At 40.4% G+C, this 288,358-nt stretch overlaps 6 protein-coding genes across 11 annotated transcripts; 4 read left to right on the plus strand and 2 right to left on the minus strand.

The window, feature by feature from the left end:
- The first annotated feature begins 2,056 nt into the window (after positions 1–2,056).
- Positions 2,057–27,221, plus strand: ANXA11 (annexin A11). Of its 3 annotated transcripts, none has more exons than XM_066324142.1 (15): positions 2,057–2,139; positions 11,123–11,183; positions 12,283–12,395; positions 13,553–13,924; positions 14,451–14,538; positions 14,921–15,015; positions 15,457–15,570; positions 15,790–15,880; positions 15,995–16,074; positions 16,246–16,302; positions 17,201–17,294; positions 17,972–18,067; positions 20,636–20,694; positions 25,319–25,441; positions 26,483–27,221. In XM_066324142.1, the coding sequence occupies exons 2-15, from the start codon at positions 11,132–11,134 to the stop codon at positions 26,540–26,542; spliced, it is 1,494 nt and encodes a 497-aa protein (XP_066180239.1). In that variant the 5' UTR covers positions 2,057–2,139; positions 11,123–11,131; the 3' UTR covers positions 26,543–27,221. The 3 variants fall into 3 exon arrangements, with proteins under 3 accessions (XP_066180239.1, XP_066180238.1, XP_066180240.1); XM_066324141.1 differs by lacking the exon at positions 2,057–2,139 and adding an exon at positions 3,169–3,346; XM_066324143.1 differs by lacking the exon at positions 2,057–2,139 and adding an exon at positions 6,912–7,023.
- Positions 18,410–95,012, minus strand: TMEM254 (transmembrane protein 254). Of its 2 annotated transcripts, XR_010744132.1 has the most exons (5): positions 94,892–95,012; positions 93,262–93,365; positions 91,985–92,044; positions 89,274–89,843; positions 18,410–18,424 (listed from the first exon to the last, which is right to left on the minus strand). XR_010744132.1 is itself a non-coding variant. In XM_066324144.1 (4 exons), the coding sequence occupies exons 1-4, from the start codon at positions 94,985–94,987 to the stop codon at positions 89,723–89,725; spliced, it is 381 nt and encodes a 126-aa protein (XP_066180241.1). In that variant the 5' UTR covers positions 94,988–95,012; the 3' UTR covers positions 88,283–89,722. The 2 variants fall into 2 exon arrangements, 1 of the variants encoding a protein (XP_066180241.1); XM_066324144.1 differs by lacking the exon at positions 18,410–18,424 and having other exon boundaries at positions 88,283–89,843.
- PLAC9 (placenta associated 9) lies at positions 28,141–40,462 on the minus strand. Its single transcript, XM_066324145.1, has 4 exons — positions 40,330–40,462; positions 30,514–30,611; positions 29,482–29,602; positions 28,141–28,323 (listed from the first exon to the last, which is right to left on the minus strand). Exons 1-4 carry the CDS (start codon positions 40,385–40,387, stop codon positions 28,313–28,315), a joined length of 288 nt encoding a protein of 95 aa, XP_066180242.1. The 5' UTR covers positions 40,388–40,462; the 3' UTR covers positions 28,141–28,312.
- On the plus strand, positions 51,488–84,077 carry LOC136364293 (L-threonine ammonia-lyase-like). Of its 3 annotated transcripts, none has more exons than XM_066324139.1 (12): positions 51,488–51,711; positions 56,670–56,696; positions 59,878–60,220; positions 64,338–64,454; positions 65,339–65,580; positions 69,673–69,838; positions 70,276–70,399; positions 71,249–71,324; positions 72,039–72,164; positions 73,382–73,549; positions 73,850–73,907; positions 81,166–84,077. In XM_066324139.1, the coding sequence occupies exons 1-12, from the start codon at positions 51,611–51,613 to the stop codon at positions 81,262–81,264; spliced, it is 1,647 nt and encodes a 548-aa protein (XP_066180236.1). In that variant the 5' UTR covers positions 51,488–51,610; the 3' UTR covers positions 81,265–84,077. The 3 variants fall into 3 exon arrangements, with proteins under 3 accessions (XP_066180236.1, XP_066180235.1, XP_066180237.1); XM_066324138.1 differs by having other exon boundaries at positions 51,643–51,905; positions 70,276–70,372; XM_066324140.1 differs by lacking the exon at positions 56,670–56,696 and having other exon boundaries at positions 51,643–51,905; positions 70,276–70,372.
- A 12,782-nt stretch (positions 95,013–107,794) lies between the features above and the next one.
- LOC136364572 (uncharacterized) lies at positions 107,795–109,998 on the plus strand. The gene is made up of 3 exons (XM_066324524.1): positions 107,795–108,022; positions 108,119–108,301; positions 108,391–109,998. Exons 1-3 carry the CDS (start codon positions 107,795–107,797, stop codon positions 109,321–109,323), a joined length of 1,344 nt encoding a protein of 447 aa, XP_066180621.1. The 3' UTR covers positions 109,324–109,998.
- A 2,215-nt stretch (positions 109,999–112,213) lies between these two features.
- BMS1 (BMS1 ribosome biogenesis factor) lies at positions 112,214–134,432 on the plus strand. Its single transcript, XM_066324146.1, has 23 exons — positions 112,214–112,296; positions 112,581–112,825; positions 113,188–113,378; positions 113,742–113,821; positions 115,251–115,439; positions 115,935–116,077; positions 117,300–117,421; positions 118,173–118,369; positions 119,089–119,225; positions 119,712–120,550; positions 121,357–121,458; positions 122,375–122,532; positions 123,024–123,105; positions 123,953–124,029; positions 125,068–125,253; positions 126,633–126,821; positions 127,419–127,599; positions 128,068–128,126; positions 130,205–130,327; positions 131,344–131,491; positions 132,367–132,542; positions 133,041–133,202; positions 133,903–134,432. Exons 2-23 carry the CDS (start codon positions 112,650–112,652, stop codon positions 134,137–134,139), a joined length of 3,954 nt encoding a protein of 1,317 aa, XP_066180243.1. The 5' UTR covers positions 112,214–112,296; positions 112,581–112,649; the 3' UTR covers positions 134,140–134,432.
- The last annotated feature ends 153,926 nt before the right edge of the window (positions 134,433–288,358 follow it).

The following is a 288,358-nucleotide window of genomic DNA, read 5'->3' on the forward strand; positions in this document are numbered from 1 at the left end:
GGCCCTTTTTATTTTTCGTTTTTATTATCTTGGTTTGTCTCTCTAAATACTTCCATGTGAGCAACTTCACTCATCTTTAAAAAATGCATGTAGGGGAAAAAAAAAAGAAAAAAAAAAAAGATGATGATGTTTATTGAAGCTTTTAGCTATTACTGTTTGTACTAGAAAAAGTCGACACAAACAATCTTCCTCTTGATGTTTTGTGGAATTTTGCTTAAGGAAAAGTATGTTATATACAAAATGAGGGGTTTCTGTACCACCCTGTCTGTAAACTATGTTTTCTGAAATTTCCTGGTGAGAACAGTCCGGGGTGGATTTGGGTTTAAATCGCATGTTGTGCTGAACGCTTACAACCCCGCCTTGAACCGCCGCTTCCCGGGCTGGGCTGTGCCCGTGTCAGCCGGTCCCTCAGGCGACGCCGTGCTCCTGGGGAATGCCCAGCCCGCCCACGCACCGTGGGTGGAGTTACCTTTTTTACTGTGTGCTTTGTTTTTTATAACATGGGCCTCTCGCTGAAGCCGCTTCTTGCTCAGACCTGTTGTGCGGTTTCCACCCGCTGCCGGTCGTCCCTCGGGGCACTCACTGCCGGCCGTCCCTCAGGGCACCCATTGCCGGCCGTCCCTCGGGGCATTGCCGGCCGTCCCTCGGGGCACTCACTGCCGGCCGTCCCTCAGGGCACCCATTGCCGGCCGTCCCTCGGGGCACCCATTGCCGGCCGTCCCTCGGGGCACCCATTGCCGGCCGTCTCTGGGGCACTCACTGCCGGCCGTCCCTCGGGGCACCCATTGCCGGCCGTCCCTCGGGGCACTCACTGCCGGCCGTCCCTCAGGGCACCCATTGCCGGCCGTCCCTCGGGCACTCATTGCCGGCCGTCCCTCGGGCACTCATTGCCGGCCGTCCCTGGGGCCATTGCCGGCCGTCCCTCAGGGCACTCACTGCCGGCCGTCCCTCGGGGCACTCACTGCCGGCCGTCCCTCGGGGCACTCACTGCCGGCCGTCCCTCAGGGCACCCACTGCCGGCCGTCCCTCAGGGCACTCACTGCCGGCCGTCCCTCGGGGCACCCATTGCCGGCCGTCCCTCGGGCACTCATTGCCGGCCGTCCCTCAGGGCACTCACTGCCGGCCGTCCCTCAGGGCACCCATTGCCGGCCGTCCCTCAGGGCACCCATTGCCGGCCGTCCCTCAGGGCACTCACTGCCGGCCGTCCCTCAGGGCACTCACTGCCGGCCGTCCCTCGGGGCACCCATTGCCGGCCGTCCCTCGGGCACTCATTGCCGGCCGTCCCTCAGAGCCCCCATTGCCGGCCGTCCCTCGGGGCACTCACTGCCGGCCGTCCCTCAGGGCACCCACTGCCGGCCGTCCCTCAGGGCACCCACTGCCGGCCGTCCCTCAGGGCCCCCATTGCCGGCCGTCCCTCGGGGCACTCACTGCCGGCCGTCCCTCAGGGCACCCATTGCCGGCCGTCCCTCGGGCACTCATTGCCGGCCGTCCCTCGGGGCACCCATTGCCGGCCGTCCCTCAGGGCACTCACTGCCGGCCGTCCCTGGGGCACTCATTGCCGGCCGTCCCTCGGGGCACTCATTGCCGGCCGTCCCTCAGGGCATTGCCGGCCGTCCCTCGGGGCACTCATTGCCGGCCGTCCCCGGGACACTCCTCACTGCCGGCCGTCCCTCGGGGCATTGCCGGTTGTCCCCGGGACACTCCTCACTGCCGGCCGTCCCTCGGGGCATTGCCGGTTGTCCCCGGGACACTCCTCACTGCCGGCCGTCCCTCAGGGCACCCATTGCCGGCCGTCCCTGGGGCCATTGCCGGCTGTCCCCGGGACGCTCACTGCCGGCCGCCCCTCAGGGCACTCATTGCCGGCTGTCCCCGGGACGCTCACTGCCGGCCGTCCCTCAGGGCATTGCCGGCTGTCCCCGGGACGCTCACTGCCGGCCGCCCCTCGCAGCTCCCCGTGCCCCGCCGGAGCAGGTTCCGCACGGCCGGGCCCGGCCCTCCCTCGAGGGTGGCCCGCCGAGGAGGCGGCGGGGCGGGCGGAGTGACCGGGCCCGCAGCGGCTCCTCCCTCCCCGGCACCGCCCTGCAGCGCTGGCGAGCACCTGGCACGGCCGGCGGCGGCGGCGGCTCCGGAGGACCCGCGGTAGGCGCGATCCCGGGACGGGGACGAGCGGCCGGGGGCCGGGGGCCGGGAGCCCGGGGCCGGGGGCAGGGAGCCCGGGGCCGGGGGCAGGGAGCCCGGGGGCAAGGAGCCCGGGGGCAGGGAGCCCGGGGCCGGGGGCAGGGAGCTCGGGGCCGGGGGCAGGGAGCCCGGGGGCAAGGAGCCCGGGGGCAGGGAGCCCGGGGCCGGGGGCAGGGAGCTCGGGGCCGGGGGCAGGGAGCCCGGGGCCGGGGGCAGGGAGCCCGGGGGCAGGGAGCCCGGGGCCGGGGGCAGGGAGCTCGGGGCCGGGGGCAGGGGGCCGGGGGCATGGAGCCCGGGGCCGGGGGCCGGGGGCCGGGGGCCGGGAGCCCGGGGCGGCGGGGCCGAGACGCCCGCGGGGTGACGGCAGCGGCTCCAGGGCTGCTGGAGGGGGGTCAGGGCCTGCGGCTGCGAGGAGGCAGCTCCTGTTTCCTGGGGAAATGTGGTTTCAGGGGAGAGGACATGGCTTGCTGTTGTAGTTGCAGTTCGGTCCTGTGTCCGGAGTTTATCCTGAGTTTGTAATTCTGATGTGTACAGTTGTCAGGAGAAAGCAGCCTAAGATGGTAGGCTGGCCATTGGCAGTGCTCTTTTTTTTTTTTTTTTTCCCCGAAGACCTCTTTCTCTAATCTGCTCGTGATATACTTTACCTTTTTTTTATACCACACGTACTTTGAATGTCTTTAAGACACTTAAGTGTCTTTAAGTGTCTTCAATTAGCTGTCTTAAAACCAAAACGCTTCAAACCCTCGCTATGCTTTAGCTATGCGTGTGACAGAAAACAGCACAAACATCTCCATATTTAGAAAAGCGGTTTCTTCTTGTCCTGCTTCTGTTTCAGAGCAGTGAAGGACTACTTCTGTGTAGTATATTTTTCTTTTTTAAATACAGCTGTAGCAGTTCCTGGAAGGTTCTTCCTGTTACGGAGGAACTGTCGAGCGATAAGGTTCTGGAGGGCGTGGCAGGAGCATGGGAGGCGCCTCAGCCTAGAACAGGAGCGGGGATGGAAGGTGTGGAGAGAACACAGACTGGCGAGGGGCGGGAGAGCGCTGCTGCGGTGTGTTTTGATGGAGGAGCTGGTTATGAGGGTTGTGCACCTAAAAGCCCAGCTGCTCTCGGAGGTGGGAGGTCCATTCCCTGGTACCTCCCCCAGCTTACAGCTATTTTCTGTGAAGTGAGTCACGAACACTTGTGGTAACGTCAGAAACAATGCAAACCCAGTGCAAGTGTGTGGTTGCTGTAAAGCCTGAGTGTATGACCGCTTTCCCCATAGCTTGGCTATTTCTATAATTTCCTGTATTTTGAGTTGGTCTCAGAGTCATGTGGACCACTCTCCTCCCACTCACATGATGCAGCAGATAATTAAAACTGAGCATTGCTTACGTTTGCCCGTAGCCCTGTCCTCAGTGCATTTCTGCTGAGTCCCTAATCATTTTATGTCAACAATATTTATGATATTTATGTTCCTTTCTCTTGCCTGACCTTAGTATAAGGTCAGAGGTCAAAATGTCTGTACTTAAAATTTCTGGAGTAGCCATCATATTTATTCATATGATTTTCACTTCTTTAGCTTATTATTTGTAGTCCCGAGAAGTTTTGAATTGTTAGACTGAAAACTCTGAAATCTCAAAAGTCACTAAAAGATATAACAAAACCAGCACCGGGATGGAGGTATTTCAGGGGGATATTTATGTAGTCAGAATCGTAAAGATACAGTGTTAGATAACAACTTAAAATGCATAACTTGATCTGCTATAAAAAGCCAAGAAGTCTATCTGATGTGAAGATTACAGGAGATGCTGTTTCCTATACCTCTGGGGAGTTTTGGACGATGGAGTTTCCATAGGATCTGTTCAATAGCACTGCATTAATCAGAAACAAGACAGAGCTGACCTAATTCTAGTTCTGTGATAGTAATGTAGGTATAGTAAAAACAAAAACCAAAAACCTCTAGTTAAAGCAGTGATATAATTGAAAACAGCAGATGGTTTAATTGTGACTACAGAAATAGTAGGGCTCTTGAACAAACTGAAAGTTTCATTTATTTTTAGCCAGGCCTCTATATAATCATTTGTAAAAACTTTTCTGTCAGCTTCAAATTACAGTTGGAGGCTTCTGTTATATTAAATATTCAGCTGAGTAATGCCACCAATGTAATTTCTCTTGTTTATTTCATACATATATGTTTACTACCTTGAACCATGTTTCTTATTGGATATATTTGTTAAGTCTTTTGTGTAAACTGTTGGAAGTAAGGACAGGGACTTGTCAGCTGTATGCAGTGCATTTTGTTTTGAGCTTCTCTTGAAGGTGGCAAAAGACTTTTTAAAAGAAGGAAAAGGCTGAATGTTTACCCCTCAGCGAGCAGCACTTTCACCTATTTGAAACTTGAGCTTTCCCTCTACTTTTGCCAATTTATTTGAAAGTGGGTGTGGTTGATATAAATGCTGAATTTCCTTCAGGCAGTTCCCCAAGCTGGGAAGAATGTAAAGTAGATAAGCAAACCTAAGAACAACAGTGGGTATTTACTGTGCAGTGCTTCTATTGTTGCTCTGTGTTTATTCCAGATTTTATCAGCACTCACTAAAGAATCTTTATAGGAAGTTAGATCCTGAATGGGATAAGCCAGGAATCAGTTATGGGTCAGAGTTGGGACTCAGTGGTGTCCTTCTAAGAGGCAATTTGATCACATTCTTGTGTGATTCTTGCTTGGCAGATCGATTTTTGTTTGTATGTGTGCAGTTGTATCCATACCATTCAGCTGTCACAGATGCTGCGTGTGGACCAGTGCCAGATTGTGGCAACTGAATAAAACAAACACAGCCCCACACAGCTCTACTACCTGTGCCCTGTACAGTGCAGTATCACCGTCCCTGGTCAGTAGCAATGTTCTTGTCCAGGATCTCCAAAGAAAGGGAAACAAATTCTTCCCAGATGTTGCCTCCTTTTTTCCCTAATTTGCTGTCTGTTTGACAGAGAATATGCTGTCTTACTTGGTAAGGGAAGGTTAAAAGTGTTTTGGAATTCTTGTTTTGGTTGTTTTTCTTTTACTGCAAAGTGTGGGTGATGAGGGGTTTTTTGAGGGCATTGGGATAGTGTTCACCGGGAGGAGAGGTAGGCTTCCTATTGAGGCTGTTGGATCTTAACTTCTGGTGGGCCTAAGAACTGTCAGATACATCAGTCCCATATTAAAGATCCAGATGAGTTTTAATGCTTCTGAAGGTCTCTTGTTTGTGCTAAACTTTACTATAGCCATATAGTCAACACATATGTGTAGTGATACTTGCTATAATTAATTCCTGCACCCCAAAGACCTCTGGCTTGGCTAGAAAAGCATGTCTGATTTTGGACTTCGGCTTAGTGAATTGCTCTGAGTTAGGTGCTTAAGTTGCCTGAAGCAGACAGGGTGGATATCCCTTTTATTATTGCTAGAGATAACAATTTTAAGCTTGGGAATTTGCACTTTGCAGTAAACAGTGTACTTATCTGTAGTCAAAATAACTGGTTGTTGGCTATACATGGCAGTGTTTTAAAAATACTTGGTTTTCCATTAGCTGGGAGAATAAATGCATCTTACAAATGTTAGGATTTAGGGGGAAAAATACCTTTCAGTAGTAAGTACACTTTACGGACTAAAGCTTGGTAATCTCAAGCGCAGACTAGATTTGAAGGCTATAGTCTTGCTTTCTTTTCATGTTACTTGTTTATGGTTGTTTTGAATTACCTGTCTCTCTATTTTATTACTCTAAGTTGGTTCTTGAATCGTTCTGTTCCTGAAAAGAATTAATCGGCTGAAAATGAGCAATTCCTTATAGCCTGGAATGAATCAAGGTTTGTCCATTTGCTCACTGAGGGGTAGTAACCACCCCAGTGTTGCTGGACAGCTGAATGTGTAAGCCTGCCCTGTCCAGAAAGCGTGAAAGTCACCATTGTGAAGAAAACGTTGATGTCCTTGTACCTCTTGTTCATCTGAGGAGTCCCAAGGCTGTCAGCAGAGGGGTTTTGTCGCAGGGTAGGGTATGTCCATAAGGAATTTAGCTAAGGCCCCATGGAGCTCCTGCCAGTGTGCCTGACTTTGGGAGTTGCCACTTGAGCAGCTTGGTGTCAATCTGGCCTCCTCTGCAGCACAAACAGCTGCAGACCTGATGAAAACCTTTCCTTGTCCTTTTGTTCCTGTTGTTCCTCTGCCTTTGCAGTGGGGCCACTCCCTGGCGCTGCGCTTCAGGCTTGGCACAGCAGCTAATTAAAAACTGCTGGTGTTAAATGAACAATCAGATATTTTTTAGTAACCATCGTAGAGTATCAAATACTATATTATTGCGGTCGTTCATGGAGTAATTGGTATTTACATATTCTGACTTGCACTAATGGTGTAAAAATTTATTTTTTCATGGTGGAACTTAAAATAGAGGAGTATAAATCCCTGAGGCATTAGTCAGTTGAGAACATGGATCAGACTATTTATAGTAGTTTGTTTTTTTTTGCAAAAAATGATTTTCTGTGACAAGTTATGGGTTTGAAATATAACAACCTCATTCCATTACTTCTTTAAACATCTCATGACCTTGATTTGTTTTTTTTTTTCCTTGCTTGTTTTGTTGTTTGGAAGGTGTCTATCTGTATTGTCATAAATGTTTTGACTGCATGTTTTATAGATTTGAAAGAGAGTATTGAAGAAGTGTGCTACAAAAGGAAGCACTTGCATCAAAGCAGAGGAGGGATCCAAAATGAAACTCTTGGAATTAACTCAGGTTTTTGCTGCACATAGATCTTGAAAATCCATGCTGCTTGACCTAAATCTTTGGATTTTGAAGCCCTGAGTGTACATGTAGGACTTCTGTCACTAGAAAGGTTACAGGAATGTTCTTAGTAATATTTTTACAGCTTGGTTGTAGCTTATGGGTGTGTCTTCCCATTCAACTTTTCTTTGTTGTACATGGCATCTCTTTTTAGTTCTATTTTGACTAAAGCTTGCAAGTGCTACCTTTCTGATGCTCTTCCTGCCTTGCCCCCCTTACTCCAGCAGGTCAAAAAGTGCTAGATTATTTTCTGTAATAAAAAATACATTATTATACTGAATCAGAAGTATCATCAAAACTTGCAGAGCTCCTGAGTCGTAATACTAGCAAGCAATTAAAATGGATAGTTTTTAAGAAAACCTCATATTTGAGTTTGTTTCTGTTCCACCATCAATTCAGAGCTGTGAGTTGGTTTGTGTTTTTTGTAGGAGGTGGATGATGTGTTAGTTCTTTCTAAATATACATTGTTGATGAATTCCAGTAAAGGTTTGTAAAGGTGAACAACGAGGGATAAGATCTGTGTAAAAGAGGTTTCCTGAGTTTTGGGTGGCATGAGCTCAGCCCTGTTGGAAGATAAACTCATTCTACTAAATTAGGGTTCTTTTATAATGAAAGGAAGGCTAGATAGGAGTCACACACATACACAGAAGACTTAATGAAAGAAACAAAATTGCAGGACTTTTTATCTGTTGGGTAGAAAAATATTCCAACTGATACAAGAGAGAACAGCTTGTATGCTGTGTTGCATGAGTCAAAGATAAATCTTGCTCAGGCTGGTAAAACAACAGTTAGCTGGTTCGGTGCTTTGGTTTGTGGTTTGTCCTTGTCTTGGGAAAGCACAGTGGTGGATGCCTCAGCTCATATCTGATGAAAAACGACAGCCATTGTAAGGTGATAAATTCTGTTCTGCTGGTTTCACAATCAGGGATCAGTCTTGGAGCAGGTACTGTAATTTATAGCTTCAGGCTGTTTTGTCTACTATATCCTGATAATTAACCTTGTGGAGGAGTCAAGGCCAATGGTGTAACTTGACTTGGTGTTCCCTGTGAAATGGGCGTAATTGAACAAATAATTTTGAACAAATAAAGGTTATGGGTTTTCATCTCTTTTTGTCCTCAAATTATTGTACCATGGCATAGCGGGAGCCTGAACAGAAGCCACTAAATAAATTCCAGAAATGGGTGTGAATGCAGTGGCTGAGCTTACTGCTATTGCACCTTGAAACAGAGCTTTTTGGCAGCCTTGAAGTTATCTTCTTTATTTCTGCCATCATTATGGAATTTGTATTTTTGTTACAAATTTCTCGAGTTGTATTCCTTTCCTTCCGTGCTGTATTTTCAAGATTCCTGTTGAAAGTCTGTCACAGATTTAATCTTTAATGAACAGGTCTGTTCCCTCTTAGCTTTGCACAGCAGCAGAAAAATGCTCAAGAGCCTGAAAGGATTGTAGCTCGCAATGTGAAGCATGATAGCGATGTTCACTGTGGGAGTAAAACCTCAGGTCTTTATTTGAAGTTCTGAGGTGGGCCTCTGGCATTGAATAGTGGGAATGGGGAGAGGACCTTGACAGTAGCTGTTCTTTATTTTCTCCAAGGCTCTCCCTCTTTCCATGTGTGGTTTGTTTGGTTGGATTTTTCCCTTGTCTTATGCACTACATTTTTTATGACTGAGCAAACAGAGACCTTGCTGTTCCTGTGTCCTCCCACGCAATATTTATATAGCAGGGTGGATTTCCATATCTTCTGTTCTCTTGCTGTGTCACCTCTTTGTTATCAGCAGGCAAGTGCTGCTCATCATGAGCAATTTTAGTAAAATATTGTGGATGTAGCAGGAGAAAGTGTGGAAGATGAGATTAGAAGATGAAATGGAGGCTGGGTTGAGGGAGTGGTTGGGAAAGGTAACTTTCTATGTTAACATTTCTAAAGTTAGAGTACTGGGCAACAGAGGCTCGAATGAACTGCAGGAAAGGTGGTGATCAGGGAAATTTCTAAAGTCCGTGTGTTTGCAGATCTAGTTTGGCTGGAATCAAACCAGTCTGGGAAAATTTCCCCTTGGAAAAGCCGTGGGTAAATACAGTGTTCAAAAGAAGCAAGTGGAACATTTTTATATAGAAACTAACATTTTCTTCAGATTGCTGAAGTTGGCTGTTTTTTCTCAACCTCAGCTTTCACTGCCAAAAGGCTCTTTTAATCTTGGGGTTTTTTCCAATTTGAAATGAGCGTTCTGTATGGGATTAAAAGCAAGCAAACGGCCTGGCTAAGAAAAACAAAACCTTTCCCATTGCTTCTCACCCTTTACCAAAAAAAAATTGCCTTCAATTTGTACCTAAAGCTTTATTGAAAAGACATCTTACAGTTTTTTGAGTACCCTGTGTTTATTGTATTTACGTGTAAAGCTAAAAAAAACTAAAAATGTAATTATGGTCGTACCTGAAGAAATAACACTAATTTCAGCATTGTAATAATTTGTATGTAAAAATGTAGACATTGACATTATGCATGCTAAGACTCGAGATTGCAGGGCTTCTTTGCTTGGTGTTTGAGTGACAATAATTGTTCTTTTTTATTTTTCCGTGCTTTATTACCTAAAGCCCATTTCTGAATTGGAGAGGCTCTGAAGTGTGCCAGGCTGCCTTCTGTTGAGTTTCTTTAATGTTATTTCTTTTCTGCTGCCCTCGGCACTTCCATGCTCAGGTACCTGCCCGGAGGTGGCAGCGTGGGCCTGGGGCCCGGCAGCTCCCACTGCCAGTGCTGTGGCCGAGTGCCAGGAGAGGGGAAGCTGCCTGCTCATTTTTCCAGCACCAGAGGGAGAACACATGTTTTGCTTTTTGTTTCTCAGGCTCTTGAGTTTGGGCTCAGTCTTTGCATGGGTAGCAGCAGGCATTGCTTTTCTAATGAGGAGAAGCTGCACTTATTTATTGATTCTGTTGGACGCTACATGCTGGAGCAGAAGTAAGGCAGGGTTGAAACTTGTGGTGTGCTCTGTTGATTGCAGTTCCTGTTAGTTCATTTCTCTCTCTTTAAATTTAAATGAGTACGTGCAGCATGAAGTCCAAACTGCTTTTAAGTAAATTGCAGATTTCCTAATTGTATTTCCTTATTAAAAAAGAAAGCCACAAAAAGGTGTTTCTCCATTTCAGTGTTGCTATGCAATAGAGCCATGCAAACCAGAAAAGGAAGTTAATGTGATCATGTAAAATAAAACAATTTCACAAGAACAGCACCCCTGCCAACTCAAACCAAATCCAAAACAAAATTCCACAGCTGAAACCCAAAACACAGCAAAACGTGCCAGAGGTAGTTTGGCATCTAAACGTAGTGCTTTAGGAGAGAGAAGAGGGAAAAAAAAAGGATAGTTTACACAAGAATTCTAAAAATAACCTTCAAAAAGCTAAAACTCATTACAGATATTCTCTTCATAGTTACTTTTACCATTCTTCCTAGTAGATACTATGTTTAAAATAAGGCCCTTGATATTCTGGAAGCCAGTTTTCATTTTGTCCTTTGTTTAGCTGTTCTTCCTTTTTGACCTCTGCTTCTATTTTGGGCAGCTAATGACTTCGTGCACTTCTGTGCTGACAGAGGCACTATCCATTTGAGAGACAAAATTTGTTCTAGTGATCTTATCCTATCAGCAAACCCTTCATATTTTATGGCAATGCTGTAAGCATGAAGGTGTATCCCTTCTGCTTCTTACTCTGACCTTGCTCTTCTGCAGACGTTTGCATTTAGGTGCCTTCTAACGACTTGTCATAGTTACTCACTTGAATATGTAACTTCTTTGTCAGATGATTTTCTGTTCTTCATTGATAAGACAGTTCTGTATAGGCTGGAAACACTTGGAGATTGTAACAGCACAGTAAAAAAAAAAAGTTTGAGTAATACATATGTAACAATGTAATAGACAAAGCAAGCAGTAAGTAGCAACTGCAACAAATAAGAAAAATAGCGTGAGCAGTGACTCTGCAATTGCTTAGCTATCTGTTTATTACTCAGGAAATGGGAAGAGCTTTCTAAGGGAAAAGCTGGGACAAAATGTGCAGGTCATACCTGAATTTTGGCAACTGGCTTTCTGCATAGATGTTGCCTCCGTGTTATGTGGTGTAATGAATGAAGCATTACAGAAAATAACTGTGTCACATTTACTTTCCAGATCTTTGCAATGAGTTACCCAGGCTATCCCCCAGCGGGTGGATATCCACCAGCTGCCCCAGGTAAGTTGTTCAGATGAAGTAAATGTTAAATGCCGTGGTTGTCCTGTCTGGAGTGGAGATGTGGCATGGATGAATAACAAGACTGCAGAGGGTTTCCTTGACTCACTAAAGCTTTCTGGACTCTCTTTTTAAGTCTTGTTTTATCTGGGCTGGAGATTCTGATTTGTCTAATATGAGTGTTCTGCCATGAGCTCATACAGTAAGGTCCAGTTTCATTCATCTCAAATAAAGCAGAGATCAAATCCAATAAATGACAGGGGTCAGTATCTGGTCAGTTCTGAGTCTTCAAGGTGAGTGGTGAGACAAATGAGAATGGGGAGAAATCATTCATACAGCTTAAAACCGTATCCCCCAAAGAAATAGGAAATTATCCTTAATTCACTATCTTAGGCCGGTGGTTACATACGGAAGGGAGAGGGCTGTTAAAAAGGGTAGCACTTTTAGCAACATGAAGCTAATCAAATACTCAACCACTGCCTGGTTGTCAAGCTGAACTTCACAGTTGTTACTGTGTTTCAACACAGTATTGTCCAAAGGTAGAAAGAAAAGGCTGGAGTCATGCAGGTGTGGTGAAGTGTGGAGTTAGGCAGGCTAGCTCAGGAAGGGGAAGCAGTGTACAGGGAGAAGCCCAGCTAGCTAGGAGGGTAAAGCCTGTTTCCCAGCAGAGTGTTCTGTCTTAAGTTAGACCATACTGCTGTGTGCAGACAAGTTTTTATGACTTTGGTGTCTCTAAATGTACTGCTGTGCTCTGTGGACACCTCTCAAATAAGCGAAGTGGAATTAATAATACCGTCCTACTGGAATACGCAGAAAACTTTTTACTTTAGGTGCTGTCAAGTCAAAATGTGGTGTTAACAGCCTTGAGTGCTAACCTTCAAATAGGTTTAGACTTAAGTGAGAACTTACAGATTCAGTGATAAGTAACATGATTAGAAATAGCCAGTGAGACTTCTCATTTTATAATAATTGCACTGCTACCCTGCACCTTCTCAGTTGATTTTCTTGGTAATGTTGAAAATGCATTTCATTAGAAATTTAAGTAGTATGAACTTTGAAAAGGCATAGTTTCTTGTTTCAGCACATCTGTGTTTGATTTCAGGTAGCAGTCCTTGGGGTGGTGCTGCCTATCCACCTTCAAATCCACCTCCAATTGGTCTGGAAAATGTGGCTGGCTATGCTAACCAGTTCAATCCCAGCCACATGGCTGGAATGGTGAGTTTGCTTTCATTAAATGTGTTTCAGTTTGATGTTCTTAAGGGCAAAGTTATGTTTCTGGCATTGTCACTGAGAGGTTCATCACTTGAATTCTGTGCCTTTATGCTTGATCTGTTTAGGTGTTGAGAATTCAATATTGCCTATTGTAGAAAATAGTTACTGCAAGCTATTTCTTATTTTAGGAAAACAGAGCACTAGTTAAATGTTGTTAACAGTCTAACTTCAAAAGTCATGGACATACGACTAATACAACTTGGCATTTGCTGTGTAGAGGAATAGGGAACTATTAACACAGAGTGTCCACTGTTAATATATTCACATGGACAAACACAGTCTGGGTTTTGCCTATTACCTGGATTTTGACCAGTCAGAGTAAGGAAAAAGGCTGTGTAAATAGAGGTATCAATTATTCATCCTTGAAAAGAATATGGGATCAACAGTCTCCTACAAACACTGATGTTTAACAGATGGAAGTAAGAACCTTTTCCATTGACTGAAGATGAAGAAAATGTAGATGTTTACAATTTGATTTTTTTCGTAGAGCAGAAGTGAGTGACACCTCTGACAGCTTTAATCTTCAGAAATCTGTTATGCTGCATAACAAATGTAGTTTGTAGGAAGATATTTGCATTATAGATGTCTTTCTGAGGCAGTGATGAAGTGATTTGGCAGCCAGCAGGCAAACTGAGCAACAAACTATCTAGGACGCAGGAGGCAATATCCACAGCATCTAGTTTCTGACAATGCTGCAATCATCAAATGTCACTTCTGGTTTCTCTCTAGAAGAGGGGTTTCAGTGGTAAGATTTTGATTTGGAGTGGAATATTTTCATTTCAAGTTCTGCAGAAGTCTTTCCAAATGTAGTCCAGCTACTCCTGCTAGTTGTAAACACATCATAAAATACCCAAAGGTTGTTTAAACTCCTTGCACCTGAGTTTACCCTTGTGATCGATCACACGAAACAGCCATGGGCAAAGAAGGGATTATTTGGTGTAAAATTCTAGGCAGATTTTCCATCCTGTTTGCTATCTTTTGCAGATAAAGAGCTATCTGTCTGTGTTGGTGGCGAGGGAGATTGTATTGTATTAAGCATGTTACTGCAACTCAACTGTTTGTACTCACTTCCTGTCTCTTGCTTTATTGCTTTATTGCAGGCATCCAACCTGGCAGGGACCTTTGGAGGGGCAAATGTTCCACAAAGCATGTATCCTTCCACACCTGGGGGTTATCCACCAGTTCCTCCAGGTGGCTTTGGGCAGCCCCCACCAGGACAGCAGCCGTATGGAGGGTATGCTCCGCCGGGAGGAAATCCACCCTCCGGAATGCCAGGTTACCCAGGATTCCCAGGCGGCCCTGTGCCAGGCCAGCCCACACCACCCCCTGGTCAGCAGCCTATGGGCTATCCAGGACTGCCAGCAACTCACCCAGGGCAGCAGCCCATGCCAAATTATCCGCCAGGTCCAGCTGCGAACCCATCTATGCCCTCTTACTCAGGATCTGCAGGGCCTGCAGTCACTCCTGTAACAGTAAGAGCATTCACTGCTTTTCTTTTGGGGTGTGACTGTATATATGTTCCTCTACATTTTCTTTGTGTGTTTTAATGTAAACCGATCATAAAAGTGGAAAGAAAGTTATGAAAAGAAGTTTGAGTGAAGAGACGAATGGAACCTTTTCAATTGCAAGCAGTACAGGCTCATATGTCTTGAAACATTGTTTTACCATTGTATCCAAGAAAAAAGCTTTGACATGAATTCGAATTAAATAATCTTGCCTTTCCTAACTTTAGCAAGTATTGCCAGTTGTATATACAGTATCCTCAAACTTTAATTAATTGGAAAGCAGATGTCATGTCAGCAAACCTTGATCTTACATTTTCTTGTAATTTGTGTCTAGAAATTAACAAATTGCTTAAGGCAGGGTTGGTTTGAATTTTCTCTATTACTTTTCTCACAGATAGGAAACTGGTAACAGTGATCATCTTTCCTAAGTAGTAAGCCACAGTATTTCACTGTTTAACACTACAGCTGTTTAACATTATTGATCTAATTTTAGCACAAAAGCAGAGGTACGATCACTGATGCACCGGGTTTTGACCCTCTGAAGGATGCAGAAGTCTTAAGGAAGGCCATGAAGGGATTTGGTGAGTAGTCTGAGGATTTACATTTCAGTTAAAAGCAGAATTGTATCTGTTCTGCATCAGTTCAGCACTGATGGTTTTCTATTGCGGTGTGTGTACCGAGTGGGATAGTTCACGTGTGATTGTCCTTGGTTATCAGAAGTATTACTGGAAGTTCATTTAGGCATAAACAGCATCATGAGTTTGGTTTAGATTTTCTTTGTGTTCTTACTGTGTTTGTGATTGGGAATAGAGCTCGAAGTTCTGTGGTTATACACAAGAGTAGATACTGGAGATGAGTTCAAGACATTCATGTCCTTCTGCTGAGTTTAGAACAGGATGAAATAGAGACAGAAGGCTGAATCCTCACATGAGATGTTGCTCATTCTGTGGTGTCTGTGTACAGGAACCGATGAGCAGGCAATCATCGATTGTCTTGGAAGTCGTTCAAACAAGCAACGCCAGCAGATAATCCTGTCCTTCAAAACAGCTTATGGAAAGGTAAGTACATTCTGAGAACACAAGGAAGAAGAAATAAGAGCCTACATCCCCTCAGTGGAAGTCAGAATACTTAGTGTTGAGAAAAAAAGATTGGAAGGTGCATTAGAGGGAGATGGTTCTTAAGCCATAGCCAGTTCTGAGTTCTGTTGAACTCTGCTGCTAACCCACGCTTGACTTCTTCATGCAGTGTTGCAGAGCACTTTCTATACTAAATGGTTACTTTGACTCTTTGATCTGTGCAATCTATTTAATTGAACCTTAATGACCTCAATGTAGACATTCCATTATTCTGGTTTTAGTGTTAAGTGGAATAGCTTTACTTTGAACATATATTGCTGGTGCTTATGCATAACAAAATCTTAGTAAAATGCGTATTTTTGGTGTTTGCTTTTGTCGAGTTTGGTCTTCACACGTTTTTTCCTTGTTTTTCCTTCTCATTAGGATTTGATCAAGGATCTCAAGTCTGAGCTATCAGGTAACTTTGAGAAGACAATCTTGGCAATGATGAAGACACCTGTCATGTTTGATGCTTATGAAATCAAGGAAGCTATAAAGGTTTGTGTAGGAGATACAAGTTTATAACATAGAGGAAATAGTTGAGCTGATAAAATATTTGGTTGCCATTTAAAAGTTTGGACTTACTTGGGATTACTTGCTTTGTCTTCCTATACAAGGTTGTATTCTGAATTTTTTCCTATATAATTTTATTACATTTCTTTTATACTAGGTTGTAGAAATCAAGAATCTGAAGTGTTTCTCCTTTGCTTGTTTTAGGGTGTTGGCACAGATGAAAATTGTCTCATTGAAATCTTAGCTTCCCGCAGTAATGAGCACATTCAGGAACTCAGCAGGGTCTATAAAGCAGGTTAGATCTTTTGCATCAAAATTTTCTTCCTTCTCTTACTTAATCACTGACAGAGAGTATGAATTTAGCAAATGAGCAAGGTTGTACGAGGATTCATGACTATCTCTTTTCCAGAATATAAGAAAACCCTGGAGGAAGCAATAAAAAGTGACACATCTGGACACTTTCAGAGGCTTTTAATTTCACTTGCTCAGGTACTTGCTTGCTGGGGTTTTGGAATTCGTTTGTTGTGTGTTTGTAGGTGGTGTGGATTTGGTTTGGTTTGGTTTTGATTGGTTCTTTGTTTTTTTTTTTTTAATTTTAAAAAGAAAAAGCAGCCCATCAAAACCTATCATTAACACTTCTGGATCTTCTAATTCTTTCAGGGAAACAGAGATGAAAGTACAAATGTTGACATGTCTGCTGTCCAAAAAGATGTACAGGTCAGTAGAAATGTTTCATCATTTGTAACTATAGTCAAGTCAATATGTTGAGGTTTGACTGTGTGGATTCTGCTTACTATTAGTTTTGGATACCTTGAGACTTCTTCTGGTGCAGTGCTTATGTTTGAGTGGATGGAAGAGAGATGAAAAGCTGTGAGAGAGCATTAGAGCCATGTAGGTGCAATACAGAGATGAAGCTCTTGGGAGCTTCATGGAGTCCATAGGATATTTTACCTCTCATTCTGTCGGCTCTTTGGCTTTTCCAGGTGTTGGATTGTGCTGCTTGCTAAGGAAATTGTCCAGAGATTTGAGGTGATATGTGTGTGGATTAAATTCTAAACTATGCAACAACTGCATTAGCCTTTGCATGTTGTTTAAGGAAGTCTGGAGTTTTGCAGCAAATAAGGCACTTGGATTTAGTAATGCTTGTCCCATTTCTTTTTCTGCATGTTCCATTTCACTACATAGTGAAGGGAAAACCCTGAACTGTTTTAGCCAGTCACTTAGCTAGTAATGTCATTACCTTTCTACATGGTGTGCCTTACCCAAAACACAAGAACATCCCAGAACACACCTAGAATTGTAGAAAAGCTAGGCATAAGGACTGTTAGGAAGAACAATTTTCAGGTATTTTTGGGAAAATGTCCCCTCCTTTGGTAATCTGGACCTCTTGTGTTTGAGCACTTGCGCATCAGCAAGCTAGGAAGACTGCAAACATATCATATTATAGGAAGGCTAGAACTAGTTGCTATTTATTGCTTGCTCCTGCTTTGCAGTAGTACATAGGCTAAGAAATAAGTATAAAAGGAAGAGAGGCTGCAACGAAGCAAATCTGTAACTCAGCTGTTCAGCTTTTCTACTGTTGTGAGTAACTAAGTGAATTCCCTTCTGTGTTCAGGAATTGTATGCAGCTGGAGAGAACCGTCTAGGAACTGATGAATCCAAATTCAATGCCATTCTGTGTGCAAGAAGCAGGGCCCACCTTAGAGCAGGTAATGATGTCCTACATAAGCAGTAACTTGATTCTGTTGTGTGCAAGGATGAAAATATACAGCACTGCTCTGGGCCTGAATTTCCTCCATCTGTAAAATGAGCCCAGTGATGAAAAGCAGGGTGAATTCTGCTGAGGAAGAGTCAGCTTTCTTAAATATCACAGCAGGTAGAGGTCATACTTGTTCAAATGATCCTCTGGGTAAAGAATTGAAAAACTAGAATTGTCTCAGTCTTGTGTACTTGTCTGTGCAAAACACTTGCAATCCTTCCCTTTTTAATTGCTAACATAAAGTGTTACATCAGTCTGTCATGGTGGAAATGTTTTAGTAACTGCATAGAACTTTTACATTGTGCTGTTGGCATGTGAGGTACTTACATGGAGGAAAGGGGTGTGCATGAAAACCTGACTATTTTCTTAACTTTATTGAGACCTGAAGCGTTCCTAAAAACATTGCCACTCTTTCTCTTGCAGTGCTTTCTTGAGGGCATATCCAGGCAAACTAGAAAGAGCATAACATGTAAATGGTTAATAACACAGTATTAATCCTTGAGAGGTTCAAACTAGTGTGAGTACACTGTAGTGTCCAGCTGAGAAGTGCCATTGCAACAAAGCCATGCAGCACATCCCAGTGCCACCTCTTGTTGCAGAGCTGAAGTCTTTCTGTTCCATTAACAGTGTTCAGCGAGTACCAGAGGATGTGTAACCGGGACATTGAAAGCAGCATATGTCGGGAGATGTCTGGAGACCTGGAGAAGGGCATGCTGGCAGTAGGTATGTGCCACCTTAGCAAGTTCATTCCTGCTACAGCTGGCTCAGGTGGTACCTGTGACTTCAGCTAACAATGTTCTTAGTAGTAGTAATTCCAGTTTTCTGCTTTTTATGTTGAGCTTTCTGTGAAGTCATTTGTGATTAGTAAAGTGGGATATTGAATTCACCTCAAAATGACAGATGAAGCTTTTTTATTTCACTCAACTGTAGAATTTAAATTTCACGTGTTAAAATAGGGAGAAAATTCTTAACTATAACTGGCACTGTTTTAAGAAGTGAACTTGTACCAACTGCTGAGTAAATGAGAATGGAGTATTTGGGACAATTTTGGAAATCTAGCAAAATGCAGGCTTTAACTTTCTAATTAGTTACCTCCACCTCTATTTAGTAGAAAGTAAACTTAAATTTGATTGCAAAGGGTTTGTTTTGTCCACATTTCCTAGGGCTGAAAATTTATTTAATCTTTGTTTTTAATTGCCCCCAGTTCTTCTGAGGAGTGAAAACTCTTACCTTAAGTCTAGGGTTGTCTCTTCAGAAGCAGTCATTTGTTTCCATGAGGCTGGGACAAGGCCTCAAGTTGCTATGCAGTAGTTTTATTTAAAATGCTTTATTGTAGATGTAACTGTGAACCGCTTTCCTGTTTTTTGTCTTTACATCTCAACTTCTTTTTCTGCTTATTACTGTAAATACACTGCTGTATCCAAAAGTGCTTCCAAATTGTTATTCTTTGCTTTTGAATATGGTAGTGATGTAACAAAAAATCTGTCCCCAAACAAACACATACACAAAGCCCCAAAACTCCTACCAAAACAGGAAAAATGAACTTGGCATCACTTGGAAATGAGATAGAAGAGGATATTTGGTTCAAACACAACAGATTTTTTTCACTGAAGTTTGTGACAAAATTTTGACAAAATGAAAATAGATTTTAAATGCCTCATTTTTTCACTCCTATCCTGCGCATGTTTGAACTAAGTAACTACTGTTCTTGGCCACACTGTCATTGTACTGATCTTTTAATGACCCAAACTGGATCTAGCTCATTTTGTCTGATTTATTTGCCAACCTTTTCCAGGATTCAAGCTTTGTCACCTCAGAAACTATTGTTAGAAAACCAAGCTTAGGGAAAAGAGATTTCTGTTTGTAGAAAAAAGATTGCCTTGGTAAAGAAACTGAAGAAACTGCTCAGAGTTTAGAAGCTGTTTGACTTCATGGAGCTTTATAGTGACTTGACATGTCTCCATGTAGATCCAGATTCAAAACTCAGACTATAGTTGGCAAACAAGTCTTTTGAGCAAGGCTTGTCACTAATATTCACTTAGTAACTCCCTTTATTAAATAAATGGTGGGTTTTTTTATTTATATGTATATACACATATATCTATAACAGTAAATGATATTAACATCATTTATTCTGTGAATCTTGTTTGCACGAAAAAAAGGGTTTCTAATTGAAAATATTTAATTTTGCTTTCTTTAAAGCTTTCTGGATTGTACAACTGGTAACTTACAACATCTTTAAACATCTTAGAATGCAAGTGTGTTGTGGTAGCTAAATACAGTGATACAGAGACATGCATTTCATTTTGTCATCAGTTTTTGAATAGTATCTTACATATCATTGAAAGTTGTGTGGTGAACTGCTATCTCTCATCTACATTTTCCTACTAAGAAAAGCACTTCTTCCTATACAGAATGTGTATTGCTATGAAAAACATATCTAGGTTTACACCTTTAGTTCTGTGTTGATTCTGTGTGATTGATTTTGATACCTTACTGTGCTATTAAATGTCAAGTGTGATCTGTTTCCTCTCTAGTTTGCCACAGTTTGCATGATTGTTTACTTGTAACCACCATTGCATCAATAGATAGATTTTAATTCTGTGAGTGATGGAGGATTCTTTCATTATCCTGATTAACATGACAGTAATTTGCTCTTTCAGATTTCTAATGAACTGTGCTAATTTAATACAACATCCAGTCATTACTAAATGAGCATGTTAAAATTTTTTCAGGAGTCCTGATGAACTCTGTGGCTAAAATAAGACACTAAAATAAGGGTTGTGATGACTCACCCTTAAGGAGAAGGAACCACCTAAGATTCTCTGCTATCATAAGGGGTTTCCTAATTTTTACTAGGGCAGGACTTGAATTTTTCACACTTTTGCAGATGCATGGCCTAAACATTTAGAATTAAGAAGCCAGGAGCACCATTACCTATGTGTTCCTTCAAGTCCTCTGCCCCCTCCTCATCCCCTTTTTTCCCCGCATAAACAAGAATCTGGTCATTGGAATTCAAAGGTTCATTATGGCTGCTTCACACTAGATGCTTTCTAGTGACAGAAATGTTTGCTTTGAGTCATGCAGTGTAGGTTCTTTAACTGTACTGCAGCTACTGTTTGGGTTAAAAATATTTTCAGTGACTAATGGAAGGAGTGGAAGCTGCATTGTATCAAGTGTATGTTTATGTAAAAATTCAAGCATGTGACTATGTTGGATAAATTAAAAAAAATTACTGAGTTCTGATTGAGGAGGAATGTCTGATTTCTGTAATACTGTTCCTTTTTGCAGTGAAGTGTCTCAAGAACACGCCAGCCTTCTTTGCAGAGAGATTATATAAAGCAATGAAGGTAGGTGTCTGTGACAAGTTACATAAACTTAGAGTGTGGGGCTTTTTAAATGCTTGTACAGCTCTTGGGAAGGAAATGTGCAGCTCAAGGGATTACATTTTCAGTGGGCAGATGACTAACAGGATGCAAGTCGTTATTATGAAAGGCTGGAAAAATCTAGCTAATTTGATCCAACTTAACAGAGAAATGAATATAACCATACATAAAACAAAAACCTTCACTTGGTGAAATGCTAATATGCATAAAACTCACTGAAATAAATACTTTTTAAGTAGGGAATTCTAGTAGAAATAAATGAGTATGTCATTTAACTCACTAAATTTTCCTGATCCCCTCCCATACCTTTGTCAATCCCCCTCTTTTTTTTGAGCTGTTCTTGTGCAGAGAAATTAATGTCCTACCACTAAATTTATTTATTAAAGCATGATAGCCAAATTCTGTTCAAGCTTATTAAGCCAGTGGGGTTTTATTGGAAAAGATGGGAGACATGTCTCATCTTGTCATGGTCAACAGGTCTCGCTTTATTGTAAAACCAGTGGTCTTTTATACACACAATAATTAGCTCATGCATATTGCAAAATCTAAGCTCAGGATTGGGTCTAACACTAATGCTTTGTTTTCTATTACTAGCCTTGCGATTCCAGGTTCCCATCTCGTTAATTTTCTTTACTGTATACCAACTATTCTCAACAACCCAGCTGGTATCTCTGCACCTGTGTTTCAAGGGCACTGTTGGCCCTGCTTCAGTCACGTACGCCTAGTTTCTCACACAGAGATTAGCTGAATCTGGCTGCTATGTCTTTTCTCACGCAGCCACATCTCAGGCAGGCTTCCCACATTTCCCCCGTTTTCTTTTTGTGCTAACAAAAGCTGTTTCCCACTACCATCAATCATGTTCATAAGCATGCGTTGCAAGCATTTTATAAAACATGGCAAAAGCAATAAGATAGCTATAATAACAATTAGCAAGATTATTCCATGTTGCAGCAATAAAGTTATCTAAGGGCCAAAACCGAGTCCTTTCAACCAATCATCAAGTCCAAAGCCTGTGGATTTCTGTAGATGTGTGGTTAGTTCTTGCAACTTAGAAAGCTGAGCATGGATAGAGACTGAGTGATCAGACAAGTTCATGCAGCACATCCCTTCAAACTCTTCGCATCCATGTCTTTGAGCCAGCAGCAGGAAGTCGATAGCTGCTCTGTTTTGGAGGGACGCATGCCGCACTGAATTCACATCGATCAGCAGGTCTGAAATGGCCTTAGAAGTAGCATTAGTTTGTTTAGCCAGTCAACAGGCCATCCTATCCAACAATGTTAAAGCCCGAGCAGCTGCTGCTTGAGGGACAAAAAATGATATTGCAATGATTTCATCCGGGGACCAGAACGTTACATCATCTCTGCACTCTGGGGTGTATGCGTGTGTTATTCGTTTTGACCTCAATCGCATGTGATTTCTGTATTTGTGTAAGATCATGGTCATATTAGGTGTCAATAGGGTCAACCTTCCTAATGTACACGGACCACCCTCTATCCTTGATGGAATACCAGCCCATGCTTTATCTTCGCAAATGAAAAATATCCCTTTTGGCAAAGCAATTGGAGTGTTAGATGACCGAGAAACATTCGTGCTAGTGTAGTTACACCAAGCAGTAACATTTCTATACGCAGCTATAGTGGCATTAATAATTATGGGAAAAGTCTGATTTCCAGTAGGTGTTTTACTGGCTAACGTCATGCCTCCTATACCTGTGACTGTCGTTGAGGAGGCTAGTAAGGGCCAGTTCTGTGGCCAGTAGTCCGGAGAAATTATACTTGAGTCCGCGCTCGTATCCAACAGTCTAGTTAATTCTACAGTCTTATCCTTAAATCGTAGCTGCAGCTGTCTTTTAGGCCGGGACAAAAGATCCACGGTTAACAAGACAAGTCCTCCGGTGCTTCCGAAACCCTTTTTCCCCCGCGGTGTTGGTTGAATCGGGGGGAGGGCTTTCGCGAGTTGTGGTAGGGGCACCACTTGAGCCAATCTCTGACTCTTGGCGATTTTTAAAGGTGGAAAAGGGGTATGTACCATGACTATGATTTCTCCGCTGTAATTAGTATCTAGTAACCCAGGCAGGATAAATAGTCCAGATATCGAAGCTGATGATCTGCCTAATATCAGTCTGCTAACTTGATTGCCTTCTATGATTATAGGTCCAAAGATTCCCGTAGGAACAGTCTGTGGGTGAGGTGTCATCAGCGTAACCTCTACTGCGGCTGCTAGGTCCAGACCGAGGCTCCCGGCTGTGGCTGGTCGGAGCTGTTGGATGGCATTGCAGCTGCTACTTGTGTCTCGGCGCGGCTGTTGCTCGCGCTGTGTCTTGCGTTTCCCTGCTTACGGCGGCATGTAGCAGTATTGTGGGTGTTAGATTGATAGTTAATACACCAGACACTCTTAACCTGGCACTCCTTCTTGATGTGACTGGACTTTCCACAGCGGAAGCACTTTATGCGAGAGCCGACCTGACCGGTGCGGTTACAAGCCATACCGGCTGCTGCAGTTTGGAGAGGTGCAAGGGCAGCCATGACTTGATTCTGTGATGTTTTTGCCTGTTCTTGGAGCTCTAAACTTAATTGCTTAATTGCCTTCACTAAAAATGCCTGAGAGCCAGATGGCATTCCGGCAGCCTTTTTAAGCAACAAGGGAACGGTCCAGTCTCCATTCATAGTATTTATTAATGAGCGAGTTTGTGCGTTCCTATTCTGTAATATACACTGCTTCAGTAATGCTCCTTTCATAAACTCTTGCACTCTCGCTTTATTTATAGCCTCGGCCACTTTATCTATAAACGAATCTAGCGATTTTTCCTTACTTTGTTTAATGCCCATGTATATAGGCGTTCCCTCAGGATCTTTTACCTTATTCATAGCCCTACGCGCTACTTTCATTGCCTCACGGACTTTATTGGGGCCTATTAACACCTGAGCTTCTAGTCTAAGGAATGCGCCGAGACCTAATAGCTTATCTATTGTTATTCTGTGCAAAGGATTACCCGGTCCTCTTTGTACCGCCACAGATGTCTGAGCCTCTGCCTGCCAATGCGCACCAAACAACATAACCTGATGTTGTGAATAGATCAATCTAGCTATACTCCTAATATCTCCAGGCAGAAGCAAATACGCATTAAAAAGATATTCAAGCATCTGCTTTGCCAGCTCACTGTTCACACCGTATTGTGCCACTGTAGTACGCAATTGTGCTAACAGCTTCCAGTCAAGCGCGCTCAGATTTGCCGTCAGACCTCCAGCTGCGTTTGGGGTAAACACCACCGGACACGCCAGGCATTGAGAGGCAACCTCCAGCAACCTTTTGTCCTCACTTTCCGCACCTTGTCGGGCCAGCGATACCCATAACTCACGCCGCTGCCTTGCCAGGGCCTCCGCTAGGTCGGATTCCGCCCCAGGGATAGGCTCCTGACTGCGGGGGGTAGGCAGATGGCTTGAAGCACCGGCAGGGACAGGGGTGCGCTCAGGGGAGTGCTCGTAGCTCTCGTCTAGGGGAGGTGCCGATGGCGCGGCTTCAGCAGGGGCCGGTGGAGCAGGCAAGGTAACCGTGGTGAAGGCAGGAGGGTTGGGGGTATTAGGATGTTGCTGCGAGGAGTCATAGGCATAATTACGTTCCTGAGCGGCTTTGATTTCTTTTGCAGCTCTTTTTTCTGCCTGCATTAATAACAGCTCATTGTGCACTACCCGCCAGAGCTTTCCAATCTTTTTAGCCGGTTTATCATCCTCCAAGGTCAACTCCCACAACCTATCTCCGAACTTTCTCCATTTCGACAACTCATGCACTGTGTGGGGATTAGTAAAAAACCCATAAGACTCCCCGTGTCTCAAAAGTAAAGGTAATTCTTTATCCAGGTCGATACCCTGTATCCGCCTCTGCCTTAAGCAGGCGGTAAATAATTCATATGCCGCTTGCCTATCCATACTCACGTCAGCGCTGTTGCAACTCTCCAAAAGGCTGTCGGCGGCACGTATCGGCTGAGCTCGTCGTTACGATCACTCAGGGTCGGGGCTTCCTCGCTTATCGCCCTTACACCATTCTGGTTGCTGCAGAATCCGAACCCATCATCTTTTCTCAACTCCTGCAGGGAGGGACGCAGCGCATCACGTCGGGGTCACCAGATATTGGAAAAGATGGGAGACATGTCTCATCTTGTCATGGTCAACAGGTCTCGCTTTATTGTAAAACCAGTGGTCTTTTATACACACAATAATTAGCTCATGCATATTGCAAAATCTAAGCTCAGGATTGGGTCTAACACTAATGCTTTGTTTTCTATTACTAGCCTTGCGATTCCAGGTTCCCATCTCGTTAATTTTCTTTACTGTATACCAACTATTCTCAACAACCCAGCTGGTATCTCTGCACCTGTGTTTCAAGGGCACTGTTGGCCCTGCTTCAGTCACGTACGCCTAGTTTCTCACACAGAGATTAGCTGAATCTGGCTGCTATGTCTTTTCTCACGCAGCCACATCTCAGGCAGGCTTCCCACAGGGTTTTGCTAGTAAAGAGGCATTTTATTTTTTTTCCTAGTGCTGTATCATACACATTTCAATTCATTGAACTGCTGCTTTGTTTGTTCCAGGGAGCAGGAACGAAGGACAGGACGCTGATCCGGATCATGGTATCGCGCAGTGAGGTTGACCTGCTGGACATACGTGCAGAGTACAAGAGGATGTATGGCAGATCTCTCTACTCAGATATCACTGTAAGACTTGGAGACCTTGCCTTCCCTGCCATGATACGCCTTGTGCTGAGCAGCTGTTACCTGCACTGAGTGTAGCTGGCTGTGTTGGATTGCTGCATTATGGAGGCTGAGGCCCAGAGAATTGAGAGCACTTGGGTTTGCATGGGGACTAGATGAACTAGAGATGGGGAGGAAGCAAGCGGGCAAGGAAGGAAATGGAAATTGGTCCAGAGGGTTTTCTGAGATCCCTCTATCCCAATCTCCTTATATGATCTTGTGGGAACCACTCCATTCTCCAGTTGAGTAACAGTGGTGCTCTAGTTCATTTGTGTGTTGGAAGAATATAAAGCTTCTAAAAGTCTTCTAAAGGATTGCCTCCTATTTCTCTTGGAAGTACAAGATTTTGCAAATAGACTTAACTTCAGATTCTTTAGCAGTTGATCCAGCATCCTACTGCTGTTAAGAGCTGTAGCAACACCCAAGAGGATGTCTGGCCAATGGTAGGATATTAAGAGCTGGAGGAGAGTGAGTGGTGTCACTTTTATTTACCTTGTAAGGAGGGTTCCAAACCTGTTAAGCCCCTGTTTATTCCTCCTGCTGTGGACACTGAGGGGCTGTAATTTTGTGTTTGGAAGGAATCCTGTAGACATTCTGAAGGTTAGCATGTGCCAAATGTTTCTTCTACAAGCAGTTGCATGCCCTGTAACCACCAATGTACGAGTAAAAAGCGGTGAGGCAGTGGTAGAAAAGCTCTGTATAGCTTCTTGCCTCCTGTTCCTCTTTTGATCTGGCATTGTAATTTAGCATTCAGAAGCAGAACTGGCCATATCTATTTAATGGACTGAACTTGGTCAAAAGTCGCCTTCAGTGAATATGGGATGTGCATGTCCACAGTTAGGTGTATGTAAACTCTGCTGTTTATTTCTGTAAAAGTAGAGCCAAAAAGGTCCCTGGAAAGTAGGAGGAAACTAAGAAAGAACTAAGAAAGTTCTTAGTTTTTCAGCTGTGGCTTTCTCTCTTTTGATTGTTCTTCAACTTTTCTTTTTCTGTGTTTTTTTTCAGGGTGATACTTCAGGAGACTACCGGAAAATCCTACTCAAGTTGTGTGGTGGAAATGACTAAATGGAGCATAGAGCTTTTATTAAAAAAGCTGCTATTTTCATGTACTTGCTGCAAAGCATCTTTTTTTTTCTCCATAAGGAAATATGTAATGACCTGTTTCTTCTAAAGCAATTGCATTTTAAACCATAATACTGCATGTATCTTCAGTTCAAAAGTAGTAGGTAATAAATGCCAAAGCCCTCCAAAATACCAAGCTTATGTGCCATCTACTCAGGATTCTGTGTAGCACCCTCAGCAATCAATGAATGGCAGGTCATTATTTCTTTTCTGCTTATATCATGCTGAAATAGTTTGTTTTATGAAACAAAAATCACAGTTGTATGATTTAAGGTGTTTTGTATAAACATTGAGTGCCATTTTAATGCAAGTTTTATATCTGTTGTATGCAGAGTTGGTTTTGGGCTAGCCCACTTCCTGCTATGGGGAGATAGCAGCCTCGAGGTTTTGTGTCTAGTCAAGACTGTTATAAAAAAGTTTTGTCATGTTCTGTTTTTTACCTTGATTCTTTTCAAGGAAGATGTGTTCCACATTTCATTCTTGCTAAGACAGACTGTCCCAAGGCAGTAGTAATGTTGACAGTAGTAAAGATTCTGTCATTAATGTTTAAAGGTTTTGGATTGTGCCTTAAATATATGTATGTAAGAAGAATTAATTATGAAATTAAAGCTAAGTCTTTGCAGACTGTGCCTTTTGGTGTTCATATTGATGTTTGTGAGTGATGACTCAGTTAATGCAACTTAGTTTTTCCGTAGACGTTCTCTTCCACAGAATTATTCAGAAATTGTTGTTTTGATGAGAGTTTGGGAGTTGTGTGCTGTTTGATGAGCAATTGTCTGTACATGATACATGTAATCTGTAGTTATTGCGCAGTATTTTCATTTTGCATGTTGTAATTTCTCTTACTCTTGGAACTCTGAATTTTTATTTCCTGCTGGCATGGATGACATCTCATCAGCTTGTTCTCAGAATAAAAACGTAAAGGTAAAAAAGACAAAGTGAGGGAAAGGTTTTGTAACTAGGTCAGTGAAAATAGACTGCTTGTTCATCAACAGTGCACATTCCCCTTACTTCACCCATATCCAGAAGTGTGCTCCCTCTGTTGTGTAAGGGTCAGTCAGGTTCTTTTTTCTAGAAGTTGTATTGCTGTTTGTCTTGAAAGAAAAAGTCAGTGTCCTGGATCTAATTCTGGATTGCATTTGTCACCATGGCAAGGCGGGGGAATGTAAAGATTACAGAATATGGTAGCTGTGTGTGTAAATGATTCTAACTGGGACGGCTGACAGAACTCCCATTCTGGTCAGTGGCAGCAGAGGGTCCTGTGTCCAAAGGCAGACCACACATTCATTTCTGTCAGACAATCTGAGCATGTCTTGAGAGGTATTTGCAGCTGGAAGTCTTGTTGGCTAAAACAAATAGCAAGAGTTCACTTCTTTGCAGGGGTAGGAGGAAGCTTTTGAGTTAGGGGAAGTTTGTTAGCTGTGCTTTAGTCCTGAACACCACCTGATCTTATTTTCTTACTGACAGTGCTGTATCTGAAAGGCAGTTTTGATGAAGTAGGGCTCCTGAAAGACTTAGAATGCAAAGTTTGAAACAGTGTCTGAGAGCAAATAACTTTTTATTATAAAGCACAGCAACACAGAAGGCAAACTACAGCTCAGGGTTGTTCACCCTGCACAAATTCTGGAAATGCAAGCTTATTAAATGATCAGAAGGGCAACTGTTTATGACAACCACATTGTTATATTCAGCTGTCTTCTGTCTTCACAGTGCTCAGCTGGTATCTGTATAGAGAAGAGTTGATGTAATTATTTTAAGGATCAATAGGATATAATAAGGATCAATCTTTGTGGATAAATCTCATTTAAAACATGAATCTTGCAACTCTAAAGTGGGACATTGCCACTTTGATTCACAAAATCATACAGGGAAGGTCCAATCTGTAATTCTTGAGCAATTTGGAAGTTGTTGCAAGATCCATCTGAGTAGTACTTGCTGTAGATTTATTGCAAATGTGCTGATTTCCATATTAAATTCACTGCAATACTTTTACTGGAATACCCCCTTCCATTGCAGGGGAATAACTTCATTGTTAACCCGTTAACTGCCCCTCACAGAAAGCTGTAACCTTCAATGGATAACGAAGTCGGGGAGGACATTATCAGTCCTGGTGACCAGATTCATACAGCCAACTGAGAACCAAAACCCAGCATAAACTCTACTGCTGTCTACCTCAACCTCATTTCCATCATGTACGTGCACTGTGGTGTGCCCAGGTACAGCTACCTTAAATGAACAAACAGCCCAGCACTGACAGAACTGACTTCACAAATGTGTCTGTGGGTGCTCATATCTGTCCCTAAGTGGTTTATTTTCCACCAAGAGTGTCTCACCTTGTGAAATGCACTCACTATTGATATTTAGGCAGAGGATGAAGAGCATAGAGCATTATAAGAGAGTGAGTAGAATAGGTGGTCCCATCCAATTGATTTCTGTTTTGGTTTAATTTATTCCAAAAACGTTTATCCAGGAGCATATTTTATGTGAGGGGCTTACGTGTCAAAGTTGGATTTAGGCTATCAAAGTGGGAATAACTCCAATTTTTAAAATATTTTGTTGCCCTCCCTTATTTTGTCACACATGAAGCTAAAGAATCACAGAACATTAAATCTGAAAGTGACCTTGAGATAACTCAATCTGTCTTCCTGTTCTAAGGTGAGTTGCTTCCTTTTCTCCAAGCCCTCTCTTTCGTGGTTGTTGAAATCTGACTTTCCAAACTGGACCCAGAACTGGGGTCCTGAGGTCCCCAGTTCTGAGGTCTTAGCTACCCTGAGTTGAATGAAGGAATTGGTTCACGTCTTGAGAGAAAAAATATAGCATATTTATTAATAACATATATAACCCTTTTTTTCAACTTAGGTTATACCTGAGCAGATACTGACCATCAAAAATGTCTATAAGTGGAGTTTCTGGAACGGTGGGGATGTTCAGTGTTGTCTCGCTGATGATGTTGAGGAGCGATTTGACTTCTGATTCTAGGTGCTCTACTGTTTTTATTACCTTCTAATGGAAACAAGAGAGACAAATGGAGAAAGAAGGTAGTCAAAGGATCAAGTGGAGGGAATTGCACCAGCTGTGTTTGCGGAGATGCAAACCTCATGTCCTGTAAGGCCAACACCTAATTTAGTCTGTGTTGCGCATTGCAGGTTTAAACATTTCTTGTGTTCTGCTGGCCTCTAGTGGCACCGAGTATTAGCACTTGGTTTTGCAAGGGTTCTATTAACAGCACCCTGTGTAAAGCAGAGTTTGACTTCTTGAAGCTTTGCATTAGTTTGTTTTTAATTCTTTCTCATTTCTGAGATAAATGTGATTTATTATATGCAATAAAAGAATCTGCATGGACGATGAGAGGAGCTGATGGGGTGGAAAGAAAAGGGCTGGAACTGGAGCAGAAGAGAGGTAATGCTGCCATTTGAGAACCACATCATGGAGTCTGTGAACTACCCAGCTGAGAACAGCAGGTATCTTGTGAGTACTGAAAAAAAATCAAACTTTTCAGTTTTCCTAGAATCCCAGTCATAGAATTCATTTAACGCTTAAGTGTCAGCAGGGGTGAGCAGAAACTCCTCTGTCAGTCTTGGAGTTACCTGCAGGACTCACATATACCCATAAGCCAATGTGAAAATTTACAAATACTGATTCTGAGATTTTTAGGTTAAAGGCACAGTTATAAACTTTCTAGAAAAGGCTGATATAAAATAAATTGTTAATCATTGTTTTGGAATTCATCAAGATGATATATTTCTGGTGATAATGGCTTTATGGATAGTTATAAACTATGACGTCTGAAAAAAGTAGTCCAACCTTGACTAGAATAAAATCAACAAGGGACACTGTGTAGAAACATCTTTTTTTGGTCAAAAGGATAGGGCAGAGGTCTGGTAAGGTTCAGGAGTGAGCATAATCCCTCTTACCTCTTCAATAATATCTAAGCGTTCGTGGAGCATATGTTCATTACACCAGCTTTCTCCTTCCAAACTTCCAGGTACCATACTGACAGGATCTGCGGCAGCTGGAAATACAGACACAGTTAAGTAGCACAGGGTTAATAGCAATCCTTGCCTTTCTGATTTCTGAAATTGTATTTTGCATGCTACACAGCATTGTTTGTGAACCAAATGTAGGAATTGAACTTCTTTTCCAATAACTACAGCTGTGCCCCTGTGCTGAATGTCTCCTTGCCTGCACACGTCATGTTGATTGGAAAAGGTGTTTTCTCTTGCCGCAGGTGTTTGTTTTGTTTATGTGTGTGTTTCACATAATCTGTTTATTCCTACCTGTGTAGGGTAAGTTTACAGGCTGTCACTCTGTCTCCCTTAAGTGTAAAACCTAACTGTTGAGAAGATCTGCCTGACACACTGGTTCCTTGTAGATTTTCTTCAGAAGCAGCTGGTGCAGTAAAGCTTTGAAGGGTAGCTAAGCTTGTTCACTATCTAAATGGATGCTGATGATGGCTGATGATTTTTTTGTGCCAGAAAGTTGTTCCTGACAGTCTGACTTAGCAATGGGAAGGGAAACAAAATATGCACATTTGCTGACTCGTGTATGGTCACATGTCTCTGTCAGTTATCTGTGTTTACCTCTCAGTACTCATGAGCTCTTGCTCTTTGAACTTTTCATTCTGCTGGCTGTGCTCCATGAAAGGTCAATGGCTGCTTGTGTCCATGCTTTAGTGGAGCCTATTTTATTTTTATAATTTCTGTGCAGCATTCAGTAACATTTACATTTTCACATGTGTGCAGAGGGCTGTAGTGGAATATTTTAAACTGTGCTAAAGTGATAACGTATCTTCCTGCACGTGAAGTTAGGTTTTGCTCTTGTTTGATGATTGAAGCAGCTATGATAATGAGGAAGCAACAGCAACTCATTGTTTGGTTGTAACACTGTCATTCTGTCTTAAGTACTGCTGTGCCAGAGCAGTGATTTGGAACTGCTGCAGTGCTTCATCTTAAGCCTGTGCCAAGATTTTTGGAGTGTGTAGGCATCAGGTGATGGCAAATGTGTCAGTAAGGATCATTGCAGTTTGGGAGGAATGAGATATGTACTCTGAGTTGGAATGGCATCCTTGGAATTGGAGGGTGGAGGATGGAGAGGATGAGGGGTTATAATGTGACCTGACTTACTGGGCATTATTTAGAAATTTGTTTGGCAGAGATTTGGTTGGGGTTTTTTTTAGTGCAGCCACCAGAAGATGGTGCTGTTAGGACAGAATCCCAAAGACTGACTACTTACAGGACAGTGCTGAAATACAGCCGGTATTTCATCACTAGCTGCTTTGCAGTTGCCTTTTATCCTCTCTACTGCTAGTGGTGGTGGTTTATAAGTGTTGACCACTGTTAGTGGTCAAGTGAACCATGCTATTTCTCAAAAAATTTGCTTCTTTACATGTTTTATTTCCATTAAGACTGGAACAGTATGTGGAGATGCTGAAATTGTGCTGGCTGATTGTCTAGGCAGGTGTTTGTAGGTGGGGAGTTAGACACGACGGGTGACTGACGCTTGTTCAAAGCACAAGTATACATACCGTGACAGGTTTGTAAAGCCAATGTAAGGTTGTTGTATCTTACTGTGAGCTTAGCAAAGCACTTCACAGCTTTGTGTGCGTCTAGAGAACAAGGTAAAGGAGCTGTTGTGAGACACAGGACTCAGTAGCTCTTGGTTCCTTGGGGTGGTGGGTTCCTCTCCTGACACGGCAGGAGACAGCTTTCCACTGCTCAAAGCACACTGCTGCATTATCAGTTCTAATGGGCGTACTGAAGGAGGATAAAGTGTCTCATCCTAGTTTGGCAGGCTGTAAGATATCACTCAGAACCATAGAATTAGTGCAGTGCCTAAAAATTTGATGAACAGGCCAAGCATAAGTTAATATTAGCATTAGCCTAAGCTGATGTTAGCAAGGCTAAGGGCTACTGTGAGCAAAAGCCTGTCTAGTTATCGTCCTCACAGTATGGAGCTGGGAGCTGTGCAAGGGCTGAGCTAGGAGAAACCCTCTCAGGACTTGCATGTCCATGTGTTGTTAGTGACTTTCACACCGGAACAGAGCTGCTCAGGCTCCTGTAACTGCCCCTTCAGCACCATGCCAGAACAGGCTCTTTCAGCTGCTGCTTGCTGGGCAGCCAGTGCTTTGTCAGTGTAGATTTCTTCTTTTTTCTGAGTCCTGGCTTGAGGCTTTGGCTGCCCAAAACACTCATTGTTATTCTGTTGTCTGGCTTTAGCTCTTAAGCCACAGCTTTATCTGTGGGATGGGCTGTTCACAGACACATCCGGTCCTTTGTAAATATGGCACATATCTGGGTCACTATGGTCAGGCAATTCAGCCAAAGCAGTAATTTCCATGTGCTCAAAGAGAGCACATGGAATGTTGCTTATGAGTGCTGCCCTTCTTTATTGCAACTGGTGAAAGAAAGGGACACAATCTGCCTTTAGCACTGACCTTACTCCAGCAGCATCTCTACTTCATGTAGCAATAAGGGTCACAGTGTAAAGAGTGGAAGACTGCAAACTATGCAAGCAAAAGACTAATGACCTTTTAGGATACTTCCAGGTACTTGCCTTCTGAAGTTACTGAAGAAACATTTTTTAAAATGTAAATTGAAATTTTTACTTGTCTGTGTTTCACAGCACATGCATAAATACAGACAACGTTGGTAGTAAGTTTTGAAGCTAACCACTTTTAAAAGTGCAGTGTTTGTATGCCATATAAGTTACATATTTAAAATGTGTCCGTGTTTGCAACTGACATCTTAGGCAAGTGTGTGGGAGGCATATTTCAATGTCTTAAATCTCTCATTTGACACTTAATAGATTATTTCATGTAGACACTTGTAACATTTCAGTATGGCAGAGAGAACATTACCTTTCAGTTAATGTCTCATCTGCAAATTTCCACCTGATGTTTCTTGCAAGTGAGCTGTTTAGTTAAATTCTTTAAATCCATTCTATTTGATATATAGGGTGGCTACTTTCCATCAAGAACCAGAACTCTCCTGTTCAAGATAAGAAAGTGAGTCATGCCTTTTTTCTTCTGATTAAGCCTCCGTGCTGCACTGATGGTGCCCGTAAATCTGGGTAGTTCTAACCACTGTGGGCTGTGATGCAGTCAGACACCAGCACGGAAATGGAGCATCTCTGAACTGGTTTGTTAATAAGGATCTGTTTGGTAGAAGAACATGCTTAAAGTTTGAAAAAAGCAGCATGATGGGAGAGTAAGATCTATGTATCATGGTCAGCCTGACTGTACAAAACTTGATCTTATAGAAAGCGAGAGAAACAGCAATGAAGGAGACTCAAAACAGCCTTACCTAACCAGGTTATGAGCAGAGGCCTTAGATTAAGAATGCCCCTCAGACAAGCTCTTCTGCCTCCTGTACATTTGATATATTCTCCCAGCCTGCAAGATGTTGCTTCACTGTGCTCCCTGACAAAGTTCCCTTCTAGGACTGTCAGGGTTCTTTATATCCATGTGCTGTTAAATGGTTCATTTTCATCATCCAAGTAGTTGCTAATGGTAAGCATCAGAATAAACCTGAGCAAGTGCCTCTCTGCTGTCATTTTCTGTGGTTACTAGCACTGCCAAAACTGAAGTATGTGACCACACATATCTGGTAAGTCTTCTAAAGTATCCTTCCTAATGACACATTGCTGGTCCAAACGAAGTTACAGGCTTGATCTAGAAATTGCTGGGTTGGGTTCTTTGGTCTGCATTACAGAGGAGGTCAAGGTGAGTGACCACAATGTCCCCATTGGTCTTAAAACCTGTAAAATTCTTTTGCTTCGTTCTGTGATCAGTGTGGTTTTGAAAGTTGACTGCAAGTTCTTTGTGCTCAGTAGGGTGGGAGGGGTAAAACAAAGCAGGCCAGAAGCCAAGTCAAAGACATGGGAGATTGAAACAGGAACCAGATGGCAAATGAGGAAGCCTGAAAACATGTGCTAGAGCAAGGGGAATAAAGGAGAACACGTCTAACTCTCCAAGAAAACATGCTGTGCTATGTGTTTTTGTTTACACTGCCTTAGGTTTAGTAGTATCATTTTATTCCTGGAGCATATAGTATAAGGTGGCCAAGTAGCCTTTGATGAGAAAAGGAATGGCAGTAGTAATGATTTATGTTCTAACAGGAGAAAGGTCATGAACTGGAGGATCAAGTTCAAATGATGAATCCACAAACCAATACGGGAGGAATGCAACAGATTTTTAATGGATTTGCTGATCCTTGCTTAAATTATTTTTTCTCTAAATAGAAGTGCTGGATTCCACTTTGAAATTTGCATTTAACTTTGAAATGCTAGCTCAAGAAATCACATCGTTTTCAAAAGTGATTGATGAAGATAACTTGCAGCTGAATTCAGGAAAGATTCAATTGCTTTGAACCTGAACTGATACTAATAACAATCAGTACTAGTGCTTTCTCATCACAGACTATGTTAAGCTAAAACTGTTAGTCATATTTAATTTTGGGGGCTGTTTTTCAAGGTATCAGAGTTGGTTTCCAGCAATGTCAGCTCTTAATTACATTGGCACCCTTGGATATGGAACTACTGAATTAACTTCCTGTGTTACTACCAGTTTCATTATCACCAGTATGCCCCAATTCATTTTGAGATGTGATATATAACTCAAGTCATATCAAATTTTATTGTTAGGACATAAAAAATAATTGATTTGGATAGCAAGTGTTGAATTAAAAATGCTTTTTAGGGCAAATTCCCTTCAAGTTCGTAGCCACTCAGAAGCATGTCTTTAACTGGACATAGAACATCTTTCTGCCTATAATCCATAAAACACTAGTGCTAAGCTGTGATTTAGACACCTCTGAATCACTTTTTTGAGTTTAGTCTCTATTTTTTTAAAAATAAGGGAATTCTTATCTTTGGTGATTGCAATAAAGACTGCAGGAATTGCAGTAAATATATAAAATTCTTTAGCAACTTACACACTGCCATATGCTTCATACGGGAGGAAACTGCATGGGTTTACTTATAGATACATGTAAATATATACCTATACATGTAAATATTTAAATGTACACACACCTTTACTAGGCTCTAGCTTTTATGCCAGAATGACAAGGCTAATTTCATACAGGGTAAATATGAGCTATCCAAAGCAGGAGATGGAAAGCAGGCATTGTGTATTAGACAGGAAACAGTATAGGAAGATCTGAAATTCAGGAGTTGTGGGAAGATTGTTTTTTCTTGGTTTGTTTTTGGTTTTTTGTTTGGTTGGTTATTTTGGCTTTTGTTTTTTGTTTTGGGGTTGGTTTGTTTGTTTGGGTTTTTTAATTTCAAGAAGGTACATAGAAAGTTTTTAATCCCTGAATAGCATTTAATCTGTAATCTATGCATTCACTGAATACTTTAACTGCTGCCTGAATGTCGAGTCTTGGAAAGGTTTCAAACATGATAAAAAATCCAAGGGATTTCTCTGGAATCCAAGAGTTATGATTCTCTGATAAGGGAAACATCCTGAAGTTAGTTTTTTCCATCAAATTAGTTATTTTTAATATTAATTTTAGAAGCTAGATCAGCATATCAGAAAGTTAAATTCCAGAATTGCAGACCTGGTTCAGACTCTCTTCATCAAGGTGTAGAATATGCTACTATGAATATTACTTCAGATGCTACATCAGTTAAGATTGTACTTGTTTTATTTCTTTTTTACCTGAAAGAGAAGGAGCAAAGGGGGAATCCCCTGGGTTGTAGAATGTATTAATGAAGGTGGGTGAGGCACCAGCCCACGAGTTCTCACATCTCTACCTGGTCTGTCTCATCCACCTGTGTGTGGGACCTTGTGTCACGGTGTGTTCTGCTCTGACCATGCATCACTTGTGCTTGTGAAATGTACAAAACCGGAAATGAGGCCTCACAGAAATTGTTCCTGACTAGATAGTATGTATTTCTGTGTAAAACTACTTCATTTACAGGGAGATTTTGCTATTCTTTTCCTATTTGACCCATGTAATTCTCATTTCATAAGGGGATCCATCTCTCACTTACCCAGCAGTGGAGACTGAGAGGGAATGCACAAGGCCAGGGAGAGTTCGTGCTTCCAGTGGGTGATTTTTTTTTTAAGGCACAGAAAAATCTGAGCCCCTGCCATGGCTATGTGCCAGAAGCAAAACTGCTTCTTGAAAAGCTACTTTCCTTTTTCTGCTCTTTCACCATATTTGTGATTGTAAGAAGCACTTAAGTTTTATGTATTTTCATTCAAAGGAAGAAGGATAGCAATTAAGTGTTCCTGTGAGGGAACTGTTGACTTGGAGCGTGTCTTTAGCATGCTGGTCTTCTGAACAAGCAGCCAGAGAATATCCTCTTGCACTTGCTGCTCCAGTGGAAAACAACTACAGGGAACTGGACTGATAAGAGAGCTACATAATTAGCAGGTATGTTACTCTAATTCATGCTGTATCTTACAATGATGCTTTGGGCTGCAGAAAAGTTTGCCTTTATTATGTATTTACTTCTGTGTGAATATATCTTTGTTATGGAAACTAAGGCTAAATATTAGGAGCATTATAGTTAGAAGTTCTATAGGACATACTCATGTGTAGAGAAGGGGAAGCTGTTTGGGAAGAAGAGGAGCTGTGTCTTAGTGTACATAAAGAATCCAAATTGTGCAGAATTAGTGAGCTTAAGGCTGGCTCAAAAATGGAGGATGTGAGATACATACATAAATAATGGATGCTACCATCAATTTGAGGATAACCACTGGTATCAGGGGATAAAGAGTTTCTCAATTTTCTGAGGATATGGCTTTTGGTCTGTGTTTAGTAATAGAAACTATGGTCACAGGGAGTGGGTGAGGTGAGTCTGTGACTTATTAGTCAGCTCTTTGACTGTGTAGTTTTCATATGCCTAAGTCATGGTAGTAAAAAGAAATAAGTACAATGAAAGAATATCATTTTAGGTTTTTTTTTTTGTAATATCTAAACAAATCTAAGAACATGCTTGAAGATATATTTTCTCTTGGCAGACAGTTCATGTATTCAGCAACAACTAAGGAAGTAGACTAGTGAGAGAAGGGGAAATACACACACACACATACACACACATACATATGTATATACATACATACATTCAGGCCCAGGACTTACACCTGCTTCAACCAGAGCATTTCAGCTGTGTTTATGGAAAGAGCCACACCCTGCAAATGAACAACAGGAGTCCTATATTTCTAACCTCCTATTTTGGGGGAGAGTTTGGTCTTAACTTTTGCTTTACACGTTTAAAATCCACAGAACTAGACATAAGCAAACATAGGGCTTTACAGATGTATAAAATCTCTTTATAAAAGGCTGACTTCTGCACTGAATCCTGATCTCCAGATGCCTCATAATCTTAACACTGATTTCTGGGTACACTTTGTTGTCATAAGCTTTACTTCCCCTTCCTTGTTGGAGCTCAGAGGTGGGTTCTGCAAAGACTGTAATCCTTGCATTGGAGATAATAATGCTAAGAGGTTTCTGTAAGGACAGAAAATACCTATAACATAGAGTATAGGTTAAACCTTTATTAATTTGTTAGTAGAGAAATATGAGTCCAAGTCTGGTCTGAAATAGGGTACCTATCATAAATTTTTACTGTGACTTTTATTCTACAATGCAGTGGTTTAATCTCCTAGAGGAAAAACGCTCCTCTGTGATAATGCAAATGGTCAATTTGGGGCAGAATCTGGCTGTTCTCAAAGGATTCTTTTTTTCCAGTTTCCAGATAATGCTCTAGCTTATAGATCTTCCCAGCTTTGATATTGCATGGGAATATCAGAGGATTCAAAAGATTTTGAGAATTCATGAAACGTTAGGTGAATGAAGAAAAACATTGATACACTTGGTTTACTTTAACCTGTAGTGCAAACCGAATGGAAGTTGTGCTGTTTCAAAGTGAATCACGGCGCAGTGTGGAGCAGCAGGGCCTCCCCTGGAATCTCCCTGCAGGACGCTGGGTGTTTGGTGAGCTCTGCCATGGCCCGGGTGGCGGGGGCAGCCTCCTTGCCAGGCACTTGTTTATCCAGGAGCTCCGGGTCACCTCTCTGCCACGCATAAACACGGAGCAAAAGCATTGCTCTTGGCCTGCCACACCCCTCAGAACCAGATTTGCCTGGATGTTTTTGTAAGAAGATAAACACGTTTAAATGGGGCAGGTACCGTGCTCCAGGATACATTGTGTGCTGCATTTGAGCAGCGCCCCACAATTGCCCCAGCACCGGCAGCAAAGCGCTATAAACTGTGGCAGGAGCACGTGGTTGCATCCAGAAGGGTCCCCATGCCAGCCTCTCCTCCTGCGTGATTTGGAGGCTGAGCTCTTTGAATAGGAGATTGTTTATATTGATGGTTGAATTAAAAGGTAAATTCTAGTTTGGCTGAATAATTTACAAGAGGAGTTAGGATGGGGGGATCTGCAAGGGAATCAAACCTTACGTTTCCCAACTCAAGAGTAGCAGATGAAAAGTGGGGATGGCTTTTTTAAGCCTTCAGTCAGACAGGGTGCTCTCCTGGCCATGACAGACACAAAATTTCTCATTTTGCATGATGTACACCATAAACGTGATTTGCTGACTGAGCATGATACTGGGTGCTAGTTATAACTGCAGTTATTATGGAAGTGCTCTTCTAATTAACTGGATTTTATCTGAGTTTGTGAATGATTTGAGGTTAAAACCATACTTTTTAGGGGAAATAGACAAAGCCTTATTTTATTTTCTTTAATTCTGCATTTATTTTGGTGAAGCTTGCAAAACTCACAAGAGGATAGTGAATTCTTGTGGAGTGAACACAAGTCAGAATGCTCTTGCTCTTGCATTGATATTTCAGTTCATCACTGAGATAAACATCACAAAGCCAGTTAAGTAGGAGGGAGTCAGGGCAAGGAAGAGTGTCTAGAGCTTGGGGGCAGAAGGGACTAACAGTTTTTCAGGAAATGTTTTGAATGTAATAGGATCTTGCTACCCTGCCATGAAATACACCTATTGTGCTGTCAAGAAAGTAGGACCGGAGGGAAAATAAAGCTGAGCCTCGGCTAGCAGGAAAGATGTAATACAAACAGGCTGGGAAGCCAGGTTTGTGGTTACACAGGGACTGTAAACCCTTGAACCAGCCAAACTGAATAGCTTTCAGTCACACTACAATGTGATTATAGGTTATTCAGCCCTAATCTCTTGTTAATGAAAGTAGAATTCAGATGCAGGCTTATCAGATGTTCTCTGTTTATACTTTGCTCTTGAAAGGCTTTTGGAGAAGTCATTATGTACCTCAAAATCTCAAGAATAAGCAATCCAAAGAAGAAGAAATAAAATTGTGATGCTGTTACCAGGAAATTTAAAAAGAAGGCTTTGAATAAAGGAGAATCTTTCTCTAATCACCTTTAACTTCAATCTCATTTCCAAGTGTATTAATGTGATATTAATATGGCTGCCAGAACAGTAATTATGGAAATTCAGAGCACTGTCTGTAGCACTTCAATGTGGTTCTAAATTTCTGAAGGCAGAGTGATACTATCTCCTGTAAGTAAAAAATCTCGACTAAAGCAATATGCCTACAGGACAGGATTTAATGTCACAAAAATGGAGTTTTACCTCTTAAAATCAACATGACCACAGAATTTTGACACATACCTGTGGCACCTTCACATACGATCCCTAGAGAAATTAAGCAGTTATTTGCCTCCCCCTCCCACCCCATGCAAAGGCTTTGACCATACTAAGATGAAGCTTGCTTTGCAAGTTCAGAGTCACTTACCTAAAGGATCTTGCTCCTGCAGGACTAGAAGAAATGCCAGTGCCCAGAGGAGAAGCATGGTTACAGCTGCCCGGGCTGTGCCGTGGCTGTGCTGCAGAGTCCCGCAGCCTCCCTCCCTCCCTGCCCGGCTTCCTATCGGCTCCTCGTCCAGCCCTTCGTGCTGAGGTTTAGCCAGAGTTAGGCGGAAATATGCCCAGCCTGAGCCAAGATTCTTAAGCTGTTCTCTTCTGCTTCCCTCCTTTTAAAAAACACTCCTCCAGCTCCATGCACAGTCCAGCTATCCAGGCAAGCTGGAAGTGGCCCAGGCTCCCCAAAGTTATGTTTTTTTACGATTGTATTTATTAACATGATTAATAGTTTACATGATTATTGGATTACAATGGAATGCGATGAAAAGCTTTGCATCCTGTAAATACAGCAAGTGGGGCAAAGAAAGGAAGGGAGAAAGGAGGGAGAAGGGATGTTGGATGTTTCTTTCCCTGTAGAATTTCATCTGGGGCAGGCAAAGCAGGAGCATTGGAAAACATGGTATCTTTAGATCTTGTGAGCTTACAGGGCTTTTACCATTATATGCTCTTTTGAAGGGTGCAGAAACGTCTTCCTTGGCCAGTGCAATGTGTGGCAGTCCTGTGGGAGGTGACATCTGTCTCTGGTTTTATCTCTGGACAATATCATAGGATCTTCTGAGGAGCCACCTGAGCTCTTCTCAGTTTGGCAGGGTTTTAAAATTGATTTGGCCTGGTAACACCACATGCAGAAATAGCACTATTCGTGGTAGCCTGACAACATGTGTGATTTTTAGGAGGATCTTGGTTGAACATTGTTTGTTCTGCAGATTCCTAAGTGTTGACTGATAAGCATCAGCCTTTGACCCCTCTAGGGTGGTGTTAAAATACTGGTATTGTTCCTCATATTCATTTGAGTTATCTTTTTTCAAGCTATTGCAAGAAAAAATGAGAGGCCAGTAAGGCATCCTAGTTAATCCTAAAAAAAATCCTAATTGTTCAGGATAGACAGTATTTTAACCACTGAAAATAGACTCTTAGAACTAGAATGGATTTCCTTGGTCTTTAACAGTCAAAAAAATCAAGTTAGTTGAGTATCTGAAAATGATCCTGTAGAGATGCTATCTTAGAGTTTAAAACATAATCATTTTCAGTGGCTTCTGTAACAAGTTAAGTTGTAAGCTCAGTTGCAAGGCAAAATAACCTCAGTGACAAAGATTCTGTGCCTGGAATTAAGCTGATAACTTTGATGAGGCATAGAGCCCTCAGGGTTGGTTTGAATAAGTTAACATTTTTATGAAATAAAAAAATTAAATTAGCTATGAACATTGGAATGGCAGTGTTTTTCTGGGTGTTTTGGCTTGAATCACTATGTTCTATACTGAAATTCTTATGAATTCTTGTTTTGAGAATAAATTTGATAATGCCTGCTGAAAATTTACATAAATCCTAATTTTCTTATTACCAGGTCCTGAGAGGGGAACTGCAAAAGGTAACAGTGAGTGTACCCTCAGTTTTATCCTGTGTTTCAATATGAGATGCTGATGTGGCAGGCTGTGATTTTGAAGTGAAACATTATATGTGTGTTGTCTGTGCTTTGAAGAGAGGGGACTGGGGAGCTGAAGAAGAATATTTATGAATAGTTGGCTGCTGTTTTCTGAAGGTGTTTGTCCCTTGCCTCTGTCCTTTTTTAAGCAGAATCACCCAATGCATTCTCTCTATTGCAAAGAGAGCCTGTTCAAGGAACATTTCTGCAAGCTCTCTCTGACATCCTCTATGCCACACACTAAAAAGCAATGAACATTCATTGAGACAGTTTTCCCTTCAAAACACTGTAAAAAAATATGGCAATTTCCATTCCAGACCACCTTTGCTGACGCCACTCACCCCCTTGACAGCAAATTTCCTTGAGGTTCCTCCTCAATTGCTCTCGGGCTCCTGGAACAGCTCAGTTCCTCTAAGGCACTTGCTGCATATTTTTGCATACTGTGTTATGTTTGACTATAGTGAGGTGCTGGTCTGATAGTCATGGAGAACTAAACAAAATAGTGTGGGTTTTCTCTAGTATTATCCTCCAGGGGTTGTTTCTGTAATCAGAGAGTAGTTTTTTCCACTGCAGGGGAATGTAGCCAGAAGGAATATTTCTGCCAAGTGAGATTCTGCTTTTCAGTAGGACTACCTGTCCTGAAGATTTTTGGTCATCTTGGTTTATTGCCTCAGATTGCTTTTGTAATTTATAAATACTCAGAAGGAAGCTGCAGGGTAAGACAACTGGCAACTAAAGTACCAAAAATCTGGGGTTGTGACAATACCCATTACATTGTGAAGCAATTTTTCAGGAGACAGAAAATGTGAGAGCAGAAGAAAGAATATGATGCAAACATATTTATGTTCTGAGAAGTTAGTCAGTAAATGATTACCATCAGAGAAAGCATTCTTTAGCACATTCATCTTGGAAATGGCCATATAGAGAACACAATGAGATCATATGAATGTAGGTTTGCACAAAATCCAGCTGTTGAGATGTTCCCAAGATACTGGCAGCCAAAAAAAGCATACCAGTGAACAGGGATGTGAATTTATGCCAGCAGGCAGATTGGTGAAAGGGAGAGCAAACATAAGGATTAAGTCTATTTTGGGAGGTGCTTTTTTGTTTGTTTTTGGTACAGTCTTTCTGTATCTCTTTCTTGGACTAGTTACATGCTTGGCAAAAGCAATAAATAACTGCACAGTGATCCCACAGGGTGCATAGGGAGAAGGAATGGACTAAATAAAGTGTATATGTTGCCAGAAGACATAAGTACCATGTGAAAAAATCCCATTTTTATTGGGCATGAAATCCTGCAGCAGGGGATGACAAAGGTTATAGCTAAGCAAACTCTTGGGAAAAACAGGACTTCATGTGAAACACAGAGAAAATTAAGTGGAGATTACTTCAGGAGACAAAAATATAGTAGGAAACCAAACCTTGTAGGGAGAGGAAAGTGCCTTACCCTGAAGAGCAGGAAATGAAAGAGTGTAATCACCTCCCTGGATTTAACACTGCTGGATGATGAAATCAGTGCAAGGTCTGTGTAGCCTGCCTACTCCCCTGAGAGAAGATTCCTCTCCATTAGAGACTGTGGAGGTACCTCAGGCTCTCATCAAAGGCTTAACTTCCGTCAGCTGCTCATGACCAGTTCTTGCTACTTGGAGGCTGTTGAGATATAAATTGAGACTTGTTACATGATCCATTTGGAAGAGGTCACTTTCACTCTCCTAATTCATTTGGTTTCTCCCTGCTGGCTTGGAACAGTTGTTGAACAGATGCAGAAGCAGAATTTTATTACCTGGAGAGGCCGATTTGTGCAGAGCAGGTATGCAGCTTTTGGGCTGCTTCTCAGGGAAGCAGAAGTCTGCTCATCAACAGTGCTTCTGTTTGGTGAAGAGAGGAAGGGCCCCTTGCAGCGGTGATTTCACTAGAATGAAGTAGACACTGCCATTTAAAGCTTTGGATAGTAGTGATTCCTAGCACACAAGCCTGGCAGTCTCCATGGAGAGACTGTTCATGGGGCACGCCTCTGTTGGAGTTACAGGTCTTGTGGCTGCAGCCTTGAATGAGTGATGTTCTGTGTTACCTTCATGTTCTGTGCCAGTGCAAGCCCCTCTCTGGTCTGTTGGTTATTATTGAGATAATAACACTATTTATTATCTCAATTTGCAGGGGACATCAAAAAGTGACAAGTTCTCCTGCTGTTGTCGTAGAGGCACAATCTCTGATGCAGTTAAGAACCCGTATCACATGGTTCACAGTGTGAAGCACTGTGAAGATCAGCTCTGTCTCTGCCCTCCCTGGAGAAGTTAACAAGTGTGTGTCATGGAACAGACAACTCTGATCCAGCCTTCTTCAAAACAATACATTTTGGGCTACGCCTGAAGCCAGCAGTGAGTCAGCTGCAGGAATTGACTCTCTGGTGTCATCTTGGTGCCAGCACACTAGGCTGGATTCTGTTTGCCAGCATTAGGTAAGCATCCCATGGCTTCAGGCTGTTTTCAGTCTGTGGCTTCAGCTTCCTGAGCAATGATCCACAAGGAAACTGAATCAGAAAGCTGAAGGAAAAGGTGGGTCATGTGGAATATGAGTGAATTATGTTGTTTGCTTTGTGTTTGTTATGCCCTTTCATTTGACAGATTTCAGGCATTTTATGAAGCCTGGCCATTCCTCAGGAACCCTATGAAATATGATACGCAGTGTCCCCACCCATTTAAGTGAAAAGAAACCTTTGTCCTTAGAAAGTTGGATTAACTATATTCCCTGCAAAATTAGTGATTCAGGAATAGTCTCTTGACTCCCAGTCTTATATTGCACACATGCTGATCTGATATTTGCTCTATTTTCTGTTGCAGAAGGTAGTGGCCCTTTGCTGTTGTAACTTTATGTGCACCTATTTGCGTCACGTAAAAACGCGAAATAGATCTGTGAGTCTGTGGTGGATAATATTCAGGGAAAATAATATGGGGGAAGTACTTGATTATTCCCAAATTAGAATTACGCAGCTAGTGTCTTTAGCAGATCATATTGCAAACCACACCAATTAAATGAGATAATTGCTTGCAACTGAAGCCGCAATTTCATTCCATGAAGGACCTGCCAATATCTGAGAAGCTATTCATGCGTTGAGTAGCACCTTGCTGAACATGAGTCATGACAAACAGCAGTATAGCAAAGGTCTGTTACTTAAAGCTATGTACCTTTCTCTATTAGGGAAGGCATCAGCCATGTACGTGAAGCTTTTGAATATAGATAATGTTTGCCATGTGAGTGGAGATACCTAACCAAACAGAGAAACAGCTGGAAATAAATCCCGTTTTTGTTTGCTACTCAGCCTGGTCTCCTTTCCTCCTAATTACCACAAGGTCATGGAGACTTGCAAGGGGAGGAATGACTTGCCAGAGAGAGAAGCCAAGCTAATCACTCCACTGCCATTTCTCTGAAAATTTACAGTATGTGTATAATTTTAAAGCCAATGCAGTAAAAATCCCTGGTTAAAATTCCTTTTAAAATACGTGTGACTGAATATGCAATACTGTAGCAGTATGATAGTAGTTCCTTTGTTATTAGAGATCCCTTACGTCTTTAGCTGCAATTTTTCTTCAAACATGCTTCCAGCACATATTTCCAGGCAGAGAGCGAACAAGAATGTGTATGAACTTTTTTTCATCCTGCTGCCTGTGTAGTTAATCACATGATGGATCCTGTCCAGCAAGATTCCCCAACAGTACAGCTAGTTATTACTGTATGGTACTGACTTCCCACTTCTTTAATTCCAGCCGAAAAGCTGCAATAAAAGACAACTTAAATACTTTCATAATGCCACTGCTAAATAGAATTTGTGGTAGTTGCCATAGGGAAGTAGTATAACCATAAGAAGGACAAGAAGGGCCCATGAAAAAATTTCTATTAAAAGCTGATCCAAGACATGAAAAACCTTGTGAGCATATGAACAAATGAACAGATTAGCACACTCCACAAACTCTAGAGGCGGGACATTAACTCCAATTGTTGGAAAACAGATGTGAACTTGACTATTGTCCTCCACCCCTTTTCTAGAATTTTTTTCTAATGAGTTCGTTAAAGTGCAATTGGTTCCATATGTATTTAGGAGGGAGCCTGATGGTGGCTACACTTGCTATTAGTTTGTTGTATCTGCATGCATAGTTTAGTTATTGTTAGGATGAAAGAAGTAGGACCAAGAATTATCACCTGAAGCAGCATCCATGTAGGAAATTGGGATAGCATGGATGCTTTTTCCAATGTCAGATTTTAGGGCAGCCTTCCTTGCCTTAAGAGACCAGTTGGCTCAAAGTAAGCTAAAAGAGCTGTTACAGTATTCTGTCCAGATGCAGTAAAATGCTTTAGATTATCTGTCCCAAAGGTTCTTTAATTCAGTTCCAGTTTGTTCCCACCACTGGAATTCGTTTTAAGAATAACAGAAATAATATGTTTTAATGCAGATATTAATCTATGTCATTCTGTAAATTTTATTTCTGTAAGTGCTCCCTGTTTTTATCTTTTTGAATACTACTTTTTGCCATCAACACAATAATGAAGGGATGACTTTCACAGTGGTGACTATCTAATGTCTTTTCTCATTAACACTGAGAAAAGACAAAATACAAGATTAGAGGATTAAAAAGTCGAAGGGAAATGGAGGGTTCATTGCATGTGTTCGAGGAATAAGAAGCATCAAAGGTGAGGACAGGAGCCAATTGAATCATCGGGATGCTATAAATAATTCTGAAGTAATCTCTTTATCATTAAAAAAGTGAATTAGGAGAAGCCGATGGGGCAAAAGCCTATCGTTGGAATTTAGAAGAAATCAGAGCAGTCCCGGGTGCACGAAGTGTTCTGCTGGGGCCACTGGGAGGGGTTTGCCTGCCCCGCGCTGATGGCACGGCTGGAAGGGGAGCGCGGGAGCGGGCGGAGGCCGGGCAAGGTGCGGGGAGCAGCCGGGCAGAAGGGGCCGGGGGGAGGCTGGCAAACCCCTGTGCAAGGCCCCTGGCAGCTGGGGAGCTGCCTCTCCGGCGGCACTGCGGTCACCTATTTCTGCCCACCAGTTCCCCCGCGGCCGCTCCGTCTGCTGCCCCGCCTTTGGCTCCGGCGGCGCCCTCGGCTCCTCCTGCCGCCGCAGCGCTGGGCACAGCCCGGGGAGCTGATCCCGGCGCGGCGTGACCTGCCGAGGTCAGCGCTCTAATTAGACACAGCGGGACGGGCGCCAGGGGGATTTGGATCAATGAGCGCTCGCACTAAGGAGCGGCCCCGGCTGTTACGTACCTGACCTTGAGCGGGGTGGGCTGCGGGAGGCGGAGCTCAGTCCGTGCCCCGCTCAGGTGTGCGGCCAGCGCCGTCTGCCTCCGCGGGAACCGCCAGCTGCTCTCTGCTGCTGGGCCACACATCTCCGAAGGCATTCGAAGCCTCTGAAAGCGGCGTGTAGTAGTTATGTATAGGCTAATCAGAATCCCTTTGAGAGTTAAGTCTGTTTAAAACCCTCCAAATTAACTGTGTCTCAGCTCACCTTCACTTGCCATTTGAATGTGTGATGATCTCCGCTAGTGAGAAGAAATTATTGCAGTAGCACTTTGAAATTATGTGGTGCCACCGTGATGGTTTAATGCGTATGGAAAAGCAGAAGTGAGGCTGCTGATCGCAGTTGCTGTTCTCTGCACAGACAACCAAATGTGGATTTTCAGCAATTCCCTGTGTGGGCTTCAGCCAGTGCACTTCCACTCTGTGTGAACACAACTGCATGAGCAGGGCTTTAGACCCAGATGGACAAAACCCCTGGAGCCAGTGACAATGTAAGGGATCTCACGTTATTCGAAGATGTGGCTTAAAATAGGCTACTGAGTACTTTCTTGCATCTGCAATGCTAATCTGCTGCCTCTGAATGTATTAGAAATGTTATCCTACCACTTGAAAGTGAGATAAGCAAGATGTTACACACAGTTAAATATCCCAAATGGCAGCACAAGATATTTTGCTGGTTCTTATCAGTTATTTAGTCTCAGTAGAAGAGAATGTACATTTTTTTTGTAACAGCAAGACACAAGCTTTGTGCTGCCAGTTTTTCCTCATCTGATACTATTGGTTCAACATCCAAGTATTAGTCCTCTTATAGATATAGATACCATTTTGAGGAGATAATTTTTGGACTCTAATGTAAACTTCTGTCTCTTTGCCTTGAGAAATATCTCATCCTTCCCGCAAAATGTTTACATAAAACAGATACAGTCTGTCCCATAACTTTAGATAAAGCACATCCAGGCTTCCCTGTTGCCTTTTGCTCTTTTTGCCTCAAAGAAATGTGTTCTTTGAATTGATGCCTGCCCTTTCTTTCAGGCTCTGTGAAATACACCTTGAGGAAGCTACTTCTGTTTCCACTGATTTCAATCTACCTTGTCAGCCTTTTCTGAGATCCCTAAAGATAGCAAATGGGAACCTGATATTTTACTGCCGTAGGTCAATGTATTTATCAGCTGCTCTCTGATAAATATAAACAAATACATATGTAAATATTGGGGGCTGAAACTCCAGTCTGCTCTACGAATATTAATTTATGATGAATCTGAGATAGGAGTTAAATTAGTATCTTTAATTAGAAGGAGATAGAAAGCTTTTTGGTGCCTATTCTTTTTTTTCTTCTTTTTTTTTTTTTTTTTCCCTTTTTTGTCTTTCTTTTTTTTTAGGTGGAAGTTTTTTATGAGTTGTCTGAATTTCTTTATCCATACTGATTCAGTGGTTTACCACCACATTTGCATCAATATGTTACATAATCCTCAATTATCATTTTGGTTTTCTGAGTTGCTCTTCTCTGAGAAACTTTTATTGTTTTTCTTGGCATAACTGCAGACTGTCTCCACCCTCTTTCCTTCTGCAAGTGATCAAATTCTGTAAAGAATTCTCTGCTTTGGATAGACTATCACTTCCCACCCATGCTGTTCTCACTGAGGTTGGAAATGTTATTAATTTTATTTAGTGTGGGGAAAAGCTTGGCTAGCTCTTCAAAACAATCTTTCAAGTCCTGTAATTCAATAAAGTCCTTATTTACAATGTCCATAGCTATTTTTCTCAGTACTGTCCAAACTGAGTTCTCTCTGGTTTCAAGAAAATGAAGCATTGTTTTCCATTCTGACAGCAAAATGGTTCTATTTTATTTTTTAGTTCAGGAAAAGTGCCGCATAACCTTGTTTAAAAGGTTTTCTAGAAAAAGAAGCAGCTGTTGCTCTCCACATTATGCTATTTTTAATGGCTTTTGCACCAGGGACTGAGGGAGGAAGGCTGGCAGTTATATATGACCTGGTGATACTGTTATTCTGAGACTTGGATTTTCCAATTCTTTCCAGTCCCAATCATTGCTTTTTTTTACACACCAGCGCACAAACACTGAATTTCAGTTCTGTCCCTTGATTAAATGTGTGGTTTATTTCTTTCTTTGGACTAAAAATTATCTAAGTAAAAGATATTTGATGATGATGTGGGTAAAAGCACTTCCCAATAAGTGCCATTTCAGATGTACCCAGTGCCTCTGACTGAGTCTGGTGTTACTGATGTCTCAGCCTAAAGCTGGGCTGATAGGAACGATGATTTCCTCGCACAAACACACAAAATGTGAGTGGTGGCAGCATGGAAGTTGTAAATGAAACCTTTGGAAAGATATACAGCACTGAGGCATTGGCTTCCTTCTTCCCTTAGGACCAACCAAAGAACAGCTGGGAAGGAAGTAAGAAACTCTAGATTTGAAAAGAAATGTCATCTGGGGTGACCTGTAACTTAGTGTTGACCTTGACACTTTCATGGCAATTGTGTTAGATATCACTTCACTGTACTAGCAATATAATTATATCCTATTTATCTCTTCCTTACACCCATGTAAAAGAAAAAAATCAAAGCTGAAAGCTAGTTTTTCCTTCTTGTGGTAATTGTGGTGGTTTTTTAAGCACTGTGAATGAGTTTGGAGGCTTTGAAAGAATGTTTGACATGGGCTGAAATCTGCAGCAGAAATTCTCCATTATCCTTTTTCTATAGCTGGCTGCTTGTTTGAGAGTGTTTTACAGGGATAGCAATTCAGTGCTTCATGTACTTCTGTCATGCAACAGCTTGGTGAATTTTTTTCCAGCTTCTTGACCAAATGGTCCCAGATGTCCTTTTACTGTGCAATGCAGTCTACAAGTGTCAACTGCAGATCACAGCCTTGTTTGTGAGGAACTGAATTCTTGTCAAGACTTGAGTGCATCAGTCTGCACCCCCAGATACCCGAAAGCCAAAGGAATTGCCATTTTCACTGCTGTGAAGTTCCATTTCCTGCCCACCATTGCAGTTCAGATGTTTTGTGGACAAAGCAGTGACTCCCCTTGCCTTCCCTCTGCACTTCAAGGCACCAGTGAAGTTGGCCTGAATGTAACTTGGCTGCAGGGCTGCAAGTGCTGGCAGCAGCTGAGTGCATTTTTTCCTCATCTCTCCTGGTAGCAGTGTGCTGCTGGGCTGTGGCCACTTGTAGCACATGGCACCACCACAACCTGCACATCCACCACTTGGAAAAGGAAGAATAAGAGGGCTTTGTGTGTAAGAAACTGGAAAAAATGGTCAATCTGGAGCTTCATCAGTACTGATGGAGTCAAGAGAACATGGGCCTGCCTGCCACACCAGGGTAGGAAAGGCTCCACCAGCACAGCTCAGACTTTCCAGAGATCCCAGAAGATGATTTGATCATTTATTCTGACTCTCCCATGAAAATTAGATTATAGTATTTCTCCTGATATCCTGTGGGACAGTTAAGTCACAGCTCGAGTTAGATTTTATGACAGGTTCTCTATTTTGGAGATAAAGATTTTGTATGCTCTCAGTAGAAAGCAGAGGGTACTGAGGGACCGCTCATACCTGGAAATGGATACCTGGTCCACCTCCAGGCAGTCTGGAGACAGCACTGCATACATCAGGAATATATTTGGGAGGATAGGTACCACAGAAGGACCTGTGCCCCATCCCCCTGCACAGCCATTCTCTATCTGGAACTGTGACTCTGCCTTTGCTGGGCTCTCTCGGGGCAAAGGAAGACAAATTTAGATGGAGTTTATATATAATATGTGTGTATATATGTATATGTACACACACACACACACACACATGTATATATTCCTATATAGATCTATAAATCCCATCTAGATAGATATAACAGATATCTACACAGATATAGTAACTGTTGCTACAGTGCTTCCTAGCCTGTCTTTTCTTTATGATTTATATACTTGTATTTTTCTGCTACAGGGCCTTGTGCCAAGAGAAGACCCGAACTAACTGAGCTGTCTCCTCTGTGCCTCAGTCATGGGGACCTGTGTCCCCTTCAAGCTGCCTTGAAGGATCCCTGCAGAGACTCAAGCACCCCAAACCTGGCACCCCTTTCCTGCTGCTCAGTCGTGGGCCCTGCAGCTGGTTGGGATCATGCTCCACAGCTAAGCAGTAAGTAACTAAAGCTTCAAGTGTCCTGCTAACAGAGCGTCACCCAAGAGTAATCCAGGCCCTGACTCAAATTGACAAGGACAGGTTGGGCTCTGAAATAATCTCTTTAAATAGCAGCAGCCATCTCCCTCAAAGGCACTTCCCCCCCAGCCAGCACTGAGAGCTGCTTACAGCACATTGCCTGCGATTTCCCACCCAGGCAGCGCAGGGCTGACACTTCTCACAGGCAGGTGTGTCCCCTGCCAGCAGTCTCCAGCTTTGTTTTGCACCAGGAGTTACAATGAATTTTGCAGCACAGTTTATCTACTTCAGGGTCTTAAAAAACAGAAGTCCCAGGGACCGCTACAGGGAAGACGAAGACTACGATCCTTTCTGGCAAAGGTTGGAGAATCTTGCTGTCTGACTTAGAGCTAGAGTGCTCCTTTATCCCCCTCAGGGGTCATGGTCAGCCCTCGGGGTCCACCCAGGGCCAGGCCCACGGACATGGCGACCCCTGGACCCCTCCTGCCTCCTTATGGTGTCGTAGTTGGAGTTTTGCTTCGCCTCGTTGTTTATTTAGTCGCTGTGCTGTATAGGTAATGCTTTCTTTTTCCTTTCCTTACTTTCTTAAAAAAATCAAACAAAAAAAATTCAGGAAGTTGTTTGTAATTTTCCATAATCTCCCAGGATTCTGTGGGTATGAGTTGCTCTCGGAAGCATCCACTAGAAATGGTGGATATTTGAATATTTTTAGTCCTCAGAGTTCAGATTTTTATTTCTTCATGGGTACAGAATCAGAAATAACCCTAGACAGATGAATGGACTGCTGAAAATTTATCTTGGGATAGCCCATGCCAGATCCTGTTATTACAGCTCTGTGGTTGTCTTTGTTATGGTGCTTATGGTGATCTTAAATTCCTGTTTTCAGATTTGGATGCAGTAGATGGAATTTAAGAGTCATCTAGTGTGCTTGTGTAGCATGAGCTGAGGCTGTGCACACACATGGCATGGTGCTGTTGTGCAACCTCATTCTTAACCTTTTCCATAGTTTGTTTCTCCCTCAGTTTTATTATCTGGACACCACTATTGAGATCACTGTTTAGGCAGATGTGGCTAAACAAAGGACAAACAAGGAGCAATTCTCATTTCCTTCATCTCCTCATCACAGATGTTGTTAACATTTAAGTCATGAATTGTTTCAGTGGGCCTGATGCTGTTAATAAAGGGAAAGACAAGATCTGCCCTGCAGAAAGGGCTTGCCCAAAGTCACTTGTGATATGACCTGTTCTGCAGTTCACTGACAATCTCCTTTCAGGACCACTCTTTCCTCTATTTGAGTTACGCTATTTGTTCCTAACTGAAGTGGATTATGGAGATGTGTTAGTCACCAGAAAACCTCTAGACTCAGAATACATTCAACTTAGGAAAAAGTTTAATTCCTTGAAGAGTTTTAGCTGCCAAACTTGTGTGCAGTGTTGGATAGTGATCATTTGACATTCACAGCTGTGAACATCTTACAAGAACTTTTGAGAGGGATGGGTCAGTTTGAGAGACAGTTACCTCTGCTTCAACATTTCCATGATGAGTGGCCTTGTGAAATCTTCCTGCTTTCAGATTGGTTTTTCTGGTGTTATCTATTTAATGGCTGACACCCAGTTGCCACTGCCAGCAGTAAGCAATGACATGTCCACAGTGTGTACAGAAGAATGGCAATAGACCACAGATGAAGGCATATATAGTGCCAGGCTCCAGCTCTGGTAAATCTGACTTACTAAAAGTAAGGAGGGATTTTATCAGAGGTGGTAATACAGCTTGGCTGTTTCCTGCATGAGCTTGAGCTTTCTTTGTGTGTGCTGCTGGTGCAGTGTGACATGGGTTTGTCAGACCTCTCTGTGGTGGGTAGAGTTATAAAGCCCTGTTAGTCCCAAGGCTTGGTTATTATGTACCTATCTGTGCTGGATGGTCACAGTGCTCACACTTTGTCTCCAGGCTGGTTACTAAGCCCTGATCTCTTTGTCTTTAAGACACTGATAAATAGCCCTGCGGAAGTCTTAGGCAAGTCACTGGATCTGTGTCCCAGTTTCCATCAATAAAGTTGAGCTAATATTTGCTGAACTTGTCTTTCTGTTTAGGGGAAGGTGTTGGTGATTCCTGTGTGGCTTAGGAACAATCACTTTGCATAGGGTTTAGGTAGATAAATTTCAGACATGCATTTTATTGAAATGCATTATATGCATTTCCATCCTGTATGTGCCACTAGTTGGAGCAATATAGTCTTGGATGGGTGTCTAAGTACTAGTATTACACAAAATACTGATAATTCAAGACAGTCATATTTAGAGTGCAGTATTGTCTTTGATCTGTTTTAAATTTATTGTCAAAGAGAGATTTTGTGTTCTTTCCCTGTGCCTGCAGGAGTCTACTTGTCATCTTGTAGTGGTGTCCAGGGCACTCAGACACTACAGAGTGCATGACCTGGAATTCCTGGTAGTGAAGATGACATTTGTTATGATCCTTCTTGACACTTTTATCTCAGCAAGCCTCTGTTTTTCCACCATTTTTTCTTTCATAAAATCCTACTTGCACAAGTTTCTGAGATGCTTTAAAGAATTGCTGCTATTGCAGTATTTGGATATATTTGGGCATGGGTAAAAATGTAGGAGTTGAAATGGAACAAGAATGTTCAGGAGCTACTGGGAAAGGGGATTGCAGCAAACAAGGAAAGTATCAGAGGGGTCTGGGAGGCTCAGGCAGTGAGAAGGGTCAGAGGAGACAGTGCTGGGACATGGAATTAGAAGGATTAATGAAGCTGGAGAGGTTCTGGATAAAAGGGATTTGGTTGAGGGAAAGGGCCCACTCTGTCATATCGTGGGACTGCCTCATTCTCACTCCTGTAAGAGCAGATCCCAGTCACATTGCAGTCATAAGCCAAGCAGACTGCTCCCTGCAGCAGGCTGCTCCCCTGCCTTGCCCCGTATACATGACCCATCTCTGCTTAACACTGAGGAAAGAGGCAGAAGTTACTTTAAAGGGAACACCTTTTGCCTTAGTAGGTATTCTGAACTTGCAGGCATAAGATCTGAGCCCAGTTACCTGAGAGCAGATGACAAATATTCTAAAGCTGTATCTTACCAATGTCTCTTGGTCAGTGTGCTCCAGGGAAGTCTTCAGGGAGCCTCAAGATGACGGCAGGATATAGGTATGAGCTTAAGAAACCCCTACACCCAAAACATTAAAAAGGACAAAATTCAAATCCACACGTAGACAACATGTGCATTTGAGTTTGAAGTGGTATTCGAGGTTAACATTTTGTGACTGCTCAGCCCAAGCTGGGCATTAGAGTTGGAACTTATTGTCATGGCATGGGCCTATAAGGATGCTAAATTATCACACAGAACTTGTGCCATACTGCTGTTGTCCACAAAAATCAGATTCCTTACCTGTTGTGCAACAAACCCATAATTACATGCTGAGAGAGCCATTCATTACACTTGAGAGTTGCACAAGCCTGTGTGCTCTGTGGATTCCACAAACCAAGCACACCAATTATCAATGCTTTTTACTATCTATACATTGTAACAAACAAAGGAATTAGCTTTCATTTGCTACAAGTTCTCTTATTAAACACTATTCTATCTTCTATTGGTTAATGATTCTCTTGTTTCTCATGCTAATTATTCCTCATGCTCCGTCTTTCTCTTCTTTTGGGTCAGTGGTTTCTTGGGTTGGTGGTCACAATCTGCCCCTGCCAGAATCACCTTTTACCCAGTCAGAGCTGATTTCAGCACAGCTGCTCAGTTGGCTTTGTTAGTTTCTCCTTAGTCTGGGGCATTCTGCCAAGTGTCCTTGGGGCCCATAAAATCTGCATTTTTGTGTGCACTATCAGTGGTACATCCTTCTCCCCAAGCTTTGTTAACCTCTTATGAGGTCCTAGATCATTGAAGCATGTCAAGCCCTAAACATTACTGAGGCAATTCTACCAACAAGTCATTGGCTTTTCTAGAACAAAACATGACTTAGAGCTTGCTAGCTGCTCTTTCATGGATTAAATCTCCCTTCATGTTGATTAGGCCTGAAAATATACAAACATCAAACATCAAAAACATCCTTGCTTGAGAAAATTTTTACATTTGCACATTTTGCAACACTGTCAGTCCCTCTTAATAGTGGATGTGTATTGCTGTGAATGCAGATGACAAAAGCTGCTGTAGAAATCACAAAGAAAGGCTGAGTTTTCAGTCTTATATTAAAATTAGTTTCTTTTTGTGACAGTTGAATTTCCATCTGTGAACCAGTACATGGGAATGTATGTCCATAATTCCAACTTCACGTCTGCCTCAAAACATGTTGTTGTGACTCATTTTGAAAGTGTAAAAGCTGCCAAATGGGCCAACTGCTGACATTGGGTACATCAGCAATCAAAATGGCAGCACTGGGTGAGGCCAAAGATCAGAGTCCTCCTTTGTGTCCTCTCTCTAGGGGTGGCCAGTAGCAGAGCTGGGAGAAAAACAAAAGCCATGTAAGACACTTTCTCTCATGTGCTTTCATGGAGTTTGCCAAGTGCTCAGGGCTTTCTGAATCACAGATTAATTCTTGGATGTTGTATGTATTGGTCACTACTTCCTTTTAGTTGTGCATTTTTTTAGGAGCCCGTTTGCATTGTTGTTCTTCATTAAGTCCTCTGGCAATGAGTTCTGTGAGCTAATTATTTTCTCTAAGGAGAGAAGTCTTAAATTTTCTACCTGATACTTTCATACCATCTCTCCCTAACATTTATACTGGGCAGAATGATGACTAGTGTTTCACAATTTGCTATTCCCTGGACATGTGTGATTTTGCAAATTTTGCTCCGTCAGTTTTAGAAGCTGGGGAGATCCAGCGCATCACTTTAATCTGTTTAGTCTGTTTTGTGGGTCCCGAGGGAGGCAATCTCAACATGCTTCACGATGGGGTCATGTCCATCATTGCACACTTGGACACTTCTTTCTCTGTCTAATGAAGGCAACAGTTGTGGTCTTTAGGTATAGTATGCATTACTGCCTTTATCTTCCCAAAATTATTTTTACTGGTTTTATTATTTTCTTAGTTTGTTAATATTGCTATTTTTGATTTTTCCCCTAGTGCTGTTTAACTTGATTAATATTGTAAGTATGTTCAATGAACCAAACTGGAGATAGAAAAATTATTCATTCCAAGTTGTTGCTTTTTATTATTGTAGGAGTACATTTTGTACACACTGTCTTTGCACCGACTTTGAGATTTTAAAATATGTAAAGCTATCTACTTAAATTATTTTTTTTCCTGTGCTTTAATTGTTTATGGAATGTCTGCATATGGATCTTCTCCTTTTTTTTTTCCAGTTATGCTGAGCAGCTGTTCTTGAAAAAGTAGGTTTATAAACTGTATTTTCATGTTTGCTTTTACTAATCACTTTAAAGGTGAAATGCTGTAATTTATAACCATGTAACACAGCTTGCCAGCTGGGTATTTGTTTTATGTCTGGAAATAAACAGACCCTTTAGTGAAAACTTTTGATAAACTCCAAAAAAGGAAAAGCTCCATTTGAAAGGAACAGTGCTTTATAAAGCTGGGCTTTGTATTTATACTGGCTCAGATCTTCCTGTGGTGGACATGATTGCTGGAGTGGGGGCCATATTTTGTTACTGTGCTTGAGAAGTCACGTGCTGTGTTTCTGTGAGCACTTGTGTGCTTTGCTGCCTGCTTTGGCTGTTCCTGTAAAAGAAATCCATACAGATCTCTGCCAAGCATGTGGGATACTTTTGGGGCAAGAAATGCTTTTGACCCAACAGGGTCATTAGTTGCCCATTTGTGGTACGAGTTCAAACCTCAGCCCACTGTTTACCTTGGGGGTTGGAGAGCTCTAGGAGGGCTCAGTATGGGGAAATGTCATTCCCTAATGTCAATGAAACGTGGGTGTAGAAGAGGAATTGAAGTTATTCTGAAATAAACACATACAATACATATATATATATATATACAATAGAATGTTATCCCCTTGATAAAGAGGCTGCTGACCTTTCAGATGCAAATGTATGATAGCTTTCATATTAAACATTAAGATGGTAATGGTTCAGATGTGCTCTAAACCTCCTTCAAGCCTGAAAGGCCTATACATGTTTTGATTCCTGTTTGATTTCTATTCCTCTTTTCCAATGGTCAGAAGGTGTTGTCTCCATTGGAGTCCTGAGCAGATACTCACTTGTCACGAGCGTGGTACTGCACATCAAGGACTGAGACTCTGGTTTTTCTGAGACTGAGACTCCTTTTTTTTTTTCCACCAAAAAAGGGAAACCTAAAACTAGGGCAAAAAAATCAATATACCGTTTTGGTCTTTCTATTTGCAGATACAAATACTTGTTGGCACTAGTGTGATGAGGCATTACCAGGCACTTTTACTTTCTCGCTGAATCTTGCTTCGTCAATAAACTTCTTGTGATTATCTTTGGCTGAATGTTTTTATAGACTTTTTGATTGCAACAGATGCAATGAAAAATTAGAATTGTTCTTCCATCTCAAATGCCAGTTGGATAAAAAATTTGGCCCATAAAATCACAAATTTTTGATCTGCCTATTTTTTTTACCCTACATAGACCCCTTTAACCCATTTTCAGTATAACATAATTCATTGCTAATGCTTGCTAAACATTTTAGACAGTCTGTTCAGAAATAAAGCATATCTGTTCTTCCTTTTGGAGTGATTATAGGAGTCTGATATGGAAAATCAGTCTGGTATGGAATGAACTCTAACAGTGCTGTGGCCCCTTGGATGCTGCTGCTGATTTTGTTGGGGCTGTGCTGTAACAAGTTCATGGGGAGGCAGTCTGGTCTGGTTCTCAGCTTTGCATTAAGTGGACTAACGTGCACCCAAACTAACACTGGAAGCTTAACATCTCTATGAAGTGTTCCAGCTGTCTGACCCCAATGGAGCAGAGATGCAGTAAAGTGTGGAACAGAGCTACTTGATAAGTTATTTGATTTGAAAGCAGAAAACCTGGTGTTAGGCTCTGTCAGCTTTAAGATACAGTATTGGAAAAATACTTTAGATCACAAGTTTCAACATGAAAAGGTTACAAATGTGTGTATACTTTATTTGTCTTAGAAAATTAGTATTCTCATTAATTTTAGAGAGAGAAGATCTTGCTACAAAAATTTTCTCCTGTGAAGATATACAGAATGATTGATGCTACTGGTATATTACTTGATTCTAATAATAAAACATTTTATGTTGCCCATATTGTTATGTGAATTCCTCAGTGGAAAAATTGAAAGTGTAATAAGAACCAGAGCTACTGGCACAGATTATTGACACCATTAAGGAAATGGATGATACTGCCCAAAGTGGGCAATTGCTCAAAAAAGAGATGTTTCTAAATATTTAAAAATTCTTTTCAGAGTTGCTGCAGAGCATATTATGGTGCTGATCACTGATGTAAAATGTGCTTTAGTCAGCCCTCCTGATGAATAACTGCAAAACTTAGACCCAAATTATTTTAGGAAAAAGGTAAATATTTTTTGTTGGAGATAATGCTGGGATATCTGACATAATTTAACATGTTTGTTTTTAGAATACCGTTTCTATCAGATTTATAGTGAGTCATGTAGAGGAGTTTATACCATCTGTCTAACCATAGCCACAAACCAGGAGTGGTATCAGCTCTTTTCCAAATCACTGCTCTTCTGCTTAAATGCTCCTTTTCCCTGTAATAATCTCCAGATTCCAAGCATTCCTTGAAGTTTTGCATTTATCTGTTAACAGGACTGTAAAATTCTGTACTACACTACGTTTTTCCTTGTGAACTGAAAAAACTATGAAGCATATAATTAGGCAGTTGAAGGTAGCAAATCTGTAAAATTATTCTAGCAGTGTTGTTTCCCCTAAGTTCCTTGGGGAAGGAGAATTTTGTGCCACCACATGTCTGTCGTATCTACACGTGTATTTACCAGTGAAATGTTAACCCACAGATGAGGAGACCTCATTCTTTAGCTCTGCAGGAGGATATAATTATTATCCCTTATCAAAGTAATTTCCTTCCCATCACGAGGCAGTTGATGGCTGTCAAGAGTACGCACTGCAAGTATGCAAGGGCAGAGCTCTTGTGTACTGTGTAGTGGCATTTGTTACTGCTATTAATAGTTTATGGAATGGTCTGCAGCAGCTGCTTGCTCTTTTTGAAAAAGATAGAATTGTGAACAGAAATTATAATTCCAGTTATTCCAAAATTTTTGGAAGCTGTAAACCAGGATCATTACCGGTTGAATAATGAGTACTAAGGAAAGTCGAGCTGTCCAGACAACACAGATTATATATTTCTTGGGCAGGACAGTTTTAGAGTTTGCCCACACGTTGGGTTATTTGTGGCTTTTCTAACACCTGGAAGGTTACAGTATCTTTGAGTGCACCTACGGGAGGTAATATGACAGCAGCAACTCACTCTGCCCGTTAGAGGCTCGCAAAGAGCAACTGAGACATGCATCCTTCTAAAATGCTAAATATCAAGCCTCTGATCATCCAAGCCTTTCTAACAGGTTTCTTTTATTTGTTTTCAGGGATGACAATAAAATAAAGAGTCAAGACACACCAGCTGTTTGTGAGCTTCACTGCTGTAAGGATGTGCCCATAAGAAATGGCCTTATTGGGCAGAAGTCACCCTCTATCCACCCCGAGAGACTGAAGGACTTTGGTGAGGAGGATTACCTGAACGGGGACGTGAAGACCTGGGAAATGAAGATAGTGAGCCGAAATGAGGAGTTACTTAGGGAGGCCCTTTCCTGCATCCCTCAGCCAAGCAGTAGGGCCAGCCTGGCAAGCTGTAACAAGCTGATTCGATTTGAAGACATTAGTGCAGCAGCCTTCAAAATCCAGTGTGGTGTTCAGAAAACCCCCTGCATGGTAGGGAATCTTTATGGTTTTGCATTCTCTCAATGTTTCTTTTATTTTTCCTTATGAGATTTGATCAGAAATGAAGAAAGGGTATGTGTGAATCGCAGCAGATAGATGACTCATGTTCATATTAATTGTATTTAACTGTCAATAATAATTTTCTTCTTATCTGTTTACACTAACCTAAATCCTCAAAGATTGCAGTGACCTGTAAACAAAGGATAAACCACATTAGGCATAGACTTAATGCACTGTGGTATTATGCTCCCAGTGAATAACTCCTGCGATAAGGAATGTGAGTTGGAGGTGGCAGACTACCAGTGTTTGGGTAAGCACTCTTGTGAGAGGGTCTGGTTTGGAACCTGCCCTCATATTTGGAGGGTTTGAAGGTACAGACTTGCCTTTTCAGTCAGGCCAACCAGGAAGGGATGGGTATGTTCTGTAATCAGGTATTTCTGCCACAGGTATCTTCAGCAAAATAAGGATGTTAAGACACACAAATGTGCACCCGAGATATCCCCATCAATGTACAAGGTCTGCTATAAAAGAAGTACAATGGCAAGCTGTACTGTATTTCTATACATTTTCATGATGCATTTCTGCTGTTGGGAGCTCTTCAAGCAGGCTGCTCTGGGCTTTCTGGGTAATCTCTTCCTTTTGGTGGGTGAAAAGGGCGTCTTTGCCAAACAGCAATTCCTATCAGCAGCCCCACATCATGCTCTCAATGAATGCTTGTGGATTGTTTTTCTGGCATGCACAGGGTAAGAACCTTGCAATCTGCTTGGGGCTAGCAGTCCCTGGAATGAAGTGGTTGGGTCCTCAAGGTGCAGCAGTTTCCCTTGTTCCCGTGTAATCCCTGCTGATCCAGACACATCATAATTACTTCCAGTGTGGGTTTTTTAGCCTATCTTTCCCAAAAAATAAGGATAGCTGTGCTTTTTGTAGCACATTACTGAAGAAGTGCATCTTGTGCCAAAGGACATGACACAAGACAGTTTGGGGCTATAAGGTGATGTAGAAGATTTGGCTGGAATGCAGGGAAGTTTTGGCTAGGGTAGAGTTAATTTTCTTCACAATAGCTGTATGGGGCTATATTTTGGATTTGTGATGAAAATCTTGTTGATAAGGCAGAGATGTTTTTATTACTGCTGAGCAGCTCTCAGATAGAGTCAGGTTTTCTGTTCCTCACTCCATCCCATTAGAGAGAAGCATGGGGATGTACAAGGAGTTGGGAGGGGACACAGCTGGATCTGCTGACCCAAACTGACCAAAGGGACATCGTATACCATATGACACCTTGCTCAGCCATAAAATTAGGGGGAAAGTTGGCTGGAGACCTGTGGCTCAGGGCCTGGCTGGTCATCAGCTGATTGGTTCAATTGTTTTCAATTTCATAAGCTGTCTTTCTTGGGTCATGTATTTATCTCTCTTTGTTATTTCCCTTATAATTACATTGTTGCTGTTATTTATTTATTTGTTTGTTTATGTGTTTATTCTTAGTAACTGTTCTTATCCCAACCCATGAGATTTCTCACTTTCACCCTTTCAATTCTCATCTCCCTCAGAGCACAGGGGCAGGGAAATGAGCAAGTGGTAGGATGGTGTTTAGTTGCCAGCTGAGGTTGACCATGACACCCCTCAACTTAAATGGCTCCTTTCTCTTGGGTCTCCCTGGCAGATTTATGCAACCCAGTTGTATCCCCTTTCTACATTTACTGTTTCAAGCTAAACACTCATTTTCTTTAGTCTTTAAGTGAACTATGCTTTTAAAATTATCAGAATAGTGGAAAACCTTTATCCATATAAAAACTGTATATTTTAGTGTGAAAATAGCCTATGAGTGTTGTTATTCAAAGTAATGTTTGTGCAGAAGTCATTAGTGCATTTCATGCATTGTTTCAAAAGCACAGAGCAGTGTCAAGAAAAGCACAGAAAATCTTTAACTCATTGTTGAGAGGTAAGAGCCCTTTTGAAGGACATTTGTTTAGACTAAAAAAGTGAGTGTGACTATAATCCATTTAGTTAATTGAAGGGAGAAACGCTTTGCAGGATGATTCCCAATCTGCAGGTAAAACCACAGATGGAGCATCCTGGTTCTTCAGGCACGAGTTTTCCTTGGACCTGAGATACACCATCATGAGTGAATTGTAACATGTCAAAGAGGTAGTGAGCATAAGAAAAGTAGGAACTGACATTAAATTGGACCCCTGGTTTGGCTGCTAGTGAAGGAGCTGTAAAAGGGTTGTGCTGTGTTAGCGGTGTGGATGCCAGAGGGAGGCTGTGCTGTGTGTTGTACCTTAGATATGGTATCTGTAGTCCTTAGATAAGATCACGGTGACTAAAGGGAAATCTTACAGGCTGGTTCAATACGTCTTATGAGGTCACACACCAGGTCAGTTCAGCTGCAAATAGCACGGATGCCTGCTTTGTTAGAAGTAAGTGCTATATTTAGGCTATATGAAAAAGTCCTCAGTTAAAGGAAGACAAAAGGATAACCTAAAGAATGAAAATCCTGAGTATCAAAATTAAAGAAAAATATTAATATAAAGTACACCACCCCTGTGGTAAGGAGTGACTTAATGGCACAGTTTTAAATGTAGGAGACTTAGCAACTTTATCATTCACAAGATTCGTGTCCTTAAATCCTTTTTCTAATTGTTCCAAGATTCCCTACAAAAACAAGTATGGTATGTCAAGGACTAGTAGCATTTCTTTTATAGTGTTCTCGTTCTATTTTGCATAGGCAAGATTAGGATGTTTAGGATATAAACTATTATCCTATTAGTGTGCTAAGCACTTTCCATTGTTTCAGTTTCTGCAGCCAGATTTGCAAAGGAGCAGCAAGTGGTAGCTCTTATGTCAGGATTTTCAGAAGCAAACTAGAGAATCTGGCCCCACCTATGGGTGAGAAACTTAACATATCCACTAAAATCCGCTAAATCCGCTAAAAAGCCTTGAAACGTTCACCTGAAACATGTAATTTAACTGTGTACTTTAAAGCAAGTATCTGTTTCAGATACATTTAGTATTCACTTGGAAAATCCCACGGTCTGAAAAACGTCAGTACATATTAGTGTATACACTGTACATTGTATGTATGACACCGCCAGATACTGCTGGAGATAAATATTTTGTCACACTGGTTTTTGATGTGTCTCACTTTGTGACTTATCTTAAATGAGGACTTGATCCCCTAAATCACCAGGGCCTCATTTGCCTTGGCAGCCAATAGAGGAGATGGAGCCAATTCTGAGATAAAGCTGCAGTAAGCCTGGGGAGCTGGCACCCACAGGCTTACTGCAGCTTTATTTCACAAGTTATCTTGTGTAAAACTCTCGGTTTAGTGAATATGGTAATTGGAAATTAATATGCTGATGCATGCTGGGAGTGTCTTATTATAAAACTTAAGAAATATTTGCCATCAAATTTGTATAAAAATCGTGCACTTGGGCACTGCATCACATGTAATGTGCTTGCTAATTCCCCTCAGCTCAGGCATCCTTTCTGTTCCAAACACTAAGCTTTTCTAAATAGCTGCTGCTTACACTTGCGGTCGTGGGAAATTGTTTTTTATTATTTCCATCTTTCTTTGAGTAGGAATGTCTTTACTAATATTCTACTAGCCTTAGGAAGCAAAATGGACAACACTCAGTAGTGAATCAGTGGCAGAAACCATAGCAGAGTCACCTTGAGGCTCAAGGAGGTATTTTCTGATTGCTTTTGTATGTATTAGATGATGACTTTATATTTTGGGCATTCAATATCCAATTCTGGCAAGTGCTGGAAGCATGGATTTTGTGGTAATTGAAAATATTTATTGTAAATATTGAAAATATTTATGCCTGTGTTTGCATAGTAAAATCCAAAGCAAGTTCTATTTTCAGAGTTCTTAATGGCATGTGATCCATATTTCACTGCTGTGAGTTTGAAAATCACTTCCATAAAGCAGAAGGCCTCAGTAGGTAACAACACACTGTTGTGTATTTATAAAGAACCAGCAGATGAATTTTACTTTTTAGAGCTCATATATAGTGGGAGAATTCATGCCTCAACAGGCAGCTGATGGGGTGTCGAAGATTTTGCTTGATAGTAGATATATTGACATAGTATTATTTATCTATTCCAGTATTCTAGGCTATCCAAGCAGTATGGAATGGAAATCTACCTGAAGAAGGAGTTCCTCCAGTACACGGGGTCTGTGAAGGAACGAGGTGTACTTTACCTTCTGATGTCATTGCCTCAGGTATGGCAAAATGTCAGCGTTCATAAAGAAATAGATTAGCTCTGCTTCATGAAAATGGAGCAAAGTTGAAGATAAATTTGCCTCTAACCTCCATGGAATCACAGTGTTTCTTGTATTTAGAATCATTGTACTGAACACAGCATGTGAACTGAGATAGGTCTGAATGTAAAATACTGCTTACAATTGGCTGATCTGCTGGTGGAATTCTTAAAAATGTTTGAAACAAAAGCTTGCAAAATGGGAACATCGACATTTTCCCAAGACATTAAGATGCAAGTGTTTTTATGTGTACTGTAGTCCTGATATGTTGAAACCACCAAACTTCTGAGTGATGATGAAATTGAAATACAATAAGTGATGACAAAGATCTAGGTCACCAATTGATTTTGTAATGAATTTCAGTTTTCTTACATGAATAGCTTGTTTATCATTTGTCATAGGAGGTTGTTGCCATTGTCATAGGAGTCTCTGCAGTAATTATTATAATAGGCATGAAACAGCAGCCCAGATCAGTGGTTATTCCTGCCTTTTGTAATAATATAAATTAAACCTTCTGTTAAAAGGAAGCCTGAAATGGAATTATTTCATACAGGCAAAGCAGAGATATCAGCTCTGAGGGATCAGCTTCTCTGTGATCAGTTGGAGTTTTTCAGCTTTTTCCAGTGGAACAAGAATTGAACCCAGAGGAGTGCAGGCACAGGGGTTGATCTTGTGCTGTTTTAGCTTTGTGTGTAAACCCTGAGATCACACAGACATGCACATACTGTACCCTAATATCACAACTCAATTAGCTGGTAATGGGAGAAGAGGAAGTCAGATCATTAAATGATCCAGGATCATACGGAACAGCAATGTGACGTGCAATAAGCAACCCTGTTTTTCAGGAGCAGCAGAGGAAAGGGGTGATCGTGGCCTCGGACAGTAACTTCTCCATGGCAGTGGCTTACCACGCCGCAGAGCTCCGTGTGCCCGTGTTTGTCATCGTGCCCACCAGCACGGCGCCGGCCCGTGTGAGGACGTGCCGCGACTACGGCGCCATGGTCATCTCCTACGGCAGCGCGGCCAAGGACGCCCAGCTGCACGCCCGCAGGCTGGCGCAGGAGAACGGATACCTCTACCTCGAGGAGTGAGTGCGAGCCGGCCCGTCACAGACATCTCGTTAGCTGCCTGCACAGCTCCCTGCAAAAACAATTAGTTCTGTGAAAATGTTATCACAGCTCGTCCAAATGCTCCTCATCCCTGGATATGGGCAGCTGTGTGTTCCCAGGCACAGAGCGTGTCGTTGTGTAACAGCTGGGGATGGAGACCGAAATGAGACACTCTTCTCTGCCCCTAAATTAGGCAGACTCTGTGATTAGGGATCTCTATGGCCTAATATGATAACGGCTGTAGGTTAATTCTTTAGGAACTCTGTCAGAAAGCATTAAGGCTAGTGCTCATTCCTGGTGTCTATTTGAAGTTAGGTGGGTAAAAGTTAATCTTTAATGCAAAAGGTTCCATGGGATAATGTGGAGCAAGAGAAGGTTAATGCTCTAAGATTTTCACATATCTGGTGTGAGGAACAAAACCGATACTGCCTTGAAAAAAAGATGATTAGGAGGCTACATCACACATACATTTAGAATAGGTAATGTTGACCATAAATCTAAATTTGAACTGTTTGGGGTCACTGGACAAGGCAGATCTAACAAAAACATAAATAAGACAGGCAAAACCACTCAGAACTGATACCTTTTTCCTTTTCTCTTTAATCTCTGTAATCTGTTATGCATTCCCCCGCCTCCCCCACTTATGTTTTTACCTTTCTTCAAGAAAGATTTCCAAAAGCACAGAGGGGTGAGTCATTAACAGTGGTCCCTCTGATGCCCTGAGCTGGAATGTTACTGTCCCCTTACCACTGCTGCTCCTGTGCAGGCTTCATTCTGCTCTCGGTGTTTGTATGGCATCTCCTGCAGGGAGTGCCCGTTCCCCTCCAGCTCCCAGGCACTGCTGCCTTAAACACAGTAATGAGGAGTGGTGTTGCCTGGAAAGAAGATCCCAGAGTGAGCAGAGCAGAGGAAGTTCTCACTTCTTTCCCAGCTGGTGTATTGGGAAGGCAATACTGCAAACTGTACTGTTAGCTCTGCCAGCAGCCAGTGACACCCAAGGCTGGTTCATGTGCCTGGCCTGCCACCATGGGCACAGTCTTGTCCCAGACAGGGATTTTCAGTGGAGAATGAGGTGCTCTGAATCCCAAAGAACTTTAAGCACCTTAAGGCTCCTTTGAAAACCACGTTTTTCCATAACTTTGTGGTTTCCAAAATTCTGTCAGCCATTTTCCAATTGATTTTAACTCCCGGCTGGCTTGCATCAGCTATCGTGTTCACACATAAGAACAAAATTATTTTATTGTAATTTGGTGTTTAATCTTCCCCTCTTCCCTAAATAATGATTTCTGTTACAGAAGGTAGATATTCTCCAGGTTCATGAAACTCCAGGGACAATGCATGTGTACAACTTCAGCATCCAACACTGAGGAAATCTAAATGTACACACTACCATTAGTAATACTAAAGCACTCTGATTTATTTCAGCTTTCAGGTTACAAGAAACAGAGTTGTTCCATCTGTGACTATGTTTAATTAAAACCTCACAGATGCAATTTTTCACTGAAAAAAAGGAAAAGGAAGAAACCCCCCACTTCATTTGTGAGCCTTTTCATAATGGGATATCTGAAAAATATTTTGTTAGGTGTAGACGTGGAGAGATTTCCCAGTGTAATGCATGCCTTTAGGGACAGCCAGTCTTCTCCAATGTGGGTCTGACACACATTCTTGTCACTTGCCAAAGCTGTTTGTAAAATACCAGCTGATCTCCCAAGTGTTAGAATGGAACTTCTGAAATGTCATTTTATTTCAGTTTAATTCTAGCTTGGATACAATCCCTAGCAATTTGGGCTCTGGGTCTCCTCACCCAGTAATTCGTTGTGCCCTTCCTGAAGCAGACACTACGTGTCTGCGTTTGGCTGTACCTGCAGTGATGCCCTGCAGCTGGGTGTGTCATTGTCAGCTCTTCCCTTTGCTTCAGTGCAATTAAAATACTGTGTCATGTAAATGACCATGCAAGAATTCAAACTGATGAAGGACACTTTTTACTCAGTTGCGACTTCCTGGAAAATCCCAGGAAGGAAATGTGATTTTTCAAACTGGAATTCAATCATTTACTCTGCCTAATTGCTGCCTAGGTGCCATGAAATTTTTACTAACTATAGGGCTCAGGACCTCATTATAAATGCAATGTGACTATTGCCAATAACTAATTCAGGACCTCTGGGAGGATGTGAGAAAGATCACTGTGAATCAGGGAGGGAAAGAGTGTTGCAGATGGAATTACACACCTTCCTTCCTTGAGAGTCCATTTTTTTCTTGTGTAAGTCCATATCTAAATGCGGATCAAACCTGATCATTTGTGATCTGGTTAGTTTGTTACTCTATCCAACAAACTCTGACCCCTTTACTTGGAACAGCTAGGAAGAGAACCTTCTAGCTGCCACACCAAAACTTCATTGGAAAGCTAAAACCTGACAGCCCATCTTTGATTGCTGATGTATCACACATTTCAGGGGGCAAATATCCCAGTTTCTAGCTCTGGCTCAAAAAATGCTTGTTTCAGTCTATAGTCTTTAGATTTGTCTGCCCTGTTCCTTCATTTTGCCTCGATGGCATATGATACTCAGAGATACGTTTGCTTTCAAAAAGCAAAAGTTATCAGTCACAATGCAAAGAAAATCACCCATTATATTATAAAACCTGATGGCTGATCAGTGAACTGATGTTTCAACTGGATGTTAGCAAGGAAAACACAATGATGAAATGTTAATTCAAATTACTAACAGCTCTCCCTGCCCATTGCAGTCTCATTTGGACAGTTTGCAGTTGTTAGAGAGGCTTTATTCCTTCACTGAATATCCCAAGCCTTCATTCATTTTTGCAGCTCCCCTTTTACCCCATGTAACTATGGCAGAGGTGGCTCCACAAACTCAGATCAGAATCTTATTTGGGAATAAGTCTCCAGAATTGTTCAGGAGGCCAGTAATAAATTTTGTCACCTATAAAAAGGAAGAGAGAGCTCTTTCAGCTATCTTCTTGATAAAGACAATAAATACAAGGATTCAGTTACTCATTCCACCATGACTTCTTGCCTTTGTCCTTGGCTGTGCTGCAGGAGTGGAAGTTCATTAATCCTGTCCTTTCTTGTGTAATTATATAGACCCCTGCCCTGAGGAATTTTCTGTGCCCTAATATGTATGTGAGGTAACTTCTCAAGGGCCTTGGTCTCCTCCTTGCAGGAAATCTGGGCTCCTACACTGAGCCTCTCTGTGCCTGTCTAACAGTAATAAAAAGAGTTTCCTAGTACCCAAACATCCTTGGGTCAGATAAATCAAGTACAGTCATTGGATCTATAATTCTGTTTGCCAGAAAAAGCAGAATGTACAGAGAGCTCATATTTCTTTTCTTATATGTAGCTCTACATTTGCATCACTGCTAACTTGTAAATAAAATGCAAACCAGCTTTTAGAAATGGATCCAAGCCAGTCATGTGACTGTAGAGTGGAGTTTTCTTCAATTTGTTGATGCTGCTTGTCACTATTCTTGAAGCTAAATTTTCCTGAAAGTATTTTACCAGTGAATATTCTGGCATGACTAAATGCTTCACTTAATGCAAAGATATCAGATATTGGCCCTGCACTGTGAAAAGACAACTCTAGCAATCTGTTTGGTATTTGTGAGGTTGAACACACTGCTTAAATCTCATGAAAATTTCCATTCATCACAAACACTAAATCCACTGATAAGTAAAGAGGGGATTTCTTTTTGAGGCTTTGCTCATAGTTTGGACTGCAACATTTAAAATTTATGAAGCTGAATGAAATGATGGCAATGGAAACATGACTTCTCCCTGCCAATTCTGTAAATACTTGATAACAACGGGAGTTAAGTGCTCTTCAGTCTGGAGACTCTTTGAGGGGCTTGTCCACAGCACAAGTTTTCTCCCAGTAGGCAGCAGCATGCTGTGGTCCACCTGATGGCACCGTCCTGCCTGCATCACCTCCTCCCCTCATGTGCTGCTGATTTACTCTCACATTTATCTTTTTCTGCTGAGCAATGTCTTGAAAGTAGTAAATTGAATTATTACTGTGCTGACAACTGTGACCTCTGTGTGCCCTTCCTTCCCCCAGGGAGGACAGTGCTGTCTACCTGTCAGGCCTGGGAACCGTGGGGCTGGAGTTGTACGAGCAGGTGCCAAAGCTGGACGCAGTGATTTTCCCTGCAGGAGGCCACTGTGGCTTGCTGGCAGGGTCAGCTGCTGCACTCAAACACCTCAACCCACATATTTCTGTAATTGTAAGTTGCCTTTCACCTATTAAGCATTGTGTTTGGGTGGCTTTCACCACAGCTGTTTACAAAAGACACTGGTATCTAGTGACACTTGCAGGGACTGCCTGTGCTGGGGACAGGAACTATCTGATGCCACGGGCTTTGCCTCAGAGAAGACCCTGTAAGAACCAGGGAAGTTCCTGTCCCTTGGCTGGATTTAAAAGTGTGGGAAGACTTTTCCTAAGCAAATAAAATCCAGTTCTGTGTTTTGAAATAACTTCTTACAGGAAAAATTTGGTCCTAAGTAAGCCACAGGATAAGTTCAGTGGTGGCACGGTTGTTTTGCAACTCGAAATTAATTGTTAGTCTGAAGAGGAACTTTCTGTAGGTTTTGCTATCCACTTTGGTGGCAACTTGTGTTATAACTGGTTCAGTAAAAAAGTAACAACACCTCTCTTCCTCAGGGAGTTGAATCTGAAAGCTTCCCAGTATTGCAACAGTCCTTAAAAGCTGGCCACCCCACTGACGACCAGGCCTGCAACAATCACCACTTCTATGGAGGTGAGAAAATGCCATATACTTTCGGCGGTAAAATAAAGGTTGTGACAGATTTCTCCAACTATGTTATTTTCTTATGATCTCAGTTCAAACATATTTTAGGGGGCTTCTCTGAAGAGTCAGAATTTAGCTCAAGCTGTAAAAGCAGCTTCTTCCAGATTTCCCCCCTACCCTGATGGGATAAAATACTATTTCCAGTGCAACGAATACTTAGAAATATGAGAGTATTTATCTGAATATTGTGCTCACACGCAGCATCTAAACCAGTGGAGTCAATGAGAAAGCTCTTGTGTAAAAGATTAATTTGGGAAAAAGCAGGAAAATTATGAAGTGCTTAAATATTTATACCCAAAACTGTTCTCAGAACAAAAGTGTTCATAAATGGTACAGTTGTTTCCATATCATTTGCTTAAAAAAACCCTCAACTGTGAAGCAATTTAAGAACATCCTGTTTGCCTGACGTTCAAATCTCTGCAAGTTTTGGATTAAATGGGAGTTTTATGAGAAACTTCTAATTTCTCTTGGTTAGCTCTGCACTCTTAGCCAGCTGTCCTGCTGGAGCTAACAAGCCCAGTGCTATTAGCTGAACACTAAGCTGAGCTTAGCACTGGGCTTCAGGGTCACCCTCACACTGCAACAATGCCAGTGAAGTATCAGAAGTTTCTTGAAGGGGTCCAAAATGGCAAAATCTTTGAGATTTGGTCTTCCATTACCAAACACATTTCTGTCACATAAAAAAAAAATAAAAATCAAGCAACTTAAGGTCATGCAACAGCAGTGTGCTGCACTCATTAAGGGCACAAACCAGTCAGGACTCTAAAAAATGTTGAACATGTCAAAAGCAGCCAACTTCATATTTTTGTCTTTTGAAATCTGCAGATGTGAGTGGAGTTTGCTTTGGCAGCAATTCTTTGCAGCTGACTGGGAAGCTTGTGGATAAAGTTGTTGCTGTGAGGTAGGTGAAGAAAAACAGTGAAAGGAATAATACTGGATGGACAACGTTGTATATGAAAATATGTTCTCTACCAGCAGGGTGTGGTGGTTCTGCATGTGCAGTGCAGAGCAGGTTGGCAGGAGCTGCCATCATGCAGACACTGGGGGAGTGTGGGCATGGGGTACCTTTCCTTCCAAGAGGGGCACTGAAGACTTTGAACTCAGACCTCCATACCACAGAATCACAGAATATCTCAAATTGGAAGAGGCCCATGAAGGATTATCATCAAGTCTAACTCCCAGCTCCTCACAGGACTACCTAGAACTAAGTGATATGACTAAAAGTGGCGTCCAAACTGACCCTTTGGCCAAAACTTCACCTGCCACCACTACCTGGTCATGCTCTGAGTGTAAAACTTGTCCTTGTGTTCTACGACACTTGAAGACAGCCCTTGACAACCCTCTTCTAAATCTTCACAAAAAGGCCACATTTGTGGAGTATACTTATTAGTAGGATGTAGGTAATATTACTAGTAAAAAAGCCATTCTGTCTTTCAGTTACTAATGAGTCTGAGATGTACATCCACCCCTCACAGCACAGCATTCCGTAAGACCACCTTGGGGCTCTAGCTATCTGGGTGGAAGGCAAGAGCCCAGTTACACAGAAACGTATTATCTTCTGGTTTGGGGAGCTCTTTTGATTTGATTTATTTTGACCCAAGTCTCTTGCTTTCAGGGAGGAGGACATCCTCATTTCAATGCTGAGGCTGCTGGAGTATGAGCGAGCCACGGTTGATGCAGAAGGGGCCATCGGACTGGCAGCACTGGTGGCAGGGAAGCTGCCTGAGTTGAAGGGTAAAAGGTACAGCAGCTAATTGCAAACAGGGAACTGTAGCAAAAACATGGGATTGAGGACCTAGGAAATGGTGAAAATCTATTTGTTTTATGGGTGATATGGCAGCTTCTGCCCCTCAACTGGCAAGGGGTTCATCTGTGGCAGAAACTTCAGACTGACTAGACTGGTCACAGGTGGTAACATTGTGCTGAATCAGACAAATGCCAGCCTGGAGACCTGACAAATCTTGTCCCTTTCCTTGATTCTCAGATATTTGGGGAAAAAGCAGTTACAGCTCTATGAGGCATTGCTGCACCTGCCAGGACAGTTTCCTGCTCTTGTCAGCCTGTTGTCTCCTCTTGTTCCACTTGTGGAATCCAGCCCTGTCTGTGGTGGGACAGGAGTTAGGCTGTCTGCTGCAGTGACCCAGTGGCACCTGCCTCCCAGTCCTGAGAATTCTCCACATAGTCAGGGGGATTATCCTTGTGCTGGTGTTGAACGTGTGGCTCAGTGCTGCCTTGTCTCTCAGCTTGAGGGCTCAGCACTTCAGTGGATTGAGCCTTGGCTCAGGTATGAATCAGCTCCAGGATGTATTTAAACATCCACGCTCTCAAGACAAAATAAAATTTCTAGTGCACAGCATTGTACACTAAAATACTGGTGAGGCAATTCTTCAGAAGAGACTGACTGTACACACAGAGCAGCAACACATTTCAGTACAGCTAAAATAAAAGGGAAAATGCAAAGGTTTGGTCTCAAAGAGGTTAAGTTTGACTCTGCAGAGAGAGATTTTCATAGACTAATCATGTGGATCTCTGGTTGCACTTCAAACGTTTCTGCACTCATTTTTCAGGGTTGTGATGAGTTTCTTCAATGGTTGCAGCAAGCCTTGAACATACACACTGTCTGATCAGTAAGAGGCTGAAGCTTAGAACTTCCAGGGGAGAATTATGTCAAATTTTTAAAACTTGAAACCTAGCCCTACAGCTCTCCAGCTAATTATCTCTAACAAAACTCAAGTCTCCAGGAAATGAGAAATGAAAGCAACCTTTCAGACCAACTAAGGCAGTCAACTTCTACCTGCTCATAATGATACCGAGGGGCAGGAGCCCTCTGACATGTAATACTTACTGAGGAGAGGTTCTAGCAGACCTTAGGCTGATGCTGATACAGTGTTTATGATGTATGGTTCCTTTAGGCAGGGAAGCGCTGATCAAAACTCATATTTTTCTATCTGTTTTCAGAGTGGCAGTTGTTATATGCAGTGGAAACCTGGAACTACATTTACTGCAGCAGTGCATAGCTCGTGCCCTGACCCTGGATAACAGAGTGTGCAGATTTTCCCTTGTGATTTCTGACTGCCCAGGAGATATGGCAAAGCTTCTGGAGATTTTGGCTCGGGAGGAAGCAAGGTAAATCAGACTAATAGTTGGGCAATATAATCACAGACTAGCACAAAGAGATTATTAAAGATTGGGAAATGTTTCCAAACACCTCTGAAGCCAAGTCTGTAAGTAATTAATTAATCAAAGGGTTTTTTTCTTGTTAAATTGAGAGAACTTTTTATTTCCTTCATTTTTGTTCCAATCTGAAAACACCTTTGTAGCTTAGAATTGTATCTAATAATGAAAGGAGGAAAGAACACTTACAGAAGCTGTTCTGCAGTGACAAGGGATTGTTGTGATCTCTAATTTGTCCCTTATTTGATCTAGAGTTTTGGATATCAAACAAGAACGCACATTTGTGACATCTGAGCTCTTCACTGTCGAGGTAAGATGAAATGCAATTTCAGTTTCTCTAATAGTACTGGCCTCCCCTGGTTCATTCTGTGTTCCTGTCTCTTAATGCCTATGTTGAAGAAGTCCAACAGAGTGTGCCCAGTGTCAGAGATTATTTCCTCTGCGTTATGCAGCTTCTTGCCAAACACTTAGCAGGCATATAAATAACACGGGACCAGTCTGACCTGCTGTTGCAACACCCTGGTGAAGTACTCCAGGTTGTATTGCACTGCTGCTGGTATGAACCCTCCTGACACGTGTGGCAGGATGCTGGAGGAGGTGAGCAAGCTGCAGCATCCATCCAGAACTTGAAGAGCCAGCTGTGTAGGCTGGCTGTAATTGTCTGACATGTTTGCCTCAAAGCAATGTAGAGAACACCCTTACTCTTAAGGAATCTTCGTTTTTAACTGGAGACTCAGTTTTGTTTCTCATCCAGCAAGAGCACAGAGGAAAGCCTTTGTTGAGTACTGGATGCAGAAACAGTGATGAGGTGTTACCAGCTAATGGTGTCCCTTAAAAGGACCATTTGTCTCATGGAGTATCTTTTATTTCAACTGGTTTGGCAAAGGTGTGGTCCTACTGATTTCATGCTATCGTTGTTCAGATCCAACCTGACTTAGTTTGTGAAACCTCAGGTGCAAGTCAAATTAGAGATCTTTGCTAAACAGGCTCATAATTGGGGTGCAGAAATGTCACTGGGTAAGCAAGTTCTTTGATTTTGGCTTTTAAATTTAATTTCCCACCTGGATGCAGAAGCCTGCTCAATATTTTCCCTTTCAGATTTAAAGAAGAGGTAGATTCAAGATCATGATAGTACATGATATCATCAATACTCTCAGGCATCTAGGACTTAACCCACACTGTTCTGCAGTGTGCCTCAGTGATAGGCCAGCTCACTGCTTTGGGTCATTTGGAGATAGTGACCCTTGCTGCACGAGGTGCAAAAATCCCTCTGAGTGACTAACTTAACTCTGGAAATGCTTCTCGCTGAAGGCTAGATTCAACAAAACCTATAACTCATAAAAAGTTTTCAATGCCATTTTTATGGAGTGAGGCTTGTATTTTTTATTCATGCTATTAAGTAAATTAAATTAAATCAACTGTCTTAGGTGGGCTTGGGTTGCTTTTTTTTAAATTTTGTTCAGGGTTTTTTAAAATTTGTTTTGGCTTGGCTTTTTGGGTTTTTTTTTAGTTTTTAGTAAATACAGGCCCTGAATGAAAACAGTGCCATGTGCTATTCTCTGCACTTTGAACACAATGTATTTTCACTGATTCTCCACTTCAAGAGTCTGACAGCATTGTACAAAAAGGCTGAAGGGAGGAATCTGCATCCCTGAGTAATTTAATTGGATATTGGATTTGCATGATGGCTGTCAGTCAGTCTGGGAGAGGCCACTGGATAATTAGATGTGAAGTACAAAGTAGTGACCCAGACGTACAGACCTTTGCAGGCAGATCTTGTCTGGTGAATCTAGAGGACTGTGAAGCTTTCTTAGAAAATTAAAACACATGCAATCAAAAAGGGTAAAATATAGAGTTTATATATAAGCATCAAAATGAATTTGCTCTCTCCAGGTACAAGAAAAAAAATACATATTTTCATAGTAAAGCTAGTACCTATCAGGGATGTTTTGGTTTTTTCTTTGTTGTTTCTAAGAGCCAAAGGCCTGTGTCATCAAAATATTTTAAATATTTTTATGTAAATCACTGCACATAGAATAAAGCATGAATTTGAACGTGGTTCAAGAACCAAAATTTCCACCTCATGTTGTACTGGTGGTAATAACCAGAAAGGCCTTGCAGCTGTACCCATTTTATTCTGACTTTAACATGTACTTTTGATTGTGGATACAGATTAGGTGTTTGACAGAACAGAACAGCAAGCGTAGATGCTGATTTGAAACACTAAATCTGTCCTGTCAAGATTATTGCCTCAGTATTTAATCATCCTTTTAGATTTACCCTTTTATCTCTAAAGAAGAGAAACTTGGCTTCTATTCATTTATCAGGATGATAGAGCTGCTTTGGTTGGGGTTTTTCATTCTAGTGAAAAGCCTTTCTAGGTTAGTGTTTGTTCATCTAGTGCACACTTGGAACACTCTGAGGGAAGATCCTTGCTTATAGTCTGATTTTATGAAAAAGTAAGGACTTTCTAAAATGAAATTTTATGTTCAAACTACACTTCTGGAAAAAAGATTTCTGGAACATTTTACTGGCAAAAATAAGAGATTTTTTTAAACTAAAAAGAAGGAAGAAATACATCTATATTAGAGTAAGCAGTGCCTTGTGCAGAGGGATCAACTGCTTGTGTTCCTTGGAATATTATGGGAGTTTCTTTGGGATTCTTCCTGCTCATACCTCCAATTTAGTTTCTCTTCCCTTGTGACTCATTCTGGATTTCTTTCTCACAAAGGACTACACCCTAATTCACTCTTACCCGACTGGTTAGGAAGCTACTTCCAAAGTCCCTATTCTGAACTGGGTAACTCTTAGCAAATCAAATTACCAGTCTGGTAGGCTTCACATTTTACAGCTGTTGAAGGAGGTGACATGACTGGGAATTTTTAGACAGAAAAGAAGATCAGAGCTAATGAAAAAAATCATGTGGTATTACCAGTTAACTGGATACAGAGATTGAAAGGACTACCCAGTTCATGGGGGGAAGCTGCAACTTGCTTCTCTGAACTTGCTCTGCTCTCCATCAGGAGTATTCCTCAGATTCCATTGGGACAATTTATCGTTTAAATTACTTCCATCTGTATACCTCTTTAAAACCATTTAAGTCCCTTTAATTTCGTATCACTATTGGCTCAGAGAGAAGTCAATGAGCAAAATCAATAAGCAACTTAATAAGGTGAGGACATTCTTTGCTATAAAGTAGATCAGCCCCTTGCCTGCTTAATAAGTGTCTAATTTTTGGACTAGGGCAACCGAGTTGAAAAAAATATCTTTGAGCTCATCAATTTTCTAGAAAAGTCTTCTCACCACTGAAAGTAGAGCATAATCAAACTGACAGGTCCAGGAGGGTTCTGTAAGGTCTTGAATTGCTCCAGCAGCTTTTCAGTGAGTGGCTTTTGCACTGCAGTGGTGGCAGTGCTCCCTCTGAGCTCACTCCTGTCTGACGTCGTGGTTGTCTGGTCTGTTCACTTCAGACCTCTTGGGAGCTTCACTATGCTGTGGTTTTGGAGAGCTTGGAGGAGACTGGCTGTAAAAAGAACATCCACCACTTTACTTCTCCCTCTTGTCTGTACATGAAAATACTAAATCATAAATCAAATATTTCCTTTTCTTTTCAGTAACATTACACATTCTCCCAGTGGTGCTGGAATTCCTGGCTTAGTGTGGTGTAATACCTTTTTTTTCTTATACACTTCACTCACTTCAGGCTAGAACTCAATAAATTATTTTAGTCTGCTCTGGTCAATTTGAATAAATTTGTTTGGGCCAACTTGGATTTTGTAGAGGCTGGAAGGGAATATTTTAGATTAGAGTCCCCAGTTGCCAATATTCCCTGTGAAGCAAATACATAGGAGCAGGCAGCTGTACAGCTAGGATGTGCAGAAGGATGCTATCATTCCCAAAGTATTTCCTGCATGACCCTGGGCAAGGCTCTGTTTCCATGTTCCATTCCCCAACTGCAAAGTAGGGACAATGGGAGTGAGAAATTCAACTTTCCACTTCTGAGACCCTCCAGAAGAATTTGGTCATGTTCTTCAATGGCGTTCCACAGCAGACTGTGGTACAGAGCAGCCTGGCCCAGCTGGAGAGTGAGATCCTGCCTCTGGGGAGGCCCTCAGTGCTCCTCCTGGATTATTATTACCTGCCTTACATAATGTGGTGGCAGCTTGTCCCTGCCCATGCTCACCCACCTGAATGCACCAGTTGCCAAAAGATAAGGGCTCAGGTTGCACAAGCAGCTGACAGCTGCTGCACTCTTTCTCAAGCATTCCATTGCTCTGACCTTGGGGACAATCTGGCAGCTGATCCCCAAACCATCAGCCGAGCTGCTGTTACCAGATAATCTAGAATGTGAAGTAATCTACACTATGTGTTTACCATATAATTCAGAAAATTGACTAGTTGTTGATTTTTTTTTAAAAAGAAACCCCTTTTTCTAAATACAGAAGTGAAACTAGTGTACATAAAGTTTTTATTCTTAACTCCAGTGACTTTCCTGCAAACAAACCTATAATGTTGCTAAATGTGGTGTATCATGAATACTAAGTTATGCAAATCCAACAACAATGGCTTAGGATGATGAATATGATTTCTAGAATTAAAGAAGCAGGAAACAAAGGTTCAATGGATGATTCACAGACATAAAGAACTGCACTATTTACTTAGCATTAGCTTTACATGGAGCTTGGAAAAGCACAAAAGACTGAAATCTCTTGATTCAGCAGTACTACTCACATTTCCTCTGCTCTCTAACATCAGCTCAGCATGCCCACCCACTATTTTTATTTGCACACACAACCTACAGATAGTAGGCATCAGGGAACTGAGAGGCATGCCAAATGCATTTTTAAAATCTAGGAAAATACGATCTACAATGCAAAATACCTTCATTATGAGAACTTGCAGTTAAAAGGGAGTAGAGGTGCCCACCCTATTCAGCATAGAACTTTACAAATGTCATCCTTTTGTGAAGTTATGAAATCTCTCTTTGAAATCAATGTAATTCCCAAGAGTATTTGGATTTAGGCATCTGGATTTGGGTGTTGCACAGCAATAACTTGTAATCAATTTTTTTCTTTAATTTTCTTTAGCCTTTGTCCTTCTTCTTCAATAAATTTCCAGTCATTAAATAAAACCCACAAGCCATTAATATTCAGTGAAATCTCTTCTGTCCTTAATTGCTTGTATAGTTCTGAGGCACTTACTCTTAGGTCATCGATAGCTATGAAACCTCCTATAGCGAGTGGTTCTGGGGGGCTTCTGCATCCCACACAAAATGTAACCTCATAAACCTCCCTAGGAATGTGAGAGTCGCCGTGTTGACACTCACGTAAATGATGTATCCCAGGTGAAGCAAGCAAGAGAGAGCAGTTTGTGGAAGTAAAACTGCAGTGTAAATTGGCATTATCTAAGCAAGAAAGTAAATTCTTGCCTTCCTTGCTGCTGAGATCTGTGGCTGTCCTGAGGTGTTGTGTGATTCTCTTTTCACTGGATTCTCTTTCCTGCTAGGACCAAATGCTCTCTGTTCCCTCTCTTTGACAACTGTGAAAAATCAGGTGAATTTCTGGAGTTGTTTGTTATCACTGCTGTTGCTGTTCCTACTTTTATGATGCACTACAGCATAATGTCTCCCATATCAGCTGCTGGTTGTGGTGCATGCTTAGAACAAAATGCCAGTGTTTATCCAACCTGTTAATGAGCTCTCTGGCTCCAGTCTAGTGAGGTCAGCCTGGTTTCCATCATGAGCAGAAAGGAAAGGGCAGAGAGGATAATCAGTCATAAATCAAAATGCTTCCCCATGCTTGCTCCCAGGGCAGAGCAGCTTGCTGCCAGACATTCAAGGTTGAATCTGTCACATCCAGGCTGGTTCCAGGAGCAGCAATTGATTTACTCAGGACAAAACAGGCATGATTACCATGGAAGAGGGGAAATCTTGCTTTTTTTAATCACAGACTCCATGTGAGATGCATGTGTCCCCTTGAAGATATGATTGCAAAGCTTTAGGGATTTTATATGAACCAGGCAATGGATAATGGGTGTTTGGTACATTGGTGCTCTCCGGTACTCTTCTCAATCATTGTGTTCTCTCCCCTTTCCTCATTATTACTTGCCCAATATGACTGTCCTTCTCTTGAGATTAAATCCCACTTTTTTGAAGAAGAACGAAATTAGCATCTAATTTGCATTCCAAAAAACCGAACAAATTGATCTATGTGCAGCACAAAAGGTGAAGAATTACAAGACCAGATCAGAACTGTGGCTTATTTCATGATGGATATTTGACAAGCTGTAGTCAGTTTTCTAATGAAGGGAGCTATGGCTATTTAAATTAACTTGGAGTTAATTAGTGTTTTATATTATCATTCAGCAGTTTTGCTAAAGGTTTGTTGTTATTTTAAGACAGTTCCAGAAATATGAATTCGAAGTTCTTATTTAGAAATATCCTTGTAAACAAATTAGAGGTTTTTTGTCTTGTTGCTTTCTAAAAGGGATACAGCTGTGATAGGAAAGTTTTGACAGGGCATGTCTGGAGCAGCCCACCATCAGGTTATCATGGCTTGTTGTTTCTCTGCTCTGTAGATTTGCCTGTTACACGGAACTCTCTGTAGTTGCACTGTGGCTCATCTTAGGTCCTTTCCTTGCTAGATTTCCATGTTTCTGTCAGGTCTTCTTTCCATATGGCATTTCTAACACTAATGATGATCCTGCTAGCAGGACTAGCAGTAATGGAAGTCTCAAACTGTGAAGTATAATTTTCCTTCTGCACCTTTACATTGGTGCCCAGGCTTTCAAGTGAGGGGGCAGAGATGTGAGGATGCAAAAAAGAGAGATTATAGAAAAATTGAAAAAAATGCCATTTAAGTTATCTTTAGTGGCTAGGATTTCATGACAGGATTTCAATAGTACCTATGGAGGCAAGTGAAGAGTTCAAAAAAACTATCAAGATTAGTTTTGCCTGAGTTGTTTTATTAAGCAGGAGAACAACCATAAAAGAAAACTAGAAGTGATGCAATAAGCAAACAAAAACCAGAATGAAGCAAGAAAGTGTGTGGGATGTGAAACCAGCCAAAATGCTGCAGAGATGATAAAGAACTGGGGGATAACTCTGTGACAGACAAGAGAATATAAAAAGCTTGAAGGATGGAGGTTCTGGAACAAACATTTGCTAGAAATATGGAAATGTGGTGAGGTAAGAGTCAGAGGTGGGTGGTAGCAATGCCATGTCCATACCCCAGGGAACAGAAAAGAAAAGCCACCAACAGACGTCTTCAGAGAAGACAAGACCAGAGAAGTACTTTGCCCAGGAGCCAGCAGATGATCAGCCTGTCTTATGTAAACTTTGAAGGCAATAAAGTAGGGCCTTTGGAAGGTTTTTTGGTCATGCAGATGGGCTGGAAGAGCCCCAGATATCTGCAACGTCAGTTTTCTTACCTGCATAGGGAGCAGATGTAAGGGCCAGTTTTTATTTTAAACCAATTGTTTTTAATGAGTGTATTTTAGGATTAAGTTGGAAATGGCTTTGTCTGAGATTGCTGCCATGCCATCAGGAATGGTCCTCATTCTTTTGCCAGGTCATCTGCACTGTGGAGACCAGAGACAAGATCCACACAGCCCAGCTGAGGAATGCACTGTTGGAACGCTACCCCACAACTGCCTGGACGGAGCGGTGACGGGCACGGCCGGTGTGGGGCACCAGGGCCTCTCACAAGGATTCTGCAGAGCCCCAGCCTTGAGGCTTTTACAACAAATATTACCTTTCAAAGCTGAACAGTTAGCAAATAGTTTCAGGATATTTATTTCCTGCTCAAAAGGCAGTAAATGTCTTTGGGGAAAAAAAGTGAAACTCAAAACTTTAGTTTAGCTGAGGGAAGCTCTTAGTCTCTGCTGGTGTTGGAATTCCTCAATTCATTATCAGCTGGCTGCCTGGATTTTAGCTAGTTTGTAGAATCCAATGATCTTCCATAAACAAACAGGGAGAAGGCATTTCTCTTTACATTTGAATATAGACCTCTCAAAGGTCTTTTGATTTTGATGACCCTCGTTAAAGTAATGCAGCTCCTTCTGCTGGACTTAGTCACACTACAAGTACAGAAATTTTCTGTTTCCAAGCCAGAAAAAATTTTCTGTTTGCTACATCTGCTTCAGGAAGTGTACACATGTGGGTTGAAAACACTTCTGTTCTGATCTTTTCTACCAGCTGAGGAAAAATTATGCAAATAGAAGGTGATTTAAGCACTGACAGAAAAACCCTTGGAAGATAAAAGCCAATATAAGATTAATTTTTTTCCCAAGGGAGAATGATCCTGTTTGCAAAATAAAATTCCAAAATATTTTGCAGAAATTGAAAAAAGTATTGAGTATGATTAGAGCTCATAAACAGAACACAAATGTATTTCTTGCCTCTGCTTTTGGAGACTCAGTATAAAATGTAGCCTATGAACTGTCTTGTGTTTCTATATAAAAAGGGGTCTCAACTACCCATGTGAATTTTGTAATTAGCATTCCACTGATTATCTTAGTCTGTCTAAAACAGACTCCATCCATCTCACCTGACAGATTAGGCACACTGTTAATAGTGACATATATTTAAAGACCACATATTAATAGCCAAAGGCAGTGCTGGGCGAAGAAGAAGCCTAAGTCTTAGGCACATGGCTAATGCAATTAACAAAGAACACATTGACCTAAATACCATTTTTATCACTATAGGCAGAGACCAACTAACAATATAATCGTGTGGGATGGTAAGAAATGTAAGAGAATTTCAGGCCCTCTACTGAATGTGCACACAACAGAGTTGTGCCTTCTCATTTGGGCAGACTTTAACTTTAGCTCTGGGAAGACCTTAGCGTACCTTCCAGTACCTAAAGGGGGGCTACAGGAAAGCTGTGTGGGACCAGGGGCAATGGCTCTGCGGTGAAAGAGGGCAGATTTATATTACGTATTAGGAAGAAATGCTTTACTGTGAGGGTGGTGAGGCACTGACACAGGTTGCCCTGAAAAGTTATGGATGTCCATCTCTGGAAGGATTCAAGGCCATATTGTTTGGGGCTTTGAACAACCTGGTCTAGTGAACAGAACTCCATGACAGGGAGGTTGGAATTAAATGGTCTTTGAAGTCCCGTCCAAACCAAACCATTCTGTGGTTCCATGATCCACCTCTCTCTGTAGCTTATACAGGCAAGATGGGATGAGAGGGGCAGCACTGTGGCTGTCTCTGCAGTATTATTTTTCTGGGAAATAATCTGTTTGCTCCTTCTTGTTGTGGTTCATAAAGGAACAGGAGTAGAGTCTGACAATGGTGGACAAAAAATAGAAGTTGACAGATTTGGTCTGTTTTTGGAAGGACCGTATTGGTTTGCACATGGAACTAAAAATTATTCATGCCCCAGTGGTTAGTTCTGTTCCCTTCTTGCCATCCAGAATGATGGGTATAGGCCTTGGTCCTGTAAATCACAGCTGTGTCCTGTCACACACAAGTCCCTTCTCCACTGCCAGAAGAGTTTAAGAAATCTGTATGGAAATAGATGACAGAGTCCATATTACACACTTACTACTTCCATTGGAACAAGAAATTAAACGCATCACCAAAGAGATGGTTGGATAGATAAAGGTCTAATTACCCTCTCATGTTTTTTGACAAAAGTCTCAGGAAATTTTGAGGATGTTTCAGGTACCTACATGAGAAGAAAATGGAGCTTTATAACCAGAGTTCTCAGTAGTGGCCAACAGGTTCTGCTGTTTGGATATTTGGTTTAAAATTTTGTATTATCCTGGACTTTATTGTTTTAGAAACTCAGAGCATTAATAACTTCTTTCCTTATCAGTGGGAACTGCATTTAGCAAGTCTTCACAAACGTGGGGCAAGAAGATGTAGCAGATAGAGCAAATCAATGCACCAAACCAAAAATCAATGCACTTGAAACCACGGTATGATTTTGGAAATGTGTGTGGGATGGGGGGAAAGAAGGTCATGTCCAGAAGGTGCTTAAAATGTCAAACATGATATTTGCAGTTTGGTTTTATTTTTATTGTTTTAAGTATAAACATACTTTAAAGTGTAAATCACTCTTCAGTAATAAACACTTTATACTTGAATATAATAATACCAGAGATGTTTTTCATTCTATATTGCCTTTATTGAAGTCTCATTGGCTTAAAAGGTAACATGAAGATCTTCCAAGGGGGAAAAAATCCTCAAAATGAGACATTTAAATGAATGTATGCTTGGAAAGAATAATGAAATACCTGTGCTGCTAACCATTTCCTTTTTGGATTATGAAGTATAATAAGATCTATGGCATTTCAAAGATCTAATAATGTGATTTCGAATGTTTTATTTAAAGAAGTATTTTTATATAGAGCATTCTTATGTACCTTGAAAAATAACTTTAATGATTATGTAAAAATTTCACTAATGGTTAAATCAGCAAAATATAAATCTAAGCATTGTATTTGAAAAATAATTAAAATTCTGCTATGCCACCTCAGCAATGAAAGATTTGTTATTCTCTTGTGTGATACTGATAGCAGCCTCACTTTAAAACATCAGAGTAAATATTTTTCTTTTATCTGTCCTTGACATTGGCTCAAAATCCACATCATTCATGTGAGGGGGGAGCTCTGAGCTGGCAGGGAGGAGAGGGCAGCTGGGCAGGATGGCTGCTCTGGCCCTGTGGAGGGGCAGGGGAGACTCGTGGCTGCTCCCCTGCATGGTGGAGGTGCAGCATGGGCTCTCCTCACTGGCACAGAACCAGGGGCTGCTCCCTGCCCCGGGCGCTGGCACTGCCTGCCTGTGCTCCTGGGCACTGGGAGCTGTGGGCGCAGCTGGGCTCAGGCGGGTGGGAGAACTCTGTGAGGTGGGCCCAGTCCCAGGGGCTCTCAGGTCTTCTCAGTGCAACCATCACCAACTTTGGGGAACCAGTCCTTCAGTTCCAGGGTGCAGCAAACCTCTGGCTAAAACACAGTCCTGTCTCCAGAGGAACAAGATGCCTCAATCCAGGTAGTTCCCCTGGAGCTGTCCTAGGCACACACTGCTGGTCAGGGGCACAGCACAACTTCTTCCCAGGACTGATGCAAACAAGGGCACCTTAAATTGAAACAAAATCTCTACCCACACTGATTTCTTAATTTTTTTTCAGCCAGGTCCTGTTAGCTGGGGATTAACACTTAAATCTCTGCCAGTACATGTTTTTGCAGGATCAGTTTATCTCCCCATGCAGGTGGCATGTCCTCACAGGCAGCACCTTGCCTTCTGACCTACTGCTTTTTGGAGATTCACCAACTCCCCATCCCACAATGCAGTAAGGGCATTTGACACGTTATTGTTGAAGTTTTGCTAGAGCCAAGCATAGGCATGTGGTTTACTGAATGGAAAAGTAAACTCCAACACTCTGGGGTTGGGTTGTCATTCTTGTCAGTGGTTTTATTGGATGGTCTTGGTTTCTCTGCTATTTGTTTACTGTAAGCAGTCTGCCATGTATAGGGTGTTGCAGTGTTCTTCCATTACAAATCTTTCCTTTCATGTATTCCTAAACTTATATCTCAAAGGAGGAGGAATCCTTCACTACATTGTGCTCTCCTGAGCTGATGAATTTCCCATTGTTCAAAAGCACTTATTTATTTTTTTTTAAAGCTGCAGCAAAACCTGGTGGTAGTATTTGGAAAATATTCTAATAAAATATGGATGTTTTGAAGTATGTCAACAGTAATCAACATCCCATACAGCTAAGCCCATACAACCTGTCAGTCTGAAGAAATGAAGAGTCCTTAAGGACAGAGCCAGACCAGCCACATCGGAGTGCATCCACACAAAGGACATGAGAGGTGTGTCCTGGGCTGTTGACATCTGAAAGCTCCTCTAAATGCAGGTACTCTGATCTGTTTCTGATTTACCAGACTGCTGTGGGGAATGGAGGGGCAGATTGCAACTGCGAAAATCCCTATCCTTCACACTTTTGAAATTTTGGAGAAGGATGTGGTTTTCCTTTTGATAAGAGGCCTAGAGTATCTTTAGAATGGCATTTTAAATTGTGTCATTACTAAAGCTAGTAAACTTGTCACCCTGTGTATTCCCACAAGGGGCACCTGAGGGGTATTCCTTAGTGAAAATGGTCTCAAAGAACACTCATAAATGATACAATAATGTTCCTGACACCTCTCTTTCCTCCTCTCCCCTCCTTCTTCCCCTCCTGCATGTGCTGTAGGTATGTTTGGAGTTGCAGAGGCCATGTAAGGTCTAGCACAGTCCGTGGATTGTGCCATGTTATTACTGCTCTTCTGAGGAGCAGGAGTAAAGGAAAGACGGAGGGATTTCGGTTCTTTTGCTTTTAACAAGCTAGAGTAATTTCTTGAGCTGTTCATGTAGCTCTTGCATAAAGAGACTGTACTAGAAGGCCCACAAGCATCAGACTGTGGGACCTCAAGGGTCTTGCCTGTAGTGGTCAAATTCACGGCAGACTCCATGGCAGTGACCAAGGAGGCCACTCCCCAGCTTCATCAGGGCTCTATTGCTCTGCAGGGGACCAGCTGCCCAGCCCCAGAGCAAATGAAATGTCCCTAATTAACCAACACTTGAGTATTTCCAGTCTGGCTCAGTCGATTCCTGTTGTGTTTAGAAAAATCTAGGTCAGCAGGAAGAAGAGGCAAAGCAAGACAACATATTGAGATTCTGAGAAAAGTTTTTCATCACTCCCTCACAAAAATCAGCTACAGCCCTGAAGGCTTTAGAAGTAACTCTTGAGATGGGTGGGAGACTTCTCACTGCTTCTGTTCAGGCTCAGCAGTGTTTCTGAGCTGATCATGTCCTGATCTACATATCCAGATCTCCTCAACAGAGCTTGATTTGAGCAGTGATTTGCCAAACATACTGATCTGGATAACTTGTCTTTAAGGAGTAAATTAAACTCATTTCCATACATAATGATTTAAGGATGAAAATGGATCTTTGTTTTCTTCTGCAACAAAGCTACCAAGCAATCACAGCATGAAAGTACTGTTTTAAGTGATGCAGTTGTAACTTGTATGAATTTTTTTTTTTTTGATCACCAATGCAGGTCAAATAGATAATGAATGGGATTGGCTTTTTAATATGTCTAGAAAAAACAGGCATGGTTGCTTTAAATTTTCTTGGCATCTACTTTACATTGTTAATGTAAGGCATACCTACTCTTGCACTTAGCTTTCATAGAAAGGGATGGGGTTTTTTCTCCTTTCCAATTTGAAATGGATGTCTAAACAACATTTATTTTTCAGGGCTGTCACCAGCCTAGTTGGCAGAAATATCTATCTTGAAAAACCTTTATTAATGTCATCTTAGCTTTCTTGGTGATTTACTTTCTTTTTTAGTGGTCTTTTTCAAACGTGAAAGTTCTTCTGGATGTTTCCTTTGGGAAATTGGGGCTTCCTTTTAATGGGAAGCAATATTTTGAAATATTTTGTAACAGTGACTTGCTTAATTTGCAAGTGTTTTCCTCAGGGAAGCAGGGCGGGTTGAGTGTTGCTGGGGATAGTTTGACAGCCAGCCCAGCCTTTGGGAACACAGGCTGCACTTTCTCTTGTGGAAAGGGCATTTTGATTGCAGAGGAAAGAGTGGCTCTAAGTGATTAAGAGTAATCCTTTATTGTTGCTATTGGACTAGCCTGGAGAAACGCTAATGCCTGCTGTAACCAGCAGCATTTTCAGAGCCTGTTGAAGCCAGGAATGTGCGTCTTTGTGAGCTGAGTGAGATGCTGACCTGGACTCGAGCTCTTGCTGGCCTTTAAAAATAAATTTGTAACATATTAAGGGTATGTTCATCTTACTGTGATGTTAAGGGCACTATATAAACACTTATTCAGAAATGGTATCTCAGTATTATTTTCAGTCTTGTCATGCTGGGGTTTCTTCCTTTTCCTGAAGGCCAGTCAGTATTGCTTATCCCATGCTCCTCAGGTTTGCAGATGGGATCATGTGAAGCCTCCAAAACTTTAGCAAACAGGCCTCTGTGCTGTTTACAGCTCTGGGACAGAGGCTGACAGCAAACACTGGCTGCTTTTTGTTTGGGTTTTTATTTTTGTGGGGTTTTTGTGCTTTTTTTTAAACGAGTGTTAAAACTGAACTGCTGCGAAGCGAACACTGGAGAGAGAAAGTGTCTGAAGGTAGATGAAGACCTTGGGAGTTGCATTTTTTAAATCTCTGATAAGCAATGCCCAGCAACCTCCACCGAGAAAGCTGTCATGCTAAACAAAAATCCCAGAGAGACTTCAAAAAATGGTGCTGATGTCAGTGCCTGGCTAAAACTTGTACTAACTTGGTCATTTGTTTAAACTAAGGCAATACATATTTTTTTGTTCTCCAGCTTCCTATAGCTTTCTACTGTAGCTTCCTTGGGCTGCCCTGGGGGAACTCTGCCATTCCCTGTGTGAAAGGAAGCCCATCTCCTTAGGGGAGTCTAACAGGACATAGTTAACTTCTCAGAGCTGTGATTTACCTGTAGCCACTCCAGAGCCCAGTGGAAGGGCTGAGGGTGACCTGATCACCTGGAGTCCAGCCTGGCCCTGGGAGGGGAAGGCAGTGTACTGTCAGTGATGGGACTTACTTTGGAAAGCTGATCCTGCACATTCCAAGTGTGAACACTGATACTGCTATCAAGAAGCTGTCCGTGTATTTTGTATGGGCATTTTATTTCTAGGATGTATTAAAAACAACTTCTTCACTTTTTAAAAATCTTTATTCCAGGGTCACAGACTAAGACAAAAGGTAACACAGTAAAATGTAGCTCAGGCTCCTGACATTCCTGTTGGATTTCTAGCCACCAAATGAGTTTCTACTTCTCTATAAAATGTTTAAATTAATGGTTTGCCATTTAAAACCAACAAAACCCAAACCACAAACAAGCCACCATTTCAAACCTTTCAGTTCTCCATGCTTTTAGTATCCACTGAAAGCAAAAACTTGATGTATATGTGCTTGAATAAGGCTTCCCACGTGGAAGTGTTACAGTCTGTTGGTACTGCACAAGGCACAAAGCTACTTGTTACCTTGTGGAGCTTTGTGGAGCTCTTAGAGGTTAGAGAAAGAACAACCTTTTCTTACCCTTTTTTTCCAGAACAGCATCATGGCAAGTAGCAAGTTAAAACTTCTCCCCACACCAGAGTTAGTACTTTAAATAGTTATTCCTTTTAGAAGTGCTAAAACTAAACAGGCTAAATTCTTGTTCAAATATTCAAAAGTAAAAGACAATCTGATGGAACTCACTACACATACAGGAAATATTCTTGTGGGGTGCTTATGATGGTCTCTCAACCTTAGGTTTCAGAAGACCAGCATCTGGGAAACAGTGGTGTATGTTTATTCACTACATCTAATTTCATTCCCAAATACCAACTTTTCAGCTAGATTTTGGGAAGTTTTTTTTTCTTTGAATAATAAATTATTTCTCAAAAAAAGCTGCCCTCAAAGCTACTTTATACTATAATAACTCGTAACTTAAAATCTTCATTAAAAAGATGAGGTCATGCTGCATGAATTTTAAGGCACTTGTATTAAACCAAGTTAAAGTGCTTTATGTATTCAAGCTCACTGCACCTCAGCCTGAGCTGAGACGTGGTCTCTTCCATGTGCCTGCAGCAGTACAGTGGTCTGTCCTTTGTGGAACAAAATAAGCAGACAAAACAAAGTACAAAGAGCAGGCTTAAACAACAACAACGTCAGTCCATAGAGAAAATATAGGTAAATTTAAATCCTATTACAAAACAAGTGCAATCTGCCTTGCGGCTGTCAATAACCCTCCCTGTTGTAGAACAACTCTCCTCCTGAAAAGGTGGTTTATCAATCACTGCTAACAGCTGTCAGTGACAGGGTAGACATGTCAAAATCTGCAGAGCAGCAACTTCTGGCTTCTTGCATAATAAATAGGATTAAAATTTGGTAGCCGAGACTGAAGGGCTGATTTTCTACTGAACTATCCACAGTGCCCCGAGATCTTTAGTTGTGTTGTTTAGTAAGAGGACAGTTGCTTGGGAAGAAGGGCACTGCATCATGCAGCAGGAATGTAATTTAGCTAATTCCAGCACCTAGACATGTATGTGGGGGTCTTTTTAGAAAAATGAGATGAAGTATGTGAGAAGTGACTTCTTTCAGTGTCTTCTAGTACTGCTTCTTGGCTGCAGGCTTGTAAGACAACAGGAGACCAAGGGAAGCATATCCAAAGAAAAGGGTCTGAACAAACCAGTGGAACTGAACAGCTGGGTCAGTGATTCCTTTAGATCTGTAACATTCACAAAAACACAAAATGTGTCAGAAAGTCACACTCCTGCAGGCTGTACTGGTACTTATAAAGTAAGGTTAGCTATGTCTACCCATCCTTGAGATTCAGACAGGATTAGAACATTTCAGCTCAGCACATCAGTTGCCATCTAACTGACACATTTCCTGTGCTAACTAAGCATACCAGTTTTTGTGGCTTTAGGATTTTAAGCTATTTACTGAACAAAAGTTCCTTCAGACATTCTATGCATACAATTTCCTCCACGCTATATAAATTGCCATCTCCATCTGTCCTATTTGAAATGACTTATCCCAGAAGTTTGTGTCCAAAGAACCAAGAAACTGGAGTAGCTTAATACTGATCTTAATACACAAGTCTGGATATACTTTCTTGTTGACTGTGTTAGTGAAGGGAGACTTTATGCTGACAATGACTGTGTGATGAGGGATGGAGAAACACCGGTACCTGAATTTGTGCCTAGACAAAGACAGGTAACAGGGCTGAAGGCACTTCACTTATCTTATGAAGGAGGGGTCTTCCTATGTTAAGTCAGTTTTAATGTAACATATGTGACTTTTTCTGTATGTTACAGAAGATGTAATTTTCTCCTCTATTATTCTTGAGAAGTACTCCTACTGAAAGGAACAAGTATAAACACAACAGGGGATTTCACATTTCCAGTAAACAATTCCGCCAGGCATAGCTGTGCTTTTTCGTTTATAATCCCAGCTGCAGTGTTTTCAAATTAGTGCAGAACCTGGAGAACAAGGGCTTAAGAAATGTACCTGTTGCTGCAAAGCAAGCTTAATGAATAGAACCTATGCAGCAATACAGGCCAAGAGCCAATGACAACACTACTGCTGATTAACAAATTTGTATCTGAGTCCTCAAGTTTTTCCTTGTGCCTCCTTTGTGATGTTGCCAAGTAGACATAACTTAAACACAAGTAAAAATAAGTGGTGTTTGGTGCTCACAGAAGTACAACTGTTAGGTAATATAAAGCAGCACTCCTGATGAGATGATGATGGGCAGGCCATTTCTGTTTTGTTTTTGGTTTTTTGGGGGGTTTTTTTGGTGGGTTTTAACACTACTCTGTAAAACTTCATTAGTAAAACTAATTACAATACACTCCTTTGGTATGTTCCCTGGTGGTTAAGTTTCCTTATACTTAAAAGAATCACCTTAGGCCCAGATACCCATTTATTTAAACACTCAGACTTAAAGCTTTAACTTTCAAGCTACGTAACTTAAAATGAGGGTCTGATAAACACAAAATTTTTACTATCTCTCATTCTGAAGACAGAATATTCATCCATATTCTACTACCTTAAAAAAACTCAAGCTCTTATGCAGTGTTCCATGAGATAAAATCCTGTTGCTTCCAAGAGGTGTTACCTGAGAAGCCTGGGACAGAATGACCCAAATGAAGTGGAAAGCCATCATTTGTTATCATGGCAAACAGACTGGCCACCTACTCTGCAGAGCAGAACCTAATGAACATCTACATTCTCCTGAATCACTGCAGCCACAAGTCAAATGACCAGGAGGACCATGTGTTTGGACAGCACTCCTTTCCAGGTAAATTGTTATCCTAATGTAAGACCTAGATGGCCTTGCCTGTACAGTCCCATTAGCTCACTGACCTGCAGATGCAAGCAGACTGAAAGAGTCCCCAAATGAAAGTGTCCAATTGTATTCTCACAATATAGGTGCAATTGTCTAAGCGTGTGATTAGCAGTATTGCAATCCTGATGAGGTAAGATCTGATAAAATTGTAACACCTGAAGTTATCAGACCACTTCTACACTGTCTGTTGCTCCCTCTGCCACCTGAGCAGCAGTGTCACCCAGTGAACAGGGAGTTCAGAGATGCCAGACAAGCTCTGGCAAATGTTGCTGCTGCCAGTTCTGCAAGTTGCCAGCCCTTGGTTTTGCTGCCCTGCACAACAGTAACCACTGGGAGAAATGGCAGCAACCAACTGTGGAGACAGCAAACTATCACTGCAGCAGAAATTCTGCCACCATCCTCTGAATTCACTGCTGCTGAGAGCCACCACAACCAGTCTGTAGCTTATGTCACTTGAGTCAGAAATCCTCTGCAGAGAACATGTAAGTGTGGAGTGAGAGGAGGGAACAACTTACTGGCATAACTTAACACAGCAGAGGGCTTCCACTATGTGAATCAACCAGGATATCCAGAACCTGGTGGAAAGAAAACATGGTTTATTTTGATGAAAATTAGGCAGAAAAACTGTGGGATCCAAGATGGATGATGCAGAGAATATAAACCTGGAAGCACTGAAACGACAGCTTATTTTAACCTAGAAAAGAAGGTGTGTTTTTCATCTTGAAAAAACCCACAAGTGTACACTTAAAAGAAACTGAAGCCCACTGAGAAAATCAGAGCAACTCTAGGTTGTGCAATAAGCCTTGACCTGCTATTTGAAGCATCCACAAGGCTTCCAAAACTTTCAGCACTTAGATTAAGCCAAAAAGCCAAATGCTTAGTGAAAGCAGTACAAGTTAATCTTGGTTAAGCAAGCAAAATCTATCCTTTTACTTAGACAAGTATTTTTAGTGGTCCTAAGGAGCTACTTAAGTTTTTACAGATTTAGTTCTACAAAAACAACTGTGTGTGCAGATTCAGAATATATAACTGACATATATATATATATATGTCACATATATATATGTGACTTGATAAGCCACACTTGGCAACAAATTTTAATACTTTTGTATTAAAGAAGCTTTTGTAGAAAAAAAATAAGTTAGGATATTCAGTTGGGATCAATTCAATGCCTTGTTAAAGGAAAAGATGCTCTGAGAAAAGATGAAAGTTCTACATGATGCATGGTAAAATAAACAAGAAAGCCCTCAGGAAGTCAGTGAGCTCAAGGAAATATTGTTTAATTAACAATCTCTTTTGTTAATTAAAGTAGCAAAAACTAAGTTTGTAACCCAGTAAAACTTAGCACTATGCAGGTTATTTCTCACATAGATCAGGGTAAGTGAGTACAAGGGCAGAAATGTTCTTTAACTGAAGCTGGATAAAAAAAAGATTCCTGAAGAAAGAATTGGACTGCTCAAGTAACAACTAGAGAAAAAAAAGACTTTCAGTAGATGATACAAGTATAACTTTGGACTAATAACTGTCATCAAAAGTAGTGTCTTAACATTTTTCCCTTTCTTGTTAAACCTTCAGTGATGCCAAATGCAAAGTTAAATTTTTAAACTGTCAAACTGCTCTTAGCCTGTCTAGCCCTCTATGTACTTATTACCCCACACCCTTAATTGTAATGAGCTTGAAAGAAGAGCTCTTTCAATCTAATTAACAACTGGGTTACAGGAAGGCTTGTAACATAGACTAAGTACAAGAGTCAGAGAGAGGCAAAATAATTACACAGTCAAATATAACTTACCCAGAGTAGACCCATTTGTGGTGGTGTTCCACTAAATAATTAAGGAAGGTACCAAATAATCCCAAGTAATTATAAGGTATAGTTGAAGGCAAAAGTGCTACCCACTAAAAAAAAATAAAAAAATAAAAATCGTTATCTTACTTCAGGATAGAGGTACTATCAATTTAACATTCAAAATAGCTTTATTTTTGAGCCCCATGAGTTTAGGACTCATTTATTCATAGTACTTAAATTCTTCCATTCCATTAACTTTGTCCCGGGAGCATATTCTTCCAGTAGCCTTTGAAAGATTCCGACTATGAAATTTCTATTCCTTGACATACCAGATGCCAAGGGGATAAGTTTAAGGTTGCTGTCTGGGTACCAAGAGTGCATCTGCACGTTAAGTGGCATTTAAATTGTAAGCTCATTATCTATTGGACATGGAAGCTGCAAAACCTACACTGTCTTTGTCCTGAAGAAGTTAATCTGAGGCAAGTGACCTGAAGAAGCCAAACAATGAACACACTGTTCAGGAGGAATAACAATTTATCTCAAACTAGGGGACCAGTCTTTATCCTTTGGTCCTCTAAGAAAGAATATGTCAGATTTTGTTTATTTTTAACAGGGCACAGAAGATAACTGAGCACAAATCCCAAGACCAGAAATGCAGAATTTCTTCCCAGGTTTCTTTCCTGTCACGCTGATTTTCACAAGCTGAGGAGGAGGAGCAGGCAGTGAGTGATGAGCTGTGCCCTTCAGAGTCCACTGGGGACACAAGGTGAGCACTATGCCAGGCCAAAGTTCACACTGCCTTATCTTGCTTTTGGTATCAATGCTGCAGTTTCACAGTATATGTAAATTTAGCTATGCCAAAGATGTGGCGAGGTGATGGGTACAAAAAGGGAATCTGCTTAAAGCTTATTCTGTTTCTTGAAACAGTCCAAAAACTGTTTTGTGAGAGGCTTGACGTGCCTTGACCATCATTTTTACAATGATGGTTCTTAAGTTTAGAAAATCTGTGCAAACAGAAGGAAAATCACAACACGTGAAAGTCAAGGGATGACTTTGATAAACTTATTGGATACATCAACAAAACAGCCATTGATATCTCTGCTCCAGTAATCCAATCTAACTTAGCTGAAATCTGGTTTTGGAAATTGAGACACCGTGGTGAATGAACAGTGTTTTCCAACACCATTAGTTCGTACAGCCTGTGCCTAACGCCCTCACCTGTAAACGCACCTTATGGACTGACATGCCCCGCAGCTGGCCCGGAGTGAGCCGTGCTGATGCTCAGTGCCTCAATGCCCAGTTCTGGGAATGCTGCAGCCCTTTCCCGGGGCACCTGCCCCGCAAGCCCCCGCTCGGTGCCGCGCCCCGGGATGCTCCGGCGGGCCCGGGACGCGCCCCAGCGCCACGGCCTCGCTCCCCTTCGCAGGCCAGGCGGGATTTCCCTCCCGCCGCCTTCCCGCACGGCTGTCAGCCTCCTCCCTGCCCGGCCAAGGCAGCCGCCTCTCGCTTCTTTTCCCTCCCCATTTATTCTAGGGAGCGCAGTTTCCGCGGTGAAGGGAACCCGTTCCACGCACCCCGCGGCTTCCGAACGATCTCTCTCCCTCCCTCTCCCTCCCCGGCCCGCGCCGCTCCTTACGCCGAGGAGGATATTGCCGAAGATGATGGCCACCATCCAGATGAACCGGGAGCGCTGGAAGTAGCAGCTGCCATCGCGGCCCCGCTCCGCCGCCATCCCGCCGGGCCGTGCTGTGAGCCGGGGCCGCGCTGTGAGCCGGGGCCGCGCTGTGAGCCGGGGCCGCGCTGTGAGGCCGGGGCCGCGCTCTCTGAGCCGGGGCCGCGCTCCCTGAGCCGGGGCCGCGCTGTGAGCCGGGGCTGTGCCGCCGCCGCTAAGGCCGGGCCGAGGGGGGCGGCGCTCCGCGGCGGGAGGCGGTGCGGCCCACCCTGGGGCGGGCACTGCCCTGGACCCGCCATCGCCCGCCCCGCTGGGACCGAGGGTCGGCCCCTGCGCTGGGACTCTACAAGCCCAGGCTGGGGGCAGAGTGGCTGGGAAGTGACCCAGCAGAGAAAGAGCGGGAGCGCTGGTCGACATGGCTGAACATGTGCCCACCTTGCCGGGAAGGCCAGTGCCATCCTGGCCCGGATCAGCCATAGTGTGGCCAGCAGGACCAGGCAAGGGATCATCCGCCTGTGCTTGGCACTGGTGAGGCCACTCCTCGAGTGCTGTGTCCAGTTTGGGGACCCTCAGTTTAGGAAGGATGTCGAGCTGCTGGAAGGTGTCCAGAGAAGGGCAGCGAGGCTGGTGAAGGGTCTAGAACACAAGCACTGTGAGGAGCAGCTGAGGGAGCTGGGATTGTTTAGCCTGGGGAAAAGGAGCCTCCGGGGAAACCTTATCACTGTGTACAACTGCCTGAAAGGAGGCTGTAGCCAGGCGGGAATCGGTCCCTTGTCCCAGGCAGCCAGTGGCAGGACAAAACGGCATAGTCCAGAACCGCACGAGGGGAAGTTTGGGGTGATTAACCATTAGAATGGTCTGCCCAGGGAGGTGGTGGTGTCACTGTCCCTGGAGGTGTTTAAGAAAAGACTGGATGTGGCACTCAGTGCCATGGTCTAAGTTGACAAGGTGGTATTTGTTCATAGATTGGACTCGATGGTCTCAGAGGTCTTTTCCAACCTAATCGATTGTGCGATTCTGTACCGAGGGCAGCGTGGACCAGCACAGAAGCTGGAGCGAGCCTTTCAACTCGACCCCTCGCTGCTTTACCGCAGCGCCCTCCTCCGGGGCGAGAAAACGCAGGAAGGGGCCTGAGGCAGCCGCGGCCCCGGGGCGGCCGTGCCGCCGGGCCCGGAGCGCCCTCTCGCGGCTGCGGGCGGAGGCGCTGCCGCCGTGTCCCCGGGCCGCCGGAGGGCGCGGGGCTGTCCCTGCCGCAGCGCACGGCCATCGCAGGGACACACACAGCTACTGACCTCCCTGCCGCTGAGCAGTCCAGCCCTTGTCTAGAACGGTACAGAGCACCTTCCCTTTTGTAAACTAGCGATTGTAAACGGATTAAGTCCAGCGTTTTCTATTCTGTGCGCTTTTGGGAACGTGGTCTCGGTGGTGAGTCACTAGGGCCTTGGGACAGCTGCTCAGGGGTAGAAATGTTCAGAGGTGGGTTGGGCGGGTTTACGCTTTCCTTTGAGCTTTGCTACCTGTTTGCTTGGCATGACTGACAGTGTAGACACACTGTAAAATAGTGACTGTGCTCTTCTCTCTCCTTGCCTGAAGGCCAAACACGCTGCTCTGTTGAATATGTGTTAATGACATGCCTGTGCTTTCCCCGCCCCGCCTTTTCTTTTTTTTTTCCCTTCATTTTTCTGGGGTGTTCTTTGAGAACACAGCGGAGTTTGGTAAAAAAAATTTCTGCTGTGGTAAAACTGTTGCTGGGAATCCATTCGACAAAACCCAGTGAGGTTGGCTATGTGCAATTACAACTGATCAAAAAACTTTGCTGTGTTGCTTTGCTGATGCAGGAGAGAAGAGTGCGTGGCCCCATTTACGTCTAAGAATCCGGGAGAATTTTCTAAAATTAAACTTTTTGTGGTTGTTTTTTTTTTTTCCCTCGGGTTGGTTTGGTGTTTTGTAGCCCATTAATTAATTTCTTCCTCTTTCATCATTCTACACAGCTGCTTCTCTCTGCCTGTAGTGCAGTGTCCGAAGCTGGCGCTGAGCGGCTGAGCTGGGCCGAGCTTTGCGGTGGGAGAGCCTGGGGCTGCCGGCACAAGCACAGCCCGCCTGCCCCGCAGCAGCACCGTCACGGAGGGTCACAGCAGTGCCCAGGTATGCGGGAATGCCGTCAAAAAGCAGCTGGGCGCTGACGGGATGGACGGGCTGCTGCGCCGCGGTGACTGCAGAGGGCGGTGGATGCACAGCGAAGGCGCGGGCTGCTGCCGCTGCGTTTGCCTTGTTACACTGCCCTTGGTGGCCAGGAGGGGTCAGCCACGCTGTCGTGTCACCCGTACTGCCACACTCCAGCCAGGACCGCCCGCGCTGTGACATCGTGGGCACACGACAGGGAGCTGGCTTACTTTTCTTTCTCCGTTGCCAAAAATAGTTGATTCTCTTTTTATTAAGTGATATTCTTCCAGCTTCATGTGTGGCAGCAGCCCTCACTCGCTGCCAGCCCTGGTGACTGTCATGGGTAGCTTTGCCAGCCCTGGGCATCTCAACAGCCTTGGACCTGAATGTGAAATAGCTCATGAAGACAACTCCCTCCTCAGACCTTTTCTGGGGGCTGGACATTCAGAGATTCCATTTCTAATCCAAGACAGCGTCTTTGACCTGACTTTTTAAAACAGGCTGTTTCTCTTGACAAAGAGAGGCGTCTTTAGAGTATTTAAGAATCTGAATATAGTTCCATTTATATAAAGCCAGAAGACCTGTAGCATCATCTAGTCTGGCCAGCACATGCCATTAAATATTATCTTGTCCCTCTGAAGAGAGGTCAGTGACTTGCATTTGCTTACAGGATACCTTTCAAGGGGCATTTTGTCTTTGAAGGTGTCATAAAACAGAAAGTCCACAGCTTTCGGTGGTTAATCTTTCTTGTGTTTTTTAGGTGTTGTTAGATACACTTGATGACTAATTTTGAGGGAGTCATTTCCCAGAGCAGCTGAAAAGCTTGCTCTATCAGATTTTGTGAAGGTTTGCAATTCTGCCCTCATATTTTTGACAGATTAGTTATCTTTGTGGCTTCAGCATTGAAAATGTTATTTGTCAGTGAATTGCATTTATTGACAAGTATAATCTAAACTAGAAACAACAAATCCCAAACACTGTTATGTGAATTATTGAAAAAATGCAGAATAAATTCACTTTGCCGAGTTTACAGGAAATAAAACTATTTCACCACAACTTCTGAGGTTTCTACTTTGATTTCCTTTCCTTTTATCCTAATCAGTGCCAAAAAGAGAGTGAATGACGTGCTGTAATGAATTGGCAGCTCTCAGCAGCATGCCACAGCCCAGAACACCACCAAGGCCTAGTGCAGACAGCAGGCAGCTCTGGCCACGCTTACCAAAGCCAGATTTAGAGTTGTAGATTGGAACACACACGTCAGTTGTGACAGGACTGTCACAGCTCCCTGTCCTTTCTCAGGCCGTTCCTGTGCTGGAGAACATGCAGATAATGGGAGGGAGCAATCAGCAAACTGCCAGCCCCATGGCAGGGCTCTGCAAGCCCTGGAGAGGATGAGCTAACCCAGCTTCACCCTGCTGCAGGCTGCACAGATTGCTGAACTCAGTCTGTTTTGAGGTCATAGAAAACAGGAACAGCATGATCTTTTTTAAAAAGTTGGAAAGGAAAAAAAGCATTTTAAAAGTATATTCCCTCATAATTGCACACAAAGTTTTTTTTTTCTTGCATTTGTGTTACTTGGTTTAGATTTCAAATTAGGTTGGTATTAAACACTCATGTATTTATTAAGAATCTAAAACTGAAAGAGATGTTCTTTATGAAATCAACAGGTCAAAGTAACCACATAGTACCATGAGGATGGGACATAAGATCCTCTTTGAGATTTCAAAGACAGCTATATTAATTTTTAATTTTTTTTTTTTTTCACTGAAGCTGTGTCCAGAGGGGTCCCAAAGTCTCCACAGTGACTGGATGTGTACTGAAACAACCAGCTGGACCTGTGCATTCTTTCTGCTTAGTCTCTGAGTCAGAGCTGGCTCATTTCACATGCTGTTATATCAATAGATCACGCTCTTCAATTTTCAAATACTAAAGTTCCTGTTGTATCTACTAGTGGAGGAAAATGTTCCCTCTTCAGTTTAGAAACATTTGCTATCTCTAACTTAGAGATATTGGCTATCTCACTTCCATCGGGAAGTACAAAGGGTATTTGCCAGGTAGTCGGCCTCTTTTGTTTGGTGTTCTAGGTGGATGCCAGAGAATAGATAGAGACACGTTAGCTCTTCTCTGTCGTTTAAAATTCCTTTTAAAAAAAAGAAGGAGGGGGAAGGAGGATAGTCAAATTCAGAACAAATTTTATGGCATGAGTCATCATGCTAGAGTCAGGGATGTGACTTGTTTAAACAGCAACTTTCTGTACAAGTAAGGATTTAGGGACTGGGCTTTTCTTAGGAAGTTATTTGGAAATAAACTGGAGCCAATTTTCAAGTGGATTTGAAGCTGGTATAAAAGAGGTAGGATGCATTCAGGGAAAGTTACCTAAAGAAAAACAATTATCAACAGGACTTTTTTTTTTTAATCAGAGCTAAACGGCACAATGCTATAATTAAACCACTGCAAGCAGTGTCTGGTTCCTAATGTAGCTAGTTAATCTAACTATTCCCCTGCCACTTTTAATTTTTAATGGAGATTTAGAATTGTATCACCTTAATCTTTTAGTTCTAAGATGAGAGAAGCTAAGGAAAATACAGTCTTTTAAAATATTTCATGTTGCAGTTTGACAAGCATTACATTTTTGGGGTTAGTGGACAAGATTTTCAGCTGATTCCCATACCTACAGGAAATGCTGAGTGTAATGAGATGTGCATAAGAAGTAACAATGTGCTATAGTAATTGTTTGTTGCTATAGTGAATAGTCATTGCAGCTTGAAGTGAGTAAACCTTTGCATAGATCTGTTGTATCCTTCTCATTTGTCATTGGTTTCCTTGGGTGCTTGATAAAACTGCTTCTCTTCTATCGCATCTTAAACACAATTATGAGCATAATTCAAGTCTTGGAGATTGCCAGCTATGAAGGTCCCAGCTAAATACTTTATTCTTTGTAAAGACTAAGAACTAGGTAACATCTTTTCAGTTATAAACGTTTGGAATTCTCATTGATTTTACTACAAATGCACTTCAGTTTTGCACTTCAGTTTGTGCACTTCAGAGGTGAATTTATGTCAGAGTTCCATATGCTTTTCCTAACAATATCACTGGGGGAGGTTTCTCTTATTAAAAAGGAAAAGGAAGGTGAAAGAGCCTCCTTTATCATGATGTGCTTCAACCAACACTGCCTTAATAAGCCTTTGTAAAGAGACAGCCTAGGCTCAGCAGTTTGAAGTCCAGGTTGCACAGAGACCTTCAGTTTTCGCCACAGCTGTGCAATTTGCAGTTCTCTTTTTGGTTTAACCCATATCTGCTGGAAGTCATTAACTTGAGTCCTACTAAAAATATTTTGTGGACATCTCTGATGTCTTTTTTTATTACATGAGGTAGCTTTAGAAAATGAAATATTGACAAGTAACATCCATTTGAAATATCAGTTTATGAATGTTGCATTTATGGATTTCGTTGAATTTTAAAAATTGGATATGAACTACAAGTATTTCAGAAGATTTTTTTAAGGTATGGGAGCAAAAAAAGATTCTATGTCATTTGGGGAGGATATTTAATAAAACTGAATGTACTTTGCAAGGATAAATTGTGACTAGACAGCCTTATTCATATTGGTCATATTGGAAAAACCTGAATAGCTTAGACTATCCAAACTGTATTTCATATAGATCCAAGGCCATGACTCTGCCCATCAGCATCCTACAGCACATACAGTGGTTATAAAAGGATGAAGGAGCAAATCCTCAGCATTTTGATGCCTTGTTCTGTCGTTTAACCACTTCATGACAGTGCATGTGTATTTTAATACATGGTGTTTGGTATCTGGCACTATTTCTTCTTTCTCTTTGAAGGAATTCCTAAGCCTTTATTACTGCTTCCTAGGAAGGACACTGCCTTATGTTGCCAAGTGGTATGGCAGTAAACACAGAGTGCAGTGTTGAGAAAAAGGAAAGGCTTCCATTTAGTTTACTGTTCTTGAGGGTCCACTGGGACCAACTAATGGATCTTTTTTGTGCTTCTCAGCTGATGAACATGTCAATTGATACAGTTTTCTAGTCCTGAGTATTTTTTCCTGTGTGTCAGGAACAGGAACATTGTGATGGAAAAACTGAGTGCAGTAGAAAAAAGGCAGCACAGATCTAGCAAAGAAATGGGGTCACTCACTAGCAGATGGGTGAGATAGATGGGAAGCATGCTTCACTACAGCAGCATGGGTGGGGATGTTATTTGGGAGATGAGGAGGAATAGGATTGACAAGGGAGGGTAGAGCAATAGTTCTCTAAACAGGGAGGACTCCAGACAACTTGTCTCCAGTCCCAGCAGACTAGCCTTAAGGCCAAATTCACTCGTCTTTAGGTGACTAGTTATCATAATCAAGTCCAGCAGACTATGATGTTGAGATTTGTTGTATTTCTGTAGTGTCATGTGAGTGTGCTTAACTCTGTCAGCACAAGAAGAGTCCTTTTCCTAAAGTGTCTGCAGTTCAGGGGTCTGATCCTCTCAGGTGCCAGGAGTCCAGTAGTGCTTCTGGAGGTAATCAGTCACAGGATATACCTGCAGTTACACAAACAGCATGGGTGAGGATGATGACAGACACTTTCTCACAAAGGAAAGGAGACAGGGAAGGAGACACAGAGTACAGGGAGAAGGATTACCATAAAGTAATGTAGCCTGAGAGCCTGACTGTAGTGGGCATGAAATACCACTACATTTAAAGGAAATCGTATTTAGCTCAGTGGTGCTGCAGCAAGTGAGGACTCACCAGATTGAACTGGGCTCAGTAACCCTCTGGAGGCCCAGGCTAGATTTCTGGAGGATGTTTTATCCACAATTTTTTTTTTTTCTTAATGTTTCCTGAGGCAGGATTTTAGTGACCACAGGTTTGCTACTGCATGGCTGTGTGGTTTTTCTGCTGTGTGTTCAAAGGGGTCAGGAATACTGATAATCTATTCATTAGGCTTATTGAACAGGGAAATCCTACTCCAGCCCATTCCTGCACTGTTGCAGACTCTGCCCTGCTGATTTGTCCTTCCCTGTGGTCATCCTAACCCTTTTGCAGGCTGAGCCTGTTCAAACTGCAGATCAGTGTTCTGTGTGGCTGGGGGAGGCAGGTCTGTTCCACAGAACACAGATTTCCCTCCACCAGATCAGGAGACATTGTATTGCACAGGACTGGGGGCACTAATTACCACTTTCCCAGCTATCCTACATCCATCTTATAAGACTTTTTCTACTGCCCAGAAAAAAAAATGAACAGTGTTGGGTACTGCTGGGCTACCACTTCATAAAATACACAATTTTTACAAATACTTTGGCTTCAGTTTTATCTGGGGTCTTTGTTTAAAATTTAAGGCAGCCTTCTCTTTGACAGGGATGACAATTTCTTTCAAGATTGCCACTGCATTCAAAAACTCACCTGTAGGCAGCATAGTGACAGTACAAGTAAGGAACTATTTTTGGGTTTCATAGCAGATTACCATTACAATGCAGAAATGAGATCTTGGAGCTTGATAGATAAATCTATGAGAATGCAAGGTCAGTGAGGGTCAAAACCACAAAGCAAATATCAGCTGTTAGGAAAGCAGACCTGCACATTACCTTCATAATGGTTAAAACACCATGATTCCTCTACATCTTAAATTCTGAGAGTCACTCTGTCATCTTTTTTCACAAAGGGTACAGAATAACCATAACAAGCTCTGGAAAAGACAATGTGAACAATGAAGGCATGGAGCAGTAACCATAGGGGATCTAATCATGGACCAGCTAGCATGAATAAGATGGGATTCTTCAGTATGGAAATTAGGTGGCTGAGGGTAGATAGAGTGAAGGGGTATGATGAAAAAAATGGTCAGTGTGAACTGCTGGAATCAGTGAAGGTCACTCCACGTTCTTGGGTGGCGGCAGCGAGCACCAAATGATTTTAGCAGATTACATGTTCAGAACACAGAAAACCAACTGTGGTTTCACACAACAAGTCCTAGTGAGAGGATGCTCTGGAAACTAAAATTTTACATAAATTCAGAGAAAACCTGAATAAATTCACTAAATAGAAACTCTGGGCTGAAAATGACCGAGGTCTTCATCATAATTTCCAAGTAAAAGTGCCAGTATGTAATTTACTGAGCTGGTTATAGATCACTACCTTCCTATGGCAGGTACCTAGTTTTTGTCATTGGTGAAGAGTTAAATATCAGGTGAGACAGACATTTAATCTTGTAGGTGGAACCTTTTTTATCATTACCCTGGATTTCAGAGCATTACAATCAGTTCCATAGATTACTTAAAGACTTAAAAATATAAGGAATATTGAAGTGTGAGATTATTCCAAGTTATCTCAAACTGGCCAAATGCCTTTTTCACCATGAAATCTATAGATTTTAGTGTGATCTAAGAGCAAGACTGTTATGTCCCAAAAGTGCATGGTGTTTTCAGCAGTATTTTTTACCTCCACGTTCAAGCATTAGAATCGACATTTATTATCAGTAGGAGAAAAGGCTAGAGCAAAGCTCTGGTGTAACAAAGGTGTTTAATGTAAGGGACGGCTCAGTGCAGGTGACAGCTCTCTCAAAAGCCAGTTCTGGACTGGGGAATGAATGCTCTTGAAAAGCAAAGATTGTCAAAAATTTTGCCCTCTTTTTGCTCAAGGTGCAAAATGTGCCTCCATCCTGCTTATCCTGCCCCATGGAACTGGACATGTCTGGACACTGAACTTGCTTTTCAGAGCAAGTGGGGCTGGATGGGCTCCTTTCCCTGAGGAACAGGTGGGAGCACAACCAACTTGTCTGCTCATGTTCTCTGGAGGGTTCCTGGGTGCCCCTGGCCATGACACTACTGCTCATAGTATGAAATCTTTGTGAATGAGAATCCATGGCGCTTTGCTAAATTCCACCATTTTCCATTTGAACATGAACTCTCTTTGCAATTCTCTAGGGTTGCTTTCTGGCATTTTTATTTCAATGATGTAAGAGCTGCCTGTTACTGCCAAGCCCATAATTAAAGCAGTGTTGACTGGAAAGTAATGGGCTGCAAAAGGTGTACCAGAAGATAATTAACGACGCATTCCAGATAAGCGGGGCATGTGCATCCTTTTTATGAGGTGTTAATGTCTGAAGACCCAACTAGTGAAATTGATCTTGGCTTCTTCAGGATGAAAGTTCTGCTCAAACATCAGTAGCATTGTGCTGCCCTAGAAGATGTTTGATGTAGGGATTTCTGAAGGGTGTTTGTCCTAAGACTCCCCAGGCAGGCGCCTGGTGACAGAGCCCTGCTGCACTGGGTGATTCAGCATACCATTCATGCTAGCATGACTTTGGTGCCACCTTTGCGACTCCTGTCATGAGGACAGCTCTGAAGGGAGAGAACAGAGCAGTTTCCAATGCCCTGCATAGGATAGGTGCAAACCCTTTTTCGAGAGACATTTTAAAGAGCCATTTTGAAGAGCACTGTGGCTAGTCCTTGTCTAATAACTGTGTTGTCGCTCCTAAATGCACTTTAGGTACATGCACTTAATTTCCATTCTATTCTCAGCATATCCCACCTGTGATTTGGATTCCTTTGTGGAGACACTTGTATCACAACTGGCATAAAGGAACCTTGGTAGAGTGGGTGTCAACATTTGGACTTTACTTAAATCTACAACAAAATTCCGTGGATTTTTGTGGAAGTCTGAAGATAATCTATCAACCAAAGAGATGCTGTTTTTGTTAAGCATGCTGCTTTGAGTATTCCTGCTTCTTTTTCCCACACTCTTCCCATTTCTCTATTTGTGAAATGAATCAAAAGTAGGGGTCAGAATACTATTTTCCTGATAGAATTCAGAGAGGAGATGCAGTTGTTTTGATTATCACTGGCATGCAACAGCTTGAGGATGCCAAGGGAACATGGGCAGCAAGGGCTGGTCAGTGTTCTTGATGGACTAGTGTATGGTCACACCGCAGCTGTGGCAGAAATTAGTTCTTATGTTAGGCCAAGTCCATATGCCTCAGCAGAAAACGAGGAACAGGAGGGGGAGGAAACGATTGGCATCTTTCTTCCTGGAATCTGATTTTAAAACAAAACTCACAATCTCTATCAATTAGCATTGCAAAGAAAATCTCTGAAAATGAAGGGTGTAAAAGAGGCTGCCTGGCAGAATGCCTCAAACAATAACTCCGGGAAGTGTGAACTGCTCTTTCTATAGCTAGGGGATGTTAACAAAAGCGTGTTCTATTTGAGCCCAGCTAGTAGTGATGGACAGTCAATGTTAGCAAGCAGTGCAAGTCTGTGCAAGCCTCTGCTGGCTCCTTCTTATCACTTCTGCACTGGCTGTGTCTATGTGTTGGAGGAGGTGGTTTCCCTGTTCATTTGAGCTCAGTATTGCAGGCTGCCTACAGGGGCACCTTTATAATTACACAAATTAGCCCCATGTGATGATCTTTTCTAGAAAGAAAACTGATGAAAACTTGAAATCCAAAAAGAAAAATTTAAGCGTTTGTTCTAGCATTCCCTCTGTCCAGACTGAATGAGTAATCTCTCTTTGTACCCTGCAAACATCCTTGGTATCCTTGATCCAGTGTAGCATGTATCCCGTGGACAGTTGTATTGGAATTGCAGAGATGGAAAGGTCATATGCAATTCCATACTTTATTGTGCCTATTCAAATTAAGGGTCCCCTATTCTCTCTTACCCTTTGCCCCTGTGCATCCCTATCCCATGCTGATGCTTGGAAAAAGCTTCCAAAAAACTAAACTGGGAAAAAAAATCATCTGATTTTGAAGAAACAGCTGCATGAGCTTTGCTAGCCAAGAGTGCACTGGAGATGGCTTGTGCAAGACTGTGTGCGAAGCCCTTTGGGGTTATCAAGACAGCTAGTGTTGAACACTGCATGCTTAGAACAAGAATCAATAGCTGAAGGTGAATTTGCTGTAGTGAGCACTGTAAATAAAACTATGCCCCCAAGCTTTATAAGTCTACTTATTGTCTCTGAGCCTTCATCCACCCCTACCTTCATATGTATCTGAATAACAGAAGTTAAATAAACCTGAAGGATTAGAAACACCCCTTGACTCTACCTAGAACTGCTGAACCATTTTCATGCTGAACCTGACATATTTTTTCCTTTCTCCCATATGACAATTTTTGCTTAAATACACATTTTACTGTTTACATGGACAGGAAAAACTCCAAACTATCCTGGAGCTGAAGAGGAGAAAAGAAATCGTGTGGGATGGTTTTGTGCTACGACAGTTCAGGCTTAGGGAGATGCAAAGGTAGAAGTACTGAGAAATTGCTTCAAGCTGTTGTTTCCAGATGTTTTAAACTACTTGTTGCTGTCATCCCTCTGAAATTCTCAATGTCTTCTATGCACTTCTGCTTGAAAATATTATTTAGGTGCAGTGGTTTCTGAGGGCATTTACCTTGCCTTATGGACTGAGCTGCTAAAGGAATCCAGTCTCCGGAGTACTAGACTCACAGGAGCTCACTGTCATCCCTGTGTGGAAGGACATTAATTTTTTGTGAGTGTGTGATGGTGTGTGTAATGTTAAAACCCTTGTGCAGCTCAACCCAGAAGTGGCAGCATGGATGATGGGTGCACTGGTCCCTACAGAATGCAAACAGTGTGTACCAGCTCACACAAAATTTGTCCCTGTACCCTTCAGCTTCACAGCAAGCTGGAGTGGGTCCCAGATTTGAAAAATGAATGGGAACATGTTGAAATGATAAACACATGATGTAATGATGCTACTGTTCTTGAACACCTTCAGTGATAGCCATTAATGGCCTCATTTGACAAATTATTACACTGACTAATTGATTTGCTTCTCTTCTAATATCTAATCCTTTTCAGTGTTGCAACTGTTGCTCCCTGTAAATCCCTTATGTCACTCTTGCCTCTGTTAAATGATATTTCTGGCCACTCTTTTGAATTAATATGTTGTTCATGTTTTCACCTTGGGCTAGCACAGACCTTGCTTGTTCTGTTCCTGACTTGGATGAGCAGAGCTCTGGAGGGAAAAAAAGAAAGCTGCCCCAGGAAAGAAAGACTTTTTGCTGAGCTATTCAGCATGCACTCCGGAGGGAAACTGCTCCGTCTGACCTGGGTGACTCCAGAGTGTGCTGGAGGAGGCTTTGTCCTTTACTGTGAACACTGGGTGTTGATGCAATGTCTAGTAAAGTCACCAGCATTTTGTTTCCTGCAGTAAAGCTGATGAGAAATGTCCCATGGATGGGAATAAGAGCAGAGTAACCAAATGGGGAAAGCAAGGACGTGACACCTGGGTGCAGTAAGAGCTGGGATGGTTTGCCTTTAGGAGAAGTGTGGTGTGGCGGCCTCCTTGCATTGGGGGACCACCAGGTTTCCAGCAGAACTCCAGGCAGTACAGAGAGAAGGGGAGATCCCTCAGGGGGCTGAATCAAAGGTTGAAGATTTCGTCATTAAATTATTCGCTCTCCATTTGGATTAAAGAAAGGTGGATGGGTTGGTGGCAGGGGGGGACACCAGCGGGGACTTCGCTGGGAGACACTTCGGCTCCCTTGGATGGGGCGAGCCCTCATTATGTGTATTTTGGTGATGGGATGACAATGGAGGTGTGGAAGACGGCTCTGAGTCACTCTCAGTGCCCCGGCGGGGCCGGGCCGGGTGGGTGGGGGTCGCTAAGGGCCGGGGTGGAGGGCTCTTAAGGCACGGAGCTGTCAGTGCCGTGCCACTGCCCGCAGACCTCGGCCCGCATGGAGCTCGCCAGTCTGCCCCCCGGCAGCATGGTCCCCGCCAGCCTCCCGTCCGGCAGCCTGGCCCCCAGCCCCGGACCTGCCGGTGAGCCGCGCCGGGCGGGCTGGCGGCGGGGTCTTGTGTGGGTGGTGTTGGTGGCGGTGTTGGCGGTGGTGGTGGCGGTGTTGGTGGCGGTGGTGGTAGCGATGCTGGTGGAGGCGCTGGCGGCGGTGTTGGTGGCGGTGGTGGTAGCGATGCTGGTGGCGGTGGTGGCGGCGTTGGGGCAGGAGGACGCTGCCCGGCCCCGCTGACCGCCGCTCCCCGTTTGTGTCCCCGCAGACGAGCCCCGGGCGCGCCCCGCCGGCCCCAGCTCCTCGGGGCGGGAGGGCGGCCGCCGCAAGAGAACCACCTTCAGCAAGGCGCAGCTGGAGCTGCTGGTCCGCGCCTTCGAGAAGGAGCCGTACCCCGGCATCGCCCTGCGGGAGCAGCTCTCCAGCCTCACCGACATCCCCGAGTCCCGGATCCAGGTGAGAGGGGCGGTCCGGGAGGGAGGACGGGCGGGTGGCGGAGCGGCTTCGCCGGCGTCCTGGGTGCTCAGTCTCTGCTGGTCCCGCAGGTGTGGTTCCAGAACAGGAGAGCTCGGCAGCTAAACCACAAGAAGAGCGAAGCCGCCGCCTGCGCCAGGCCGGGCAAGTCGAAGCCGCCCCGGTGCGCTGGCCAGGAGCGGCTCCCGGCGCAGCACGGCCCGGGGACAGAGCGGAGCCTCCTCTGCCCGCAGCCTGGCCTGCCAGGAGGGAGCCAGAGCTTCGGTGGTCAGCCGCCGTCCTACTCCGGGCAGCTCTACTCAAGGCTCGACATGCATTTCAGGAGCTTGGATAACACTTTTGGAGCGCTGGGTCAGACCCCAGCTGACTTCGGTTCGGACTGTTCGGGAAGAGGGCTCCCGCTCGGTGCGGGAAGCGTGGGGAATGCTCCTCCGTTCTCGCGCCCTGTGCAGCAGGCACAGGAGTACCCGCACCTGAAGAAACTCTTCCCTGAAAGCTTCTACTCAGATGCAGATGTTTTCCAGCCTTGTACAGATCACCAGTACCCAGCAGCTAAAGAGAATATGTACAGGAAGCCTGTCTTAAACTACTTCAATGCTAACCAGGGCCTGGGTGTTGAGAACTGTGTGTATGCCAAGTCAAGCACTTCTCCCTTTGGGAAGGGCTCCACTTTCAGTTGTGATGGGGGGGAACCTGAGCTCGAGCCCGAGCAGATGAGGCACAGTTCACCTCAGCTTGCAGCTAGTAATGCTAGTCCTCCTTTGGTATTTTCAAAGCATGAAGGCGGGTATCAAAGTACACTTGCCACTCAGTTCTATGGGCAGCAACTGCTGGAGACAGTAAATGACTATGACCCTCACTGGCTGGGCATGAGAAATGAAATTCTGGGAACAGGGTTAGATTTTCTATTTGAGAGTGAGGAAAATGCAGAGCAAGGTCTGACAAAAAGTTACCTTTCTCCTTTTGGTGGCCAGAATCCAGTTTGTCATTTGGGTCAGACATGAAACGGGCAGTGGGTCCACTTGCCTGATGGAAAATAAATATGATTTTTTTCCTCAATTGACAATGTTGTCTGAAGTGGCTAGAGGTTTTGCAGGTTTAAGTGCAGAGTGCTTGCTCTCAGTTCTGTGCCCTGTCTGGAAGGGAAAGAAAGATAAACCATGTTAGCAAGGGCTACCTGCTGAATCTGAGCTGCCTCCCCACCCCAAGCAATCTTTCCCCAGCTGCGTGCAGTGTTCCTCCACGTGTTTGGTTATGGGCAGCCTAACATTAACCTGCATGCTCAGACTGACCTTCACAAGTGTGTCAGTACTGAAGAGCTCTCTGTGTTCAGACTGTGCTGGGTTAATTCTGCCAGGAGGCTTAGCACTATGGTGTTGCTTTTGTGGCCTTACTGCACTGATCTTCATTGCTATTCTGGTCATAATTCACTTATTTAAACTTAAGGAATCTTAGATAACAGACTTATTTATAGCTTTTAGTTGAGAAAGTATTAACACAAGAGGGGTAAAAGCATGGGAAAAGCAGCCTTGATGGTAGCAGGGGACATCTCACTGGGTGTGTTTGCATTTTAGGTGTGTTCCTGATAAAAGAACACTAGTGGTCTTTTTCTGGGTACTCTATAATATATAGTGTTTTCATTTAAAAATGACCACAGCCTTTTAAAGGGCAATATTTTTGTAATTTTCTTTTGTGTAATTTGTTTGCAAATTGTGGTTTTTTTTAAATAGTGATTGCCTATTTACGAAATCAAGTTTTTACTTTCATGAAGTTGTAGAATTGCACTCAGAGGAAAAATGTGTTTCATCTTTGCATTTTACACTGACCCTATTTTTAGAATTCTCAAGATCCACGGTTGTGGATCCACAGGAATCATGGAAAGGTTCTTCATGGGTACCTCTGGAGAACTGCCATGGATGTGTGTTCAAGCAGTATTAGGCCCAGGATGCTGAAATCTCTACATGCAGATATTGTTTGTGTTTAAAATGGGGCTCTGGAATATTTTAAAGTATGCTTAGATTGTAATACATTTATTAACTCAATTATTTTGTTTATAGAACAAGAGAAACAATGAGAATAAAACTTAATCACAGACCATACTTTTATTAATAAAATTTATGTCCCTGAACAAACCGTCTATGGAGGTGTGTACACAAGAAGTCCAGAAATTCGTCCTGACTTTTGCCAGTAATTTTTAGCTGTGTCTGTAACTTTTCTGCCTTGACTAAAGGATTGGAACAAGCTCCTGTATTATAGAAGATCTGCATGGCTTCAGACAAATGCTGCAAGGCACTTGGAACACATGTTGTATTTGAGAGTGAAGGACAAAGAGATGAATGTATTTATGATTGTACATATAACTCTTTCAGTAAATTTTTGGAAAAAATGCATTAAGACTTATTTGTTTACATATGCCCTCTCCCTCATAATACCTTCTTAATGAGAATGCTTATTCAACACGTAGGAGGTACTTCCACAGCAATGGTATTGTAGCCTCCCCTGCACTTGCATGCCAACAGCATCTCTGCTGTCATATGAGTAGGTGATGCTGAGGAAGAGCTGGGGCAGGAACCAAATCTGTTCAGTAGTTGAACTACTCTTCTACTGCCTGTAAAATGCTGGTTTATAGAAAAAGGGAGGGTTTTGCATGCTAAATATTGAAAAATGTATTTTCTTCTACATAGGTTGACAAAAGATAGTGAGAACCCAATTTAGTTAGCTTGGGCCTACTCCAGTGTGGGGTGTCCGAAGCTCCTCATTATGTGGGAACCTGCAAATCACATTTCTTTCTTGCATCCACCTCCTTCAGCAGCCGGACTAGTGGGACAGCCAGGACCCCTGCAGGTCCAGCTGGAAGCCACCTGCCTGGGAGGCAGGATGGGGCCAGCATCACAGAGGGAGCAGTTCACGGCTCGGACACCTCTCTAGCAGCCCTGCCCCTCACTGGCTCATGCCGTAAGGCAAATCACCCCAGAAAAGAGGGCTCTTCAAGCTTCATTAAGCAGGCTCGGCACCTACGACGCACCTCAGGGGGACTGACCTTCAGGCGTGGGCACAGAGCTGAGATAAAACAATGACCCACTTCACACCTGGGGTACCTTGCCCTCTGCATGCCTGGTCATGTCCCTGTGGGTGCGGACCTTCGTACCTGCAAAATGCCTCCACCTAAGCTGTATTAGCGACAGGAGAAGAGGACATAGCGTTAAGCTCCACCAGGGGAGGTATAGGTTGGGAATTAGGAGGAATTTCTTCACAGAAAAGGTGGATAGACACTGGGATGGGATGCCCGGGGAGGCTAAAGGACCGTGGCACCCAGTGCCGAGGCCGGGCTGTCACGGCGCTGACGGGGCTCGGAGTTAAAATCCCACTGTTTCCGTGATTCCGTCCGAGTTCACTGCACTGAAAAGCTCTTCATAGGCTTTTACCCTCTGACTTGTTCGTCCTCTCATGGTAAATCCATAGGCAAGGATTTATTTTTTTATCTTTCTCACAATGATCGCGGGGGCCGCATCTGTCACTTCTTACGGGGGCTGCCCCGAGCCGCCGGGCAGCTGAAGGTCCCCACGCCTCCTCCGCTCCGGGTGCTGTGGGGCCGGGCAGCTACCGCAGGCTATCACAGAGCTTGCAGGAGAGCGATTTATTCCCAAACACGCTCATAGGCGCCGGTTCCCGTTCCCGTGCGGGCCGCGCGGGGCCACTGCCACCCTCTCCCTGAGGGACACCGTGTGCTCCGGTAATAGCGCTCCGCCGCGGCCGCCGCGCCCGGAACTCCGCTCGCAGCCGCTGTTTCCGGGAGGGTGACTCCGCAACGGACTGGCCTGTGCGGGCACACGTGGGCCGGGCGGCAGGGCCGGGGGACAGCGTCCGACCCCAGGGACAGCGTCCGACCCGAGGGACAGCACCCGGCCCGGACAGACAGTGCAGGGCCGGAGGGACAGCATCGGACCGGCAGGACCGGGGCCCACGGCACGGCACAGGTGTGTGGTGGGTGCTCGTGGGGAGCGGCCCCGCGGCAGGAGCCCTTGGCGAGCCGAGGGCCCGCGGTGTGCCCGGCAGCTCTCCGCCGCGGGGCCGCCGGCGCTGGGCCGCACCGCCGGGGCACTGCCGGGTCTGCCCGGTGCCCGCGGCCCTGGGCCGGGAGTGCAGGGCCCGGGGCTGCCCTGCGCCGGGCAGGCCGTGAATGAGCTCTGGGTCCGATAGTTCTGCCGCTGGTGTGGTGTGTACACGTGCCCTGTGCTAACTGTGCTCTCTTCCCTGCCAGCTGCCGCCGGTGTCACACGGAGGAACTGGGAATCTCTTACTGGTTGTAAACAACTGTTGAACGAGTAAGATGGAGGAAAAAGAGAAGAAAAAGCATCGTGCGAAGCACAGCGGGCCAAAGGCAGAGAAGAAAAGAAAACGTTATCTCAATGACCTGGGAATAGGAGAGGAGGAGAATGCACGGAAGAGAAACCCCAAAGCCTTTACAGTCCAGTCCGCTGTGCGGATGGCCAGGACTTTCCATCGGTGAGAAGTGGGAACTGGCTCTGGAGTGTGCAGAGGCCGCTGGAGGGGTGGGAGTTGCCTGGGCTTTCTTTGTTACTCTGTGTAGAAAGACACAGACTGTGATTTTCACTGGTGAGTTCATCATTCACGTTGTCGTTTACGTGTGTGTCAGAAGTGAGGGGCTTTGTGCATCTCTGTTACACTGTACACTGTGTTAATCAATAGAAAAACTGATCAGATCCTTAGACTCAGTGGGAGTTCCTGGTATCTGTGCTTATGCTCAACCTTTGTGTTCAAGCTTTTGCAAATAGTAAAGACTTTCAGATAGTAAATGTCACTGTCCATGATGTTCCTGTGTTTATTTATTACAAATTTCTTCTCAGAACTCAGGATCTGAAGACTAAAAAGCATCATATTCCCGTGGTTGACCGGACTCCTTTGGAGCCACCTCCCGTGGTGGTGGTTGTGGTCGGCCCTCCCAAGGTTGGGAAGAGCACTGTAATTAAATGTCTCATTAAGAACTTCACAAGGCAAAAGCTGGTTGAAATCCGGGGTCCCGTTACAATTGTTTCAGGTGAGAACAAAGATAGGAGTAATGGGAATGCTTCTTCTGTACTCCTTGTCTTTGAGAGCTGGGATGTGTTCATGTTCTCATAATTTTTGGTCATTTTGAAGGAATAATTTGGATGTGTGATCTGGCATACATACAGTAAAAGAAAATCTGATAACTTTAAATTTAAAAATTATATTTTGGCAGAATTATAAATGGGTAAAAACAGACACTTCCACAGTGATGCGTGTTGGATGATTTACATGCTAGACCAGAATCTGAGTCCCAGATACCCTGAGGAACTTCAGGAATGTGACCTGAAAAGAAAACTGTACAAATTGGTTTGCTCCCTCTGTTTCAGTTTATGATGCTTAATTCTGTTTTCAGGTAAAAAACGCCGGCTGACCATTATTGAATGTGGATGTGACATTAACACAATGATTGACCTGGCTAAAGTTGCTGATTTGGTAAGTTAACAATGGAGTGTGATTTCTACTATAATTTGTATTGAAAATACTAGTTTTGATTGGACTGCACTGGTGTCTGTTTTCTCTACACATTTTTTGCTATTAAAGGCAAAAGTGTCTTTGGTGTCAAAGAGAACAAGAGCTGAGCTCTTTGACACAGCTAATGTTCTGGAACAACCCTGGGGCTTCTCTCATCTTGGGGGTGGGGGAAAATAAAGTGTCTGTGTGTGGTGCTGGGGAGGATGTGAGAGAAGGGAAATGCTGGAGAGCTTCATTGCTAACGCAGCTGGTAAACTTTTAGTGGAAGATGTTATAACAAGACAAGGCGACACAGTGACTTCTCATTATGGGGTTTGGTTAAACCATATAAAATCTGAAAATGATTTTTAGTCAAGAAGTTTTCAACTAATGTTCAAAGTAGAAATATGTATTAGTTTACTTGTTGTTTTTTTAATGGACTCTGAGGTCTCCATCTGTGAAGAATGTCAGGTAGTAATGCAACTAATTTCAGTGGAATGTGGTCACTGATGTAATTTACTTGCAGCTTTTGGATAAAGAGATTACCATTGACTGATCCTGGGGATCCAGTGCATGATCCATTTGTTTAGAATTTTACTTTGCATGTGGATTTGCAGTATAATATTCACAGCTGACTAGGTGTTGGGATCCTTGTCTAAGTATTAACTATATAAATATCTGAACACATGTATACACTGATCTAGATGTTCTTCTACTTTTATGTTTTCTGCTGAATGAGGGAGATGGACCAAACAGTACAAATACTTCTGCTCCCATATTTGCTGGATGTTTCAGATTCCGTGTGCACTTGGTAGTGCTGAAAATCTGTTTGGATTTATTAGTAGGGGGCTGAGATGTCAGTGCTTGAAGATCTGTCATCAGTTCCTGTATGCTTTAAGTTCTTTATCATTAAGACCCTAAACCAACTTTGGTTCCATTCTCACATGACTGTTGGCTGCTGTTTCCCTGTGTCAGTGCATTTTAGTGATGTGTAACAGCAATTGCAACGAGGGAAAAAAATTGGTTTCATTTTACTGAGAGATTTGGCCTTAGTGGCATTAATGTATCCAAGGCACAGATATAAGAGTTCTATTAATTTTCTAAGATGTTCCTGAAAATCTTGGAAGATAATCAGTTTTGCATGTTTTAAATTCAGCAGGTAAACACTTGTTCAGATCTTATTATAATACTGAATGTTGTTGCATTCCTAGGGCATCTAGAACATCTTTAGTAGCCAAGTCCCATGCTTCAAATAAAAAGCCAAAGTTTATTTTCAGAGTATATGAAAATAAAGTTCAGAACCCTCTTTAAAATTTTGGTTCCTGCGAAACTTAAGAGTTTAAAGGTGTGAAATTAGCTCCTGTGGGTGCTGTGGTATTGCTGTAGTGAAATGTGAATATTGTGTTTACAGGTTCTAATGCTCATTGATGCCAGCTTTGGATTTGAGATGGAGACATTTGAATTCCTAAACATTTGCCAGGTACATGGCTTTCCCAAAATTATGGGAGTTCTAACCCACTTGGACACATTCAAAAACAACAAACAATTAAAGAAGACTAAAAAGAAGTTAAAGCACAGATTCTGGACTGAAGTGTATCCGGTATGATATTTAACATTAATTTTTTTCATATATTTTGCTTTATGGAAGCTAAATTAAAAGTGGGTCAATACTTCAGTGTTTATTATGTTCTTACGTCTTTTAAATAGGTCAGTGAATGATGTTGATACTGTATCAGATTGTTTCATCTTTCTTCTGTTTGCTAAAATACTTGTGTGATAACTCTCTATCCCCGTGTGATAAGCTGCTAAATTTGCTCCTGGGTGTGTTATGCAGGTGCTGTGCAGGGGGAATCTGCTTGTGGGTCTGTTTGAGGTCTTGAGGATGTGAATAGTTTTCTGTTGAGATTTAGGGGACAGTTTGCATGTTGAAGTAAACTGGTTAGTTTGATCTTTCAGAGCCAATTGTAATGAGAAATTTTCAATTAAGATTTACAAATTAGAATTGCATTACTGTTTTTTTTTGTTGTTGTTGTTGTTAGTTTTATGGCTATTAAATTGATTTTCTTACGTTTTTATGTCTTTTTAATGTGTTTAGGGTGCTAAGTTGTTTTATTTGTCTGGGATGGTTCATGGAGAATATCAAAAGCAGGAAATTCACAATTTGGGGCGTTTTATCTCGGTTATGAAATTCCGGCCTCTCACTTGGCAAACGTCTCACCCGTATGTTCTTGCAGACAGGTGTGTGTTTTTCTCTCTGTTCTTCATTCTCAGCGTAGGTAGCACCTCGTTGTTTTTCAAAGCTGTGCTTTTAGCCCTCAGCTCTGTGTGTGATGGGTGTTTGGTGTTCCCTCAGTGGCTTTGGGAAGGCGCCTCTGCAGGTTTGTGCCATTCAGTTTTCACTTGTGTCAGATCACACCTCTGGTATATTGTAAATGCTTTTGAAACACAGGATAGCTAAAATAATCATGCCTCCTGGTGATTATGGTGAATTTCTGTGGAAAAGAAACAGCATTCTAGTGATTAAACAACAGCTGGTGAATTAGTCCTGAGTTCCCTGGAATTTCCCTTCTGCTCCATCTCCCTGTGTAGCATTTGATTCACAGTTTCTTTGGAAAGTAATCTTGATGGCAGCTGTGCCTGCTTGAGAAGTTACCTCAACTTTCATATTTTATTGCCAGAATGCTTACAGCTGTGGCTAAACTCCCACAACAAACCAAGGTGCCTTGAATGAGCCTCTTTAGCTCTAATTCTTCAGGAAAAATTGTCAGAGAGGTAGATGAGCAACGTGCAGAGTCCTACAAAACACAAAAAGCAAAGAGAGGGAAAATGCAACCCCCACATTCTGTAGTTTTTCAGTAACATTGTTTCAGGTTGCTGTAAGTGTAGCAGTTTCATGATTGTTGGGTCAGCTTTAAGCTGATTTGCAGCCGGGTTGTGTCCCCCGTTCTCTTCCTTGGCTCTGTGTGCCTTCCATGTGCAGTGTAGAAAGGAGTCACCCCCTCCTTTCCCTGCAAACAGCCACTCTTTCTTCTGTGGTAGCTTTTGTGCTGCTCACCACCATTGTTAGTGAAAAGAAGGTGGTGTGTGGCTGCAGGGAATGTGACATTCAGCCGTTTGCTTTCTAATGGTGGAATTGATTAGAGGAGGGCTGTGTGTGCAAAGCCGATAAAGAGTCGTTAAAATGCGCTAAGAAAGCAGTACCTGTTCAGTGAAGGGTCAGTAAACCTTCTGGGAATTTGTTGAACATAATTATACAACTTCTGAAATACAAACCTAAAATGTTTTTAGGAGATCATTTTTTCCATTAGTTTTTTCTTTCTTATGATAATTCAGTTTTGATTATTAGAGTCTGCAGATCATGCTGTGGCAGTAGTGATGCTCTCTTTTCTTAAATCATCTTTTCTCAAAAGTTACCATTGGGACTCTGGATATTTTAACTGTTATTTTAATTGTTGAGTAGAATGGAAGAGCTGACAAACCCAGAGGATGTTCGAATCAATCCCAAATGTGACAGGAAGATATCACTGTACGGATATCTGAGAGGAGCACACCTGAAAAACAAAAGTCAAATTCATATGCCAGGTAATTTATCAGAGTCTTAGAACTCTTTCTGTACTGATCTGTAATAAACAACACAGCTGAATTTATCTCTATCTTTAAAGTATATTATACAACAGATTTTTCACCTTTCTAACCTGTTATATTTTTGAGTTTTTTTCATAATGCATGTTTTTGTGAAAATAAATCTTGTAATTAGTTTTGTTTTTAATTGTGCAGTTTTGTTTTTAATTGTGCAGTACTGATAAGCACATTATTTATGGTATTTAAAGTTTTTCAAAGGTGTATCACTTTGTAAGGTGCTGAAAATGTAAAACCTGCATTTACATACATGAAAAGTAAATTTGAATTATGTAAATTAGAAAATTATGTAATATATTTCTTATGGTCAGAATTGAATAATTTAATATTTAAAGTGAATGATTAAAAAGTTTAAATTAAGAAATAATGTAATAATGAATTTACAGACCTACTCTGAAAAGTAAGTTGCTGTCTTTGTCATTTGAAAACAAGCAAAGAAACAAAGCTTTGCAGGATTCTGGTGAATTTATGTATATTTCTCTAAGTTCAGTGGTAAGGCAGAGAAATGGGATGTTTGGTACAGAGCTGTTGATGGATCATTAATTGCATCACTGTTTGAGTTTGGTTCGTTTGTTTTTCCTTTTTCTTTTCTTGGGCGGGAGAGGGTGGGTTTTGAATCTCTTCACGGTGAATTGCACAATTTTCATAATCAAAACGCTGTGCAGACTTTGTTTCCTTTTGTGTGTCCCCTCAGGTGTGGGAGACTTCACTGTAAGTGATGTGAGTTTCCTGCCAGACCCCTGTGCTCTCCCTGAGCAGCAGAAGAAGCGTTCCCTAAACGAGAAGGAGAAGCTCGTCTATGCTCCTCTTTCAGGAGTTGGGGGTATTGTGTATGATAAAGATGCTGTTTACATTGACCTTGGTGGAAGCCATGCTCATGAAAAAGAAGAGGTAAAAGAGCGCTGCTGGTGATTTGAATACTCTTAGAAAACGTAGTTTTTATCCTTAAAGCCAAAATAAGTGATTTAAAATAAGCTTCTTTAAAATAATCAATCCTTATCTATCCATAGTGGGTAATTAGTTCTTTTCTCCTTCAGGGATTTTAGTGGAGGGATGTTTCTATTATCTGTTACTGTACAAAATTTTGGAAGATCAGTTAATATTAAGTACCTAAAGTTTATGTAATAATTTCCCAAATATTGACCTAAGATTTATGAAATCTCCTGATGCTGGACAGTTACCACTCTTATTTTGCAGAGCATGGTGATTGCTGGGAGAAGAGTAAGGATTTGACTGGTCAAAGGGAGGAAAAAAAATATTTGCCTACAAACAAATTGAATTCAGTTTGGTGTTTTTTTTTTTTTGCTTGTATTGTGCTAAAGGTTAAAATGCCTTTGGGTCTATGATAATGTGTTTGCTGGTATTTACTGTAGTGGTTGCATATTTTGAAGGAGTCCCTCTTTAATTTTTCTTGGGTTGGTATTGTAGATAATCTTGAAATTGGAAGAACAGAAGGGAGACCTTGCTATTCTATTCTGAGAAAACATTTCTTTAAAATGTTCTGCAGTTTTCTCTTGTGTATGCATATTTCTGCTGGTTTTGACTGATAGCTGTCATTAGATATTTCTTTATTCAACTTAACTGAACAGTGAAAAATCCTGTCGTTCCAGGAGGAAGTGAGGCCAAATCATGAACTTGTCCAGAGCCTCATCTCCACACACTCAGCCATTGATGTTAAGATGGCATCAAGCAAGGTCTCTCTCTTCATGGACTCTGCACCCTTGGCTTCAGAAGATGTAGGACAAGAGTAAGTTTTGAATGCTGGGCAGTGTTAGAACATGAATGAATCTCTTAATTTCAGGCTCTAATTTAGGAAAAATTCTCAATTGAGCACAGCTAGTAAACTGACATACTGTCTGATTCTTCCTCTTCTGAGATTACTCATATGCCACAGTCTATTTTGGGATGGAAGTAATTGGTACTAGAAAGTTTTGCAAGCTGTGTAGTCCTGCCTTCCAGGAATTTCTCGCTGATACAAGTAACATTTCTGTTTTAATTCATTCCATGGAAAATGAAGAAATTTCTTGGAATTATTTTTGGCTATAACAGTCAATATTCTTGAATAAAGAGACATTAGAGACTGCCAGTGCCTTTCTAATGGTCTACATAACTTCACTTTGCTTGAAAAAAATTTGTAGAACTGTTTAAAAATATTAACACGAGGCTTCATTCTTTCATTGAAGTTTTCCTGTACTTTACCATCTTACCCTAAATGTGGTGTTTGGGAAAACAGGTTTGTGATGCCAAAGGAAGAGAGGCAAGTGGATTTGAAGACTGGAAGAGTTCGTCGGAAGGCCGTGTTTGAAGACGACGAGAAGGAAAATGATGATGTAGCAAGTGATGAGGAAGATGACCAAGAAGAAGATGATGAAGAAGCAGCAGTGTCTGAAGATGGAAGTGATGGTGATGATGAAAGTGATGCTGAGGAAGAAAATGACAGAGTGCCCCTACGGGAAGGGGTCGCAGTTAGGAGAGCCAAGCGCCTGAAAACAGAGGTGGCTCAGGAAGAGGCTGTGAATGAGCTACCAGCGTTTGCAGACAGTGATGATGATCTGGAGATGAGCTCTGAAGAAGAAGGAGAAACTGCCCCTGAAGACAGTGAGATGGAGGAAGAGGAGGAAGATGAGGAAGAGGAGGAGGGAGACATAAAAAGGACCTGTGAAGATGAAAGCTCAGATAGTGAATTTGAGGCTGCAAATAAAAGAGCTGAATCTAAGCAGTACGATATAAATAGTGAACGTACAGAAACCAAATCACAAATCTCAGAGCACAGTCCCAAAAGAAAAGCGGTGCTCACTACAGATTCAGGAAACTGTACTGCAGAAGAGGCATCAGAATCTGAGGATGAGAACTCTTCCCTTGAAGAGGGTGATGAAGAAGGAGGATCACATGAGGAATTAGAAGCTGAAGAGTCAAATAGGAATGGATTTCAGGAGCGCCAAGCAAAGAAAGCTGATAGCGTTAGGCAGACTAAACTTAAAAGTGTGGATATTGAAGATGATGATGTGGAGAATCTGCTGAGAGAGGAAGAGGAGTATGAAGAAAAAATAGATCTTTCTGCTGACACAACAGGTAGACTATAACTGTTTAAATTTTGCTGTCCACTTTAATTGTATTAATTGTTAAAGGATATAATTAGTAAATACTCCATAATGTTGCCTGTCATATATATACGTATGTGTGTGTGTATTTATATATAATTCTTAGGTAGCAAAACTTCAAGCTAGGAAAGCTTGAAATACTTGCTGTCAGGCCTTTCATTTACATTGTAGTATGCAATGTCAGATTTCCTTCCTCTAAAACAGAGGTGATTTGTTTTATAAACAAAATTCCATTCATTTTGCATGTGCTTCTTTAGTCTTTACAGCTATGTGTGTAAAACCAATTGTGATGCTCTATCACATCTTGAAAGACTAAAACATGTTTGGGGGAATGTTACTAAAATGCACTGACTGCTTATTGAGTACTGGAACAGATATCTCCATCTTTGGAGATGCCCAAAAGCCATCCTGACATGGTGCTGTGCAAGCTGCCTTAGGTGAGGCTGCTTGAGCAGTGGAGCAGGACATGGAGACCTGCAGAAATCCTTCCCAACCTCAAGCTTTCTGTGGGTCTGTGAAGAAGACATGTGTCATCATAAACATGATCAAATCTGTTACTGTGGTTCGTAAGTTTTTAAAATTCTATCTTAAAAAAAAATTAGTGGTATAATTTGTTACCCACAGTTTAGGTTTCTGTGTAAATATGGAGTGTGAGGAAAAGAAACTGTGGGTTGTGTCTACACTTCTTAAGCCTCTTGTCATGTCCTTAAGTTATTATTGTAATTTCTGATCCTTGTTCTTTTTTGGAGACAGAATGTGAATTTTTTCCCTTTTCAGGTGCACTGAAATGGAAAGAGGACCTGACACAGAAGGCAGCTGAGGCTTTTCTAAGACAGCAGCGATCAACCCCCAATCTTCGTAAACTTGTGTATGGAACAGGTACAGATCTGTTTGGAAACTTGTCTCAATATATGGTGACTTTTAGCTGTTACCAAGTTTTCAAGTCTGAATATTTGAGTATTGTCTTTTGGTGGGAGGCTTGAGGAGAGTTAATTGACTTTTTAATTGCTGATACTCATTTTCACTAACTGTAATAAGAAGTCAGTTTTTAATTTTCCCATAAAAAGCATTTTGAGTTCATTTTCCAGACTACTCAGTTGTTACTCATGTTTTCTGGTACAGTTATTTCTTCTAAATGTTTAAGGTTTGGTCATTTGTGTAATCAGCTGATAGATAGGATGCAAACCCATTGTGTAATTGTGTTTCATAAAGGGATGTTGTCTGTTGGCTGGTTTCAGGAATTTCTGTCTCACAGTGACTGTGGAAGGGTCTCTTAGTCATAGCTTAGTATTAGGTGTTTGTCAAGGAAAAAATTGCTGGCTTAAAGGAAAGAGAAAATTGCTGTTTATGTAATTTGTCCTTTTTAATTCACTTTCCCAGTGGTTGACTGAGTGTACAAATCTCATTGTGCAGAACCTTTGTAGAACATGATGAGAATTTGGCTTTTGTAAACCTTCCACAGTGCAGGTGTGGGAAGACTTTCTGACAAGATTATCCAGTCTGATATTCTTGATTTACAGGCAAGCTTAGTGTCCTTCCTGTTCACAGTTTGCTATTGTTCCAGTTTGTCACATTGAACAATCATCCTCTGTCTACTTGTTGGGCAATATATTTTTAGATAATTCCAGTTATGAAAACCTTTTTCTTCAGGCTTTTACATTTAGAATTGTTCCAGCTTGGTTCTTTTATTTCCTCAAACTGCTGCAGCTGCTGGGAAACATAAGGAGAGAGGTGGTTAATGAATTTCATGCATGTACTGTGGGGGAAGTCATCACATTCTCTGTGTTTGGTTTAGCTGTCGAGGATGAGGACCAGGAGAGCGAGGATGCAGATGATGAACTCGGAGGTTTGTTCCGTGTCAGCCGTCCGGACAAAGCGTCCAAACAGAAGGCCAATGCTCTTGACTGCTCCAAATTTCTGGTAGAAAAGCCGCAAGATTGGGATTTAGAAGAGGTGATGCCATTGGATAATTGCTTCTGCATATCCTGCCTGGTTCTGTCCTGGCTGTGTCTCATAAAGTAGGACTGAATTGTCACTGGAACAGACCTGTGGGAGCCATGGCCACAGTCTCTTAGATTCTGCCACTTGCTCTCACTCTAAGTAACAGATTCCAAAGTTTGTTCTTACAGTAAATCAATTTAATGCTCACTTGAATATTTGGTGGATAATAGTTTGTTCTTTATTTACCAAAAAGTAAAAAGCAGGGGAGACCAATGCAAAAATACAATGTAGGGTAGAGATTTTAGTAGTGCAAAGACCTTTGGGCAAGCTGTAAACTGGGTTCACAATCCTGCTTTTGGGGAGGCATTGTGTAGTTTTGGTTGTGTTGATGTGGAGCTGCTTGTGAGAATTGTGTCTGAGGTGGGGGAGTGGGGAATGTCTTGGGGAACATTTCTGTTGATGATAAGCTACAGCTGAGCAAGGCAATGACACTTGTTTTGCAGGTTATGAGCAGCATTCGAGACTGCTTTGTAACTGGAAAGTGGGAGGATGATAAAGATGCAGCAAAGCTGTTGGAGGAAGATGGTATGTGTAACACCTATAAAAATGATTCATGTATACAGGATTTTAAAGAAAAGTATGGCTTTTTAGTTATGTATATAGAATATTTTACCTTAGTGCTATACTTGCGGTTTTTTTCAAATGCAGTATGTAATTTCAAATAGAATATGTAATTTCAAATAGAATATGTAATTTAAATTACAAAATGGAGTCCTTAGTCTCAGCACTTGGACATGCCAGCTTTGAATTATGTGTCTGAGTTGATCTGTTCATCATATATGGTTTATTCTTCTGGATAGTCATGGTAGAAATAAACAGAAAATATTTCTTGGGAAGACAAATTTGCCATTCACATTTGGTTGAAAAGCGAGATCTACTTTCAGATATTTTGGAAGTGTTTTTGTTTTGTTTGTTTGTTTTGAAATAGGAAATACTTAAAATTTAATAATGTGACTGAATCTTAGGTGCATAATGATCTATAAGCATATGTTTTTAACCTAAAAACTGTCAGCTATATTTAATTTAACTTTTTAAAATTAAACATAGGAGCTCAATTGCTTTGCTGGTGTCTTGTGTCGTTAGAGTGCAAACTAATGTATTGGGAGTCCTTTGGGATGATCTAAACTTTTTTTACGTTTTTTAAATCATAAGGCTGTTGAAAGGATAAAGGAGGAGCCAGTTGAGTTTAGTTGGGAATTTTCAGCTGAAGCTGTATAGAGAGCAGAACAAATGTATAAAACCTGATGGGAATCAAAAATATTTGGACTGAACCTAATCTCCACAGCAGTGCTGAGAGATGCACAGTACTGAACACATGAGAGATGATGTGCAGAATGGTTAACTAACATGTCCTGGGTGCTCATTGTTGCAGAAGAGCTGTATGGAGATTTTGAGGATCTGGAAACTGGGGTTGTGCACAAAGGAAAGGCTGCTGCTGGAGAAGAGCAGGTTTGATCTGCATTTTTATGTTCTTTAGCAACGTAAGGGTGAGCTTCTTGTCAAGTGTTAGGCATCCTGTATAATAAATTCAGTGTTCATAGAACTAATAGGAGAGAAATTAGTGGGAACAAGAAAGAAAAGGTATGTGTATTGCTGACTTTATCTAGAGTGGCATGTTTTTTAGCTTGAGCCTGAATTTTTGTTTATAGTTAATTATGTAGAAGGCACCTCACTTATTTAACAGTAGGTGTCAGGCTTAATCAAGAGCTGGAGGATGTGGAGGCATGACAGAAGTATTTTAAAACCAAATGTAATCATAACTGTTTGTACTATGTAATCTCATCTGATGCAGAAGATTATAGCACTCTGTTTAAACACAACAAATTGTGGAAACTTGACACAGTTTCCTAGTTCATTCCTCTTATCTGCATAAAGGAGGTTGGTGGAAGCAATTTTATGCTGTGGCTTGGGCATCTTCCAAGAACAGAGCTGTAGTTGTCTGTGACAGTACAAACTGAAAAAAATCAATTTCTTTTTGGACTGAGCAATTTGATGGCTTTGCATTTCGTTCTAAAATTGAGGGTAATGGCATAATTTTGGCAGATTTCAAATGGTGTGTGTACAAACTTCCTCCTCGCAGGTCTCTAAGAGTCCTGCCTATCAGCACAGCATTGCTCAATGCTATCAACAATTACTGCTTTTCCCACCTGTATTATATATGCTTGTATTAGCTGTAGAATAACAGGAAGGTCAGTTCTAGGGTCTGTTCCCTTATGTTAAAATAGTGTTAGTCAAAAAAACTTTGTCAGTGAAAAGGAATATGATTAGATCATGAGGTCTTTTGGTCCTTGCTGAAGTTGTCTTCTTGTATGAATAGCTTACTAACCTCTCTCAAATAGAAATGTTTTTCAAGTGTCTAATAATTGGCACAATAAAAAAGTACTGTTTAATGATATCTATGGAAGTATTGTCTAATATCTATCACACTGTTGATCAGAATGAGTTGTTTTCAGTGTACCATTTTACATGTTTGACAATGTTGATTAGTCTGGAAGTGAAGAAGAGGAGGAGGAAGATGAAAAGATGTCCAAACCAGAACCTGAGGAGGAGGAAAAGAAAAAGGAGCGCATGGACAAGAAAAGGAAACTTAAAGAAATGTTTGATGCAGAATATGATGAAGGGGACGCCACATACTTTGATGATCTTAAAGAAGAAATGCATAAACAGGCACAGGTACACTCTCCTAATTTGACAGTTTATCTGGCTGTATGTCTTCAAAAATACTCCTCAGGGTTTGCCCCCAGAAGGTTTTTTCCTGGAGACACAGGTGATGTTCAGGAGGTATTTCAGAAAGTACACACAAAGAAATACAAGATTGTGAGGGTTTTTTTATGTTTTAACTTTTTGATTCTATTGTCTGGAAAGGAAAACAAGCCAAACAAATGAAAGCTTAATTCAAACTGAGTGCAATATTTAACCATACTTTGAATCACTGAGTAAGCCAGGATGTATCAACTGCTTAAAAAGTTTTTAAATAAAAAAGTCATCCTTTTATATATAGGAAGGTGAAAATCTTCCTCATATTAATTTCTGCCATATATTTTCCTGGTATTATTTTTAGTGTGATTTTTTTGCAGTGTTATTAATGGATAAGTAAATTCCCTGTGACAGTCGTTTTCATCCAACTGTGAAGTTATTTTGAGGAAAAAGTAATTAATGATCATTGCTCTGTACATGTGGTAGAAGTCCTCAGTATCCAGAATATGAGGTGTTGATTTTGTTCCAGGCCTTTGGTTTTTTACGTAAGAGCTTGTAAGTTTCAAAGCAGCTTCCTATTTTGACTGACTTGGGAGAACACTGCATTACATTGTTAATAACTTCACTGTCTTGTCTTCTGACAAAATTTTGCCCTTAATAGTTGTTAAATTAATCCTTACCTGCTTGTATTAGCCTCTGTCACAAAGGATAATGCAAGCTCTGGTATGCTGATGTACTGAGAGCACTTCAAGGGTAAAGAAGGACATTCCAGTGAAACAATCAGTGTCTTATGGGTAGCTAAACATCAGGAGCTAGAACAGGAGGGTTAGGCTTCTGTTATTCATGAGGATATCTTCTTAAATATTTGCACAATATCTACATTCTTATCATATGGTACAGAGGCTTTTGATGATGTACAGTGTGAGGATGCACAAAAGTATTTTTAAGCTGCTGAGTAAGATCGGAGCGCAGCATCCTTATAAAGTGACACCTTAAAGATCAGGACATTAACTTTAAAAGGTACTTGGGCTCCTAAATCAAAAAATGTACTTTTGAAAGTTGTATCTTTAAAATCCAGAGTCGCCATAGTGAAAGGTGTATCAGAAGTCAGTCATTTGCTTCTCCTGGGTACTGTTTTACAAGTAGACTAACAGCCCCAGTTGGGATCTCAAATTGGAAGGGCTTTGTGGTGGTAGAGATCTTCCTCTGAATAAAAAGTCATAAAACCTATTAGATCTTACCCAGAAAGGTTTATATAAATGTTGGCATGTTTTAAATAGAACCGGCCCTTCAAGAACTTGTTGTTAATACTTGACTTTTGTGAAACACATGGTGGCTTTCTCTTTGTCACACAGCTTAATCGAGCAGAGTTTGAAGATCAAGATGATGAGACCAGAGTGCAGTATGAGGGATTCAGGCCTGGGATGTATGTTCGAATAGAGATTGAGAATGTGCCCTGTGAATTTGTCCTGAATTTTGATCCTCATTACCCTATCATCTTGGGGGGTCTAGGCAACAGTGAAGGAAATGTCGGCTATGTACAGGTACGTAGCCAAAGGGCTGAGTGCATTTTTACAGGTGTGCTTCAGGGTGTCTGAAGGGAGTTACTGCTTTCTGTGTACTGAAAATACAGTAAACACAGAGAGAAACTTCCATCCTTGTCTCCTCAACAGGGGATTTGCTTTTGACACAAAGTGTAATTCTCCAGTAGCAGATCCTGGATCTTTACAGGCTTAATTGGATAACCAGAAAAGGTTACTGTTGTTTAATGTTCAGCTGCAGAGGTGTCTCAGGACTGAGGTCTGATACTGTGATTGCTAAATTGCAAACATTTATTGTACTCTGACCTTCATGATCTATATACAAGTGACTACAGAAAAGTTACTAGCACATATATGTATTTTTAATATAATTCTTGCTTGTATGCATACACACTTGACTTCAGGGTGAGTGAAATATTGATTGATCTTCCCAGTCAACCTAATGTTGGTGACACTGTTTGAAGATAGAAAATGATAAAACTTAGTGTATAAAAAATCCTAGTGTGGATAGAAGTTGCTTTTAATCACTCCTGAAGAATGAAGGTTTCAGAACGACTGTTGCCAGGTTGTGCAGTAGCATGGTTCGCCTTCTCTCACCAGCTGCGCCTGAAGAAGCACCGGTGGTACAAGAAGATCCTGAAGACGCGCGATCCCCTGATCCTGTCGCTGGGCTGGCGGCGCTTCCAGACCATCCCCATGTTCTACATGGAGGACCACAACGGGCGGCACCGGCTGCTCAAGTACACCCCACAGCACATGCACTGCGGGGCCGCCTTCTGGGGTGAGCACGGCTGGGACGCCTCGCCACTGATAAAGCCTCCGGCTCCGCGGCTTTTGGGACGGGAGGTCCTCTGGGACTGCCCCGTGGAGCAAAAATAGAATGCCAAACAGGACGGGAAAACAGGCATTTTATGTCTAATATTTGTGGATTATTCAAATGATTTGTGAATTGCTTGGCTTTTAGTCAAATTGTGAGCCTACTGCTAAGTTGTAGCATATCAAAGAGGAACCTGATTTGTGTGCAGATAGACTTTGCACACATTATGGGCCCAGCCCTTGCATGAGTAACTTCTTGTTAACCATTCTTTTATGGGGCTTTAAATGTGAGCAATAGTTTGAATGCTTTAAACTTTCGGTTTTCTTCATTGAGTATATTTGTCATATATTTTTAAGCTTTTGGAATTTAAATAGGGGCTAGATGTTGTGTAGTAAAACTTTCTGGAAGTTTTAAAATTTGATTTTCTTTTAGGGCCCATCACTCCTCAGGGGACAGGATTTTTGGCAGTTCAGTCTGTCAGTGGCACAACGGTAGGTTTGTTACCACAGAATGTTGATTAATGCTTTCTATGGATATTTGGGCAAAATATATATATTTTAGGAAGAAGATTTACATTATGATAAAGCAGTGTAGTGTAGGAACTAAGAAAGTAGCTGGACTCAAGAAGCTTTTGAAAGGTATATTATGTTGAGGTGGGAAACTGTATGGAGAGGATTTTTTTTTTACACACAAATTTCAGGAAGAAATTGTTTACTGTGAGGGTGGTGAGGCTCTGGCACAGGTTGCCCAGAGAAGTTGTAGATGCCCCATCCTGGGAAGGATTCAAGGCCAGATTGTGTGGAGAGTTGTGAGCAGCCTGGTCTAGTGGAAGGTGCCCATGGCAGAGGTATTGGAAGGTGGTGATCTCTGAGGTCCCTTCAAAACCAAACCATTCCATAATTCCAGTTTAAATAGTGTTAACGTGGTATTTATCAGATATGATCTTCATTAGATATATGTTAATCAAAAAGTAGGTTCATGTTTGGAGACAGTTAGTAACAAAAGCTTTGCATGGCATTGTAATGAGCCTGACAGTAATCAGAGTGATGATTATTATCCTCTTCCTAAAATACGCCTTCAAGTGCTGTTGCACCATTGTCTTTTTACACGTTTTAGAAGGCTATTTTCATCGTGTGTCCCTTGCATAAGATAGTATCTTAGAGCAGTGCACGAAGCATTTCTCCTTTGAGACTTTCTGTCTGAGTAAGACTCACTTCATAAAGAGAACATAGTGAGGTAGATCACAAGGACTTTTAGATTGTTTCCAAGGTAATTAGAATGGCAGTTCTGGAAATCTCATTAGTGAATGGTAGGAATGTTATGTCAGCAGCACCTCAACTAGTGTCTGCACTAGTCAATCTGCATTTTTCATGCTATGGTGCTTCTGTCAAGGTTAGAAATCCTGAATCTTAAAAGTGAAATGTGGAGTGCCAGGTGCCCCACAGCACCCTTCTCTCTAAGTTGGAAAGATACTTATTCAATGAGCGGACTGTTTAGTGGATGAAGAGTTGGTTGAAAGGCCACGTCTGGAGAGTAGTGATCAACAGCTCAGTGTCCTGATGACAGGTGGTGTCCCTCAGGGCTCTGTACTGGGACCAGCACTGTTTGATCAGCACTGACCATCAGTGACACAGGCAGGCTGCAGGCACCACCAAGCTGAGTGGTGTGGTTGATGTGTCTGAGGAATGGGATGCTGTCCACGGGAACCTTGAGCAGTGATCCTGGGGGAACCCCATAAGGTTCAACAAGTGCAAGGTCCCACACCAGACCTGGGGCAACCCCTGGTGTCAAGACAGATCATGCAGTGAGGGGATTGAGAGCAGCCCCTGCTGAGAAGCACTTGGGGATTGTGGTGGACAAGAGGCTGGACATGCTGTGGTCGTGTGAACTTGCAGCCTAGAGAACAAATCACATCCTGGGCTGCAGCAAGAGCAGCGCCAGCAGCAGAGAAAGGGAGAGGGTTCTGCTGCTCTGCTCTGCTCTGGTGAGACCCCAGCTGGAGTACCATGCCCAGCCTTGGGGCCCTCAGCACAGCGAAGAGAGGGACCTGTTGGAGCAGGTCCAGAGGACAGTTACAAAGATGATTGGAAGGATGGAGCACCTCTCCCAGGAGGAAAGGATGAGAGAGTTGGGGTTCATCATGGAGGAGAGAAAGCTCTGGGGAGACCTCATTGCCACCTTTCAGAACATAAAAGGGGTTTAAAAGAAATATCACGATAAACTTACCAGGGTCTGCTGTGATAGGACAAGGGGAAATGGTTTAAAATTAAAAGGGTTGATTTAGACTAGATATGAAGAAGAAGTTTTTTATAACAAGGGTGGTAAAACATGACCAGATTGATAAGAGGGTTGTGGATGCCTCGTCCCTGGAAGTATTCTGAGTCAGACTGCATGGGGCTCTGAGCAGCCTGATCTATTGGAATATGTCCCTGCTCATGTCAGGGGAGTGGGACCTTTAGAAGTCATCTATATCACCTTCCAATCCAAACTGTTTTATGATTCTGTGATTCTAAATGGTGAAACTGTTGGAGAAATACACATTCTTCATCTTTCATCTCTGATGTTTCAGCCTGACTTCCGGATTGCTGCGACAGGAGTTGTGCTCGATTTAGATAAATCCATAACTATTGTAAAGAAATTAAAGCTAACCGGTTTTCCATTCAAAATTTTTAAGAACACTTGTTTTATTAAGGTAAGTTCATAGGTATGTATACTGTAAAACAAGATGTGCTGATTTTAGAAAGGAATGCAACCTGGGATTGTCTTTCCTGAGGCAGAAGTTCTCAGTTATTGTTGAATGCTGTTCTGGATCTCAGGAGCTACTTGTGGTTTTTTGACAATGCTGCCTTTCCATGTGATCTCTAAAGAATATGAAGCCAAAGAATATGAATTGTTAACCACACAAAACTTCTGGAACAGTCTCCTGGTTCACATTCAGTGTGATTTTTATTTTCCTTCCCACCCACTTCTTCCTTCCTAAAACTCACTGATCAGCAGTGGCAGACACCTTTGAAGGATGCAAATCTCTTCCTGGTGGGTATCAGTCTGATCCCACCAAATTTCAGCTCTGGAGTCAAAGGAGACCTCTAGCAGCACTTAGGGCTTCTCAGTTACAGAAGTGTTTGGGGTAAGAAGTGTTGCAGAAGTGAATGCTCACTGACCTTCCTGATGGGCTTAGCTGGGCTTTCAGGCTCAGGGGGAGCTTAGGTTATTCTGCATTTGAGGCAGCAAGCAGCTAAGCAGTGATCCCAGCAATGAAGCACTCAAGTATTTGCACTGGGCATAGACAGATTTTTTTCCTTGCTTTTCTTGTGATACATAGAAGAAGTACAAACCTTCAAGAACTATTGTATTAGAATCTCAGAACTAGCAACTTAAGGCAGCTTGCTTGCTTTTAAGGTATCCTGTGTTCCAGCAAATTAAAGGAGAACTGTAAAGCTTCTGTAGATATGTTCTGTTTTAAATATATATATTTAATGCTTAGAAACCTTGCCTATGATATATGACTAAGTAGATTGCTTTCAGCAGCTCACCTAAAGTCAACTCAGTGGGTTTTTGGTACCATCAGCACTCTTAGTCTAAAGGCAGTGCTTTGCTCCTCCTGTTTCTTTATAAGATATGCTTGTGGGAATTCTGTTTTTGTGGCCTTCATAGGTCACAGAGAGAGACTTGGCATCCTGAGTGATGGTGGGTGATTCACATTTTCAGGGCATGTTTAACTCCCAGCTGGAAGTGGCTAAGTTTGAAGGCGCGGCGATCCGCAGCGTGAGCGGTATCCGAGGGCAGATCAAAAAGGCCCTCCGGACTCCCGTGGGTGCTTTCAGAGCAACATTTGAAGACAAGCTGCTGATGAGTGGTAAGTTGCACGTTGCATGTAAGTTATCACACAACTTTCATCCTTCTTCACAGAGTGCAAAGCCGTGTCTCAGAATTCTGGGATCTGATAATTGAGATGTGAATTCATAGAATAAGAAATACCTTGTGAGATGCAGAGTGAAATTTAGAAGTATATTTTATGTTGGATTTCTTCCACTTATACTCTGAAGTCATATAGTATGCAGATGAAAAGGCTTGAGTTGAAGACATGTATCTTCAAGTATTTTAATGCTTTACACATCAGGGTTTTTGTGTTTTACACAACCTTTCTCCTTGAACATGATGAATTCAATTTAGTGGTACAATTGCTAGAAGGATACTATTCTGAGAAATTCAAGGACTGGCATTGTAACTCCAGTTAACTTTTTTCTGTAGCCTTTTGGGGAAGTTATGCAGAGGATCTCCCGTGTTTGCTGAGTATCACTGTGATGTTGAGAATATGAGTTTATACTTACTTGGGTTTATATGACCTGTTTTCCTAAACACACCGAAATCATGGGTAGTCCAAAATAAAAGCAAGTTAAGTCTTTTATAAAATAGGCAAAGGAAAAGAAAATTTGTTTTGTCGGTAATTATACAGGCACATCTACATATATGAATTCTGTTGCTTGTTCTTGAAGATGAACGATGAACAGGATGGTATTCAGCTGGCTGCTCTTCAGGATTGTGTGCTGTTCCTGCCTTTATGGGGTTTTGCATTGCTTTTACCATCAAAGCTGAAGACATTTGGTCTATATTCCAAACACAATGCTAGTGGTGTAGTATCTGTACTGTTCAGGCGATCTTTGCTTAGAGTGTAGATGTGATGAACTCTTTACATTTCATAGAGATGAGTAACATTCCCTTTTCTTTCAGATATTGTTTTCGTGAGGACTTGGTATCCCGTTTCTATCCCAACGTTTTATAACCCAGTAACATCCTTGCTGAAACCAGCAGGTGAGAAAGATACTTGGAGTGGGATGAAGACAACAGGCCAGCTGAGGTATGAGCGAGGCATCAAACTGAAACAAAACAAGGATTCTCTCTATAAGGTACATTTCTGTTTTGTTTTCTTTTGTTTTTAAAACCAGTCAGCAGTGTCTCAGACCTCTGCAAACTAAGAGCAGTATAAATACATGTTCATACACATGTATCAGACATATGTACATATGTATCAGACTGTGCCAGCACAGTCCCAGCATGAGATGGAAATAAAACATTTGAGAGCAGATTGTTGTGGTCAGTTAAAATTTATAAAGCAATCTGCAGGGTAGAAGTCTTCTCCAGAAGCTTATTGAGACTTCTGCTGTAGTAATTGGGGTGAACATACCATTTACAGTTCAGTCCAAGATGTCAGAGGACATTGTTTTTTTACTTTTGGTTTGGGTTTTTTTGTGGTTTGTTTGGTTTGGGGTGGTTTTTGAGGGGTGTCTATTTCTTTTTTTGGTTTGTGGTGTTTTGTGGGGTTTTTTTCTGCTGAAAGATGAAAAACTAAATAAAAGCTTTTTAATACCATGAGTCTCATATATGTTCTATATTCATTCTTTTAGCCTATTGTGAGGGAGAAGAGGCATTTCAATAAGCTCCACATTCCTAAAGCACTGCAGAAGGCACTGCCTTTTAAGAACAAACCTAAGAATCTTGAGAAGAAAGGCAAGACTCCTAAAGACCAGTGGAGACCAGCTGTTATCAGGGAGCCTCATGAAAAGAAGGTAATTATCACTTACTCTGAAACAAGGACTCCTGAAGGGTAAATGTGTTGTTTAAAGCTTTTCTAACTATGTTTTGGCACTTGAATCTACTGCTAATGCTAAAGATATATATATATTCCTAATGAAAAATGAGCACTTGTGATTAGTCCTGTTCCTGTTGGCACATAATATGTATATGGAACTGAGTGGATGGTGGCTATTTTTCAGACTGGTAAGTCTGGAGCCTAAGTATGACTTTTGTCCTTGTCACAGCCCTTGCAAGGTATTTCATTTGGATTTAGTGCTCTCATATTATGGGTGACTTAAATTGGCAGCTGCAGTTTTTTATTTGACTTGTCGTTGCCATGCATTATTAACACAGACAGGATTTGAAGCAAATACTCTGCTTCCAAAATTGAGAATTAGAGTGCTTGCAGAGGCAAGAAGATCCAAACTGCAGTTTAAGTGTTCTATAGTAGCAATTAGGCACAGCCTTTTAAGAGCTATCTAACCAAAATCAGTTCACAAAAATTAAAGCTTTGATTAACTTCCTAGCAGGATAAATAATTAAACCATTTTAGAAATTGGGTAACAGGTGCAGAGATAATTAGGAACTTGCCTTGACTCTAATTCATTATGCGTGTCTCTGCTGAGGTTACACTGTTTCTTGCTCACCAAAACTGAGCTGCCTGTGTACTGATTGTCTTATTTTCTGTTCTAGATATCAGCTCTACTCAGTGCTTTGAGTACAGTGAATAATTACAAGATAAGGAAAGCCAAAATAAAGCATCGGGAACAGCTTAAAGAATATCTCAAAGTTAAGCAGAAGGAGGATGAACAGAAATTCAAGAGGCAAAAGGAGGCTAAGAAAAAAGTCTATCGCATACTGGGACAAAGGGAGAAAAAGAGGCAGAAGTCAAGCTTGAAAGGATCTAGTAAAGGAGAGAAGAGTATGTAAACTTCCATCAGATTTCAGGCCAAATGAGGAAATAGGGTAGCTGTGCAATTTTCTCTTGAAGAAACAAAAAGGCCTTGGACTATACCAGATGTGCTTTCAAGAGATGAAAGAAATGCAAATATGACCTTACTCACACTCTTGAATACATTTGGTAATGTATATAAATAAGATGTAGAAGTATGAATTGTGGTTTTTATACAGGAGTAATCTGGAGGACTTTGTATTTCACTATATTTCTATGCATACTGCATAGTCTGCCTAGCCAATAAAGTATTTTAATGTCAATTACACAATATTGTTTCTTTGTGGTTTGTCTTAGTGAATTTCAGTGGAAGAAAACTCCCCTGAGAGTCTCCAAATACATTCCTTACTTTGAGCTTTTCTTAAAAGGTGTGAAGATCAACTGTTACTGGGTAGGAGTTTTGGAAATTCTTCATCTTTGATCAGAGAAGATCACTCTTGTGCTTAGATCATTTGCCACTGCATGAAGGCATCTCAGTTTTTTCCACTTCTCACTAGGTTATTAAGCAGCTCTTCAAAGTAGTGTTGAATACAGATCTTGTGTTGCTTGGCCACTTTTGGCACCCTGAGGCTGTTAGTAGATCCCTCACTGACTGCAGCTTACTGGGCAAAGGACATCAGACCTTTCCAAATGTGTGTAGCTCCTCTGTGATTTTCTGTGGGGTAAGCACTGACAGGATAACTTGCTTCCTTTGGGAAAATCTTCCTGTGCCCAGCCAGCTTGGTTTCATGGTACACTGTTAGGCTTGAGATGAATGGAGAGAAGAGGTGGTAGATGGTTTCAATCCTGTTAAATTAACTGACAGTTGAAGTCTTTCTCTGCGTGACAGAAGGCTGTGAAAGATCATGTTGTGGAAGAGCAGCAGAATTTTTTTTTATGCCATGTATGGCATCAAGTAGTTACTATGATATACCTATTTTTAATACCTCATCCTCAAACAGGCAGTGAGGCAGATAATATCAGTAATTTTTTGGTCCCCTTCCTGCATAAGTTCACTCTTTTTCATCAAGCTGCAATTCATTATTATTATCCTGTAGTAATATTTGCTATCTCATGTGAGATCCCATGTGGGAATCAGACTGTCTCACACAAAAGCCTTTGGTTGAATGGTTCTGTGATTTTTTTTAAACATTTAGTATACTGGGATTTTCTTAATTAATCTCATAATGTTCTGTTTACTGATATTGAAATTCTGATGCATCCATCTTTGTCTGTATGATATTAGGCTGACGCCTGACTCAAATTAATTTGTCAGTAATTTTTTTTTTCCCTTGTGAGATTCAGATGAGGTCACGTGAATATGAAAACATGATTTATGTTTGAATAATTGAAGAGTCTCTGCTGAATAGACAACTGCTGCCTTCAGAGATTTACAAGGAAATTGTTGGCATTTTGCCCCACAGAGTAGTACAGGATGGTTTGCCATGACTTTGTTTCTTCTGGGTGCTTTCTGCTTCTGTCCAGCTGTGCTAGGTTAGGTCTAATCTAAGCCATCAAGGAAATGTTTCCTATTAACCCTGTTTTTATGCTGTTGTGAGCAAACTTCCATCTGAGGTGCTGTTTGCATCTTCCGTGTGTTCGCATGAGACAAGCAGTTGGTTTTTTGTGTGCCTGAGAAGTTACCACTGCGACATCTGACTTTGGGTTTTCACATTTGCTACTTGCATGTAATGAAACATAGCTTAAGATCTGGTTTATCCATAATAGAGACAATAATGGTGGACTTCAGTCTTTTCACTGTGGAGAAGCACTCAGCCAACTGAGCCTGAAGATGATACAGCTGGGAAGATGAAACAAGATACTAGGTTTGGATTTTACTTTTTGTTTTCTTTAGGCAGCCTTCTTCAGCAGGAGAGAAAATGTAAATGTAAGAGACTTGTTTTACATGAAGACAAGTTTAATAGCAGCGGGCCGGAGCTGGGAGCTGGTGTGTGTGTGAGCCGTGCGCAGGGAAAGGCGGCGGCGCTGGGAGCCGGGCGTGCCTTGGCGTGTCTGGGGGTGCCTTGGCGTGCCTTGGCGTGCCTGGGTGTGCCTTGGCGTGCCTTGGCCTGCCTTGGCCTGCGTGGGTGTGCCTTGGCCTGCCTTGGCGTGCCTTGGCGTGCCTTGGCCTGCCTTGGCGTGCCTTGGCGTGCCTTGGCCTGCCTTGGCGTGCCTTGGCCTGCCTTGGCCTGCCTTGGCCTGCCTTGGCGTGCCTTGGCCTGCCTGGGTGTGCCTTGGCCTGCCTTGGCCTGCCTTGGCCTGCCTTGGCCTGCCTGGGTGTGCCTTGGCCTGCCTTGGCCTGCCTTGGCGTGCCTTGGCCTGCCTGGGTGTGCCTTGGCCTGCCTTGGCCTGCCTTGGCGTGCCTTGGTGTGCCTTGGCCTGCCTTGGCCTGCCTTGGCGTGCCTTGGTGTGCCTTGGTCTGCCTTGGCCTGCCTGGGAGTGCCTTGGCCTGCCTGGGAGTGCCTTGGCCTGCCTGGGTGTGCCTGGGTGTGCCTTGGCCTGCCTTGGTCTGCCTTGGTGTGCCTGGGTGTGCCTTGGCCTGCCTTGGCGTGCCTTGTCTGGCCTGCCTTGGCCTGCCTTGGCCTGCCTGGGTGTGCCTTGGCCTGCCTTGGCCTGCCTTGGCGTGCCTTGGTCTGCCTTGGCCTGCCTTGGCCTGCCTTGGCCTGCCTTGGCCTGCCTTGGCCTGCCTTGGCCTGCCTTGGTCTGCCTTGGCCTGCCTTGGTCTGCCTTGGCCTGCCTTGGCCTGCCTTGGCCTGCCTGGGTGTGCCTTGGCCTGCCTTGGCCTGCCTTGGCGTGCCTTGGTCTGCCTTGGCCTGCCTTGGCCTGCCTTGGCCTGCCTTGGTCTGCCTTGGCCTGCCTTGGCCTGCCTTGGTGTGCCTTGGTGTGCCTTGGCCTGCCTTGGCCTGCCTTGGTGTGCCTGGGTGTGCCTTGGCCTGCCTTGGCGTGCCTTGGTGTGCCTTGGCCTGCCTTGGCCTGCCTTGGTGTGCCTGGGTGTGCCTTGGCCTGCCTTGGCCTGCCTTGGCCTGCCTTGGCCTGCCTTGGTGTGCCCGGGGTTACAGCTCTGCAGGGAAGGCTCCAGGGAGCCCTGCTCCATCAGCAGGCTGCAATTCCTGACAGCCTGCGGCCCCTCCATGCCTGGGAGAAATGTTCATGTTGCTGTTGAGGAGAATCACACACGCCAGCCAACAAAGGTACTTTGGTTTTGTCCCCAAACGCTAAATAAATGTTGGTTTTAGGAGGAACGGCAATCTCCCACAGCGCTTTTGGCCTGGTTTGAGCATGGAATGTTTCAGCTGCGTCCCCGCCCATCCCTCAGCGCAGCCTCCGAGTAACACTGCCCTAGGAAAACTAACAATATTTACTGCTCCTCGGCTGCTGGAGCAGGCCGGGTTATCGGGGGATCGCTGGCAGCGCTCCTGGGCTGGCAGGTGCTGGAGAGAGGGGCTGGACTCTTATCTCGCCCGAGCCCAGTCAGCGCTGTGGGAGGGGCAAATAATTAGCGCCTGTGTTCGTGATTTGGCCCTGAGGCAAATGCGGAAAATCGTAACAAAAGCAAAGTCGTTTGTACGACGATTTCCGCGCTAAAAAGAGTAAGGTGCTGGTGGAAGGTGCCATCCAGGTCATCCAGGCAGGGTAATCCAAGATGAGCTGTGTGCCAAGTATTTCACGTGGAAGAGTATACTGACTAATCGCCTGTGGGCAGGGGGAGTTCAGCGGCAGCAGCTCACCGCGTGAGGCTGCGGAAATCTAACTCGGAAGAGCCACTGAAATTGCAAGGAAACAAGCTTTGGAATTAAAAATAAATAGAGGTGTGAGGGGTCGATTGGCAGCCAGGAGGGCAGTCGTGTTGCTGATGTTACCCGTGGAGCTATTTGTGGAAGTGTTTAGCAAAGGCTAATGCCAGGTGGAAGGGCAGCCGGGAACTCACTTCTAAATAAAACCTTTCCCAGGAAGCATAAAGCTGGATGAAGACAATCTTCCATCTTGGGCTATCTACCCAGATGCACTTTACCAGGCCTCATTCCTCCTAAATGCCAGGTTTCCTGAGTGAAAAATCAGGGTTTCAGATTATGGCCTAAGGATGTGGGCATTTGGATAGTGATCCTAAGTGAACCTTGCCAACTTCCTTTATCAGTGGTATCTAAAGAAAGACAACAGGGGAGGTACTTTTGACTTGGGTCCATTCTCTGCTCCAATTTGTTGTGTAGCACAGTTTGGTGTGTCATCTGCTTTGGCAAAAACTCATGGGGAGGCAGAGGAAGGGGAAAAGTCTTGAGCCAGTTTTTGCTTTTCCTACCTTTTCTGCTGAAGTCCATCTTGCGCTGGCAGTCATGACTGAAACATGTTTGAAAAATGATATTGTAATTATTTTCCATTTACTCTTAAGGGCAGGTTTCATAGACGCTATGAAACAAACCAATGATCCATAGAAATTCAATATTAAAAGCTAGTTGAATTTTTACAGTATCATCCATTTACTAACTTCACCTTTTGTGGTATAAACAGGTTGCCATTTAAGCCTCATTTTAAATTATCTGTGGATAATATCTGTGAGGCAGTTCTCAAGTTTGAAGTAGTAGAAGACCGTAGCCTGAACATAAGCCTAACTAGGTAAAGACTGGCTTACTCTAAAGTTCACTCAAACACAAGTTGTGTATTTGCAGTAGGTTTTTGACTTTGAATTGCCTGAACAAATATTTGTCTTGTTTTCCCGTAAGGGGGACAGTCAGTAGGACCTGGAGACAGAAGTCCCACTGCTGTATTGTGGGAAAGAGATTAAGAGTGAGCATGAGTAACATGATCCACCTTGTTCTTCAGCTGTGGCAGAAAACCCCTCTGACTGATGTAAGAAGTGACATAAAATGCATGTGAAGGTAACTGTATAGCTATTGGCAGAGGTAGAAATCATACCAGGGCTAACACCTTTAAGAGAATTATTTTATACAGCTTGCTATTTTTAAATGGAATTACATCTTTGTAATAATTTGCAAATAAAACCTCTATTCACATGGTATTTCAAACTAAGTTAATGTGGTATTGTGGCATAGCTATTGGATCCAATTGATGTAATTAAAATAAATATGTTAGACTGTCAAAATACTTCTGTGCTATGTGTAATGCTCAACATTGCTTGCATATACAAACCTAAGAGCAGACTGCATCACTCAAACCAGCCTGTGTCTGTGCTGGGTGATGCAGCAGTCCTGTTGATTCCACAACCACTGTGGACCGAAGCTCTAAGTGAGTTCATTGACATCTGCACCATGTGTGCATTGCTGCTTCACATCAGAACTGTAATTTCTTCCTGGCCATCAGAAGATTCTCAGGATATTTAGCATTGGCACAAACTAATGCAATTACACATATCAGATACTGGTTTCTCTGCAACCATTTCTAAACAGCGTCCTTGCAGTAACTTTAAAGGTCACTGTTGATGGGGTCTCACATTCGCAAACACCAAGCTTAATTTGTTGTCTATTTTAATGTATTGTCCTGAAGTTATTGGGTTTTGAGAACATAGAATCTATTAAGAAGCTTAATAGAGCAGCTCATTCCAATTATAAGAAATGTATTGGTGGAGAAAATGGAAATGCAACAAAGATCAATGTATTAAGTAGTTGCTTGAATGGAGGAAATAGAGGAAATAGATGAAAATGAACTCTTTTTAGTGCTAGAAAGGTATGTGCTTCTATACAGTACTGAAAATTTCTTATATTGGGTTTCTTATATTGTAGATGATGATAAAGCATTTCTGTGCTGACTGTATAAAATCAGTCTTCTGATTTTAAAATCAACTTCTTCTTTCATTAATTTATTTTTCCCAAGATGTTGCTGGGTATAGTTGAATTTGTTTTGTCTTTACTTTTTAAAATTTTTTTTTTGTTTTCTTCTGGGTTATATTTCCCTCTTTTGGAGGTTCATAAATTACTGTGCTAGAAGACTGTTGTGTTAAAAAGTTTTTTTGGCACCAAGAAAACTTAGCAGTGAACTCAAGATGGGTCATCTGTGACAACGCAGTCTGGAGCAACTGGCTTTTTGGCTTTGAATTTCTGTTGCTAAATGCCAGGTTTCCTGAGTGAAAAATCAGGGTTTCAGATTATGGCCTAAGGATGTGGGCATTTGGATAGTGATCCTAAGTGAACCTTGCCAACTTCCTTTATCAGTGGTATCTAAAGAAAGACAACAGGGGAGGTACTTTTGACTTGGGTCCATTCTCTGCTCCAATTTGTTGTGTAGCACAGTTTGGTGTGTCATCTGCTTTGGCAAAAACTCATGGGGAGGCAGAGGAAGGGGCAAAGTCTTGAGCCAGTTTTTGCTTTTCCTACCTTTCCTCTGCAGTCCATTTTGCACTGGCAGTCATGACTGAAACATGTTTGAAAAATGATATTGTAATTATTTTCCATTTACTCTTAAGGGCAGGTTTCATAGACGCTATGAAACAAACCTATGATCCATAGAAATTCAATATTAAAAGCTAGTTGAATTTTTACAGTATCATCCATTTACTAATTTCACCTTTTGTGGTATAAACAGGTTGCCATTTAAGCCTCATTTTAAATTATCTGTGGATAATATCTGTGAAGGAGTTCTCAAGTTTGAAGTAGTAGAAGACCGTAGCCTGAACATAAGCCTAACTAGGTAAAGACTGGCTTACTCTAAAGTTCACTCAAACACAAGTTGTGTATTTGCAGTAGGTTTTTTACTTTGAATTGCCTGATCAAATATTCGTCTTGTTTTCCTATAAGGGGGACAGTCAGTAGGACCTGGAGACAGAAGTCCCACTGCTGTGTTGTGGGAAAGAGATTAAGAGTGAGCAGCAGCCCTTTACTCTGCATTGCTCCTTCTGTAGGAAAGGGGTAAAACCACTGTGCTGCAGATGAAGCAGGCTAGGAAAGGGATGTATCATAGTTGGGACTGAAATGCAAGGTGTTCTTACCTTCCCTCTGGGATTTGCACCAAACCTGGCATTTCAGTGCCTTGAGAAAGAACAAGAGTTTTGGAGCATAACAGGGTTAAATGATACAAGGAAAGACAGGTTAAAATAACATTAGCTGTAGCTGAAAATCACTTCAGTCTCATAAGGCCTGCTGAGATTGTCTCAGGTCTCTTTCTCAGTTTTGGCTTAAGATCATAGGTTCCTTGTTTGGGTTCTGCTTTTTTTGTGTTTGTTGGGTTTTTTTTGAGTAGTATGTATCTGATGGTAAAGAAAAACACCACTAAGTTATAGGAATTCTCTTTTATGCTCAAATTTTCAGCATGTGTTTGTAGTGTTTTATGCCCTTTGGAAAATTATCAATTATCTTACAAGACTGCATCCTGTTAAAGATTCAGAGGTCTTCAGATCATGTTATAGTTTCTAGGGCACATTGTTCATTATAGACAGTAACAACACAGGGAACAAGATGGATTATTGAGGATCTTGATAGATGATTCTGTGATCTGAGACTGGTCAGAGCTTGAAAAGAAAGACAGAGATCTTTATTCCTGGAAATAATAAACCCCTGACTTTTGATGGGATTTCTCATATGATTTAAATGAGAAACTCTTTTTCAGAAGAGGTTTCATTTCCAGCCTACTGACAGGTGGGCATTTTGAAATTATTTTATCCATTTTTTTCCTGCTTGTTCTTCTGTTTCCAAGATTCATTGCCTAAGCAATTTTAAAAAAAAAATCTAATTGTCAATAAGTTGTTTATCCCAGTGCTATATAAAGCAATTTAGTTCACTCGGATTTACAAAAAGTCCTTTTACAAAGTTCATTACAAAAGGCTGTTCAGGAAACAAACAGATCACGAGTTCAGTCCCCCTCTCCCCATGATGCTCCATCTGTCTGGACTGGATCTATTCTCTACACATAATAACCTTTGCTCACATCCAGGAAGGAACAGACTTTCAAAAATTATTCCCAGAGTTGAACTGCATATGTTTTTGGCAGGTTTTCTATTCTGTAAGGTGTCCTTTCTGGCAAAAGTGAGGTGAAAGCATATGTAAATGCGTCAGGAATGTTCCAATAAAAGTTTTGCTTTGCAGAATTCCATTTACAAATGTTGGACACGGTGTTACTATTGACCTTCCTTGTGTTGTAGCTTTTGGTTAATGGGGGCTGGTCCCTCAGGACAGGGGACCTCATCTGAGACCACTAACATCTGCGAGTGCTGTTCTGCCTCTTGAGAGGTGGTCTCTGCAAACCCCACAAAACTCAGAGCCTGTTTTAAAGGCATCTTTCAGATGATCTTTCCAGAAAGCAAAACTCTTTTCTACAGATTCAGCGCCAGTGTTAATGAAGGAACAGCAAACACCTGGGAATTTCACCACTGAGGTGTGCCTTGCCTTGATTGGGAGAGCACAGAACCATTCCCACCTGTGGCTGCTTTTGCTGGGCTGCCCAGCAGCTGAGAGCCCTTCTCCCACCTGTGCTGCAGAGGGGCTGACTGGTGGGAGCAAGGTCTGGTGAGGCCAGAATTGTCTTGTCACCCTGCACAGCCTCATCCCTGCTCTGACTGTGCCCTCCTGGCTTGCCTTTGGACAGTTTTGGCTCAGTGGTAACCTGAGGGGTGTAAGGCAGATGCTGCGATGGCCCTGAGCGTGCCAGAAGCTTCACCACACACAACCACCATTCAGGCTGTCAGTCTGATACTGCTGGGACTCAGACATGGAAAAATACAGGATAGAATTGTGGAGGTGGGTTGAATTTTTTTTTTTATTTTTTTTTAAATCTTTCTAGTGAAGAACTTGCTGTTTATACTATCAGTTTAACTTTTCAATTCTAACTGTCCCCAAAACATGGGAAAATGCTTTGTGAAGAGTTCAGCAGCAAATTAACTGCCTCCCTACCCAGAGAAGCTTAAGTCTGTAGCTGCCTGTCTCTGACCATCATTCCTGATTCTTGTTATTAATTCTGCCTGAGATACTAATGAGTCTTGTAGGGTTTTTATACTGCACAAGGGAATGCCCATGTCTTGGGGAGAGAAAAAGAGAAGATGATAGCCAGACCTCAAAGTAACAATGCTGTTTTGGAGGAGAAAGCCAAAGTACCTACTTTTCTCCCAGGAACTGCGTTTTAATTCTGTCATTAGCACCTTTGCTGGTGGTGGAGTATTCCTTTCTGTAAGGGTGATATGGGTGTGTGTCTAAATCTGCCTTGTCACGGCTCTGCTTTGCCTCACTTGCACTCCCAACACGGAGCTGCAGGGCAGGAGGTGCTGCTCATCTCTGCCACTGCAGGCAGAAGGGAATGAGGACAAGGCACAGACGTGCACTCTGCTACGTGCCTGCTGCCACATCTGTTGGGAAGCTTTATGTGTTTTTGCAAAATGCTGGGGGAGCTGGTCGCTGTTGGAGGGGCAGCATGAAGGCCATCAGTGACCTACAAGTGGCATTGTCAAACTGTAACAGCAGGTGTAGAAAAACATAAATCTTTGGGCAGTGCAGGCAAGCCTTGTCTTAAGCTGCAGCAATTCTTAATTCAGATATTTGGAAGGTCCCGTGGTACTTTATAAATCCTGTAGAGCACTCTCCAAAATCTGGAAGCTCTGTCTCCTCTTGCTTTGAAGCCAAGAACACTTAGAGCTAATTCTCTCTTCTTTGCCCTTGCCATTGACCTCATTTATGGAGATGAAAGAAGGAAAAAACAATTAGCTCCCTGGGAAATTCTATTATATGGAAGGGAGGTGGATGTTTGATCAATACTCTTGGGTTATGGTCTCAGCTGGAAGGGCAGATTTTTGTCTCCCAGATGGAGTGATGCCTGTTAGTCCCTGAGGCTTGCAAGTGGGAAAGATAGTGATCCAGTCTTTCACTTCTGGAAAACTAAAAGATGCCACTTTCATCTTCTCAAGAAATGAACTGTAATATATATTGGACATAATTAATCCTGTTGTTGGGGTAAAAGGGCTCAGTAGGGAATGTGCCTTTCATTTAACTGTACCTCATGGTGTAAAGCAGAACCCTCCCAAGCCTCTTGCTCTCCCAGCCTGAGAGAGATTTCTCTTTGGCTTTCACAGTGTCAGTAACTAAGTGCATTCCAGCCTGTAAGACATTCTCTGAGGTTCTCCCTTGCTCTCTCACCTTGCTGACAGCAATGGGGCCTTGCGTATGCACCCGTGCTAGGGGCTGGGGTGTGCACACAGCACAGAGGGCAGCCTGTGCCACGGGGCTTTCAGCTGTCACTCCAAAACAGCCTCTCTGCTACACTGGGGCAGGTGAAGCAGACCTGCCTGCTCTTAAATGTTAATGTCCTCACTGAAAAAAATTAGCATTTATTAGGGGAGGAAAGGATAAGTGCACTTTTGCCTTTGAGGCTACTCTTGCACGATTTGAATCAGTGTTTTTTTACTAAGTACTGCAGAAAAGTATTAATTTATCTCATTTAAGGTTTGTTATTATGAAAAGACAGAGATGTCAATATCTGTGAGCTCAAGGTTTAATTTTTACTGAGAGAGCTGTTGAGAAGCTTTTGTAATGTATGGCTATTTTGTTCTAAAGTTAAAAAGAGAAACTAGCACTGTTAATGGTAGGGAAATCTTGCCCCTCTGCTGATGTCCTCTAACATACACATCTTATTTTCATGCCACTGGTTGCCTTTTGGAATGGATAATTTACCATAATGAGTAAAGCAATTAATCTGCTGAGCCTCCTATTTTCCTTCCAGCTATTGCTACTATGGAGAGTTATATAGTAGATATCTTTTGCATTTTCATTGCACATGCACTCTAATAGTCTCAACGGTTTTTACGCATGTAAGTGTAAGAAGCCTCTAAGCTACTCTGATAGCAGAGAGATCATAAATTATCTGCTTTTGCCAAGGTGGGAAACAGAGCAATGGCATGGCAAATGTCCTTTAGTGTTCCTGGTGCTGGATTTAGAACATCGTAGCTCTGAGTCACAAAGCGGTAGTTCCATATATCTTTATCCTGGAAGTGAAAACGTGGGATATTTTTAAAAACTAATAATGATTTAACTTCATTTTGGCAGGTTTATTCCAGGTCATGTCTCTTTTCTTTCCCCCCAGTATGCCAGCAGATCTTCCACCAATCTTTTATTGGCTCAAGGGTCAGAGCATGATGCTAACAGTACCAAGGTCAGGGTTTCTATCCTTGTGTGGGCCATTCAACAAGAGTTGGACTTGGTGATCCTTGAGGGTCCCTTCCAACTCAGAATATTCTGTGAAGTCACTCCCTAACTCTCTCTCTGTACTTGTTTTTGCCACGGGAACTCCGCTGTAGCCCCAGCACTGCCCCTTGCCCAGGCAGGCTCTGTGTGTCCCCAGAAATTCCTTGGCTGCCCTCCCCCCTGCTCTGCTAGCTGCATCCCAGAAGGTTTGCTTGGGTTCTGTGACCTAGCAGATAAGACACAGGCTTTTCTGATTAAGGTGAGTGATGACTGATCTGCTGCACCTTGTTTTGCAGGTGTTTCAGCATTAAACCTTCCGTGCCAGGTGGCTGAAGTTGGTCCATGCAAAGGCTGAACACAGTTGTGGAAGCTGCTGTGCTTGGAAGAAGGTGGTGGAGCCAGGTAAGAAGGAAGGATCTGCTGCACTACTGATTCCTTAGCATTTTTGGAAGTCTCCTTAGAAGCTGCTGACTAATGTAGGAAAATGCGTTTCTAAGCCAAATATGCTGTTGTGCTTATGAATTTTCTATTCAGTCCTGTTACTTGCTACATGTAGTGCAGGGGCTGGCTGGGCTGATGTTTTGTAGGTTGTGCTGCTTTCTGAACATTGTGTTTTGGCTTGGGCTGCAGCTGCTGTGTCCCTGGGGATGGCAAGGGCTGGAGCATCAGGTATTGTGTGCTGTGTCCTTGTGAGCACTGCTAGAGGGAGGCCCTGGCCAAGGCTTGCAGTCTCTGCCAAATTTTCTTCAGGTCTCACCCCTGAAGTTTTTTGCTGCTAGTTTTAGAGAAGATAAATAGCAATGCAGAGCTGTCTGTGTGCAACAGTAGTGGTGACTTAGTCCTGCCCGAAGTGAGGTTTTAGTGGGGAATTTACTCTGGACCCTGGTATGACTTCTCTCTCTGCTCAGCAATGTAGATTAGGCATGTGACCTCTCCTGCTCTACAGCTGACTATTTCATTATTGTTTGGACTTACAAAATTATCTGTTGCTAAATATAGCAACAAGTCCTTCCCTGTAAAGTTCCTGGAATAGGGAATTTGTCCACTTACATTTAGGAAGTTCTGCTTCCTGGTCAGATGGTGCACAAGATGCCCCCTACCCAGGAACAACAGGACTTTCTGAGGGGTGCTCTGGGCACATCTGAGCAGGCTTTACTTCATGGTCTGGCCCCAGCTGTGACCAGGAGATGGGCATGAGCTGTTATCAAACTGACTCAACAGGACAGGAGAAGCGCTGGTCCATAAAGTTCTGGCAGCAAGGAGAAGCTGCTTTGGGCAGAATCACACAAAGCCTTTTGGAGTGGGAGTGCTCACTGTGGATTGTGTCAAGGAGGAGTACAGCTGCCTTCAGTGAGTAAAATGGACATGAGGAAGTAGTCCTGGTTGTGAGGAGGAGTGTAGTGACGGGATCATTGGTCAGTCTGAAGCAGGCTGAAGTGGTGTATGGTTCTTACCGTGCTGAGATGCAAATAATGGTCTGATGGAGCTGAGCAGCCTTTCTGCAAGGCTGTTTCTTGGAAGTGTGGGTGACCTTGGAAACAGAAGGGCCCTCCCTCCAAGAGGGCTGCTCAGAAAGCCTTGCAGTACTGCAGAAGAGGCATTTTGCAATGCACCAGGTGGTGGGGACCAGCACAGGCTGGGATCAGTGCAATCTGGAATACCAGGTGGCAAGCTGAAGCCTGGTGCCAGCACAGGCTTGCTGTCGTTCTCATCATATAATTCATTGGTGATCTTGCTAATTTGAAATCCGATCTGAGTTTTGTATTGACTTAAATATCTTCTGCCAAATGAGTGGTAGTGTGAAAATCTAGCATTAATTGTTTGTCAAGACACAGCAGAAGAAACAGTCAAAACGAGCATGACTCACTTGAAAGAAGTGTTTTTTACCTCTATTTCCCCTCTTCTCTCTACCACATTCAGCCCCATTCCCTTATCTTTGCAGAGTGATGCTTTCTTTAGGGAAAAACACTGGAGCTTTAACACTGAGAACTCTGCAAAGGTACTGCTCAGGCTGCTGGAGCTACTGAAGTACTCTGAGTAGCAGATGACAGGTTTTCTGTCACTGCTGCATTTCTGGAGGTCTGGATCTTTTTCTGGATGTCTTCAGTGGCATTTCACAGCAGAGTGAGACTCAGTGACCTTTTGCCGGGTCATCAGCATGGGGTTTATTCTCGCTTTTCTCTCAGTTGTGAAGCAAATGCTGCTGGCACAGTTGGCAGGTAAGACTGCACTGCAGATGAATCTGATGTGATGGGACTGCTGCAGTCTGGAGGGATGAATGTATGGCAGTCTCTAAAGCCAGGTAACTTCTCAAGTCTTACTTGTGATATGGCAAAACGAGGTGAAATATTTTTGAGTTCTTTAAATAGGTGGAGTATTGTGCCTTCTCCTTGCTACTGTGTTTTGTATTTATTTCAAGGGAAAAAAATAGCTTTGAGAATGTGGGTCTGTCTATGGCAGAAGTAGCACTGAATTGAAACAGTGTGAAGAAAACAGTCCTGTTTGCAAGCTGTCGGAGAAACTTGCCTCTGATTGATCTTCCGGGTTAGTAGAATGTGACAACCTATAGCAACAAAAGTGAACAAGCATGGGATAAAATACAAGGTCTGCTTAAAAATTTATTAAGTTGAACTCCAAAGCCTCAGAAGGGTATTTGTGTTGGGATTTTTCTTTTTTCTTAGCAGTGTTTCTAAACAATCTGGAGTGAATTAGACCCCTACAATTGGAAATTTAATTTGGGGTCATCTTTAAATGAACTCTAAAAGCATTAGACTCTGCTTGGCCAGGATCTCTGCTTTGGGCCTAAGCCCAGCATGTCATCTCCAAATCAATTCCAAGGTCCCTTTCCAGCCCAAGCTACTATTGATTCTTTCTCTTTCCTTTTAACAGAAAGTCATCTCTGAGGTGATCACATTATATATCTTCGTCAGTAAATCAGTAAAGGCAGTTTCAGGCCGAAGGAAGCACTGTGGCTCATCTCTGGCAGCAGAGCAGCAGCTGGTGTGTGCCTGGGCATGGTCACCTCTCGGGCTCACAGGGCTGCAGCTGCTCAGGAGTGGTGCAAAAAGGACTGTGTGTACACAGCTTAGGAACTTGCCCTTGCCATCTCGACTCTTGGAGACAGTTTTACCTTCTGATCCGTTTTGGAAGCAGAGTATAATCCTGGGGAGAGGGAGGAGCCATTAGGTAGGGTTTGCTACTGAGGGGCTGGTGCGTGTCAGAGGCACTGGGGCTGTGTGTTGTGTCACCTCTGTAGTGACAGGCTGCAACACCTGGCAGGAGGTCTGACTCTTGATCCAGCTGTGTTGTAATTTGGTAGAAGATAGGGAATACAGGATGGTGCTATGATAAGATTGAGAGACTACTTCTGTTTGTGTGGTAGTATGATTTTCTGTAGGCTTAATTCAGACTTTTTAAGCAACAGCTTTGTTTTGGCTTCTTTTTCAGGTCAAAAACCTCTTTTTTAGTAGAAACTGTCATGGGAATGCCATGGAAAATAACTGTAAATAAGGGACTGATGTGTGTGCAGTTTGTGTCAAGGCATATGAAATGAGAATAAATCTCTGAAAATAAAGGCCAGGTGGCAATACAAGCCAGAGCACTGATGCCCTGTGTGCTACTAACTATGTTAGTGCAGTTACCAATAATTACCACATCCCTAAATGATCATATTGTACTCAGTAGTGTCAGTAAGGTCAATTCGCAGTCATAGGATGAAAGGGGACACTCCAATAGCTCTTAATGTGCATCAAAATGAGAAGATTGATATTGACAAGGTGACCTCAGCTCCGAAGGGGCAGTTTATTTTGAATGGCTGTAGTTTTCCTTAGCTTATGATTGACAGCCTCAGTGGTATGACTATTTTCTTTCTTTCTGTGTTTTTTTTTTTCCCTTTGTCTTGAAGGAGCACCGCAGTTCCTGTTAGCTATTTCATATGACACAGCTACACCACAAGTTAGTAAAGACCAGTAAGATTTTCTGCAGAAAGTTGCTGCACCCCAGTGCCCAATGCCCCCCAAGTGGCCTTTGGTGGTTCTCTGGATGACCCCGGCTCTGTGTTCATGTCTGGCATTCAGTTCCGCAATTAAAATGTGTGGCCTGACATCAGTTCCGAATTTGTCTTTCCTTCCATTTTTCATGTCCACCCAATTCATTCTTTTGTCCTCTTAACCTTCTCTGTGTCAGATAACTGTTTTATCCTCCAGTTGCTATCAGTAGAAAGTTTGCTGTAATTTTTTTATGATTTCTCACATTTTTCTCTTTTTGCATTGAGTTTTGTACTGAAAAGGAGTTTAATTGACATTCTTTAAAATTTGGAACCATCAACACTCTTCTATTTACTGCATAACTTCCCCCCCAATAAAGGGATTAAAAAGTTATACTGTACACTTTTGGGAGGAAGAGCAGCATAGTCTTCTTTATGGCCTGCAGAACACCTGGGTACATGCAAATTTGTGAACTTAGTTAGCTAAATGTAGGCCTTAAAGACTCTTCTCTGGTTGTATTGGGCAGTTAAAACTTCAGGCTTAGTGAGCACTGTTGCTATCAGTGGAATAAGAAAACATTTTTAATAAAACTTTGTTATACGATGTGAATATCTCCAGGATTTGTCTGTCTGACAGTATTGGCTATGGAGGGAGGTTATGCTGTTTTTGCTTGAGTGATCAATGCAACTGTTCTGAGACATGTGGTTATGAAAAAAAGAGGTTATGAAGTGTGGCAAACTTGTGAGGAAACACAGCTTTCAGTAGAGGGCTCTTTAACCTCAGCTTCCTTGGAGGTTAAGAATACTTTTATTGCATTTCTTCCTGCATAATATGGTGCTGCAGCTGTAGAAAATGCTGTGCACTGAATAAAATAAATTGTAAAAACAGAAGGATGCACACCCCACCTCTCCAAGCCTGTTGGTTTGGTATAATACAGTGTAAAATATTTGTAAAACAGATGAAAAAAGGAATACCCATCCTTGTAATTTACAAAATATGGTCTGAAGCAATTTCTGGTGCAGAATTTACTGCATTTGCCTTATGTAAATGCATGGCAAAGGGATGCTTGTTAGGAGGAACATCTAGAATAAGGGGGCCACAAGTAGTAACTGTCCTCAGAGATGTGAAACGTGAGGAGGCGATTTGGCAGTCCTGGAGATGTGAGGGCAGACAGACAGACCTCGGATATCTGGGGCTTTCTGCTCTCTTTATCTGATTGAGGTCCCTCTTCCCCCACAAGACTCTGGTGATGCCTGAGCAGCAGCATGGTGTGGCTGTTGCTTCCTGCCTGAGTGTTGAGGCAGGAATGATGCCTGATGCTGTATGTGAAGTATAAAGGAAAAGCATTGCTTAGTTTTGTTCTTCCATCAGTACCCATATTGCAATTTCAGCTCTGTGTCGAAGTCCATGAATATTTGAAGTGAATATTGTTACTAATAAGTAGCAGGAAAATGTAACTCTTCTGTCTTGATATAAAATTGTACTGTTAATTTTTTTCCAATATCCAGGGATACTTTGCTTTTAAGACAGGAAGAAGGAGGTACTTTTTAAACTAACTTTTACTGTCTTCTCTGGCTTCCTGTTAGTCAAATAATGGGGGCAAAAAAAAGAAGCAAAACTTAACAGAGAAAAAACCACACTGCTTTGACTAACTTTTGAAAATAATTTCATAAACTGTGCATTTGTAATAAGTTTACATTGATTGTTTTTCCTTGGATATTAAGATTTATTCTCCCTAGAGTGCAATAAACCCAAGGTGGAAACAGGCCAGCATACACTCATTTGTTGCCTCTTGGGAAATGGAGTTTGCAGAGTGGTGGCTGGCCTGGAGACTCAACCCCTGAGCGGGTTAAAAGGTGTGACACTAGAGCTGAGTCAGGGACTCCAGAGTGAGCCAGCTGCCCAGGTGAGCAGAAGAGAGGTGTTTTTGTCAAATGCTTGGAGAAATAGCTCTGACTTCAGTCAGACTGAAGGCTTTCAGCTGAGTGGCTTCACACTGCTGAGCCCAGTCACGCTATGTGCTATCTCTGTTTAAGGAGTTGTTTGTATTTTGATGGGCAGTAAAGTTTTTCTAAAATATATTTTTTAAACTGATGGCGGTTATAAACCTTTTCTTTCTACCTCACCACCCTTCGTTGTCTCTGTTGCGGCTTTTTCCCCATGCAGCTGCATGGAAGCAGTTTGCTTCTGTGTGTTCCCATCTTCAGTGACCTCTTGTTCTGTTCTCTGGTTTTTGAGCAAAGCTCTGGTTAAGCCTCTGGACTTGCCTGGGGAGTCCTTTTCTGTGTAGTAGTCTGAAAGCCTCAACTGGTTTTACACATTGCCTAGAAAAATCTTGAGAGCTGGATCACAGCTGGGTTATTACAGATTGTCACTTTGTTAGATTTATGTGCAAACTATTTTAAGTCCTCTCTCTCTCTTCCTAAATTATCTCTATTACAAGTAAGCACAGATACACGTGGTAGAGCTAATATCCATGGCTTGGTACAGGACACAATATCTGGCTTTTTTAAATTATATTCAGTCATGCTGGTGATAACAGATAATTCCTGTTAAAAGGTATTTACCCCTAGTATTTCATTAATGGAAAGAAATGAAGATGTCAGATGTTCCTTCTCTTCTAGGAAGTCTTCTGCTTGAAGTGCAAGCACAGGGCCCCTAGAGGCAAAGGGCCTGTATTTTTCAGAGCAGTTCAGTAATTATTACAGTCTTACTGTAATTCCAGATTGCTTTCTTGATCTGAGGACAGAGAGGAGGAGTGCTATGACAAGGCAAGTGTGCCTTTTCTCCCTTTCGTGTTAAAAAGGGGGAGAAATTTTGTTGCTATATTTCAATATTTTTCCTTGAATTGGCAGCTGAAGATGGAAGTTTTCCCCTGCAACTGAGAGCAGTTACTGTCTGGTTACTAGACATATATTCAGTAATTAAGCAAGCAGCATTGGTTTGCTTATTACTGCACTGAACTTCTAACTTCCTGTTAGGATGCTGTTGACAGCAACAAGGATCCTTTAGAGGTCACTTACAAATACTGTTTTAAGCTCCTCCACAGAAAAATTTAAACTAATTGTGCTTGTGTTGAACAAACTGCTCTTTGCCAAGTAACATAATAAAGCAGCGTCTTATTGAAGGGAGGAAAGGACAGGACATCAGGAAGGAAATTAGGTTTGTACACACTTAGGCAGACTATTTCTGCCCCCAGATAGTGCTGTTATGGGAACTTTCCTCCTCTGGTGTCCAAGGAGGCACTGTGCAGTGCAGCCCAGTATGCCCAGAGGCTCCTCTCTGCTGCTGTATTTGGGGTGCTGCCTGGAGAGGTTGACTTCTGCTGATCAGTCCTGAGCAAGACTGCAGCTCTTGCCTGCAACAGACACACTGTTGTGGGTCTTTCTGTGGCTGCTGCTTCCTTGTCCTGTGAACCAGACTTCCTCAAAGGAACAAGAGAAGTTAGGCTGGCTTCTTTCCGTGCAAAGTGTCTAGTTGCCTGCTGGGCACTGGGAAGTAGATCTAGAAATACTCTTTGCAGATATTCTATACTAGTAATTTATATTTTGTCTAGTATTTGAGCAGGCACCAGGTGCTTTTATTATATCTATAACTAAATGTATTCAATGTATAACAAAACATTTGTTTTCCTGCTTCACAAGTAAGCAAAACAAAGAGCAGTAATAATAAACTCAGAATATCTACCAGCTGAAGTGGGTCCATGGTCTATGGGATTAAAGTGCAAAAAGGGCCAGCAGAGGTAATCTTTTTATTCTGTGCTCTGGGAAGGAATCTCATGGTATGAAATGGCATGTGGTGGGTGTGAAGAATGGTCAGAGGCAGGAAGGGAGCTGAACCTGGCTTATGCCATAGGAAACCCTTGAGTGTGGGGCTCTCCTGGCTGTGCCTGGCTTCCACCTGGTGAGGTTTGCTCTCACTGCCTTTGGTCACTGTAGCAGGCTGCTGTCTTTTACTGGTTATGGTTCATTTTACCATGTTACTGGAGAAGTGGTAGAGGTTGGCATAATTCTTGCAAATATTACTGGAGTAGTATAGGATTGGAGGATCTCCATTGTCTGAAACCTGCTGGTGCTACAGTCAAGGTAGCAGAAAGTGCATGTGATCTGTCAGTTCTAGCATTTTCCTAATGTGTTTATTCTCATATGGAGACAGGAGTTTAACCTTTCTGGCTTGTTAGAAAAGACAAGGCTGGTTTCTTTCAACAAAGTTCATACAAATATAGGCAGGAAATATAGGAAAAGTACTAAATACTTTACACTCATTCCTACAAAATAATAATTGAAATATTTCAGTCTTTAGCAACTGCATTATAATGCTACTTGATTTCTGAAATAAAATGTAGCTATTCTAAACATACTCTTTGTTCTCACAGTTTTTCAATCATTTTGTATGGTGAATGGTTGTATGTTGGCAGTCAACACTAAAAAAGGAATGGAAAAAAGATGTATATATACTGGCAACCAAATATGAGGCTTCTGCAAATTCATAGTTTGAGTACATTATAATTGTAATTGTTCCTGAATGGTAAAATAAAATCTAGCTTTTAATTTAGCTGAGCAATCCGATTTTACTGAAAAACCTTTTACAAAGGTGTTCTCCTCATGCTGCTAGATTTAGGCTAATATTTTGTAGGTGTTGAAACTGATGTGTTTCTAGAGAAGAGGGCTTTGGTCCATGATTTTCGCCTTTGATCACAGGATGCACAGAGCCAGCCTGTTGTGAGTTTGTGTGTTGTCACAGTACTAGGACACCCAGCTTTAAGTTGTGCTTGCCGAGTCACAGCCCATAATGTCTGAGGCCATTCCTGTTCTCTGGTATGAGTATGGTTCTGTTACCCCACAGCAGGACATTTCACCTTCTTCTGCATAGCAAAGAGAGTTGAAAAGTGCTGTTTGGCCTTTTTGTTTTATATTTTTATTTTTACTATGGCAAAGTGGACACTGTCCATGAGCACTGCAGTAAACACCTGCTAATGCAGCTGGAGATCAGCTACACCAGGGGATGCTGCCTTTGGCTAGCTCTTCTGATGAAGAATTTATGCTGTAACAAACCTTTGGGTTATTGAGCTCCACAGCCACACAAATTTATGTAGAATGGGGAAAGAAAGCACAAATATATGTAATTTTTTAATTTGCAGCAAATTAGATTAATGTATCCTAATGTTTAGGGTGGCTTCCTGAAGAATAATAGGTACAATATTTTTTTATTTGTAAGTATAGGTAGATAATAAAAAACTACAGTCATTGTCTAAAGTTCATAGCTGGGATATTTTCCTTCCATTTGCAAAAGACACCTGAGGTTTCCTTTTTGGGCTTATGTTTCAAAACTGATAAAACTCAGAGGGCTTTTTTCTTGCTGCAGTATTAATTTCATTTATGAAGAAAGCCAGGAGATCAAATATTGACCTGACCCAGGGAAAATATTGACAGTATAACTAGAAAACTATACTGGTTAAGGTGCAGATTGAGAACAGAAATCTCATACTCAGGGTGCACTGAAAGTTTAGAGGCAGCTTGAAGCTAATGTGATGAGACAGGTTGTCTGGATTAATATCAAATGGGGAAAGACTGCAAAACCAGAAGGGAAGAGGATGCATAATGCCTTTCTAAATTGCATTAGGCTTTGGGATATAGTCTTTGTTTTATAATACATAGCAGAGTGATTTATAGTATTGTAATGAGACTGTTTAGAGGATTAATAATCCTCCCACCCTTCCAAACTTTCAGCCCTCCACGTTGCTTTCAGAAGCCAAGATAGGACCCGTTGTACAATTAATTCCATTTCACAGGTTTCCTTAAATATGCTTGACATTGTAACCAGCAAAGTCTTAGACAATCCTGTAATTTTATCAGTCTTGTGTGTTAAAATGCTTCATGATTTTGAGGTTGTTTTTTTGTTTCTTTTTAAAATATGCAAGTCTTCCATTTTTTTTTTTTAATGTAGTACTGATGACTTTTTTCAAAAAGACCAAGTTGGAGGGGATGGTGGTTGCTGCCTGGATGTTACTCCTTACTTGGCCAATAGGTGTAGGGCAGTCATACTTCTTGGATGTCTTTCTCAGTTGTTGTCTACCTGTCCAGTCTTTGCTCCACACTGTACACGTATATGGCACTCAGCAAACCAGGTCCAGGGTTTGGTCCTTGCACTTGATCCCTTCAGAAGGGCTGAGACACCTCCTGTCTCATTTGATACTAAACATAAAATGGCTAACAGTGCTGTTGTATGGGTATTGCATTACATGATTTTTCGGCTGCCAATTACTTGTAGTGGAGTAATTATTAAGTAAAACTGATCTGCCTGAGGTCACAAAGCCAGGAATAGAGCACAAATCTCCTGACTCCTGATCCAGTGACACAGCTGTTAATTCACACAATTTCTACTTGAGTTCATTAAAAATCTTCTCCCACAGCTCTACCTCCTTCAGCAGCCAAAATTTCTCCTTTTAATAGAAGAAATGAGCTTCCTTTGGGACTGTGATTTCCCCCCACAGTGAAAAACTTATCCAGCTGAGAGTATGTGCTATCTTTTGAAGTACTGTTAGCCCTTTCTGACCTGAGAAACAAGGGGAGGACTAAACTCTTATATCTAAGCTTGGAAAACACATCTAATGCAGTCAGAGCATGTGTGCTAGACAGTTTTCATGTCTGAATGTTGAAGATAATGTGCTTTAAAAGTTCTCAGAGATGAAAACTCAATTTATTATAACAAAGATGATGTTCGCTCCCCCTCCAAAGCCAACTAAACTCTTCCATGAAACTACAGAATGGGAAAATGAGTCAGATGTGGGGAGTGTGTGTGGTTTTGGTGATATTTTTGTATGTATCTTGTTTTTCTGGGGTGGTGGTTTTGTTGGGGGTCTTTTTATTTCTTATTTTTAATTTTGAGGAGTATGTTTTGAGGGCAGAAGGGACCATTAATGGTCCCTGATACAGAACTTCATCCTGTGTTTTCTTCACTGAGCATATCATATGTGGTTGAATGTTTATTTTTAGGTAGATAGCCATTCTTGATCTACTTAAATCAGTGCCATATGAGGACTAGCCTTTTCACATGCCAAGTTGTTCCAACTCCTAAATACTAAATTTAGTCCTAATGGCTAAGAAAGGGAGGCGTATGTACTCTCAAAAGAGAGCAAACATATCTCAATACAATAAGGTGCTCAGAACATGAGCTAGATGCCATTTGGTAAAAAGCTAGGTTACCCTTATATCTCTCTTCAGATAGTGCACTAGTTTAGAACTATATAATTTAGAGTTTCATTGTATTAATTGAATTCCTTGCTTCCAGTTATTCAAGAAATAATTCTGAAGAGAGGTTGTTTCAGCATACATTGTTATTCACAAAAGATGAATCCTGCATGTTTCTGGATGTAGTCCTATCTATGCTTTTAAAGCACTGTTTTTAAAACTTTAAAATAAATATTTTCCAGTGTAACATATTAGTTATGTAAATATAGAAAAGACACTGTCTTAGTGTTTTTAATTGCATATAACAAAATTTTCAGTGGAAATCAGTGTTTTATATATATATATATATGTGTGTGTGTGTGTGTATATATATATATATGTATATTCAGCCTGACTCTTGGGACTTTGATTTTATATTCTGTAGCCTTCTCCAAAGCTTTAATTTCAACACTGAAAACAAGTAACACATAATATAGTATTTTTAGCTTTGCCTTACTCCTTGGGCTCGAAAAAAGTTTCATTTTTTCTAAGAGTTCTCAGTATAATGCTTTGAAAAGCTGTTACAGAAGCTTAGTGTAGTAATTTTATTTAGTTTTATGAACTAAATGAAATTAAAGTGGGACTCTGTGCTGTGAGATTTAAGTCAGTGTTGTGGTATGGAGTCCACAAGGCATTGCAAGCATTTGTAGAGTAAGTGTCCAAGAAGGTGGGAGAAAGGAGAGGGGAAAGAAGAGTAGATCTCCTTATTTCTGCAGATGTTTGAGCTATGGGATACAACAGTACTTTAACAGACTGTTATTCCCCTCTGTTCCAGGAGCAGTGGCAGTGTTTGCAGGAACAGGAAACTTGGCAGTCTCAGTTGTGTCTCTATTAGCATGCTCTGTCTCCTAACCTTTGTCTCGCCCACCTCAGAGGGCACCAGAATGGGGAAGTTTGTCAGAAATTCAGGAGTCTGGGTGCTCTAGAAACTGGATTGAGTTGGGGTGATGGGCACACGTGTTTTGCTGCTGCCTCCCTTTAAGGCATTCTTTGTTATACGATGAAAGATATCAATGGTTAGTGATGTGTAAGATTAAAGGTAACTACCAAAACTTAATCCCTGTCTTTTTCAGCTGCCTTTAACTTAGAGGCTGTGAAGTACATAGAAGATGACGTACAATTGCCAGTGACACTCAAGCCTTTTATATGTATGCATGTCTCCCTGTGCTCTTGCTAGGGATGTGTGTGTGGGTTTAAATATTTTAAAAATTTTTTTCAAAATTCTATCTTTTCAAAGCTAGTTTTTGAAGAGATTTCACAGTATTTGATGGGCTGTACAGAGAACTTGTAGAAGTCCAGTCCAAATCAGAATCAAGCAAAATTATTATTTTCCTGTGTGATTTAAACTGCATAGATGATGGACACAAACCCATGTTTAACTTCAACCACAGAATTTAAATTAAGCACATGCTGAACAGGATTCATACAAGAATGGTGCCAGAGTAATTTCTGTGGAGCACATGTGTGTATAAAGACATATACACTACAAAACCATCAGTTCACTGATGATTGCAATATAGCATGAAGATTGTATGTCATCTTCCAGGAATAGTGTTACTCAAAGGAATCACTAAGGGAAAGGATATGTATGTAGATCACTTATAATGTTGTATCAAGTATAACTTATGATGAACAGGTTTTCTTCCTTGTGTATCTTATTGGTGCTTTTACGCACTTATTTTAAGATAGCACTGACTGAATTTAACACTGGTATTACCTAGTAAATGGGAAGTTCTGCTCTGGAGTTTGAAACAGTAATTTTTCTCTATATATATGTCTATACATTCTCTATGTGGGAGTATATGTGTGTGTATATATATCAGAACTTTTCTGTATATCAGAACTTTTCTATAGATATGTTTTTTTTTCTATATTAGCTCAGTACGGCTTCACTACTTTTCCTTTACAGTGTGTCTTATACAGCAGTATAGTATTTTGATTTTACAAAAGTAATCTTCATGTAGTCTGCCAAGCGTTGGTGCCATGTTTTCCTCAAGTGTGATTTTTATATGCCTATATAGATACCTATAGGCATATACATAAAATCAAACAACACCTACATAATTGCTCACAGAGAGAGAGAATGAGGTTTATATAGCAATTTATAACAGATTTTGTCAGTGAAAAGGAAAAAGAGTGATGATCCTGCCTCCAGCCATGGCTCTAATCTTTTCATGAAGGGAACTGTCAGATGGGCTTTGATTCTTCCTATCTAATTGTGTCAAAGAGTTTGTATCCTGTTTTTGGCAAAGAAAGAATGAAAACTAGTTTTTCTATAAATATATATGCATAGAAAAAGAAACAGCCTGACTTATGAGGATTATTTTCTGCTTTTCTTTCTATTCTTCCTTGAAATGTTCAGAGATCCCTATCAGTGTTCTGAGATGTTAAATATTGCACATCAGCAAGTGCAGAACAGTAAGCCTCAAAATTGCTCAAATATAATAAAAAAATATGGACAATGTAACTATCCTCATTTTACAGATCAGAAAGGTCTATCTTAAGGATTATGGATTTTACCTAAGGCTGTAGGGAATCCTGGCTGAGCCGGCAATCAAATGCAGTGTGTCTTGTTCTAATATCTTATCTATGAAATGATGCTCACTTTTAACTCACAGTTCACCTATGGGTACAGTACATTGCAGTTCAAATAAGATAATTCTTGTGTGTGGATAATAGGGTTTTTAACAGCCTGGTAGTAGGTTGGAAGGGCACATCAGAAAATGTGTGGGTAGGGGGAGGAAGAGAGACACATCCGTCTGTTGCAGTGATACAGCATCTCCAACGATGTGCATTATTTGGAAAAAGAACCCATTAAGAACAGCAAGCTTGAAAGCCAAAACAAATGACAGGATATGTGAAAGATTAGTTTGATAGAGCATCTGTTATTAATACTGAACAGTACTTTTTGAAAACAAATGTGAAGATTTAGAACAGTGGTGAGAATTAATTTTAATGCCCTTCTATGAAACAAAGTATGAATTAGAGTCATGTTCTTCTTTATTTAGAAGTAATATTTTCAGTTCTTGCTTAATGTGAAGCCTGAACACAAATTCAATCCTAAGTGGTGAAGCAATGCCTGGAAGGATGGCTCTTTCTGATCCTCTAGAGGATGGTGTGTCTGGTATGGCACAGCAGATCCCTTCTTTTAGGGACAATTAATGACATGCTTGATCAAGGAGAGGCAGGCTGGCTAATGCTCCTCTATTGAGTAGTAAGCAATGGAAAATTAGCAGGAAACTGTGTGCATTTGGAGAGATTTATTGATCCGATTTCCCTGCAGGACTGATTTCTCCATGAAAGCAATATACCTGTTCTCAGCACCCAAGGCATATACACTCAAAGTATAATTGAGTCTGGCAATTTTGACAAACACAGATTGTTCTCAGAAGCCATTCTCAGGTGGCTCCTAAGCATGAGCATGCCATACATATTTTAATTACTGCATGTCTGTAGCAGACTGGGGGTTGAAGGGTTTCTAGAGTACTTTTCTTCAAAATCTGCAATAATCATCCATCCCTTCTTAGAATTTGTCAGTCAACATGACAGTTATGAATGTGACTACACTGAGTCTGTGTGGTTTTCCCTTGACTACAAACACAGTTTTACCAGCTTCAAATCATGGAACTATATCAGCTTGAGATCATGCACAGAAAGGCTCAATCTCAGCCATACAATAGAGTTGTTCATTGCTACAGCCTGTCCTCAGGTGACTCTATTTTACATTGTAGCAGCAGCATTGGTGGAAGGATCATAGACCACCATGAATAAGCGTATTTTTATAGATGTACTTGAGTATATTTATTTTTTTATAAACACAAGCTGTACTATATATTGAATGCACTGCAATACCTCCAGCCCTTTTATCTGCTTTGGACACACAGTGAGGGTGATAGGATACATCTCAGCAAGAACACTAGAGATTGGCGTTCATTTTTTATTGTGTCAAGAAGCTTGGTCCCTCCCTTCCTCTGTTGAGTGAAAGAGGGCACTAAGGAGGAAAGATGTCTTTCTGTGTGTTGATACTGAGGAAGGAGAGACAGAGATTTATGTAGTTTACAGCATGAGACTTCTCTGAAAGAAAAAAAAGACTGAAAATTCCCATCTTTCTGCTTGACTTTATGCCTTGCATCATTGAAATGCATTTGTAGATCGCATATTTGTTCAAATCTCTGGCTGTCCTGTGAAGTGAGCAGCAATTCTAACTTGTTAACTTGCAAGTGGAAAGGTCACTTCTCTGTTTCTGATTAGATGGCAGGTAAATGGGCAAGATGGATTGTTGGTGTGTGACAGGAAAAACCAAGTAGCATTTCTTGGCTGCTCATAAGCAGGCAGATGTATATGCAGAGCCACTGACAGTATTGCCTGGGTTCAGGGTGTAGTGCTTGTGGTTTTTACAACATGTCAAACTCCTAGCTGCATTGAAGTTCCTGGCTAGGTAAACACAAATGGATTTGAGATTTTACTTAAAAAAATTAATTCAAATAATTTTAAGTCATACTAGTAAGAACATCTACATAGGCAATATAATGTTCTTTTCTTCATGATCTAAAATATCTTATCTGAAGACAGAAAATGCCTAAAGGACTAAAGTATCATAAACACCTTCTGAGACTGTCTTTGCAACTAGTACCTTGCAATGGTTCTGAACGCTGAAACTCCAGTGGACAAATTGTTTTGCAAAATTGTATCATCATGCATATGGATATGTTCACTTCCTGAAAGAGCAAGAATGGAAGAGCTGTGGGCTTTGTATTTTTGAATTGGTTAATTTGTATGGTTTGTTATAGGATGAGAACTTGCTTGCTTGTGCTGTCATTTTCTGTTGATACCAAACGATCAGACTGTATGACACAGCACTATTTGGCCAGAGTACAAGAACGAGCAACGTTTTCTAATAAACTAAAGCTGAAATGGGATGAGCTGCAGATTCTTCTTGTCTGTAGTTGCCAAGCTTTAGTATCAGCCATGTAAGAAGTACTACACCCCCCCAAAGAAATGTGTCTTAGCTTCAATTATAAAATAGCACATGAATATCTGCAGTGATTTTTGATCTTAAAGCTACAGAATCCTCATCCATAGGTGAGAAGGGCTTGACTTTCCTCTCTGGGGTACGGAGGGTGAAGAGCTGAGTGGCAGGAATGTGTCCTAATTTTGGCTGCCTTGTGAGGAGATGAAGTGCTCAGGTTACCCTGGTGCCCAAGGTCTGGCTTTTGGTGAAGGGTGAGAATGTTTCACATGGCCTTGTAGCCTTTACAAGTCCTAACATCGCTAGATTGATTGGATGGTGAGAAAAATTTGTCCATGAATTGTTTGTTTCTTATGTGAGTAAGCTGGATGTACCACTTGCTACATTCCATGTGAAGGTATGTCTGAGTCCTCTGTTAGTTAACATTGATTAGCTCAAGCCTAGAAATGCATACTGCTTCTGTGAATAGATTTACTTAAGCAAAAGCACTGGTGTTTGCTGCTGTTCGCTAGACCAGAAGAACAGGCTGTAAAGGAAAATTAGTCTGTTTTCTAGCACAATCCTGTTCCTTTTTGTAGGTAAGACTGTAGAACGAATTTTTTCAAATGAACGTCATCACTGATATTTCCCACTTGTGTGTCTGTCCCTTTGGTGGTTTGTTTTGTTGTGGTTTTGGTTGGTTTTGGTTTTACCCTGTTTATAGGGCTTGTTCCTGTAAATCTTTGTGTTTCCACTGACTTCACTAGGTTGCTTTGTATGGGAACTTAGCAGAATTGCACCCTTTGTATCTTTTGAATTATAAATGAAGCAAATTGAAAATAGCATTTTTGCTTTTAAGCATTTTTCACACACTAATTTTTTCTTTTGGCTACTTCTTGTGGTTAATTCTGCCACCAATTAAGAAATAAATACAGGCAGCTACTGTGACTTGTACAAAGAGGGGCATAAAAGCTGACTACTCCAGGATACATTAAAAAATCAGCTAGTGTACTGGTGTTGTTTTGTACTGCAATGACTACAATAGGGTTATTATAAAGTTATGTAAAGGAAAGACTAATTTCCTGTCTCAAAAAACTCTGTGTAAGAAGGGTGTGTGCTACTTTTCTAATTTCTCCTGTTGTCCACTGTTTATCATCTTGAAAGCTTCAGGCATGTTTCCCTGTGAATTTTCCTCTTTGTGAGTATGTTTGAGTAAACTTGATTTATTTGCACCTCATTTTTTGATACATGGACTTTTACAGCCCACAAAGCCCTGACAAGATATTTTTTTCACTGTGTCAATTGTCACTAAATGTTGAAGGAGTAAGGATTTTTTTACTTGCTTTGTGAGTAAGTATATTGAATCAGCAGGACAAAGTACATTTTTAATTAATTTTTAATTAATTTCCTATTCCCTAACATAACCTTTCAAGCAAAATCCTAAAAGCTGTTTTTTAAGTGACACATGGAGAGAGCAGTTAAGTGTGTGTATGAAAGATTTTTGTGAGGCAAAACCACTACTTTCCCAGCTGGGATCTGCTTTCAAAATATAAATATATCAGAGACACACACAAAAAAGCATTTCTTGTATGACAGCAGTAGCAAGCAGGGGGTCTCAGACCATTTGCTGGTGAACAAGATTACATATCATAAAGCTGTCATGAGTTGGCACTAATTTGACAGTTTGTTGGCTCAAGAGACTCCAGCACTGTGAATGCAGGGGATAGAAATGTTTGTGATGCCATGAGGTTCACATGGAGGGCATTGATGAATGGCAGACAAATTGGATTCTTAAGGAAAGTTGTCTTGTGCTGGGGGTGGAGGGAGCATGTTAAACCTTACAAATTCTGGGTTGCAAAATGTGTATTGGAAGACAATGGGAGAATGAAGATGTTTTAGAAGCTGAAATATCTAGGGTTTTGCTATTCTGTGTCTCTTTGGTGGGCCAATTTTAAGTATTTTTAACCTTGAAATAGCCTGCATACTCTGCTACTTTATAGAACTTGAAGTTTTTCATACCAGTCAAGGCTTATCAGCTATAACTGACAAGTTTGGCCAATATGCAAGCTATTCTTTGTGTCTCAACAAATGGAGGCAGAGTGTGTGTGAGTGTGTCTGGGAAAGCAAGTACATTGATAGATAGCAAAAGGACTCTTTTGGGGAAAAAGGGATGGGTAGACAACAAGGGGAATGAACGAGGGGAAGAAAGAAGTGTTCATGGGCAAACCTGTGAAAAACAAGACTTCTTTTGTCAGGACTGTGTTTTCAAGGAAGATCAGTAGAATATTTCAAAAGCCATTTTGCCATTCTTTCCTGACCATTAGTGAAATAATCACTGAAATATTTGCTAATGTATTTGTTGCACTTTCCCGCAAAGTGCCTCATTCATGTTCCTCTTGGGCTTATTCTCAGCCTTGCTTACTAATCCATGTGGAATACTGGGAACATTCACTGTGAATTGTTCCATTTTTTAAGGTGTGTACAGAACAGGAGCTTCTTTTTGAAAACAAAAAATCAAACAAGCTCAAAAAATATTCTATAGCTTTTGCACGCCTTAACTAAAGTAATTCAGATGATATTTTCACAGATAATATTTTCTTTGACATCCTCACACCTGAAGTTTTATGTAATGTAAGCTTAGCATGGCTGTTTTTAGGAAGCACTGGAGTGCTTCACTGTTTCACAGTTTGGTCATTTTTCTTTGCATGCATTCATTTCTAAATTTTTTCGTTTAGTTGTTCAGTCAGATAAGCAAGAGATGAAGCTATCTGTTTTTAAAGACATGATATTTTTATTTTTTCTTCACTGTCTTCATGCTGTGCTATTTTGTACATAATTTGCTTACAACCGTTGGGCGAATAATCAGTCTGTTCTGTATAGTCTGCTCTAAATTAAATATTGACTGGATGTGCTGGTTTAGCAGCATAAACTTGCACCAGAAAAAGACAATCTAATTTGTACACTCTCACATAGTTTAAGGATCATATAATAACATATATGGACTCATTATAGGCACAAATATTCCATGTACACCCTAAACAGGTTTGTCAGGCAACGTAGTCCTGGACCAAGACATAGACTTAGGTATTATATGGGTTGTTATAGTGACCATATCTTGGTAGATTATTCATTTCCCCTCTTAGAGAATCAGCTAGAATTATTGCTGAGATATTTCAAGGTCAATGACTGTGCTCACTTTCAAATACAGTGTGAGCAACTGAATTCCTATAGTAAATCCATATGTTATTTCAGGAGTGGTTACATAACTGAAGCAAATGGAAAAGTTACTGAGTGACTGGAGAGGTCTAGTGCAGATGCAAGGAAAGTTCATCTCCAACTGCATCTGCTGAATATTGTCTTTCCTAGTAGCCTGAAATTGTATAAAAATCCAGATTGTGGTTTGTAACCCAGAAAAGATGAAGGAAACTTAATAAAATCTATTTAATGAGGTGTAGGAGAAAATTTGCCTAGTTTTATCTGTCCATATCTGTACATAATAAAATGGAGACTACCTAGACTAATCTTAGAATATCAAGCCTGGGGCATAGGTTGCCTGGGGCAACCTCTGTCATTAGTCTCTGGTAGGAAGATTGCATTTCAAAGTGTTGGGGAGTTACAGATCTCTGCATAGGTGAGGGTCTCAGCCTGACATTTGGACTAGAAGGAAACCTGCAGCCCAGGCACGTGTTTATGTGCAGTTGTTATTGATTTTCTATTGCTTTCAGTGTCTGATGTGCTGAGGTGAGGAACACAAAAAGGGCTATTGTTTGTGCCTGTTCAGTGCCTAAGAAAATCCGTGTCTAAGGTACATTGAATTGCTACCAAGACTAAGAAATAATGGAAGCTAAAAATCAATATTTTGCCTAATTTATATTCTCCAAACTTCCTCCAAGTCACTGATGTGAATGAAGGGACTGTTCTCCCATGGGGAGTGGTTGCTCACTTTAACTTTTCCTATCAGTCTGTGCTGGCTGTTTGGTTTTGATAACCATGAAGTTAAGTTAGCAGTTACAGTACACTTATTTAGTAATGCCATAGGCTTTGTTTTTTGACTTGGTCTATGTAGATAAGTATTAGAAAAACGCTAAATGTAATCCATATTTTGAGGTGCTTAGGCTCCTTCCAGAGTAAAGGAACAATGAAGAACATGAACTCGCTCTGTATCTCTTCTCACAGACAGAGCTACCTAATCTTAAACAGAGTCTTGGCTCAACTGTCTCTGTGTTTGAACTTGAACAAGAAAACATCAAGTCTGTAATAATAAAACAGTTCAGGACTATGGGTTCCAAGAGAAAAGTAAAAAGAAGTTATATATTGTTTTCCAACAGAGTCCTAAAAAAACCAGGTTGATGTTTAGTCACACTACAGGATGTCTTGGGCCAAAATTATTTCACTAACAAAAATCACCACTTATGGGAAGCGAAACAATAGGTGTAAACTACTGAGGGTAGGCTGCTGCTTCTTATTTGCCCACATGGTCACATCTCATTGTTTGTGTTGCAATAAAGTTGAGATTCAAATGGAAAAGCACAGTAGTTTCTAGGCAACAGCTTAAGTAAACAGGGCTACATGCTGACAATAGGTCACTTGGTGGTAATAGGATATGAATGACACCCTGTGGAAAATGCCCTGTTATTAGTTAGCTAAATGTTGTGAGGTAAATGTAAAAAAAAAAAAAAAAAAAAAAAAAGGCATAATAATCTATTGTAGACAATGCATGGGAAGTGACCTTTCTCTGAAAACAATTAGAGACAAAAATCCCTTTATTCCTGAAATGTACAGAGCTGGGATCAGGGGTGTTTGCCACCTTCACAAGCCTGTGGTTGGGCTCTACCTTTTGCAGTATTGCAGATCTGTAACCAGACACAGAAAGTGCTTCCAGGTGGAAGCAGTTTTTGAGCACCATTTCTTTGCTGAAGTATCTGGAGCTGAAGTAATACTGAGACAGCTGGGTACAGTGACCTGATTCTCAGTCTGGTGAGACTCTTGTTTGGGAAATTATACACTTACCTGGGACAAAATGTGTAAGAACCTCCGAGGGAAGGAACACAACAATAGTCCTCTGAAGAAATGCCTGGAAATCAGTATATAGGCTGGAATATCCAGTTCTGAAAGCTGTCCCTGTCTTGGATGTGGGCACGCAGGTCGCAGTTCCAGTGTCTTTGTGGGAGGAGATAAACAAGTTACTGAGTACAAGAAGGATTAAAAAACCACTTTGTTTTGGCCCTTCTTTTCCTACCAGGAAAATTGAGAGTCCCAAGCTTTCCATGCAAATTTCCAGAAGAGACCTTGGTTTCTCAGCAAGACACAAAATTCAACAGATGGAGATGGTTGCCAACTGAGATACTCTATGAAGGGAGTTAGTAAGCCAAATGAGCTGAACACCTACACACTAAAACTTATTTCTATCCCAGATGCCCAAAATGTAGATTTTTTTTTTTTTAAACTGGGACTCTTGCAGTGGTTTAAATACTAATAAAAACAACCAAGTTAAAAACAACCCAAACAAAATTACCAGCCCTCAAAACACAACCAACCAACCACCTGAGAAACCCTAACAAGACCCCCTGTACTGCTATAGCAAGATACTGAATTATTTAACAGTTTTCCTTCTTGAAACAGAATTGTCTAGTGATGTGCACAATATGCAGGTTGCAATGTTGTCCTCCTTCCCTCTGTCTGGCAAGGGCTCTTCCCCCATCCTCACTGGAGGTGTGCTATGTGTAACTGGAGGCTATTTTATGTGGAGGTATTATCAATCTCTCCTGCTGAAGCTGACCTGTTCTCTGAGGATTCAAAAGGGACTCTCAGGATTCAAATAGAGTAAATAGAAAAGGAATGGGGGTTATTTCATGAACTGTAGGAGGAAATATGCTCTTGTAGTGATGAGTCTTATAAAAGCCACTTCTGAATATATTCAGAACAGGACCTTTATTCTTTTTTTGGGTGTGTTCTCATTACTAGGATATCTTAAAAAAGAATGAATGAGGCTATGTCACTGGGGTTGAAGTTGATGATAAAACTTACTTATAATATGGAGTTAAACTTGCTCAGTGTGCTGTGGGAATGTCTGCTAGGCCAGATCCTCAGTTAAAATATGTAGAATTGCCTTATGTATTTTAACAAGATAGAAATGTAGTGTTCTGGATCCTTTGGTTTTCCTCACCTACCTGATGTGCGTGTGCAGAAGCCAAACCCCAGGCAGATAAGCAATTTGGGATGTTGAAAACCAGCTTTTTGGAGGAGTTTAGGTAGTAAGTGAAGTCTATGATTACAATAATCATGAGCCTATGATTAAAATTTTGGCTTAGGTTCCTACATTTTAGTAACTCTGACTTGGAAAACAAAAATCCCTCTTGGATCTCAGATTTGGTTTGTTTTGTACCTCACTTTTCTGTGCATGAAGTGGACATGAATGATGCAGATATCATGGCAAGAAGGAAACTATGATAAATATGAACATTTTAGCTGATGAATTTTAAATGACAGAAAGAAATGGATTTTAAATGTTATCTATAATGGCACATCTTTTCAAGGCCTTGGATAAAATAGCGAAATGTTGATTCTGTTTTGCTCACTTACCACAAATCAAAAATGAAGTTATAGAACAACAGCAGTAGCAACAATTCATTAAAATAAACTTTGGGCCAACTGGTGACTTGCACCACAACTTTAAATTATGTTTGTTATCTGGTTCCTTTGTGAATGAGGAAAATCTTCACTGGCACTGAGCTACAGTTAATGCTTAGACGGAGGAGGGAATTATGCCATAATTAGAAAAAAATGCATGGGTGGGGTACTGGGAAGAAGCAATTTTGCTTAATTTACTGTTTATATTCTCATTCTCTTTTCAATAAGTAACCATGCAGATCACAGCCCCCTCCCCCTCCACCGTTCTTAGTCAGCTCTGCTTACATCTGTGCGTGCTGTTAAGCATCTATTCTGGCTGTTATCTCCTCTTAGGCTGTGCAGGATCAAACCTTGAAAGTTCAAGGCATTCCATCTGCCTTCTGTTAATTACCAGTTTTATTCCTTATGATTCTGCTTCTTTCTAGGGGAGGTTTTTTAATATTGCTTGTAAAGGACAATTTTCTCCAGTAAGATAAGTAAGCACAAGGCATATATTGATCTTTTCATGACCTTTTCTAGTAATAACATGCGAGATGTACTGCTACCTTCAAAGAACAGAGTGCATTTTCTCAATATCATGGAAGATTAAATATTGCAGTGTGAAATGTATAGTTGATTTAAAGGCATGTAAACACTTTTTATGGCACTTAAGAACTTTAGACAAAGATGTGGGGGTAGAACAAAAGAAACATCATAAATTTGAAAAAAAAAAAAAAACCCAGCCATGACAAGTCAACCAAACCATCCAACCAAAAATTCAACCCCCCATCATTTATAACACAGTTTTGAGTGTGTTTGCACCTAAAATTCAACAGTAATGCTAGTAAGTTTAGTAGGTTTACAAATACTGTACTACCAAAAAATACATATATATTTTTACTTATTATCTAAATATTTCTTGTAAGAAAACCAGACACTGGCAAGCGAAGTGGCAGGCTAATATAATGAAATCTGCTCAGGGTGCTCTGTAAAGGCAGCAGAAGCCTCTCTCCACATCTAATTGTTTTATTTCCATTACTGCTGACTTCCTTGTGCTCATGATCAGCAGTGGATGCTAGATCCCAAGGCAACTGTGGGCTTACTACAGAATAGGAAGTTCTCTGTGGGAAGCTGAGGGACATGCCTGTGTTTGGGCTTTGTTGGTGCTCCAGAACTAGATTAAAACTGGTGAGTGGTTGCAGGAGCACTGCATTCATCCTAGAAACCTGGTCTGAATAGCTGAGCACTTTGCCCAGCAACTAGCATCTGAATTTCCTGCAGCTTGTCTTTCTGCTTAAATTTGTTAGCTTGAGTCTCACAAGCGTTGTAGATGCAGATAGGCATGGGTGAAGAATAGACTGAAGTATTGTAATTCTCTCACATGTCTGTTTTTCCTTGCTTTTTTCTCTTTACTCCTGATTTTTTTCTTTCCATCCACCGACCAAATGGATGAATTCAAAACCTGATGCAATGAGCCAGCAGGAAGGTGTAGTTCCTTAGAGACAGGTCTGGAAATCTTTATCTGAGAGTTTTCTGTGAAAACTCATTTTCTCCATGTGTGCAGGAAAGGAGGACCATGCTTTTAGAAAAGAAATCTCTAGAAACAACTTGTATTCTACTGCACTACTTCTAATCACACTCTACAATGTGTTAAGACCTCAGAAAGCCAAGTATCACCTTACTCTAATTTGCATCTGTTTTTTCTTCAGGGAATTGACTGGAAAAATGCTGAAAAATATTCAGCTGACAAAATACTTCTTTCTCAGCTTTAGCATTTAGAGCTTCCTCTGAAAACAAACTAGGGAGAGCTGTCTTGCTGAGCAGACCATAGCACAATAGTCACTGCTAAAGATATAGATCTAATTAGGATGTAGTCCTAATTAGAATGCATTGAAAAAGTTGACCATATGGTGATAAAGATGGATAAATTGTGAAACCTTCTTGCCTAGTGTAGAAAAATACACTTTTTTAAAAAACAATCTTTAGGGATTCATGGCTGCCAAAGATCTTTTTTGATTAAAAACATAAGAAAGTACCACATTTAAAAGCTGAGGACATGTAGTACTTGGGAACAATGTGGCTGATGCCTGACCCGAGGTAGATGTGCTCTGTTGCAAAGCAAAGTTGAGGAAGTTGTAGAAACCTTTATTTTTGTTTTGTTTCTAAGAGTTGCTGTAACTGTCTGAACTTTACACAGAACCTGGTACTAGTTCAGGCAGAATCATCATAAAGCCATTCTCACATTTCCCATGCACATGTAAGTATTTTAAACAAAAATATTTCAAAGGTATCACAATTTTGGAATTCTTATGTTCAATTAATTTGCACTTGCCACTCCCCTTCATCTTCCAATATGAATTGTCTGCTTTGGAAAGTCCAAGCTTATGTGTGAGTATATTTGTGTTCACAATGCTTATTTTCTTAAAGCAGAAGTAATAGTGCAGTATGAATCCTTGAGTAATGTCTAGGTCCAGGGTTTCCTCAAAATCATTCTTTCTTTTTCCTGGTTTCTGTTACCTGATGACCCCCTACTTTTTTTGCAACGCAACTGTAACTAGTCCAATAAAAAATAATTGCCAGAAATATGCAGGGAGGAATGGCAGCATTTTACATTTGCCACTAGAGAGCTGGAGGGAGCTTCAGACAGACCAATTTTGTCCTTGCAGCTGCCTGCTGGCTGATAGCTTAGAAAATATCCTTGTTACAGAAAATGTATTCTGAGACCAAGTTCATTTACTGCACTTTGAAACCACAGTAGAAAATGCATTGTAGAGGCTATTAGAGGGGAAAGCATCACCCAGAAGGGCTATGTCAGACCTTCTGGTTGGTTGTCCTGATCTCAAAGGATGGAAAGGAGCAACGAAGTAAAACCCAGTGTTTGGGTTTGTACCAGTTTTACTATCTTTGAGATATTTTGAGATATTGAGATATTTTTCTGGTTGAAAAGATGTCACTACATCAGGTCAAGCTTTCAATGGTTATGTTGGTCTCATAGTCTGTGTGTGAAATAATGGTATTTTAACCAGAGTAATTTTCTTGAGAAGTAAAACAAAGGGCTGAAGTTAGCTGGTGTGCCCTGTCAGCATGCCCAGGATCCTCACAGAATGGCTGTGGTAGAAACAAAATTGATTGCTGAAGAGTTGAAAGAACGAACTCAGGCACTTGCAGGTGTCTGGTCTATTTGCTTGTCTTCTCCCTGCCACCCTCCCTTCTTTCAGAACATTAACTTTTATTGGGTATTTGATGCAACTACCAAAATCAATCATTTCCAATGATTCTTTGTGGATGTTTTTTGAAGATAAATATACCAATAAACTTTATAAAATTGTTTTTAGCTGTTCTTCTGCATTACTAATGACATTAAAAAGGTGAAATATCATTTAACTGGTTTGCTTTTCCTCTAGACTTGCTGGACTAATGAGTAGAATTGTCCTGTTCCTTCACTTTGATTCTCCTGGACTAGTACATCTATCTTGCTTTTCCTTCCCCTTAATGACACACTTAATTAAAATGAAAATACAGCCTAAGCATTTATATTGTGAAAAATCATTCTCCCTGTTTACTTTCTTTTAAAACAATCATAAATATGACTGAAGTGTGTGAGTTTCCTTCTGTAATAAATGAAGAAAAATATCTGGCACAGACTGACCCCAATTCATCTTTTCCTAGCTCACTCACTTCACTGATGTTATTTCAGGGATGACAGTGATGTCCCTACAAATCTACATGACAGGTTATAGAACTTTTGCTAATATATTCTCTATGGACCTGTATTAGTTTTGTTTCAAAGACATGCATTAATAAAATTGTATTATTAAGTATAGAATAGCATTTAAACAATATATTTAACCACTTATTCACCTTAATACCAGACAAGTTTCTAAAAATTCTTTCTAATGTCATTTCATAAGCTCTAGCCAAGAAAAGACAGTATCAATCTTTTGTCTCATGTCTGAGTCCTTCAAATGTCTCTTTTCTCTTGCCAAAAAGAGTGAGGGAAATATATCAGAAACTTCTGTGGCCTAGATAGCTTAGGCAAACATTTAATTTGTAATGCAGACAGGATAGCTGATACACAGTTCATGTTGTTCATGGACATGAGCTGCTGCTTGATTTTTGGCTTTCTCTATGTACTATACACTTTCTTCCCCTTCTGTACTTTGGATTATGTTCTTGCCTTCCAGCAGTCTTCACTTTATACTCAAGGACCCTTTTCTTACTTAATATATCTATGAATAAATGGAGGATAGGAGTAAGAGGATGTGAGTTTCTGGAGAAGAGGTGTGTACCTTGAACATGGATGTACATACTGAGACAGTAGGTTGTCTATAACATGTGGGTATGGATATACTTCCAGACGCATTGAGTGCAGACTCGGGCCCTCACACCAGCAGTCTGCTTTGAAAGATGAAGTTAGTAGATGCTTGATACAATCTGCCATTTTCCTGCATGTCCTCAGTTAACTTTAAAGGGTTTCTAGTAAGGAGTAAATTCAGTTGCATGATTCATATTCATTTTCCATTTCAAAACTTCACGTTTCTGTTTCAGAAAGCAAGAAGATATATATTGATTAGAGGACCTGTTATTATTTCCTTTGCCAGGTACACAACCCAGAGGCAACTTCTTCTGCCAAGGAAATGGTTTTTATAGGAATATAGGTCCTGTGTTCAGGAGTTTTACTTGGATTAAGTAAAAAAATTGTCAGTCATATCTGGATTGACAGGTTGAAGTGCTTTATGCCATTCTTTTCCTTGCACCTTTCTCAGCTCTTTTCCAGGTCACTCCTCTTAAAACATACAAACAAAAAAAAAAAAAGCAGCAAAGGAACTCCTTTTGTCCCAATTCACGACTTCTACCTTGCTGAAGATGCAAGGAAGTTTGCTTTTTATCGATTTTCTTATGTTCTTCAAAAACTGTTTTTAATATGAGGAAGCTGAGCTTTAAAAGAATTGGAGGCTGCTGCTTCATAATGGAGTTGTAGGTTGTGGAGAGGAGTTGGTTAATGGAAATGATCTGTCTCAGCTCACTCAACCTTTCCATTATGAAACTTTTCATTAAATGCTTGTAATGTTGATTGATAGTAAATATTGGGTCTCTGCTTGACGATTAGATGCATGGCACAGCACAGGGCTTCTCCTGCAGCAGGCAATTAACAAAAATACTCGAGCTCCTTTTCAATTATTTTAACCTGTCAGTCTCTGATTCACCACACTACACTTCAAATTATCTTGCCTCTGAAATTTAGTGAGGATAAACAAGCTCCTGTCTGAAAAATTTCAATACAGCTCTTAAATATTTTATTCCCTTTTGGTATCACTGATTTTCCTTTTACGCCTGGGGACAAAAAGAAGTGATGGTGCCATGATTTCAGCAAGAGAGGTTCCCAACATCACGTGAAATTCAAAGGTACTATAAATGCCTTCAGGAAGATGGCAGAGCTGATATCAGATCAGCAGCCCTGCAGTTGAAGAAAAAGAATCTGCTTAAGAAAACAAGGTGGAGAATACTGAACTTTAAAAACATCTCTTAAAGATTTTAGCCTTTTCCTTGAGAAATCTGTGAAAGATCTGTGCTTTTAAATACAGTGTGTGCACTGATTTTGCAGAACACACTGTGGCGTGAGAGAAGTTTTTTATGGGTTTTGGAGACACTAACATGTTAATCAACACGTTCTGTAATTTTGCTATGTACATTCAAACCAAGGAGAATTGTGTGCAATTTCTATTGAAATTCTAGTTATTCTGTTTACTACTTACCTGTATGTAGAGGAGTAATGACTGTCAAAGAGTAATCATTGCAGATTTGCCAAATGATTGCTAGATACTTTTACTGACTGAAAATAAAAGAAAGAAGTCTTTCATGGGGAGGAGTGGGAATAGACCTGAAACTTCACAGAAAAAAAGGTTTGCTTTGAGCATTGCACTTTTCAAAACACTTCTGCTAGCTGAAGTGTTATTCCTGTTCATTTAATTTTGAGTATGCCTAGCTTCGTATTCATAAAATACATTAATATGTTCAGTGGTCCATATTAAATTATTTTAAAAACATAGGGTAGATAGATATGTTTAAATAGATTGAGTCAAAATTATCCAGGACATTTTGTTTTTTGCATTTTTGTTTTTGATTTCTCAAAATTTAACTCTACTGTTTTCACCATAGGCACATTTGCTCCCCCTCCAATCCCCACCAGTTTTCTTGAGACAGGAAGACTTTCAGCTAACACAGTTTATAATTTCGTTCTTTGACAGGGTCAGTGTCTGAAGCCGTGTCAGTTAGCTGATCCACAAAAAATATATCATAAATGTGCACATATTGTAAATATGCTTATAAGTATGTACACATGTACATGAATTACCAGAGAGCTCATTATGCAATGAAAGAGACTAATTTCAATACCTTAATTTATAGAAACTATTCACAAATAGTTTGAAGTGTTTTCCAATAACCCACAGAGGTGGCTGAAAAATCAGCTTTCCTCTCAGAAGTACTTTATTTGACAACAACACAGGTGTATAGATCAACTCTGTTTTTAGTGAATATTAAGCATTAGAGCTGAATTAACATGTTAAAGAGTTCAGTGCAACCCCTTGCTTTCCAAAGGTCCTCTTTATTGACTATTGCCCTACTAACCTGTTCCATGGCAGGAAAAATGAGTGATCATTTGCAGTAAAATATGGTGAAAATACCTGCAATCCTCCTGTTCAATTTCACTTGGCCTTCTCTGTAAGACACTGCTTTCATGCTACATTAATTCTGAACTTAATTGAGTGCTGTCATCTGTGTGCCATTTCACTGCAGGGATTGAGCCTGGAAAAAAGAAAAGCTTTATTTATGGAGTAGGGGAATGTGTTGGCAATTACTTCTTGAAATGAAGGAGTGTGCTGCTATAACAAGTATGCCCTCATGCTACCTGACCAGACTAATTGTGAAAGTTGACATAAAAGCAACTAAAATTATCTTATATTGTTAATGGCATGGCTGAATTAAATTTTCAAAGTATTAACAAAAATGTAATGTAGAAAGCATTTGTAAGGCACATTTCTCTGATTTTCCAGACACAGTTCTCTCTCTTTTAATATACTGATTGTAGGAATCAAGTTGTCAAGTACAGAGTAACACATGTAAACATGAGCATTTTGAGGCCTGAGCTGTAGATTTTGCTAAGATTTTGGGTTTATTTCTTGTGGTTTGTAATTTTCTTTCTGGATTCTGAGAATGTTTAAGCTGAATGTGTGTGTGTATAATCTTGCTGAGTGTTGAGAAGGCTGCAGGGTAACTTGAGGCAATGGTTCCTGACAATGCTTTTTTTGAGAGCTGCTGTGGAGCTTGCTGCAGAAATGGTTCCTGTCATACCTGGTTTGCTCAGTCACCCAGGGGAGCTCTCTGCTCATTCACATGATGTGATTTGTGAACTCTTGTTTGGGAAGTAGGAAGCATTTTATTACCTTAGCTAGCAGGTGCAAATATATGTAAGCTTGTGAAATGTGGCAGACTGTTGCTTCTGTGCTACTGTGAACTGTAAAGGTTTTATTTAAGTCACGGTGAAACTCATCCTGTATAGTGCAGATATCACCTTGCCCTCCTAGAAGAAGTGTTACAGGGGTGAACATTTCAATAAACAAGGCTTTTTTAGTCTTGACTGATTTAAAAAAAGGGAGACTTTTTCAGCAATGAGTTCACGCATGCTAGGGCCTAGATTGTCGTCTGTGTTAGAAGGGCATACAAAGCACTGTACCAACTGCTGGGAGGAAAATGAAACCTATCCCAGCCAAAACCAGGACACACTTTTGAGGGGTAATTGTGGTTTTCCTTATATTAGCGAGAAAAGGTTTAATGATCAACCAAGCGCAGCATTGGAGGTCAGAACATTCAGTTTGGTTCCTCTGTATTTATTTAGTCATTTCTAAGCTCCTTCTCTTTATGTGGAATAAAGCTGTCCCTGATGATACTTCTCATCTGCCTTCTATGAAGACAAACCAAAGACTTGTAAGGGTCCACCTTTGCTAAAGCAGAGTCCAGCCTGAAATCAATCTCAGTCACAAAAGCAGAGTTTTTCCTGGTGAGTTTGATTTTCTAGTGAGCAAAAATGACACAAAGTGGCTGAAAATTCATCATTGTAGAACAGAGTTTGGTTCCAGAAAGAACAAAATTATTTCTCCTTTTGAATTCCAGCTGGAATTTTCAGCAGAGAAGTAACTGTCCCCTTTGGTTACATGAACAGTGTCTCCCAGAATAGATTCTGCCAGCCCTTTTTAGGGATTGTGAGCCTTATAGGCTTGGAATAGGTAATTTTTCCTTTCATTTGTACCCAACAGAGCAGAAAATGCTGTAAAGCCCTCGAATTAATAGGTTATATAACAGCCTTTGTATGCTTCTTAAACTCTGTTCTCATCCCATGGTCATTGAGCATTGCCCATTTTCTGATTTCTATACACCCGTGGGACATACACTTCAATCCAAGAGCTTGTAACAGAGAATCCTTTACCAGTAAAATTCATTACACTCTTCAAGAAAACAAAATAACTCCCCTCATCCTTTTTTGATGGGAAGTGGCACTAAAGATAAATCTGGTTTTGAGGGCATTCTTTCTGCATGGTAAGAGTGCCCAGGGAAACAATTTTGTTTTATAAATTATAAGGCAAAAAACCATCACAAACCTGGAGACTTTTAACTTTTTGATGCAGAAATGCACCAGGAAACCAGTGTTAGTAAAAATGTTTTAATATATTTCTGTGAAGTTTGGGATTTTTATTTTATTGTGAAGAGAGTCAGGAGGTTTTTCAAATTCTGTTACTGGTTCTAAAACTTCTGTGCTCATCTCCTTTGCTATATCAAGAGTTAAAACTGATATAAACTGTGTCATGGTTTCCTTGATTTGTCTTCAGTTTCCAGATTCTGATCTTCTGTGATTATGGCTGTTGTGAGATTACAAGTAGTAAGATGAGCGTGGGGGAGTACAAGCATACAGAACAACATTACTGGTTAAAAGCACAAGCTGCAATCTCCTTTATGCTGCTTTAAGGTAACACCCACTGGCTGCTCAGTTAACAAGCAAAGAATATCCACCAGAGCCTGGGGCAGTCTGTGTGTGGGATTATCTGAAGGACAAGTGGGTAAATGGGTGACAGAGCACATTCAGCCACATGAGATTATTTTCAGAGCAGTATCAGTGTAAACAATATTTTTTCAATTGGAGAATGGATTTCCATAATACTCAAATGAGAATGACTTTTGGAATTAGCACATGTAAAATAATTGAGATTCTCTTCAGAATCTTGTGCTTAAATCAGCTTTACTGTTCAAATGTCTTATTCGTACACAGCATATGGAATTGTAACACCTGCGCTGCCTTGAAACCTCTCACACAGGTTGTCCATATGCTAGCATCTCCTTTGAGGAATTAAATGGTGATAGTTCACCCTGTGTTTTAGAGATTAAATTTTAGATAGGTTTCTGCTTGGCTACTGGAACAATATGGCAATGGACGATGTTCTCTCTCAAGATCTGGTTATTTTAAGGGTCTTCTGTGATGTGAATTGCACAGTTACAGTACACGCTTTTCACAGGGTGTTATTTACATGCTGAAAGTAGATTATATTCCTAGAAACCATTGTCTCACACTGATGCCTTCTTGATCTTTTCCCTTAGTCTACTTCTTCTGAATGGTAGGAATTAAGTTCTTTAGGCATTTGTTGCTAGAAAACCTTAGTTTCTGATAGCTCAATTTGTTATGTGCTTTCCCAGTGCAGAAAAGGAAGCTGTCTTTTATATATCTGGACTTGACTACTTTACTTAAACAGAAGGATTAGTCATAGAAAAGAAACTTAAACGCAAGATATGAGTTTAATGTCGAAATATTACCTATTTCCTTTGTGCATGTATTTCCTGTAGAAAGATATGAGTATTGTGTAAGGGTGTTTATAATACTGCCTTTACAACACAATCTAATGACTAAAACTATTGTCGGGATTGTTCTGGGTTATTGGATTCTGCACAAGTGTCACTTTAAGACGTGGAGAGCTTCCTTAGAGAAGTATTAGGTCCATTGTTCTCAGTGTTAAAATTTCACTTATCAGTTCTCCCCACACAGATCGTTAAACAATCCTGGGGGAGGAGGAGGGAAAAAGTCAATAAAATGTTGGTAAAACAAACTCCAAACCCCGTCTCTTGCATAGTCTTTTGTGCGTAGAATTGCTAGTAACTGTTGAACTCTACTGCAAGATTAATCATTTCTGCTTTCTGTAGCAAAGGGGATCAAAGACTGTGGGATGAACAGCTTTGCCTGTGATTCTTGTGAATAACATAAAGGGACAATCTAGTGATGTAGGGGTTATTGCCTCCGAAGTATTTGTGTTACAGGTCCTTTATTCCATTTTCTGTAACTTTCTACAAGGACTGTGAAATAAAAAGCATCCAACTACTTTCCTTCTAGTAAACATCTCCGATTGAGTCTTCCCATAGCAAAATGAGATAAAAAAGATTGAACTTATTTGGTAGGGGGAAAAGGCTGCAGAATCACGCTTGACTAGGATGGGAACTGTGGGTGAGAGGAGGACTTAGTCACTATGTGGATAATTTTATCCTAATGGGCTGAAAGTCAGATGTTATATATGGTAGCAATTAAAATATTATGTTACAATTCTGAGCATGGCAATCTGTTTTCCTAATCAATAAACAGTGTCAAACAGCTGAAGAGCTGCAAGTTACAATTCCCCAATCACATGTATGGGGTTATTGTGTTGCAACTGCATAGTTAATCAATTGACTAACATCTGTGTCTCTTCTGTTAGATGCTGGGAGTTTTTTTAAATTCCTGATTAAGACTGAATGCTGGTAAGCTTCAGCAAGGCTCTGAAAAGTGCTAATACGGTTTCTGGTTTTTACCAGTTGGAAATGAAAGTCAAAGTCTGAATTAGTGTGCTTTTCTTGAGGCCAGTGTGGGATAGGGTTTTTCTAGAGGTGACGTGCACCAGTCTAGGGAAAGAGGAGAGGAAAATTACAATATTCAATTGCTTCATGTTTTTTTCATCAAGGGTATGGCCAAGCAATTGTATCATTTGCATCACTGCATATTGCTTGGGAAGAACACATCATGACTCAGTAACCAATGTTTTTAAAACACATTGCCAAAGAGATTCACCTTCCAATGCAGCCCTTAAAGTGAAGGAAAATCCTCCATTGATTCACTAATTAAGATATTCACATGGTAGCTGCTGAATTGTTCAGAGAGGCATTTATATTGTCTGGTTGAATTACCTAAAGCCAATTGAGACACTTCATGGTAAAAAGTCTGTTCTTGTGGTATGGCTGCTGGCTGGTAGAAAGCCAATTAGAGTCAAAGAGCATGAAAATTGGAAAGAGGGGTATGTTAAGGATGTTAGTAGCTCTGCTTCCTATAAAAAGCAGAATAAACAATGGATCTAAAATAGATGCAGGAAGAGATCACAGTCTAAGTGTGGGGAATCAGCAAGGAATTGTGTTAGGAGTTTAAAAATAATAAAATCAGTATTTACAGAAAGATAAATTGTGCCTTATTGCCAGTGAATATTATAAGGGCAGATGAAATAAAGTGCCTTAAGGGGGGTGGGTCGTGCCTTGATACAGGGGGCATCTTAGGAGCATGAGGAATGCTGGAAAACAAATGGTGTCCTGTGACAGCTGGATCACAAACTGCCTTAAGTGAAAGGTGCTTTCCACAAGGCCATTAAGATACTGTTTAGAAATGGAAATCGCTGTTCAGTTGGTTGCATTCTGGGCTGTAAGAAAGCGAGTTTATTTGCAGGGTAGTGGTGCTGATTTTCAGGCCGGGAGAAGGTGTTGGAGGATACTGCGTGCTAGAGAATGGTGGGCATTAGGTAGGCAGGAAAACTCACCAGCTCCTGGCTCCTTCCAATGGGACACCTCCTGTGTGCTTATCCCACGACCCGGCCAAACAAAGCAATCAGGAAAGCTGTGCGTGGTGGGAAATAAACTTTGGCCTGTTGTAGCCAGGCCTCCGTGAGCATTTCCCGCCACAGCCTGTGTGAAGGAAGGCCGCCGGGCTCTGGTCTCTGCCCACGCTTTTACACCACGGTGGTGTCGGTACGGAGGCCCTGGCTGGGAGGTGACGAGGTGGAGCATGGGGAGGGCCCTGTCATGGCAGGCTCAGTGCTGGGCCTCTGGGGCCAGGGCACACCAGGGCGCTGGGAAGGATGGATCAGTGCTGGGCCTCTGGGGCCATGGCACACCAGGGCGCTGGGAAGGATGGATCAGTGCTGGGCCTCTGGGGCCATGGCACACCAGGGCGCTGGGAAGGATGGATCAGTGTGAGGCCTCTGGGGCCATGGCACACCAGGGTGCCGGGAAGGATGGATCAGTGTGAGGCCTCTGGGGCCAGGGCACACCAGGGCGCTGGGAAGGATGGATCAGTGCTGGGCCTCTGGGGCCATGGCACACCAGGGCGCTGGGAAGGATGGATCAGTGCTGGGCCTCTGGGGCCATGGCACACCAGGGTGCCGGGAAGGATGGATCAGTGTGAGGCCTCTGGGGCCATGGCACACCAGGGCGCTGGGAAGGATGGATCAGTGTGAGGCCTCTGGGGCCATGGCACACCAGGGCGCTGGGAAGGATGGATCAGTGCGGGGCCTCTGGGGCCATGGCACACCAGGGCGCTGGGAAGGATGGATCAGTGTGAGGCCTCTGGGGCCATGGCACACCAGGGTGCCGGGAAGGATGGATCAGTGTGAGGCCTCTGGGGCCATGGCACACCAGGGTGCCGGGAAGGATGGATCAGTGTGAGGCCTCTGGGGCCATGGCACACCAGGGCGCTGGGAAGGATGGATCAGTGCTGGGCCTCTGGGGCCATGGCACACCAGGGCGCTGGGAAGGATGGATCAGTGCTGGGCCTCTGGGGCCATGGCACACCAGGGTGCCGGGAAGGATGGATCAGTGTGAGGCCTCTGGGGCCATGGCACACCAGGGCGCTGGGAAGGATGGATCAGGGTGGGGCCTCTGGGGCCATGGCACACCAGGGTGCCGGGAAGGATGGATCAGTGTGAGGCCTCTGGGGCCATGGCACACCAGGGCGCTGGGAAGGATGGATCAGTGTGAGGCCTCTGGGGCCATGGCACACCAGGGCGCTGGGAAGGATGGATCAGTGCGGGGCCTCTGGGGCCATGGCACACCAGGGCGCCGGGAAGGATGGATCAGTGTGAGGCCTCTGGGGCCATGGCACACCAGGGTGCCGGGAAGGATGGATCAGTGTGAGGCCTCTGGGGCCATGGCACACCAGGGCGCCGGGAAGGATGGATCAGTGTGAGGCCTCTGGGGCCATGGCACACCAGGGCGCTGGGAAGGATGGATCAGTGCTGGGCCTCTGGGGCCATGGCACACCAGGGCGCTGGGAAGGATGGATCAGTGCTGGGCCTCTGGGGCCATGGCACACCAGGGCGCTGGGAAGGATGGATCAGTGTGAGGCCTCTGGGGCCATGGCACACCAGGGCGCTGGGAAGGATGGATCAGGGTGGGGCCTCTGGGGCCATGGCACACCAGGGCGCTGGGAAGGATGGATCAGTGCTGGGCCTCTGGGGCCATGGCACACCAGGGCGCTGGGAAGGATGGATCAGTGCTGGGCCTCTGGGGCCATGGCACACCAGGGCGCTGGGAAGGATGGATCAGTGCTGGGCCTCTGGGGCCATGGCACACCAGGGCGCTGGGAAGGATGGATCAGTGCTGGGCCTCTGGGGCCATGGCACACCAGGGCGCTGGGAAGGATGGATCAGTGCTGGGCCTCTGGGGCCATGGCACACCAGGGCGCTGGGAAGGATGGATCAGGGTGGGGCCTCTGGGGCCATGGCACACCAGGGCGCTGGGAAGGATGGATCAGTGCTGGGCCTCTGGGGCCATGGCACACCAGGGCGCTGGGAAGGATGGATCAGGGTGGGGCCTCTGGGGCCATGGCACACCAGGGCGCTGGGAAGGATGGATCAGGGTGGGGCCTCTGGGGCCATGGCACACCAGGGCGCTGGGAAGGATGGATCAGTGCTGGGCCTCTGGGGCCATGGCACACCAGGGCGCTGGGAAGGATGGGTGTGCCAGCATGGCCCGACCGTGAGGGCAGGTGTGGGAGCTCTCTGAGGAGCAACGCACCAGTGGAGCCATGGAAACTACTGCAGGGGGATGCAGGGCCTGGGCTGCCAAATCCATTGCTTTTTGGAGGATTGCCTTCAGTCTTATGGCTTAATTTGCTGTTTAAGTGCTGTAATCAGTAGTTTTCTTCAGTGTTTCTGGTAGACAGCTGCTCTCTGCTGCTGGAGGCAACACGTGCACTGGGTTTGAGCCCATTGGCAGCAGTGGGGTGTAATCCCTTCCAGAGCAAACACCCAGTGCCCAGACAGAAAGAGACCCTGCACCAGACTGGGCAGGCTCTCCACTGCTCCTCAATACTTGTTCTGGCAACACCAGTAATTGCTTTTAGTGAATATTGGCTCTACACAGAGGATATATCTCACCTCACTGAAAGAAGCTTGGGAAATAGATTTTATCACTAAATTAGGATAAAGGGCTTTTTAGATATAATTGTAATTAGCTCAGCAGCATCTTGTCTTTGTATTCTATTGTTTGTGATTTCATATAGTCTCCTGAGAACATCTTACATAGAAGTTTTCATTAAATTAACCAATATATTATTTTGAAATGGACTCAACAGCTGCAAGGTATCTGTGAATGTTTTGGGGAGGAAGTAAGCGTGGTACAGTATCACCACAACTGCAGAGGAGATTGTCTCATGGTTGGCATTAAAAACCCTTTCTTATAATCTGGCTACACCAGATGGATTTACAGTACATAATCCAATTCAGATAACTGTGACATGCATAAACTTGAAAAGACAAACCATGGAGACAGCATGGTATCTGAGGTCATATTTGTGTTTAAAAAGTGGAAGCCTCTTCAAAGTTGGTGGCTTTTTTTCTTTTTAGCTGCCTTTAATAGATCATCTGAACAGTATTTATCCTGCCCTGCACACTAGGACAGAATCAAGTGAATTTTGTAGTTGACAGTTCCACCAAAGCTGTCTTCACAATTTTCTTTAGATGGGAAGAGGTGCACATGGCCTCATGTTCTGGCAGCTGCAGCAGTTCAAAACATGAAGACAAAATAAACCAGGAACCTATGGGGTGATTGTGCAGGCTGGCACAGAAGATAGAGGTGGAAGTTCATTCCCTCATGCTTTCTTTGCCACTTTGGATAATCATTTAGGCCTGATTCTCAAAAGAACAAAAAGCCTGAACCCCCATGACTTTAGTAATCAATAATCCTTGTGCTCCCAGATACTTTCAGGCTTGGACTTTAGTCTCTCCTTGTGTTTGTTCCTCACCTTATCTTGCTGGGTTGTTAAATGCTCAAAGAACCCTGAGGCACTATGACAATCCGGGAAAAGATGCTAACGCTACAGAAAAACTAACCTCACCATCTGCTGTCCCATATCTTACAGAAAGACTATTTGTTCATTTTCTGGGAATCTTCTGTGTATACAGCATGTGCTGTATTCATATGTGCTTCTCAGAATTCTTTTATATTTTGGGGACTGGTGCACTGTATACCTTGAAACCTGATCCAATATATCTCTGCAGGCATTCACAAAGGAGAAAAAACCCTGATACCAGTACTTTATGATTCAATTAGATACGCCTCAGAATGAATGAAATCTTGCCTTTAGTGCATCTCCAGTACTCCTTAGGTGATTACGGTGTATTACTAAGATGATAGCATGGAAATTGCTTTAATATACTGAAATCTTGTTTAAATTTTTTAATGTGAACTCCCCCCCCACCCCCCCAAATTACTGTGTATTTGAGTTAAAGCAATGTTGCAGGTTCTCAATTCTTTTTTGGCATATGGAGTGTGTATTGGTTAATCAAGGTCAGCTTCAAGAAGCCAAGTGAAGTCTGTCAGAGGCAATATTTATGAATGGACTTTCACTCTGCTGTAATTGAAATTAATGTTGAGTCATTCTTTCCAGTAACTTCATGAGCAGACAAATGTGAGTTGACAGAGGGATAATAGGCTCTCCAAGAGATAGCTCAAAAAGTGGCCGGGGTTATATATCACTTCCTGAAATGATAATACAAATGCTAATTGATCTAGAGACTCTCCTGGAAGTCATGTAGCAAAAGCATGTTTTTATTTTTATCAGGAACTGCTATTTGCAGAGAGTGAGTCAAAGAGAGCAGGTGGACAAGTTTAAGGTACTTAATTCGAGGTTAAAGTGTACTTCCCACTAAAATACACAGTAGTTCTATAATCTTCATATAAAAGGTTAAAGCTGTGCTTGGATATTATCTGCAATAGGTCTTATAATGTGTTATCTGCATTTTCTTGTTGAATTTAGCGACTTATTATGGTATATGGTCCTATTTTGTGAGTTCTATTTGGAGTACATCTCAGTAAAACATCTGCACTCTGCTGGGATAAAACAGAATCACAAAGGATTAGGGAACATACAGGAATGGAACATATAACATTTTGGGCATAGAAATTATTCAAACGAGAAGATTTGGAATGCATTTTAATCCCTTTAAATTCTTCACAGAGACTGTGCAAACTAAAGAGTGGAGGAGAAAATGAGATAAATGCTGTGAATTTCATGTTCCTTTGGTTTTTTTGTTCATTTGGGATTTTTGTTGGTGTTTTGTTTTGTTTTAATTTTGTTTGGTTGGGGGTTTTTTGGGCCAGTAGAATTTTCATATATCTTGGTTTATTGAAACCTAATAAGCGTCTATTGCTAATGTGAGCAGATTTTAGGTGATTAAAAAACTAATTTCCATTAAGAAACAACAATTATGCTCTAGAACTATTTTTTCCTTATGCCTGAAGCATGAAGTACACTCAAAATTTGTTTGTTAAGGCTTTGGTAAGGAGTATACTGTTAAATATACTCCTCAAATAAACCCTAAAATAAATTCCAGAAGATCTTGAAGCTTAACTTTCCTTTCAGTTCCTCTCAATGTTTTGGTCAGCTGATTTTTTTTTTTTATCGGTGAGGTCTCTGAATTTGTTTGGAGTTTTCAGAGAAACAGTTCTTGTTATGCTTTCAGTTTTGTTGAATTTTTGGGTTCCTGAACAAATGCTCTGAAAGGCATAGATAAATATTTGCTGTTACTTTGACTAAGGCGTGCCAGAGATCTGTTGAAGCAGCATGAAGACTTAGCATTAGGAGACTACAACAATAATAATTTTCCATTTCCCCAAACTTGATATTCTGGTCTTTTTTTTTTTCTTATTTGTAATATTGCTTACTTTACTTCTTGATTATCTCTGGATACAGAAGAAAGGTTTTTGCTGAGTTATGAGTCTGTGTTGTGTCGCCTCTGGAAGTTAAAGTAGAAACCAGCAGCGTACCTGGAATTTGAAAAGATCTGATGTCCTCTCAGTTCTGGCAGCTGGGTGCATTTTGCCTTCTGTTTTCTTAGGAGCCTCTTGTTCTGTCTGAGCTCCTCGAGGCTTCTCTGATTTAAACAGAGTTCTCTGCTTGCTTCTGAGGTTCACAGTCAAAAATCAACCACTGTTGCTTGGATGGGATTTAACTGTGTATTTCCTCCTTGCTCTTTAGCCACTGGTAACTGTACACTACCAGTTATCCCGTAGCTCCCCAGTTATCTTTGGAATGCTTTTTGAGGAGTTGTCCTCTGACTCTACCTGTTCTTTAGGTACCTACCTCACATTCTTGGAGGAGCACTGTTTCTTTTAGGGCCTGACATGTTTTTGTGCCTTGTGACCTTACTTGGTGATGTCTTTCCTTAATGGAGGAGGATCCACCTGGATTTTTCCAGGCTGCAAATGAATGTCTATTTCTCTGCTTATTATGTCTTATCTGCAGCTTCTTTGAAATTTGGCATAGGCAGCTACAAAATGTGACTGTGCCAAGAGCATTTATGCCTGTGCTGGGAGATGGTACAAGTAATCTTAATAGCACTGTTAGCATGTTTTATAGCTCTGTTAAAGAGTCTGTCATCAGATACTGTGCAATGTGGACAGGCTGAATCAAACACTCTTGCCCTACAGGAGAAATTTTTCTATCATTGTAATTTTCTCCTAGTTTTTTCCTTTGCTTCTTAGTTAAATTGAATCAAAATGTGTAATTTTAAGTACAATTTTTTTTTCCTGATAGAAATTTGGGTTCTTAAACAAATAGATGGAAAATGAATAGGCAAATGTATACCATCATGTCTACTAAGTATTTATACATGTTATTGTTTCAAAAGAATACCTCTTCCTGTAAATTCCTCAAAGGGGCTATTTGATTAGAACCAGCACTGTGTAGATTTAAGGCTTGTAATATTTTTTTCCCCTAAGTACAATATATCCAGAGAAGAAGATGCAAAAAGTATCTTTTTATTTTCCTGTGCCTTGTGTTATCAAATACCTCACAAACTACATTTTCTAGATGAAGTAGGAAACATGCTTGTAAGCATTAGTAAGAGTCATGTCAACCAAAGGGATAAAATCCTTGCTTATCAGCTGTGGAATGGAAATGGCACACAGACTAATTTTTAAAGATCTAAACATTTGCATGTACACTTATTTCCTGTCAATGCTGGATTTATTTTTCATTTCTAATTTATTTTGCTATCGTTTTCATTAACACATAAAGATCATCTTAGGAATTTGGACAGTACTTCAATCTGCTGAAACAGAAGATTTTTGGGCCTGTGATGTCATGGGCTCAAAAATTTTGGTGTGAGACAGGACCATAAATGAATGATGGTTTTTCACCTTCAATGAGTAATGTAGACTACAAGCAACCTGTGTGGAGATTTTGAAGTATTTTTTCTTCATGAGGGATTTTAGAGGTGTGATAATTTAGATATAAATTCTTCTAAAGCTTACTGAAAATATGCATTTGTAGTGACAAGATACAAGTTTTGATCTGCTCAATATGGATAGAACATGCATAAATTAGTATTTTGAGTAGCAAGATCATCACAGGCCACCTCAAGAGCTGAGTATAAATATTTATCTGCAGTGAGTGATATATTTGAGCACACATGAATTAGTTAAGCAAAAGGAGTTGTACATTTGCCTGTGTTGTCAGTGGCTATGGCTGTGTCCATCTGTGTGTCACATGAGCTACTGGACGACCCTGTTTTGCTGCATCATGATGTGAAGTGATTGCTTGTGTGTGATGGAATTGCTATCTGTGATTCTCCCTTGGGACCCAGACTATCAATGCAAAGCCAAAAGCACTCCAGAAGCAGAGGATGTGGGAGTCTTAGTTGAGACTATGATTAGAAACCTTTCTATTGGGTGGGAAATGTTCCAAGAAATAATCTTGAACTTGAAATGTAAACCTGGTTGTGCAGTTCTGTATTTGACTTCAGCATTTTCAGAGTTCTTGATTGACTAACATTACAAGGGGTGTGATTTTGAACAAAAATAAATATGAACACTTAGTTTTTCCACTTTACTTTTATGTGAATGCAGCTCAGTTGTAGGAATAAGTCATCAACAGTAATTTTCCAGAAAGGGGGAAAAAAAAAACTTATGTTCTAGACTGATACAGATTTTGATGATAAAAATCTATGCATTTAGGGGACTAATGTTTGGTTCATTAGTCTGTTGTAATGACCTGTTTTCTACATAATAGTGAATGGGAAATCTTGTTACCTCAGTTCATAGTTTGAAAAATGCTGATTTTCTGTCCCTAATTGCAGAAAATGCTGTACTGAATGCAGCTTTACTGCATTGTGAGGCTCTTTGTAAAGCGACATATATGATTTATAAATTACGTGAAGTGGGCCTTAGGGGTTTTCTGTAGTAGAAAATATTAGGAGAAAGGTTTGTATAATGTATCTTCCTTGCCTTTTCATGGTCATTAAAAACAGATTTTATGGAACATGTATGAATTTTAATTGCATGACAAAAGATCTTTTCTATATTAAGTAATTTGGATTGACAAGAATTGTTTTACCCATTTTGATGGAGTTGATCATCATGCCTCTGTAAGTTTCTTAGATTGTGGATGTTTGCCAACTGTATCAGTTTGCAGTGCTCCATTGCCTTAGGCTCTGTGCTTTTGCATTCACCTACAAAGTGCAAAGTGGGTGTAGGACATTCCTGCACCTAAAGTCCACTCAGCACGACTGCAAACTGCTGCACCAATGCTCAAAAGCTGTTTGAACAGAGCCAGTGTTCAGTGGTGACACCCAGCCACTCGGTGCATTCCATGGAAAAGGGCAAGATCTTTCAGGAGTATGTTGCTGTTTCTATTGGTGTAGGACTGGGAGTTGCTTCAACTTCAATCACAGAAATGGGAGAAAGAAAACTCCATTTCAAGGCACTGAATTTGTTGGAGGTTCTTCATTTAAATCTGCTACTCTCATAGGGCCAAACTGCGCTGAAATCAACAGCAAATGACAAGAAAATTCATTGCCATACTGCCTATCACTGTGGACTCTGCCAGAAGTATTTGTCTCTTAATTGTCTAATAATTTATAAAGGGTGATAAAGCTGTGTTGGAGAACTCTGTGGCTGTGATGTGTTATAGTTCCAGGCTAGAGATGATTTACTCCACTTGTCATCCTCGAGAGCTGTGATGATATAGTTACCCAGGTTGCTGCTAAAACACCCATGAGCACCTACATCATATAGGGTGGTATACTGACAGTATGTAAATATTGTAACTTCTTAAAGCATCTGTGCAATTATAGATTGAAATAAGCTCCAGTCTTCCACCCCAGCTTTTAATAAATTCTTCAGTTCACCCTGAAAGGGTTGAAAATCAGAATCTTGGCTATCAAGGGATTCTATGAGAAATAAACCTTGTGCTCAGGTCCTGTGCCCTTCAGCCTGCTGGCTACCATATGTCATGAGGGATTTTAGCTTTCTAAAAGTTGTCCAGTGACATTGTGTTTGTGCATGTTGATCAACAGGCATTGCTTTTTGACTGAGCCAACTAGCAATAATTCTCCACAGCTGATCATCTTTGTCCTCAGCCTGCAGAGAGAGGAAGTAGTTGCATATGACTTTCTTAAATGAAAACTAATAAGAGCCTCAAGTTAAAAATCAACTAATTCCAAAACACCCACCAAACTATGAAACAGAAAAATATGAGTATTAGGTTCAGGTCAAAATAAAGGAAAAAAGATGATCATTTGTTTGGTGAGATCTTCCAAAGTGTATGATGATGTTCTTGTTTGCTGCCTAGCAACAAGGCCAGTTTTAAGAGTAAGAAAGTATGTGTCTGCCTAATCTTTCAAGAGTGACTCTCTACAGAGAAAATAATTGCAATTCTTAGAAATGAATTATTAAGGGATATTAATTATTGTTGTAAATTTCTTTCTATTAATATTGGCAAACTTACAAATGCTGAACCCCATACAGCATAAATAGCAAAAAGTTGATCTTATTTTACGGTGAAGGCAAGAAATGTTGCCTAGAAGCATTCAGTTCCCATATTGAACTGAATTAATGTACTGCAATAAGACACATGTGCTAGATGTGACTCTGCCCCTGAATGTGGAAGGTATATCATTATATATAGGTTTTATAATTAGTTTACATCACAGGTTGTGTGACTGAATAGAAAGATATCATCTAGTCTAGTACTACAATACTTCCAAAACAGGTGCAGGGTTATAGTTGCAGTAGAAAAGATTAGATGCCTCTGGATATTCAGGTTAGATGTCCAAAATTACAATGTTGCTTGGTCTTACAGATGCACTTACTGCTCATCATTCTGTATTTTATTTCATGTCATTAGAGGTAGAAGGAGGTATTTACTTTAATGTATTAGTAATTCCCTGTGTGCAGTTCCATATTGCAGTTCCTGGAATTTCTTCTCTCACAGCAGAAGTGCTCCCATTTCTAAGTTTTCAAGATGCAGCTACACACCTCAGACAGCCAAACACTTGTATTTGCTTTAATATCTGTGGTAGCTTCTAAAATTTTCCCTGTGAGTCAGTTCTACGCTAGTTTTATAGCAGGCTTGCCATTTGTTCGGCTGAGCAAGGACAAGGGTGGCTAACTGTAGATACTCACATTTCACTGTGTCAGAGATGCTCAAGAATATGGTCTGTTTTAAGCATATGTATTTGCTAGGCTGTGCTGACAGAGGAGAGATGCCATTTATTCCAATCCAAGTGTTTAATTTTCCTTTTTAATAGTGTAAATACAATAGGAGGGAAAACTGCAAACTGCACTTCTTATTTCCACGCATTTTTTCAGTGGCAAAAGTAACACTGCAGTATTGCTGCAAGTAGACAGAAGGCTTTTCCTGATAACAGATGGGGAGGATCTTGACCTATCCTTTGTCAAATATCACATGAGTCAGGCTACCTGATTGCCATCAGGCTGCGTGCCTGGGTGGGCGCCAGGGTGGTCAGGTAGGGTATAACAATAGCCATTCATCACGCCCAGCCTGTCTCTCCCCTCTGTCAATAAGATAAAATGATCTAATATAATCAACTCTACAGGAGACACAAGGCTTGCTGCTGTTTTGTTTTTGGTGGCGAACCTTGTAAAAAAACAAGTACACGCATGTACAAACAGGCCAGGAAAACTCCCACAACATTTCCAGTGTGGTAACTGATAGCAGTCATATTCATGGACTAAATTGCTTTGGGGCTCCTCTGGGATTGTTTGTTTGGCTTTTTTTCCCTGTAGTGGTGGTGTCAGGGGGGAAAAATAAAAGGTAGGGATGTTTGTTTGTTTGCTTATTGCTGTATTTCTGCTGCAACAGATAATGATGTGGCAATGACAATGGTGCCGCATGGCTTCTGCCCTTGATGGTGACAGAAAGGAACAGAATAAAGGCAGGTAACAGTGAAATTATGTAAAATAGTAAGGGCCTGGACTAATCCTAGGAAAGATTTCTGTCTGAATTAAACAGCCATTGAATAATTTTCTCTGATTTTTCTGGTAAATTTTTGATTAGGTGTTAGCTGTTATGTTGATTTTGTGCATGGTTGTCTTTGTCTCCTAAAATTTTTTGTCAAAGAACTGCCTTCAGCTCATGGGACTTGCAACACCCATGTCCTGTCAGTCTGACAGGAGCCTGCATTATTATTTGAAATGAGGAAGATTAATGTAACCACACCTTATCTTAATGGTTGCAGTTTGATGCCCAGAAGCCCTGGATGGTCCTGCAGGCCTTACCCTACTGTGTGAGCAGATAGAGACCCTGAAAGAAAATCTGCCATGAAGGATTATAATTCATGCAGACAGTCAAAAGTAAGACATTCTCTTCCATGATTCCCATACCATGAACACAGGACTATTAGGTTTAGTGAGTTCAGCAGCAGCAGTTGAAAATGTCTGCCACATGGGTGAATACCCCACAGTGGTCAGGATGGCAAAATGTGACTTTCTACTTTGAGTGGTGGAACACACAAATAATTTGTCTGAGGAGTCATTATTAGCTATTTAGAGAAATGAGAGTAGTTATAGGTCTCCCTTTGTCCCTTATTTTTGTTTGTAGGACATGCATGAACTCTGCTCTAATTTCTTTTAAAAATTCGGATTTTATATATTTATAACACATTTCTTCTTTATACTCACATATTAAACAGGACTAAACTTAGTTCATTAAAGATATCTTACAGAACACAGTACCTTTTTATTAAAATGGGAAACATTCAAAAAGCATTATATAGAATTATATATATAATATACACTTATATGTATGTGTTATACAATTTTACCTTTGATATAGCATTGCCATGTAAAAAGTGTATATGCTGGCTTTATATGTGAGTGTGCTTTCTTCACCTTCTGTGAAGCTTTGGCCATTTAGGCCATCTGAGAAGTGTATGTTTGCTCTGTCTAAATTTAATTTCCAAGACTTTGACTGCAATTCTTATCTCTTGATAATGTTTTAATAAATGCTAGTGTTTTAAGGCCAGTAGGTACTCTATGATAATCTTAGTTTTCCACGTAACAGCTGCTAGATAATTTTATCTACATGCAGTCCATAATTTCTAATTTTGTTGAGCTCTAGGCTTGTTCCTGTTGAAATTAAGGAAAAAAAATTGCCTTTGATTTGAGAACATCATCTGGATGAGAGCTGATAGACCTGGGCCTTGCTGGGAAATTACTGAGCGTATTTGAGAGTGCTTTGTGCTTCCTCTGGTTCTGTTAGTCAGTTCTGTTATGCTTCGCTACCCAGATTCTACTTGGATTAACACCTAAAATTAAGTGTGCTCTGTGTTTTTGGTGGTGTGTGTGAGAAACCATCTAAGTACAAGGAAGCTGAATGGCAGGGGAGGGAGGAAGGATGAAGAAAAATGACTGGTAAAACATGCAGTAAATAACCCTCCTTATGTTTAGAAAATAGTAATTTGGGAACTTCCCTCCTTGCCAGTGAAATGCTCTATTACATTGATATGAAAGGATTTAAAATGCAATTAAATCAAAAGCGTTTTTATTTCAAATAATTGATTAAAAGCAGAATATTTTACATTACTTTTCAGGTGTTAAAACTGAAGTAAATTTGGCCTTAAAATGACATGTCAGTTTTTTTACTTTAAAAATATCGCAGCAAAATTTTGATGACATCTCCTTTTATTCCCCATTTTGAATAAAAATATTTGCCAGAGTGGCTGCCAATTTGAAAGATGCTGATCAATTTTTTTTTTTTTTTTCTGATGGAAATGACTCTGCATTTGAGTACCTGAATTTCTTCAGAAAATCTTTCAATGATAGGACTTTACAGCCTACAATGGCCATTCCAATCTAAATTTAAGGCATTAGTATTTGAAGTGATCTATTTAAGGAGTCCATAATTCTAAATATAATTAAATGTAACTCATAATTTTAATTCTGGGGTTGTATCTTTAGCTGCCTTTTTTTTTTTTTTTTTTTTTTTTTTTTTCATGGCTTTCAGAATTTTAAGGCTTTAGTTCAAGTATGTTGCTCTTTGAACACAGGTACCGCTCAGTTTGAGATCTTATTACTGGCTGCAGATGGATTTCTGCTCTGAGGTATCCATAATATGAGTGCGCTTTAACTAATTTTTGTTGAGCTGGGCATGATTGACTTAGAGAGCATGAAGGCAATGGTTTGCTTCCGTTTTTTTCAGGTGCAAAAGGAAAAATCCCCTCCTCCTTCTGAGCCAGTTTTTCTGCCAGCAGTCAGCAGTTTGCTGCCTTCTTAGTTGTTTGCCTCTGAAGAGGTTTACTTTGTTAATTTTGCAGCCCCTTAGTGTTGGGAAGCTCCATGGAGGGCGTTGGAGCTGGCATGTGAGCAGTAGTGGGAAGCCTCACAGGCTGCCAGGAGAGAGCCTGCCCCTCACTCTGCCTCACACAAAGTGGATTAAAGCAGGAAAACTGCAGGAAATGCAGAGCCCCGTGCTGCCCAGTGAGGTGCTGTGCAGGTGCTGATCAATAATACACTATGACCGACATTGGGAATTGTGTTAATGAAAGCTGCAGTGCAGATGTTGAGCAATCGAGTTTGTTTTCAGCAAGCCGTGTTGTAAGGGGTTCAAGGGGAGCATGTGGAAAGCTGTAACTTGTTTCTTTCTGCTGGAAAAAAATTATAGGAATTCCTGTTGTACAAAATCCTCACTTTAGGTTATGTTGATGTTTTAATGTCCATAGTACTTCCCTCACTGTCAAATACCAGACCTATGAAATACTGTCAGAGATGCAAAACCTGACTTAATTATTGGAATATTACTTCCCATAATAAATATTGTTTATTCAAAGATTTTAGATTTTCTAGGTTTTAGTTTTCTTTCTGCCACACTAAACCAACATTTGAATGTTGCATTGTAGAAGATGAAGCAATATTGACAAAACTTGCCTGTTGGATAATCTGTTTATACAGGGCTTGTTATCCTAAGTGGCTTTAATGGCACGCTGCCGACCATGTGGAGATTCAGGGGAGATTGCTCCCACTGTGGGAAATATGATGTCTCTCGGTGTCTCCTCAGTAGGATGGCTCTGTCTGGCTGCAATGGGCAGACGGCACCATCAGTTTTTTTGCCAGTGAGAGCCTGTGGAGCTAAATTCAGTCCTCTAGGAAACAGGCGTAACTTCTTCACCGAAGCAGTCAGTTGGTTTTTTTGCCTCGTAACATCTGGTCTGAATTTGGCCTCTCGTGAGATGATGAAATTTGAGGTAGAAATAGGAAAGGCAGTTCAGAGACAATGTCAGAGCTGGCCCTCTAACCTGAAAAAGAATGATAAATAAATATAGATTTTATTAAATAATTTTTGAAATTGAGTTTTTTAATAAAATGTTTTCTCAAAGGTTTGGAAATATTTGGTCTAATTTTTAGCATGCTTCTGCCAATTTATATAATAACCTCTTTGTTCTAGAGTTGATATTAGAAAAAAAATTGCTTATGGGTTACTTAGGAGGAAGTCCAATTTTATAGTTTAAATCTTATTAAAAGTGTCAATACAGACAAGTGGTTCAGATTCTGAAGCTGATATATGCTTGAACTTCTGGGCATGTGCCAGCTTAAATTCTTCTTATTCCTGCAAGGTTAATATATTCAAATATCTATACCCACCCAAGTTGGGTGCTGACAGTGAGGACGATCTATAAAAGAAAATGTAAAGCGGCAGAAGAGTATCTGACTGATGGGATGTTTCACAGCTGCACTGCTGAAGGATGCATTAAACCATGCAGGTGGTGTGAACAGCCTGGCTGTGTGGCATTATCCCAGCTCAGTGACAGGGCTGGATCTACCCAGTGGGAGTGTCCTGTGAAGATGGAGCTAGAATGAGGCACAACAGACATAATTGCAATGAGGGAAAATCCTATGAGATATCAAGGAAAAAAAAGTAGCCAGGCAACAAGCCAGGGTCCAGAGAGGTGGTGGAGCCTCTATCCACAGAGACACTCAGAACTCCACCAGACAGGATCTTTCCCCAACTGAAATTGTTCACTGACCCTGCATTTAAGCTTTAGATTTAAGCATGTAAGTTTAAGACTTACAAGTGTCCTCTTGTTCTCCAGGCAGCAGCTGAGAGGCAGGAGACAACATAGTCTTAAGCTGCACCAGGGGAAATACAGGTTGGATATAAGAAAAGGTTTTTTATGGAAAGAGTGATAAAGTCTGCCCAGGGTGGTGGTGGGGTCACCATCCCTGGATGTGTTTAAAAAAGATTGGATGTGGCACTCCATGCCATGGTTTAGTTGAGATGTTAGAGCATGGGTTGGATGATGATCTTAAAGATCTCTTCCAACCTAGTGATTCTGTGGTTTCAAAGGGTTGACTTCCATGACATCAGCTTTTCTTTTCTCTCCTCATGGTGCTAGCATGGTCACACAGGAAACCTTTCATATCTCACTGCTTGCATTTGGTGAGCATCAGAAATAATTTCAAGCAAAACAGGAAATGCCATATATTTTTATACATATATATGTATCAATGTTAAAGACAAGACAAAAGAACCCCGGGCAGTCAGGCTGATCAAGATGATCAGTCTTTTGGTTTGGGTAAGCCATGTGTGTCTCTCACACTGTTCAGCAGCTGGTGTGCACGCCTGCTAATGTAAAAATACATTATATTCAGGATAAGATTTACTGCATTTACTCATTTGGGGCAGCTTTGGGTATGCCAAGCTTCTGGTTTGTGATAAATCATATTTCATTAACCTACTGCTTGGAAAGAAAAAGAGAAAGAAAATGGAACTGCTTGGAAAGAAAAGGACAACAACAGGATTTGTATGTTTGGGTGATATTTAAAGTGATGAAGTCTGACTTTCATTCATAATGTTCATTCTCACAGTTTCATAAGAAGAATGGATTGCAGTTTTGATCTGGTTTAAAATGAGCTTCAGTTGATCAGGTCGATATAATGATATAAAACTGAAATAAAGGAAGTGATAACATTCATCAAGAGAAGAAGGAATTGAGTTTCCAGGGGCTGCAGTCTGCCCTCTAGCTCAAGCACTCCATCTTGTATGGAATTTTTTTAATGTGATGTGATTGCTAATATGAGTCACAGCAGCATCCATTAGCTTTGTTTTGCAACTCTAAAAGATGTGTGAAATTCAAATCCAGATGCAGACTGGTCAAGAATTATGATTCATTCTTCTATTTAAGACACATAAAGAATATCACTCATAAATCTTAGATGTTAGATCAGGTTTTATCTCAGCAGCTCTGGCGTGTTTATGTTGATCCAACTTCAGCACAAATAAATGAGTAAGCTGTGTATAATTTGGGGTGCCCTTCATGTAAACCTATGTAGTTTTGTGTGTTTTTAAATGAAGCTCATTCAGTAAAGGCACAGTCTAGAAGTTAAGGGCATGCCATGTCCCATTAATGAACTATTTGTGTTTCCTGCTTAATGTGTGATGTCTGTGGAGGGATTAATACACAGAAAGCTGGAGCTTTTGTGGGCAGAAGGTGTCCTGTCCTTGGGACAGAGACGGTTCAAGGGGGAGTGATGATTTGCCAGTGTGAGCTTTTGGTGATGTAGTGCTTTTAACATAATATCTTTTTGGAGGGTTTTGGCAGAGGATTCTCTTGTGGCATCTGACAGTGCAGGAGTTGTCTTCCTCCCGCTGCCAAGTGCTGTTTCACTTACACTTAGTCAAATTAATATCTTCCATTTAATACACTGAACTGGTTTTCTAATTTCTCTCTTGAAGGCTTTAACACTAGTAAACAGTAGACAAACCCTAGAATTTGTTCCAAGGATTGATCTGGAAACCAAAATGGAGAGAAATAAAGGTGAAGACAACCTTGTGACTATTCAAGCTTTCTTCCTTCACCAGTAACTTTCTTCTTGTGGGACTTTGCACTGCATTGCCTTGCCTTTTTGGCACAGCATAGTGCTGTGACCAGTTTCAGCAGAACAGGGATGACCTTTGGGTGCAGTGCTTGCTGGTGCATGTGTCGTGGAGGCCCTCAGTAACTCTGAGGTGCTGTGCACATATTTGAGATGAAACATCGGTATTATCTTCTTTCATGGCAAAAATGCAACAGTTCCCAGTTACTGCTTACAAATATTAAAGCACAGCAGAGGCTGCAATTTACTTTAGCAATCATTTCCATTTTCAATGAATCATCTCCTTTTTTTTTTTTTTTTTTTTTTTTTTTTTAATTAGATGATAAGGCAGGCAGGCCAAGTCCCAGTGCACTAGCATATTAGAGAAAACTTATAATAAAGATGTGTACTTTTCCACTCAAATACCCAGTGCATCTCTTTGCAGAACAACTGAGCAAATTATTGAAAATATTATAGCCAATGAATTCCTACTTTCTCATGATATATTAAGCGATTACTGTAAGACTTATGGTTTTTCCATTCCTTGGCCCTCCAGCAACTGCACTGTTGTTAATTTGCTCTGTTAATTTGTTAATACAGCTCTGTTGTTAAAAAATGGTTATATTTTAGTTGAATATAATTGAATAGCATTTTTAATGATAAATGTAGGATTCCTCTTCCTTTTGGATAAGGAAAATAAACACAATTTCTGTCTTTTACCATGTTGTGTAAACTGTTAAGAGTCCTTACTGGTCTTCCCTAGGGACCACTGTCATATACTTGTCTATCTGATGCTCAGACTAGCCTTGATCTGTGAAATGATACTGCCTTTTTCTTTCTGTTTCTGTGAATTGCCAGAGCCTCTCAGTAAAAACACATGCCTAGAAATTTCCTTTATGCATTTTGACTCAAAACAAATCTCTGGACTATCTAAACAGATATTGATTTTCTGAAAACTAGTAATTCTTTGCATGTATCTATTCCCTTGCATTTCCTCCTTTGTGCTAGAAACAACATCTGTGTGTGGCCACATGTTCATAGGTATTACAAAACCCATCCATTTAAGCCAAATAAAACATAAGTGAAGAAAAAAAACCCCAAACCCCAAACTTTACTGCACTCTGGTGTTTTAAGAGTCCTAGCTAAGTGTAAGGCTGAAACTTGGGACTTCCTTTTGATGAGTTTTATCTCAGATGCTTTACCACAAGTTCAGGATCCTGTAGAGGATGCTGACTGACCTCACTGTGGATTTTTTTTCTTGAAGATGAATTTCTTCTTTTTTTTTCTTGAAGGTGTGTTTCAAAGGAGTTGAAATTGCCACAGATGGATTAGGGCAGAACACATTTGTTCATCTAGACCAGTTTTTCTACCTTATACAACTAACCTCATTTGAAATGACTGAATGATTTAAAGTAAGGAAATGTTGAATTTCCATTAATATTCTCCATTACACTTTTCCAACAACCTCCTTCCCAAATGGTCTAAAGTCCAAGAAAGGATTAAGAAATCATTAAAAAAATTTACTCTGCAGAGCACGAGGGCATCTTTTTCTTCCTTTGGAGGTCACCCAGTCAGTGTTGCTCACCTGTGCTTCCATGATTAGTTCTCAAAGCCTGGCCATTGTGTGAGCTCTTTCAGCTGAGCCTCTTGTGGCTCCACCAGGGTCATGAGCAGCTGCTTGAGCTCCTATTAAAATGCTGAAAATTCAGAAAAAGTGGGAGTAGAAGAAAGTAGATTTGATCTATTTCTCTTTTTGTCTAGTTCATGCACCCTGCTTCATGTTTATGCACTCATCTCTACCCACTATTAGGGATAGAATCTCCTCTCCAGTTATATACTGGAGTAGTTGCGTGTTCCAGCTGTTCCTGTGGAATTTCAGGAGACAATGATGTATTTCAAATCAAGATTTTCATTCTGTCTTCTTTCTGCCCCCAGTTGCAAATTCCTGATCGCTGATCTGATTGCTAGTTAAAAGTCTTACTGGAATGAGGGAAGGAGCTTTCTTCGGCAGCTGTCTGTGTTTTAGGGCTAGTTATTGTACATGTAGCTTCCTGCATATGAGCATCTTATTTCTTTTGAGTCTTATTTTCCTAGGTAACTGCTCTTGCATGATAATTACCTTAAGGAATCAAAAATATTTTTTGAAAAATTAAGGTTTTATAAAGGCATAGTGAATAAATTTACTTAGAATAACGTTTATCAAGGATAGATACTAGAAAATTGAACAAGGATGAGAAGTCATGACTAGATTCTCAGCTTTAGCCTGGGAATACTGTTTCTGTCTCTCTATGGAAATGCCAGACTTCATCTCTGAAGTGTTTTGAGATGTTTGAAAATTCTTCAGCGAGGATTAGGTATGACTATTTCAATATTTTTAGGTTATACAAAACTTGTCAAATGTGAGTAATACTGACCTTACCTCTAGAGGGCCTGTGCTGTTTACTATTTCCTCTTCTGTGTATCCATCTTATGGGAAAGGTCCTGTACAAGAGCAACATGTTATTGTAGCAGTGTATCAGAAATAGTTGAGGCTTCATTGCCAGTGAACCCCAGAGGCCTGTGCACTTATTATTATTCAAGCAGTTACAGCAGTTACCAACTGCCTGAAAAGCCCTGAAACTTTCTGTCTTTGTTCTTTTAATTCCAATTTTTTTTTAATTATGTCTTAGTATACTAGAAAACAGGATGTAGGAGGGAGAATTTGCAGGCTTTTAGCTATCAGCTTTTTGTCTGAGATGCAGTAGTTCCATATTGGGGATGGTATTGCATTACTTCAGCTGATAGGTTTGTGTGTGGACACATGTACATTGACTACAGTCTGGTTTATTTCCTTTCAGCTTGCACCTGATAAATTGCAGAAAGCAAAAGCCTCTTACAAATACTAAATAGGGATAAGTGAAAACAAGCCATGAATTTGTTCCCTTTATGGGCTCCACATGTTCTCAGATCTGCCTTCATATTTTGTCTATTTTTTTCCCTAATCAGCAATCTGAGAGTTGTACAGCAAATTAAGAGTAAAGCTTTCAACAATCATAACTAAACATGAAACAGTTATGATAATGAAGTGCCTTTGGATCCCCTCAGATTCAGAAAGAATGGGAAAAAACTAATTTCCTGAAGACTTTTCCCATTCGTTCTGCATAATCTCCGCTAAACCTGGTTCCTATTCTCATAGGGTGATTCCCCAGTCAGCACATCTGCAGAGGTGTGTGGTTACTCTGCTGTGTTACAGCCCAGAGCACCTTCAGCTGTGACTTCCACTTCATCTCACCCAATTTAACTCTCTCCAAGTACAGAAGGCTAATAATGAGCAGGTTGCCATAAGTTTTTAAAGAAGCAGCAGGAAACATCTTAATGCAACTGTCAGTCTGTGCACGTACTGTGGGCGCTTGCTCTCTCTGATAGCCTGGAGCTTAAAAGCGCTGTTCTCTGCCAAGGGAGAGGCGGCTATCTTCAATCTGGCATCTGAAAATGACAAAGTGATCTATCAAGCAGAATTAGGAGCACAGATCCTTCCTGTTCTGTTTAGCTTTGTAATTCAATCTGAGTCAAACCAGAGGCCTGGCCTGAGGAGAAGTGCTCCTTCAAATCTAATGAAGCAGTCCTCCGATTTACCATCATGCAAACATTAATATGTAAACTTCCTATGTATATAAAAGATATAAAGGCATATTGTATCTGACAGAAGTTACTTTTCAAGGTATGCTAATTCTGAAGCTCTCCTTCTATTGGATTCTTCTTCACACTCTCTGCAGGCTTTCACAGCTATCTTTCGATTTTTCCATGCACTCCAGAGATCCTGGCTGAGTTCCTACCCAATACCTAGGTATATTCATGAAAATAGACTTAGAAGTGTCATACAGAGATTGTGAAAAACTTCTCTGGGCTGCCAGTACCTTGGAAGATTTGAAAAATCTGCTTATGACTTCATTGACTTTTGTCCTGACCATTCTGTTTATATACTTCTGTGTGGGAAATGAACTTTGTGTTTTCCATACTAGATGAATGTGGTCTATAATAAAACTATCCAGGCATTCTAGTTGGGTTTTTTTCGTTGTTGTTGTTTGTTTGCTTGCTTGCTTGCTTGGTTTGTTAGTTAGTTTCATTGAACCTCTTATGTGTGTTGCTGGCTTGATAAAATACTTTGAAGTTACAATAACATGTATTTATGTAAGATGTGATAGGTAAAGATGCAATAGAACGTGTGCACAAGGGAGGAACTCAGAATTCCTCAGCTCAGCATAGCTTTTTTACCATGTCCTATTTCTCTTCCTGGAATGCTGCTTCATACCTGCTGTGCAGTGCTGTTATAATTATGAATGTATTTATGGTGCATATTTACTTAAGAGACTAGAGGTACTGTTATTGAAATACAACATTTAATATTTTCCCCTTAAATGGCTCATGCAAAAAATCATTGACCAAGGATACTTTGATCTGACTTCAATGGCTTTATTTTTCATTTGGCCTTGCTTCTCTTCCACTCCTGCTTCTCTGTGTCATTCCTGGTGTTTCAATTGTAAGTTTTCTGGTAGAACCTGTCTCTCATCTCATATCTGTCTAGCACATCACAAAAGGACAGTAACTTCAGGGGGCATTCTGGGTGAAACTGCTACAAACATAGAAATCTTTCTGAAGAATAGTAAAATGAGTATGTTCCTTTCATTGCTGTTCAGAATCTGGTAAGAGATCAGCTAAGGAATAGAAGCCTAAATATGTGTGACTTCCTCCTATGGACCCATTTAAAGGGTTAAACTCATTATCAGGGCTCCTGTATTTTTTTTAATGCACAAGGAATTTTTAAAGATGGCATAAAAAGTCATTACAGATGCTAAAATATTTTTAAGTGTTCCACAGTAATGCAATAGAAATAATGACAAATAATACTGTAGAAATGCTTTAAAAACAACACCACTGATGAATAAAGTTGCAAATACCTTCTACAAAGGGGACAATTTGGCTGAAATCTTAGGCTGGTAGAAGCTTCTTACAGTTGTGCATTCTTAAGAGGAACACCATTTAATTGTTCATTTTCCACTGAAGTTCAATATTGGCGCACAGCCTTTAACAAAACTAACTCAACAAATCTCTCTTTGGGCCATTTGAGTTCAATAACCTAACTTGGCTGTGGTCATTTTTTTATGGCAGCTAAACTCATGCTGGATTGCCTGAGGCATGTGTTCCATTCCCTACTTCAACCTTTGCTGCTTTCCCAAATCCTTGGGAAATTTTGAAAACTGAGTTTCCACTTGGAATGAAACTGGCTGTAGGAAAACAGCACAAGCAATAAAGTGTAGCGTAGCAGTGCATGTGTTTAGTGCAAACTTCAAGTTTCTTTAGCTCACTTGTGGCAGTCTTCAGCAATTTCCTTTTTTTCATCTAGCATAAGAGCTATTAAAAACTGATACGCAAATGAGGTAATGTCAGTTAATTTAATTTCTTTAGCAGAGAACACAGATAGCAATGGAATATTCCTTTTCATCTGTGATAGGGAAGGTTCTGGGATTCTCTCTTTTATCCCCGTGTCATTTTGCCAAGTAATTTTCCAGTAATTCAGGAGTTGGCAGCCGTGAAGGCCTGTAGCAGGAGCAGCATGATGCTCTGACAGCTGGATGACTCCAGCATAGGCAGTGGGCCAGTAAGGGCATTGCAAGTGTCCTGATTACTCTTCTGAATGGGGACAGCAGGTTGGTCATTCCTCTGTAGATTTCTGACAACCTGATATGATATAGAAGCCACTTGACGTGCCTTTGCATCCCTGGTTTTATTCCATGCTGCTCATGCCTGTAAAGACATGCACTGACTAAGGTACCCAGATGTTCAGTGTGTTTGGGGCTGTCGTGGTTTTCTGTATAATTCCTTTGGTCAGGTCTATTTGCTTGACTTTTGGAAACACAGCAACAGATAGCAACTAAAAAGAAAATGCTTTAACTGTTTTTCTTTGCTGGAGTTTCCCTTGGAGACAGCTTTTGCAATTTGAAGTCAGCGTTAGAGAGCTGTTGTGTTTGACCCTTGGCATTTCCTATGGAGAATGAACATGTACAGATCACTTCTTCCTCCCAGGTGTCAAAGGCAGCTGAGCTGGAACTTTGATTCACATTATCAAAACACTGTAAGGAATCACAGCTCATCTTCCTTTGCTTCCCTGGATGGATTGGATCTTTTAGTTGCTTTGTACTCTACTGTGTTTATGCCAGGAATTATTATGTTTCTACATATCTCTGACAAGGAAACCTGGCTGAATGAGACCTGCTTGTCTTCAGTAGGTTCTAAGTCTGCACATGTTTATATATCAAATCTGGAATACTTTTGGCACAGCCCTCTTCAGTGTAGGAGCAGAAAAACGTCTCAGGTTGCTGTTGGCACTTTGAATTCCTTGTTGTAGTTGAAACCATCAATTGTATAATTTTTCCAGCCTGGAAGAATGTGTTAATTGACCCAAAGCCCAGAAGTGCTCAGGGTACAAGCAGCAGATAACAGAGAGGCTTTTCTCTGTCAGTAGATAAATTGACATCACCTCTGAAAACAGTGGCAGAGCGTTAATAGAGCCACTCTGCTCTCAGTCTCAAGTGATTTGCTCAAGTCCAATGGTACATTAACTTGTTTCTTTTGGACACCAAAGAACAGCCATTCCAGAAGGGAAAACCAAGCCTTCCCCCCTTCTCCATAGCCTTGGGCTAGAACAAGTATTATTAGGGAGGAACGATTCATATAAAAATAGCAACCATTCAGTAGTAATGGTTCTTCACTGGTTTGGTTTATTTTGGTATTCTTTTTTCAGTTCATATGACAAACGTGTTCTTTTGTTTGTTTCTGTCTTTTCCTACTCCATTCATGTGCTCATAAGTTTGCCATATTTGGGAGATATTCTTACATGCAAACAAAAAAATATGCTCTGTTCTGCCAAATTCAAGTTCTTGCAGAATAAGAGATAATGAAAATTTTCAGTGAGGTTCCCAGATTCCTGTAAAACATGAACAAAATCATCATGTTTCTTAATAATCTTGCTCCTGAAAGGGTTGAACTTTCAACAAGGACTGCTGAAGACAGGCATCAGTATGCAAAATTCATCCCAGGTGGCAAAGGCATAAAAAAGACTGAAACCAGAGGTCACAGAATAGGAAGTATTGAGCAACCTTAATAATAGGTGGTGCTATCAGACTTCCTATAAATAATCCACATTGTCAGGAAACTAATGGATATTCTGCATTCAACATTCCTATGAGTCAAGAGTGGTTCACCAGATTTTCATTACTTGCGTGTCTGCAGCTTTGTTTAAGGATTATGCTTGCATTTGGGACCGGGGAAAGCTATAAGAATGCTTTCACCACTGGGTGCTCTGTGACAGCCACCTTGCCTTGCACAAACAGCTGAAATCCTCTAAGTGTGTTTTCAGAAGAGTTGTTGACACAGTTTGGGAAATGGAGGCAATCAATGCGTTTTAGAACTTTTTGGGAATGAGGATGTCCACAAAAAATTGAGAGAATTGATGTTTATTTCAAAAATAATTTTGAAAAGTAGGTGTGGATTTCACAATGTTGGGTTTTTTCAGATGCAGGGAGAGTTTCTACCACTTGCTGGCAGAGGGGGCTATGTGTCCGTGGTTGGCAGAACATCCTCCAGTCAGGAAACAGCACGGGAACCAAAGTCACTCTAAGAGCAGTGTGGTACAAAGGGCAAGGAAGCAAGAAAAACACGAGTTTAAAATGTTTCAGTGATTTTATTGGATATAACCGACGCCCTTCTTTAGAACCTATTGGGAGGGGAAGCAATATTTGACCTCTTAGATCACTAAAGATATTTTTCCCCAAACAAAATATCACTTAAATGCAGATGCACAGGAGAGCCAGCAAACTAACAGAAAGTGTCAAAGAGTAACATTTCAACCATTGTAAAAAGGTAAACAGGAGCTGTACAGGAGAAATTCTGATGTTAATTCAGTTTTAAGGCACTTACCTGTAGACATTGGTAGACTTATTTAATTCTTCAAGCCCATTCTTGAATTACGTTAAGGCAAATTTAAAAGCAAAAACCACATGATTCTTAATTTTCTTCTTCAAGATTCCAAAAGGAATGAAAGATATAAAATGAAACTGGGCTAGAATGGTCAGCAAACAGTCAGAAATCTTGTTTGAGGAATGCTGTAGAAAGTGAAAATGTTAATTTTGATGTGTGCCTCTATGTTACTTTGGAAATACAAAGGGAGAAAAAAAAAGATTTTTAAACAGCAAAAATAAATACCTGGTAAGATGCCTTAATAATGGAAGAAGAGAGGTGAAACTTGCCATACACAACCCTAATACAGCAGAAAACCTTCTGTGGCTAGTGAGTATACTCCTTTGAATACAGTACTTTGTTTGGGCTTATCTAGCCACTCATTCATTCTCGTGTATAAACTAGTTCAGTCTGAATCTAAGAATGAAAAGAAGTACTAACACCTTCTATTAGGAAGTAAAGTAGTTGGAGAGAATGTAAATGGTCTCCTTGAAGACTTAGGCGGGATTTGACCATGCACCCTGGCTCTGCTGAGGCATCAAAGTGCTCAGCATGAGCTGGCTGAACTGGTTGCCCACATATTTTCCTTTCAGGTGTTTCTTTCCTTGCTGCTGCTGTGTGATCTACCCAGGCTCAAGTATGCTTAGGTGTGTGTCTGCAGATACTGCAGCCACAGCAGGGGTGGTGCAATTAGGCTGCTCTTGGCTGGCAACCAGAGCACTGCAGTTCAAAAACAAGCACTATCGAATTTATGTAGGGTACACATTTCAGAAGTAAGAAACAAGATCTGTACATTTGAATGCATAGCCTGTATTTCTTCTGTGTGGGGTGTAAACTCCCCCTTTCCTGCCCCACATGTCTAAGTTAACTATAGGCCACAGGGAAACCCACATAATTAAAAGGCACCGAGGTCATGAGCTGGTTATGAGGCAATTTAGGTTTCTTGTGCAGGCCTGCTGGGTCGATAGAGATACAAGTCTGCTCTCGATGGGAACAATGATCTTCTTTTGTAACACATGAAGGAGAAAAACATGATTTAGGAAAGCCTAGTGCCTCACTGAGGCTTAATTGCATTTTCAGAGATGCATATAGCATTCTGTTTCACTTCAGGATGCACAGGGCCGGTCCTGTCACCACTGAAGTATTAAATCTGAGATGTATCACAGTTAAAGTAGCATCCCAGTTGAAAATAACATCTGAGTAAACATTTACTCAACTGAGAAACCGAGTGTGGAAAATACTGCTTGAAAAGCTGCTCATTGCTATGAAACAGGACTAGGGGGAAAAAAACCACAATTTCCTGAAATTCCATTTGGCTTCACACCTCTGTGGTTCTCAGAAATCCCACAAGGAGTATGTGCTTGGTGAATGTCAGCTGACTTTAGAGAGTGAGCATGTGTGGGATGGCAGATCTCAGTCACTCACCTGAGCCAGGCACTGTGCTTCTGTCACATCAATACATGTTCAACGATCTCTAGAAGCTCCAAAAAGTACATGGGCAACTTAAACTCTGTAACTGCTGCTGATGCTCACTGTTCAATTTTTTTTTTTTCACTCTTCTGCTCCAGCCTTGCTATAGAGATGGCAAAAAATGTGACAATGCCCTTTGAGATTAATAATGTCAATTTTTAACATTTAGCAAACACACTGATACTTCCACTGGAGCTCAGTTTTTGTGCTTCCATAAGCAAGTCAGTTGCCCAGAGAATGACTTGTGGCTTGCAAAAGAGTCATAACTAATTTACAAATAATTTTATTTACACATTTGAACAGCTTATTTCACATTCTGTTAAGGTATTTTAAGAGTATTGGGCAACAATACTAGAATCAATGGATTTTTTTTTTACTTTTTTGTAGTGGAAAGGAAATTCAGATTTTAGAATATGCACCTCAGATGAGAAAATAGAGTCCTTAATTTGGTCCTTTCTAAATGAAAACTAATAGCTGAAGGAAAGGAAGTGCAGACTATCCGGGTAGTGAAATTTCATCCCAGGATTAATGTTTTTAGTTATCAAGGAACCAAACAAGATCAGATCTTCAGTATTTTAAATTGATATCCTTTCTGTTTCAATTTCTTGTATTCAAGATTTATAGACCTCATTTAAAATATATTACTTTACCTCCATCAACCATGAGTGAAAGACTAATACAAAGCCAGTATAGTTCAACAAAGTCAGTTTTTCTTGCACGTTGAATCTGTAGCTTAATCTAGCTGGTGAATTTCAACCTGATGGCATGTCATGTGATGCATATGATATGGTTAATTTTCTTTTAGCTTTTTCTGCTCAAGATGCATGTATCAATCTATAGCTTAACTGCTTATAGTAACGTTTTCTTGAGAATAAAGTGGTACCCACCTGTGACAAAATGCGAACCATGGATCATGATCCACGATTCTGTTCAGCCTGGTAAAGGAAAAGCAGCATCCACTTGGAGTACTTTAAATATAGTGTTACATGGAATGGTGATCTCCCAACTGTCCTGAATTCTAGCACAGCTCTTCCTACATCTTTGTATGAGGTTAGATCGATCTGTTTCTCATTTAACTAACATCTGAATCCTTCTGCAGGTGCAGGATTTGTTTTGATGTACTCCCTTGATCTTGACCTATATCTGAATAATTGAGGATTGGGTAGAATCTTTTATAAATGAGCTAATCATTATACATTAAAACCTATTAGAGTCAATTGGTTTAATTCCCAGTAGAGCTAGTGAAGTCCTTATCTGTGTCACAATCTTCACAACAAAGGGACTGCCTGTAGCAGAGAAGATAAGCTTCCCTCCCCTTCCCCCCTTCTGATGGTACTTTTAAAGAACCTCCTATGCAAAAGTGGCCGTGTGGAATTGGCTGTGAGAGCAGGTGTCGGCTCATCAATAACTGGCTAAATGTCAGCAGTTTGGGTGTGGGGTTTTTTTAATCTTTTAAATGAATCATTGATACAAGGGTGCTAATGGAAAAATTATTGTAAAAGCATCTTTGACAATGTTTACAACTCTGTGAGCAGTAGTCCAGAAAAATTAGGGTATGTAAAATCTACTGCAGCACTGGAATACTCAGTGCTTACGCACAATCCTGTCTTCAGAATGCATTGCACCTACCATGCACCTGCAGATCAGGCCTACAAAGCCATACTGTCTTTTCTGAACTCCATGTGCAGGACACTGTTAGTCCACAGCCCAGCCAAGTGCTTGACTTGTTTGGTGCTGTTTAACACAGGGATTGGAAATGGTGATGCACGACAGTGTGCAAAAATTGTATCTATTTTTTTAATGGAGTTTGCTTAGTTGCTTGAGAAAAGAATCAAAAGTGGGGATTAGCAAAACTCTCATCTTGAACTACCCAGCTGGGATGTGAAGATTTATGATGTGATAACTTTGTCTGAAAATGAAGGAATAAAAATCACGTGTTATGGTAAGGGATTTTACACAATAAACAGTAGATAAATTGGGAGTTTCATTCTGTTTGGTTGGGTTTTTGTTGAGGAGGGATGTGGTTTGGGGTTTTTTTTTAATGTTATTAAAGAATGGGTCATTAATGTATCTTGTTATAAATGCAGAATTAGGAATTGATTACTGATTTTAATGGGAGAGGATGTTTTCTTCTGAAGTATCTAGAACACACATAAATAATATACATAGTTGGTCAGATGCAGATTTTGAGTGCTAATATTTCTGCCAATAACCTCAACCCACATACGAAGGAACTAAATTTCTTGAGTGAGATTGGGGTCATTCAGCCTCTGTGCTAATTTATTTCTTGTCCATTGCCAGGCAGGCATTGCCAAGTGCAGTGCGTCAGATTGCACGGCAAGAACATGATATGTTTTATCAGGATCTGCCTGCCAAAGCCAGTCCACATAATATTTTGAACTGCTTTCAAACTACAATTCCTAAGGGAGGTGAGAGAGTATGATGCTCTAATCTTCCTCTTTGGTGACTTTTTCTGTTGCATATTTATTAAAAATATTCTTAAAATAAACCCAGAACTTTGTATTAATACAGGAATACAACATTAGTTATAATTCTTTGATAATATTAACCATAGACAAAGTTGGAATTCTGTAACCTCATAACCAAACAAATGAGCTTTACTGGGATGATGTAAAGCTGATGGCTGTTTGTACTAAATAGTGAAAGATTACATATTCCACTTATTGAAGTGGACAGGAAAGTAAATAAGGGGAGGGTCACCTGAACTTAAAGACATATGCAAATTGCAGCACAGCTAATTCCTGGAAAATTATTTTTTTCTTTATCAAGATAGGAATAAAACTAGAGCACACACTCACTTTGGTGCACATTTTCCTGCGCTGATTAACCTAAAATGTGTCCCTGATATCACGGCTAAAGAGGGAACAGAAGATAGGATTTTGGAGACAAGGACTCTTCACAATTCCTATTTATTAGCACAGCGCTGCTGTAAAACGTGCACAGAGACAGTGCCCAGTAACTGCTTGTCAGTGGTGGGGGAGCAGTGTTTGCCCCAGCCCTGCTGCCCGTCCCTCCCTTTGCAGAGCCGGGCTGTGCTGCACATGCACTGCGGCAGAGCTGGGCTCCCTGCGCACAGCCTGCCACACAGCCCAGTGCAGGGCGGCTGCTCTGATTCCTGCTGGGTTTACGGGGGTCAGCCTGACTGAGAATCAGAGCCTTTGTCCTGACATTGCACCTTTCCTGTCTTCTCAGCCAGGAGCAGAGCAAAGAAAAATTGCATCTACATTAACTGTAGAAGAATTTTCTGAAGCTGTCCTAGAGGGCACTAAATCAGTTGTGCTATCGATTTTGTAGAAAAGACAGCTGCAGAGCAGATGTAAGGACTGTGATAATCAAAATCATTAGCTTCAAGCTTGAGATAATTCAAACTACTTTGTTGTACACTCAAACAGATGAACAAACCTAGTGAATTATCTAATGAGTGCACAACTTAAATATCTGGTTTATGTTGCTCTTGAAAAATTTGGACAGGAAGGCAAGAATGTGAATTTAGTGTGCAATTGGTGGAGGTAGCTTGGTAAAATTTTGGTCCCATCATTCTGTCCAATCCAGCTGGAGATGCTGAGAGAAGGAATGACTCGGAATAACTATAACCCAATGTCTCAGCCCTGTCATGAAACTGATTATAAAAAAGAGGTGGAAGCAGTACTAACAAAGTAGGCTTTTAATTCCTTTTCTGAAATCTGTGCTGTATCAAAATAGGGTTGTTCATGTTTTTTAAAATAAACTACATTTTGAATAGCTGCTTATATTTTGAATAATTTGAGATGAAAGCCCTCTCCTAATATTATGTGTTGGAAGCCCTGCTTTCTTGTGTATCTTAGCATCTAGACTTAGGGAAATAAATGAGCCAGTTCAATACACTGGATTTTCCCAAATGTCTGTCAAATGTCTGTACTTTCAGAGGATGATGGCTAATTATGGCTACAACACAGACAATAATGAGGAAATTCCTTCAGCTGCTATTCACTTTCAAACTGGAGACCTTTTCCCAAAGTAATACTTTCCGTCTGGTTTGAGATTTCACTGAGCTGCTGGATGAGGGGAGCAGAAATAAGAAGTTTGATAACTTTGCAGCTTGATGTTCTCATTGCAATGTAAAATGTGGAGAGAGTGTACTGTGCTGGGCTGAGTCAATTACTTGAGTATACAGGTATGCTTGCCTTATGGGCTACAGTGGAATAAGTGCTTCTGTTGTGTTGTCCGGTGGGGTATATGGGAGTAGGGAGGGCAGGACAACTTTCTAGGCTATAGATTCTTGCATTAAACCACTGTGTACTGATCATCCTCTATTTTGGTAGAATTTCTGGAAGTAAAGTAGTTTTTGAAATCCCTTTGTTCCAAGTTAAGACCTATGTAGGGTGTTTTAATGTGTAGAAAACATTCTGGACACTGACTATATTGTGCAAAATATTTGGTTGGTTTTTGTAGCTTAGAAGATGGCTCTGTACCAGATGACTGGTAAGAATGTCCATGCTTGTACAAAAAGTTGAAAAATTTTCAAATAACCGTCTTGAAAATGGCAATTTGTTTAAAAAGGATGGTTTGCAGGTAATAACTTTTTGATGAGTCCTTTTAGAGAGCAAACTGTATGGTAAGGATCAGCAAACTGGGTAGAATTTTCATCTGAAACTCATCTTATGTGGAGAAAGCATCCTGGATGCCTGGACAGTCATGGCCTATACTGCATTGTATGCCAAGAGTGAAATGCTGGTGTAGAAATGTCTTCTAGCCACCCACAGCATTTCAGGTTTCTGTGACCTTATTACCATTTCTCTCTTCGTGAAAGCTGGTGATGAAAGTGCACTCAATAGACCTCTTACCATTATCCAGCCTGTTTCCTGTGATCTTCTTAAAAGAGTTACGGAGAATTCCTAGCTGGGAAATGAATCTTAGGGTTAATGCAGTCTATCTTATCTCAGATCCCACTGGGAGAATAGGCTTTCTGTAATTCAGCTGCAGGTTATCCCTTCTTTGTGCAGACAAGATGGATGGGGAGATAGAGCTGCTTGTTTAAAGAAAAAATGACCAGAGTAGGTTTTTGGAAGACAAGAAAATATTTGGTTCCAATTGGACACACGAGCAAAAAGGTTTGAATGTAATAAATGGGACATATTTAGAAATTATTATTTAAAGTAATAGATTCAGAAAAATAAGGAATCTACATTATTGAAAGTGATAAAACCATGTTGTCAGAGTCTGAATGTAAAACCAGGTTCTGCCTCATCCCCCAGTCATTACATCTGTTAGCTATCTCCTGATTAAATAAAAGCTCTTTTAGATTTAGTAACTTTGCTCTGGATATTGTGGCATCACTGTGCATGTAATGGTTTTAATAAATTTCATTTATAGAACTAAACAGAAAAGCAGTTGCTGGCAGAGACAGCTCTGGCTGCAATATGTTAACTCTTTGGAAACCCATTGTCAGCCAACATGTGTCTGGAACCTCACCTACACCATTACAGACAACTGCAAATTATTAACGTGGGTTTAGGTGATGTTTTAGGGTTTTGGTGTGCTTTGCAGTTTTTGTTTTGTTTTGTTTCTTTTTATTTGTTTATTAGGATATATAAAGTAATTGTGTAGTGCCTACAGTTGATAATACACAATTATATGTGTCTTCCCTTTGCACTGTGGGAACTTTTAGTAAACACAGAATTTCATTTAGAATATAAGTTTACAGCAAAATATTAACCCAAGTCTTCTTTCCTTCTGGGTGTTTTTTAACCCCAGCCACCAAATTAACGCCATCCATCTGCTCACTCATTCCCCTTGGTGGGGAGAGAATCAGAAGGGTAAAAAAGTGAGCAAACTCCTGGGTCCAGATAAGAACAGTTTAATAATTGTGCACCTGCTCAGTGGCAGAGCATGGGAAACTGCTAAGTCCTTGACTTAGGGTCAGCACTGCTCAGCAGCAGCCAAACATCAGTGTGGTATCAACACCGTTCTCAAACGAAACCAACCACTGCACTGCACTCAGTTACTAGGAAGAAAATTAACTCTATCCCAGCCAAACCCAGGACTTTTGATTTCAAAAAATCCTAGAGGACACATCAGAAGTGTAAAATCTTTGGAAGATCAGAGGAATCTGAAAGAACCATGTTATAGTAAGGCTGTTCTCTAGACTTTGGACCTGCCCTGGAGCTGACTGTAAGCCTATCACATCTGTGATAAAACAACACATCTGTGTTTTAAATTATTTTCAGGTAGGAAACAAGGCTCTAGATCAAATAAACACATTTTTGGTAGTAAAAGGTAATTTTTGTGTGATCCCAGGGAATGGTTGTTAAGTCTACTTTGTGTAAATCTACAGAGAATATGCTAACTTTCAACTGCTTGGCTCTAAATTCAGACTGAAACAGGACACGTGTATGTCTGGAGGTTGCCAGTTCAAATTCTTCATGTTGGCCAAAGGTTTAGTGTCGTGTGTGTATGTATTATCATACCTTATTATTCACTGTGTGTGCTGCAGATGGTAGGGAATATATCCACTAGAGCAGAACCATCGTTTTAAGAGTAGCTTCATTATTTTGTGACAGCAGGAAATTGCAAGATAGCAGTAACTTTTATTTGTAGGTGTCATTCTCTGTTGTATAGCAATAGCACTGGGCCCTGGCCCTGAGCCCAGGCCCATTTTGTGCATGTAAAAACCTACTTATCTGATTGTTCCTTCAAGAACTTTGGAGAGGGAAAACCCAGAAAATATTTAGAAATCATTTTTAGGGAATATTAAAATACGTGTGTAAGAGAATGTTTTTTTTCCCTCTCAGATTACAATAACAGCATCTGCACAAAAAGATCTTCACTCTTACATACATATTTCTTCCTCACCTTCCTTTATGCGCTGCCATTTCTAGGGTAAAATCTACCTCATGTATTTGAAAGGGGAATTTTACCTTTGGGTAGTTTATGTTCATGATAATATGGATTGCTTCTGCTATCACTGGTTACAAGCAAGGTATTACACCTTGCTTCCACTGATGACACCAGGCAGATGTGTGGCTTGCTTGCATTATGTTATTGGCAAGTACTTGGGAGATGGTAGGCTTGAAGTGACTCTGCAAAAGGACTCCCTTTCTTGGTGACTTCTCCAGTGCAAACTGTGCTGATTGACTAACAATCTCAGGGAATGAAGAATTTTTTTCCCAAATGAAATTTGTTTCAGTGTATTTGGGGGAAGAGAGAACTTTGTTCATCAGAAAGTTACTTCTCTGTTAATATTCCTGTTTGTACATGATTTTTAATGAAAGAGATAAAATTATCTATAAAAATGAACAAGCCAAGTGCTTTTACATTGACATGTGTGAGCTTTGGGTCGAAGCTAAGCAGAAAAGGGTGATTCAGCTTAGGAATTGGAGAGAAAAGTAACAGAATTAGAAGCCAGATATACCTTAACCTTTCTGAGGCCAATTTTATAGTCCTTGCACCTGCTATCTTCTCAGGGCTCTGACTATTAAAGTACCTGACAGTGTAAGTCACTCTGTGACTTTGGAAGTACTACAGTTATCTTTTAAAGAATAGGAAGTTAATGTGTGTTTTACTAGCTTACACACTAGAAAATAACATTTGTTCTACTCGAGTCAAATTAGAGTTGGAGATTATCACCTCTTTTCATTTGGTTGCCTCAAAACTTCTTTATTTTTTGGAAATTCAATATGTACAACTAAAGATCCCTAAAGCAATTTTTTCTCAGTTTTTGAAAAAAGCTATATCTTGGAATCTGTAATTTTCATGCAGAGGAAAAAAATGAGAAAGCAATGATTGATCATGAAGAGGAAAAAAAATCACCTCTTTTTTACGTGTTATATTGATCAAAGGTTCATTTATCCTTCAATGGTTTATGCCTGCTTTTAAGTCAAAGGTAATTTTGCTGCTGCTTCCGTGGCAAAACAGATCCTTTAATGGCAATCTGATTTGAAACCTCACCAACCTATAAGACTTGACATGGAAATAAGATTGACTAAAATAGTCTATTAGCTACCTTGGCAAATAGATGCTGTTTTCACAATTTCCATGGCTCTTCATCTTGCTCTTGCAGTTAGTTCTAAATTGGGCATTCAAGACAAGTTTCATTTTTCAGCTCTTTTCTGTAGGCGTTGTACTACAAATACCTAATGAGTGCTCTACTACTGGATGGCTCTTGTAGCCTAAGCAATAGTGGATTTTGCTCTCTTCTTCTTAGTGTCCACCAATTGGAAGCAGCAGTAAATACCTGGTGACTATTCTGGCTTTTAGGAACCCAGCAAGAACATCTGAGAGACATTATCTCAGTTGTGAGGGACAGTCAGAGTTATTTGAAGGAGAGTTTCTTTGAACAGATGATCTCCTCTCACTTTCACTTAAGCAGGTGCCAAGTTACTGCTCTAATGTCTGGAAATTACTGCAGTGACTGCAACAACTGTAAGAGTCCAGACTGAAAAAATAGGAGTCCAGAGGTTGTACACGGTTCTATATTTTGTGTCTGGATAAAAGATGAATAAAAAGAGCTTAATCTCTGAATTTGTCCTTGGTTGCTATCTACAATACACGCATAGCTTCATAAAATGCAGGAATGACATCTTTATTAAAAATTTTGCAATTGTATGAATAAGCCAAAGATGTTTTAAGAAAGTGGTGGATGGAGCCATGGGGGAAGGAAATGGCAAAAAGATCAAAGTGTATGTGCAGAGATCTTGTAGTGAATCACAGCGCTTTGGATGCCTAGATATGAATTTACTTGAGTTCAGTCTGAAAATGGAGAGACCATCGTTGACCTTTTCAGCTGTTTCGAACGGAGCTGCACTGTGACAGGGGTGTCCAGAAAAGATTAGCTGTGGCAAAGAGACATGCTTTGCCTATGGGCAGGGTCAACAGGCCAGCAAAGTCAGCCCAAAGCTTGTCAAGATGGATTACGTATCAGAAATAGCTCTTGGGTGCAATTTATTGCATATTTTAAACAGTATTTTATGGTGTGGATTTCTTGTGTTCGTAGTGCAAAGAATAATGAGGCTGATGGTGAAGTGTTTTATTCCATGATATTACTATACTGACAAGGATAATAGAAGCTTTGGTTTGAGGATGCCAACTATTTTATGGGAGGAAACATCAATTAAAATCTCATATGTTTTAATGTTCCTTTTTCTGGATCACACTAAGTAAAAAAGTAGTCACTAGCACTTCAGGTTTTGGGTTTTTTTGTGATTCCGCCTTTTTTTGTTCTATTATCTTCCTGTCTCTGTGCTGTGTACTATCTCTCTGTGTAAACTCTTAACTCAGCCAAGAATGGGTAAAGCTGCCAGGTTCAGCTTAAAAGAATGCAGTAGTTTTCCTTTTGATTTTCTGAATGAGTTTGAATTTTACTAAATGAAATGAAGTTACACTAATGTAGCAAAATGAAAATAGCAGAGATTGAGGTTTGGTCCTGAAAGTTTGAGTCAATGCATAAATCAGCCATAGTAAATGTTTTTGGTATCCTACATTAGAGGTCTCCTATGAAATTATCACCACATGGCAAAACTTTCACAGATTAGAAAGATGTTTTAATACTGAGCTGCAGTTGAATAAAAATGTCACTGACAACAAGGAGACAAACCCAGCCACATGCATTTGGTGAGTGGTAGCAGTTTTAGACATAGAGCCCTGCTGCCTTTGATTGATATCTGTCCTGCTCGAGGCTCCATCATATTAAGAAGTTACCATACATACTGTACAGGTCCCCTGTACTTCTCTTCCACATGACAAAAGGCTGTATCTTTTGTGCCACTGTTTATGAAACAGAGACACTCTTCTGGGAAATGGAAAAGGAGTTAGGCCATACAATATTATGGTTTAGTCTGAGCTGCCAGTACCTCTGTATGAAGTCGTGGCCCATGTAAGTTATGAAATTTAGATTCTTCTGGTTAATATGCTTGCAGTAGGCATATTTACTTTGTCAGAATTGTTCTGACAAAAAAAATTGCTAACAGCCATGTTGAATAATTTTTAAAGAACAGATGTAAACAGGCTAGCCAACAGTTTCTGCATAAAAGGATTTAGGGTTTTAGTCTATCAGAAATTGAATTTGAGTCAGCAATTTCATGCTGTTGTGAATACTGAACAGGGATTTATAAACAGTTATAGAATCTGCATGACACATGAAATAGCCTTGCCCTGCTTGGCATTGGTGAGGCATCAGTAGGGATCTATCTTCATATGGCCCACAGTTTCATGGAAAGATGGCCTGATTGGAAATTCTGAGAAGAGCAGTGATGTAAGTAAGAAATCTATTGAGAAAGATGGAATTTGAAGTCCTTGTACTAAAAAGAAACACGAGAGCAACAATCAGAGGTGTAAAAAGGCTACAACTAATACTTTTTTCCATTGGAGAGACAGAAAATAAGGAAGGCTTATGGTGATAGGGCACTGGCTCTGTCATTATGGATGTTCTCCAAATAGATTAGAGAAACAATAGGAGAGACAGAGGCATGACAAGAGAAACTTCACAGCTTTTCCAAATAATGACCAGCTCTAGCACTGCCTACAGAAGTGCAGCTGAGTCAGAGTAAAAGTTTAATTTGTTAAATGTAGCTGATAATTCTTTTTGTTATTTGCTGAGTAAACTCAAGGACTTTGAGATGACTTCCTGAATTTGGAGCATCATTGAACTGAGTTATGCAGTTATGAGTCACATTTTGATGGAAGGGAGAATACTCCTTCAACAGTAGTTCACTTGTTCACTGGGATTTATTTACCTTTTAGTTACAGTAGTGCTTCTATGCAGAATCCTTTGTTTTTTAGTTATCTGTTTCTGTTGTCTATTTTACACAGGAGTTGAAGGTAATGATGACTTTATGCAATGTAAAATAAGCCTTACTATAATACTTCATGCTGATCATCAGATTCTTCTGGTATTACTGAAGTCTGCAATCATCCATGTTTTTAAGACTTGTGTATATTTTATATGAGTGTTGGAGAGCTACAGTGTTTCCATTTCTTCATGTGCCAAGCTGGTTATACTGTGCAATGGGAAGCACTGATAGACTGTTATCAGGGGACTCCTTGAAGGACAGCAAGTGTTTTTGGAGATTTGCTTTCCTCTCCCTTTGCCCCGATTTCCATGTATCTAGGCTATATGGGAAGGCAGCTTTATGTAGTTTTATGTAGTTCAGAGGCAAGTTTTGAAAACCCCAGAAGCTTCCTAAACCACTTATTTAAGAATCGCCCTCTAACTTACTGCCCAGTGAATGGTTGTTCTTGCTTGCTGTTTTGGCTTGGTAAGACTGTGATATGCTCCTGCCAGCTTCAGCTCAGGAACTCCTGCTCCTGAGCTTTGTGCTTGGAGGTGTCAATATTCACTTTGTCAGCAGCTTCACCTGGTTCTAAAATAACATCAGGCTTACTACGTTTTCATATATCTCGAATGGGTATTAGTTTGCATATGAACAATGGGGAGTTTATGTCTAAACAAATTAACAAGTCAGGTGACAGGAAGATGATAAAGTCCAATTGACTCGTGCAAGCAGGTTGTACTCATTTCTCAAGGAATTGCATTGCACACCTACATTAACTTATGCCTCATTGCAGAGTTTACAGGAGTTCTCAAATGTGAGATAGCAGTGGGTCTAGACATATTTCTTCATGACTGCTTTTGCTGGCTGCTGTGAAGCTTCCAGGAAGCAGATTTTACATTGCTGGAGTGATTCCTTCCTTGTTACTTGTGGCACTTAGTGCCTATGGGCTCCTTAAGGAAACCTGTAAAGCTGCTGGCTCTGCCTCATTTCACAGCTGCCTCTGCGGGAGAGCAGCTCCAAGGCTCTGGAGGGAGAAAGCTGATACCTGCCCATGCAGTGAGGAGTTGAAGAAAGCTTCACGGAATTAGAGAAGGTCAGGGAGAAAGACAGTGCACCCAGTAACTTTACAGCTGTATTTTTTATTCTGTTAAGTGTTTGTCAGTCTCTAGAACCGTCATGAACTAGAAGTCGGATGTTTTGTATCTACAGGAGTGTTTGTAGTGCACAATCATACCATGCAGAGAGCAGTCACGATCAAATATCTTACACTATGATTGATGTTTCATGCTTTCTATCCATCGTTTTTTGCAAGTTGGATTTTATTCAAATGTAGGATGAGAAACTTCTTTCTGGAGAAATCATACAATGAAATGGTGCCTGGTTTCTGAATTGGGTTTATATTGCATAATGCTTAAAAGTCTTCATAGATATGTAATCAAGTGAGGGAAGATAACAATCTGTTCACATTTCAAAATATAAAATCACTATCCTTTCCTTCTTGTTCTATTTGACAGCTTTAATAACAAACTTCAGTGTTTATTTTATAAGCCAAAACAAAAGACTTTATTTAAAAGGTTTACTCCAGACTAACAGATAAGAAAATATGTAACTTGTCCCTCTCAAAGACTCATTCACAAACATTTCATTTGTGTTTCCTTTAGACTACACTCAGAATATTCCTAATGGTGTAGATTTTTCTTTTAGTTATAAATTCTTAGAAAAATAATTGTTCCAGAAGACATTTAGACCAGGATTCAAATGAAAATGATGAGGTGGAAAAACAGAATGGTAGGTCTTATTTCAGTTTTAGAGTTGTAACTTAAAGAGAATGTAAGATGAGTAAGCATGAAATATCCTTAAATGCAAATTTGGCTTCAGTTTCTGTGTTCTACATGTTCTTGTGATACCTTGATATCTAAATTAGGCAAATAGCCCTGGTTTTTGAAAACACCAGAAACTGTCCAGGCAAGGAGCTGTAAAGCCTTTTTATACAAAGAACTTTTTTAGCTTCGTAAAAACTTACAAAAATACTGTAATAATAAAGCCCACATTATGTACAACACTTAAAAGAATGAAAATAATGTCATTACTTCTGTGATTTATCCATAAGAATGATGCAGCATTTTTAAACTTCGCTCTGGTTCAGAAAATCTCTTGCAGTGAATAAAACCTACCCTATGATTCCTTCACCATCAGCTTACACAACCTATCAAAGTACTGCTTTCTTCATGCTCCTTGAAAAATGAATTTCTGAGAAGTCACGAAACATTCTTGATGGAAAAGATGTTTTTATGCAAATACTGTGGTGCTTTACAAATACCTCCTTTTCTCCCCTACACTTCCAAATCTGATAATTTTAACATTGATTTGATAGAATATTATTTTTTCTAGAGAGTAAATTTTATTTTCTTTCTATATGAATTATACTTGTGGTGAATCTAAATAACAGAAAGTGGAGCATGGATCTAATCTTCCAATGTAATTTTTTCAATATCTGATTCAAAGTATCAGCATGAATTTTTGCTCCTTAAAAATACAAGGCAGCTAGAAAGGATTGAGTGTGAATCCCGATGCAAGTTGGGGGCAGGGAGGATCAAGGTTTGAAAGGTGCTGTCAGATGCTGCTTAATGGGGGACACAATTGTTGGAAACATCAATCTGCAGCTGAATTTATTTGGCTTTCAATAGGGGATAGTATTTCAGATAGAAACACCTAATTGGTAGTATACAGTAAAAGTGGCACAGTAAAAATGTCTGGCCTGTGTGTTAATTGCTCTGTCTGAATTAATACAGCCATATTATTTATTGGAATACAGTAATCAAACCCGCTGCTGACTGTTACAAAGAAGGGCCATTTCAATTAACAGGCATTGCTCCCAAAGGGGCAGTAAGGAGAAGTAAGCAACAGAAGTGTGCAGGTATTGAGGGCAGAAACTGTAAATGAGAGAATGGTTAATTGCAATTCTTGCACCTGATTGAGTTTTGAAAGGGGTGGTGACTCCCTTTGAGTCTGAATGGTCCTGAGGATGGTTTCCTGTATTGTTTGTTGTATAATTCACTAAGGTTTCTTGTTGGAAGGTGATCCATTGATATTAGTAGCAGATGTCTTTACTTTCTTGTGAGTAGAAATCAAAGGCAGTAAAGCACAGTCAATCTTGGTTCATCCATAGCGTAATGAAATAGGAGCTCAGATCCATTCTCTGAGTTTCAAAGGGTAGCAAGTGAATTTACATCTCCTGTTGCTTGCCTATGTAATGTTTGGATGGTGTTGCATGCTGCACATCTTAGGCTTGAGGTTATTCTCATTTATATCCACATAATGAGACATAATTGACATAATGAGTCAGTGAGAGGGAGAGAGGTAGTGTACTTCTCTAGTAAGGCCTTTCCCAGGAGTAGAGACTCATTTGCTGTGCATTTTTTCCCTATCCCACTTAAAACTTCCAAAACACAAGAAAAATCTCAATCCGCGTAGAATTTGTGTTAATGGATTATTTTTCAGCCTTCTAAATAAGTGAAAACAATAATCTTATGGTTTTTTGAGGCCAGCATATGAGGTAACCATGTTATTTATGGAACTGAAAAGATTGTCTCAATGTAAAAGCTGTTACCCCAAAGATGTGATTGCTCCTAGGAACATATATGTCTACATTGCCAGAGTTTCTTTTTTGTCCTTGGTTTTATGCATGTATAATACTGTCTTAGGTGACTGAATTGCCTTAATAGTTAGCATTTAAGCATTTTAATGTACTTTTTGTTTAGTAGGTTGGTTTTGGGTTTGATTTCTCTAATAGGTTGATTCAGGATTTTTGCTTTTTCAGAACTGCCTTGGTCTAATGAGTGCACCACCCCTGAGCAATGTATTGTGTTGCTGGGTGTTCTTAGTCTATATAAAATATGATACCCCAAATATTTCATTTGAATTAAATATCATGTGTTGTCAGCCTGTGTTATGTTGGGTTAGGAGCTTTATGTGAGGGAAAGTTATAAGCATGTGCAAACCAAAACAATCCTAGTACGCACAATTAAATGTACTAATTTCCCAATCTCAATAAAGACTGTGAAATATCAACATATAACAGTCCAAAATCATTGCATCAAGGCAGTTGCTTATCAGTTATGTATTTTGACCAAGACACAGATAGCTGTGATGAAAAGGAGATCTCCAACCTTTCAACATATCACATTGCTGAAAGCAAGGTAATGTTAAACACAGATTTTAGAGAACAGATGATAGATTTGGTAGATAGTTGGTAGCAGGTTTGGTGGCTGAAGTGGAAATCCAGCACAATTTATGGGAACTAAGTGTTTTGGAACTGAAGAAAATCTGCAAGAATAGGTTTGCAAAGCTTCTGTTTTCTATGAAGACACTAAATCATAGAGTCTAGAGCAGTCTGGGTTGGAAAGGACATTAATGATCATCTTATTCCCATCCCCTTGCCATGGGCAAGGGCCTTCCTACTAGATCAGGTTCCTCAAAGTCCCTTCCAACCTGGCCTTAAACAGTTCCAAGGATGGAGCATCCACAGCTTCTCTGGGAAACCTGTTCAAATGCCTCATTGCACCCACAGTACAGAATTCCTTTCTAATACCTAATCCAAACCTGCTCTCTTATATTTTGAATCCGTTCCCCCTTGTTGTGTCACTACATGGCCTTGTAACACTCCCTCTCCACCTTTCTTGTAGTCCCATTAGGTACTCAAAGGTTCTCTAAGGTCTTCCAGAGCCTCCTCTTCTCCAGGCTGGATAACCTCTCCCAGTCTGTTTTCATAGGAGGGGTCCTTTGACCATATTGGTGGCCTCCTCTGGGCTCCCTTCCACGTGTCAATGTCCTTATGTTGGGAACCCCAGAGCTGGATGCAGTGCCCCAGGTGGGTCTCACCAGGGTGGAGCAGGGGCAGGAGCCCCTCTCTCTCCCTGTGGGACATGCTGCTTTGGGTGCAGCCCAGGATGCAAGTGCTCGTCTCAAGTGTTCATGTGGAGTTTCTCATCCACCAACACTCCCAAATCCTTCTCCTCGGGGTTGCTCTTCATGTTTTGGTTTAAAATCATGTGAAGGCAGTAATGGAAACACACAAAAAATTCTGTATCTTGAGTCAGTATCTTGCCTTTTATTACAATATTACTTTTAAAAATATGTACTTTTGTTGATATAAATTGTCTTGTACTGTCACTAGAATTGTCAGTGCTACACCAGATTCTATCTGTTCCTTCTCGAATGGAAAGCTGGCCCAAAGCCAAGGCTAAGTGTTACAATCAAACTCTTGATGTAAAGAAGCAACACTAGTGTGGGTATGTCTATGCATGTATGTGCTATCAGTGGAAAAAGCTCCTGTGTGAGTCAGAATGCCTAGTGGTGAGGAAGCTGGGATGAGATTAATTTGCAGGATGCCTCTTGTTGCCCTAAAGGGTACCAGTGGTGGGAGTGCGGGTGGAGGTTGGTTTGTGTCATTTTTCACAATTTATCCCCATTAAAGGCTTTGCCTTGTTTCAAGAGATTAAGCATCAATCCATTTGACTTTTGTAAATAATTTAAATCATTAGTAAAAGAAGCTTTTCCAAGGAAATGTGATTTTTTTTTCTAGCTACTAAAATATAAGTAAAATTTGGAGAGACATGAAAGTGTTGGTTTGAAAGAATATAAATTTATTGATAGTTTTTTATTTCTGTGTATTTTTCTGGAGTGCTTAATGTAATAGAATTCACAAATGTTTACATTTCTTTCTAAAAAGAAGTTAAGCTTTAATTATGAAGCAGTTATAGTTAAAACTATAATTCTTTGGTAATACAGTTTTTTCCTGAGTGAGTTCAAATATCAAATGTAGTTTGGAACAGCATGCAGTAGGCTTAAGAGCATCTTTATTGTGATGAAATTCAATTTGAACTGTTCCTTATCAGGCTTTACACATAATACTTTTCCTGTAATTTCTTCAAACCTTGCAATCAATCAAATCAGGGGCTTAAAAGACTCAACAAAGTAGTATTTGACTCATCAAAATATTATCACATTTTTGGAATAGAAGAGGAACTGTTTGGAAGCTTTGGACTGGATGTGTATGAAATCCACTGTTTCTGAAGTATTCATTGGTTGGAAAAAAATTATATTGTTGTATTTAAGGTCCCAAATTAGCAAACTAATTAAAAACTTGCCTTGAATTCAAGTGGGTGGGGTATCAGGAAAATCTGATTTGCCAGCCCATTGCAGAGCTGGGGAAAAAGTTGGTACTTTATTCTAAGAAAAAGTTTCTTCATTAAAAGGGAATGAAGAAACATCAATATCCCCAGGTCCCCTCACCTCCCAAAAAACCCAAAAAATCATTATAAAGTGCACACCTCAACATTCCACTGTTATGTTTGTTAGTATTATGAGCAAGTGACAGGGTCAAACAGTTTCATCGTATCAATATTTGATGCAAGTCAAAATTTCTCCTTAAACTAAGTATTGTTAATGAATTCAGCATATAAAAGTATGTGACAGTCCTGTGGTTTTGTTATATTAGCCTTCCCAAATTCTAACATCAATTTATCAATCTGGAAATAATAAGAATAAAAATAATAGCCACAATAGGGGGATTTTTTTACATTAGGCTTTTGAGTTAAAGGATAAGAGTTACATTTACAGTTTTCTGGACAGACAGGAAGATTAAAAATAGCCTTTTTGAGAAAAAGGCTCTATTCTTACAAGAGTTCTTTTAACATGACTTCAGAACCTAAGACTTAAAAGCACTTGCAGTGCTAGGTGGAAGCTTGCAAGGGGCTTGTATTATAAATTTTTTAGGGGGTAGGAATAAGATTTCTGATTTATCATATCAAATGCTGTATTCTTTAAAGATCAAGTCTTGTTTTTATGTTGTTATCATTGCTCAGGTTCTGCTCAGGTCGTAATCTGTGAAATCAGTGACAAAACTCTACAAATCTACCATCAATTTTTATTTCTCAGAAATGTGTGGCAAACTTCTCAGGGTTTCAAAATAATCATACAAACTGATCTTGCTGCGTATGGAACTAAACAGGTGATTAGCAGAGGAAGAGCAAAGAAAGTATTAAAATGTTTCATGGCTTGCAGTATCCTGAAAACTTAGCTTTTATGAAGGTTCCATGTTCTTTCTGCCTATTTTCTCCTTATAAATTACCAGTATTCTGTTTGCATGAAGGTGCTACGGTAGTTGTCTTAGTAATTTAGAAGGTCATGTGTAAAAAGAGCTCTATATTTTTTACATACATTTGAATGTTTTAGAGAGTAGGTGTCTTTTTATGATTTCTCTTAGGTTAATTATTCTGATTAGCTCCTGCAATTAGCTGAAGAATAATGGCTTTTTCCTAATGGATATTTTCTTCTTACTTCAGTTTAACCCTCTGCTTTTAAATGTTCTTCTTCACTACAGTGGGATGTATAATAAAAGACAGCTTAAGGTCTATTCTAGTGCATTTTGGAAATCTATCAGCACATGAATGAGTTACTATTATTATTATATATTCAGAATTTTACTCACTCAGAAAGCAAGAAAATCAACCTGCTTTAGATTGCAATAAATTAGCAAAAGGGTTTATAAATGTATTTTAATGGTAAGAATATAGACCCCTAAGATATTTGGTTGGAAAGAATGATTGGTCTACCTCAGAGCTGGGAGAAGGTGAATTGGCTGCCTAATTTCTTTTGCAATTCACTTGCTGCTACACAAGAATAATGCTTTTTTCTATATTTCAACAGTATTTAAATAAGTTTGAGCCAGCTTTCCATTGGAGAAGGAACAGCTAGAACCTAGTATAATACTGCAACAGAATTTATATCAACAAAACAAGAGTATGAATGTTTAAAAGTAATATTGTCACAAGAGCCAAGATGCTGACTCAAGCTGCAGAAATTTCTGTGCATTTCCATTATTGCTTTCACATGATTTTAACCCAAAAATATGAAGAGCAGCCCTGAGGAGAAACATTTGGGGGTGTTGGTGGGTAAGAAACTCCACATGAACACCAGAGGAGGACTTGCTGTGCTGCATTGAAAGGAGTGGGTAGTGATTCCTTCTGTATTGGCTGTCCAGTGTTGTGGTATTTTGGCTCTCCTACAGTGGTGACTGCATGCTGGACCAGTTCCTTTTCTGCTTTCTGCCTGTGCTGAGACTCGCTCCCAGAGTCTCCTGGCCTGTTTCCCTGTTTCTGATACTGCACACACTGTGTTCCCTTTAAAATCTGTTACCTGTGCACGATCCTCTCTTGTCTTCTGGGGCTTCAAGGCATTTCCCTAGTTCCCAGGTGCATGAGCCTGGGTGTACTGGTTCTCCTGAGCTCTAGCAGATTTTGTGGAAATGAAAAATTAATTTTCACCATCAAAAAGGCAAAATGGGGCAAGCATCTTCTGTCTCTTCAACTGCCTCATGGAAAGAAATGCAGAAGTGGCAGAGAAACGTTATGGAAAAAGATACTTTTGTTGCCAGTATCATGGATGTGTCCACAGCACAGTGATCAGTTCCTAGAATTTTATTTGATCTTGCACATGTTTAGAATTATGATATTGTATTTTTCATATGTCGAGCCTCTCCAGGATGATCTCGGTTCTTTGCTCTCTCTCCATCAGTGCTACCCAACAGTAATTAAGCTGCAATGGGCCTTTCCAAAGGCAGGGGAGTTTAAATATCAGTAATTTGATCTGCCCTGTTTACTGATCTCTGCTGTTAGCTGAGTTGAAAGCGAAATGTTTTAATTAAAACGATTGGCAATAAGTTGGTATAATGCCATAATTTGCACTGGGCCTCTTCTAGAAAATGACTTAACCTCTGCCTCTGTTGCTAAGGCAACTAATGGACATAATTGTAACTGGGTGCATATAGACAGCAAGTGGAGGGTCTAAAGCTTTTTTAAATTGCTGGGGTATCATGATGCTGAAAGATTAAAATGTGATGTTAGTAAACTACATCCAAAAGTGTTTCTTCTGTACTTCAAGTTTAATTTTCTTTTTTTTTTTTTTTTTTTTGGTACTGTTTCACACTTCTAAGCCTTCCAGTTTGGACTCTAAAACCTCATGATGTCATACCTAACTTCATTAATGCAGCGCTGTATATATAATAATTTGTGATATAATCTGGAAATGGCAATGGCTATTCTACTGGGATTTAGAATAATGTGTTTGATGGAATATTATCACCAATCTATATTGAATCAGTAAGGAGTTAAGAATTAGATCATACATTATAAAGTACCCTGAATTACATTTTTAGACAAAAAAGCATGAAACCCTGCTTTTTTCCTCCTTCACTTGCTGGACCTGAAGGTTCTTGATGAACCTGGACCCTATGGTAAAAAGGGGGAATTTTTCTGAAATAACCATAGGAGTTCTGAATAGAGTTTAATAGATCCCCATGACCTGATGTGATCATATGGAGTTTAATGGGGTCTTTTAGGCAATGTTCAGACTCTATACTTTGTAGTTCGCACTGTTTTCTCCCAATGAAAAAAAAAAAAAATTGAACATTTAATATATTATTTTTCTATTGGAAAATACTTAAATCAAGAGTCCAAGGAAATTACTATTCTTACTGGGAAGAAAGAAAGGGTGTGATTCGTATACTCTTCTCCCAACCTGATCCATGTCTAATATTTAGGCTCTTAAAGATAAAATTATCTTTAATGTAATACATTAATTGACATAATTATTTTTTGTCATAAAACATGACAGTGCAAAATGCACACCTCAGAAGCATAGATTTAAACTTATGCAATCACAAATCAGAACAAAGGATTTAGTTACTTGAGGCCTTTCTCCTGCAGCATCTTGTTTACTTTTCCTGTCTTTCCTATGTGTTTGCTCTGAAGGCCAAGACTGGGAGAACAGGGAAGTGGCACAATGAGCCAGGACTTAGGTGCAGGAAAAGAGAGGTGCCTGAAATATCACAGAACTTAATTGCATAGCTTGTTTTCTTTTTCTTCATTCCTCTATTAGTATATGTAATTGGGCAAATTAATGTGAAATTTACGCAATTAATGACTTTATAGGATCACACAGAATGAAACAAATGATAATTTTTTTAGTATTTTTGTTTTGTTTTTTAAATACTGGAAAGAAATTTTATTCCAGAATTACTGAATTCTTCAACCAAATACATGTTGAAAATTCAGAGCCTGAGCTGTTAAAAATTAAATTGCTTTCCTGTCTCAAACTGGACCAATGTTTTCCATGAGACAATATTAGACTTTGCAAAAAACTGGATTAATTCAGTAGTCTCACTGAAAGCTTTCTAGTGCTATAAGACCACTAACTACTTAAGTATTGACAAACTGCATATGAAGTTATTGACAAGGGTTTTACAGCTTGGTAAGTGTTTTAAAAGATAAGATATTAAAAACAATGATTGTACAAATGGCTTTACTAAAATATTTAAGTTTGGGTCCTAAGGCTACACCTCTGAAAGCACTCTGAAATTATTGAACTTCATGGTCAGACCAAAACAGTCTAACTTGCTTCTCTCGTGAAAGACCACTTCATCAGAAAATGATGAGATTGCCTTCTCACGGTGGAGATTTTAATAAATTCTGCACCATGATGAGGTTTTTCCTTTCTTTGCTTTCCTACCTTCCATATATATATATGTATATGGAAAATGCTTCCAAGGAAAACCTATTTATGTTAACATTTAGAAAACTAAAAGCAATCTAGACTAACAAAACCTCATTAGGGACATGGAAAATAAAAACAGCACTCTCAAAATATATATTTTGAAATGTAGTTTCCACTTCTCTATGTTCTACCACAATGCCTATTAAGAGGTGGAAAGGGAAGTTGAAAATAGGAAAGGGAGAAGGTGATCTCCCTAAATCAAGAAGGGGGAATGCAAGGAAAAATCCTATTTCATTTCTCAAGATGAGTTAGTTCCAAAAAGCCTCATTATCTACATAAGCATGGAACAGAAAGAGGTGGGAAGAGACTTACAGGCAAATGCCATGTGCACATGCAATTACAGAAGCAGACGAAAGGCAGCCGTGTATGGGTAAGATATGGGAGGAATGAAGGAACTTATCCTTACTTCTCTTGTACTTTTGCTGTAAACTAGCTGGGCAGATGGCTGTGCTGCTCAGCAGAGGTTATAAAAGCACCAGGATCAGGGCAGGCACCTTTGCTCCCCCACAGAGCCCAGGGAAGCTGCACTGCAGCTGAACAATGTGTGGTGCTGTGAGGTGTCTCTGGCCGTGTCTGCCCTCAGCTGCAGTTACTTGTGGTGAGTTCAGAGCGTGGCCCTACAGGAAGCTGTGCTGACATAACTGAGCTGTAGGACAAACTCCTTGTCCTGGCCTCCCCAGCCTGCAGCCCAAACTTGTCAGAAACCTCTAAAGGAGGGTGCCTAAGGCTGGCTGCTCTGCCGGTGTAACTGGGCTCCTGGCACTGGCTGGGGTGTTCAGCCCCTGCTCCTACATGTGCTGCTCTCTGCAGTTTTGCCTCACTGGGTAAGTATGTGCCATCTGCTCTATGTCTCTATCTCCCAAAATGCTTTTGTAATCACTTTTATACTGGTGATAACCTCCTCTGGTACTTGTTATTTTATACAAGTAAAATATCTTATTTCTTTTCAAATTGACTTTTGTAAATAAATGTTCCCAAATACTTGAAAAGTACTTGCTAATTTCAATATAAAAATCACACTCCTGTATGTAAGTCTTAGGGTATAAGGTTAAAACTGGTGCAAATATTTATTCTTATGTTCCTTGTGAATTAGATAGAGAAGGACAATCTGAGAGTGAATTGGAAAATGGGCTTTTAAATGAAAATGGCTTTGAAAAAGAAACACAGTGTGTATTTATATTATTTGCTCATTCAAGATCACAGATTGATTTTGAAAGGGAAAAAATTAGAATTGGGAAAGAAAAGTGCAAAAAATTAGAATGCAACTAGTAGAACTACGGAAACAATTTCAGTTGAAATCAATAAAACAGTGCATCATCTGTGTACTAAAAATAGGTTATTGAAAATTGCAACATACCTACTGAAAAGAAATTGTGTGTTTATATACCCTTATTGTTACAATGAATGTTATTTACCATTTATAGTGAAATGATAGCAATGGATCTGAAACATTGGTTTTGAACAGTTAGAAATATAATTCTCATTGCTTACAAATCATTGTTGAGCGGTCCTACTCAGCACATGAAGATGACTCAAACTGTATGCAGTGAAAATGCCTGATATGAAATTCATTCATGTGTCAAGGGCATTTAGTTGCAATTACATACCATAATATTACAGGTCCCAGGCCGGGTGTGACGGGCCTATAAAACCAGAGTTAGGTGGTAGCCACATAAACATCTGTATAAGTGAAGTACAGTTTGGCCTGTAGAAACCTTCTCATTTCCTCTTAAACGATGTTGAGTTAAAGAAAATATAGGCATCTATTCCTGTATAAAGTTTTCTTTATGCACTTAATGAATAGTGGCTCTGCAACATAAGTATTTTGGCAAAGCGAAGCAGAATACTGGTATTTGGCAGCTTTGATTCACCCACAGTTGTCTTTTCTTCACCTTGGTAAAAATGGATCTTTCTTCCCTTTTGAATATAGACATCTGCATTTAGAAAAATCCCCTTAATTCGTGTGTAAGATGTAAGAGGATGGTTTGATTTCAAAATTTTCCAAAAGAAAGAAGCCGAGTTTCTGTCTGAAGATGTTGGGGAACACCAGTTATTGGAACAATTTGGAAACCTCTGGAAGCTCTAACTTGAAAGTTTATTTAGGGCTGCTGTATCTGTTGTCAGTACCACATTTTTTCCTTTGTAAGTGAGAAATAGTCTTGAGGAGAAGGAAGTGATATTTCCTAGAACAACTTGTTAAAGGCCAGCTCTGTGTGCCTCAGCAGCCCAAATGAGAGGGAGAGAGACTCCTTTCTAATCTTCTTTCCTGTGAGACTTAATCTACCTTTGCACAAGAAATTCTCGAATATTCAAACTTGGTCTTATTAACTCCCACAAAAATTGCTGCAACCTTGACCTGCCTTTCTCCACAGTAGTTTTTTCTCCTAACAATTAAAACAATATTTGAGTAGCTTGTATATCATCACGTTCATATTATGCATAGTTTTAAATTTTTCTCTTCAGTAACATTCAAAATAGATGAATAGATGACTTTTAATTTTAATGGCAGGGGCATGGCCCTGAAGATTTTACACATATTGCATTGCTCTGGGGTCTCTCTGGGCACAAATGAGTTACAACAAATGAGTTATAGGTGTTGATATGATGTCAAACTGTTCAGCTGAATGCTACAGTGCACTGTATTATGTGTATTTCAGGGGGAAGAAACATTTGAGCAATTACTGGCTGAAACTGGCACATACATCATTTGTTCATTACCCTAATTCAAAGCTTGCAGAGAACCATGCAGGAACAAATTATAGTTTATAAATACCAAAACCATCATGGTTTACTGAGCTTTTTATTCTGGGGATTTTTCTGGTTAGAAAGAAAAGTCTGAGAAATTGAATTTTCTTTCTAAGAAAGTGCAAAGCTTATGTTTTTGTGTCTTAAGATATAATGCTGACTAACCTGTAGGGTGACAAAATAATGCCACTCCTGCATGACTGAAATTCATGCATTTGAGATCTTATGGAGTATTTGTGAGGAAACCACTTTCAGAGTAGATTGAAGAAATACAATTTGCAGACTAAGTGATTATTTTCAAAAGTTTGTGGCTGTCTAAAGCTGCTTAAGGATATAAAATAGTTAAGAGTCCCATGGGAAATACTTTAGAGGGCAGATAGCAGGCAGAGTGGAGAAGAGAGGATGGAAAATTATTATATAGCTACATTATTACATAGCTTTCACCATATCACATGGTTATCACTGTGATGTGTACCATCATAGAAACATAAACTGTGAAAATTGTGTTTAATCTGTGTACTCGCTTTATGGATTCACTTTGAGCAATTCAATTAGTCAGTCATAGTTTATTTCTCAATTAAAAAAGATATCTACTAATCTAGTCACAAACTGAGCATAAGCAGACTGATTCAAGGGTTCATGGAAACCCAAACCAAAATTATTCCATAGCTCTAACATGAGGAAGATAACTTGGCTGAATTATATGCTCCTGCCACTTTCCAGGAGATTCCTGTATCAGAAATCTGTGCTGAAGGCTGTAATACTACTCAAGAAGGTGGATCCTTCAAAACAGGTACATTCTTGATTTGCCAGCTCCTGGGAGTAGTTGCACAGTCTCATGGTTAGTCAGGAGAGTTTGTTGTGCTCAGGAAGTCTATTTCTGACCACCTGGAGAATTAACCAAGTGGAGGGTGAATATGAAATGATCACAGAATGCTAAACTTGAAAGGGACACCTGAAGGTCATCTAGTGCTGCCTCAGAGTCCCTAAGAAGACAGTAGTCGTGATTGTGCCTGGGCAGCTTTGGTAAATGTCCAATGAGGACACAACGCCCCCTCCACTATGTCTCCTGGACAGTCTGCTCCAGTGCTCAGTCACCACATAGCAGAGCTCTTCACCATGTTCAGGTGGAACTTCCTGTGTATCAGTTTTTGCCCACTGCCTTTCCTGGCACCAGTGAGCAGAGTCTGGTCCATCCTCTTGACAACCTCCCTTTAGATACTCATAGACATTGATAAGGTCCTCTCTTTATCTCTTCTAAAGGCTGAACAGGCCCAGCTCCCTCAGCCTTTCCTTTCAAATGGTGTTCTTCAATCCCATCATCATCCTTATTGTCCTCCACTGGACCTGCTTTGGGGGCTCCATGTCCCTCTCATACTGAAAAGTCCAGAACTGGACACAGCACTCCAGGTGAGGCCCCATGCAGCTGAGGAGAGGGGCAGGATCAGCTCTCTTGACCTCCTGGCAATGACCTTCTTCATGCACCCCAGAAAGACTGATAACTTGCAGGTTGTTGAGGACAGGGCAGAAGTATTTAGGTGCCACTGATTATTATTTTGGATGAACAATTTTTTCCTGGCTGCCTCTTTGAATTTGTGGCTGTTGCTGTATTACTATTGAGTTGAAGAACAAATCTATATCCATTATGTTACATGGCTAAAAGAGAATATCTTTACTAAAAGTTGTTCAGAAAGATCTTTAGAAAATGAGCTATTGACCCAAAGCAGTAGAATTTGTAGTTCAAAAAGATAAAACTGGCACCTCTTTCTAATAATTGCTAAAATTTTATGGAGGCATTTGAAGTCCACAGCTGCTTCTACAAGAATTCTTTTACTGTGTCTTGCACTACAGGCAGCAATAATAACATTAAACCCTCTTTATCTAACAAAATATGCAGCTTGAAAATACAATTACCACATGACTCCTGGGAAAACTTATGGTTATAGAAGGACCATTGAATGACTTCTTCCAGATGCAGTATCTGCTGCTTAACAGTTCCAGGACATTAATGTGACAGGCTCTTGGCAATACTAGCCACGACTTTAAATTGGATGGTCATCCTCCTGCAGATCTCCAAGAGGATATGCTGGAACAATTTTCTAGTACGGTGTTCATACAGAGAAGATGGAAGATAAATACAGCAGAATCCCTCTTAGAGTTCAAAATAAGAGTCAGCCAGGACTCACATCTAGACTGTCTCTTCTTTTATGTTTTGTTTCTACATTTGGATTGTTTTCTAAGTGCACATGAGGGTTCTGATGCTCAGGATGGTCAGACATCCCAGGTGATATTCAGCCACAAATGGTTTTGCTCCACCAGGAGGATTCAAAGGGCATTCTCCTAAGCCTTGGTCTTGAGTCAGTCTTCTACTTCATCTACTTCATCATGTACCTTCTCCACTATCAGTATGAATGTGATGTTCCCTTCATGTGTGCACAAAAGACCTATCCATGACACCATGGGAATATGGGCAGGAAGAAGGAGAGTGCAGAAGAAAAGAACTTGGAAGGGAAGGAATCCAGCAGTGGAGCAAATAGTAAATAGTTTGTGGCCCAGTGAGAGTTGTAGGGGAGGAGCTGCAAAGAATATGGGATCTGAAGACAGCAACAGGAAAAAAGCTCTCTAACAGGCTAAAATGACAGGTCCAGTGAAAAGGCGATATGAGACAAGTTGCATTAGGCTTTGTTGGCAAGTTGTAAAGAAAATAAAAGTTGTTGTTTGTATGGTTATTATCCTGGATGAGAAGACATTGTGAAATTGTTCCTTTCCCATCATGCCCCAGTGTGTCTGGAATGGGAAGCTTTTAACTTTGGTCTTTCTCAGGAGAAGGCAATCAAAAATCCTAGGTGTTCATGCTTGAAGGAGGGAAGTGCAGAAAACAAAGCCATGCAGATTTTTTCCCCATGCATTCACAGAGCCCTTTTTGACTCTGTGGTCTGCAGTTTATGACAACTAGCTTTAGTCACTGCTGCAAGAAATTGAAAATCTAAGAGCCAGTAAGCTGTGTGTAAGGGGTATGAAGTAAACTGCCAGTGATTTCATCTTCCTTCTCTTAGTACAAGGTGCATGCACAGAACTTATTCAGGTTTTCCCAGAAAGGCATTGCACCAATGGGAACAGTGATCTATGTTTGATAATACACACAGAGGATTCCCCAAGCAATTTTTAAAGTTCAGATCAGGATATTTCCTTTGCTTGGTTTGTCTTTTATGTCCATTTAGGCTGACTGCCCCAGCCTAGGCCACCTATCCCCAGCAATTAGTGATGTTATCTCTGTCCACTGAGGACACAGAAAATAGGATTGGTTCTCATTTGCCTCAAAAAGACAGGTGAGTAGTAACATTGGGACAAGTTTTGCCAAGAACCTGCTTGATGAAGTGATTCCTTTCATCTTCTTGTTCTCCCTGGCTCGCGCTTTTTTGGAGTATGGTTTTGATAGACAGGCGTCAAATGCTGTGCAGAGATGCAAAACAGTCTTCCTGGGTCACCTCTGTTAGCAGGTGATTCCTGGAAGCTAAAATCTGATTATGTAGATGATTCTGTTGTACTCTGTGAAGGTCTGGGGGAAAAGATTGAACAGTACTCCATAAAAAAGTGCTGGAAATGTTCAGTTGAAATAGAAGCCTAGGCTTTATTAAGATACATGTTGAGGAATGGAGATGCAAGTTTTTCTCTTAGCCTAGGTGATAGTCTTGTGAGATGATTTTATCTTTGATTGCATGCTCTAAACACTTCAGTTTTTCCCTTTTTGTTTTCCCAGATAAAAGCACTGCTTAAATCACTCAAAATCCCAAATCTGGCAAAAGGACAGTATTTTCCCTTGTGGTTCCTCTGTTGTTGCTCCCAAGGCCTTGTACCTGTAAACACTGATACTGCCATCATGGCAGATTCTCACACTGATAAGCAAGTCACCCCTCTGTACCCCTTTTTCTTTCTTTGTACCCTTTAATTGTCACTTTTGTTTTGCAGTAGGGGATCAATTAATTTGCATGTACAGAGTTTACTGACAATCAGCCATGTGGCAACTGCTCCTCATCAAAAGTGCTCCAAACTTTCCCTCCCTCCCTCTTTTCCCCTAGAAGTGACTTCCACTTTTAGACTCAATATATGCCATTAGTGATAGCCCCTCTAATAAACTGCTGTGAAGGTGAACCTGTTTTCAGCATCTTTTCTGCAGCACCTTGGAGTTGATGTGTGTTAACCCCTGTTACAGAAATAACCTTTTACATCTATCCTTTGAATGCATCCAGAGGCAAAAGCTCTCGGAGGGATATTTTAGCATGTCACGCTTCAGTTATACAATTCTTCTTATGTGATAAGCTTAAATCCCTCCAATTAAAAATGGAGTTTGTAGCTGTAGTTTTTCACATGCTGTTGACATTCAAGATCAGAGTTTCACAATTAGGGGATTATGAATATATGAGAATAATCTATTAAATATTTTTTTTTAATTAAGAGTCATTATGGTGTCATTATTGTTAAACTGGAAAGTGTAATCAGTACAGGTAGGTACTATCCTGTCAGCTAAATATTTGATGATCAGAAAAATAGTTCAGAGTTCTTCAAGTGACAACCTAAACAGAATTTACAAGTTCTATGGTGGCAGGCTACTTATAACTGAGGCTGCTTTTCACATTAATCAATACTGTATTTCACAGAAGAGCATTTCTCTTCTTTCTCAGTTACAGAAAAATAGTAATTTTTCCAACAACTCTGTGAATTAATTAATGCCATTTATTCTTCTGATTCTAACCAAAGGTTGTCAGGTTCCCTTAGCCTGTGTATTGATCTGTAATATAACCTTCCATTTCCTGCAGCTGCTATTAAATGGAATAGAATTCATAATGGTTGCACTCCTGAGCAGCTGTTCACCTATCCAGTATTGTCAGGTCACCAGGGAAAGTTGCTAATACGTGAGGAGAACTTCACTGTTATATTGATGTCCTTGTTGTTCAATTAACATTTCTAATGTGGAAGAAAAGAAGATAGTATTTAATATGTCAGCTAGCCTTAAGACAACTCTGTTTCCATTTTCTAATGCCAAAGCCTAATACAATGTTTATGTCCATTAGAGTTAAAATACTTTCCTTATTAGCCGCCTAAGTGCATTTTTTCTACAATAATAATGAAGGGCACTCAGTAAACTAAAACTAATTAATCTCCTCAGTCTCCTTTTTGTATTTATCTGATGCCAAAAGCAATATACTTTTTTCTCTAAAGCAGATTAAAAGTAAACTGTGGATTGTACCTCCTTCCTGAACAAAACCTGCAAAATTATCAATTTCCCTGATTATTGTTATCTCTCCTTTCAGAATGCTGCTTATTACTAACTGGGTTTTTGTTTCTGCTGCTCTCTGACAGCAAAGGTTTGACATATTGCAGCTAGAATGCAAGGAAGCTGTGACAGAGCCACACATCCTGGGAAGAATGGAAGATCAGGAAAACAGATTTGATTGCTTGATTTTTTTTAAATGCTCAGGACCTTCTCAGAGGTTAAAAGAATGACCTTTTCCTGGTTTACTTTAAAAAGTAAAAATGTGTCTTTTTAAAGTTCAAGTAAGTCAGGATGAATGTCGTAATCAAGCCAAGTCTTGAATACACCTTCTTAGGAAGGAAGATAAGTTCTGACAAAGTCTGTAATGTTGCAGTAAAAGAGTAAAAAAAAAGTTTTTCTTAATCTATTTTACAGAATAAGGTACTATGAAAATATCACAACTTATCAAATCAAAAGTGGATGTGATGATCCCTAATCTTTTGTATTTTAGGCTATTTATAAGGCAAACTATCTAATTTTCTTTAGCAGTTTCCTAAGGAGTCAGCCTGCTCTAGGAACCCTAATCCTAGCAAATATTCTACAGAGCTCCTCCAAGTCTTCTGGAGGATTTTAATATTCTCTACACGACTTGCATCTATTCTTGTGAGCCTGAGTGTGTCCTGATTTTCCATTCGTAAGTACAGACAGTTTCTGCTGTTTATACTCCTGTTCTAAGGCACAACCCTTCTCTCTAAGGAAATTCACTCCTGCTGATCCTGTAGCATACCTTATATTGGAGTTGTACCTGGCGAATAGGGCAGAATAGTACTGAGTACTTTGATGTACAAACAAAACTTGTAATCTCTGTGGTGGCTGGGTAATTTCTTCTCTCCTCTCCTGCTTCCTTCGTTACCTCTAGCTAACGGAAGCTGTATGGGATCCATTCAAAACTCAAGTATCTGTCCTCATCAGAAGGACATCTGATAAAAAATTATTCTGAAAAAAAATATTCTGAATATCTTTTTGCTTCAGTCTCTAGGTTTGCATCTCCATCTTTACAGTGCACAAGTTACACTGGGAGGATGGACTTAGCTCAAGAATTGTGTTTGTGTATACGCGCTGTCTTTCATGGTGATCATTGCTTTATTTATTTAGGTATTTATTGAAACTTGTGTAGAAAAAGTTTCATACTTGGTTTTGATTCTATTCCATGTTGTTTCTGAGTGTCATAATATTCATTAAGTGTGATAGTATGAGTTACTGAGCCTTTCAACATGTGATATAGAATGGTAAAATATAGCTTCCATATTCCTTCCTTTTTTTCCGAAGCACTTTAAGCAAATTGGCAATCTAATTATTGATTTATAAAAGGAAAGGAATTAATACAGTCTCCCATACCCATTGGCGGTAAGAGTATTTAAAAGTGAACTATGCTTAAATTTCATAAAAGCCTCCTCAGCAAATCAGTAGAAGAATATTGATCTTGAAATAAGTATGTGAATTCTAATTGTGTTTTGTCTTTCCACTGGAGGACCATTACTTTATTTAGCTGGAGTTCATTCTTTACTTTTATAGTCTTGCTGTGTTGTCTATGAAAACTGCCTTTACGGTTGAGCAAGACTTGTAACCACCCAGTTTTGCTGATCTTTTCAAAAGAGCGTATTGACATGTGAGAGCTAAAGAGAGGCTTTTAAGATCAAGTTACCATCACCAAAAGTCTCAGCAGCATATAAACTATGGTTCCTGGTACAGAGCTGTCTGTTAAATGAGTAAGTCAGATGCCAAGTACGATAATTGCTTCTTGCTGTACTTCAGATTCACAAATCAATTTATTCTGATTATAAACCACCATTTTAATAACATAGTGTAATTACATATATATTTTGATCTCGGAAAACCACATACATCTGTAGGTTAATCCTGCTACTTTCACAAGTAGATTTTGACTGGTAAAAAGGGAACAGTCTCAGCTACTTTGTAAGTTTTGAAATACCTGATCAGGCTATCTTTTCATTAGGAGATTTTGAAAAAGAGAGAGTGAGGAAATAGGGTCTAATGGTAACACAACTCTACTGCATTCAAAGACAAGGGAAAAGAAGGAAAAGACAAGGAATGTGAATATTTAACAAAGTTTTTAAAATCAGCAGTTTTGAAAATAAGATTTTTAATGTAGCTCTCTATTAAATTAAAAATTAAAATCAAAAGTTAGTTTGAGCAATTTCTTCAAGACCTCAAGCATATTTTGACAGAAACCTCTCTTTCTGTCTGAACAAATTGAAGCAGCTTTACAGAATGTAACACAGGAAGGTTTCAGCATTTGTCATGATAGTCGAATGTAGAGATTTACGCTCCTTTATCTTCCCATCATTGTGTGTTAAATTCAAGTGGAAGTTTCTTCCTGTTTTTTACTTTTATAGTTAATATAGCATTGTGCTTTGCTTTAACTAGCTGTAGAACCTTTTAAAAGCAGCTCTGCAGACAGACATTTCTCATTTTTAGCCGTCTGTAGTCTGGCACTGAGCGGGCATGAGGTGCTCTCAAGGAGAACTTAAGCAAGTTTTCGTGGGGAAAAATAGCATTCTTTAGATTTGGTTTCTTTTAATCCAGCATTAAGGTAATAGCTGAGAGGCATACAGAGGAACAGTGAATGGAGATGAGTTGTTATGTGGACTCTGGGTACCCCATAAAGGCCCTGCCTAAACCAGCACAGTTTTGTCATCCTAGAGCAATGAGTCACTTGAGTGCAGCATGGTGCAATGTACTCCTCAAAAGACTGCTGAGGGCAACTGTGTGTTGGTCTCTTCCAGGGAGTAAGTGATAGCCCAAGAGGGAGCAACCACAAATTACTCCATAGTCAAAACTTCTTCACCAAAAGGTTTGTCAAGCATTGGAACAGGCTGCCCAGGGTGAATGGTTGAGTCACCATCATTAAGGAAATTTAAAGGATGTGTAGACATGGTGCTGACGGATATGGTTAGCCTTGGACTTCCCAGTATTAGGTTTGTGCTTGGGCTCAATGGTTGTAGAATGGCTTGCCCAACCCTCCTGCAGTAAGCAGGGACATCTCCAACTAGATCAGGCTGCTCAGTGTCTTACCCAACCTGACCTGGAATGTTTCCAAGGGTGAGGCCTCTACTACCTCTCTCTGGGCAATCTCTAGCAGTGTTTCAACACCCTCATTGGAGCAAAAAGGCTCTTTTCCAGCCTAAATCAATCCAAGAGTCTGTGGACATGACTGACAGTTTACTCAGCCATGTCTACTGTGATGGGCCAGAAAGTTACATTTTTAGAACTTACTTCTATCTGGTTTTTGTACTGTGTTTGCACTTCCTAAAAAATCTGTTGCAGTGTAATTTAGACAAACCAACAACAATGAGCACTTGGGCTGAATTCCAGTTCTTCAGTTTAACACTTAATTGATGTTTTCCCGACTAAAGACTGAATAATCTCTGTGTACATAGTGAAGAAATACTTTCCAGAAATCCAAATTATATTGGGTAATTTAGGTGCATAAAAATTTAGCCTAATGAACAAGTTACTGCAGGGTAAAAGATTACTCAAATTACTCTGCAGTTAAGTTCAGTAGGGATTTAGCAGCGGATTTAACAACAGTTAGAATATAATTTTGTGTTGGCAATTTTGGAGAAGCTACTTCACATGCACTTGGAGAAATCTGTATATCATATGGAGAGAAAATGTTTGTAATAAACACTAACAACTCAGCATCAGTTAGTGCTGTTTCATAGCAAACCTACATTGAAAACCTCTTCATTTTAGAGAGGGAGAGAATATCTGGATATTTATATTAATTGAACTGGAGGAAAACAGCTTAGTTCACTACTAGAAATAACAACTAGAAAAGAATAATGTGTAGCTGACACCACTCGTGTTCCTTCTGGCGTTTGCCTTTACTTTTCTGCACTTATCATTTCAATTGCAACTCTGAAACACAATTTGGAGACTCAGTCAAGTGCAATAAAATGAAAATGGAAGACAGGGTTTGGTTTTTTTTTCCCTTCCTCGCCTGTCGTAAATACTTCAACTGTTTTGCTTGGAATCCTCATATCATGAAACTGAAATTTTTATGGGAAGATTTTTAATATCCAAAGTTAATATTGGGATCCTATTATGTTGAGCAGCATATGAATATAAATCTTGCTTTGGAAAACTTTAAAACTGAATGAACAAATTAACAAGTGAGGGTAATGAGGGAAAATACTATCTTCATTTTAAAGAGGAACAATTGGCACATTAGGAGAAAAGTGTTTTTGCCAAAGCCACACCGCAGGGCTGGATAACAAAAAATATTATCCTCTGTTTCCTCTAGCAGCAAAGATAGCTCTGTGTTTTGTTTGCTTGCTTTCCTCCACTGCTCTTTTTCAGATTTGTATTTTTACTCAGACTATTTGTCTACTTATAAGTCATCAAAATCAGTTGCAGTAGCACCCACACGAGACACATCAAGCTATGATAAAGGAAAGTAAAACCATTGTCTGAGAAACTTGGTTTGAAACATTCTTGGGCTGACGTTGGCCCTCAGGGCTTGAGGACTTACTGTGTCAGTCTGGTCCCAGTCCAGTGCCTGACCATGAGCTGTAATTCCTGTTTAGGAGGGATAAGGAGCTCAAAAACCTCTGCTAAATGCAGCTATTGAATGTATATAAGTGGATGTTGAAAAGAGCTCATTAATGGTAATTTTCTTACAAATGTTTGAAAAATTCCTGTTGGGTCACTGAAAAAACTTCCAGAGTTTACTCTTAAGAAGGAATGTTGCAGTGACCAAGAGAGCCATAAAAAAAAAAAAAAAAAAGAAGGAAGGGCTTACAGAATTGGGCATTCTTTTATAAAAGTTACAGTGTTTACATATTTTTTGATTTTGTCTCTTTTACAGCATCTTTCAAAACAAAGCAAAACCCCCAAGCAGAGGAATCCAGAAACATACAAATGGATAGCTTTAGGATCCTGATGGGAATACTGCCAACAAGGTAAAAAGAAATATTAGAAAAGTGCCAAACATGCAGACCTGTCATCTTTTGCCTTAATGGGCACTTACAAATGTGCTACTTGCAAGAGATGTTGTTCCACAATATGATTGTGGTTATAAAACAAACAGCATGGTCAATAATATGATCTAATCTGATTGAAGAGGTCAGTTAGAAAATTATTACCCACTTTACAACCCATTAACATCAAACCTACATTACAGGAATGTATGTGATAGATTAAAAACTTGCTTACTTAAAGCAAGAAGGTCTAAATAAACTCCATTATGAATGTTTTTTTGTATTTGAAGCAAAAAAATTACCCCCTTGGTGACAGGAATGCAATGGGGAGAATCAGAGCAAGTTGCTGAGTTTAGCTTTTTAATCTCTGTGCCTGAATCCTATCTAGTAGACATTTGGGGAAGTGGAAAAGACATTTTTGGATGATTAGCTTCTGCTTTGTGATTGACACAGTAAGGAGGCTGCAAGAAAGCAATTCAAGGGAAATTGAAGCTGTTGAATGGAGTTACTGGAATTAGGGAAGGAAAAAAAATGCTTTGCTTGATACAGAGCAAATTATTTGCTGTATCAGGAAAGACCCAATGACCCTTCTAATCTCGTATCCTGCCCGCAATGTTGATTTATACCAGATGCTTCAAATGAAGATATAAACCCCCATAATACATTTACCTGTAATTGTATAATAGTGTGCAAGGAGGGTATGTTCTTTCTTGACACCAGCCCATGATCAGCATATGCCCTGTAGCATATGTATTGAAAGCTTCTGTCTTTGCTCCTAGCTGATGAAATTGAAGATGCTTATGGCAGTTGTATAAATTAAGGCTGGTGGATGGCTAAGCATGTTGTGTGGCAAACCACTCGTGCTCATTGGACTGCCTGAATTTTAGCTTAGTAAATTCTAGGGAAATTTCTGTAGGATGTTATGCCACAAAGTTAGGAGGACGTTCTCTTGGGCTCTGTAGTGCCCTTTAACTGGTAATGCCAAAGGAAGGTGCTAACAGTCTTCTGGCTCTAGATCCTGAACAATTATGCAGAATCTGCATGTATCTATATTATCTGCTGGATCAGTTTTTATCCAATGCAAGGTACTATGTCACCATCACCTTTTTTTTTTTTTTTCCAACTGGCTTAGCTAGATGCCAACATACCTTTAAGGTATATTGCCTGATATTTCAGATTGCCTTAGGTTTATTTTCCTGTTTAATTTCACTATGAATTGCCAGATACAAGCTTCTGAGGGAATCTATGGTTACCTTTTGCCTCCAAAGTGTGTGGGGAGTAAGATGAGATAGAAGGGAAGATCTAGGTCTGGTCCTCTTTGTTTGTAAAACCCCATCTGTCTTGGGATGACTGTATGCATGCTTACCTGTAGTTAATATTGCACTGGTGACAGATATGTTTCATCTACGAGTGTTGGGATTGTCCTGTGTCAAGCGACCTTCATCACTGAGTTCCAGCACCACCCTGGCAGATTTTGCTGGTGGTCGTACCCTTAGTACCCGCTTGGTTGTCTCCCCAGCTTTTGTAGGAGGTCCTGGAATTTGAGAGTGACTTGTGACACTGGGTTTCCTTGTTGTAAATGTGAGAAACTGCATCTGTGTGCTGTATTCAGGATGGCAAAGAGGTAATGAAGGTGGGGATGGAAGAAATACCTGGAACCCTCTTCATCAGAGCTGTGAACGGAAGTTAGGCCATGGAGGACAACATGCACAGAGGTTTCCCTTGCTGTGCTGGTACTACAGGGTTTGTGTCACCAAGGTGTTCCCTGTCCATCTGCAGGCTAGAAGCAGCTCTTTAGCAAGATCAATTGCTGCTGTGCTGTAGTGCTTCCGGGCACAGATCAGGCTGCTGTACCTCTGCCTTTAATGTAGGGTGGTCTGTGGAGCTTTGTACTGCCAGTGATTTGAACATTTCCAGGCTGGTCAAGGCTATTCTACAGGCCTATTTACATTTGGCACAGAGCCTGTGAAGCTCCATGCCATCATTTCTGCCTGGCATTCCTGTCTGCCTGAGCTGCTCTGACTCAAAGGCATTTACAGGTGACCTGACTGCTTGCCAGGAAATACTTATCTCCTCAGTGACTGCGGCGTGGCAGGAGAATGTGCTTTTTGGCTGAATGAGGAGGAACTGGATGTCCATCAGGACCAGACTTAAGAGTGGCATAAGGTTTGTGATCATATTTTCTTGCCATATCCATCACAACATCTGTGACAAAAAGAACAGGAGGCAGGCTGACCCACACTGTGCAGCTGCAAGGATTGTAAAGTCAGTTCCATGTAGGAAGCCCCAGATGAGTCCTTTATACACAATGCATTACTATGTATTCACTGCTTCAGTGATGTAGTTTCCAAGCTGTTTTTTTTTTTTTTTTTTTTCTCCAGGTGATAAGAAGGATGTAGAAAACCTTTTATCATGTTTCTGTTAGTGCTTCTTCTGAAGCACTGTATTCCTCACCACCTCCATGCTCTGTCTGGATGCTGGGCTGGCAGTGCCAGATGAAACCATAAACCCTGCATAATATACCATGTTCTCTTCCCATAAGTTTCCCTTTCATACTCTTTTTTTCATACTCCCTTCCTCTCTCTCTAGAGATGGAACGATTTATGCCAACATTATATAGCTACAAGTGAGACATTTTTCTACAAGCTGAGATTAGAACAATGGTGCAAAGCTGTACTAGTACCAGTAAAAGTAAACAGAAAGAAGCAGCAAACCTAGTTGTTAGCCATTAAGCAGGTATAGTTTTATTTGCTGTAAACATTTCAAATAAGAACAAGTGAATTACTACTGATAGTTTTTAACAAAGGCAAATAGTAATGCAGCCGGTGCAGTATGTGGGATTTTATTTTACATAATTGCTATTTTATCTTACCTTGTTTCAAGTATTTTTGGTTCATGTTCATTTTACTCAACTTGACGTTTTGGAAAGGAGAATGGGATTCAATATAACTGAATTGCTTCATCACATCTTACAAATGATGTTGCTCATCAGTGAGTGGAAATGAGCTGAAATGGTAAAGAGCAATGTTGGTGCAGGAGTGAATAGAAGTTTTTATAATACTTGTCCCATTTAAATCTTATGTTGCTCGAAGGAGATGTGAATTAAGTTTGCTGGAAGTATTTAACAGCCTATTTTTGTTGGATTAATATTGATTTTGTAAAGTTCATTTTATGTAATTGCCTTGACCTTTACTTGGGGGGCTGGAGTCAGTCTCACTTTCTTTACCAAAAATCTGAATTATCTTCATTTCAATGTGACATAAAGAGGTAAAACTAACACCTCAAAGATAATTGTTAGTAAAAAAGTGTGCTCTTATCTATCTCTGGTTAGTTCTTAGACTGCTTTATGCTGTGGGGATTGCTCAGCATAATCCAGTTTAACTCTGTGTATTGATCTATAATGATGAATCTAAAACCAAGCAAAATGCAGGTTTGCATTCAAAAGGATTTATGAAAGATTTATGATGGTGTCTCCTCAACCTGGAAAAATTATGTATTTTGTTAAAGTATTCATTTCATTTTTTCTTCTTGTTTTGGTGAGGCCTGCCATGAGAGGAAAGGAAGTTTTACTGAGAAATTCAAGATTACTCAGCTGGTACAGTGAAAACATACATTAAACATGTAGGTCTAGGCAATATTTTCCCTTGTGTATGAGGACTGTGATTTTGCATCTGTTCCTTTACGTCGAATCAATTTTGCTACAAGGTTTCTTTGGGCACAGGAATCTTACCTTTCTAGAGTCCAAAACTGTGGGGTTTTGATCTAGTAGGCAGGCTTGCCAAGAGAATGTGTCCCTTTACATTTCAGAAAACTGTAGCTTTGGTTTTTGTTTTCACAGTAACTTAAAACTATTTTGCTTTCCATTGTGGCTGAGATATTGCTACTTACCAGAGGGCTTCCAAGGCTGATATTTTAAAGGAATGGAAAAGTGTAATTGCACACGTAGATTTTATTAAAACCCTGGCATTTTGATAAGTATTCTTTTAGGCAAATTCATAATCAGCATTTTTCCTTTGTGGATTGTCATATGCTTCAGTGGACAGTGGGCAGGATTTACCAGCAGCATAGCAGGTCTGTGAAATCCTAGGCATTTAGTGTGGTGAATATTGTAACAAGAAACTATTAGCACTTTGCTGCTTCCAGCAAGAATAGCTCACTAATTCAGTTTAGTAAAATATAGTGATATTTTAGTGCCAATAATCAGATTTGGAGACTTTTATAAACAACAGTTACGCTGTATTATTTCTGCTGTCCCATGGCAAAGGCTTTAGGCATTGAAACTGTTTTGGAAAATCAGCATATATAGTATTGCTAATGCTAGTGATTCATGTCTCTATTGAATCATTCCTTTTATTTGCTGCTTTGCTCAGTAGTTCAGACAAGACAAAGCAGCTCTTTTTATGAAAAGGAAATGAAAGAACATAACTAGAGTAAGATGTAAACCACAGAACTTCTATCATAAACAGGAGGCAAATGGCCTCATAGCAGTTATGCACAAATGAGTAGGTTGTAGTAGGATGAAGCTGAGAGCATACTTTTAGTCAGGATTGTCATCAATTTGGAAAGTTGTATAACTAGATGCTGTTAAAGAAAATCAAAGTGTTGTCTGGCATGATTATGAATTTCCAGCACAGTTCAAGTGCTTGCTTCTAACATTCCCATGCTATTAATGTAATTTAGAACACCAACTGATTTAGCCTTGCCTTGGGAAATTAAGGACATTGCACATTTTTCTGGGGATTCTGGACTTCCGTGGGTGGAATTCATGGATGCAATAGCCAGTTGGGGTGTATGGCCTCTGTAGACTTGGAATACTGGTTTTCTCTTTTGTACAGTTTGCTGTATGACACTTGGGTAAGTAGAGTGCCCTACAGTTTCAGACAGGCTCCATTTCTCCACTCATTCTGTTTCTATGGTCATCTGTACTATTAGCATGCCCTAGAAAAGCAAACTGCCAGCTGGCCAGTCCCTGACACACAGGCATTAGCTGCCACTGGGGAAAATCAGGGGGAAATTAGTAATTTAGAATACTTTGGCAGAGTGAAGTTCTTAACCCCTGGTGAATGGTAGTATGTTAGATAGAGAAGCATTATTCTACCGGTTCAGTGCCAAAGAGCCACTGTTCCAATATAGGCTTAAAGGAAAGTCAGACCTCTGAAAATAAATTGTATTAAGGAGAGCTAGTGAAAACCTGCTAGTGAATAGGAAAGTAAGAGGTAAGCATGCCAAATATTGTGTTAAATGTTATTGCACTGGTATGGCATGAGACCCTTATATTCTTCTCAGGTTCCTGAATTTGGTTTAAAAGAAGCTTGATGAACCAGGAAAAAAAACTGTTTCAGTTTTAATCCTTTCCTCCTGAGCATTTTCCCAACAGAGATACTGTTGACTATCAAGTCTCCAAAATAAATGCTAAAGTAATGGCACCCCAACACATTGTAACAGAAATTTCATAACATAATGGGAGTTAGTCTTACGCTGTGATTTATACGGATTACTCATTTCCTTATTTTGAAGAATATGTATATTACAGAATCAATGCCTTAAGGCATGCTTGTTGATAGTGATGTTTTCAATGCCCATGTTACTACTTAGATGTGCTTTCTCCTTTAGGGGAAGAAACAAATATGTAGATTCTGTTTTCACAGTATATGTAAATGACAGACCTACAAGAATGTATTTTACAGCTTTTTAGAATACACTGTGTGTTAAATCCAGATACATCTATAATGTACGAGCTCTATACTCTTGATGTATCTATAACTGGTTTTTCTGCATAGTTCCAGTTAAAACTCCACAGAAGAATCCAACTTCATCTTGTACAGGAAAGTGATCTGCTATAAGACAGAATATCAGCATATTTTAGACACATGACTAAATTAAATGTTTCTTATTTATCAGTAGACTAACAAGGAATCCAAAACTTAGCCAAGTGGAAATAGTACTGTGAAATTTTTTCTGAAGTTAGCTAGTAACAGAGAAAGTGTGGAGTAAAGATCTTCATTAAACTGGAGTAATTTTCTGAAGAAGTTTCTTCACTCTTCTTTATCTGATGAGAGTGGGAAATTGAAGATGTCATCTGAATGATCTGCAGGGAAGAGAGCCCTAAGGGTGTTCAGACTGTAGGGGGGGGGGGGGCGTTCCCTCTGTTGTTTTTTGGTCTTTTTTGTTCTGTTTCATTTAAAATTAGATTATACTGGGGTCACAAGGAGTATTTCTCCATTTATCTTTGACTGGGCAAGGTAAGACAAAACCTAAATATAATTTTGACTACAGCTGGCTGCATTTAATCCATCTACCTTGGATCCTTTGCAGAGATTTGCACAAGGGCCAGATGCAGGAGGAATCCAACAGGTGCTGCCAGCAGGTCCCCTGCTCCCCTGGCCTGCAGGACTCTGCTTGAGAAGTCCTGGGAAATGAATGATGGAGATCAGATGTCAGCTGTTCACAGATCACATGCAGAGAAACTGGATCTGCCTGCATATATTTCAGCTTATCAATTGTGTCTGAAATATCTGTTATCTTGTACAGGAACAACAAAATTATGTGCAAATGATGATGGCATTTTAATTTCTTTTGTTCTAACACACTGGTATGTTTTTTTCACATAGAAACCTCATTTAATGTTCCAGGCAAAATCTGTAGGGGCTTTTCTGCACAAGAAAATGCATGAATACTAGAAGGAAAAGCTTCAGTTAAAAGAATAGGGGATGTCTGGGTTATTTGTTACAAGTAATATTTCTTGACTAATCAGATAACCTTGACATTAGTACTCTGTGCTTTATGGACACAGAGTCTTCAGTATGGGGAAGAACTGTAAAGTAGAATGCTCTGAAAGATCATCCTCATCCATCTTTGTCCCCTTTATGCTTGCACAACGAAAGTGTAAGAGTGTGTTAGGAATAAATGGCAGTAATGTACTGATGGGAATACTTTCAAAGTGGACAACACAGCCTGGATGAAGCCCAACACTTAAGGGTATGAAGCCTGTGATTAATCCTTAGGTTTGCATACGTAACACTGTATGCACTCTAAAGTCTAGGAAGCTAGTTTGAAAATGATGATAGCTCTTATGCAATAGATTTATCAAGAGGTGTGTATTTGCAGGTAGGGGGGTGATAAGCACCAGGGTGTATTGGGGTTTGAATAATTTCCAGGCATTTGAGGAGGATTGGTAAGAAAGCCTTTCTCCATGATATACTTTCTGTGAAGTTTTGGGAACACAGGAACAAAGCTGGGTAAAAAAAAAAATGCAGCTGTATCCTTTTTGCTTTGCTGGGGATCTTCTTCCAGTGTCTGAGAGCTGCTTTTATTCCCTACCACCCCCTGTGATATTTTTTTTCTTTCTTTTTTCTTTCTTTTCCTCTGAAAAGTGCCATGAGGTTTCCAGTGTTTCCTTCTTTTTCTAAGGAGACAATATTTTGGGATAGGAAATGTTCTTTAGTCTCTGATTTCTGTGTGACACTGGTTTACTGTTAAGATGTGAAATGTGACAAAAACTTCCTAGCAATTTGTGTTCATCTGTAGACATGCTGTTAGCTACCAACATCCTTTGCTTTTTACAATTGTCATTTCCAATGCTGACAATTTACCTTCAAAAGCTAAATATTTTTTTTTTTTTAAAATTAAATGACTGACCCTACCAGTATTTGGTAATTGATGGCTGTATTTTTACATATACTATGCAGTTATACCTATGCTAGCTGTGGTATTCATTACCCTTTTGAGTCTGAGGCTACTATTCATAGCAAAGGCAAGAATCTGCAGAAGAAAACCTGGACTTGATTAATATCCTTAATTACTCTGCACAGGACCAAAGGGTAATATTTCATACTGCCTCCTGTTACCAATCAGTTATGTCTCAAAGCACTTGGATCAATAACTTATATTTTTTTTTCCTTCATAACTGTGCTTAGTGTATTAGTAGGAAAGTATTCAGATGAAGAAGCTTGCAAATGTTAACTAAAATTCTTCAGAAATTCGTTATTGATTTTCTAAAAGTTTGTCAAATTGGAGACATTAAACCAGCTCAGCAGGATTTTGAGTGTTTTTAAATGGAATATTTCTGAGGTGTTATCAGCCAGCTCTGCAAAGTTCTGGGAGATTAGGCAGGGTAGTATTTTATATGGGCATGGGTTCATCTCTTGACTGCCTGCTAAGGCACAAACTCGTTTCCCCTTTATGCTAGAGCAGCTCTTTGCTAAAGTAACTGTGGTCTCTCAGGAGCACACTTATATATCACTTTAGGTACAGCACTGTGTCAACAGCTCTCTGGGCTGGGGCAGAGGGATCTTAGCCTGGATGCTGTACCCACATCCAGACATGATTTAAAACGGTTGTCCTTTGGCTTCAACTGTAAATTCAAGGTTAGCTGTGGGGTGGTCAGCAGCCTTCTCCATGTGCCTTGTGATGGTTTGCACTGCCATGGGCTCACTGCCCTGGGCCTCCTCCTCTTGCTGTTCATCCTCTGAGTTGTGTCATTAGAGCCTCTACACTCATTGCTGAGTGAATTATCAGTATGATGTGTCCTTAATTTCTTTGGCAGTCTCATGGGGCCAAGGTGACTGTGAGAGAGGATGGAGCTTCTGTAGGTTTCTATTCATTCCCATAACTTTGAGTACTGTGTGCCTGTGTATATGCACGCTTGAAACTGTCCTAACATGAAATTGTTTAACTATACCCTCAATCCATACCTCTAACCCTGACCCAACTGCAGCCATTATATCTCTACTACCATAAGAGTGATCGCCAGCAGGGTGGGGGCAGACACCTGTCACTGGAGACCAGCAACTTGGCAAATGGCAATGGGCACAACCTGAAACACAGGAAATTCTATCTGAATATAAGGGAAAAACTTCTTTAATTTGGGGGTGACTGGAACAGGGTACCCGGAGAGAGATGTTCTTTTCTGGAGATATTAAAAATCTGCTTGGATATGATCCTGTGCAGCCTGCTCTAGCTGATCCTGCTTTAGAGGGGCCTCAGACCAGATGACCTCCAGAGGTGTTTTCCAACCCAACCATTCTGTGATAATACTGACAACTGAGAGTCTGCTCTTTGCTCTCTGCAGTGTTCAATCATAAAGGCAAAACCTTGCATGGCTGTTAGTTTTGTGGAGAGTGGGAGGAAGAGAAATCCCTGAAGTGAAATGATAGGATGTGGATAACAGATTTTAATTGCTGCTTTCTCAGACTGTCTGTAGCCTGGCTAAAACAGATTTTCCTGCTGATTCGCATGAAAGAAGACAATGTTTTAAATATTGATGTGTATGTGAAGGGATTTTAAAGTGCCCAGATGGACTTCTTCAACTGTACTTTTCTGATAATGTGTGTTGTGTTTTTTCTAATTGACAGCCACTGGATTCCAGTCCAGCACATCATCCCTCCTGACCATTGCTGTTCCCCAGGCAGGGTCCCTTCCAGCTGGTAGCTGAGTAGTTCAGGTATGTCACTAATATAAACCAGAGTGAATATATTTTTTTTCCCTATTTTTGTTTCATTTAGTCTTTGGTTGATGAACTATTTCACTTGAGCCAGGACGTAAGTGCCTTGTTTTTAAACTACAAAGATACACAGCAACTCAGTTCTTCAAGTTCACTGAAGCAAAATGTATCATCAAAATGTTTGAAGTTTATTTAAATTTTACAGGTTGGGGTTTTTAAAGGTTTTTCAACTAGAAAATATAGACTTCTAAAAATTTTTTTTGTTAGCTTGGATTCACTACCATGTGTGTCAGCTGGGACTGTTTTGTGTAAACACATCATCCACGCTTCCTCCTCTCAAATTGCTCAGCTCTAACCATGTGATTTTAGCAAGACAGCCATCTCAAGGATTTTTGATGTAAAGACATTTTAAACAAGTTCAAAGGGTTAACAGACAGGACAGGAGAGAGATATTTCTGTATCTGAGACTACAGTGGGAATGATTTACTACGAACGGAAGAACATATCTCAAAACTAATCTTTTTATCTGTCTCTGCCTGCAGGAAAATTTATGGTGACGTAAGGATATCTATAATGGCACAATTTACATGGCACCTTTTGGCTGATGAGAAATGGCAATCTCAAAATGACTACAGAGATTAGGAGTGTTAGCCTTGTTTCCAAAAATTATATACTCACAGAATTGTTGACAATTTTATCTGATTTAACCATTTCACCAAGGCGTATATTAACATGTATGTCAGAACCCAAAATAATAATGCAAATAGAAGCCTTATCAATCAGCCAGTTAAATTTTCACACTCTTTGGGTGTAGCTTTTTTGGTCTTTGGAGTAAACTTGACAGCTTCATGTGATGCTGCTTAATACAGCTTGAAGATGTGCTACACGATTCTATGCTGTTTGGTATAACTGGCAGAAGTAAGGGTAAAAGAGCAGAAGTGTAATTTCAAAAGTATCAGTGATACTTTGAGACTTAAATACTACTGATATTTTTCTCAGATTTTAGGTTCTAAATGCCAAGATTTTCTGAGTCATTGGTACTTGAACTTGTAGGACACTTGAATGCTTGGTAGCATTTCCCACCTTTGCCCTGAATTCAGCTCAGGCATTGTGCATGCAAGAACCTAAGACCTGATTCCATGCAGAGTTAGTGTGGTTAAGAGTACTTGAAATGTAAACTTTTTGGAAAAATGGATGCTTTCTTTCAGATGCTGTTGGAGAGGTTTCTGACGTATCAGCCAAGAAATTTCTGATGAAAATAAATGAGGGCACTTTGGAGTTATTTGTGGCTTGGTATTAGGACACTCATGTGGCAGTGGGAGTTCTCAGTTCAATCAGATGCTCTTCCTCAAGCAAAGCAGCCCAGCATAGCCTTCCTGCTCTTGTGGGGGAAGATTTTCATCACAAAACCCTTGACTTGGGCTCTGTCGCTCTAACAGATTGGTTTTGTTTAGTTTTGTTTTTCTTGTTTGTGAATGGGAGGACAAAAAGAAGTACTTGGCCTTTTATGGCAGTGAGGTAGGGGGCTTTTTTCTTTCTTTCTTTCTTTCTTTTTTTAATCCATAAATACTAGCTTTTTTTCCTCCTATTCTCCTCCTAGTATGAAGGAATACATTTGGGTTCCAGTGAAAAGACTGTTGTACTTTGAGGGTAAAAAGACAAAAGATTAAGCCATGCCCATCTACCTCCTACAGAGCAAAGCCAAGCTCTTTTGTTTCCAAGGTTTCATAAAAACTCCTATAATGTCTTTATACTTTTGTATTCTAACATCACTTTTTCATCGAGTTTGTGTTGCTGCGACTCCACTAATGCTCTTGACCAATTTTGTGTGTGTCCTCAGGTGATACATCCATCAGAAAGGCAGTGGTAAAGATCAGTTATTATATCCTCTGTGACCTTTTGGTTTATCATTTCAAATGACCTGCAGCAGACTCTGCCTAGGGCGTGCAGTTGCTTTGTGGCACAGTGGCTCCAAACATCAGTATCTGTTTTCATTCTGCATGTATTTTGCATGTAGTTGTTTGCTAGCTTAGGTGGAAATGGGGAAGGCTGGTGAGTACCTCAGGGGGATTGGATTTTAGGGGAGGCTAGCTAATGAATTAAGTTTTATGGTGTTAATTGCTATGTAACACTGTATATAATCACTTCCATGGTGACTATAGGCAATGTCAAGGATACTATAGCAAAAATCACCCAGATGAATGAAAAATGAATGGGACAAGCCCAGCAGTGATGGGACCAGAACTGGCTTCATGATGCAGCAACCCAAAACCACACCAATTTTTCTGCCCTGAACAACTTTTATAACAGGTGGAGCCCAAAGTTATGGAATAAATTAACTCCATGGAATCTCACAGGAATGATGCCTATATATGTGTGTGTGTGTGTGTGTATCAAAGGCCCAAGAACAATGATGGTGGCTGAGTGGGATGTGTTGCAAAACATTAAGCATGACATAAATGGTATGGAATAGAGGATGTATACTGTCCTGGTTTTGGCTGGAATTTTTCTTCCTTGTAGCTGGTACAAGTACCTGTACCAGCTGGTACTTCCTGTGCTGTGTTTTGAATTAACTATGAGAATAATGTTGATAATACACTGTTTTAGTAGTTTTAATGTTGATAATACACTGTTTTTTAGAACAGCTGTCCGGAACAGTTCAAAGGGATATTCTACACCACAGAGCGTCATGTCCAGCATGCAAACTGGGGGAGTTGGCCTGGCCTGACCAATCAGTACTTGGGGAAGGATTGTGCATCGGTCAGCTACTGATGACCTGTTGTATTGTGCATCACTTGTCTTCCCTGGGTTTTATTTCTCTCTGTCTCTATTATTATTATTATTATTATTATTGTTGTTTTACCTTATTTCAATTTTTCAACAATCCTTAGCTCACGGGTTTTACCTTCCAATTCTACTCCCCATTCCCCTGGCTGGAAAAGGGGGAGTGAGCAAGTGGCTACGTGTTGCGATTTGCCAACTGGGGTTAAACCATGAACTTAAAATGTGGAAATATTTATAGGGGTATTTGGGGTCTGCTTAATTGGCAGTTTTCTAAAATCCGTTCGTAATCACAAATGAGACTTGTATGCTTTTTTGGTAGGGAAAATACTGTAAACTTTAAAAGGCTTTGGGGTTTTAATTTCTTTGCAGAAAAAACCCTTAGAGTAGGTGAAAAGACTGTGTAACGCTCAGGGAAAGTCATTAAAGTTTTCAATTTAAATTGATTACAAGGAAATGATATGCCAGAGGAAAAAACAATAGATGAAAAAAAGTGTCCTGGATGGCAAGAGAAGATGAATGCTCTGTGTTTTCCCCACCTCAGATTATCCATGACAAAGTATGATTGTCTAATATCTCAAGATGAGGAGGCTAATACGAGGCCATAAATCACAGTGAACAGCTTTTCAAATAATAAAGCAGTCTGCCTTCTTGCTAATAGGCCCCAAGGTAGGGCTCTGAAATGCTGAAAAGAAGGCTAGCACTCACCTCCCTGTGGGTGACAATGACTTTTGCATAGCCTGTATTCACATATTGTCTGGGGAGACAGCTGTGAACTCAACATACTGGGAGTACAGCAGATTTGTAGCCTGCTTGTTAGATACTTATAGGTAAAGATTAATAGGAAAATTATGGAAGATGTGATAGTTTTGTATGGTTTAACTCACATCCATTATTTAGTCTTATATAACCTACATAAGTGTAGAACTGGGATAATTGTGTTTTGTATGGTTAGGTTTCCATGCTTGCACATAAAATTTTAAAGCTGGAGCTCATGCATGAGATATTATTACTGTGCCTCTCTCTTTCTCTTCTGACTCTTCCTTTGCCCAGCCTTACTTGACTGAGTAAATGTGGTTTTTCATATGAGAGCCTGGTATGACATAAGACAACCTGTAAGGTGAAACAAAATATTCATTCAAGTCTTTTTTCCAAGGATAAAAATTGAAAGGCACCAAACTGTGAACAGCAGATCAAAAAGTGTGAGATAAATATATTCATAATCTATGGGCATTTTGAACTGCATAACTAGGAAGGAGATTAGGCTGTCTTTTTCTCTCTGAAAGAATTACCTCAATGGTGGGAGAAAATTAATAGCCTTGTTTTAAGGAAATTCAAATATCTAATGTGATGACAATGTGCAAGCCTTTATGCACAACCAGCACACTAATAGTTTCATTGATGGAAAGGCAGAAGAGGTCAAAATATCAGCTATTTGTTTTCTAATTAATTTTTTGTTGTTTTTGATTTCCATATAAACATCTAGTTAATAGGAAGCATCTTTGCTTTCTTTCAATTAGAGTAGAAAATTATTCCTTCTGATACAGGTTTATTTGTATGCCTTTGTTTGCATTGGTACTTGGAGTTTGTGAAAAACTTGCAAAATATGGGAGAATTTTTTTCCAAACAGATTAAAAATACTGAAATATAGCAAACATCATTTGCTTGGGGTTTGGGGTTTTTTGCCATTGTATTGCTGAAGTTAAGAATTTGGTTCAATAAATAAAAAATACTAAGTGTTCACAGCTAAATAATACCAAGCAAAGGAGACAATTTGCAGAAAATTGATATTTTAGTACATCCTTCACTGCAAGATTGAAAAGATGAAATATGTTACTACAAACAAAACTAAAATGGAATGGAAACAAAGTGTCTTGGTGAATGTTGAATTTTACAACAGCGTTGTCAGGTAAGACATAAAACCTCTGAAATCTATTACTTGAGCTGAAAAGTATTTGACTCATACAGGTGGTTATCTTAGCAACTAACTACACTTGATTAATGATAACATTAATAATTTGGTGGACGACTCAGTGGAATAACAGAATCACTTGATTCCATTTTGAGCCCAGCTCCCAAACTGCTTGGCTTTTGGTACTTTTGTTGTATCTAAAATAGATGGAATTGTTCCATCAGATTTGAGCTCTGAGATGAAAAAGCACAGTACTGAGAATTATTGTTACTGAAAGATACTAAGATATCACAAGAATAGATGAGCCTTTGTGCACCTTTTTAAGACTCCTCACACTATCTCTTTTCCTCTTGAAGATTTATTCTTTTTTTTTCTATATTTATCTCTTAAATAAAACACCCGCCCCCCCTTATTATAATTATGATAATTTAAATAAAAACACTGGGTTTTGGAAGAGAAGGGAAATGAGAACTTAAGGCATCAGAGCTCTGAAGTAGTATTCCTGCACAGATCTTAAAACACGAGAAAAAGGAAATGTGTACATAACTTTTTAACTTTCTCTTGATTATGTTTTTTATAGAAGAATTAAAACATTAATTTTGCTATTATACAGATTTGGGGGGGGGTTCAAAAACAGTTTTTCATTCACTTTTCAGCCTTAGAAAATGTCTGCCTTTGGTCCTTCTTTCATGTCAAGAACACAAAAACCAAACCCAAAACCTTTCTCAAGGTAGATATGGAACAACCTTACAGGAAGTAAAACTACATTCAAAATAAGAACTTTGCACTCAAACTGGTTCAAATAATTAAGTAAATCAATTGAGCTAGAACATCTATTTCCCAGAGAAAGTAGCCCTAAGCTTCATAACTGTCTTATAAACCAGAAAATCCCTATTGATTGTCTTGATCAACGGTAGTCCTGAATTAAGAGGAAGCTCCATGTGTAGCTCATACAACATCAAAGGGAAAACTCTTTGTATGACATTTAAGTATCTCTGTCTTATCCTTGTCCTACATGACAGAATCCTTTTCTTGTAAGAGGTACACAAGGGGATTAAGACAAAATGTCATTGATTCACTGCAGGTTAATCCTCCTACAAAAGAAGATTTATTTGGGTACAGTTGCCTCTTTAATGTTATTCTTTCTGTCAGTTTGCCTTAAGTTTTATAACAATTCTCTGGTAAAAAGTCCCCCTCTATCTTAAATGCAGGTTACTCTGTAAACTTTGCTTATAGCTAACACAGTTAGCAGGGTGCAGACACCTTTCTGGAACAAGTCCTGTGCTCTGCAAGGACCAAAATACTCTCAATATTGACAAGCTAAAATACTATGGACCTCAAACCCACACCTTTGAATCACATTTGATTTAGTTCATGGAGTGAATCCTATTACAAATGATCAGATTCACTTCTAAATTTTAAATATTTTACTGAATCATAGCATTTGAGTTTTTAAAATTGGAGAAAGTTTCAAACTACAGAGGGGTAATTTAGAATGCAGGTTTTTGTAAGTCATCAGCAGAGATAATCTGTGTGATAATTATGTATGGAAAAATCACTGATTTCAGATATTTCACAGTATAAAATGCATTTAAATTCATTTTTTGTCAGTGACAGATAAAATTACTCTTTTAGACTCTGTGAGAATGAAATGCTCTACAAAATTTATTTAGGGCAGAAGAATGGGAGGACCAACTAGTTTTCACAGAAGTAGCTGCACTGAGTGCATGTGTAGAACAAGTATTGTTAGGACAAAAAATTACTTTGTATTCTAATCATGTTCATATTTCCTGTTGTCAGTTGTACAAAAGCAGTGCATCAAACATCCAAATGAGTTGAGATGTGTTTTGCTGATTACTGGAGCAGATGGTACATCTCAATTAGGGAAAAATATTTTCTGTTGGCTTATTATACTTTGAAATTAAATTCAGTTCGAGTGGAAGATCAAACATAACAAAACAAAGGATTTTTTCTGGTTCTTTTATCATCAGGCTGGGTATTGCATGAAATAGTAATGTATTACTATTAAGTAGAAACATGAATGGCAAACAAAGCTGCTTATTCTATTTAATTCTTTCCTGCTGAAATATCAGTATGATGATGTAACAAAAGAGGTTAAAGATTGGAACTTGGCAAGTGAAATTTATTTAGTTTGATTTGCACAGAAGTTCCCCGAGATGCGAAGGGATGATGGAAAATACACGAATTGTGCAGGAGAAGCAGCAGGTTGCAGGTGACATCAACCACAACCTTGCATGAAGGGCAGCTGGTTGTAGAATGGATTCTCTGAGTATGACCTTTACAAGAAGTGACTTATCTTGCCTCTGGTTTTTAGAAAAGAAGCTGTTGTTGTAGTAAAACTTCTTGGGTCATTCACCAGATGTGCCAGGCATGCCATCATGAAGAGAACAGTAATAAAATACGAAAATATTAACTTCTCATGTTTGCTTATTTTGCAAAGGAAATAGTGCAAGGATCACAAAGCTGAATAGTGGAAGTATGCTTCCTTCTGTTTCATTTGATCAAAAGCTCCTGTCATGTAGAATATAGTTGCATAAAAAATTTTAGATGTAATAATGCAAAGTGAAGTACTATTTTATTATATGCCACAGTCTGGTGGAGAAAAGAGAATACTAGGAATTCACTTGGCTAAGTCCTGTCAGGAAAGTAATTAGAGAACATAATGTTAACTGCTGCAATTGACACTGATTATACATCAGTGACTTGGATAGCCTTAGAATTATAATGAAATGGATGAAATTGTATTTGATTTCACTGATCCAACTGAAGAAGTAGAAACACAAAAATATTTGTTATCAATGCTGCAATGTTTACTCAGAGAAATGTGTACTTTTGTGACAATCCTTTCATTTGAAATAGATCCCTAATGCTTCCATTTTTTCTGTTTGGAAAGCTATTTTGTTGTATTCTGATAAAAAGCAAGGGAGTTGAAGGGATTCTGAAGGAAATGGGTCACATTTATTCCTGATGCAATCAACCTTGTCGTCAATGGATAATGAATTATATAAAGAATGAGTTTTGCCTTATATTGAAAGAGAAGCTGACCTTCTTTCAAAAAACCACAAATGGGCAAAAGTGGTTTTCTTGGTAATTTTCCACCTGAATGCTAAGTGTTTATTATGATAATTCATTTATCATTCTAAATATTTAATTGTAAGACAGTCCTTGAGGTTTTATACTTCCTGCTGCTATCAGGTCAAAGCATTTCTGCTGGGTTCATTTGAAACAGGCAGTTTGGCTTTTGTCTAAACATTTTTCATTGTTTTCTGTTTTACAGGGCTTTTTATGTATCAGAGTATCTTCCACTATCTTGCATAGAATAACTATAAACAGTTATTGGTCTCAACTAAGTTTGAGAATATAAACTCAACTTCCTACAAAGTCTTCAGGTCAACCATGGAAATGACACATTATTCTCTGTCTATTGTCCTTGGCTGTGAAAAATACCAGTCTAAAGACTTCAGATATTTGCAACTTTAAGTTTATTTTATTTCTTCAACATAGTTAAATACTCAAATACTGTGGCAACTGAGACCATGGAATATTTTTCTTTAGTTCATTCAGCTGCATTTCCTTTAAGGTGCTTGTTAGAACAACAAACTAACCCACTGTACTTTATTTAGTAAAAATGCTTAAATTGTATCTGCAAGTGCTTTGCAGTTGTGAGAACTGACTTTAGGGACACTGGCTGTAGTCATGGAAAATGGTCTGTATTATTCAGAAGGTTTACTGCAAAATGTAGCTATTTTGATGGTGGTTAAAGGCTTTACTCATGTATAAAGGTTTTTGCTAACCTCTGTGTATTAGCTGGTAGGCAAGAAGCACAAGGTTCCAGCTGTGTAACCAGCCAGCACTCATTACTGGGAAACCTTGGGCCTTCAGGTGGAGAAGTCAGTGTTTGAATGAGCTGGTAAAACTAAATTATTTCTGCACTAGAGCGAAACTTTCTGGGTCAAGTTCAAAGAATGTTAGTATATCTCAATGATTGTTTTTTTCTTGGAAAAAGAGAACAACAATTTTTCGTATTTGCCTAACTTTTACTATCAGTGATCAGATGGTTCTGGTCACTCAGCTATTTTCTTTGTTTAGTGTTACAGGCAATAAATGCTAGCTACAATGAAAGTAAATGAATTTTTGTCTTAGGTTATAAAGTAATTAGAAGGTAAAATGTAGTGAGATTTTTTCTTCTGTAGAAATGGTTGTATTGGCAAACACACAAGCTCTAGAAAAAGAGGTTATGAAAGTCAGTACTGATTGGGAGAGCAGCCAGAGCTTTTTCTCTCAACCATTCTCTTTGACAATTTAGGGTAGTATCAGTGGATTTCTTTAATTTTCTTCCTAGCCTTTTTTGGGAGATGAGAACTGCTACTTCATCATGTTGTACTTAAAGGAACCATAAAGGAATGCAAAAATCTAAAATGTAAAATTTGAAAGGCAGTATTAATTTGCTCAAACTATATATTTCTATGTAAGACTGTTACCTGCTATGTAAGAAGGATGAGAAAATTTCAGTAGAGACTGATGTTAACTGTAATCAATTCATGTTTAGATTTATTTTTAATTTAATCAGGTGCAATTTTGCTTTTGCTTATTTTACTTAAAACTTCCCTTATATTTAAAGTACTTTCTTTCATTTTGCTCAGCTGGTCCCAGTTTAAATGGTGTTAGCTAAGCCAGAGAACCTGAATGTCTGTCCTTTATGATGTCCTGTATTTTGGCCTCAATGGGTAGTGTTGCTTACACTGTCAATTATTAGTAGATACTGCTGGTGCTCTGCTCTTTGATCCTTTCAGCCTTTCATTCTGCCATGTCTGGTGAATAATGATGATGGGGAGAGCAAGGTCTGCTTTGTTCAAGGATTGCAGGCCACTTGACATGCATTACTTCTTCAGCAGTGCTTTCTGATATTTATGAAGGTAAAGCCTGATTCCAAAGTAGCATAATGTCAAATGAATACAAATCCAGAAAGTACAATGGGGCTTGGAGCAGGCCTTTGTATTGTGTTCTCCAAAGCAAAAAATAACAGCGTATAACTTTTAATTGTGTACAATGACACTTTGAATGCTGCAGGACTGGAAGCAAAGAATAGTCTCCCAGCTTTACTCAGTAGCCTACTGAGTTCTTTCAATGATCCATGGAGATGAATATTGGTCAATAGACTATGTCAAGAATAAGGGGAAAAAAAAACCCCAGAGTTAGGTCTTAATTACTATTGGATTTAGGGTTAAGCATGGTCAGAATTATTTTTCTGGCCCCTGCTTTGCTCTTCAGACATTTGTCTGAGATAATTCTTGTGTGTTCTTATTTAAAATGGCAGGTGGTATTTACTGGTACACTAATAGCCAATAACAGCAATGAACTTACTTGTCCTGAGAAGGAGAAATTTGTCCTCTGTGTGTCCTGTAAGTTTGTGAACCCTTGCTGTCTGCCAGCTTGCCTTGCTTTTGAGGGTGCAGCAATAGGATGGTCAGCATTCAGCCTTGGGCTGAGCTCTCCTGGGGACAGGGCAAGAAATGGGTCCCTACAGATCTGTTGAAGAAATATGGTAAACATGACCTTGGTATTCCACTGCTGGTTTTCACACTTTCATGCAATCTGGTAAGCAAACAATCTTATCCATTAAAAACAATAATAATGGCACATTTTCTCCCACATTCAGGTAAAGACTGAATTTAAAATTTTAGATATATTTATATTATTGTGTGCATTTCTCCATCACATATGTGGACATCACTAGATAATATTTATTCAGACTCTGAGGCATTTTCACCTATCATTAAAACTAGTTTATTCTAAATTCACCTAATCCAAACTGGCTCTAGCTATTGCCGTAAAAATTTGCTTTTGTAATGACATGAGGGCTTTTAACCAGAGCTCATTAATAGTAAAAAATTGATATGTAAGTGTGTGCAGAGAGTGCAGGAAGTGCAGAAGGTAAGTTGATATTTAAATGTGTATTCATATAAAAAGAGCATGAAGTGCAGAAAGTAAAAGAACTGGAAACTGTTCAGATGCTTGCATATGCTGTCTGTTTCCTCTCTACTGCAACAATGCTTCCAACTAGCAAGAAAGTTAATGTTAGCTAAATGTAAATTAGAATGTGTTTGTGTCCTACTAAAGTAGTGAGATTAGTGAAATCTCTATGAGATAGAAGACTGAAGAAAAAGGAAGCTATCTATTTGAGGCAATGGTGTTGTCAGAAAGACGCCCTAAATAATCTTCCATTTAATCCTCTTCATTTTAAGTCCGTATACAGATTTCTTTTGTAAAGTGACCAAACTAAATATTTCCTAATGTCTTCTTTTACCATTGTTTCAGGTTTCAACTGCAAATTCATTTTTTGTTTTGACTTAATGCAAACAATGTGCTGCTTTTTTTTTCCTTCCTCATTGTGGGAACCAACTGAAACTGCAGAGCCTTTTGACCTGAAAGTGTTTAGGTAGAGTCAAGTTAGTTTTCATGGCAGGTGAAGGAACGCATTACCTTTCTCATTGTTGCTCCTATTCATAACCTTTTTTTAGGTAATTGTAGTGATGCTTTTGTTTTTATTATTCCATAGTCCTATATACAATATGAAATTGCTATGTAATACTGTAAGTCTACTGGGAAATAAGGTAAAGATTTGGAAAACAGTCATAGAAAGAGTCATACTGAAAAATACTGATGGTCAAGTATCTTGTTTGCAGCATTAAAAAAAATCCCCACAGCCAGCCTGTAATGCACCTGGCTTGTAGAGGAAAGATCTCCCTTTCCAGCTGGGTCAAACTTACTCCAAATTTCCATCTATTGGCCTTTTGTGTGGTATTACTAAGCAATAATAAATGCAAACAGGTTTTGCTGGTGTTTTTTCCCCCCTCATACTTTGTCTTGACTCACCAGATATATGAGAAGAAAAATATAAAAAGGTATCTATTGATCTCTTTCAAAGATATTAATGAAACTGGTGAAGAAAAATTGTTTTGCAAATTAAACACATTTTTATTTGCTCCTTCAAATTAGTCTATCTCAACCTGGGCCCAAATTACATCAGGGATTAAGCACTTAAATATTGTTATAGAAGGTGATTTGAATGTGGGTTTGAATGAATATTGGGAAGGAACATACAAAAATACTTCACTTGCAGTGGTGGATCAGTTCTGAAAGATTTTCCGCTAAGCCTGTGTTTGTGTGCTGGATTTTTAGCCCCTGCCAAGACTTGCATATGTACTTAATACAGTGCTAATAGTTGTTTTGAGTGTTTCTGCAGTGTACACACATGCAACATGCTACAGGTATTTGTATTCCAGTTATGCCAGCAACAGCAGGAAAGCTCAGAAGGACTAAAGACTGAAATACTAGCAGGCAATTGCTATTTATGTCATCCAGTGGAAGGGCCATTGTAATTTAATTATTGCTATAAACTAGGAGGAAGCTGAGTATTTCTTAGGTTTGAAGCAGAATTGAGAAACCAGAATCCTGATAGAGCAGCTGTGTTTTCTTTTTTTTTTTTTTTTTTTTTTTTTTTTTTTTTTTTTTTTTGTAGCCAAATACCAATTTTTGCTTAAGGAACAAATAATATTATTTAAAGGAAAAGTAGTATACAAGCCACCTGCTTACCTTCTCCCCGTATGGGAATCTCAGCATTAAATAAGGAAATGTCCTTTCAGGGACCGCAGAGAAAAAAAATCTAGCATTATACCTGATTTATGGGATCTGTATGTTTAAAGCTTGGCTGACTGACAGAGAGTTAAGAACATAATGGTTAATAACTTTTTGTGAAGGATAAACATTAAAAATTGAGAATAATTTATCTTCTTGCAGAAGAAGAGCTTGTAACATAGAATAATATATTGCTGTTAAGAAAAGAGAAATTTAGGCTGAACATGAAAAATTTCCTGACAGGAAGTTTTGTTAGACAGTGGAACTGAATCTCAAGGGAAGACATAGGAACCCACTAGGTTCAGACATTTAAAACAGTGAGAAAAACAGTAACTCTGTACAGATATTGCACAATTTGTTATGAACCTGATATGCCTCTTTCATTTCCACCTTTCGTAATTCCATGGTTCATTAGCCAGCAACCTCTTTCTTCTGCCCTCTGGTACATCCAGGACAATTTCCAGGCAATTTGTAAAAACACATTTCTTACAAAATATGTGTAGCTTTTGTTCTGTGGCAGAATACTCACCAGCAACCCTTCTTATGAGGGTCACTTGTCTACCCAGACTTCTGCTATTTCTGCTTTTTTTTTATTTTAAAAGGCCCTGGCAATGATGCGGTTACTTTCAGTCAGTGAACACTGGTTGGAAATATTTTTTCTTTATCAAAACAGGAGAATTCAACCCTAATTAAAATAATCCTAGTGAGTTGGAGCTTTTAGAAGAAAAATGTCTGTGTTCATTCTGGTTTCAGGCATTTTAAGACCTAAGCTGTTTAACAGATGACTTGTTCCAATGAGAATGGGAAACAAAAGACCTGTAACCTCTGTTGAAAAATTCAGAAAAAGGACACAAGCTCTTAGAAAAGCTGTTTTAGGTGAAGTTCTCGAGACCCTTACTCAAAGATGAGTTGCCAGCCAGCAGAATTCATATGCTCAAAACCTGTTAAACTTTACAAGACTCTTGTTCGTTCATTTTATAAGGACAGTTAACTTTCAGCCTTGTCTGAAGTGTCAGGGCTGTCAGCTGTGAGGAGGAGGATTAGCAAGCAAGTCAGAGAAACCTTCTCCCCAGTGTGTCTCGTGTGCTGTCAGTGGCCTTTCAGCAGGGCTCCCCTCTGTACAGCTGCTGGGTGTGACTTCATGGAGTGCTACAAATCCCCACAGACCACTGCTGGGTGATTTGTGGGGAACTTTTTCAGGCCAGCCTTGTTTCAGCACTGCACATTTAACTATTTTGTTGCTTTAAAGACTAGCAAATGCTTAGAAAGATGAAATACTGATGAACTAATCTCTGATGAATGTAACATTTTTCCAAGCTGCTTTACCAGTGTGATACTCTCCAAGATACTCGATCAGTGTTTTATGTGAACCTGAGTTACTGGTTAGTGGCAAACTATTGCTTCAATAGGAAACTAAAGGAAATGTGGAATTGAAAGAACACAGTTCTTCACTAGATGTGGCTTTTTTGGTTGTTTTGTTTTGATTTTTTGTTTTGTTGTTTTGTTTTGTTTTCTACTCTTCTGCAATGTGTATATTTGATAACACGGGGCTTCCTACCTACAAAGAGATCAGCATAAGGGTTAGTCACCTCTTCTTTCAGTCAGCTATTTAATAATGCTTACAGGTTACCCTGAGAATTGTCTGAGGACTGAGGTTTTGTGGCTTTTTCTCTATGCCTGTGCAGGCTGGTTGCTTCATTACATCTAAGTATTCCTTTGTTGATCAGTATCTGTGACAGGCAACAAATGGGAAGTCATAATGTCCATGTGGTAGAAAATCAATTAAAAACCAACAAGTTCAACAAATTCCTTTATCTCCCCTAATCAATACTGAGATTAAAGTGTCTGATGAAATCCTTTGGGTAGTTTGTTGCACCTGAGGCTAAAGAAAAACATATAAGAATATTTTTTACTTTGAAGGTTTTCTCACAGCTTTTTACTGCTACACAGCTAGGAGAAACAAGTCACTTACCAGAAATTAAACATTATTGCTGTCAAACTAAATTACCTTCTGTATAAAATGTGCATGGTATTGCTCTGACTAACAGAGCATCTCCGGAATTTGAATGCTCTGAGGACTGAATTATATGTAAAGGTTTCTACATTTTTAGTGAGAAAATTTAGGACAAGCGGCAATTTTTTTTTAAGGCAAATTGATAATTCTGGTTGTGTGCTATATCTACTACCCATAGTAGAATGGTAAATAAAAATAGTGTAGCATAGTTACTTTGTAATATGGACATTAAGATGAGAAAACTACTATGTTAAAATGACAAATTTATTTATTTCTTTTTTTCTCCCTGCACTTGCTGTTAATTTGCACCACTGAAATAAGAGTCAATCTATCTGAGGTTTTGGACACTGGGGGATAGTTTTAAGGTCTCTTTTAGATTTTGATTGTAATGTTGAAGCTGCAAGCTGCTGCAATGCTGTAATGCAAACACCCTGCCTTTGTGCTTTAACTCTGAGGGCGAGGTGTGGAAGTTGTCCCTGCAGGTAGCGAGCATGCAGAGGGGACACGCTCCTGGGAAATACAGTGACAGATGACTACTGAGAAAAAGATGCAGATACTGTCTATATAGTTACTCAAAATGCTTCCAGAAAGTTCTGCTATTGGGGACTGACATCTTCCTTCTCCTTGTTATCCCAAGAAACTCAGCACAGCTTTTAAAAGACTGTCAACTCCTAATTCCCACAAATGTCTCTCCAGATAGTTTAGGTTGCTCCCTGGTTTTTTGGTAAATTTGAGAGTGCAAAGCTTTCAAATTCCTGCGCCAGAGTGTATAAATTATAAATTAATTTAGTGACTCGTGAAAGGCAAACCTTTATATTTAAACCTAACCTAAAATACAGACACTTTTCCTATGGTAGAAATTAATTCGTTTTTGACCAAAAATGCAACTCTCATCTTGTGTGTCAGATGTATTTTAACCATGGCATCCATCTGGAAACAGGAGTATGACTCTTCCCTGATGTCCTCCTCATATTTTTCATGATTCCTGTTTTATGAGAAAGATAAGGCAATCTAGACCTTTGGCCTCATGTTTTACAATACACCTGAGACGTTCATTAATGGTCCAGAAATTATTTGTGTGTCATGTCTTATTGGTTAAATATCATTTCCTTATTTATGCTTCTTCCTAGTGCTTTAGACATTTATACTAACCAGCAAGGGAAAGCTTAGTGTAAGATTATTTGGACAAATCAGCTTTAAAGAGAGGTTATCCAGAGCTTGCTCTAGTGGCAGTCTGTCTACTCCCTACAACTCTTTTTCTGTTTTGGTGTTATATCTCCAGACAAGTGGATTAATTCTTCAGAACGTATTTTAAATGAGTGTTTTCTCTCATTCACAAGTGTTAAAGGACCTTCTGGTGTTCTCAGTATTTTCTGTTTCCCTCCTCCCTGTATGGAAGAACATTTCTATTTGGTAAGCTGAGATCGGAGCACGATGGTTTAATGATAAACAGTTTAGCAGTGGCTCTGATGCTGCTCAGGCTGAGCTGTCACTGGGAGATGAGACATTAAGTACCATTTGCCCTCTGCAACTTACTGATAAGGGACCAGAGACACACATTTAAAACTGACTTTACACCCTACTGCAGGTGCTTGTAAGCATTGTTCATGGCCATTAGTAGTACAGCACTAGTGTTAGTAGAGGACACAAGGAAGATTGCTCCTGTTTTGGACTGGACATGATCGCTTCGTGTGTCTCTGCTCCATTTCGAAAAGCAGAGAGTCTGATGAGAGTCCCAAAGCTGCACACTATGGCATCATTAGGACACAGATATGCCAGAGGTTTTTTCAGAATTTTAAAATAATTTATTGAGAAATCTGTTTCTTCTACTGCTTTTATTAAACATTACACTCCTGCAGTAACACTTTTTGGGGCAATGCAGCTGTGAGTTATGCAGAGGTGTTTATTCACATTTTGAATAGTTAATACTTTGTATACCAGTAGAATGGTGTTTTTGACTTTGTCTTTAATGAAAACATTTCAGAACTTTCAGTATCAGCTCTACCAAGGAGATAAATTAGCTCCAAAGTGTTAAGTCTGTTGTTTTGCTCACCCTTTTAATTTGAGAAAGCAAAATAACTTCTAAAATCTGTGAATAGGAGAACTGTTTTCTTTCCTTCAGAGTATAAAAGCCTGGAGTGTTGCTGTTTCACTTTTAAAGAAATGTTTATTTCAGTATTTTGTTCCTAATCTTGTTTGTTTATTCAAGTAGTTTCCTCTTTGATTGTTTTACTTTTCATGGTAAATATTTAACTTATTCATGTATCATCATCATTCTGAGCTGTTTCTGCAACAATTGTTTTGATTTAACTTACTCCTTGCTAATGATTTGGCCAATTGGTTTAAAGTTTTAATTGTGTAACATTGAATTTTAAATTAATTTATTTACATTTTAGAAACTAATATTAATGTGATTTCAAATTATTTTGGGGCTCCATCTTTGAAAAAGGATTCCCTGTTCCAATGTCTTTTAATGTTACCTCTTTTAGTCACAGTTGATTAAAAACCCCCAAATGTATTTGATTATATACATAAGCACAGTAGTGTTGAATGAGATTTTAAATTAGTTCAGTCACTGTTACTGATTTTGCTGCTCCAGTAGGAAGAACAGCTGATTGTGTACAGTTTTCACAGCATTTTTGTAACCCAATAGAGGATTTGTTTTGAAACTTTTTATTGACATCAACATATGTGCAAAGCATTCGCCAGAGGGGTGGTTAGGATTTCCACTTAAAATGAAGCAGGAGTTTATGCCTCTGCCTTGTTTCCCTTGGACAGTGCTCAGCCTCATGTTGAGTGACTAAATAATAAATCTATTAAGCTTTCTCTTAAAGCAATTTCACTGGATAGTTATTTTATTTCTGACTGGTTTTTGACTTGCTTGCCAGTCATTGAGACTGGCTCTGTTTTCCATTCCATCTGTACCAGATACATTTACAAGGTCTCTTAGACTTTTAGGAAGCTATTAAGCCCTCTGTTAAAACCTTAGTCATCGGAAGTCTTTGAGTCAACGTGAACTTCAAGTCAGTGTATAGCACATTTTTGTTCACATTTTTGTTCTCACTGTGGTCTTTCTGTGTCAGATCACTATTTTTGTGAAAACAATGCATGTTCTCTTTTTTACTAATGCAAGGAAGAAATTCAGTCATTTACATTGCAAGCACACAATATTTGAAAAGATGCAATTGAAAAATTTACCCTGTGTTTGCGGCACTGTGAAGCAACCTCTCTGGAAAAGCACAAATCTTCTAAAGACCCAGAAGCAGGAGCCATGTCCCTGTCATTTAAGTCACCTCCCAGATTTCTGTGCTGAGCCTGCTCCTGCCCAACTTGCTGAGTTTGTATCAGCTTCTGGCTACAAGCTCTTCACCAGTCCTGCAGTTTACAGCAAGTCTTTAAATCTTCCCAATTGCTTTCTCAACCAACACATTCACCTTGAAAATGGAAAACAGTTAATGCCCTCACTGGAAATTCAATGTTTTCTTTCAGTGTTACATGGAGGGTGCACAGAAACTGTAGAGCAATGGAAAAACAAACCTAGAGAGGATTAAAACCAAGTCTCCTCTTGCTGCCCATTGCTCTTGATTTGATTTTGTGGTGATTTTCCCTTTACAGTGTCAATGACACAAAAATTATCATGAGCTGTAAATGGAAAATCTGTTACCTAATATCCACAGAAAAGAGCCCACAGGAGGAAGTTTTCTACTGTTTAAAACAAACTCTTGCTTTCATTCTCTTGGAAGGATCAGTTTTGGTATATACAGCTTTTGCCCTCTTGAACCAAATTATTGGAATATTTATTGGCAGTATTCAGGAATGTGTGCTTTAAAGGGATCAGGAGAATTAATCTGCAATCAATCTATCAAAGATATTGCAAAGCTTAGAATACATTCAAGAAAGTGGTAAATTGTGTTAAAAAGGACCCTTTCTAAATTAAATGTGCTCTTGTAGATATATATGTGGGGATATTACATAGCTGGATAAAAAGCCTTTGGTTATTATTGAAGGAGACTTTCAGGTGTTTGCCAAACCCTATGTTTTCATGCCCATGCTCTGACTGTGACGGTGCAAATACCTTAACACACAAAAGCAATTTGCACACTATTGATCTAATAATTCCATGTGCAGCTTGGTTTCATAGTTGTTCAGAATTAGAAAAGGAAGGGGAAAATGTTGCTTTTCAGGTTGGCATTAGTTTCATGCCTTGGCAGCTTTGTAGGGATTTTGCAGGTAAAAACACAGGCACCATTTTGAAGTTTACTGTCAGTGGGGGAATATCAGCTACCATGTGCTGAACCGTTTTCTTCTTTTTCTACTGGTTCCTTTTTCTAGGAGATGAGGAAAAGAGGAGACAGGAGGTGAGAGCAGGCTGAAAACTGTCATTCAGCACACTTGTACTAAAAAGCCTATTTAACAGTGCCCCACAGCTGTATTGATTCCTGCTACAGTTTCACGGAGTGCCAAAAGGCTCCTACAGCCTGGTGATTTGAGGTTGGCCTTTAGAGGAGCCCAGTACAGAGTGACAAACTGCTGCATGTGCTCCCACCGAGGTGGGAATGACAAGAGCCAGGGCACTGCATGCTGGACAGAGGTGAGTGGTCCTGTGGTTCTGCCTGGTTGGCTTCAGTGCAAGTTTTTCCAGAAATATGAATCTTATTATTAATGTTTTGTATTGCTAACAGAGAAGAAGAAAAAAAAATCGGAACTTTTCAAGTCATGCATTTTATCTATGTCAGTGTGGCACTGAATTATGCTCTGCTTGAAGTCACGAACACTCAAGCTCCCACATATGTGTATAAAAAGTCTTTCAACAGAAACTTTAGCATACTGACATTCTCACCACATCTTAGACTATCCAAACAGAAATTCAGAAATGAGAGCCCTGGGCCAAAACTGCATTAATACTGAATGACTACCAGACAGGCAGTTGGCAGCTCAGATGAGTAAAAATTTGCCCAGTACCATAAAATTTCATTCAGTAATGTTAACAAAACAAACAAAGATTGCTGTAATTTGTTCTATAAAGCATGAGAGTACTGAAATGCCTTAAAGCTCTATATTGGTAGATTCTATAGTAGTAGAATCTATATTCTGTTTCCTCTTCTGTTTACACCAAACACTCTGGTTAGATGACTCTTCCTATGCTTAGACTTTCCCCAGTTTATAGCAGGGCTGATTTCATGATTGGATTCCCACATTCTGTGGTAACTCAAACAGATACCTCTTAAAATGGTCATATTTCTTGTTTTTTAACTTGGAAATTGGATATTATATTCTGCATAAGTCCTCCTCATTTCAATATATTTCAATTTTGTAGGCTCTTTTCCTTAATTTTATCTAGGATTTATAGCATTAATTCTCTTCCTGTTTAAGTTTTGTGAATGTCTTATAAATTTTTGCTTCTATCCCAGTAGAAATTTCCTGATGGAATGTCCTGTTGTTGCATTTTTCAGTTGTTTCATTTGTTAAGAATAGAATCTTCTCAAATGTGATATTCTGCCTTTTCTCTGAATAAAAATAACAAGAGTTCTTTATTCTTGTATATCAATATTGAAAAAATCTGATTTCCTTGGAAACATTTCAGAAAAGTTCAAATTTTGAGTTCATTAGCAAGTGAAGTAGAACATTTCTGATGTATAAAAATACGTTCCCAAGGAGACAGCTGTAAACTTGTAAAATTCCCTCCACCTCTCCTCTGATTTTATTGGATAAAATGTCCTTCTTTGTCTGCAAGTTTGTTCATGTTCTCTAGAATTTTAGAGAATATGAGTAAAAATTAAGGAATAAATTAATATAGATTTCATTTTCTTTTAAACTTATATAAATTATTTATGTTAATATGTGTACTTGGTGATTTTTCAGTAGGATTAGCAAATTTTACTGCTTTCCATTCAGAGACCATCATATTCTAAGACAAATTTGAGTTCATTCTTTCTAAACACCATTTTCTGTAGTTTTTTGCTTTGCAGAAATCTTGACTCATTCCCATATCCATATTGTCCAATGACAGTTTCAAGCTGAGCTCATTAAATCTCAGAAGTCTTCTCAAAAAGTCAGTTGGTGACAGGGTGTTGATTAAATTTGTTTCATATAGAAGTAAATTGAATGAGTTTTGGATTATACAACCTGCAACTGAGCTTAGAGAGCCCATTTTCATTCCATTTCACTTTGTAGGAAAGGATTTTCTCTCTTTTTTCCTGCTTCACCGTGGATGTGGTTACCAAATGTTCAGGATGGTGTCTCAAGTAGTCAAAAAGTGAATGTTTATATTTATATGTACATATATTTACATGTACATATATAAGAATATATTTTTTCTTGTGCACAGCTGCACTTTTTTTTGATACGGCTTTTTTTTATGTCTATGCTTTCTCTGGCTTATAAGTGGAAGAGGGAAAAGTAATACTATATGCCATGGGAAATGGACATCACCTGCTTGTATTAGCAAATACAAAGCAATTTTTATCACAGCCTTTTAAATAGGTCTTTTATTGCTTCTCAGTATTCTGTTCTGTCTAGTCCTGAGAACATCTGCCTTCATATGTACTGTCATAGTCTTTGATAATAATAGCTTTTTCATTACCAAGAGTGCTCTGACATAATTTTTTTTTTTTTTTTGTTACATGGAAAATCCAAATAACCTCCTAAATTGGTTTATGTTTCAAAATGATAGGTGGCATGTAACTGTCACAGGCAAATTCTACAATCCTATAATTTGTGTAGATAAGAGGGATTAATGTTCTTGTTCTGACAAAAAAGAAGCACAAGTAAGAATGAGTTTAATACTTCAGTGTGCTTGTGTTTTTCTTTATCACATTTAAAATGTAGTAAAGGCATCTATTTTTATTCCTATGAATGAAATTCTTCATGAATTGTACCAGAGCAAAGATTGCCACCTACCAACTGATGGAAATCACCTTTCTCTTAAGGTATAAAGTTTTCAGTGTTCACATTAAAAGCCAAGGATTGAACTTTACACATCTGGTGAAACTTAAGCAAGGAAAAAGCCTGACAAATTGAGAAACTGAAAGTTAGAGAGAGCTGGATCCTTATCTGGGAGCGATCACTAATTCCAGTGTTGCAGGTCCTTTAAAACTCCACATCTCTTCTTAAAAATGCACAGCTCTCTCCAAAGCTTGAGGTGTGGAATAGAAGTTTGGGGCAATTATACTCCATTCTGAACTCTGCTGTTAGCTTAAAATACTGAATTTTTTCTTGATTTCCCTCGGTGAGTCTAGGATGATGCTCAGTAATACTTATTTCAGTTGCAGTATCCAAGAAGGCCAGTGGGTCACCAGACATCTGTGGTGCCTAATCTGTTTATGTCAATCTCTACATATTAAGGGTGCATCTGAAAAAAGGAGGCTCCTATCAAATTCTTAGAATTTTTGAAAAAACGTGGAAAACATGACAGTAGCTAGGTATAAAATTTTTATATTTACAGCAATTTTCTTGTTCAGAGCACAGTGCAACCAGTACAGTGCAAATTACACTCTCAACTCTCTCTCTCTGTATCTTGCAGAAAATATGTCTCTTGGTGCTCTTGTGTGCAGAACACTTTCAGTCCAAAACTGCATAACATGAAAAAAACATATACTAGCAACCAGGACGAGCCTGCCAAAACTTGTATTTTTGCAGGGCCTGGGCCTCCAGAAAGGATATATGTTTTTAATTAGCTGTGTGATGACAAGATTAAGAAGGCAGGCACTTCTTTTTACTTACTGTAGTCCCACAGCTGTTTTGGGCAGGAGTATAAAACTGGGTTTTTTTGGGAGGAAACAATAGAGGGTAATAATTAGAATTGAATTCCTTTAGTTACAGCTAAATGGTACACCAGAATACTTGAGGTATATAATTTGTGGGAATAAACTGATATAGATCCATTAAGTTAACTTCAGTTAAGGTAATTTAAACTTGCTGAGAATGTAACTCCTATGGTGAAAAACACGAGGGAAGGCAAACATGATTTTGTGTGATTCATTTCACTGGGGAAGGAATGATACCTCAGGGTCTGTCTTTGATATGTGATGGGGCAAATCTGTGGCTATTTCCATGCCTATAAAATGCTCTAAGTTCCATTTATGAGTGGACTAACATTATGGAATAGTCCTTTTACTGACTTTGGAGAAATAATTTTGCAACTGTTATATGTAATATGTAAAGAACTTGGGATCACTGAATGAAAAGTGATATGGAGAGACAGATGATTTCATTTTCATATAAATATTGGTACCATGTCAGTTGCTTGTTCTTACATGTCAGACTAGAAACTGAATGTCCTCTGTCGTTGAACTGTGTAACAGGTCTGGCTCTATTTCCCCCAGATAACTTTGGGTGCGTCTTTGAAACACCCATTCAAATACCTGACTATTTGCTGACTACTCTGAAGTTCACTTTCTACATCCTAGTGCTCTGCATGTACCCTTTTTACTTTCTCTGCGCTGGGAAACTGTTGTAAATTATTTTCTTTGGCTGGGTCAGGAAGTATTTTTCCATTTGGCTACTCTTTATTCCTGCTTTTCATTTGCAGAGTAATTTCATAGTTAGACACTAGGCAGCTGGTCTTCTAATGTGTGGACTGGCTTAGAAAATAATTTTATTATGTCTACAGTGCACCAGGTTGCATTATAAAGTTTCAGACAAGGCTATCTCCTTCCTTTCTCATTCATAGCTTTCAGCTACGCCTATGCAATTAAACGGGGTAGCTGACTCTCTGCACATCTTGAGAGATACAATGAGGAATAGCCTCTTTGGGTTCTGAGGGTGTTGTTTCAAGATTAGTTTAAGCCAGTCTAATTGCAGGCAGCTCCTGTTGACCCGCATTGTCACTGCTTCTCTTCCCCCCAGTAATATTTTCAGCTGAATCAGTTTCTTGCCATGGTTATGTGTGTGTGCCAGGAGCAGCAAATGGGAAAAGTAGGAGGGAGGAGGAAATGACTGGCATAGTCAGGACCCAGTCACGCCAAACCAGGGCCAGAATGGTGCCCTCACCATTCTGAGTGCAGACTCACCAGGTTGTCAGTGGAGTTTTGTTGCATTTGTGCAGGTCACCTTCAGCAGCACTTTCATCTCCCACCCTCCAGTAGCACATTATACATTAATGGCAGTGTTTGTTCTAATTGTTCAGTTATGGAATCTTGTAATGTTCTGTAAGATTTGAAAGGTGTGTTAAGGTAAAGGACATGAGTAGAGGTTTTTATTATTTCCATGTTTATGCTGAAGACAGATTGAGGTGTTTAGTTTGAGATAGAACAGGTGGTTTTTATCAAGTATAGCAAATACATTTGTGATATTAAAGAAAAGACAAAATAGTCATTGTATTTCATGGCAAACTTTGCTTTGATTTTAGAAAGACCAGCTCTAGCATCTGCTTTTCTCAGTGGCGGAGCTATTTCAACAAGATATTCATTTAAATTAAACAAATAAGCTTTAATTCTGTTAAAGAGATCTCAAACTCTGAGGCATGCAGATACACCCATCACATATAAAGAAGCCAATTCCAATCTCCTCAGCATCAAAAAGAAAACATTTTAGGCACATGTTCAGAGAAATCCTGCTCCTAGTCTTAGAGCCAATAGGAAGCACTTGTCAATGATATTTTGATTTATTTTCCACTTTATGAATGTCTCCTGATGATGCCACTTGAAAGGATCCTTGCTAAATATTTTTGGGCAATGCTGGAGATGAAACTGGAACCTGGCTTTTCTTTCTGTCTTTGTCTTCAGTATGACTCCCATAACTGCATATATTTCTGAGCTGTCTATTAGTATAGGATTTGGGCAATATGTATATAATTACTTTTAGAAGAATGACCATTTCTGGCATATGTAATCTCAGTAAAATAAAATTTCCACTAATAAGAGCCAGAAAACAATTACAATAGCAGTCTGTTTGCAACACTGAGATTCTCCATATCAAAGAGACAAATTGTGACTTAGTGAGACTGATAATAGTGGAAAACATTTGGCTATCGTGTGAGAGAGGAGATTATGAGAAGCTGTTGCCACTTAGAAAAATATTCCCTTTCTGTTCTTTACATGAAAGAGCTGTAAGTAATCGGTAAATATAAAAATGGGTCTTTGTGTAGTTCTTTGTCAAGGTGGTTCACTTGTATTGCTGTTGTACCTGTTCACTGTAGGTCTGTGGACATCCTTTCTGTAGCACCATTAGCAAAGCATGCTTAACCCAATTAATTTAATCTATTTCCATCTGGAAAGTAAGTAGATAGTGTGTAGAGGGAATGAACTTCTATCAAGGCATAATTGAGAAATGCTTAGCCATTTCCTCTGTCTGTAATTCTATCACAAATTTGAAAAGACTGGTTTTGCTTTTTATGCTAATAGAGACAGAAGTAGCTGTCCCTATGGGTTTGAGAAGTGCTCTAGGATGTGCGGTTGATGCATGTATGTTGGAGCATGTTGTTTTTGTCAGGACCTGTTTCACAGTGCTGTTTGTCTGCTTGTACCTTGGGGAAGGCCAAGGCTGAGGTTACACAGCCAGCCCCACTGGGGGTAGCTCTGTAGCATTGTTGCAAGAGACAGTCCTACACTCCATGCAGAGTCTCTACCACTGCCAGCTGCTCACCCTGTTCCTCCTGTGCTCTGGGTGATCATGGCCTGAACTAGAGTAAGGGACCTCATCCAGGCTGAGAACCAATCCTTCCTTCTTACTTGGTCAGTTTGTGGTTGAATCAGCCTCCTGGTCCAGTCACCTTACGGTGGTGTGGTCATTAGTGTCAGCCCAAGGTAGGAGCAAAGAACTGGGAACAGATGGTAAGGCCACATTGCACATGGCAGCTTATTATGGTGTTTAAGATAACTTTATAATCAACTTCCTAATGATTACTTTTCCTTAAATACTAACCATGTGGACTGTCATTTTGCTTCTATCTCACAAAAGCCTTTCCTTATCTTTGTGTTAATGTGCATTTAATTAAAAAAAAAAAAAAAAAAAAACAAAAAAACCCCACAACGATGCAAGTGATTGCTATGAAAGTTCCCAATGAGAGGATATATGATGTTTTTCACTGGTGTCATACAGTTCCTTCATGCTCTTTTCTTGCACTAGTGAGATTTGATTTCTTCTGATGCTTATGTCAACGTATTCAGGTGGTTTTATTGCTTCCTACCTCCTCCCTCCACCCCCCCCACACCGTTTGTTGGGATTTTTTAATTCCACTGAGGTTGTTTATGTGTTTATTCAGTGGTTATATCTAAAGTTATAGAATTTTTCCTTTTTGAGTTCCAGTGCTCCGTTGTGAGTCCCAGAAAGGAAGCAGGGATGGGCTGCTTCTCTTTGGAACCTACTGATAGGATTTTAATGTATTTTTCCTTGAGTGCCTTCCCTGTGATTCCGTACAGAACTCTCCAGCATTCAGCTGAAAAACAATTTCATATTTCCTTACATTTCTCTGCCAGCACTAAGCTGGGCTCTGACTAATGCTAACCAGTGTAATTATCTGTGACTTTGCTCCTAAGCTTTCCATTTCCACTCAGGCCACAGAACGGTGTTCTCCAATCCACAGCAATTACGAGAGTGATATATGAGACAGCTGGAAGAGGGTATTGAGGATAAAAAAAATGAGATGGTAAACAACAACCTCTGCTAAGCCAAATGCATAGCAAGTCTCAACTTACTCTCTTCAAAACTGCCACTAAAATCATTAAGGATTCTGCTTGCATGTCTTATGCTTTGATCTTTATTCTTTAGTTATTAATTCTGTGTTTCAACTTGGCTCAACTCTGCTAGGATATTTGAAACACTTAGTTTTGAGTTCTCTTTGCTCTTTTGCACATGACAACCAAGGCCAGCCTGGATTTTTCTCCAACAGATGGAAACAAAGTCCACATTTATATAAAAATGTGTGGCAAGCCATGTGAAGGTTTTTGCATGAATATCTCCTAAAATAACCTCCACATTTGATAACTGGGGATATAAGGAAGAAGGGGTGGTGGATTTCTGCTGGAGCCTCAGGAAAATATGTTTTTTCACTTCTTAAAGAAGAGGGTCAAGAGTCTGGATAGTTGAAGTCTCAGGATACTGTGTTTGCTGGATGCCAAAGTTATTTGAGAGCATCTCTTGCAGGTCCCCTTCAGCTCCAACCATTTCTAGCAAGGGATGCACAGATCCCAAAGGATTAATTACCAATCTCACATAGTCAGTACTCCTTCTTGCTTCCATTTGTACTGAATTTCACAATTTTGCTTATCTATTTAATAGAAATATGTAGAGAGGTTTCTCAATTTCTTTTGTTGGTCTTTGACCTTTGCTCTTGCTGTTACCTTTTCACAAGGACCCTACAGGTGGAAGGTAACACAACTGAGGCAAATGGGCATATTTTCTGAAGAAGTCATTCATATACTGTATGTGTCAAACAGATGGGGTATTGAATTTGCTGATTTTATAGAAATACTGGAATTATCAGGTATAGACATTGAAAGAATAGTAGCAAATCATGGAGAAAACAAGTAATGCAAAGGCCATTGTTTATTGAAATAAATATGATTTGCATTATTATTATTTGGATCTTTCTGTTGCTGTGGGAAATACAAAAAAAGAAATGTGGGAAAAGTTATATATTGAACTGTGTGTGGTTTTCTTTTTCTTAATTTCTTATGCAAAGCTTTACATTTTGATCCTATTTTTGGTTTCTTTTGCCTTTTTTATTGTATTGCAATGGATAGGGTTGCAGTCATTTAACTGTTACTAATCCCTTAATTAAGCAACCTCATACTCAATTTAGCTGCATGTCTTCTTGATCCAGGAGTACAAATATGCCCCTGAAAGATAACTTCTCTGAGGTTTTGGCTGTTGAAGTAAGGGCATGATTTTCAGAAGTGTTAGAAATGCTCTATTATTATCTTAAAAAATCTTAGAAGAAATAAATAATAAAAAGAGTAAACCTACAAACTCCTTATTGTTAAGAAATACATCTTTTAAAAAACCCAAATCCTAAAATATTTTTAGAGTAATTTGTGGAAAGACCTGAAGCTGCTTGAAATACTCCAAATAAATGACAATGGTGTCACAAAATTAGAAAAAAAATCTATTTTGCAGTACACTTTTGGGGTTTGATTTTGCCATTTAAATTACAAAAAATAAATGGTATCTAGTATCAATGGCATTACTTTGTATAATGCTTCATGTTCCAAAATATGAATATATACATGAGAGAAATGATCTTTTTTATTTCTGTTCTCAATTCCATTTAAAACAATTTAAAAAAAATTAGACTTCTTAGATTTTTATGCAAAATACGGGTTCTGTTTCTTCAATGTTTTTAATTTGAATCTTATTATTCCCCGTAAGTCTGCAAGTAATATCTGCTACAACAGCATCTGCCAGTTTGGATTACCTTCTAAACTCTGCTGGAACAGAATCAAGTTTTTGGGAAACATTTAGGGAAATGATGAGTGGTTTCCATGGGCTTAAACTGTGACTCACTGTGATCATCAACTTAAATAGCTCCTTTTTTAGTGTCTTAGTGACATCCATCACCTTTGTGATTGAAAGGAGATTTGAGGATGCTTGCAGAGAGGTCAAGTGATGCAGGATACAAAAAATATTGATCCTTTAAGCTCTTCCCCCCAGCCCCGCGCACACACAAGTGAGTATTTCACCTTGAATGCTGTAAATGTGCCCCCAGTCTCAGTGGGGAAAGATGCTATTGAGAGCTGGTGATGGAGTGAACACAAACGAGCTGTTGAATGAGGCTCTGGAGTTGGAGGGCACCTAATCCTAGTTTTCCAGGAGGCTACTGATTTTGATTGCCTGCAGAAACAGGAAGATTGCACAACATTTAATCATCTTCTGAAAGTTGTTTTGCAAACATTAAACCTAGGAACCAAAATTCTGCTGCCTCATTTGTCGTGTAAGGAATTAAGTGTTAGTGAGCTGCAAAAAACATCTCCTGCTGCTCAGAGACAGTATCAGAGTGTAATGGCAATAAAATAGAATTCTGTGTTTAATAGTTTTGGAGAGACAAAGGACCTACTGTGTTACAGTCCTAGTTTAGACTTATGTTTAAGTTCCACTTCTTAGCACCCTGTGAGTTAGAATAATGTTGTCAGTTCCACTGAAGCTGAAGGTAGCTTTTGTGGGTTTTATATGGAATTAATAGGGCACAGAAAGTCAGCATATGCAACATTCTGCTCTTCATTTTATTGCATGAAGAAATAAGAGTTTCTGCAAAGAAATAAGAAAATAAAAATTAATGTTACAGCACTTTATTCAGTTATCTCAGGTTTTTCTTTGTGGAGAAAAAAAAAAGCTTACTTTTATGCCAAGTATAAATTAGTTAACCCTTAGTTTTTCTTGAATCATGTCCACTAATGCCTACTTTAGACTTCTGATTTTATTTATTTTTTCCAGGCTGAAAAGGTTATCCTGTTGCATTGTAAACAACCGCTGAACCTTCAGAAGACATTTCTCATCTGGGCTGTTTTGCTGGTGAGTTGCTTGAAGCCTGATGCTATAAAGATAATAGAATTAGGAGACCTAGCAGGCCTCATTATTTTTAATTACTATTGCTGCTGCTCACACACTACATGTAATTCAGTAAAGCTGGAGTGGAGTGAGGGGGGGACCCAACAACTCTGCATTTCAAAATGGGCCATCAGAAGCAGCAGTTGTCAAATCTTTCTGTGAATTATGTGTTTTTCAGATGTATCATTCTAATAATATTTTGAACAAATCTCAGAAATTCAATAAAGCAAAGAAGAAAAGGGAATGTGGGCCTTAAATAGGTCAAAATCTAAGTACCTTCAGCTCGCTTTTTGGTTCATTTATCAAACCAAATCAATTGCTATTATTAGCCTATTATCATCATCTTTCCAGTGAGCTGGCTACATTTTAATCAATATTTCTAATTAAATTACATCAAATGCAGTTTTAAATTGTAGCAACCTAGCTTCACGTAGACTAAATTTATATGCATATCTTTATCCATTATTTTCATTCTCATTATTAATGAGATACTTCTTTACACATAAGCAATAAGCAGCTGTGTTGAAACAGCTATACATCAGAGTTGATAGTGGACCACCTGCTATGCTGAAATGCTATTTGTCTTTTATTTGTATGGACTATATGCTTTAAATAGCTCTGAAACTGCCATTGAATTTTCCGGTCACAACCCAGAGGGACTGAGGATCAGCGCTCTGGGCCGTGGTTCTCACTGGCTCCTTTTTGGCTTGTAAACTAACCATTCATGGACATGGATACAAATAGTACAAATACCATTCCTTGGTAGTTTCTTTTCATCCTGCAAGTATCTGCTCTGCTCCTTCAGCTACCCAGCTGTGCGTGCCTCAGTGTTCTGAGTCCCCTCCATTTGCTATTGCTGCTTTGTGAATGCAGTGACAAAAGCAAAAGTAGAGTTAGTCTTGCTTTTGTGTCTTGCAGTGTCCAGAGCAGGAATTTTACAGTTTTTGAGAGAAAATGAATTTACTTAACTTTTGGGGGTATTTTTTTATTGTGGCTGCCCATTAGAAGGCTCTGTGAATTGTCCTCTCCTTTCCTCCCATTAATACAAATACAGTAACTGTGCTATGCTTGAGAATAATTGTTTTGCCTCCCTGCAGGAATTTAGACACTAGTTAATCATGCAATAGCAGTTTCCATAAGATTTACTTTCCAGGATGCTAATGTGGTTCTGGTTCAAGCATTTATGCCTTGGAAGTATTCGCTATCTGTGTGTTTGTGCTAGTTTACAGCAGCAAGGGAAGTCTTACCTTCATTATGTTTTTCACAAATGCTTGTGAGTGTCGGTGGGTGTTTGCACACTTGCTTGTACATAGGAATGTTTGTATATATAAATTAGAAGCCTTTCTTTGGTGGCCAATGAAGAGATTACTGGGAGAAGTCTAATCCTGTTGTATGGAAGTCAATCTGAGCAGTGAGGTCAGCAAGAGCACACTCAGTACTGCATCTTTCCAAATAATTCCATTGTAGTTTAATTGATGTGACTCGAAGGCCATGTTTTGTATTTAAATATAATACTAATCCTTAAATCTTTTACTTATGTATTGTAGCTAGTCATCTAAACATTCCTCTTAGCCACAAATGTATAAACTCAAAACAACCTAACTTTCCTTGGCTCTGGTCTCCTGCTGGCACTTGTGCATGCCATTTCTTAAATATGCAGTTTCTGGTTTTTTCACTTTGACAGGTTATTTTTTGTCAGTTTTGAGTTTCATATTTCCTTAAAAGTGTATTCTCAAGGCAGATGCAGTTTTCAGTAATGCTCTATCATAAGAGAGCTTAAAAACATAAAACCAAAGTTACCATTACCCTAATGGGAACTGAAATGCAAATAAATATATCACAGTGTTATTATGATTACTTCTATGCCAGTCATACGTGTGGTCTGTATATGTGTGTGGAGTGCAAAGCAGAGAGCAGTTTTAGAGCTCAAATATGTCGAATCTCTAAATTTTTCAAGGCACATTCAATTCCTTCTTCACAAAGTTTCTCCATTCTCTTTCTTCTTAGGATATGTACAATCTACATACCCATAGCCTAAATTAGGCAGGTCTCGAGAAGGAAAATGTATGGAAATATATTTGAAGGCCCCTATTCCTGTGCTTCCTACCACCTCCATTTTTGGAATGTTTTAAAGGATTTATGAAGTTCCTAAGAATGCTTTCCTATGGGGTATAAAACATTCCTTGCAACATTAAATTCTCCACTGCCCACAGGTTCTCTGCTATCACAGTTCTTTCAGGTGTTTGTTAAGGATTGAGTCCTGTGATAAGAATTTTAGCATTGTATGTATATTAGAATACTTTCTCCATCCATAGACATGAAATGTAGCACTTTCTCATGTGATTGTACTCTGTAATTTAGAAAATTATAGTTACTTGTGTGTGAGTTAATTTTAACACTCAGTACTCTAAAATCAGAATAATCAAGAGTGCTAAGTGAAACACTTTCCCTGTAAAAGTTGATTCATGATTTTTTAAAGCTGTTTAAAGACCTATTTTGGATATTCCCAACATATTCTTTATACTGTCCAGTATATTTTAACTGAGCTGTTGCTGATATATTGTATACACACCAAAACTGATCAAAATACATCAAAATCCTCCCAAAATATTGGGGTAGGAGAGGGAGGAGGGCTCTGTGAAGATAGAGAGAATACATTTTGAGTTCTTAAAGATATAATGAGTTCCAGGGTGCTCAAACCTAGCCTTTTAGTCCTGATTTTAATGTTGCATACAGATGGATTCCTTCCCTCTCATTTCTCCCTTTACTCTGCTGATGGGATGTGAGGTGACATCTGTAACAGAGGAAACCTGTGAGGCTTCTGACAAATGTAAAACCAGAGTCTTCTCTGTACTGATAGCCTAGGAGAGTAGCACATCACTTGTAGGTCAGAAAAAGTGTTTTGTTACTGATAGCGGTGTTTTCTGCAATAGCTGATCCCTCTAACTCTTGGCTCTCCGTCAGGGGCTTCCTTAGTACATGTTGTCCAGGTGTCTGGATCAAATGGAGTCAACACAAAAACCAGTTTTGCTCACTGAGCAAAATTTTTTGTAAGTATTGTAGCTGTGCAAAATAAATACTTGAAGTTTTTTAAAATTTAATTTTTAATATACAGATTTTAAAGCACATTCAGAAGAAGAGTTAATATAACTTTTCCTGACTGATGTACTTACAAAGAAGTCATGGCACCAGGCAGATGTGGCAATGAAGACAGCAATAGCAGCACCTTTGAAGTATAGGTTGGGCATAGGACAAAAGACATATGATGAATCAATCTTTGTCCAGTTAACATGTGCAAAAACTGGTGGCCTGCCGATGTACTTGTCACAGTATTCAAGACTAGATGTGTCATTAGCTGTCTTGCACTTCACAGCGCACAGACATGCTCCTGTGACCCCAGCTGAAATCCTGCATTTGTAAGGGAGGCTGGTGATATGGAGATCATTTACAGGATGAAGGGAAGAGTAGGGAGAGTAATCAAAATTTTCGTACTTCATGTGATGCATCTTTCTGGAAAAATAGCCACACAGTGACTTCTCCAGCATCCCCATTCATATCACAGCTGATTAGAATCATGGCAAGGTGAAGTTTTATAAAAATCTCATTCTGTATTGTAAACAGAAAAAATACTAGAAAAGAATAGTAACAAAAATTATTATCAGTCAGAGAAAGGATGTTCAGTGCAGAATAATTTTCCTATTCCTTTGCTTCTGCTTTTTTTTTTCTTCCAGGCTTTCAGATGCGGAGGTGATTTTAGGTGCATCTTTATTTCAGAAGCAATTTAAAATACAGATTTGCATTTTTATTTGTGGCTCAGGTTAATAAAGGTAAATATTTTGGGAGATATTAAGGGGTACATGCAGTTTCTATGGGATGAACCCCCAAAAGACACCAGTGATTTATCTATCCATACACATCAGTGTGTGTGCATATAAGGTATGATACTTAAACATCTATTACAGAAAACAGCACCCCAGGGACCTGGGCAATAGATCATTTTAATGTATGAATAGGTTACATCCCTAACTACTAGTTGGGAAGGGTTACTTCTTATGGGAAGGGGGCTAAAGTAAATGGCCCAGAAAATTTATAGTGTTGCAATTCAACAAAAATATTGATTAGAAGATGAGGAACTCCATTTTTATAAACTTAATCAACGCTGATTGTTTGATTTCAGCTAGTAGGCTGTCAGGGAGAAATAAGAGCTTTGATCCTGGAGTGGTGCAGGGAGGAAAGGAGCTGGCAGTAATCTAGGGGGAAAAAAGTGCCAAAAAACCTAAATCCAAAAGCACTAATGTAACTTTCCAGAAGATTCAAAGATTAAATATTTAAAAGGGGATATAAACTGCCTAGATTTTGTTTAGTTTGCACTGTGGTATATTTCCCTGACTGGAAATTACATTTCAACGAGCAACTGCTGTATTTATTGGCTTATATTTTATTTTGCTAATATTCTGCTAGTGTCCTCTATTTCCATAGTAATCATGTAATAATCTGTTCCACAAAATACTAGGTTGCCAAGATCCATTTAGAGCTGTGAGTGCTGTGGCCAAAGGTCAGTGCTGCAGGAGCACTGTGCAGGTGCCACTTGTGTCACAGGCATTAAGCATGAAACTAAAATCAATTTCACTGCATCTTTGCAAGCTGGCAAATGTAGGAGTCACCTCAGCAGAAAAATAAAAAGACAAAACTGGCACAGTGTGCCTTTATACAGAGCTGGAGAGGATCTGAAAGAAGTTTTGAATAGTTGTGTCTCCAAAACCAACTGTTGTATTGTCTCTGCTGCCACCATTCAGGACTTCGCTGATGCATTTTTATACTGTGTTTGAAGGGCCTTGCCAACAACAGTTTGATGAATTTGCTTAATGCAGTGAGGTTTACAGTGGTATCAGAAAGTGTCTCAGTGCGGGCTTCTGATCCTGGGTTTAAAACTATAAATTGTGGCTCCTCCTCAGTACATGATCCACTGTGACTGCATGTTTTCACTGCCATGCTAGACATTCTGCTTTACCTCCTTTTTGAAAAACTGACTTTTCTTCCCTCACTGGTGTCTGAGAGAAGACAAACTTTTGAAAAGCTTTTCCTCCTGAGCTTGAGATGATTTATGAGGAAGACAACAATGTCTTTCAGGTAATTTAGTGAAAGGGCACCCAATTAATCGATATATCTGTTTTGAAAAATTGGTTGAATACCAGTCATTTGCCATACCAGTCTTGGTTACTTTAAAGTCAAAGTCTAATTCTTGGTAAATTTAACAATAGGGAATAAAAATCTTAAACCTGTTTGGCCCTTGGGTACAGTTAAAATTACTGTTTAAGATTAAGTTGTGTTTGGTTCTTCGTATAAATCAGTTGTTATTTTTTCTTCAGAAAATTATATCCTTATTGCTTCCATTCCTCATTGATTTACAAGCACTGGTGGTATAAGGTTCTGAAGTACCAGTGAATGGCTCAACCATCCAAGATTCTGTCCTATATGTCATAAGTACTCATCCTTTACCTGAGAGCCTCATGTGCTTTCAGGGCCCCAGGCTGAAGGCCTCCTGCCTTGGCACAGCTATCTGGAGCAAGAAGGAAGCTGTAATTTTGCCTGGAGGTCCTCTCCCTTTAAAACAGTCCTTGGACTGTGGAGTGCCCCATGGCTCCGAAGAGCAGTGAGGAGCTGCTGCTGAGGTGCACCGTGCAGGACAAGGGCTCTCCAGGATGTCTCTCACCCACCCTGGCTGCCAGGAAAGCTTTTCCCCGCTCTCATGGGCTGTCTTGGTTGTGGGCTGACTGCTAGATCACTTCAGCTTTTGTTTCCCTCAATCTTCTCTTGGGGAAGATGACCACTACCGAGTGCTTTTAATTTGACATTTTCTTTAGGAGCTATCATCCTTGGCAATAACATCTGTCAGGGATGTGGCAAGCTGGGAATTGGGTGCCTGCCCAGCCATAGCCTAATAATGCCAGAGGGCACAATTGACTGGAGTGAACAAGGAAATTTCTGAGCCATTGATCCACAAGCCCACATAATGTGTGAAATTGGAAATGTAGCCTCTCAGAAGAAGCTAGTCATATATTTTTAGATTATTTTAAAAAACCCAGTATGCTTAACCATTGCTCAGTAGAAAGCAGTCTTTGTTTCTTTTTTTGAAGACTGTTTTGAGGGGGGTCTTGGTTGTCTATTGTTGTTTGGGGGGATTGATTGTTTTGGTAGCGTTTTTTTGTTGGTTGTTTTGTTTTTCTAAATTATTTTTTACTGGTAATGATTGTATGATTTCCTTTTAAAATCATTTTAGTAGACCAGCTTCTCTTTTGTGTCACATAGCTTTGTGTGAGCATTTATGTATACACATTGTTGTTTACATAAATGGTTCAGAGGCCAGCACTAAGGAGCATTTTGCATTATATTTCTGGATGGTAGGACCAAAGACCTGGCAGGACAAGAAAGAGGGCTGAGTCCCTCGCTAAAGAGTAAGCAGATCTTCCCTGTAGGGCCCGTTAACTTTTACACAGATTTGAGAACAAAGTGCAGTTAAAAACCTTCCATTTGTCCCTGAGATGAGAAACAAACTGGAGTTCTGTTATGGAGTGACTTTATGATGCTTGTATCTTTGTCTGTTCTGTTTATGCTGGATATCAAGTTTTGTGTTTTTAAGATTGGTTCTGAGAGTGAAGGGGGACAGAAGAAGTGTGGATTTTATCAGGAACTGTGCTTGCTTCTCCGCAACTTCTTCTGGGATTGTGTTGTCTGTAGCATGGACAGACAGTGGGAAAGAGCTCTCTGGCTTTTTAGTTAGTTTTTTTTAGCTAGCTGAGGCAGAGAAGTTCCTCAGGTTGTGAGGTTTTTTTCTTTTTGGAACTGTTCAAACTTGCTTTGGACTGAAAATTCAGAAAAACATCGGGAGCTCACACTTGTGTCTTACCAGGGCTTAGGCGTGGCGTTTTCCAGCTCAGAGGGACTGATAAGAGACTGAGCGAGCCAAGCTACCTTCCACCACAGGGACTTGCTGAATTTGCCATCTCTTCAGAGCAGTGAGAGGTTTCATTGTTTAATATTAGTCATTTTTTATGCTTGTGAATGCTTTGCTTGTTAAATAAACAGTTTTCTCTACTTTTCTCCAAGGAACTCTTTTCCTGAAACAGCTGGGGGAGGGGCTGCTTGAATTTGCTTTCTAGAGGGACCCAATTTCGAAGTTTTTTCCCAAATTTGCCCTAAATCAGGACAAGTTCTAAGTCACTTGGTGGTTTAAAGAGTTGGCCAATGTAAAAGGAAACTAATGAACTGTGCTGCTATTTTGGTAAGAATTAAAATGTGAATCAGAACGTAAGTGTTTATGGCTTCCTACCATCTCTTATGAGTTTTCTTACATTTGGTTGCTGAGGGCAATTTTTTTTTTAACTGGCAGTCCTGTAAATACTCTCTATTCTTGACAGAAAACTAATCAACTAGAAAAATCTAGAAAGTTATGACCTAATGTCCCACTTTATTGCTTATCTAAAGCACATTAAAACCAGTTTCACAGGAATTAGACCAATCCAATTTGCATCTCAAGTTTGCTCCGAAGAGCAAATATTACTGTTTAATTAAAGTTAGTAAATTTATTAAAAAAAGAGAAGAAAAATGTCAGTGAGCTAGCCTCTAAATATGTTTATTCATTCAAATAGAGAACTTCTAATATGTATTAAATTAAGGATAAATAATAAGAGAAAGAACCTTTGGTGAGAAAAGTTTTGACATTTCCTTAATGTGTCCCAGCAGTACTTGTACTCTTTAAGCCATGGAGGGAGAAAAGCTGTGCTTCAAAACATATTTACTGCAATTATTATCTAGATAGAAAATTCACAAGACTCCAATGGAGTTCCTTATAATTTTATTTAAGCTTTATCATCTAACTTTTTTTATATATGCAGCCAAGCTGAAGCTTATTTGTGCACATCTCTAGCCCATAGTCTTCAGTGCTATAAATATTAGTTTAATACTGTCTCCAGTGCTTCCAGTATTTCTGGTTCACATAGTAAATTATGTTCTTCATAAATTACATAATTTTTGTTATTAGCCTCATATAAATAAGTAGATTTTGCTGGATTTTAAAATGTTCAGTTTTGCTTGAGGAGTTAAGCAGCAATAGTAATTTCTATTATTTATCCTTTTTCCAATAACATATCAGACATTTTGCAGATGCCAAGCAGAACTGCTCCTCGCCTCAAATACTTCGTAACTTAGGCTATTTTATCTTCAGTTTTAAGCTTCTCAGAAAATATTGAAGTAATTTTTCCAAAATGAAACATTTCAAACTTGTTTCACAAGACTTTCTCAGAGAACTTACTATCAGAGCTAGCTGAGTTCTGATAGTAAGATTATTTCTAGTATAAATTCAAACAAAAACTGCAATGCACAGGGCCATGTGCAGGTTTTGTTGGGTTTTCTTGTTGTTATTGTATTATTTATTGGCATAGCACTTTTATTTAGGTAGTCAACAGGGCCTTTTTTAATGCTTTTATATATAAATATATATATGTAGTTTCATCCTCATAATCCATGAGTTTCCTCTTTGAAGGACAGAGAGTCAAATTCCAACAGCCTTACAAGAAGACCATGTAATATATGTCAGATAGAAGAGAGAGGTATGTGGACCCTGGCTAAGATATTCATTTATTGTTGTTGCAATGATTCATCATTCTGTCTGATCCTGCCCTCTTAGAGTCCATGTCATTAATGAACATTGGCATGACACAAAATCAAAACTAATTTCATTTTGCAAGGGACACCCACAGCTGTGACTCTTGCTGTAAATATGATCGTGTTGTTGTTCTGTCACCATGATGAGTAGATGTATGTAATGTTAATAAGATAGCCTTTCTAGCAGTGATAGGCAACAAAGAGTTCAAACTATATTGTGTAAAGTTTGGAGTTTATATGAATGGGCCAATAGCTATCCATCATATCAACGTAGTTCACAGATCAGGTGGAGTGTTCTTTGTTAATTTAAAACTGTTGGATTAGATATTTAAAAACCTAAAATCAATATTATGGATCATGAATGAAGCCTACTATAAAGCTTTTCTACACCAGAATAGAAGGACAGCTCTGGAACTAAAATAATGCACAGGATTTATCAGTTTCATTCAGTTACTTTTTCAGTGCTTACGTAAAAGAAGGACAGAGTGCTCTAGGATTACTGTGTGTCACAACGGCAACACAAGCAACTGAAAGGTTTAAAGAGAAAGATATATCCCCTTTGATAAAAACAGCATTGAAATGTGATGAAGGGAATTTATCCCTCAGTTCTCGAGGTAGTTTATTCATTTCTGAAATCTCCTATCATCAGTGGGTGAATTACTATGTTATAGTATTGAGGGAGACAGAAAGTTAAAAATGAGCAGCCTCTCCCCTGATCCCACAATCACAGCTGGCTGCCAGCTTTTCCTCTTTTCAGTGATTCATCTACATGGGAAAGACTTGCTTTTTCTGTGCAAACTTGCTCTCACATGCTGCATGACAGTT

Source organism: Sylvia atricapilla, chromosome 8, assembly GCF_009819655.1.
Source record: "Sylvia atricapilla isolate bSylAtr1 chromosome 8, bSylAtr1.pri, whole genome shotgun sequence".
Lineage (NCBI taxonomy): Eukaryota > Metazoa > Chordata > Aves > Passeriformes > Sylviidae > Sylvia > Sylvia atricapilla.

Coding starts and splice junctions, on each gene's coding strand:
- LOC136364572 (XM_066324524.1), top strand. CDS start 107,795: ATGGAGCTCGCCAGTCTGCCCCCCGGCAGCATGGTCCCCGCCAGCCTC. Junction 108,023..108,118: donor CGGTGTTGGTGGCGGTGGTG/GTAGCGATGCTG, acceptor CCCGCAGACGAG/CCCCGGGCGCGCCCCGCCGG. Junction 108,302..108,390: donor TCCCCGAGTCCCGGATCCAG/GTGAGAGGGGCG, acceptor CTGGTCCCGCAG/GTGTGGTTCCAGAACAGGAG.
- LOC136364293 (XM_066324138.1), top strand. CDS start 51,772: ATGGTCAGCCCTCGGGGTCCACCCAGGGCCAGGCCCACGGACATGGCG. Junction 64,455..65,338: donor TTCTGATGTCATTGCCTCAG/GTATGGCAAAAT, acceptor CCTGTTTTTCAG/GAGCAGCAGAGGAAAGGGGT. Junction 73,550..73,849: donor TTGGCTCGGGAGGAAGCAAG/GTAAATCAGACT, acceptor TATTTGATCTAG/AGTTTTGGATATCAAACAAG.
- ANXA11 (XM_066324141.1), top strand. CDS start 3,176: ATGGAAGGTGTGGAGAGAACACAGACTGGCGAGGGGCGGGAGAGCGCT. Junction 17,295..17,971: donor CAGGGCCCACCTTAGAGCAG/GTAATGATGTCC, acceptor TTCCATTAACAG/TGTTCAGCGAGTACCAGAGG. Junction 20,695..25,318: donor GATTATATAAAGCAATGAAG/GTAGGTGTCTGT, acceptor TGTTTGTTCCAG/GGAGCAGGAACGAAGGACAG.
- BMS1 (XM_066324146.1), top strand. CDS start 112,650: ATGGAGGAAAAAGAGAAGAAAAAGCATCGTGCGAAGCACAGCGGGCCA. Junction 113,822..115,250: donor TGGCTAAAGTTGCTGATTTG/GTAAGTTAACAA, acceptor TTGTGTTTACAG/GTTCTAATGCTCATTGATGC. Junction 132,543..133,040: donor ACAAGGATTCTCTCTATAAG/GTACATTTCTGT, acceptor TCATTCTTTTAG/CCTATTGTGAGGGAGAAGAG.
- TMEM254 (XM_066324144.1), bottom strand. CDS start 94,987: ATGGCGGCGGAGCGGGGCCGCGATGGCAGCTGCTACTTCCAGCGCTCC. Junction 93,366..94,891: donor TCGGCAATATCCTCCTCGGC/GTAAGGAGCGGC, acceptor ATTTTTTTTTAG/TGGGTAGCACTTTTGCCTTC. Junction 92,045..93,261: donor CACAAATGGGTCTACTCTGG/GTAAGTTATATT, acceptor TCTTTCCACCAG/GTTCTGGATATCCTGGTTGA.
- PLAC9 (XM_066324145.1), bottom strand. CDS start 40,387: ATGCTTCTCCTCTGGGCACTGGCATTTCTTCTAGTCCTGCAGGAGCAA. Junction 30,612..40,329: donor GCAGGAGCAAGATCCTTTAG/GTAAGTGACTCT, acceptor CTGTATTTCCAG/CTGCCGCAGATCCTGTCAGT. Junction 29,603..30,513: donor GCTTAGATATTATTGAAGAG/GTAAGAGGGATT, acceptor TGTTTCCATTAG/AAGGTAATAAAAACAGTAGA.